This window comes from Aotus nancymaae, unplaced genomic scaffold (genome assembly GCF_030222135.1).
Source record: "Aotus nancymaae isolate 86718 unplaced genomic scaffold, 86718_ANA_hifiasm-v0.15.2.pri h1tg000029l, whole genome shotgun sequence".
NCBI classification, from domain to species: domain Eukaryota; kingdom Metazoa; phylum Chordata; class Mammalia; order Primates; family Aotidae; genus Aotus; species Aotus nancymaae.
Window position 1 is genome coordinate 36,930,106 of NW_026988442.1, and position 272,840 is coordinate 37,202,945.

General features: G+C 47.7%; 1 protein-coding gene, 3 long non-coding RNA genes and 1 pseudogene across 5 annotated transcripts; 1 reads left to right on the forward strand and 4 right to left on the reverse strand.

Moving 5' to 3' along the window:
- Nucleotides 1-20,553: 20,553 nt before the first annotated feature.
- On the reverse strand, nucleotides 20,554-21,628 carry LOC105727414 (uncharacterized; annotated as a pseudogene).
- A 13,409-nt stretch (nucleotides 21,629-35,037) lies between these two features.
- Nucleotides 35,038-40,642, reverse strand: LOC105727556 (uncharacterized). 2 transcript variants are annotated; one of them, XR_010344568.1, is made up of 4 exons: nucleotides 39,574-40,642; nucleotides 38,945-39,201; nucleotides 37,629-37,745; nucleotides 35,038-35,196 (listed from the first exon to the last, which is right to left on the reverse strand). It is a non-coding gene; the product is annotated as an uncharacterized LOC105727556 (long non-coding RNA). The 2 variants fall into 2 exon arrangements; XR_001109805.3 differs by lacking the exon at nucleotides 39,574-40,642 and having other exon boundaries at nucleotides 38,945-39,544.
- Nucleotides 40,643-42,774: 2,132 nt separating this feature from the next.
- Nucleotides 42,775-48,235, reverse strand: LOC135276979 (uncharacterized). Its single transcript, XR_010344569.1, has 3 exons — nucleotides 48,157-48,235; nucleotides 45,396-45,505; nucleotides 42,775-43,775 (listed from the first exon to the last, which is right to left on the reverse strand). It is a non-coding gene; the product is annotated as an uncharacterized LOC135276979 (long non-coding RNA).
- A 50-nt stretch (nucleotides 48,236-48,285) lies between these two features.
- LOC105727558 (uncharacterized) lies at nucleotides 48,286-231,587 on the reverse strand. The gene is made up of 9 exons (XR_010344484.1): nucleotides 231,404-231,587; nucleotides 219,981-220,835; nucleotides 212,143-212,194; nucleotides 131,512-131,729; nucleotides 72,377-72,470; nucleotides 71,954-72,054; nucleotides 49,729-49,824; nucleotides 48,784-49,071; nucleotides 48,286-48,649 (listed from the first exon to the last, which is right to left on the reverse strand). It is a non-coding gene; the product is annotated as an uncharacterized LOC105727558 (long non-coding RNA).
- On the forward strand, nucleotides 206,325-215,817 carry CIMIP1 (ciliary microtubule inner protein 1). Its single transcript, XM_012467517.2, has 4 exons — nucleotides 206,325-206,451; nucleotides 208,641-208,722; nucleotides 210,520-210,621; nucleotides 215,329-215,817. The coding sequence occupies exons 1-4, from the start codon at nucleotides 206,384-206,386 to the stop codon at nucleotides 215,488-215,490; spliced, it is 414 nt and encodes a 137-aa protein (XP_012322940.2). The 5' UTR covers nucleotides 206,325-206,383; the 3' UTR covers nucleotides 215,491-215,817.
- Nucleotides 231,588-272,840: the final 41,253 nt, after the last annotated feature.

Here is a 272,840-nt window from a genome sequence, read left to right on the forward strand (position 1 = left end):
GACATCCTTATGGACGGAGCTGTTTTAGGGCCATTTCCAAAAGCCATGACTAGAGGGGAGAAACAATTTCCCACTTGGCTCCTGGCACACAGAAAGCTGACTTAGACGTGCATTCACATTCGTGTCAGGCGATGACGTACTTACTGATTTCAAGTAGATTTTTGTCCTGAAAGGAAGATGCATGAGTGTGGGAGGGCGTCCGGCGTGTGGCTGTGCAGATCCCAAATCCCAGGCAGTTTCTGAGAGAAACCGAAGCTTGGCGTTTGTTTATGCCTTTGGCCCGGGAGCCCATTAACTATTTTGCTCAGCTAATTCACTGGGAGTGATTGAGACGCCCGAGGTTTCTGAACCTGCCTTTCCAGATTTATCTGTACATAGTCATCAGATCACATTCCACGTTCAACTAAAACCTTGTCATTCATCGATTTTGTGCATCAGCTATACTGAGTCACAAGGGATACCATGGCGAGCAAAGGCAGGGACTCCCCTGTACTCTTTCTCCACTTTCCCAGTCCACATCTTGGCTTCAGTCACGCTGTCTGGATGCTCTCATCCCTACCCAAATCCCCACTGTTTTAAAGGCCCATCCAAATGACGCATCCTCCATGAAGCTCACTTAGGTCCCCTATGTCAGTCAGGAGTCTCTCCATTGCAAGTGACAGAAAACCAACTCACCATGGTTTAAAAAAAATAAAAAACAGGATGATTTATTGACGCACATAATTGAAGAATCCAGAGAGAGACCTTCAGGTATGGTTTGATCCAGGAGCTTGGTGAATGCTGTTAGAGTATACTCTTTCTCTTTTCCTGCTCTGATTCCTCTGAGTTGGCCCAGTCCACTGTACAAGGGCGCATGGGCACAGACATTTTGCCTCCCATATCCTTAGGCTCTAAGCACTAGAGAGAACATCTATCCCTCAGGGTCCAGGTACAGAAATCTCAGGAAAGGACATGAATTGGGCCTGGCTTGCAGTTTGGAGCCGGAGGTTCTCATTGGTAGCACTTTGCATACACATACTCCTGCCCAAATCTTCACAAAATGGGGAAGGGTAGTTCCCTGAAGAAAGAGCCAGGGTACTGGCAAACAGGAGTGAGGGGGTGGAGACAGTGTTGGGTATCCCTTCCCCATGCTCAATCCCTCCATTAACCAGAGCCCACCACTCCTTCACAGGATCCACAGCTCACAGCGGGAGGGGCCTCTCTTACGGGCTGCTCTGTGAGCTTGCCTTGACTTCCCGCTGGTCCAAGAGCTCCCTGAAGACCGTGGTAGTCGTGTGTCCATCTGCAGATCCCCAAAGCCCAGGGCAGGGCTAGTGCCCTGTGAGCTCTCAACAGCATTTGGTGGGCTGCGTTAGGGGAGATTTTTGCCAATGGCAATGAGAGTGAGAACCATGTCCTCCCTTTCCTGGGATTTTGGGGCTAAAGGCACAGACCGGAGAATGAGAGGTGGTGGCGCTCAGGCGCATAAGCGAAGTAGGTAGTTCTGGGTGCTGCGGTTTGGGGCCCTTAGGAGCTCCCTGACCACTCCTTCAGTGTCTTCCCTTTTGCGTCACAGATTTGTATCTTGGTGCCTGGTGTCTTTGGGAGCTCTCAGCAGAAGTGCACGGACTCACGAACAGAGTTTCTTTTTCTGTCCTCTGGTGAAGAGTGTGGTAGCTGTTCCTCGCCCTGAGAAACCGTGGAGGGTCCTTCTCAGCATCGCTGTCTGCCTGAACCCACGCTCCTGCTCTGCTGAAGGGGCAAGCGCCCACACACGGGCTGCCCACTGTCTTCACTCAGAATGACAGGGAAAGGCAAAGCAGTCCCATTCTCGAAGCCTGGCACAGCAAAGGCACAAAGTGTGCATTACAGACCTGGGGGAGGGGCCCAGCGAGGAGCCTGCCATCATCGGGTGGGCTCCTTATCCCTGCCAAATGAGTCGTCAAAAGAGGGACATTAACTTATTTGAGCAGACGTGAGCCAGCATTGCCCTGATCAATAGGTGCCAACATCCTGCACGGGCTCATGCCCAAAGCAAATGTGGACCAAGGGAGGAGTGTGCTGGCAGTATTATCAGCTGCTTACAATGAGACGTGACATCGGATCCTTACAGCTGTGGCAAGATGCGTGGCCAGCAGGAGAGGGATCCAGGCCAGGCAGGATGGGGAGGGCTGGGGAGAGGCAGGATGTGCCAGGAGGCCTCGGCCCTGACCCCAGGGTCTCCTAGATCTCAAAACCCCAGTGAAACACCCTTCCCCTGTGCATCCTCATCAATAGACACTATTGGACTCATAAGGGCTCGTGGATAGATGGATTTCTTCAACCTTTTAATGCTGTCCATCAAATCCCTATCCAAAACATCATTTTAGCTGAGCCAGATGGATTCCTTTTTCAGGGTTAGTCAGTCTGGATCCATCTCACCTGCTGTGATTAAGCAATCACAGCAAAGCGAGAATGAATAACAAAGTGCAGCTTGTCTCGTCTGGCCTCCCTCCTGGAGAGGTGTCCTGGCAGGGACAGCCATGTGGGGCGAGGGCAGAGTCACTGGCTCCACCGCACAGACAGTAAACACGGCCAAACACAGGCAGTCCCCAGGGAAGAAAGATTCTGTGATTGTTTACATGAACTGGAAGCAAGGTGGTGGTTGCTGCTGTTGTTGTTTTTAACCAAGCATATTTTTAAGGAGCGTTTAATGGGTCTGCGGTGCCATATACCTATAAACTGCGTGACAGCGCGCTGGCTCCGGCAGAATTTGATATACAGAACTCCAAACAAATAATCATATCTGACAGGTAATTTCTCCAATAAACCCAGTGAAATATTTCCCGCTGTGGGGAAGGCAGTGTGCACACGGCCTTCCACAAAAACTGGCATGATTCGGGGTGATGAGGGGGTGTGGGAGCTGAGACTTGTTTACAGCACAGGCTTCTGGACGGTGGGGACAGGGAGATTTCGTTATGAATTTTAAAATGCAGACAGGATCAGTCTTCTGTTAAACACCCAGGCATCTACTGGGGCAGTGATTGGTTTAAGCATTTGCCCCATGAACCATGGTGGACCGGGGAGCTGTGGGAAACCTCTCATTTTCTTGAAAGGCCGTTGACAAAATGGGATTCCTGGATCCTGGGGAAGGGATTCCTTGTGTTCTAGACAATGAGCATTGCTGTCTCTCTGCTTAAGAACCAAGTTCTTGCCGGGTGCGATGGCTCAAGCCTGTAATCCCAGCACTTTGGGAGGCTGAGGCAGGTGGATCACGAGGTCAAGAGATCAAGACCATCCTGGCCAACGTGGTGAAACCCCATCTCTACTAAAAATACAAAAAAAATTAGCTGGGCGTGGTGGCGTGTGCCTGTAACCCCAGCTACCGGGGAGGCTAAGGCAGGAGAATTGGTTGAACCTGGGAGGTGGAGGTTGCAGTGAGCCGAAATCGTGCCACTGCACTCCAGCCTGGCGCCTGGCAACAGAGCAAGACTGTCTTAAAAAAAATAATAAATAAATAAATGAACCAACGGCCCAGGACAGCGTGGGGTCTCTCCTTAACAGCTCCATCAGACTGCAAGACCCCAATGTGGCTTCGTTCCCGCAGACTTCCCACAGGGTCAGCACCTCGGGCCTCGGACGCTGCCTCGTGCTTCCCTCTGCTCCAGTCTGGTTTTCCAGCTTCTTAACTAAGAGTATTCTAGGAAATCCTCATTTGCCTGAGTGAGTCAGAGGTGCTCTCTGTTGCTTGCAACCCGGGAGCCATGAGCAGTATCCGCTATTCCGCATCTGTGAAACCTGCACAGCTTCTGGTTTTATCGGCATTGGGTACTTTGCATATCCCCGTGGTAAGTGTTATACCAGAGGGTCTCAAACTTGTTGGTCTCAGGACTCCTTAAAATTAACGAGAGCCCCAAAGAGCTTTTGTCTATGGAGGTTGTATCTGTCAATACTTCCGTGTTAGAAGTAAAAATGAATAAAGTTTCAAAACACAGGAATCGCCAGCACATACTCATTTCATCGGCCAGCAGAAAAATGATGTCCTCACATGTCATGGAGCTGCTGGAAAATTCCACTGACTCTCACAAGAGAATGGGGCTAAAAGGCAAATCGTGGCCTTAGCAATACCCAGGGATCCTGGGCCACACACTTTAAGAACTGCTGTGCTAAATAGATCATCCTCACAATGTCCCTCCACCCATTTTGCAGCTGAGAAGAGTGACGCTCAGAATTGAGAAGAGGCTGACCCTAGGGCTAGGGGGTGGATTTGAACCTGGCCTTGAGACTCTAAAGCCTGAACATCACCTCTCCCCTTTGCCCCATCGAGAGTGGCCCAGGGGAAGGAGGCCTCCCTCTCACGGTTCCCGGATACCACCCCTGCCCGCTGCTCACTTGGCCCTTTACTTCCTGCTCACCAGCTGCCACACCTCACTTCCCATCAGCCTCGTAGTTCTTCTACTCCAGGCCCAGGCTGAGGACCTGACTGTACCTCTCCACTGTGTTGCCTCCTGGGGACTCCTGGTTGGAGATTTTGGGCCAAAGGTGTTGTGTCAACAACGACTGAGCTAGGCAGCCCAGGGCTCGCTTTCCAGCCTCCATCCCAGGGAAGCAGCTGCCTCCCGAGGGAGGCCAGGCCTGGACGGGTCCCCAGTGTCTGTTTCCAAGCCAGGCTCAGTCCATCCTGTGGGGCGGCAGATGCTGCTCCCATCCTGGTACTGCTCCTGCTGTGCACGGGAGCCACTGCCTCCCAGGGGCCGGCATAGCTGTGATTAACAGCAGGCTTTGGCCCCACATAAACCTAGGTGCAAATTCTTGCCCCACCCCAGGCTAGCCGGTGGTTCAGGATGTGTACTTCCCCTCTCCATAAAATGGGACCAGTGGTATAAAGGCCCCTAGGTCTGACCTACCTATCCGTCTCTGGCCCCCTCTCTCTGCACTCGTTACTCTGCAGTCCAGTTGGTCTTCCCTCCATTTCCTCCACGTGCACACGCTGTTTCACTGCCTGGAAGGTCCTCTCCCACCTCTCTCCTTTCCATCCTCAGAGCTGCCTTTCAGGTCTCAGCTGAAGCGTTCCTTGGTAACTCTGTTCAGAAGGAAACTGTAGAGGCCACAGTGAGAGCACAAAATGGTGATCGTATGTCACTTAACGACAGGGGTGCATTCTGAGAAATGTGTTGTTAGGTGACCTCATCATTGTGCAAACATCGTAGAGCCTGCTGCACAAACCCAGGCAGTGTAGCCTCCTACACACCTGACTATGTGGTGTAGCCTATGGCTTCTGGGCTACAAACCTGTGCAGCCCATGACTGTACTGAATGAGGCAGTTGTAACACAACTGCCTTAACACAATGGTGAGTATTTGTGTATCTAAACATATCTCAACATAGACGAAGTACTATAAAAGTATGGTATAAAAAAGGTAAAAATGCTACAGCTGTGTAGGACACCTGCGTGAATGGAGCTCACAGGACTGGGTGTTGCGGGTGAGTCGGTGATGAGTGGGGAGTGAATGTGAGGACCTGGGACGTTGCCGTTCACTGCTTCACACTTTATACACACCGCACACTTTGGCAACACAAAATTTATAAAAACGTATTTTTCTTTCTTCAATAATAAATCAACCTTAGCTTACTATACATTTTTACTTTATTAACTTTCATTTTTTAACTTTCTGATGCTTTCCTAGTAACAAGTCCTTGAAACAAGCACATTGTACAGATGTACACAGATATTTTCTTTCAAACACACTTGCAGTCATTTTCTCTCTTTATATCCTTGTTCTATAAGCTTTTTTTTACTTTAAATGTTTTTTAAGTTTTACTTTTACTTTTTAGACTTTTTTGTTAAAAATGAAGACATAAGCACACACAGTAGCTCAGGCCTAGACAGGTCGGGACGCTCAGGGTCACTGTCCCTCCTCCACATCTTGTCCCGGCGGAAGGTCCTCGGGGGCAATGACACTCACGGAGCCGCCGTCTTCCACGATAGCAATGCTTTCTTCCAGAGTCCTCCTGACGGACCTGCCTGAGGTCCTTCACTCAATGTTTTCGGATACTTCTGTGTAGGTATACGGGTCCTCACAGTCCTGGAATGCTCCTCCCAAACCTGGTCTGAGAAGAGAGCAGGGGACAGACTCCCCCAAGAAGCTCTCCAGCTTCATCTTCAGCTATTCATGTGTGGGAGGCAGAACAGTGACCTCCAAGATGTCCATGCCTCTATTCCCAGAACCTGTGAATAATGTCTCCTTACATGGCAGATGTGAAAAGCCCCAATAGGGGATTGTTTTCCCTTCTGCAAACGTCTGAGGCTGTTTTACAAGTAACTGTATATATATCTATACAGATACATATATATATGTGTATATATATTTACAAGGAGATACATATATATGTGTATCTGTATATACACACACATATATATGTATATAAGGAGTACATGCTCAAATAATGGCAAAAGGGATAGTCAATACATAAACCAGAAATCAAGTCATTCATTATCAAGTATTATGGACCACACATAACTGTTCACGCTGACTTTTATATGACTGTCAGCACAGTAGATATGTTTGCACCAGCATCACAACAAACACGTGAAGACTGCATCATGCTTCAAAGTTATGATGGCCATGATGTCACCAGGTGACAGGAATCTTGTAACTGCATCATCATCTTGTGTGACCACCATCGTGTACGCCGTCCATCATTAACCAAAACGTTGACATGAGGTGCAAGACTGTCATTAAATAATTACTTGTGTGATTATTTATTTTGTACCTATCGTCCCTTTTAGACCTGCACTCTCCAATACGGTAATCACTAGCCACATGTAGTATTTTAAATTTAAATTGATTACAATTAAATACAATTAAAAATTCAGCTCCTCAGTGCTCCATCAACTGCTAAGCCATTACCATTTTAGTGCCAATGGCGGCCCCTGAGTGTCTTTGCCTGAGAGCCCTCAGTGGCTGCTCACGCCTGTTGTGCCCACACATGAGGCAGGCTGAAGATGCCCAGGAGAAGCAGTGCCCAACCAATGAATGCCAGGAGTTCTCATGTCAGTATCCCAGCTCCCTCGCCCCTCCTGCAGGGTAACTGGTGTGTCTCTACCAGCCTCCTTGGGCTGGGTCCACTCATCACCCTGGCCAGCCAAGAGGTGTCCCAGCCATGGCCCTGGGAAGGAACAGCTGAGCTTTTCCTCAAGAGAAAACTGAAGTTCTTGACACAACATGTACAGAGATGCAAGCAGAGACAGAGGAGCCATCAAGGGGTGGGGATGCAGCCAAGACCAGCAATAGCCGGCAAGGGCCAGAAACTGCCTCACTGAAGCCCAGCAGGCTTCAGGATTGGGTCTCCTTCTCCCCGACCCCCATAGGAGCTGCGGCCATTGGAGACCAGGCCACGACAACCTGGGGAGAAGGACATATAACCTTCTGTCTGTCCTCCCATCCTCTATTCTGCAAGTGCTCATTTTAGCCAAACCTAATCAGAAGTCAGAGGACAAGGGACACCACGGATGCAGTTTTTAAAGGCCCTCTTCCCAGGGCTCAGGATAGGGTAGAGACAGACAGAGAATGAGTCAGGGTTGGGGCGGGGCTGGAGAATACTTACCCAGGTAGGCACAGTGCTCTTTCTTCTAGAACTTTGACTCTTCAATTGAATGATGAAATTATTAGTCGCTAGGAAAAACAGTTCCTTTATTCCTGCAAGAAGACCAGCAAGTCTGTCATCGTTCCCAGCTACCATGATTCCCTGGTTCTGCCCCAGAGCTGTTTATTCCAAGCCAGGTTCTCCAGCCTCCCTTGCTTATCCTGAGTTCTCCCTGTGCCCTCCCATCAGCTGTGCTTTTTGCTTCCAGTGGCCAGCATCAGCTTCTGTTGCTTACAACTGTCAAACCCTACCTAGGCACAGCCCATATGAGAGCCTGAAGCTTTTAGGGGTAGCAGAACAGGACATGAATCTAGACATTTCGGTAAGATTCATCATCCCAAACAGATTTGGGGGCCTAGGAAACTTGCCTAGGACACCACACTCAGTGGGTAGCACAAGTCAAGACAGAGCCAGTGCAACAAAGATTGAGCCTGGTGTTGTTTCTGGAGTCAGGCCTTGTTTTTTGTTTGTTTGTTTGTTTGTTTGTTTGAGACAGAGTCTTGCTCTGTCACCCAGGCTGGAGTGCAGTGGCACAATCTCGACTCACTGCAACCTCCACCTCCCAGGTTCAAGTGATTCTCCTGCCTCAGCCTCCTGAGTAGCTGGGATTACAGGTGCAAACCACCACACCCAGCTAAATTTTTTTTGTATTTTTAGTAGAGACGGGGTTTCACCGTGTTAGTCAGAATGGTCTCGATCTCCTGATCTTGTGATCTGCCTGCCTCAGCCTCCTGAAGTGCTGGGATTAGAGGCGAGAGCCACCAAGTCCAGCCAGGGAGCCCTTGTTTTGATAGACCAAGCAACTCATCCTCCCCTGTTTTTCCTCCCTCCTCCTACACTGGGCTTTTGCCTGTCATTTGGACACATCAAGCTTGTTGCTACCTCAGGGCCTTTGCACCAGCCATCCCCATTGCACAGTCCTTCACCCCTTACCCATATTTGCTTACCTCATGCAGAGCTGGAATTCCAACACAGGATGCCCCTCATACCAACCTCATGAATAAGGAATTGGAACATGGAACTGGTATAAGGAAAAGTCCATTGATTTTGTGTGAGGTGAGAACAGACACTGAGTGCAAGGGCCGTAATGGGGAGCATCTTGTCCACACAGTAGGCAAAGGTCAAGTGACGTTTGGACCCGTGCTGCCTCTTATATTCAGAACAAGCTGGGATCCTGTGGCCCCAGAGTAGTCACTGTGGCTGTCAGGCAATGCAATCTCCGTGCACTCCTAGGCCCTGCCCCTGCCAGCCCTCTCACAGCAACACCTGCTAGTGAACTCCACTTCCTGCTGTCGACGTAAAGGGCATGTCAGACCTGTCTTCACTATTCATGAGAGTTCCTCCGAATCAGTAATTTCCAAAATCAAAGAAAATAAAGCTGAAGGAGAAGCAGCAGGCATGGGTCTTGTGGGGCCTGGACCACCATCTTGAGGCGTGTTGCCCTCATGGCAGGGGGTTGGGTGGGTATTCTCCATTCCTGTTGAGTTTTAGGCCAGGAAGAGATGTGATCCTTTAGTCTGCGGCGGGTAGCTGGATGGGGGCAAGTGAGTAGACAAGTCGGCCTCAGCTAGGAGGTCACTGATAGTCCAGGCATGAGCCATGGGCTGGGGGCAATGGAAGCGGGCAGTGGAGACAGACCCAGAAGGTACCAAGGAGGGAGAACCCACAGGGCTTGGCGACTCTCCATGGAGTCTGGTGGTTCAAGGGAGCCAAGGCTGACCTGAAGGGAGATTTTTTCTGCCGGACAGGGAGCTCTAGAAAGACAAGCATCCCATTTCCTGGAACTTCTAGGGCCTAGATCAGTGCAAAGCAGAGACAAAGGGCTGAGGGTCAGCCATCTGGAGAGGGGACCAAGAAGGTGTTACCCTACACTCACCCTCCCCAAACCCCATCCCACCTCCAGGGAGGCTCCCCATGCTTTGTTTGCCCAGGAGTCTGATGCGTTCCCCAAAAGTAGATTAAAACATGCTCCGGAATGCTCCCTGGAGGCCGGGAACAGAAGTCTTGAGCCTGGAGTGAACATTAAATACATATGGGTAAGGCCCCCAGCAGCATTCGGAATGAGGCCGGAGCTTGCGGCCATATGGGGATGTGGTTGTGGAAAAAAAATATTTATAAAATGGCTTTTCCAAATGTTTAATCTACAGCAGATGCATCTAAAATTAATCTGTTTGGCTTGGCTTTCGCTGTGGGGAGATGCCATTTCATCGTGCCGGCCGCCTGGAGCAGAGGAAATGGGGGTTGTAAAAGATTCATCTGTTTGTGAGTCAACTTAAAATGAAGATCTTCAGAGGGCAGGGAGGCAGTGGAGGCAGGAGGGCAGGTCTGGGAAGAGAGGGAATGAGGTTCCCCCACACCCCCGACTCCCGTGGGTCACCCACACGTTAACTCTCATCTCATGGACGCTGTATGTTGAATCTTTCCCAGCAGAGTAATAATCTGATGGCTGCATTTCTTACTAAGATGGCGTGCTGTCACTCTGACTACAGTTGAGTAATGGATCCCACAACGACTCTTCAGTGTGGTATTTCTGTGATTTTTGCAGAAGAGAAAACAATCCCCTATTGAGAATGCTTAACACCAGAGAAGTTTCTGGAACAGGAAACAGAACCACTGACTTCTCCAGCTTCCTGCTCACTCTACCCAGCCGCCTTCACCATCTCACAGATCCTGAGCCCTTTCCAACCGCAGGGCCTTTGCATACTCTGCTCCCTCTGCCTGGAAGCTCTCCCTCCTACTTTAGAATAAATATCAATTCCTCAGTGAGGCCTCTGTTAAACTTCCAATCCCAGAGTGAGTGTGCCCCATGGTCTCACTTCACTGCTCTTAACACTCACAATTGCATTTTGATGGTGAGACGCTGCAGCTCATGTCTGAGTCCCACCCAGGACTTGGCCCACTGCAGTGCCCTATAAGGATGGATGGATGGATGGATAGATGGATGGATGGATGGATGGATGGATGGATGGATGGATGGATAAATGGATGGAAGAATGGGGGGCTGGCTTGCTGGCTGACTGGATGGATGGATGGATGGATGGATGGATGGATGGAAGGATGGGGGCTGGCTTGCTGGCTGATGGATGGGTGGATTGATGGATAGTGGATAGATGGATGAATGGTGGATGGATAAATGGATTAATGGATAGATGGATGGATGGATGAATGGTGGATGGATAAATGGATTAATGGATAGATGGATGGATGGATGAATGGTGGATGGATAAATGGATTAATGGATGGATGAGTGTATGATAGATGGATGCATGGATGAATGGATATATGGATGGATGGATGGATAGATGGATGGATGAATGAATGGCAGATAGATGGAACCATCTGTGTCAGGCCTGCATGACACCTGGCCTGGAAGGGCCACCCAGTCAATGTTTGCTGACAAGATGGACAGACAGAGAGGAGGTGAGTGACAGCAGCCCCTCAGGTGCTTTTTCTCTGGAGACCTGGGTAAGGAAACAAGATACCTGGAAGCAAGTGCGTGTTTGTGAAAGCGTGCAGGTCCTCACAGTCCTGGAACGCCCCCCAAACCTGGTCTGAGAAGAGAGAAGGGGATAGGCTCCCCCAAGAAGCTCTCCAGCTTCATTTTCAGCTACTCAGGTGTGGGAGGCAGAATAATGACCTCCAAGATGTCCGTGCCTCAATCCCCAGAACCTGTGAATATGTCTCCTTACATGGCAAAGAGATTTTGCAGGTGTGAGTAAATTAAAGATCTGGAGATGAGGAGATTACCCTGGATTAGCTGGGTATCTAAGAGGAAACAATCTAGTTACTTGAGTGTCAACATCACTCATCATTAGGGAAATGCAAATCGAAACCACAGTGAGGTACCCCCACCCCACACACACTCATTAGGATGGCTACTAGGAAAAAAAAAAAGAAAATAACAAGTGTTGATGAGAATGTGGAGAAATTGGAAACTGTACACTGTTGGTGAGAATATAAAATGAAAAACAGTATGGAGGTTTCTCAAAAAATACATAAAAACTAAAATTATCATGTGATCCAGCAATCCCACTTCTGAGTGTATGCCCCAAAGAATGAAAGGAGGGACTCGAACATCTGTGCATCCATGTTTACAGCAGCATCATTCACAATAGCCAAAAGGCAGAAGCTACCCAAGTGTGCACTGATGGATGAATGAATAAACAATGTGGTGCACCCAAACAGTGGAATATTATACAGACTTAAAAAGGAAGGGAATTCTGACACAGGCTCCAGCATGGGTGAGCGTCGAGGACATGATGCTAAGTGGAGTCAGACAGTCACAGAAGGACAAATACTGTCTGATTCTCGCTCATATGAAGCCCCTATAGTAGTTCAATTCATAGGGACAGAAAATAGCATGGTTGCTTCCAGGGACTGGAAGGCAAGGGAACAGGTAATGCATGTTTACTGGAGAAAGGGTTTCAGTTTGCGAAGTTGGAAAAGCTCTGGAGATGAATGGTCATGATGGTTGCTCAACAATGTACACATACTTAAAGCACCAAATTGCACACTTAGAAATAGTTAAGGTGGGAACTTTTATGTTATGTGTATTTTACCCACAATTAAAATTATTGATTTTTAAAGTAAGAAACTGGGGCAGCCACAGAGAGAGTGACACCGGCTCCTAAGAAGGATCATGACAATGCAGCGTGAGCAGAATTCCACGACCTGACGCTGGCCCTGAGCGGAGGTCACGTGCAGGTTGCAAAGGCCCCCGGCCGAGACTGCCATCCAGGACGGGGGACCTGAGACCCATAACTCCAAGGAGCTGAAGTCCACCAACAGCCCAGAACAGAAACCCATCCTCCTCTGAAGCCTCCAGAAGCAACACAGCCCCACATCCCCTTGATTGCAGCCCAGTGAGGAGACCCAGTGCGCACTTTCCACCCACGGAACTGTAGGAGGATAAGTCGGTGTTGCTGTGCTAAGTCTCTGCTAATTTGTTAGGGCAACAGGAATATTTTATAGCATTCTGGAAATATATTAATACTGCTCCAGGAAAGCACAGCACAGTGCAGGGAGAAGGGAGCAGGGGTCAGGGCCTGGCCCAGCCATAAACTGTGCAGCTATAGGGCACACAGGGCCTTGGTTTCCCCATCTGCATAACAAAGCAGTTGGCTTAGAAGTGGTTTTCTTTTATTTCTTTCCCGCTCCATTTTGTTTGGCCATGGAGATCTCTTGAGTGACATCTTCTGCCAAAGCCCCAACATCTGTACTAGATGAAATATGTTTAGAGGTCTGCTGTGCTTGGGGTGAGAGTCGGGGTCTCACCCTCCTGGTCCTGCCTCCTGGGCACCCTTCAACCCACCCCTGGGAAGCTGGCACCCCCAGCTCTACAGAGCCTTGGTGTCTGTCAGCATTGCCCGCAGATGCAGCCTGAGGCTTCTGGGGGCCTGAGCTGACCCTTGGGTTTGTTTGTTTGACAATATCGAGCTTCTTGGATACAAATATGACTTCGAACCTCCCTCACTTCCTGGCCCCAACTGCTCTTGGGAAGATGAAACCCTTGCCGGGTCCAGCTTCTGCTGACCTCTCAGCCCCTGCCCCTTTCACATGCCACCTGTTCCTGAGATTCAGCCGTGTGACCGCCTCTCACACCTTGTGCTCTTTACTCTTCCACCCACCACAGGGCTTTTGCACGTGCAGTTCCCTGAGCCTGAACTGCCATGCTCACCCCTCCTTGCCCTCATGAACCTACTGCTCACCTCACCTTTTCCTTCCCTCCCTGCCTAGGTCAACCTGCCCCTCACTCTCCACCCACTTCCCCCAACACCCTGTTAAATGTTCTCATGCCTCTCCTTTGTGGTTTTGACTAGAGGTACAATGTTACAACTTAAAAAAAATTTTGGTTAATGCCTGGCTCTTCCGCTAATATAATCCAACATTCATGTAGCACTTACCTTGTACAGACCCTATTCTTAACACTTTATATATTTGTTCATTTTATCTTAAGAAAAAAAACTTCTGAAAGTGATACCATTATCATCACCATTTAGTAGATGAGAACACTAAGACACAGAGATGTTAAGCAATTTGTCCAAGGTCACACACTAGTGAAGGGAGGAGCTGAGGTTTAAGTCTAGTCTGTCTATTTATCCACCCATTTAACACCTCTTTATCCATTCATTCATCCACCAATCCATCCGTCAATCCATTATTCATCTCTCCATTCCATCCATTCACTCATCTATCCATTCAACCACCCACCCACTCATCCCCATTTATCCACCCATCCAACCATCCATCCAACCATCCATCCATCCATTCATCCATCCATCCATCCATTCATCCACCCATCTATCCACTCAACCACCCACACACTCAGCCCCACTTATCCACCCATCCAATCATCCATCCATCCATCCATCCACCCATCTATCCATTCAATCACCCACACACTCACCCCCATTTATCCACCCATCCAGCCATTCATCCAACCATCCATCCATTCATCCATCCATCCATCCACCCATTTATCATCAGCTCCATGAGGACAGGAATTGTGATGTTCTGTTCACTGCCTCAACTCCAAAGCCCAGCACATTTGTAAATATTTACAGGATTATAGGACAAACCCTGATCTGTGTTCTTCCATAATTCTCCCTAGGAGAACCCTCTTGGAGCCACTAGGGTTAAAAGAGAGGCAGCCTTGGCTACCTTGACCCTTTTGTGCTGGTCAAAGTGGCCTCCACCTGAGCATCTCAGTGGCCCTGCAGCCAGCATGTCCTCTCCATGTGCTGCACTGGGGAATCCCTTGCAGCAGGAGTTGACAGGAATGGGGTGAGGGCAGAGGGATGAGCAGAGAAAGGGAACTTAGTGTTGTAGCTCTGTCCACCCAAGAGCTGGTGCAGTTGGAAATATAAACAGGAGAGAGGAGAGGCCTGGGAAATGCATGGCCAAGGATGTCATACAAGGAATCTGGATGAGGCTCCATGTTTCCAGGCCCTCAGCCCCTCACCTGGTATCAGCAGAAGTCCCACTCTCATTAATCCTGAGGGGCCTTGAAAGAGCCCACAGCCAGTCTGTCCGGGCACTTGACCCAGAACCCACACCTATCTGGCCTCCTCTGCTGGGGACAGAGATGTTAAACCATGGCCTGTGATGAGCACAGTGTTCCTGCTGATGGCCCTGCCTCTGATATCCTTGAGGGGCTGGGATGGGGCTAGGTCCAAAGTGGAGACAGAGAGATGAGGCTCCCCCCAGCTCTGCACTCCTGAGCCCCAAAGTAGCAGGAAGAGTCTCCTCCATTTCCTCCCTGTTATAAAACCACAGCCCACATGCACGGGAATGGAGACACCCAGGGAGGAAACTGTGCCCCATGATGGAGACGAGCGAGGCGCCCACATCCGACTCTGGGCAGACAGTGATGGAGCCTGCTCCAAGGTAGAGGCTCTTTCAATCCTCTCCTTAAAGCCAGATCCATGGACCCTTGGCCCATGTTATCCCTGTCAGAGTCGGGACCAGCCCTTAAATGAATCTGGATGGAAGAGCTGTGACCAAGAAGCCAGGCAGATCTGGTCTCGGTCATGTCCCCAGCCCTGGGACCCTGGTCCAACTGCTGAAGCTCCCTGTGCCCTATTTTGTCCATCTGTGAAACAGGGATATTCCTGGCACCTAATTCATGCTGGTGTTGTGTGTACATGATACTGCAAACTGCATGCTCGGCACAGCACCTGGCCCCCAGCAAGTGTTCTGAAGACGATAGCCATGTTATTTTTAAGGAGAATGCTCTTGGCCTTAAACTGCAATTTTTCTGCCTGATTCCCCTGTGAGAGCATCTCTTTCAGCCACAGCTGAGACAGAAATGAGGAAATGAACCTGACATCCACTCTATACATCCCTTTGATGAGAGCCACCCTTCAGGACAAGAGACCTCATCGAAATGTAATTTTTTTTCCTATTAATCATTCACCCAGGCAGCCCTCAGTTCTCCGATTCTCTTAAGCAAATAACAACCAAAAAAAAAAATCTTTTCTTCAACCTCTAAGTGCAGATTTCTATAATAAAAAGCATGGCATTGAAGCAGTTATCTCCTCTCATCAGGTTTTCCCTTTCATAACTCACAAAGCATTTTCTCTCTCCCTGTCTCTCTCTCTCTCTCCCCATTCCCCATTCCCTATCCCCCGCGTCTTCCTTTCTTTGAGTCCAGATACACACTTGGAGGAGATAGCATCATCGTAGGCCATGACAGGGCTCCATGATGTCAGGCTTTGAAAAGCCAAGCAACCCTGGACTTGGCCCCAACCCATGCAATTTCACTGGTGCTTCCTCCCCAAACTCCTGATTCCTCAGCCTCTTAAAGTGGGGATAATAACACTAACAGCTCAGGCTTTCTGATGGTCAGGGACTGCCATTGTTGAATGCATAGATTCAACAAATATTGACTGAATATCTACTGGGTGCTAGCACAAAGGAACCTAGCCGTGGGCAAGATGCAGTGGGAGGCCTCTCAGCACTTTTTTTCTAGGGCCAGTCCTAGAGGAGGCAGTCTTGATATGGAAATTGCAGAATAGAGGTTCCCAAGACAACTGTGACCGATTACAAATTTGGGGTCCTCAGGCCTATCCTTAGGGTTAATAATTTGCTAAGAAGGACTCACAGAACTCACTGAAAGCTACTGTACTCTGTCACAGTTACACAAAATAATATAGATTAATATTGGCCATTGGAAGAGACACACGGGGCAGAGCCCAGGGAAGTTCCAAGCATAAAAATCCTAGTTTTCCTCTCCTGGTGAAGTCTCAGACAGCACTCACTTTTCCTGGCAATCATGTATGACCACACACATGGAGATTTGCCAGCCAGGGAATCTCATGTGAGCCTCCATATCCGGAGTTTTTATTGGGGTTCAGTCACACAGACATGGATGATTGCCCATGTGGCTGGCCTTTGGCCTCCAGTCCCTACACAGGTCAAATTGGTACTGGCTGACCTAAGACCCTCACCATAAATCATACGGTCAACATAGGCTGTTTTGTGTGGCCTAAGATCTCCCAGGTAAACAAAGACACTTTTATCAAACAGGACATTCAAAGGCTTAGAGACCACCTCCCAGGAGCCAGGGACAAAGGCCAACTCTCTTTGGACAGTGTTAATTCTTTACTGCCCATAAGTTCAGCTGCAAAATCTCTCAAGATGTGAACTTCACTCCAAGCTGTGTCTTCCTCTTCCAGCCAATATAGCGCTACTCACACAGTTGTGCAAAGATCACACACAATGAAAAAAGAAGGAAAACCAGGCAGATGCTCAGCAAACAGGGACTTTTTTTTTTTTGAGACAGAGTTTTGCTCTCGTTGCCCAGGCTGGAGTGCAATGGCGCAATCTCAGCTCACTACAACCTCCATCTCCCGGGTTCAAGCAATTCTCCTGCCTCAGCTTCCCAAATGGCTGGGATTACAGGCATGTGACACCACACCCAGCTAATGTTGTATTTTTAGTAGAGATGGGGTTTCACTATGTTGGTCAGGCTGGTCTCAGGTGATCCACCTGCCTTGGCCTCCCAAAGTGCTGGGATTACAGGTGCAAGCCACCACACCTGGCTGAGCCAACAAGGACATTGAAACAGAGGAAGGTGCATCCATGCTGAGGGATACAGAGAAGCAGATAAAAAGATGAGGCACCACTCTAGGGACTGAAGTATGATAGAAGAAAATGCTGTTGGTGAAAAAGGCCATTGTAGCGCAATTGCTATTGAGTAGCCACTTGGCCCTGGGAAATATATTTAACCCCTTGAGCCTCTTCAGTATCCTTGTCTCTGAAATGGGGCAGTGCTTTGATCTCCTACCCAGGTCTGCTATGAGGAGTAAATGGTGCCACATCTAAGAAGCAGCAGGCACACTTGGGGCTGAGCCGGGTCCAGCTCTTAACACCTCGGCTTCACTCTCAATCCTCGGGGTGAGGCTGGAGGACATAGGGAGACTGTCCCTGAGGGGCTCTTCTTGGAGGCATTTGTTACCAGGCAGCAGCCTTGACCACTCAGACATTCATTAGTCATTTGATAGACTGATCAATTTGTTCATTTTTCCAGAATAAAACCTTGTACTAGGTGTTGGATTTTGAGAAGTAATGAAGCCACACAAAGTCTCTTCCTTCAAGGAGTAGCCAGTCCAGGGTGGAAAACAGGCTGCAAACTTAGCCCAGAGGTGGGGTGCACTGGCCCAAGCTCAGACAGCAAGTCCTGAATGCCCTGCTCACAAATGAGACAGATGCAAAGTGGAAGTTCCCCCGATGCTGTGTCGAAGCCAGGCGGGCTGGGCGGACAAGGCAGGGGCCACCACTGTGTCTCCGGCCAAGAGGGCTGCGTGTGAATCGGCCTAGATATCTGGCCATGAGAGAGGATCAAAACTTCAAAGACAGGAGATAGTGAGGGTGTCCACAGCCATGAGAGAGCGAGTGGAAAGAGGTGGTCCACAGGGACCCCAAGGGCAGGGCTTTGAGGGCCAAAGTGAGGCGGAGACTTTATCCAGAAGGTGATGGAGAGCCTGTGAAGGGTTTTAATCCAGGGGTGGCACGTTGAAGCTGTGTCTCCAAAAGATGCTCCTGCTCACGGGGCAAGGAAACGCAGTGAGAGAAGAAGCAGTAATCCTGGTTAGAACGCACCTGCCATCAACCAGGTCCCGCCACATTCTTCCCAGGAACCTCTGCTTCCTCCAGCTGTCTTGAGAGTTGACTGCTAATGTAGAATGTGCTGGAGCCATCTCCTCCTGGCTTGAGAGAACTCATTGTTAAATATTCAGGAGATTTGTGAGCCTGTTCTTAAACCATTGTGGCGTTGCAGTTGGCATAGAGGAAGTGTTGACACCACAGATATTGGCAAAATCTACAAATCAGCACTGTTCCTCCTGTAACCGCTGAGAGCTGGTTTACCAGAGCACGGATGCTTCTGAAGACTCGCTGCTGCCCGCTTCTCTGGAAAAGTGTCTGTGATTGAGAAGGTCCTCCTTGCCCACCCCACAGGTATCCTACAGCTGACGACTGACTGGCGTCGGGGTTTGAATTTTTTGCCTCGCGCCTAACACAGTTTCAACTCTGTGGCATCATTCCTCTTCCAGGGTTCCCCATGGGACTGTAACAGACTCCAGCTGAGACCACATCTTTGCCCAGCCCCTTTCTGTCCTCACTACCTTTCCAGCTTCTGCTGAGAGCCCTCCTTCAGCACGTGCCTTGGATGAGGATCTCACAGCATTTGGCCAAGCGTGATGCCTGGACCATTTATATCACAGTCCTGGAATCCCACCCTAGACCTACTGAGTCAGAGCCTTTGGATTTAGGGTCCTAAGACCCGCCTTTGTAACAAAGGCTCTTTGAAACTAGCGTTTGAGGAAGCTTGGCTCAAGTTAGAGAAACAGAACGTGGCACTTGTCAGAAGACCTGCAGACCAGCCTTGAACAGGGGACCCAAAAGTGGAACCCCACCCTATGAATGGACCTCAGGGGAGACATTAAGGAGTTGGATTTATTGACATCAAGTAGCAAACATTCCTGTGTTCCCAGGAAGGGCGAGGTTCTGTGCCAGGTTGGGAAGAGATTACTGAAATGCTAGAGAAAGAAAAAGCTCTTCCTGCTGAGAACACGACTCATAACACCACCTCCCCACGGCTTCACATCAGCAAAGCCCAGAGATCACTCCGACCACATGGAGACCGATAGGACCAAGCAGGCAGGTCTGCCGGGGTTAGGGAGGAATGTGAACCTGCGGCTGCAAAGTCGGCGCTCGGCAGACACTTAGGATGCGCTGCTCCTTTCCAAGATCTGGTTCTTCCTTTTGATGACAAAAGTCACCTTAAGCCCCAGCTCCCAAGCAGTTAGAAACAAAATAAAATTAAGTTTTGAATAACAAGTCTTCAGTTGATGGGGTGAGGTCACTGCTGAACCACTGTGTCAGGCCCAAAGAATGTTTCCATTTCCCGCTGCCTCTCGGGTGACCCCCCTCGAAGGAGGTCCGCCTGCTGCAGCAGGTCACAAATACAGGGCAATTAATTTTTACAGCCCTCTGCTCTCAGCGGCCACCACACGCTGGGGTGAGGTCACTCTTGCCACTTTATTTTTATCTGTTTTAAAGATGTCGGTGTGTTGAGACTCACGCTTCCCCACTGAGCTCAGATCCCCTGGTTCTCAAGCAGCGGCTCTGCAAAGAGATCCATGGGGGGTGACTGTGGGTGACAGCAAAGACCACTACCCGATGCCGCATGAGCTCAGACGAGTTCCTTCCCCTCTCGAGGCCTTGGTTTTCGCAGCCCCAAACGCTAAGCATCGACTAGACTAGCATTTCCCAAATTTCAGTCATTTCTGAACCACCGTCATCATTTCGGCCTGTCCCACCACCTGCTCTATAATTCAAGTCACTATCTTTCTTCTTCTGTAAATCACCTCACATTTCTAACTAAACATTTAACTAAAAGGAAACTTGATATCATCATCATAAATGGAAATCAGTGTTCTTTGCCATTAATAATAGATAACTACAAAAATAAATACCTTGACCGCAAATGAACATTCCTAAATTCCAGCCAGATACTGCTGCCTGCGGATGGCTTCAAGCTGAAGGCCTCTCTTTCTTTGTTCAAAAGATAGCTTAGAAGTGTCAAGACGTACTAAAGACTCTTAGCGCCAGATGAAAAATTTTCCCTTGATCTAATCAGAGGGGAATAATTTTCACACTATATAAATTGATGCCCTAACATCTAAAATCACCTTCCCCTCAACCAGCAGCCTGCACTTGGGACGACACTGGTTTAGATCTTTCCTACAAATCTTTAATTTTGAGTGATGATGTGAAGCTCTAGAGTGCTTCTGGAGCTTTCTTCCAAGCTACCCAGCATTTGGCCAAGTGTGGTGCCTGGACCACTTGTATCACAGATCCGGGACCCCAACCTGGACCTACTGAGTCAGAGCCTTTGGATTTGGGCCCCAGCACCCGCCTAGCATTTGAGGGAGCTTCACCCAGGTTAGAGGAACAGAATGTGGCACTCATCAGATGGCCTGCGGGAACAGAGCAGCCTTGAATGACAAGCCCGAGACTGGAGCAAGAAGCCAGCCTGGTTATTGCTGGCAGTGTCAGCGGCTGTGCACATGTGCAAATAAACGATTCTCTTCTGGGTAAGGCAGAGATGCCTGGTGAACTTATTCCAAGCCAGAGGAGACTCAGAAAATTCCTCTGACTCTATCCTCAGAACGGTGCGGAATGAACCCCACCCCATGAATGGACCCCAGGAGAGATGTTAAAGAGATGGATTTTATTGACATCGAGCAGCAAACATTCCTGTGTCCCCAGGAAGGACGAGGTTCTGTGCCAGGTTAGGATAAGATTTCTGAAACGTTTGAGAGAGAAAGAGCTCTTTCTGCTGAGAAGCATCAGCCTGGAGCTGTGAGTGGGGCTGGGGTGCTGGGCTGACCGTCTCTGCTCTTGCACATGGTGAAAACATCTTTCACTTGGAGTTGGCAGCTCTGCCCTCTCTGCCAACAGAAACTTGGAAGGAGCCGCGCCTTTCTGCTTCCCGCTCGCCCTCCCAGCAGTTCTGATTAATGTCCGTTTTAAGCCAGGACGTTTATTCTGGCTGTGGAGCCTGTGAACACAGGGCGCTGTGGAGCGCAGCTTCCCCTTGTTCATTTCATGCAGGGACGGCCATTGGGAGAGAAAAGTCAGGTTGGGAGGCTGTGCTGCAGGTCCCCTCTTTGAAAATCAGATGACTTCCAACCAAGGGCAAGGATGATCATGTATCCTGAGAGACTGCAATTCTCTGAGCCTCACCTCCTCATCTGAGGCAAGGTAGCTGTTGTCCCTTCCTCATAGGGTAGCTAGGAGGGGGGATAAAGTCACGTCTACAAAGCACTGAGCACACACACAAAAAGTAAGAGAAGCTGTTCTGGGCGGGATAGTGTCCCTCCAAAAATTCATGCCTCCCCAGAACCTCAGAATGTAGCCTTATGTGGAAATGCAAATGTAATTAGGTCAGCTGACATCATAACGGATGAGCGTGGGTCCTAAATTCAGTGACTGGAACCCTTAGAGAGGAAAGGGGTGCAGAGCTGTAAAGACACACAGAAGAGGAGCTACTTGGCCGTGACTCAGACTGGAGTTTTGCTGCCATAAGCCAAGAGCTCGGAGGATTCCTGGGTGGCGTAGAATGGATTTTCTCTTGCAGCCCCTAGAAGGAGCCTGCTCTGTCATCACCTTGATGTTGGACTTCTGACCTCCAGAATTGTGAGAGAACAAATTTCTGTTGCGTTCAACCCCTGAGTCTGTGGTTCTTTGTAACAGCAGCTGTAGAACAGTAATGCAGAAACTAATCTACTGAGCACGTACTAGGTACTAAGCATTTTGTTAAACGCATTACAGATGTTATCTCCAATCCACCCAACAACTGATGACGTTGACGCCGTCATCACTTCTGTTTTACAAATGGAGAAAGCGAGGCCCTGGTACTCAGCTGCCCAAGTGCACCCAGGTAAGCGGCAGACCTGGACTTTTAAAATCCTTGTCTTTCTATTTCCAAAATCTTGTTTCTTCTAGGATCACTCAGCTCCATGAGGCAAGAAATGGGTAGGGTTCTTGTTTTCTAATGGATCTCACACCTGGCAAAGTTCCTGGCACATAGTAGGCCCTCAAGAAAAGTGTAATGACTGTGGCTGGGCACAGGGGCTCACACTTGTAATCCCAGCACTTTGGGAGGTCGGGCAGGTGGATTGCCTGAGGCCAGAAGTTCGAGACCAGTCTGGGCAACATGGTAAAACCCTGTCTCTGCTAAAATACAAAAGATTAGCCGAGCATGGTGGCGGACACCTATAGTCCCAGCTACTTGGGGGGCTGGGGCACGAGAATTGCTTGAATCTGGGAGGTGGAGGTTGCAGTGAGCCAAGATAGTGCCACTGCACTCCAGTCTGGGTGACAGAGCAAGACTCTGTCTCAAGAAAAGGAAAAAGAAAGAGAGAGAAAAATGAAAGAGAAGAAAAAGAAAGAAAGAGAAAGAAAGAAAAGAAAAGAAAGAAGTGGAAGGAAGGAAGGAAGGAAAAAAGAAAAGGAAAGAAAAGAAAAGAAAGAAAAGTGGAATGACTCCATTCTGTGATTCTGTAAATTCAGAGGATTTGGGAATTTTGTGTCCTTTATTTACTGAGCCAATAAATAAACAGTATATTAAAGGCCTACTGTGTGCCAGGCACCAAGGACATAACAGCAAACAGAACAGTCATGGCTGTGGCTTTGTGGAGTCCCCAGTCCAGCAGTGGGGCGCTGACACTGAGGAAGTGACCCTGAGAGAAAGCAGGAGGCTCCCATGCTGGTCACTGTGCTGAGTGCCGGGAAGGAACACGCAGGGAAAAGCAGCACAGAGGCCCTGGGGATGCTGCCTGACAGAGACAGTGTCACCGTGACGCCTGGGCTTCTCTCCAAAGGCCCGGGATGCACTCAGGACTGTGGGGGCCTGAGAGCAGGCTGTCTTGAGAAGATTCTGTAAAAGTCTAAGAGTTCATCCCATTTATTAGCTGTATTGTTTACTCTTTGGAAAAAAATAAAAGGATGTCTGGCTTTCTTCCCTTGGCCTCTAAGATGACTGACCTTGCACCCAGGGGCTTCCAGGTTGGGCCCTCAGCAACAGAAGCGGGGTCCCCACAGTGACAGCCCCTCCAGGGAGGAGGCTTTGCTGCCCAGTCTGGGCTTCCCACACTCCCCTGGGAACAGGTAGCAGGTGCAGCCAGCCAGCCTGGAGCCCCGGAAGCTTGTCCAGGGGGTACAGCCAGCAGTCTGGTTTCTAGAGTGTCCCCGCTTCCTGGGGTGAGCTCCCTCCTCCCTGCTGATCTCCAAAGCTGAGCCCTTTGCTCAGGAACTTCTCAAAGATGCAGCCCCTGAAGCAGAAGGTCTGGGAGCAGAGGTGCTATGATGTCCGAGCAGGGTCTTAACTTTGGTTCTCCAAGGGAGAGAAGGAAGGGAAGGAAACAGCTGGAAAAAGAAAAAGGAAAGAAAAGCACTATTTATCTTGATTTTTATTTGAAAAGTAACCCAAGTTTGCTCTAAAAAATTCAAACATAAGAGAATCAGTTGGTCTTTAGCCTTTGGTAAGCATTAGAAACGAATAGGGAGATGATTTAAAATGCAGATTCTGTGGGCCCTGTCCTGGGGTGATTCCAGGGCAGGTGGCTCATGGGGTGCACACTTAGAAGGGCTGATGTAGAAAGTATGTGCCTGGCCAGGAGCGGTGGCTCACGCCTGTAATCCCAGCACTTTGAGAGGCTGAGGCAGGCAGATCACATGAGATCAGGAGACCAGCCTGGCCAACATGATGAAACCCCATCTCTACTGAAAATACAAAAATTAGCCGAATGCCTGTAATCCCAGCTACTCAGGAGGCTGAGGCAGGAGAATCGCTTGAACACAGGAGAATCGCTTGAACACAGGAGAATCACTTGAACACAGGAGAATCACTTGAACCTGGGAGGCAGAGGTTGGGGTGAGCAGAGATGGCGCCACTGCACTCCAGCATAGGCAGCAAGAGCTAAACTCCATCTCCAAAACAAAATATATATATACATATGTGCCACGCCTTTCCAATTAGAAGCATTGTGCAGGGAGAGAAAGTTCCACCAAGGAGAGACTGCAAGGAGGGTACGCTCCCACCCCCGGGAGAGACTGCAGGAGCGTTTCTGCAAGGATCCTCTTCTAACTCAAATTCTGCTTTGGGACAGGACCCAGAGTGGAGTCAGATCCACGTCAAGTCGCTCAGAGGCTGCTGATGTGTTGGGTGTGAGGTGCTGTGAGAAGCAGGGCTGGTCAGCATTTAAAACAAAGCAGAACGTTAAAACTCACCAAAGATCATGACGCTGTCCAGAGCTGTTGATAGGCACCTAGCCGGAAGGAGAGTCCCAGGAAGACAAGGGCATTGACCATGGAGCAAAGATCTGCAGGCTGGAGAGTTTAAGACGTTTCCAAAACTTTCAATGTTGTTACGTCAAATTGGCCAACTACTGTTAGTGTCACCAGAGTTAGGAATTTCTCCTTAGAAGCTCAGTGCTTGTTCCTGGTGGCATAAGTGAAAATGTGTCACAGTGTCAGCTCTAATGTTCATACTTCAAGAATGTGGCCGTTCCCCACTCTAAAGGCTCCGTGATCATTCTGTTTGGTCCTTAAATGAGCAGATCATTTTCATGGGTTTCTTAAGCCAAGAAACATTTGATCCTCTATCATGGAATCAGAAAGGCCCAGGCATGTTTCTGGAAAGTTCAGGAAACTCTGCCTACACGTCAGCTGGGAGGGCTTAGAAGGAGTTATCTGCTGCAAAATGGACGAACCTTGAGGACAAGAGGCTAAGCAAAGCAAGCCAGTCACGAAAGGACAGACGAGATAATTCCACTTGGAGGAGGCACCCGGAGTAGCCAGAGTCATAGAGACGGGAAGTAGAACGGAGGTTGCCAAGAGCTTGCGGGAGGGGCAACGGGGAGGTGTTCAACCCAGACAGAATTTCAGCTTGATGAAAACGTTCTTCTGGGCCAGGCACAGTGGCTCACGCCTGTAATCCCAGCACTTTGGGAGGCCAAGGCAGGCGGATCACATAAATCAGGAGTTTGAGACCAGCCTGGCCAACATGGTGAAACCCCATCTCTACTAAAAATACAAAAATTAGCCAGGCATGGTGGTGGGCACCTGTAATCCCAGCTACTAGGGAGGCTGAGGCAGGAGAATCACTTGAGCCCAGGAGGCGAAGGTTACGGTGAACTGAGATCACACCACCGCACTCAAGCCTGGGTGACAAGAGCAAAACTCATTCTCAAAAAAAAAAAAATTCTTCTGACGGAAGACGGTGAGTTGCACAACACAGTAGATGTACTTAGTGACCCTAAGTCATATACTTTTTTTTTTTTGAGACGGAGTTTCACTCTGTCGCCCAGGTTGGCATGCAGTGGCACGATCTTGGCTCACTGTAGCCTTTGCCTCCTGGGTTCAAGCAATTCTCCTGCCTTAGCCTCCTGAGTAGCTGGGACTATAGGCACACACCCTCACACCCTGCTAAGTTTTGTATTTTTAGTAGAAATTGGGTTTCTTCACCTTGTTAGCCAGGATGGTCTTGATCTCCTGACCTCATGATCCACCAGCCTCTGCCTCCCAAAGTGCTGGGATTACAGGCGTGAGCCGTATGCTTAAAAAGATAAATTTTATCCTATGCATATTTCACAATTTTTAAAAAAGCTTCCCCAAATCTGCAAGCATGACGTCTTTGAGATTTGCACAAAGCTTCCATCTATAGTGAGGAAGTTTCAGCTCATCTGGAAGTCCCAAGTACTAAAAACTGGGGTCCAAGGTTCTCAGGTTCTTGTCACCCCCTCACTGCTACCCCTACCCTCACTACCTGTTGCTGCTCCCACTGACATTGCCCTCCAAGTACTAGCCCTGCAGCCACAGTGGCCCGCGATGTCCCCACCTCTGCTGTTGAGAACCAGCCATCAACCACTCCACACAAGCTCTTTTTTCTGTTTATCAACAGAACTGGGGCTGGGAGGGTTTAAACCCAGGGCCCTGGCAGTTTCCATATGTACATGTTAAAAAGGCTTGTAGCCTAAACTTAAGCCAAGTATGCCTCCGGTAAATATTTGCTTCTCTGTGTCCGCAGGGAACCAGGCCCGGGGCCAGATGAAAGAAGCAGAGAAAAGGGAATTATGCACTGAAAAAAATGGGGGCAAGAAGGACCACCAGCTGTTCTACCCAGCTGTTCCGGCCACAGCCTGTCCCATCCTTGAGGATTGCACGGGTTCGTTCACGGTGTAGGAGGTGGACCCTCTGCGTGAGGCAAGACTGTTTTGTGCATGGAGAATTGGGAAGAACATGGACCTGGAGTCAGAGGCCTGGATGCTGGCTCCGTCTGAGCTGGACCCAGAAGGATAAAGGGATGCTCGCTGGTGGAAGGCTGTGCTGATGTAATGCACAAAGGGGCTCTGCCTGTGTTCACAGGGAACAGAATACATGCTTAGTGAGGGGTTATACCCAAGAAGAAGAAAGAGGAGAATGAGGAGATAGAGGAGGAGGTGGGGTTGGAAATGGTCACAACTCTCTCTCAGCCAACCCTCGGATCAGTCAAGCTGGCTACTGAGGTCCCAGGAGCCCAATTCAAAGTAGCTGAGAAACAAAAGGGAATTTACTGGCAAATTTCATTTCAAGGCAAATTTCAGAAGTAGGCTGGCTGCAGGCACGGCTGGATCCATGAACTCAGGCTCTGTCTTCTGGGCTCTTTATCCTTCTCCCCTCTGCCTGCTTCTACTCAGCTTCTGGATCTCCTCCTTCTACAAGGCTCCTGTCCCTCGGCCCCATGCTGGAGACGGCCACCCCAGCCATTTTAGGTGTGTGAACACAAAAAGCCTCTTCCTGTCCAGCTCCAAGTACAGCAATTTCAGGGAACGAAGCAGGCCCAACCTCTTGACAATAGGGATGGGGCCATAATGGCTTAGGTCAGGTCACCTGACATCCCAGGGACGCGGGGACCAGGCTCTGTGATGAGAGTCCCAGAAGAATCATGCTTACCGCTCCCCAAAGGAGAAGAGTCTGGTCCAACGTCACGCACTGAAGACCCTTCTTTTCCTTTCTCTTCCTTCCACTGCCCCACCCTTGACACCCCACTTCCCAGGGACCATTCAGACCGTCAGATGACAACTGCCAGGTGGGAAAGGACCTGAATGACTTATCAACCATTTGTGCCCTCAAGTGATTTCATTTCAGGGGGCTGATGTCATCGCTCTCAGTTAAATGGTGTTCAGATAGTGGAATGAGGCAATGGAGGAGACGCCTGAATGTGGCTGAATATTTCATCTAGAAGAGAGGCCAGCTTTGTCTTTTGTTTTCTACCCTGTCCCAGTAAGCCTGCACCTGACCAGGAACGCTCACAAGCACCTCCACCGCTCATCCTGAATGCCTCTGGAGGCCAAGGCTGGGAAAGCTGTGGGAATGTAGCCTTGGGGGTCTCCCTTGGTCTACTCCAAGGTTTTCCCGGGGCAGCCCAACCCAAGCTTCTTGTGAAGCAGAAGCTGCTTCTGTCACTGCACTTGGAGTGCGTGGAGCACCATGTGGTGGACGTCAAATGTCATTCCTGCCCTACATCTTGGCTGCATTCATCAATGCCTTAGGTGGTCACGGCATCCATTCCTCTGGCCACAGTAGTAGCCCCAGGGGTGGGCGGTTGGCCTCAGCCAGGCCATTTGGGGACCTCTCTTAAAATGGCCGTGTTTGGTGCTGGAGGTAAAATGGCTTTTCCCTTTGGGTGTGGAGCTGCAAGGAAACCCACGGAGGACAGCTGGGTTGCCACCAGACTGCAGAGTGGGGCAGCCTCTTCACTAGAAGCAGTCAGAAGCCACATAGAAAGTGAAGAGAGACAGAAAATGATCCAGAAGACAAAACTCAAGTCCCTAGATCCAGCCATGCCTGCAACTAGCACTCTCCCAGAATTTCTAGTGAAAATGAGGCAGTACATGTTCTTTTATTTCTTGGCTATTTTGCAATGGGCTTCTGGACCTGCAATAGAAAGACTAAATGGATCCAAAGATTGTCTGGAAGGAAAGAATAATCTGCCCAGAATGGGTGAGAATAATCTGCCCACTCTAGGCAGGACCTCCTTGAGCTGCCTCTGTTGGCTGGCCTGACATTCTCATTCAACAATTTACTGAGAATCAGGAAGAAACAGCTGGGACTCATGAGAGTCACCCCATGGGCTCTGCAGCCAGCTGCCTGATGAGTCCTTGGCTCTGCCACACACCAGCCCTGGGGCCTGGGGTAAGTCACTTCACCTGTCAGTTCCCCCACCTGCAAGTTGGGTGGATGAGAGTAGCCTCCCCAGGTCCATAGGCCGTGGGAGGAAAGGAAAGCCACCAGAAGCCCCCCTTGGACCTATGCACGGCCCCATACCCCACCTCCCAGCGCAGGCAGGCCCTGCAGCACTGGGGTTGCCAGCTTACTGTCCATCTTCTTCCTGAACTAGGAGTTACTTGGGCCAAAGGTCTTGCTTGTGCCACTTGCCATGGAGTCACCCCACTTTTGATGGCTCAGCTTTCAGTCAATAACTACTTTGCTAAATGGATGTTGAATGGATGCTGGGACTTCGCCTCATGGATTTGCTCACCAGGGAATCACCGACACGTCCCTCTCCTGTGATCCTTTCATTCCCAACCCCAGTGCAACCTGTGAGGTCGTCATTTCTCTTTGAGAAGCCACAGCCTACACCCTCTGTCAGGGGCCCAGCTAGCCAGTGCTGAGACCTTCCTTCTTTACTGTCCACCTGGTAGTTTTCAGGGGGTAAGGGTGTTGTGTCATTCGTCCTAAGAGCACAGGGCATATCTTCACATTGGAGTTCCCATTTCTAAGGAGTTCTCTGAGTTCCCTGGTGCGGGAGGGGTCCCTGTAGAGACAAGTGGAAGCTGGAGACTAGCTGGAAGCTTCAATGGCTGTCAGGCCTAGAGATGAAAGTGGCCTGGCCGGCAGGGAGGCAGTGGGGTGAGAGTGGGCCAACCAGGACGTGAGTGTGAGGGGTGAGAAGAACCCCAATTCTGGACCCAGGCTGCCTCACACAACAGGGCACCACCTGATGACTCGCCATCGTTGGCAGATTACTCACGTTCTCTATGCCTCAGTTTCCTCATCCATAAAACAATGCTGATCATAGAACCTACTTCATAGGGCTATTGTGAAGATCAAACCAATTAACATATGCTCATGCTGAGAACAGCCATCCTCACCTGCTGAGAGCAGTGTGAGCCCTTCCCTCTGTCCTTGTTATCACAGCCTCTTCATGTGGGCATGACCAAGAGGCCCTGACGTCCTGGATCAGGGACCTTGTCATTCCTAGTTCTACCCCTGGGAGCCAATAGACAGTGGGGAGCTCTCCAAACACTGGTGCCACAGAATCATAAGGAGCAAAAGCAGCTGATGTCAGGAGGCCCCCCAGCAGCCAGAGCCTTCCCCGAGGATGACACGTCCACTCAGACCTGACCTTCCCCCTAAGTGGCTGCACATGCTCAATCCCGGGGACGCCAAGTGTTCCCTCTTCTATTTGCTGCAGAGAACAACAGTATAAATTGTAATTTACAGGTTGTCTGCAAATTACCGCCTGGTCTGATTTATAATTCATAGTACAATATTTATTTCTAACAGGAAATTAATTTTGGAAACTCAGTGGGTGATTAAATTAAATTGCAAAATCATTCCACTTGCTTGGGAGGAGGGGAGTGAGTAGAGATTATATTAAGAGATAAATTGGGAAGCTTCTGCACTCAGAAAACCTGAGACAGGAGGAGGGAAACGGTCCATTCCTACTTGAAGAAGATGGCCATCTTGTCAAACATTTATTACAGAACAAGTGCCCTATGTGCTTTGGGGTCTCACAGTTATTCATAGCCTCTTCCCAATGGATTTGTCATTAAGGCAAAGAAAACTATAGGCTGAATTGGCTGTGCATCCAATTCAATGGCACTTTGAATAATGAGCAATCCAAGGCAACAAGGTGGAAGTTCACGGCATTTTCGTGACCAGCCTTGCGAGCCACACAGCATCAGTTCTGCCATGTTCTATATCGCTCTACCCAAGCTCCTCCCACCATTGAATGGGAGGAGCATCCATGTCACATTTGTTAGAAGAGCAAGTAAGGTGGAATGGTTGGTGGCAATCTTCTTTGAAAAACACAATCTGCCCAGGGTGTAACATCTTAGCCCAGAGCCTGACACATAGCAAGAAGCACCGTGAATTTAGCCATGCCTTCTGGCTTGGGGGATGAGGAACATCACCTGGAGAAGATGGTACTGGACTGGGCTTTGGGTCATGGTAAGGATTTCCAAAGGCAGATGCTGGCTTAGGGCAGGCATCTGGGGCAAAAGAGAGAAGAGAGAGAGAAGCGCTTGAAAGAAGCTGATGGCCCTGCCTGTGTGGAGCATCAGGAGTATGGGATGTGGGGTGAGAGATTTCCAGGAGCCATGAAGGCCAGGCATCCAGGACTGAACCTTGGAGGGAGCTCTTTAAGGGACAGTTTTTGAATCCGATGTAAAACCTTTCTGATTTTGGAGTGAGAAGCAGCCCTAGAGATTTATTCCACCATTTGTTTATTCATTCAACAATTTTCCATCAACAATCCCTATTACAGTCCAGATACTGGGGAACACGTTGCTCGACAAAATTAACACGGTTCCTGCCTGTGTAGCTTACAGTCTCTCAGAGGAGACAGCTACAGAGCAATAGGCACATTATTATACCACGGCAGATTCTCAGGCGTTGGCATGGAGAATGGCAGGGAGACACCTTGTAAGGGATTCTGGGAAGGCCTCCTGGGTGCTGACATTTTGGCTGAGTTCTGGAGGACAAAAGGGAGGGTGGGTGGAGATCAGTTAGAAGAGGCGTCCAAGGGAGAGGGGACGTGGAGGGAGGAGTGGGCAGGGCACCGAAAGCTGCCAGTGTTCCTGGAATAAAGTGAGCTGGAGGAAGGGGAGGGTGGGGAACACAAAGTCAGGCAGGGGCTACCGTGGGGGTCCTTTGTGGTCACGGTAAGAACCACTGAGAGTGATTGGAGCATTTTACACAAGCTCACAAAGCCATCTGAGTTTTTAAAAGATGGCTGAGGCTGCTGAATGGAAAATGGATTGAGGGGTGGGCAAGAGCGGATGAAGGAGAGAGACCACTGGGATGTGGTGAGACCTTGGACCAGAGTGGAGATGAAAACCAGGAATGGGATCCAAGATGTGTTTTGGAGGAAGCTCTGATGTCACCTGCTGATGGATGGGAGGAGCAGGTGAGGAAAGGTCTGGGACGTTGAGATGACTCCCAGGGTCAGGTTCTGCCCTGCTGTGCCCTGCAGGGATGCCTGCTGAGGTGGGCAAGGGTAGCTTTCGAGGCAATCCCAGAGCACCGTTTGGATGCTGGCCTTTGCTGCGTGCCAGAGGCATTATGGAGAGGGCAGGTGGATACCTGGGCCTGAGACTTGGATTTTATCACTGAGTCCAAATGGCCTTCGTGGTGGTTTTGGAGAAGAGGAAATTGTGCCTGAAGTTGGTTGGGAAGACCCACTCCTGGACAGTGTGGATTGTGGTGAGAAATGAGGGAGAAGGGGAGGTAGCTTGAAGGGTGCTGCTCTGAGGAGACGAGAGGACGAGGGCTCCGAACTCTACTGGCTGCCGTGGGGAGAAATCCCAAGTGCATCAAGGGCCGAGGGGCTGATCGTAGTTGACCCAAGGCCTCAGAAGATGATTTCCAAATCAGAATCAAAGAGCTCACACACTTCTAATCAAATAAGTTCACCAAAGGGGCAGCTAACAGCCTGAATATCACGACTGTTCCACTGACATAAATTTTCATTGTGAATTAATTTTCTTTTAAATGGCCCAAGGAAGCACTGGCAGTTGCAATAGAGTCCTGTGGAGAGAGCAGTGGATGGGAGCTCAGAAAACATGAGGTCTACTCCGGCTTTACTGCTAACCAACTGTAGATCTTGGGCACGTCACTTCAGTCTGTGGGCCTCAGTTTCCCTCATCTGCCAGACTGGACTAAAATTGATGTATCGCTCAGCAGAGGAATCCTGATACAAAAGCACCATCTGTGAGCTCATGTCCCCTGGATACTCACCAGCTAGTGCGGTACCGTGAGCCACCGCAAGCACCTTCGCTCCTCAGCCCAGGTGGGATGGGTTAGGAAGTCCCCAGGAGCCAACGCTCTCAGCCAATAGACATGTGGGTTAAAGGACACTCACTGGCTTCCTAGCCTGGGAAGGCATGTCTGAGGCACACCTCGCACCATGTCCCCGGGGTCCTCAGTGAAACTGCCTCCAGGGGTAGCAATTCCACAGCCAGCTCATTACTGCCCTGTGTCTGTGTCCTTCGTTTCCTTGTCTCTGTTCCTCACACTCCCACAGGAGCTTCCTGGGATCGGTCTCCAAACAAACTGTTTGCACCAAAAGCCTCAAAGTAGGAGCTACTTCTGGGCCAGGCTCAGACAACTACAAACTTCAAATTCAGAAATTAGAAGACATGAATAGTGGATGAGGACACACACATGTATACATGCATGCACACACATGTGTACAGCACACAGCATACAGCACAATGCCTGGCCCTTCACAGATGCTCAGCAGATATCCTTGAATAAATGAATGGCCTTCCTCTTTGCGGCATTTATCTCAAGTCCCCAGCAGTTCAGGACATCAAACAGAGGTGTCTGAAAGCACAGGCGGGTTTCCTGGGGTGAGATCTGGGGTCATTTCAGGAGCCTCTCTGGGGATGGGAAGGGCAGAGAGCCCTCATCTTCCACTCTGCCCCTCCCAGCAGTCCAGCCAGTCTCTGCCGGGGGCTTCCCCCCACCACCACCAGCTCTCTTGCTGGGTCCCCCACCCCAGCCCATCTGTTCAGCATGTGTAAGCATTGTCAAATTGTTTGAATAAATTGTCACTCCGATTAAAATGTTTATGTCTGCAGGATGACTCGTTTCTGCTAAATTGTACCCAAATAGTCTCACATTTGCTGTAGATATTTGACATCTGTGTCTGGTCTCCCCACTGACGACCAGATGGAGAGCTAGATCCACGCAGAAGCTACCCTGCTCCCTCGCACACGCATTACTTACAACTTGAAGCCACTCAGGGCTTGGGCCAAGTGGGTCAGAGGGAGGATAGACTGGGTGTCTTGCCCACCCTGCCCTTGACAAACCTCATGGGTAAGCACACACACACAAACACCCCACGAGTTTGCTTTTCCTTAGATCAGACTTAGATGGCAAGATATTTAGTGCCTCTTGGTCAATAAGGTTGGCTCAAAAAATTTAAACAAAAAGATTTTCAGTGCCTTCTCAAAGATGGTCAATGTTTACTGTGTGCTAATAAGTGCAGATAAAGGACATCCTGAGAAGAATCCCATACACCCCTAGGATTCCAGACTCAGCTGATCAAAGCACCAGCACTTTTGCAAGGTACAGAACTTCCTTGTGATATCCCTCACTCTACACGATGGGTGGTTGAATTGGAAGGAAGGAAGGAAGGAAGGAAGGAAGGAAGGAAGGAAGGAAGGAAGGAAAGAAGAATGGAGGATGGACGGATGGATGGACGGACGGATGGATGGATGGATGGATGAACATACCATCCATTGAATGTCTGCTGGTGTTAATACAGCATTTACTTTCTTTATTACTGGTAATAATTACTGTTCTATTATTGCATAACAAATTACCACAAACTTAGTGGCCTAAGACAATACACATTTATTATCTCACTTTCCATGGGTCAAGCGTCTAGGCATGACTTAGATGAATCCTTTACATAGGGTCTCACAGGCTGTAATCAAGGTGTTGACTGGGCTGCATTCTCATCCAGAGGCTTGACTATGGAAGAATCTGCTTCCAAGTTCCTTCCTGCTCTGGGTGGCATTTATTTGTTTTCCCAGCTCCTTGCTGTCAGTCAGAGGCATCTCTCAGGTCCTACAGGCATCCAAAGTTCCTTTCCACACAATTGGCATTATAGGCAGTTCACACATAGCAACTTGCTGAGATGAAGGCTGATACTGGTCACCCAAGAAGAAACGTGGCCTAAGACAAGGCATTCCCCACCACTGAGTCAGTGCCCACAAGTTCTGACTGCTGCAGCTGGCTGCTGATAGACATCTCAGCAGCTGCCACGGTCAGTTCTTCATGCGGGTGGGATCTGGAGGTGCGCTTCCATACCCACCACAAGTAACACAGCTGCCCAAAAGAAAAAAACAAAGGCAGGAGCTGTCCTGCTAGGACCGCTGTGAGCTGGATAAGCCCAGCCCAGAGAAGCATCTGCTGGACCTGGCTGTGTCTGGGTGGCATCTGCTCAGACCTGTGCTGGGCAGAATGTGTTCTTTTTCAATGTTAGCTGCAACCATACCTCATCCACGAGAAATTTCCACCTCCCTCTGTCTCTCTTCTCTAGGTAATTGCACCCCACAAGGCCAGAGACCTGTTTTATTGAGCATCTATTATATGCCAAGTACTGGAGAGTGCCATTCCCTCACCCATCAAATGATGCTGTCTACAAGGCCTTCCTGCAGGGGACTGTGAGAATTAGAGGGGACAGTGCATGTGAGCAGTTCAGAACAGCATTTGACTTCAAATAAGTACCCAACATATAGCAGACAGTGATGTGAATATGCTCCCACCAAGATGCCCCCGACGGGCTCCGGAGGCCACGCTGCAGGGCTTTTCTCTCTGCCACACTTCCGACATCTGGGGCCGGCGACTCTTCGAAGGCTGCACCGTGCATCCTAGATGTCAAGCAGCCTCTGCATCCTCCGCCCAAGAGATGCCAGGAGCATCCCCTGCCTCACCCATTTGACACCAAAAATGTCTCCAGGCATTGATTGTCAAATGTCCCCTGTGGGGGTGGCAGAACAGTCCCTGATGAAGAAACAACTGCTGTGGCAGAGACAGACCAGACGCAGGCGGGGCCCTGGAGAGACAGACCAGACGCAGGCGGGGCCCTGGAGAGACAGACCAGACGCAGGCGGGGCCCTGGAGAGACAGACCAGACGCAGGCCGGGCCCTGGAGAGACGCGTGGCCGTCTTAGAGAGGCAGTCCTCGGCCTGGCTTTGGGTCTGGGTTTCTGAGGTGAGAAGGAGGAGAGAGAGAAGTTCCAGGCTGTGGGAAGAGAGCACAGGGGCCGGGGTTGGGTGAGGACCGAGGCCGCTGGCAGTGTCTGCCCCAAGTCGGGGCACAGGGGCTCTGTGGGCTGAGCTGTTATGGAGAGTGTCCATGATCAAACGCTTAGCTCTGCCTCGGCCCGATCCCTTCCCTTTCTGTTGTTTTATGTCCCCCTCTATTTTTCCACCATTCCAGTTTAGGAATAGTCACCTACGAGGGCTTCCCCAAACATGTGCTTCCCAGGACCCTGGAGCTTGGAGACACCCCCTTACTTCAAGGGTCTCCTGCTATACAAAGCTTCCGCTGGCCCCTTGGGCAGCCCCCCAGCTCCCCCTCCCCAGCGGCAACATCCAGCCCCTGCAGGTCATGGGCATCCATCCTCCCAGGCCACTCCCTATGGAGGCACCCAGCTCTGGGCACCCTATCCCCACGCTCCTTTTGGGGTTTTCTGCTGCGATGTTCCTCTTGCCTTCAGCTGAAATAACACAGGTGCCTCCCTCTCCTTTCCTGACCTCCCAGAGAAGCCAAGCATCCACAGAAGAGGGGACATGGAGATAGCAGGGCCCTCATCTGCTTCCTGCCCTGTCTCCTCTGCTCTGGAAGGCTTTGAATCTGTTTACCCTTCTCGGCCAGCCAGGGTCAGGCCACCAGGTGCTGGCTCCTGCCAGGCCCATCAGCCTTGCCAAAGCCACAGCTTGTCCTGCCCAAGGTCAGGGGCCTGTCCTCTGCCGGCTTAAACCCTTCAAGGAGGCCATTCTCTGGGGCATCCAACCAGCTCCTACCTTCCCCTCCACTCTCTCAGCCTCCCACTCCCGATGGCAGAGGGAACATGGTGGCCGGGGCAGAAAACACAAACCCTGACTCGCAAACCCTCCCTCCACACGTGTATTTGGCTGTCAATTTGTCCTCCAGCATAGATTCTGGACATGATCCTTCCTGTAGGAGATCCCACCCTGATTCCTGCAGATGCCTCTTCCCAGGTATCAGTGTGAGTCCCTCACCCCCAAGTCTGCCATCTCAGCAGCCAGAGGGGCCCCACACAGATGGAAATTTGGTCTCAGCTGTCACCTCTCAGCTCATGATGCTCTCATGCATCTGCATCTCTTGCAGTATAAAAGCCGAAGTCCTGACTATGGCCTCAGTCCCATGACATCCACCCCCTGCCTCTTCCCACGCTCTGCCTGCACTCTCCCAAAGTGCTCTGTCCCGGCCCACTAGCCTCCTTGCCAGTCCTCAGATGCTGGCTCCACTCTCCCCTCCTGATCTGTCTGCTGCTTGTTCATGTTCACATGAAAGAGTCTCCTTGCTAGTCCAGTGGGTGACTCCCTTGTTTTCTTTAGATCGGCACAAGCATTTTGCCTTCTCTTTGAGACTTTTTCTAACCACCCTACATTTAAATTACACACACACTATTATCACCATCGCCAAGACCATCACCACCAACTATCACCACCACAGTCATGACAACTACCATCATCACCGTCATCACCATCATTACTATCATCACCACCACCGCCACCATCATCATCACCACCACCTTCACCACTAGAACCATCACCATCACCATCATCATCACCACCACCTTCACCACTAGAACCATCACCACCACCATCATCATCACCACCACCTTCACCACTAGAACCACCACCACCACCACCACCATCATCATCACCACCACCTTCACCACTAGAACCATCACCACCACCATCATCATCACCACCACCTTCACCACTAGAACCATCACCATCACCATCATCATCACCACCACCTTCACCACTAGAACCACCACCACCACCATCATCATCACCACCACCTTCACCACTAGAACCATCACCACCACCATCATCATCACCACCACCTTCACCACTAGAACCATCACCACCACCACCATCATCATCACCACCTTCACCACTAGAACCATCACCACCACCATCATCATCACCACCACCTTCACCACTAGAACCATCACCACCACCATCATCATCACCACCACCTTCACCACTAGAACCATCACCACCACCACCATCATCATCACCACCACCTTCACTACCACCATCACCACTATCATTACTATCATCACTACCATCACAATCACCACCACCATCACCACCACCATCACTACCACCACCGTCACTACCACCATCACCACTACCATCACCACTACCACCATTACTATCAGTATCACCATCGCTACCACCAATACCATCATCACCACCATAATCACTATCATCACATCATCGTCATCACCATGACATCACCACCACCACCACCATTTCCATAACCTTTACCACCACTACCACCACCACCACCATTACCATTATCACCACTCTCACTGTCATCATCGTCATCATCTTCATTCACCACCATGACCACCACCATCATCACCACCATGCTGTCTCCCCACCTTCATTTTTCTCCATAACACTTACCACCACCTGACAGCAGAAAAAGTCCAGATGCTCCATGAATGCTCACTTCTTGGAAAAAATTCCCACTCGCAGTTCCCCTTGCCTTCCTGTTTATTAACTTCTCCAGGCAGGGAGGGTCTGTTTACAAAGGGTAAATGTCCATGTGACCTGATAGTCTTCATAGCAGCTGCTCCTGATGGCATGTTCCCTGAGTGCCAGTCCCTACACAAAGTGCCTACCCCCACTGTCCCACTAAGTCCTTGCCACAGTCCTGAGCGGTCATGAGGAGTGTCATCCTCAGTTTGTGAGTAAGGACACTGTCTCTGAAATACGCTGAACCCTCAGGCACTCAAACCCACAGCAGTGGAATGGCTTTCCTGCCCCTCAAGTCCAACATGTCATCTACCAGCCCCAGAGCCAGGGAGGGTGGGCTTTGACCACAGGAAAAAGTTCTGCCTCCATCAGGCTAAGTCCAGGCCCTCTGGCCGGGACAGGCTGGGGTCTAAGCTTCCTGGGGCAGTGAGGCTCAACTGGGGTGTTGGGGACCGAGCACAGATGGGGGCCTCCCCTTCAACACAATTGAGGGAGCTCAGATGCGATGTTCCAGCCCCCGAGCCTTGATTCCCAACAGCTTTGGCCAGCACCTCTCCAAGCTCACAGACTCCAAACCTGTTCAGGCCTCCTGGGAATTTCTTTAAAGCTGAGAGGAGAGCTCCAGGCCATTCGGAGCAGCGAGGGAGCTGTGCTCCGGGGTCATCTGAGGCCATGAAGGAAAGTAGGAAGCCAGCTGGGAAACCCAAGCTTTACCTACCATCCTTGAGGTGTCTGAAAACCAGGCGCAGTGATCTGAGTTTTGCAACATCGACGGCCTGAGTACGTGTCTGTGTGCATGTGCATGTGTGTATGTTAGTGTAACATGTAAACCTCATTGAATATGCAGCCATTAATTATTTAACATTGTAGTAGAAAATGTCTCCATGTTTTCTGACCGTGCATTACAGGAAGACTTGGGATTACTAAGCAGGAGGCGGGTGCAGCAGGGTGCCGAGTTTGGAGTGTGTGTCCATTCTCTCCTGGCATCCCCACCTCCACGCTAGGAGTGGGTGCAACAACACCCCACTTTACAGGCGAAGAAAGAAACTGAGGCCGGAAAAGTTTAAATGACACTTGAGATTGCAGAGTTGGTGACAGGCAGCACAGAGCCTGGAACTCAAGCTGCTCCCCTCTAGCATCCACAGTGCCAGGGCCACCCCAGGCCGCCCCTGGGTGGGGGAGCCCAGCTCCCAGGTTGGCCTAGGAAAGGCAGGCTCCAGTGACCCCCAGTTTGAAGAACGTACCTCAGAGAAGGCTTAGGTGGAAATTCATTCTCTCGGGTCCCTCCACGACTGCAAGGAGAAAGTCTCCACGGAGTGCGAGCATATTTTTAATCCTTTCTGACACTGAATGGCAACAAACCAAAAAAGGGAAGCTCGTGTTCAGTACCTTCGCAGGCAACCATCTCCAGCCAGCCACACGCAGAACCCGCCTTGTCTTCGCTTCACTTATTTTTAGGGGTGCTGTTTATTTGTGGCATGAGATACCGGTTTCCCAAATACTGTAATCATATAAAATGTCCATGTTAAATACGCTTACTGGACTTAAGAAAGCAAAGTGACTTAAAGAAATTTATGAAACAAGTGATAGTGGTACAGAAATGATTGGGGTTGATGCAACTCTATTCTAGCCTAAATTCAGCAATAATAAATTATCCGCTGCTGAGGAAGGAGAAACCTTGCCAGCCTTCAAGGACTTTATGTCCTGGTTCAAGGGTTCTCACCTGGGCACTACTGACATTGGGGCCAGCTCATTCTCTTTAAAGGGTGGGAGGGAGGCTGTCCTGGGTATCATGGGATGTTGAACAGCATCCCTGGCCTCTACCCACTAGATGCCAGAAGCACCCTGCACCCTATCCGTGGCCTCTACCCACTAGATGCCAGGAGCACGCCGCACTATCCTGACAGCCAGACGTATCTCCAGTCATTGCCCAATGGCCCTGGTTGAGAACTGCTGACCTAGTTGTGGGGCGCCCTGAGGAGGACTCAGACACCGTCTCTGGCTGTTGACCTGCAGAGGAATGCAGCGGAAAAGGTGCTAAGAAGGAGGGCGAGCAGCAGTCCCATCCACCCACCTCCCCGGCCTCAGAGCTGGCGCGGGTTCCTCCAGGACCTGCAAAGTCCTTGCAGTAAGCAGCAGAAACACAGGCGCTGTTATCTCTTTCGGATCCTGCTATCTTCATGGGATTTCTGTAGCTGAGCTCCCAGAGAGACTGCAGCTGCACAGTCAAAAATATCCCTACCGCTGCGGGTGCTGGAGCTTTGTGCATGAGCCGAGCTGCACAACACAAGTGGGGTGGGGGGTGGGGGGCAGTTGAGGTTGGGGAGAAATTAGAAAAGAAAAACAATGAAACAAAAACCTTCACAAAGCAGATCCAAATGGAAAGAGAAATAGATATATAATATGAAATACGGGAAGGACGAAGACGACGGGGTAGTTGTTTCATCACTGGGGAATCTTTTAAAAAGATGCCAAAAAAATTCAGGAAAACAAAGGAGTTGGGAAGGATAAGAGAATGTTGACTTAGGACACTTTTCTTCTCCAACATGAGCCAGAAAACCAGGGCTTCGCAGCTTTGGCTGCATGCCAAGAGTCACCTATGTTGTGGGGCGGGGGTGCTTTCAAATGGAACTCACACCCAGGCCTTCCCTAGTCCCACTGAGGGTGTCATCAGCCCACCTTGTTAAAGAGCCCTCATGTAATTCTGACATGCAGACAGAAATGAGCATTTTCTTCTTTTAAAATTTTACTTTAACTTCTGGGATACATGTGCAGGACGTGCAGGTTTGTTACATAGGTAAACACGTGCCATGGTGGTTTGCTGCACCTATCAACCCGTCATCTAGGTTTTAAACCCCACATGCATTAGGATTTGTCCTAATGCTCTCCCTCCCCTTACCCCCCACTCCCTGACAGGCCCCGGTGTGTGATGTTCCCCTCCCTGTGTTCTCACTGTTCACCTCCTTCTTACGAGTGAGAACATGCAGTATTTGGCTTTCTGTTCCTGTGTTTGTTGAGAATGATGGCTTCCAGCTTCATCCATGACCTTGCAAAGAAACAAGCATTTTCTTTTCTTTTTTCTTTATTTTTTTAGATGGAATTTTGCTTTTGCTGCACCAGGAGTACAGCGGTGCTATATCAGCTCACAGCAACCTCCGCTTCCTGGGTTCAAGGGACTCTCCTGCCTCAGCCTCCTGAGTAGCCAGGACTACAGGCACATGCCACTGTGCCTGGCTAATTTTTGTATTGTTAGTAGAGATGGGGTTTCACCATGTTGGGCAGGCTGGTGTCAAACTCCTGACCTCTGATTCCCCCACCTCAGCCTCCCAAAGTGCTGGAATTATAGGCATGAGGCACGGCACCCAGCCCCAGAAATGAGCATTTTCTAAAGCTTCAAAACCTACCAGGTGAGTCTCTCGTGCTGTTTCTGGTTTATTTCTAAAATGTCTTGCTTGGTGACGTGGCATCTTTTTTTTTCTTTCCTATGATTTCCCTTCTTCTGCTTTTTTTCCTTTTTTTGATTTTTAATGTTTCTGACTGATTATTGCCATTTCATGGGCTATGCCAAAGCTCTCTGAAGTAGCAAAATCCTCCCTATCTCTAAATCATCCCTAAGCTCCCAGCAATGGCAGGCCCTGCAGCCAGCAACCTCTGCCCTAAGGCACACATCCCCCCAAACATGGTTAAACCATGTCCATGTGACTTCACAGGTTTTCTAAAGGAGAAAAGAGGCAAGTCCTCCACCCTTCAAATATAGACAGTGATGAAGATGCTGAGCCCAACAAATTATAGACAAAGTCTGAGATCAGCATTCTGGAAAGTGGGCTTGGTAGACCCAGTTTGGCCAGATGTTCACAGATGTTGCAGGAAAAAGGGCCAGACGCGGAAAGGCTGGACAGGCTTGACCCGCAGGAGCCACCTGAGTCTAAGCTTCAAATGTGCATCCTGAGCCTGCTCCAGGGCCCCAAATCTTGCACTTCCCAAGTCTGTTTGACTCTTGGAGCAAGCACCCCTCAAGGAAAAGTTAGCTTTGCAAATGCAGAAACGGAATGCCTGAGCATAACCCAGGAACAAGCACCCCTTCACTGAGACACAGACTCCTTTTTCCAGGCTGGTTGTGCTCATGCAAATACAGCAAAGCCACTGCAATGCAGGGCCCTGGCCAGAGCCCTGGTCTGTCTGCCCCCACTGTGGTCTTACTGTCCAGCGTGAACATCCAGCATGCAGGTGTTAGGGATGGGCTACATTTCAGTAATGACTTCTTAAAAATAAATAAATGAGTGAATGGGGCTGGGCATGGTGACTTATGCCAGTAATGCCAGCACTTTGGAAGGCTGAGGCAGGTGGATCATCTGAGGTCAGGAATTCTAGACTAGCCTGGCAAACATGGCAAAACCCCATCTCTACTAAAAATACAAAAAATAGCTGGGTGCAGTGGCACATGCCTATAATCTCAGCTACTCGGGAGGCTAAAGCAGGAGAATTGCTAGAATTAGGTGGGCGGAGGGTGCAGTGAGCCCAGATGGCACCACTTCACTCCAGCCTGGGCAACAGAGCAAGATTCTGTCTCAATAAATAAATAAATAAGTGATGGATGATAACACTGCCAATGACCTCATTGTCTACACAACAGTCTCATGTAAGATCTTCAAGGAGGTGTTTTGTCAGAATCTCCTCTGTTTTGATGCATGTGAAATTGACATCTGGGGCAGCCAGAGGGGCAGTCAGGGAGACAGAACTCTCTGGCACCACCTTTCAGCTTGAGGGTCTGCTCCCATCTCTGACAATGGGATTCACAGCAGGGTGCGGGCAGGGCTGGGAACAGGATGAGACAAACAAGGCACAGGGATGCCAAATGCTCGGCAATGTCACCTCCAGACACATGCATGCACAGGTCGGTCTCTAAGAGCAAGGCCCCCTTGCATTGTGAGCCCTGAGCATGGCACTTGTCTCACGCTCAACCTGGCCCTGTGGGTCTCAAGCAACAGGCAAAACATGAGGAAAACAGAGTTTATCTTCCTGGAGTGTAAATTTTGCCCAAAGACTTGGAAGAGGAGCTAATTTTTCTGTTAAAAAGATACAGAAAATATCAGAGAAGAATGCAAAACTGAAGAGTTTTTAAGATAAAACACACCTGGGTCCTGGGGATACAAGCCCTTGTTTTCACCTTTAGTGGGATCTGGGTAGACATTTTAAAGAAGTTCCAATTAAGCTGTTGATGAAAAGATTCAAAGACAGAATATGTGCTTATTGAATCTGCAGGAGACATGCGCTCTTATCATCTTAAGATTCCTAAACATCAGAGCAGAAAAGAACAATGCACTGAGGTGGCCTTTGTCCTGGTTAAAATTCCATGCTACAGTTAAAAGCAAAGCTAGCTGCACAGGCATTGATCTAAGGAATATGACTGAGCAGCCGCCGAGTGCTAAGCTCTGTGCTGGGGTAGATGTGCAGCTGTGAGATCAAGCGGCAAATCACAGGCGAGGGCCTGGAGGAAGAGAGCTGTGGCAGTCCTGTTTGGTTAGCTTCCACTTCATTCCTCCTTCAAGACCCAGTGGTGAGTAAAAGTCTGTAAGAAGGTTTTTGAATTGCAGATGAACCACAATAAGCTCCATGCATTAGACCAGGCAAGATATCCCTCCAGGACCACTCAACAGTGCTTAGATTCTCAAATTCTAAATTACATTGAGTTTAATTATCTGAACATGGCAACACCATGAGGGTTCATTGATAAAATCTTGAGTTCTAGCAATGCTGCCTCATTCATTCATGCTTCCATGTGTCTGGCACTGAGATTCTCCAGTTCCCAAGTACCTGCTTGATGCAGCCCAGTGGTGGAGACAGACGCAAACCAGTGAGCCTCACAAGGAGCAGTGGTACTGAAGGACAAGAGCTGGGTTGAAGGGTCAGGATGACAGTGAGATCCGCACCGTGAGTGGATGACAGCCTGCTGAGGCAGGTCTCTGAACACATGCTCGGCAGTAGAACAAGAGGCTGTGAGAGAATCTGGGAGAAGCTCGGAAATCAAAGTCACTGGTCCAGGACGAGAGTGGAGAGAGGCATTCACCTTGCACCCTAAATTTAAGGACATACAAAAAAACTCAGTAATCAAGATAAATAATATTTCAATGATTTTAATGCAACACTGAGAAAACAATCACAATTGATGTGAAATATTCATGATAAATAAAATATCAAAATGCTAAAATCAGGACAGGGTCCCACAAGGCCAAGGTCAGAGTAAGTGAGTGAGGCGGGTCGTGCAGGTGCAGGTGGAAGCCTGTCTTGATCTAAAACTTTTATATTGCACATATTTTGCATTAATTTTTATGTTTTAAATATTGCATTATTGATCTTGAGTCTGAGTAATTTGCCACCCCTTTCCATTTTTGCATTGTGGCCTCTCCCCGCCCTGGTGCCACCCTCCAAGGACAAGGACGAAGGGTTGGGAAAGGAGGCAGGGGCTAGACCACAGCAGAGGCTGAAGGGTCATGCTCCAGACCCTGGACTTTATCCAGCAGCATTGAGGAGCCACGGAATCATATATCCAATATGTGTGTGTGTTTGTGTGTGACAAGATTGCATGGGAGAATTTGTAGTGAGGGGAGGGAGGACCAGAAAGAAGAGGGTGAAACCAGTTAGGAGGGAGACATGAGTATCCAAGCAAGAGGTGCAAGCCATTTGGAGAAGACTGGTGGGAGAACGGTGAATGAATTAGAGACCTTCAGGCAGCGAAATCAACAAGACAAAGGCCAGGACACATGGATTCAAGAGGACCACTTCTAATTTTCTGATGGTGCAATTCACTATGGCCATGATTAGTTTGGAGTAGAGGTAGAGAATGGGTCTGGTTTTTGGCCTGTTGAACCCCGTTCATTTGCAGCATTCTAGTAAGATATGATAAACCTCAATATATACATATAGTGTATGCACATATACAAAATATACCTATTTTGATACACATTATACAACTTTACAAACAAGGTTGGTTGTACCAAAACCAAAGGAAGGAAGGTTGACCAGGTAAGGTGGCTCATTCCTATAATCCCAGCACTTTGGGAGGCCAAGGCGGATGGACCACTTGAGGCCAGGAGTTTGAGACCAGCCTGGGCAACATGGCAAAACCCCGTCTCTACTAAAAATGCAAAAATTTGCCAGGTGTGATGGCAGGTGCCTTTAATCTCAGTTACTCAAAGGGCTGAGGCAGGAGACTCCCTTGAACCCAGGAGGCGGAGGTTGTGCAGTAAGCCGAGATCGTGCCACTGCACTCTAGCCTAGGTGACAGAATGAGACTCTATCTCAATTGACAAAAAAAAGGAAGGAAGGTGGACCACGGTACCCTCACTGTCAGCATGTTTATCACCATGGTGATGGTTCTGGGATTCCTCATGTCTGGATGCTGCTTCGCTGAGCACAGGTGGCTTTTACCACATTGCTGCATTTTAATCATTACCCCCTGGTGAGGACCCTGAAGGTCAGTTTTCTTCTGACTTACTTGAAGTTACTTAGCTGGGCTTGAACCAGGGTCCCCTCACTCCAAATGCCACAGTCCTTTCATCAGCTCTGTTGCCTCCTGGTGGCACACACTTACCATTTCACAAACCCCAAACTTGTCCCCAAGAGGCAACTGCTTTAATTGTTTGATATCTTGTATCCCCCTTGCACGGAATCTAACACAGTTTTAAAAGGGAATACCTCCAACCTGCAGCATTAAGGAGATGTCTTCCGGGTGCTGGCTCGACTGTTTACTGATTGATTGATAAATGCCAACTGCTCCTGAGGTTAGGCAAGAGATGGGTGTAGTCCTGGGAAGAAAAAGCATGCCTGGTGAGTCTGCTGACTGGCGAGTGAAAGCCACACTACTGTCAAATGGGGTCATAAAAGCCACCTGGGCATGGCGGCATGTGCCTGTGTTCCCAGCTACTCAAGAGGCCATGGCAGGTGGATCACTTGAGCCCAGGAGTTTGGGACTGTAGCATGCTATGACTGCACCTGTGGATGGCCACTGTACTCCAGTCTAGGCTACAAAGTGAGGCCCCATCACTAAAAAAAGGAAAAAAGATATCCAGAGCCAGGAGACTCAGCCAGTCACCCTCATTTTTCAGCCCTGATTCTGCCATTTAGTGTAACCCTTGAAAAGACATGCTGGGGCTATGACCTGTTCTTATATTTTCATTCCTCTATGTGGCCTCAGAGGTTTATCGACCCACACGATAGACCCATCACACCCTGTGGAACGTGAACTACTCCTCTGGGCAAAGTGCACTCCAGAACCGGCGGCTGGGACCATCCAGACCACAGTAGCCTCAAATCATGTGGCCTAAAAACCCAGACCAGCGCTCCTTAAACAGCTTCTCTAATGCTAGTGCAGTCTTAGAGCTCAGACTGCTGCAAAGTGGAAAAGGAATCTCCCTTCCCCTGGGGCCAGCGCCCAGCTGACATAACTGCGATGACTGCTAGACAGCTCCGTGGCTCAGCCAAGCTTATATCTCCCTTCACAAGGAACAAGCCTTAAAATCCAGCTGTGATAGTCACGTAGAGGCTTTAACATGCTGTTAGTGAAAAATCTGTTTAGCAATACATTTTGAGTTAATCAAATGCAATCAACAAAATGAGATGTCATCCAAAAAGTTAATGTAACAAAGATTTTTCAAATAGAAATTCTCATTGCTGAGGATGGTGTGGTGCAACAGGCTCTCTAATACGCTACTGGAAGCCTCTTCAGGAAAAACAGTCTGTTGATGGGTGTGTGTGTGTGTGTGTGTGTGTGTGTGTGAAGAGATGTATCACAAACACTTATCTACTTTATTCAGTAATTCCACTTTTGGGAATCTGGCCCAAGAAAATAATCAGGAAATGAAAACAGGTTTGTATAAACAGGCATTAATCATGGCATTACTTGACTTTTTAAAAAATTAAATGTCCAACACTACCAAAGTGATTAAATAAATTATGGAATGTCCTTATGATGGAATATTTATACAATTATTAAAACTGATGTTTGCATAGTTTTAATGCAAACATACTTTGATGTCTGCAAAGTGTTTTTTTAATAAAAAGGAAATGGTATTCTTATGACCTGGCATTGAGTACAAACTGCATATACACAGCACAGTGTCACTCAGCAGAGGCATATCACAGACAAGAGCCTGGAAGAAATATTTTGAGATTAATAATGGTTACAATATGTGAATCTTCTGTTTTCTCCTTTATAGTTTTTTTTGTTTTCTTCCACAATTTTAGAATTATCTTGATTTCCTTTCACTACAAGAAAATAAATACTTAAATACATTAGTAAATAGTTTGGAGTAGAGATTTTTAAGATGGTAGTTATGAATAGCTGTGTATTCACAATAGCAATATTCCTCCCTGAGGAGTGAACTAAGAAACACGTACTCTGTTATAAATAGCTGCAGGGCTTTGACACTGCCTTTACATTCAAAATGAGTTCATGTCATGAGGGAAGCAGGACCTTGCTGCAAAATTTGGCTCAGGAGGAGCAGAGAGCTGGGTGCCGCTCTATGTGATTTCCACCTTCTCCTCTGTGAGTCCCAAGCTGCAAAACTCTGGGCAAGTCACTTATCAGCTGTAATCCGTCTGTCCCTGTTGACAGAGCAGCATCAGTGACTCCTGCCTTCCTCACAGGACCACCAGGAGGGCCAGTGGACACCCTTGGTGGAAGATGGCAGGGACTGTTAAGATGAGGACACTCCAGCTGTTGCAGGTTCCTCACAACAGTTTGGGAGACACCAGCCTCCCAGTCAAGTTCTGGTCTGCGTGACCCTGGGCCGCTGAGATCCCTGTGAACGTCTGACCTGCTCACATAACGCTGACCACTGGAGTCTGCAAAGCCTGTTGACATTTGAGAGCTCACCTCCAAGCTGCCAGCTGTTCTGTGAGGTGGACAAGGTGGGAGAAGTGGTGATTTTGCAGCAGACAGTGAAGCCGATACTTAGAGACTGGATCTCAGGAACCCAAGTCCCCAGCGTGGCCCAGTGCGGGAGCCTGACCTGTGGCCCAGGCCCTCAGGCTCCAAGGCCAGGGCTCTTTTTACTATCCTCTGTGAGCTGGAGATGGGTTTCACTGTGTCCGTTTCACAAATAGGGAAACTGAGACTCCCAGAAGGCCGGGTGATAAGCCTAACTCATACAACTCATATATGATCAGATCTGTAAGGTGACATATGGTTCCTAGAAATCACCATACCACACAGGGCTTATGGTAAAAATGGGGTTAGGAGCGCAACACTCAAAACATTACCAGTAACAGTAAAAATAAAAATAGAAGCCTAATAAAACAATAGCACTGTCTGACACACATTAAACTCGTAGGGAATGCATAAACCCGACAGTAATCATGGCACTTACCCTGGGAAAGATCTGAATTTACCTGTGCACCGGGGCACAAGGAGAGTTACAGTTTCTAAGTGATTCTGCAGTGGAGGAAGGAGGCTTACCAGAGATGGAGCAGAAGGTTGTAACACCAGGTGCGGACAGGTGCAGCTCCTAACCCACAGCTGAGGTGACATTGAAGGGCCACGTTCAAGAATGTTGCGTGCACATTCTTGCATGTGTGTGTGTGTGTGTGTGTGTGTGTGTGTGTGTGTGTGTGTGTGTGTGTTTCCTGCAGGGCTTGACTGAGCAGGATGCAGTTTTCTGCATTTGCCTAGCATTTCCTGAGGACAAAAATCACATATAGGTAAAAACCAAATTCACATCACGCTCAAATTATCTGCTAACATGTCGATCACACTAGAACAAATTTGTATTTCCAAAACAAGACTCAGAGCAGAGCAGGCTGTACCCAGTGAAGGGTGGGGCTGCAAGTGGAACATGCGCTTTTTTTTTCTGACCTCAAAGTGTTCTTTACATAGGATGGTTCTACAGGCATTTCCTTCTTTTTCTTCCTCTTAGCCTGGCTTCAGGCTGGCAGTAGATAGCATCTGCAACCTGCAAAGGTGGGGTTGATGGGGAGGCATGAGTGATGGGGCAGGAAGAATTCTGAGACTATGCCTGAACCCAGTGGAAAGAGGCCATGATGGGTCACGGTGTCCCTTAGAGACACAGATGAGAGAGTCTCGTACTCTACTCCGGATCTGCAACTTGCCAACTGTGTGGGCTTGGACAGGAGACTCAGCTTCCTTGAGGCTTGGTTTCCTCATCTGTAAAATGGGAATAAACATAGTACAACCCTCACCAGGTGGATCTGAGGGTTAAATGAGATCAGGCATGTAGCAAGTGTTCAACAAACTCTGATGACCTCGCTTCTCCTCCTTCTCTTCCTCTTCTTCTCCCTCTTCCAAATCTCCTCCTACTTCTTCATAGTCATCTTTGTCATCATTACCATCATCGTCACCATCATCATCATCATCCTACCACCAAAGAAAAGAAGTCATGACCCGCTGGTTCCTGAGATGCTGGCAATGGAGCCGATTCTCTGGGAGCATCAAACTCTTAGTGAATCCTCTGGGTCTGAGGCGCATGGCTTGGTCTCTTGCACCCCAGACTTCACTTACTGCAGGAAACAGGCTCCTCCTTGGGAAAAGAAGCAGGAGCAAAGCTCTCCTTGGCTTGGTGTCCCTGCGTGGCAGTTTTCCTATTGGGTCCGGTGAGGTGGTTTTTCTTCCCTGGAGCACTGCATTTGTGTGCATTTCTTATGTGCACTGAATTATCTCAACGCCAATCACCCACATGTCTGAAACCAGAAGACCAGTTCCAGGAAGGTGGGACATGTCTGGGAGGTGGTTTCAGGCATACAAAGTACTGTCCACAGACTACAAGCATGGGCATCGCCTGGGAGCTTGTCAGGAATGCAAAATCTCAGGCCCAGCCAGGAACCCTAACCTGCATTTTAACAGGATCCTGGGGTGATTTGACGCACATTACAGTTCCAGAAGCCCTGGTCTTAAGGGACAGAAGAGCCACGGCCCACAAGTCTGGGCTTGGGGAGAAACACCTATCCCTTGATATGTTGAATGCCTGTTTCTCTTGGTACGTGCTGGGGAGTACATGCGCATGTCTGGACTCACGTGGGATGGTGTTAGAATCCTGACTCCAGCTGATATTCTGTGTGGCTTCGGTCAATTGGCTCCACCTCTCTGAGATTCCGTTTCTTTTTCTGTGATCTGAAATAATAATAGTTATTAATGTTTGACACAAAACATTAATGCATCCAGCACGGTTCTCAGCATGCAGTAAAACTCGTAGGAAATGATATTATGACCACCATTGTTTGGGGTGAACACTGCAAGGTCCTCAACCAATATCCACTTTCTTTTTCTTCTTCACTAACAGAATCTCAATTTTACTCAGGCAGTGAATTGTTATTGAACAACGTTCACCTTCTTAGACCTCCTTGAATCTAGACATGACCATGTGACCATGGACACAATCCTTTGGCAGGGTTTCCCTCCTCAATAGGAATAAGAGATTTCAGAATTTCCTTTCTTTCCTATCCTCTCTCCTTTCTTCTTGGACTCTGGATGTGATGTCTGGAGACAAAGCAGCTATTTTGCCCTCTTTGGGGATGAAAAGCACACTGAAAGGATGAGTAAGAGAAGAGAAAGAAGGTGGCTGGGTTTCAGTAGCACTGTGGAGCCACTGTTAGGATTGCCCATCTCTGGGCTTCATGGTATAAAGCAGGTGGGAGGATTGAAGCTCAATGTAAGCTGACATTGAGTTTCTATTGCATACAGCCTAACATAGTCCTACCTTGTGATGCCACCATCACCACACTATGGTTACTAACCATCTCTGGCACGCACTGGGGTCTCAACCTGGGTCCTTGGTAAGCATTTGCTAATTTCAATTGAATAGTTTGAAGGAACCTTAACCTGGGAAACAGAATCGACTGTCAAGCTCCTTTAAAAACTAAGAATAAAAAAAAAACCCATAATCCAATTATCCACCAATAAAAACTGCTAAATACATTTTGACATGCAGCTTTTCACGTTTCATTTTACACACACAATTATATATACACCTACTTGTAAGGATAACGTGCACTGCTAATTTTCATGTATCTCTATATTACCATCTTTTTCATGCCATTAAATTTGCTTCTATAATAAAAATAACAAATCAGATAATGAGACGAGCCTGATCCTTCACTTGCTTCCGTTTTGCCTTCCAAGAACTGCGTCTTTGCAACACTTAGAGCCGACATCACCCCCACCGATGCCTGAGTGAATATTTCCTGTTGAAAAGCTGCATCGGGAAAGATGTCAGAGCTGCCGAATCACTTTTTCTGGAGAGCTTCTTAGGATGCCCAGAGGTAACATAGAACAGTCACTCCTTTAACGACTTCTCTTTATGTTCCTCCAAACGTCGCTGTGAAAAAGTCATACCCATTTTCACAATAAATGCACTTTTTTACATGATGAAAATGATGTAAGACTTTAATTCTGAAGTTCTGCTCTAAGACTTCAGATGCTTCTTGTCCTGCTCTGGTCCAGGGTCCTGTACGTATGGGAAGCCCTCTCTCCCAAAAGCGAGTGAATCAGAAATTACTCGTGAAAGTGACTCCAATACTGATAATGTGCGGAGAACAGAACGAATAGTATCCTTAATATTTCTCATCTAATAAAATAGGACAAGAAATGATTTGGAGAAGCACCTGAGTCAAGTCACAGGGGCCAGGCTGTCTGGGGAACTCCCACCCCCACCTCACCCCACCCCTCCCCCACCCCACCCCACCCCCACCGCACCTGCCAGGGCAGCCTGTCCTTGTCCCCAGCTAATTGTTCCTGTGTCATTAGGTGGACTCAGTGCTGCTGGATTTTTCAAGAGAGATTAGAAATATACATTTTTATTTGAAATCTTCCCATCTTTAAATGTCAGCCACTTCTTAAAATCACACAAAAAAAGACAAAACCACTATAAGGACCACAAAATAAAACCGGTCCACAGGCAGAGGCGGGCCACGGCTCGGAATCTCCAAGTTAGCACTGCCCTCCTCGGCAGCCTGCCTTGTTAGGCGGAGGACAAGGCTTTAGAAGAGACGTTGCCAGAGGGCCATCGCATCATAGTAATCGCCTTTTTGCTTAACTGCGGTTTACCCACACCCTGTGCTTCAGGCACAAATGAGACAAATTAAGGGCATTCAGCTGGGAGCCAGCACATATTTTTTTCGTTAAGGAGCTGAACGAGTCATTAACCGCCCAGGGCTGGTGGAGGGCGGGGGAGACTCCAGCAAACCCAGGAGGTGCCCAAGACCCATGACCTCATTCTGTCCCAGCCCAAGTCTTCACTGCTTCATGAGGGGCTGTGACAGCGTGACCTTCTCTAGCCCCACATGGTGAGAGCAAGGCCAGGGCGACGGGGGGAGCTCGCTGTTTCTGTTCCCCACAAGCCAAGACGCCAGACCCAGGTCTGGGATGACAGAGAAAATCCCCAAGGGTAGGCCTGCACACTTCTCTGGCATGGAGCACTGTGACTAACGCCCATACTCACGTGGTGTGCGCTAAGCCCTGGCTGATACCGTGGGGCGCTCACCCAATTGGGTTCCAAGGCCTTCCTGAGTCCTCTTGCCACCCCTCTAATCGCACAGCCTCCAGCTTATGTGGGATGATCAACTTTCTCAGCTTGCAGGGGACTTTCCTGGTTTTAGTACTGAAAGTCCCACATCCCCAGGAGCCCTTCATCCCGGGGAAACTAGGACACTTGGTCATTTTGAATCTGTGCAAAACCCAGGGAGTTGATTTTGAAACCACAATTGAGAAGTCCCATCAGGCTGCAGAAGGGCATAATTTAAAAAAATCAGGACATGGGCATTCCGGTTAAGTGAGCTGGAGTACAGAATACTCAACTGGACTTTGCTTCCAGGGGTAGACGGGCAGTACTGACCACAGTGGGGCAGTCCTAGAAGCAGCTGGCCACCCTCCACAACCTTGCTACGCAGTGGTCCCCAGGCCAGCAGTATCAGCACCACGTGGAACCTATTAGAAAAGCAGACACTCAGGCCCAAACCTGGACCGACTGGATCAGAATCTGCACTTTGAGAAGATGCATGGGCGCTGCACAGCACACAGGCTGGAGAGGCACTGTCTGGGGTGCTGCATTCTTACAGCTTAACTTGGTGAAAGGACAGAATGGGGATCCAGAGAGGTGTAGGGAGCCTGGGCAGGTGTGAGATGTCTCGTTCACCTCCCTCGGTTCCTGGAGGCTAAAGCTGTTAAGCTCCCAGAAAGGCAAGGAGGTCTGTCTGCCAGGATATAAGGACACAAATGAGTGTCAACAGTCCCACACTACATGTCCCCGGACTATAGACCTTAGAGGACAAAGGACTTTGTGCATTTTTTTACCCCTTCTGCCTAGATTTTCCAGGACCTTCAACATAAAATGTACTAAATCCTGTATTAGATTGGAATGCTTTGGGCTGCAGGTACCAGAAACCCAGCTAACGGTGGCTTAAACAAATAGAAGATTTTTGTTCTCACACACTGAGAAGGGAGGGTGTGGGTGCTGCATGGCTGAAGTCATGGCTCAGCAGTGCCGGCTGGGATGGAGGCTCTCCCTGCCTTCCCCTCTGGAATTCCAAGCACTTCCACTTTCTGTCCTCAGGTCGGTGGCCTTATGGCCTCAGGATGCCTGCTGCAGCTTGAAGTATCACGTTGTTTTCAAGACAAGAAAGGAACAGGGGAAGCCAATGAATATAACCTTTTTCAGGAAAGCAAAGTATTTCTTACAAACTGACCACCTACTTCAACTCAAGCCTCGTTTCTGGTGCCACAATGCCACCCAGACCCAAGAGAGTCTGGGAAACAAGGCACTGACAAAGGGGACAAGCAGCTGTGAGGGGCTCAGACCAATTCTGATCCATAGCCTAGAGCCAAAGAGAGCCAAGAGGGGACCAGCCAGGGCCGGGAGATGTCTCTTGTAGGCCTTCTGGTCTTTGCATAATGGCCCGGATCTTGTGGGCTGCTCATTTACATTTCTGACCCCTTCTAGGTGATGGAACCCTTAAAGGCAGTGAATGCATCTTAGTCCTCTCTACATATTCCTGGTGCTAACACACCAGGCACAGAGTGTGCTCAGTGGATATCTGCTGAATGAATGAATGAATGAGGATGCCCTCAGTGCCCATGAGCCAGAGCCACTCATTCCCAAATGTCTCGAGATGGTGTCATCGGCTTTATCTCATAATTGGCTTTATCTCCATAATGACTTATCTTTTCAAACTGGAACCAGCCTTCATATAACTGGGGCAAAGTCATAGAGAATCATCTAGCTTGAGTCAGAAGTTTCAGTTCCGTGGAGCCTGGCTTGGGAGTGCGATCAGGAGGTGATCAGCAGCTGCCAGACTTACCCACTCCCACAAGGCCGACTACATAAAATGAAGGAACAAAATAAAAGCCAACCTCTGGGGTCAGGCGAAGCCATTTGTTCTTAAGGGGAGTCGCAGGCAAGTCTGTGCTGTGTGCCTTGGAGTGTCGCAGCTAATCACGGTCCATGAAACATGATGGGATGGAGCAAGTCAGATGATTCCCTCTCCTGATATGTGCCATATGACAGCCGTTAAGTCACTCAGTCTATTGGAAATAATACTTCATGGTGATCCAGGTAGGGGAATGCAGCCAGGAGCAGAGAGACTCCTCCCGTCTCGCTGGAGAACAGGAGGGGTTGTTAGGGTGACGTCTCTCATTTCATGAGTCAAGTCAAGGCATATAAAAGCCAGGGAGGGCACGGGGTCTCCCCAGGAACTAATTTGGATGGGAAAAATAAAGATTTTATGTGCTGGCCCAGGCACTGGACTGAAAATCTCAAGAATCTAATCAGAGCCAGGTGGAGTGGAAGCAGCGCAGCTGCTAGCGAGGGCCCCGCGTGGGACACCAGGACGTGGGGGCCGCACGTGTCCGTGCTAGGGCATGCGTCAGGCTGAGTGATGACAGCCTTGGACCTCAGCGACAGTCGTCTTTGGGGAAGTCGCTTGCCTTCTCAGCTCCTTCTGTTTCCACATGTGCAAAATGGTTGTGGGGATGAAAGGCAAGAAGGTGGAGGCCAAGAGCCCAGCACGGTGCCCGGCACAGAGCGGTTGCCAATAAACAAATCATAATCACAGTCATTAAAGGGGCCAAGTCCAACTAGGGTGCCCTGAGGCCTCCCCTCCCCTCATGGCCAGGTGGTACAATTGCCAGATTGAGCAAACAAAAATACAGGGCACTCAGTTAAAATAGAATTTCAGACAAACAATGCATCATTTTTTTTTAGTATCCGCATGCCCCCAAACATTTCATGGGACTTACTGATACTAAAAACTTATTTATTTCTTATTTGAAATTCAAATTTAACCAAGCATCCTGTGTTTTTCCTGGCAAATCTACAAGGGGAGCTTAGGTGGGGCCGTAGATGAAAGAAGGGATTTCAATGTCAGTGATAGCTGAGTGGTGTGGTCAGATTAACTAAAGGAACCTATATTCTGAGCACTCAAATTAAAATTTCTGATTTATAAACTCCAACTCCCAAAGCTTAGAAGAAAGAAAAAAAAAAGACTCCTTTAGTCAATAAGCAAACTAATGAAATGGCAGAAAATTGGCTGGGAGTGTCCCATCCCCTAGCTTCAGCAGCAGTTTCTTGAAGGCCTCCACGCCCTCTCATCCCATTTTACAGAAAAGGAGATCAAGGCTCCAGCAGGTGAAGAGAGTTGCTGGGCTAGCATGGGGCTGCAGCCCAGTTCTGTCTGACGCATGAGCCTATAACCATCATCAGGAGACCCCACTGCCTCCCACTGCTTAAAAAGATGTCTCCTAGAAGGCTACAGACCACTCCCAACTTTCGTAGAGAGGAGGAAATATTACAGACCATCAGGTGAGAGAGCGTTTCCCAGCCTCTTTGTGCCTCACCTTTTCCCTCTGTAGAAAGGGAATGATTACTATCTTGCTAGTGTTTTGGGGTGACTTGGTAATTAAGTATATTAAGGGCCCAGTTTCTAATCATGACTACACAAATGCCATTTATTAGACTTATTGGTATGAAGACAGTAAGGTTTTATTGTTAAAATATCAGCCGTGAAACCCATCAGGTGAGTTCAGCCCCGGATTCACCTCTTTACCCATCTTGGGATGTTTCTAAACCTCTCTGAGCCTTCATTTGCTCATCCATAAAATGGGAACCTCATGGAGCCCCCCTTTTGCAGCCGTCGGGGGTGGAATGCAGTAGCACAGGTGAGCACTCAAGTGCAGACTATTTGTATTTCAGCAGGCAGAGGGAATGGGTGAGAGCCAGTGGCCTCTCTTGAGACCCCTGAAGGCTGGTCACATGGTGGGCCTCTCCTCCGAAACCCTCTGCTCTGCCTACAATAGAGCTGTCACAAGCTCACATCTGCCACTGGTAGAGACTTTTCTCTCACGCTTCCCGGAGAGGCCCTTCCAAGGGCCACAGCCCTCCTCTCCTTGTTTATATGCCGAGAACAATGCAGACCTAGAAGCCAAATTTGCAGCTGGGCTTGGAGGAAAATGGTTGTCTCTCCGATAAACCCACGTGCATCATTGTTAATGACCCTGGACCACGCTGCCCACCCACAGCGCCTGTCCATTAGAGGTCAGACACTGGCTAATGAGATTGACATCCCTGATTAAGCCAGGAAGCAATGCTTCTTTAATTCCACACACAGCCAGAGGCAGAGCCTCTGCCTCTCTCTCACTGGGACTTCCCTTCTCCTCTTACCAGTTCTGCCATCCATGGCTTCCTGGATCTGCCAAAACTTCAGGTTCCTCAAGGGACACGATGTGTCAAGTGCATTTTCTGGCTTGAGGGATTGTGTGTTTCATAGACATCTTTCCACTTTAATAGCTGTTTTTCCCAGGAGTGTCGTCAGCTGAGATTCAAGACTCACTGATGCTAGGCTGGGAAATCCCTGGGAGATAAGAAATTCAGGCCCACACTGGACGCATGGAACCGGAAGCACACTGCAGAGTGGGATGGAGTGCTGTTTGCAGTCCCTCTTCTGGACCAAATTTTGGCTTAGGGCTTCCCCTACCCTCCCTTGGCTTCCACAGCCTGTGAGATAGATATCAGCACCTCTTTTTTTTTTGCCAAGGAAGACACCATGGCCCTGAGAAATGACCTGGTCCACACACGGTCACACGGCAAGCAAGTGGAGGGGAGAGCGTGAGTCCATCTGTCTATATGCCAAGCTTGCATTTTTCCCACTACACTCGATTTGGTCACACTTGGCTCACACCAGTGCTTGAAGCCCACTGCAGAGCCAAGCCCCAGGACTCATGTGTGGCTTCCTTCATGCCTATGTGGCAGTTCCAGTACTGCCAAATCCCTCTAACCTGAAGAAGTTAAAACTGATGGTTTGATGACCCAGTGGTACATCCCCTCACTAATCTTGGTGAGGACACCAGGGTGTTTTTATCCTTGCTCTTCGGAGTTGCACAGTAATGTTCCCATAAGCCACACCTATTTTTACAGTCACTAGCATTTAGTTTCCAGCCTTTTAAAGGGAAGTAACAATGAAAGTGCATTTACAAAGACATCTGAATGCAGAATCCTTCATTGTGTATTTTTTCATCTTTACGATAGTTTCTTCCCCAGCTAACTATTCAGCATAGTTTTTAGGAACTCCTATTTTTCAAGTCATTCCAAAGTATTTGACTTATTTTTCATAGAAGCCACTATTCCCTTTCTTTCTCGCTCATCGTTTTTTAGTTTATATAGTAATTCAGTGGAATTTTGAAATTAAAATTACAAATATAACTGGCATAAGAAGGTATGGGAACAAATCCATTGACTTGTTAATCAAATGACTCATTGAATGGAGGCAAATGTGGGAGAGCTCACTGAGATGTAGCTGACCAGCCTCCAACGTTCAGAGTGCTGTGGGCGGCCACAGAATGTTTACAGTGGCAGGGGAGAGCACTGGTTAGTGGCTCAGTAAAGTAAAACAGGTGAAAAGAGCTTCCATTCTAGTATTTGATGGTGGTAACAGTAGCCGTGGTGACTGCAGTGATTTCTCTGTATTTAGTGTGAGGGCCACATATTACTGTCCATCCTCGCTACAATACCGAGAAATTACTCTATTTGCAGTCTAAAGATTAGCTAGTACATAAGTCACTCAATTTTACCAGGAAGATTTTCTGAAAAATATGATCTACTACTCCAGACTCGGCCAAGTCTTCTTGGAGAAGTATCAAGCAGCCAGGAAGACTGGCTTGGAGATGCCTCTTCTGCTGTTCTTGAAGCCTGTACACTTGCCTACTCAGGGGGAGCAGGGGAGGAAAGGAACAAGTTGCTGAGAGTTATTCCAACCATTGGCCTATGGTGGACTTGATGGTGTCACACAAGGAGGCACCTGAGAAACAGAAAATGAATCTTACATTCTAGCAAGTGCAAGATTTTCCTCTCTGTTTTAAGGTGAGGAAAGACTCAGAAGTGAAGTGACTTGGTCAATGTCACATAGCCTGTAACTGGAAAAGCTGAGATTTCAACTTAGTTCTATTTAATTCCAAATCCCATGTGCTTTCCATTGAACAACTATTGCCATTGAGTTGGGTTGGGCTGAGTTGAGTTGGTTTGAGTTGAGGTGGTTGGTTTGAGTTGCCCAGAAGAGATGGATCCAACCATCCTCATAATCAGGGACCACAGAAGCCCCAGCCCAGTTCCAACCCCTTCATGTGGAAATCTCATACTGCAGTCCCGAAGCCTGGCAGAGGTTCCAGCCTCTGGGTTGGGTTGGGTAGAGTTGAGTTGGTTTGAGTTGCGTGGGGCTGGGTTGGATTAGGTTGCGTTTGGTTAAGTTGGTTTGAAGTGGGAAGGGTTGGGTTGGGTTAGGTTAGGTTGAGTTGGCATGGGTTGCACTGGTAGCTGAATCACACTAAGCCCTTTGCTGGGTACTCTTGGTCCCAAAAGAGAGGGCTAAAAAATGTCTCTTCTATAGTCTTTCAGCAACTTGAGGGCAGAAAGGGGGATCAATGCAAAAGAAACAGACGAGAATCATATGATTCATTGTTGAATTCTGGTTGGATTACCCAAGTAAATCATGCCCTGGGCAAACCAGCAGAGTCAAAGTCACCTTACAGAGCTGTGTGTGGGAGGGGGGCCCTTCTGTCACATTGCCCAGAAGAGATGGATCCATCCATCCTCATGATCAGGGACCACAGAAACCCCAGCCCAGTTCCAACCCCTTCATGTCCAAATCCCATACCACAGTCCCGAAACCTGGCAGAGGTTCCTAGAGAATGGCATCTCCTTGAGCACCGGCTTGGTGCCCCATGCTGCTTGACACCTCTCTGTCTCTGAACCCATGTCAGCTCTCTTCAGGAGGGATGGTCACCATCTTTTTACACACAGAGAAACTGAGATGAAATAACTTGCTCCAGTTTACACAGCTAATCATGGCCAAAAGCTGGGTGTAGATCTAGGTTTGTAGGACCTTGGGAGGTTGGGTTCTTTCTACTTTTTTACACAGTCTTTCAACAGGACGGAAATCAGCACGAGCCTGTCATGTCAGAGCAGCTTTAAGCAGGATGTGTGTCTTCCATGAGGGCAGCTGGAAGGACTTCCGGGTCAATGGGGGCAGTGAAGCGGTAGCATGGCCCGGGGGAGACCTTTAGAGTAAGGGAGCTTCCTCTTCCACAACAGTCAGAGACGAGAAATGGTGGCAACCAGGCTGAGAGGGCACAGAGGCTGCTGGGGGTGCTCCCCTACCCTCTACCCATCTGACTCCTAAGCCTCAGTTTTTCCAATCCATTCTGTAAAAGGGAGTTTTTCTCTCAGTTCATTCAGCAAGCATTTGTGGATTGAATACAGTGTGCCAGGCATCAGCCTAGGTGGAGAGAAATCAGAGGCTTGGTCCTGGTGGTGTGCCACGTGGCTGAGACTGTGGGTCTACGCCCTTCTCCTGTCACTTCAAAGCCGGGGAGGCCCAGGAATCTCCATTTACCTCACCAAGGTTCAGCTTCTCCCCATGGAAAATGGGGAGAATAATAACAATACCTGAGGCTCAGCTCGGCTGGAAGGACTGAACTGAACACGGTGTGTGTGGAGCTTAGCACAGCTGCCAGGGCATGGGCAGCCTGGGGGACGGACGGGGCAGGATGCTGCCGGCTTTTATGCAAAGGCGGAAAGCTCTGCTGAGGCTGGAAGAAAAGGAAAAGAACAGTGGCTCACATTTCTTGGCCCACTCCTTCTCAAATACCATATTCTGCATAAAAATATCCTTCAAAAGTCACGGCCAAACCCCCACGGCGGTGGGAATGCCCTCCCTATGGAGAGAAAGCCACCCTCAGACAGCGAGTGTCGCTTGTGATGCAGCTGGCACACAGAGCGGGCGGGTGGAGGAGTGACGACGCACAGTCGCCTGGCAGGGCAGCCGCGGCGGGGAGTGTCTGGGTGCTCGCCGATTCCTTCAATGCTTCCATATTTTTGAAAATTTTCATAATAAAACACTGGGGGAAGTGGAAATGCAGCCAGCCCCAACCCTGCAGGAGAGGGTGGCTTCAAGCACCATTTTCTCATTTCTCTGAGTTTCTTAAAACCTTTTTCTCATAACCCCACAGCTTGTAAATGTTTGAACAATTATGACTGTCAGGTGCACAAACAAGGCCCTCACACGTGGCCTATTGTTCTGCAGATGGAAAAGTCTGTTAGATTAGATTATTTTTTTAGAACCTGGGGTGAGGAGGGTGGGGGACGGGAGTGTTGATAAAAGGCTTCCTGGCCTGGGCTTGTGAACAGGCACACTGAGAAAATCCGGCTTTTCAGGAACTTCCCCTGGAGCCACCTTCCTTTACCAGGACACAAGTTTAACTCTTTCTAACCAAAGGCTTCTTGGTAATGAGTACAGTAGCCCTGTTCTTGCACTATAGTTTTTTTTTTTTTTTTAATCCAAATGGTGTATCTAAGCCCATGACCGACTCCACCTCACTTGGGGATTTTAACACAGCGATGTGGGGCTCAGGATTTGAGAGCTCAGCCTTGAGCCAGACTGCTGGGGTTTGAATCACTCTAGCTTTGTAATTGGCCTCTCTGTGCCCATCTATAAAATGGGAGTGATCATTGTCAGCTTTTTAGTGGATTAACAAAAATATGACAAGAGCTGAGAGCAGACAACACCAGCACATAGTAACAGATGGTTGCTGCTTACAGCCATGCACTGCCTAATGACATTTGGTCAAGGACAGACCACCTATATGAGGGCGGTCCCGAAAAATGATAATCCTGTGTTTTCACGGTACCTTGTCTATGACTGGACATGTTTAGAGATACAAATATTTACTGTTGTGTTATGGTGGCCTGCAGTTTCAGTACAGTCACATACTGTCCAGGTTTGCAGCCTAGGAGCCTAGGCTGTGTCATACAGCGTACGTATGCAGCAGGCTACGCGCCTGGGTTGATGAAGTCGCCGATGACCCATTTCTCAGAATGTATCCCTGCCTTACAGTAACTCATGACTGTATCGTTATTAAGAACTTAGTAACTCTTCCGAGATCATGGAGGAAACCATGAAAAAGGTTAAGTGGTTACTATGAAATTGGTAAAGTGTAAATGGAGAAAACATGTGATGTTATTGTGACAATAATAGGACCCTCCTCCTAGGGCTGCTGTGAGGACGAAGTGGCACTACCCACGCCAGGGAAATTGCTTTGCAGAACGCCCTGGCTCAGTCAACGATTGCTTGTGAAAGCTCGTACGGTGTGCAAGGGGACACGGGCTCTTACCTTTGTGACAGGAAAGCCGCCTGCCTTGGGCTGTGAGCCATGCAATGAAATGTACTAACAGCCGCAGAAAGAACCTGGTCTGTCTGCTTCTCATGTGCCTGGGCCCCGTTCCAGTGGCTCCCAGACGGCCGTGACCTCGATACGGTGTGTGCGCCAGTGGCTGGCCTGACCCCCTAATCGTGGCCGCCCGCCTCGCCAGGATGACCTACATTTCCACAGTGGCGGCTAAAGCAGACATTCCAGGGTAATTAACACACACACACACAGACATACATACACACAGAAACACACACACTCTCACACACACACACTCTCACACACATACACACACAGCGGCTCAGGCCTGGCTGTGGCTGGCACGCTTGCTGTCTAGACAGGGCTGGGAGCTGAATGGCCTCCCGCAGAGGGAGGGAGGCTGCTTGGGGCTGCAACCAGGACAGCTGAGGTGGGGAGAGAGGCTTTTCCTGTTCACTGGGGCAGAGACCCCTGAGAAGATGAGCAGCAGTGATCGCTCCTCCCCACCTTAAACAGGCTTCCAGCCGTGTCCCTTCCAAGGAAAGTCTCAGGAAATCATCAGGCAAAAGAGCCTAGGTCCAGCTACAGGAGAGCTTGACGCACTGCTGTTTGTAATAATGAAAAATGGGAGAGAGCCTTCCAAAAAGTTAAGCATATGACGGGGCCATCATAAGAGGGAGCAGCAAGGGTTGCTGACAATTGTGTTGAAGGAGATGGTCTGATGGCATGTGGTGACTGTCATGAAATATTAAGTTTCAAAAAGCATGATTCAAAATGGCACGTCATCAGGGACAGCAGTCATTTTTCTAATAGGTGCACAGGAGAATAATGAGAAAAGCACACCCAGGAAGCTCAGTGCTTGTCTCTGGGCTTTGATAGCTGGTCACCAGGGAACTCTGCAAGCTCCCACTCATGGTTGGTGTGCAAATACCAAGGACACTAGACCGAGACCCTGACCCAGCTGGCCCAACACCAAGGCTCTGGCCCTTCCCCTGCCCCAAATCCCAGTGCACCCAGCTGGTATTTTCCAAATGCCAGTCGCACAGGGACCACCTTCATGACTTTTGCCCACGGCACTAATAATTTACTTAGAATTATGCTTTAAATCGACTCACGATTTTCTCAAAAGCAAATTGATTTTAAAAGAAAACTTTATATCACAGTTGTGGATGGGAAAACCAAAAACAGAAGGTGCTGTAAAAATAAACACATCATTATTAATTTTAAAAAATTTCTTGTGTGGTTAGTTACTAAAATCATCTTGCCAATGGTATGTATGCCACACATTGGCCGACGCTGCCTTCACTCAACCTCTTCGCCTTCATCCCAGCAGGCCTGTCTCCATGGAGACGGGGCCAATCAGCTCCCACCCTAACCCATCACTGAGCTCCCAGGTACCTGGCTGAGCCACAAGGGTCCAGCCTGTCCCCCTCCCGACACATCCTCTGTTCAGTGGAGATCCCACCTATCAGATTGTCCTCCCATGCTAAGTAGAAAGCTCACCATAGTACATGAGCTTCATATTAAATTATTTTTAATTTCATGGTGCTCAGTTCCACAGTCAATTAATTCCATCTCATTTTCAAGGGTCCCATCACCCTGCTTTCTTTTTCCAGCAGTTCCAGTGATTTTCCAGAATCAATCGGGGGTTGGTTGTGTTTGGTTTTAAATATGTATACATGTACAGCTTGTCTGTGTCCTTTTCCCTGTTCCTCCTCCTGACCGTACCCACGCTGGACACTCCAGGCTGAGGCTGGAGGGGGCAAGAGGAGGGGACAAAAGGAGGGGACCTGGCAGGCAGGCACCTGGCCCCTTCAGAAGATGAGGGACAGAGGAGCATTTCCACATGCAGGTGGGTGCCTGCAACAGAGGAAGAGGGAACCACTGCCTCTTGGAGGGCCTGGGCTCTGAGGACTCCCTGCTGCCTTTTCCTCTTAGGGAAGCCCTTCCCCACCTGGAGGTGTTTGCCAGCACATGGCCCTGACACCTTTGCAGTATTGGGCATGTGACTCAAGTTAGCCAATCAGAGTAGTCCATGCCCTGGGACAGCAAGATAGGCCAAGGAGCCGTCACATGACCTAAGCAGGGTCAATCAGTGTCCTTTGGAGAAACAAAATGGCTTCTGTGTAAGAAATGACCATGACCTTTTTCTCTCGGCTTCTTAGCTATGAAGGTAATGGAAGCTCAGGCTGCTGGAGACCATCCCTGCTGTCACTTGTAACTCAGCCTGCCTGATCATGAAGCCAACTAGAAAAAAGGAGAGCCAAGAGATGTCAAGAGGAAAATAAGTCCTACTGTGTTGTTCAGTAAGGTCCTACATACACCTGTGCCTGAAGGCCACCAAACTGCCCAACTTTGAAGTTGCATGTGCCAGCAAATTTCCCATTTTTTGTGTGTGAATTTGGTTTTCTATGTTTCCTTCCCTTGTTCAAGTCAACCAAGGAACATTACTGTGTGTCACATGCCCACCTTCCTTCCCCTTGCCTCACGTGCCCTGCCTTATCCAGGCACAGCCTGGAAGGTAGAGGTGACAAGCACAGAGGAAGCTTTATGGTACATCCAGCCCCTCAAGACTCAGCTCAGGCACCACCTCCTCCAGGAAGCCTCCCCTGGTGCGTTAGTGTGCCTTCTCAGACTGGCTCATAACCCATCTCTGCTGTTCCACAGCGTTTATTGAGCATAGCACCATGCATAAGGGCCAGACTCTGGAACCTAGATGTCCCTGATTGGAATCTCAGCTCTTGCCAGCTGTGTGACCTTGAACATAGAGTAACTTCTGTTCCTTGATTTCATCACCTATAAAATGGGAGTTAACATCAGTCTTTCTACCTAGTCCTACTTTGTTGTGAGGATTGTCACTGAGTTAGGACAGAGGCCAGCACATGGCTGCCCCCCAGGGATTAATAGTGTTGGCCGTCATTTTTATGTTCTGTATCACTTTTGCCATAACTGCCTTCTACTTGCTTGTCTTAGACTGCAAGCCCTTTCCCTTCCCTTTTCCTTCAATAGCTTTGGTTTCCCAGACCAAAGTTTCCCACAGTGCCTGGCATGTAATGAACCTGAGAGAATGTTGGTTGAACAATGTGTGCCCCCCAAAATGAACAGACAAATTTATATCTTCTACCCTTCCTTCTACCTGTCAAGAACTCTGACTTTGCCATCTTGTTTTTGGCTGTCGTCCTAAAAATAGGATAACGAGCAGGCAGGAGGTGGGGAGAAGCAGAAGTGAAAGGGAATGAAGACAAATGCAACGGTTGGGGGGTCAGGAGAACAGATGCGCTCAGCAGGTCACGGAGGCGCTCACGCCTGGCTGGGTGCTGGAATCACCCAGGTGCAAGGGCTCCCAAGCAAGCCCCCTGGGCCCTACCCGGGAGACTCCCACCTCATCCGCCTGGGTGGGGCCTGGAACTTCCCGGGTGATCCTGTGCTGTGAGGCCAGGGTTGAGAACCCTGGGACTGAGGATGGGAGGAGCTTCAATGCATTTGAGAAATAGAATCTCCTTGAGTGTTTTTGAGAGATTTCAGCAAAGATTACTTCCTTTTCAATGATTTTGACCCTCAGCTGGTTGTTCTTTAAATATGACCCAACACTCACACCAGCAATCACAGATAAAAGCAGCAAAGGAAGGTGGAAGAAATGCTTCAACATAGCGGACTCAAGGGAAGCAGAAACACATCAGCCTGTGTTCACGGGAGAGAGGAGTGCAGGGTTATGGCTGTGGCCACTTCCCTGCCCTGATCTTAATTACAGAAGACCCACTGGCTCAGCAGTCTCTAAGTTGCAGGTAGAGAAATTAGATGTGATATCCAAATCCTTTCTTTTTTTTTTCTTTTTTTTGAAGCAGGGTCTCATTCTATTTCCCAGGCTGGAGTGCAGTGGCACAATCATGGCTCACTGCGGCCTCAACCTCCTCGGCTCAAGCATTCCTCCTGTCTCAGCCTCCTGAGTGGCTGAGACCACAGGCATGCACCATCATGCCTGGCTAATTAAAAAAAATTTTTTTATATACTGATGGAGTCTTTCTATGTTGTCCAAGCTGGTCTTGAGCTCCTGGTCTCAAGGGATCCACCCACCTTAGCCTCCCAAAGTGCTGGGGTTATAGGAATGAGCCACTGTGCCCAATCCCAAATCTTGACTAGTAATATATAGTCAGTTAGATAGACAGATGGATGGACCATTCCTTGTGAACTCCTCTAGGGAGACCCTTTGAAGAAAGTGTCTGAGGACCAAGTCATCATCAGAGCAGCTGAAGACAAGGCCCCACCCACAACAGGTGAGTGGGTTCAGGAAGAATCCTCCCCAAGGACCACTCAGCAGGGCTGTGAGCTCCTGGGAGCAACAAGAGAAGGATTTCGTGCAGGATTCACGGTGCCTGGAGCCTGTTCCACTTAAGAGAAATTAAGCTGTCATAAGCATGAAAGGAATAATGTCACTCCTGGGAGTTTCTGCCACTGTCCTTCCTTTGATAAGTCCACAGCTTGCCCAGGCAGTTTTTGGCGCTTGGGGACACAGCTGCAAACAGGTCACCTTGCTCTGAAACCACAGGGGCTCACTGTCTAGTGTCTAGCAGGGAAACACACACCAAGCAGAAGGATGTCATGGGCGAGTGTTCTGAGCAGGCCTGGCATGCTCCTGGGACCCGCTGAGAGGCGCTTGGGAAGCTCTCTGAACAGGAAAGGCTGATCTGGCTTGTGGCCTGGTGGTCTTAAAGGGAGAAATACAAGAGGAAGTTTGGGGGCAAGAGGAGTTGAGGGGACGAAGACTGTTTCCTCTCGTCCCTCTCTGCTGGGCTTGTTCCCACGGCCGCTACAATACCCCAGGAACTCCGAGAGAAGTACTCCTGGAATCTCTATGTGTCTGTAGGAATGGGACCAAAGTGCCAATTCCTGGCTATCTATCCACCATGCCACCTGGCTGGGCTGCCTGCCACCAGATGCCACCAGAGAGGGACAGAGACACTGGGGAGGGGATACATGGTCACATGTCACCTAGAGAAGGGGCAGATTTGTGTTTGTAACAAACACCTGCAGGTGGTTCTTATCACAGGAGGGACATTCGTTGTCTGGTGCCCCTCATCTCTGCCACTCTTCCCAAGCTGGCCTCATTCTCCCTCTCTGTAGACTCCCTTCCTTGGCCCTGCTGCCCCTGCGCACTGGCTTCAGGAGACTTCCTGATTTCAAGCCCCTAACAGAGCCCATTGAGAATCTATGTGCCTACCAGGTCTAAATTCTTCTGAGAAAGAACTTGAATGGTCCAGTTTGGATTGGGACATAGCTCTGGTCCAACCAGCTGTGGCCAAGGAAGGGTGAGGTCATGGTACAGTTGTGGCTCGTGGGGACTCCCCTGTGGGTATAGGAAGATAATTCTCAGAGGTACCCATCCAAACTGCTGTCTCCCATCAACGCATGCCCGTGCTCCCCAGGAGACCCCACACCACAACTCAGGTTATGAATTTCTCTCTTCCTTGTAAATTTCCAGACCTCACAGCACACCCAGCTTCAAAGGAATCAGAAACTCAGTAATGACATGATATGCTTCTTCAAGAACTTTCTAGAGCAAGAGCTCTCAGCAGACAGGGGCTGTTGCCTTGATTGTCCTGTGTACCCCAGCCACCCCGCTATGTCCATTAAGCACAAGGACCGACATGCCATTGGCACTCTCTGTTATGGGCTGGATTCTGTCCCCTCAGAATCGTATGTTAAAGTCCTAACCCACATTGGAGGTAGGGACTCTAAAGAGATGATTAAAGTTAAATAACTTCATAAGGGTGGGCCCTAAACCAGTGTGGCTGGAATCCTTGTAGGAAGAGGAAGAGGGAACAGGGAAGGACACACAGAGAAGCCATGTGAGGACACGGGGAGGAATGGCCATCCACAAGCCCAGGAGAGAGGCCTCTGAAGACATCAAACCTAGAGACCTCTTGATCTTAGACTTCTAGACTCCAAGACTATGAGAAAATACATTACGTTGTTTAAGCCACCTAGTCTGGCAGCTCAGGCAGACTAATACACTCGCTGAAGGTTTGTTCCTCACTAAAGGGATGCAAAAATGGTGGAACTGAGTCCTCCCTCTGAGAGCTTGGACCTGTCTACTGACTGCAAAAGGCCCATCAGAAGTCTAGGTTAGCTCTTGGTTAAAAGGGAAACAACAACCAGTTTATCAGGCATCCTGGGGCTTTCACTGGGTGAGGACAGGGGTCTTCTAAAGGCCCCAGTGTCAGAGCAGGACTTGAAGTATGTGGAGAAAGTGGCCCACTACTCATGACCACGGCCACATGCAGGGGAGAACTGACCCACTACTCATGACCACGGTCGGCACGCAGGGGAGACCTGACCCACTACCCATGACCACGGCCAGCACGCAGGGGAGACCTGACCCACTACTCATGACCACGGCCGACATGCAGGGAAGACCTGACCCACTACTCATGACCACGGCCGACATGCAGGGGAGACCTGACCCACTACTCGTGACCATGGCTGGCACTCAGGAGAGACCTGACCCACTACTCATGACCACGGCCAGCACGCAGGGGAGACCTGACCCACTACTCATGACCACGGCCAGCACGCAGGGGACACCTGACCCACTACCCATGACCACAGCCACACGCAGGGGAGACCTGACCCACTACTCATGACCACGGCTGCACACAGGGGAGACCTGACCCACTACTCGTGACCACAGCTGGCTCTCAGGAGAGACCTGACCCACTACTCATGACCACGGCTGGCACTCAGGAGAGACCTGACCCACTACTCGTGACCACGGCTGGCACACAGGGGAGACCTGACCCACTACCCATGACCATGGCTGGCACGTAGGGGAGACCTGACCCACTACTCGTGACCACAGCTGGCACTCAGGAGAGACCTGACCCACTACTCATGACCACTGCCGGCACACAGGGGAGACCTGACCCACTACCCATGACCACGGCTGGCACGCAGGGGAGACCTGACCCACTACTCGTGACCATGGCCGGCACACAGGGGAGACCTGACCCACTACTCATGACCACGGCCGCCCGCAGGGGATACCTGACCCACTACTCGTGACCACGGCTGGCATGCAGGGGAGACCTGACCCACTACTCGTGACCACGGCTGGCACACAGGGGAGACCTGACCCACTACTCATGACCACTGCCGCACGCAGGGGAGACCTGACCCACTACTCATGACCACGGCCGCACTCAGGGGAGACCTGACCCACTACTCGTGACCATGGCTGGCACTCAGGAGAGACCTGACCCACTACTCATGACCACGGCCGCACTCAGGGGAGACCTGATGACCTTGCTCTGTAGTGCTGCTCTAAGCTTTTGAGTTACAATCTACACTAAATGCTATTTTTAAAATTTCTTAGACTCTTTTTATTGGCAAAGGCCCGAATTTGGCATTAGAGGCCCAGACCTCTCTAGTTTGAAAAGCAAAAGGAAAACACATTTCCATGGTCTTTGACTATACAGAGATCAAACAAAATCCTACTTTGCTTGGTGATATTTAGGAATGGAGGAGCCAGACTGCTTCCTGGGGATGAAACAGCTATTGTGCATCAGAAGAGGAGCAGCGTGACCCCCTCACCACCTCGGCAGCGCAGATGGAAAGAGATCCTTTCTCCCCAGTGACCACTGATGTCCACACTCACTCCCATGGGACAGATGCTAGGCTGGGTCATGTAAACCGTCCACCAGACAGAGCAGTGGGAAGGCTGACCACCAAATCTGGTGTGGGTACCCCTGAAGCCTGGGTTAGAGCTGGTTCCAAAACATGTAGACAGAGTGAAGGAAGAGGCTGTTCCCTATGGAAATGGGAGTTTTTAACTAGAAGAAAGGAGAGTGGAGACCGTGCAGGCCACAGCACCTGCGTGCCTGCTGAGTTCCGGAGGACACTTCCTGTTGTCTCTGAACGCAGGTTCCACCTCTTGCCACTCAAAAGCCAAAACTCAAGAGACAAGAGTTGGTGGGAAGAAACGCAGGTTTACTGGAGAGCCAGCCATCCGAGAAGACAATGGAATAGCCTCCCGAAAGATTAATACCATCTTGAGTTAAGTCCATACAAACTTTAGGCTCTTTTTATGTTCAGGATGAGGGGGAGGAGGGGATGGGGATCAAGAGGTAACATGACCAGAGACGCTGGCACCAGTGCGGGTCCAAGGAGGTTGAAACTGCTTTCTCCTTGGTCAGGTCACAATGCTCCTATAAATCTATGTTTAAAAACATAGTTGTTTACATACTTTCCCTTTAATCCTAGAGTTAGTTTTAAAAATTCCATGATTGCTGTTTTTGCATGTTGTCCCAGCGCTCTAAAATTATCCCGGCCTCTGTGCGGAAATGGATAAGGGCCCTTTAAGCAAAAATGGGGTTGGTTATGTTCAATCTTTTGCCGCTTCGCTGTTACACTGTCGGTTCCCCAGATCTCTCTAACATTGAGCAGCCCCTCCACAACCCACTGCCCCCGTCTCGGGGCGCACCTTGGTTTCTACATCAGGGGCTCTCACCCATCTCACAGCGCCAGTCTCTTCGCACATCCTTCTCCACTCAGCTGAGGTCTTTGAACACAGGTGGCAGTTTGGGGACTAGGATCTTGTGAGACTCAGTCCAGATAAACAGCATCTTAGAAGGCTGACGAATGGATGCTCAGGACCTGGGTTGATCCTGGTTCTCCCATAAACTGGCAAATTACTTAACTTCTCTGTGCCTCCGTTTTCTCATCTGGGTAATGGGTACAGTATCTGCACCAATTTTAGACGGCTATTATAAAGAGTAAATGAGGTAATATACATCAAGCACTCCAAATGTGAGCTGTTATTAAGACACCTCTCCCATCTGTCCGCTTCTCTCTATCTGTGCTGCCACCACCTCATCTGAGTCACCATCCTGTCCCCAGGGCCATATCCCAGCCTCTTTGGTGTGTCCTGGCCTGCTCTGACCTTGTGCCACTCTGACCCATTCTCCACACAACAGCCAGGATGGGACTGCCAGATGAAACACAAGACACCCCATTAAATGTGAAATTTTGGATCAACAGTGAATATTTTTCAGCATAGCTACGTCCCAAACAATATTCATTATATACATATGCCAAACAGTTATTTATTTGAAACTCAGATTTAACTGGGCACCTTGTATTTTTATTTGCTAAATCTTGCAGCCTTAAGCCATGGAGAAATCAGATCGTTTTACTCCTTACTTAAAACCTCCAGTGACTTCTCAACACAGGACGGAATCGGTTCCCTGTCCTGACCTGCAGGGCTTAACCTGGCCCAGCCCCTGTGGGCCACTTTTTTCCTGGGACTATTATTAACAAGTTTAACAGCATCGGTGGCCAGGCATCACCTTGTCAGGTCACACACCATGCCTGCTCCCCACCAGGGGACTGATCAGAGAATAAGAAAATGAAGCCAGCAAGGACCACAGGACAGGAGACCATGCGGCTTTGTGAGATGCCTCCTGTCCTGGTGTGGGACCCAGACCAGCATTCTGCTCGCACGGGAAACTGTAGCAGCTAGACCGCCAGCCTGGTGTGAGTGGCAAGGGGGTTGGCTCAGACATCCTGTGCTGTACAGGCTCCCAGAACAGCTGCAGCCAACTGCCCAGCTCTACTTCGACCAGCCCCATAAACTTGGACATGAAATTTCCCTCTCTGTGCCTCAGTTTCCCCATCTACAAACTGGAGGTGCTGATGGCGCCTAAGTAGCCTCAGGGCTGTTGCGAGATAACCAGGTTCACACCTGGACATCAGCTGCAGCAGCACCTAGCAGGGAGCAGCCGAACACCAGCCTTTCAAGTTCATTCTTCAAGGCCAGGCAGGACTGCAGGCGTGGGCTAGGGGGAGGGCACAGAGCTTGCACGGCTGAAGGTGGTTCTGCTGGAAATCCAGCTGCCCCAGCTTGGAGACAGTATTCGGGGGCACAGTCGACAGTTGCCTTCCTCCCCTTGCCTCCCTGGGAGCCTATGGCCTTCAGCCGTCCCTCCGCTCAGCTGTGTTTCCAGCTTGCCTGCTTCGGGTGGGGATCCTTACATCAGGGGCAGGGGCCTGGCGAGGAATTCAGTCAGTCTCTGCTCTCGGCCCCTTGACCTTCTCCCGGCTAGCTGAGCTTCTCCTCCTGCCAGAAACCCAGAATCCCCTGGCAACTCCCTCCTTTTCCCTTAAATTGTGGCCACAGCATGGCCCCTAGTCCTCGGTCAGAATGCAGAATCCCGAGCTAGGAACTCAGCCTCTCACCAAGCCAGACGCAACTCCCACCAGGAAGCACTGCCCCCGCTGCCAGGTCAGCCTCCTGTGCCAGTTGAGCTCAGGATGAGGGTTTAGGGCCTGGCTCTGGGTGCATCTAAACAGACCCGCTTTCCAGATCCTGGGCTCCTTTCTCTCTCCTGTCGCTGTGCAGGGAACTGGGCTCCCTTACGCTGTGGTGTTTCTGAAATACTTTTATGTAGTCAAAAATCTTCATTGAGTCCCTACTGTGTGCCAGGCTGGGAACTCAGTGCTGAGGACATGAAACGGGCGGAAGGGGTCTGCTGCCATAGCGTCCTGGGCTGAGACAGACACATTAGGAGTTAAGGACACTTACCAGAATGAGTATTTGCTGAAGGCCATGAGCAGGTGGAGGCGAGAGGGAGGAGCAGAGGTAGGCGCAGTTGTAGAGAGCAGTGGGGGTTGCTTGGGACCCACCTGGAAAGGAGGGCAGGACCCCTAAGGAGGTGGCCTTTGAAGGAGGAACAAGAATGAGCTACAGCAGAGGCAGGGAGGCTGTTCTCAAGGGCCAGTCAGTGCAAGTCTCCCCGGGTGACCGGAGGGTGATGTATTTGGAGAGGTAACAGGAGGTCACTGAGGCAGGGCACGGGGCAGGGGATGACAGAGGCCTTGCAGGCCAAGGGCAAAAGAAGGCCCCTGAAGGGTGGAAGACCCGATGCACACCCTTGAGTGACTAAGTCGTATCCTTCCAAAGAGACGTCCAAGTCCCAACCTCCAGCACCTGTGACTGTGGCCTTACCTGGAAATGGTGTTTGCAGATGGATTACATTAAGGATCTCCAGATGAGATCATCCTGAACTTCAAGGCAGGGGCTGAATCCAATGGTGAGTGTCCTTATAAGAAAATAGAGGAGAGACGCTCAGAGAAGGGGGGGCCTCGTGACGACGGAAGCAGCGAGTGGGGTGATGCAGCCGCCAGAACAGGCCGGCAGCCACAAGAGGCCAGAAAGTGCCTGTCCCAGGAGCTTCAAAAGGGGGCTCGGCGCTGCCCACACCTTCACCTCAGACTCTGGCCTCCAGAGCTGTGAGAGCACAGATGTCTGTTGTTTTAAGACAGGCAGTTTGTGGACATTTTTATGCAGTCTTGGAAACTAAAACAATGTTTAAAAGCTTGCTCTGGCTGAAATAAGCAGAATTGGTTGTGGGGCAGGGGAGAAAGCAGGAGCCGCCTGGGAAGCCGAGACCCCTGGAGCAGGATGGCAGCTGGAATCCAGGCAGTGGCAGGGGAGGGGGGAGAGTGGGGATTGAGCTGTGCCTCAATAATAGTGAAGGTGACATTTCCCATCCCCACCCCCCACCCAGCACCTTGCTGTAATGGCCTTATTCAGATTTTCATATTTAATTCTGGATTAAACCCAGGAGTTGTTACCATCACCATCACCATTTTATAGACAAAGAACCAAAGGAACAGAGAGGTTTGTTAACATCTCCAAGACCACACAGCTAGAGGCAGCATTCTAGGCTGCCTCAACATTCTAGGCTGGCACAGATGCCAGCCTAGGCCAAGGGATCCAAGGACCACGTACTTAGCCATCCCAAGCTCACTGTCGTGCACTCAAATTAACAGCACTGGCTGGGGATAGAGGTGGGTGGATGATGACAGAGAAGCAAACAAGAGCCGCTAAGTGGGTGGCACTGCCTGGAAGACCGTGGGGCGGACAGCCTGTCTGTCTCCAGGAGGAAAATGGCCATTTCCTTCCCAGGACGCACATTGGGCAGGAACTTTCTGGAGCCGGATCCTTCAGGATGGGCCTCCCACTCTGCATGTTCTGCCATTTGGAGCAGGCAACCTGCTGCAGTTGTATTAATTATGTGAAGGCAAATGAAAGCCCCCAGCTGACCCACCGGGATCATGAATACTGCTGGCAGAAAATGGACTGGGGCCACGTGTCTCAGCAGCAGCTTTTTGTGGCATGAAAGTTGGATCGTTTCCATCCTGTGATTGGTGTTTGCTTCGCTGGGAAACCACTTGTCTTCCTGTTCCAGTTCTCCCTGTAAGCATTCTTTTCCACTTTTTAAACAATAATAGGGGTTGCCATGGAAATCAGAGTAATTTTCATCCCAATGTAGTCCAGATAAACTATCAGGCATTTGGGGCCACCTTGCCTGCCACCCGTGCTCTAGTCTCATGACTAGAAAATTTGGGAACGTCTGAGACACTCACATTCTCTCGCATCGATTCCTAAGTGGGTCAGAGCTTGGAGGTCTTGGCAATTAATGGCTCAGTTAGTGAAGGCTGAGCATAAAAATTTCATGAGCAAAATGCGTCTTTCTCATTTTGAAACTTTAAAAAGCTCCACTCAGATAAATGAACCCTATTGCACCTGCAGAACTGAGTAAATTAGGTGTAATTTTATTACAATATTGATTGCTGCCACCAGACATCTCAATTGTATTTTTTAGCCTTGATCGAAGGTGAAAATGGCATCTTTTAATCGAGTTGAAAAATGCAACTCTGTGGGAAGATGGAGCTGAGCTGAAGGAGGAAGGTGGAGGAAGAGAGAAGTCTCAGACCCCCTTGTTGGAGAGAATCGACAATTTTTCAACAGAAACCGAGATTGTCAGCAGTGGCTGTCAGTGAATAAGTTTCAGTGAATAATAGGAAAAGAACATAGTAGGCACTCAATAAAAACTGTGCCCTTACTCTGCAAGCAAGAAGCTCTGCATATACCAAGAGAGGCGGTTAGAGGTGCTGGGAATAATGAAACTATCCTTGGGGGCAGCAGATGCAGAAAAACAAAATGATTTTTCTTTTTTTTTTCTTGAGACAGTCTCACTCTGTTGCCCAGGCTGGAGTGCAGCGGCGCGCTCTCGGCTCACTGCAACCTCCACCTCCCAGGTTCAAGGGATTCTCACGCCTTAGCCTCCCGACTAGCGGGACTACAGGCACACACCACCACACCCAGCTAATTTTTTTGGGTTTGTTTTTTTTTTTTTTGAGACGGAGTTTCGCTCTTGTTACCCAGGCTGGAGTGCAATGGCGTGATCTCGGCTCACCGCAACCTCCGCCTCCTGGGTTCAGGCAATTCTCCTGCCTCAGCCTCCTGAGTAGCTGGGATTACAGGCACGTGCCACCATGCCCAGCTGATTTTTTGTATTTTTAGTAGAGACGGGGTTTCACCATGTTGACCAGGATGGTCTCGATCTCTTGACCTCGTGATCCACCCACCTTGGCCTCCCAAAGTGCTGGGATTACAGGCGTGAGCCACCGCGCCCGGCGGGTTTTGTTGTTTTTTAGTAGAGACATGATTTCCCATGTTGGCTAGGCTGGTGTTGTACCCTTGGCCTCAAGTGATCCACCCACCTCAGCCTCCCAAAGTGCTGGGATTATAGGAGTGAGCCACAGAGCCCCAGCCACAAATAATTTCTTATGTCTCATGTGGGCCTGGCACAGAAGTGCTCAATGAATATTTTTGGAATACTACTGCTGAACTTATGAGGTATAGAAATGACTGTGCTTGTGAGAGGTGTCTTTCAGGGGCCCCTTTTCTGAAGGAAGAGTGAGAGAGACCTGCCCAGGTGAGAGCAGAGGTCAGGGCATGGGGATGGAAGAAGAATGTTCCAGGCCAAGGAAAGACCCTGCCATTAATCCTGACTGCAAAGCAGACAGCCCCTGGCAGTGAGATAACTGGCCTTTGTGAGTACCGTACATAAGGCTGAGAAGATGCTGCTCACCCCTGCAGGTCCAGCCCCACTCAGAGCAGGGAACACGTGCAGTTTGTAAAGGGGAAAGAAAGAGAGAGGAGAAAGAGGAGAGGGGAGGGAGGAAGCAGGGGAGAGGGGAGGGAGAAGCAGGGGAGAGGGGAGGGAGGAAGCAGGGGAGAGGGGAGGGAGGAAGGAGAGGAGAGGGGAGGGAGGAAGCAGAGGAGAGGGGAGGGAGGAAGGAGAGGAGAGGGGAGGGAGGAAGCAGAGGAGAGGGGAGGGAGGAAGGAGAGGAGAAGGGAGGGAGGAAAGAGAGGAGAGGGAGGGAGAGAGGCTCCCCTCCCTCTGCAAGTTCCTTCCTCATCTGTGGACAATTGCACAGTTAGCATAACCTCTTTTGATGCAACTTAAAAGGAAGTTACTGTTTGAAGAATGATTGATGACTTCTCTCGTGGTTTACCTTTCCCAAGTGACTAATTGGGTGCATTCACCCACAGCACAGAGAGGCGCTATTTGCCCTGAATGATTTCATGAACCAGAAAAGTTGAGGGGCTCGGGTTAACGGCTATGGCACATGGAAAACCATGGTCTTCCCCAACCCCAACCCTACCCTAACAGTCTCAGCTAGAACAGAGTAATCACAGAAAGTGACTGGTAGATGGGCTTGGTGTAGGAAGAAATGTCCCTTATCCACTCAGACATGGTAAATATGTGAGTCACTCCTGTCTTCCTTCTCAACATTCTAGGTTTTACCCTAGAGACCAATCACTCACTCCTTCAAGAAATGTCAACTAGAAATTTATACTGTTCTGGGCACATGCTAAATATGCTAGAGTAATAATAGAGTTATCTTGTTTTGAATAAACTTTTTGGAGAATACAGTAGTAATACATATTCACAGATAAGCATTTGGAAAATGTAAAAAAGAATATAAAATCATCTTGTAACCTGCAATTCCATTATCAGAGATAATGGCTGCTAATATTTTGGTGTATTTCTATTGAGTTATTTTTTCTTGTACAATAAGGACACACACACTTTAAAAAAAAACTATCATAACCATTTAATAATATATTACAAACCTTTCCACATCATCAAATATTTTTCTCTACAATATAATTTTAATAATTGTATAATACTCGATTGTCTAGTTGTGCTATGATATACTCCCAATCTCCTTTGTTAAACACTTGGGGAATAGTCAGTTTCATATTCTGAATATTCACAATCACTCTACAATAAAAATTCTCTGATGAATGCTTGCACATGGCAGTGATTAATTACATAGGACAAATTCTTGGAAGAATAGTATTTTCCAGGTCTTTTATGGTTTTTCTGTTTGGCCTAATAGTTGTTTAGGACATAATTTTTTAGTTTGGTTTGTTGTGTTTTATTTTATTTTAAAATATTAGATTTTTAGCATACTTCTTACCAAAGATTAACATAGTTACAAAACTTTCCTCAAATTGTAAACATCAGCTCAACGAATTTTTATGCAATAAACATACCCTTATAACCGGTGCACAGATATAGGAACAAAATGTCACCATCTCCTCAGAAACCCCTTTGGAGCCCCTTCTAGAAGTCCTCTATGCCCCATCCAGGGATAACCATTATCATGAATTCTAACAGCATAGATTAGTTTTGCCTGTTTTTGAACTTCATGTAAACAGAACCCTAAAATACAAATGCTTTTGTGTCTGGTGCTCTTGATCTACCCCACGCGGCGAGATTCCCCCATGTTGCTGCATGTGGCTACGTGTGCTAACTTTCATTAGTGGTTCTGGTGCAGGAAAAACCCATAATTTATTTAGCCTTTTACGGGTGATGAAAATCTAGGTAGCATCACCCATCTGGGTGGTATCATCTTCACCCATCTACAGGATGAAATTTATTAATTAAATGATACATAGCTTCTCTAGGTATACTTTCATAGTTTTGTCTCCAGATCTGTGAAAATTAAAATGGAAAGAGGTGGCTAAAATCTCCCACTATATCATGCGTCACAGAGGTGAAGGAGTTGGCCCAAGACTACACGAGCCAGAGAGGTCAGGAGGCGTTCAGACTCACCCACCCGACCCTGGGCAGCCGAGGTTAACAGAACCCACCACACAAGGCTGTTGTGAGGATGAAAAATGATGATGGAATCTGAAAACTCTTAGCCCGATGTGGAAAATATGATTGCCTGTTAAGCACTGACTGCTCATTTTCATCCTCTGGGTGAAATTCTCAAAGTGACTGGATGAATACTGAGTGAGTAAAGGAATAAATGAATGAATGAACAAATGAATCCGACAGCCCTCCAATGTGCGTATGTGCCTGTGTCTATTGCAGAAAGCTGCCTTTGTTGTCTAGACAAGAAGAGATGTTTGCTTTGTGAGCCCCTGGTGGGTCTGCGGAGGTGGTGGCCCCTGGGGGCAGCTGGACCTCCCCTGGGCCCCCCACTGGGGTGACTGATGAGGCTGAAGGGGCTTTTGCCAGCAGCTGTGCCAGCCCGGCCTGCCACGCAGACCGGGCGCTCTGGGCTCCGGAGCAAAAGCACAATAGTGGCATTGTCACCACTTCCCCATTTCTTGATTGTCCCAGTTACTCATCAAGGATGTTGGCGAGCCCAGCCCCAGAACACAGCGTCCTTGTCCCTTGATTAAGCAGCAGACACGCTCAGCCAGTGGCCCTGCAGGAGGTGGCCGATGAATTCATCTCTTGGCCATTCAGAGAACCCAACAGCCAGGGACTCAGGCAAAGACGGGTCAATGGGAGGTCATGCCGGGTGGTCCCCTCCAGAGGCCACCCCCAAAGGGAAACGATGACAGCATCCTCCCCCCAGGAGGTGCCCCAGACAAGGCAGATGAAAGGGGTGGCTCGGTGGCTTCCTGTGGAAAGCCTGCCCTGGGACAGACCCCGTGTGAGAATGGGCCTGCCTGCTGCTCACTCCCTGATCCGAGCCCTGTGGCTTCTCACAAGTGGAAGACAATCAAAACACCTCTCACAGAGCCCTCCACGATGTGACCCCAAATCTTCCCACTCACCTCTGCTCACCGGGTTCTGCTCACACCCGCCTAATTTCTGACCCTGGGACGCACCATGGTCTGTTGTTCCTCAAGGATCTCCTTCTGCCTGGATGAATCCCTGAGTTCACCCCAATACCAGCTCTGACAGCTGACTCCTAGCCGGGGCTGCCTGGTTCACCTGCAGACCCAATACCTGGAGTAGCGCCTGCCAAGAGGTTGGAGAGACGTCCACTCAGGCTGCTTCCCAATGCCTAGCGCAAGGCCTGGCACATAGTAGGTGCTCATCAAATATGGAAGGAAGAGGGGAAAAGAGAAGGGAGGAAATGGTGGAAAGAAATTATCATCCAGCAACTTCAGAGACAGCGATGGGAGTGGAACAGAGAAAGGGATGCCTTCCACCAGGCACCCAGGACTCCCTTTGGGGCGGACCCCCGTCCGTGCCTATGCCACACTCCAAGGCTGGAGGCATCTCGTACTCCGCTGCCAAAGCATTCCAGGAGGGGGACTGCACCCAGAGAAGCGGGAGGCACCACCCCGTCTCCTACCCTCACGTCCAGCTCTTCTCCCTGCTCCGTTATCCACAGTGAGGGCTTCCCTTGCTTCCAGATAGTCCATGACTAAGGACCTGTAGGACCATCACATTTCTTCATCCCTTCAATACATCTTTTTGAAGGCCTGTGATGCCTCACGGATGGGGCAAGGCCCCAGATCAATGAAGGCAGGAAGGTCACACGTGGCCCAGCCTGTGGCAAGCCCCCAGCCAGTGGAGCTGGGAACATACTGGACACATGAGAGTCAACCCATGTGATCAGGAAGCCAACCTGGTTTTTGTCATCCACTGGCCCTTTAAGCTTGTCCACTGGGAGAGAGCCTTGTCCCTGACCAGATGGGAACTCAGGCGATGACCATGAATTTGCCAGTCACTCTCTAGCAGTAGACAGTCCTGTGGTCAGTGTGAGTCACAGAAGGCCTCAGTCCAGCAATGGAAAAAGCTCAGTCTTGGGTAAGAATCCAAACTTGCTCCTTGATTCAGCACAATCTGCTGCCTGATGGGTGCCTGCGGCATGCTGACTACTTGTAGGGAAGTGACCTGGCCCTCCTCTCTTTGCCCACAAGCTTTTGTCCAGCACCCAACAGAGCCTCCTTACCTGGGCTCAGGGGCTAGGTGGGATCGGGAAGGAGGCGAGGCGGATGGCTGCTCCTCATCAGTCCTGTGTGTGACAACCCTGCACTGCCTGGGGCACAGCAGAGGCTGCCCCCATGGACTCACAGTTCTGTGGGATGAGCAGGACCTCTCCTACCTGGCTGCGCCCCTGTGGGCCATTGTCCTGGAGAGAAGCACCTTTCTTTAAGGGACTCACTTGCCCAGGATGAACACAGCATTGGCCATCTCTTGGAGGAGCTTCTGCTTTTCAGAAGCAGCCTCAGTTCTTCAACCCAGGCTGCCTTTGCCTCTCAGGCATGAGTCCCTTGAGCCCTCCAAAGGCTGGGCTCTGACAGAGCTGTCTGCGTGTTCCCACAAAGCTCTCACCATGTACGAAGTGAGGGGGTCACCAGCCTCCCTCCTAGGAGTGGGGAGTGCTCTGTGCTCCTGCAGCTCACAGAACCTTCTTCCTGCCTCCACAGAATCAGGACACCTGGGTTCCCATCTTCTGCCCACACCAAGGCACAGACTTCCACCTCTCTGAGCCTCAGTTTTCTTGTCTATACCAAGGGAATGGTACCGCCCTAACCAGGTTCTCAGGGGCCAGATGGGGTCATGTGCATGCACACGTGTCCTGTTTATTAAGGGAGGTGTGGTGTTGGCATGGTGTGAGGATGGAAGGAATTCTCCAGACCCTTCCAGGGTAAAGGAATAGAAACATCCCTTCCCTTAGCCTGGGCTAGACTAGGGGTTGGCTCCTGGCCCTGAATTCTCTGCAGACTCTGAACTCGGTGTGTGCCCAGCCTGAGCCATGGCCAAGAACCAGATCCAAGTGCATTGAATATCTCCCAGGCTGGGCTGGACACCCTCCTGCCACGTCCAGCCCATTGTTTCAATATGAAGCAGAATGTCCCCCTCAGAGCCAGTGGCCGTGTACATTTTGCAGTTTCAGAGCCATTGGCATCACACTGCAGACCAGAAACTTTCCACGGGAACCGTGGGAGCAGGAGGAAGACCAGGTGCTCAGCGGCCATGGCAGAGCTATCCTGGAGCTCCCAAGCCTGGGCAAGGGAGCCAGATAGCCAAGTGTCCCCTCCAGGAAGTCTCAGAATCCCAAATCCCAGCTGCAGCCTCTGTAGCTGGAGGACAGGTCATGTCTTGGTGAGGTCTTTTCCCTGAGACCCAGGTCATCCAGGGCAAAAGCAGGAACTGAGATGAGACAGGAATGGCCCAGACCCCCCAGTCCCCGGCTGTCCAGCCTTCAAGTCATTCATGGATGCTACAACATACACTGAGCAAATCTCCAGGATGTGCAACTTGGATAAAGCAGCAGCAGAACAGACACGGCCCAAGGGATGTTGACAAGGCCCAAGGCAGGAGTGGGCAGTGGGCAGTAATCAGGAAGCAGATACACCGACAGAAAAGCAGCAGGCGAGGCAAAGCAAACCCCGTGCAGGACGCACACAGTCGTGGCCCAAGTGACCACGGGGAGGGGGCTGCTTTAGCTGCCCATCAGGGGGCGGGAGCCTCCAAGCAGGTGAAATGTGACTCTGCAGCCAGAGTGATGACAGGGCTGACTAGGGGCAGAGCCAGTCGGCAGTGGCGGATGTCCGGGCCAAGCGGCCAGCACAGGCAGTCTCCGGGGTGATGAGGTGAGAGCTTGCAGGGGAAAGGCCTGGGCTGTGACAAGATGAAAACTTCAGATTAAAGGATTTTTAAAATTGTTCCCTTATGATTGTATCAGTCAGGGTTTGACCAGAGAAACAGTCAGTAGGAGGCAGATATTAAGGGATTTATCCAAGAAGTTGGCTTAGGTGACCACAGGGTCTGGCCAGACAAGTCCCAAGTCCCAAGTCCATGGGGCAGGCTGTCCTGTTGGGAACAGCTGTGACTCACAGGCATGGGCCCAGGCGGATGTCACAGGAGGAATTTCTTTTTCTTCACGGAGCCTCTGCCAGCTGCAAGGCCTTTCCACTGATCAGGCCCACCCGGGTCATCCAGAACAACCTCCTTTACTTGAGGTCAGTGATTATGAGCTTTAATCACAGCGAGAGCACCGCTCCTGCAATGCTCAGCTGAGGGACTGATTGAATAACATGACTGCGGCCTCAACGAGTTGATATATCAAGCTGATCATCACAATTACCTGCCCAGAGCATCATTAAACACCACTCAGAAATTACTCACATGGTTTCAACCTTCTTTTTAAATTCTGAGTTGTTCTGGACCTCCCTTTTGGAGAGGTACCAGAGTGGTGGCCCCCTGACCATCAGTGACTTCCTCCAGTGGGCAGGCATCTGCCCTTTGCCCCACCCACAAGGTAGACTGACAGGCAGGGGCCGGGACCAATACCCACCCTGTGACTTCCTTTGAGGCAGCTTCAGGGGGCAGGCTGTCCAGTTCCCCTGAGGTCACATTAGGAATGCCACCAAGCCTCCACATGGCATTGGCTGAAATATTCTGGAAAAGATGTTCATCACCATCAGTGGGATTTTCTTAAGAATCATAGAAAATTGATGTTTTTTATAGTGGAGGGAAAATTCATGAATTTGATGGTGAGATTAGAGGAGTTTCAGGCTGTAATGGCAACATTTTTTTTTTTTTACAATTTGAAATATTATTTAGAACAAGAGAGGAAGTCACTACATGTTTCTCAATATTTAAAAGTTAACAGTATCACAAAATGTGGTGGGGAAAAGCGACAATCTTTCTTAATTACAGCTCTGTAATACGTTTTTCCTACTTTTCTTCTGGTTGTATCATGTTGCCCCTTCATTTGACAATTTTGTAACTATAGAAGAATATAAAGATAATTCAGAGTATCCTCTAACATATTTGATGGAAATTTGCTTTTTATTTTTGATAATTTATAGGAGTTTTCTTTCAAATTCTCAACTCTTTACTAGCAATATAATGTAATATTTAGGATCGCCGTTAAATTAGGGGAAACCTCTACTGAGTTTCTTTCCTAGCTGAGCTATAGGATTTCAGGGCGTCTCAGAGTTGCCATGGTGTGAGTTTTCTTAATTATTATTTGAATTAATAACATTTAGAGGATTCTCAGAAGATGGGCAAAGGCTAATTTTATGTGGTGACTTGACTAGGCTAAGGAATACCCAGACAGCTGGTAAGACATGATTTCTGGGTGTGTCTGGAAGATATTTCAGAGATGAGCATCTGAATCTGTAGACTGAGAAAAAAAGATTCACTCTTTCCCCAGCGGGTAGGCAACATTCAATCCATCCAGGGCTGGAGTAAAGCAAACGGTAGAGAGGAAAATTCACTCTCTCTCTTGAGCTGGGACGTCCACCATCTCCTGCACTCAGAACTCAGAATCCCGGTCCTTTGGCCTTTGGACTCAGACTGGGGCTTACACCATTGGGGCCCCTGTTCTCAGGCCTTCGAGTTGGAACTGGAGCCACACCACTGGCCTTCCAGCTTCTCCAGCTTGCAGCCAATCCTGGTTCTGTTTTTCTGGAGAATTCTGACCAATGCACAGGTCGACAAAGAGAAGTTCTTCCCAAAAAGCCCACACTTTTATGTTTGTTATATATGTTATCTACTGATTTGAAACAGATGGACAAGATATCCTAAAGGAATTTCAAGAAATATTCTTTTATCCAACCTACTAGTATAAAACAAACTAAAGAAGCTGGTGGCCTTCAGTTTTAAGACCATCTGGTGTGGCAGTCCCGTAAAATACTCCAGAATAATAACATTTAGTGCAGTGAGGACCAGGACCTGCTGTTTCCAGAAGAGCCTACCTTTTCTTTGGCAATTAGGAGACTTCAATTTCCAAACTGTAAACTGATCTGGAACTTGTGTAATCTATTTGTCTGGTTATTGGTTTATTTTTAATTTTAGGACTTTACTGTCACAGAATCCTTGTCCTTGGGTATCACTTTTCCAGCCAGAAACCTCTGTGACCAGTGGTGCCTTTGCCCAATTTTGCTCAGGCCTGCTCTGCCCATCCCACCCACTCACCCTGGCAGGCTGTGCTCGGCTCGCACTACCAGCCTGGATCCCAAACCTGCAAAGGGTGAGCCAGGGGCAGAGCAACAACAGGTATGTGAGTGAGTGTGGGGTGCAACCACTGTGTACAGCTAGGCACACCAGCTGCGGCAGGACAGGCAGTTCCAGGCACTGGTATGGGCACCAGTTTATTGCAAGGCTGTGGCCGGACTAGGCATACAGCAAGCGGCTACCACTGCCAGCACTGGGGAATGTGGTAGCGCCCAGAAGCTTGGAGATGCCAGGAACCACAGAGCCCTAAAGAGGGTGTCATAGCCCTGGCTCAGGGAGCTCCTAGGTCTGGGCTCCCTGAAGGGCCACACCTCTTCTCTCCTCCTCTCTTCTCTCCTCCTCGTCACCCACAACATGGTGAGCAAATGGCGTGTTTCAGTCCTGTTTGTGTAACAGCTGTTTCAGTCCCACCATTCAGTGGGACCCAAGTCCTTCTCCTCCTTCCAGGAAGAATGAGGTATGCGGACAAGTAGAGGGTGAGCAAGACAAAGAGGTGCTTTATTGAGCAGCAGAACAGCTCAGAGGAGACCCACAGCCGGTAGCTCCTTTCTGCAGGTAGGCTATCCCAAGGAGTGCCCAGCTGTCAGCAGAGAGGAACCCACAGTGAGTAGCTCATCTCCACAGGCAGGGTGTCCCGAGTGTCCAGCTGTCAGCAGAAAGGAGACCCACAGTGGGTAGCTCCTCTCCACAGGCAGGTCATCTCGATGTCTCTTCTAGTCTAACTGGGTCTGGGCTTTTACGGGCTTCAGAAGGGAGGGAGTACACACTGATTGCTCCATGGGTGGCCATGGGTGAGCCTGAGAAAAGCACCACAAGTTCTCATTCCAGTCCACAAAACTGGCAGCCCAGCCTCAAGTCTTCACCAGGGACCCACCCCTTCCCACCCAGGAGCCTGTCTGCCTCCACCACCATCAATCTGCCATCCACGGAGCCCATGGTGCCCAAGCTGCTCATGCAAAGGGGTCCCTGCAGGCCTGCACTGAGTTGCCCTAAGCCTCCCTCTTGGCCTCCCCTTGGCACCCAAAGTCTGGAGGGGGCTGAGGGCAGCAGGGACTGGTGTGTCAGCACTGCCCTAAGCACATGCATACCCAGCTGGGTCGCAAAAGCAACTGGGCTCAGCCTCAGCTTTGCTCTGGGAGCAGCGAGAGGCCAGGCAATAGGAGCAGGTGCTTCCAAGCCTATGGGGGCAGAGGGACTTCCCTATCCCCTGAAAATGCAGAGATGGCTGGATCCAAAGCTGCAGCTGTGCCTGGGATGGCAGGGCCCCCACCCCTCCCCAGCTCCTACTGGCTCCTTGTAATGTGCAGTCCTGGCCATGCCTCCCCTACTGCAACCTGCGACGTGGCATCAGCTGCTCCAGACAGGTCACCTCTGCCATCAACACCATGTATGGACCTTTTCTATAGCACCAATGGCATGTGAGGGCTATTTGTTTTTACCTCCCTTTAAACCCATTCATATGAGGACTGCAGTTAAGGTGCATTTCATTTTCTGCACTGCATTCTACTCAGAGATGATCTTCTTGGTCTTTGTGAGCTTTGCCTCAAGCCACAGGTGCTCTTTCTGATGTGTCTCACCTTTGCTTCACCAGAAGAGAGCCCCATTAAGAGAGGCTCTGTGTCCTGATTGTCCTGTTACTACAGCTCTGACAGTCACATTAGGTGGCTGGATTCTGGATTTCATGCCCAGAAGAGAGCTTACCAGTTCAGTAACTTTGCAGTCTGTAGGGCATGGTAACCACTCATGTGAGGGGGCTCTGTGAATTTAGGGGCCTTTCCTGGAGGAGAGGCAGTTTCAGGGTGGCTCGGCAGACAGGCTTGTTGAATGCACCCTAACTGATACCTTCTCAGGGATATTACCAAACACCCAACTTACAGATGGAGAAGGTGAGGTTCAGACCAGTAAAGAAGCATTTGCTTAAAATCAAAGAGTTGTTGGATGCAAACCCAGATCTCACCGAGTCCCAAGTCCTCGTTCTGACCCAGCGCCCCACTGCCTCTTGAAGAGCAGGTCACAAATCAGAGGACTGTGGTGGGGGAAGTGGGGGTAAGAGGGAGGCTGGTGGCCAAGGCTGCTCCTGGACCCTGTATGGTCGTGGGAAAGACTGTCCCCTGGGAATGTGGTCAGCTGGACATGTTTGGCTGGGAAGCACTTTGAAGCTGGGCAGCATCCAACACGCCGGCCAGTCCCTGGGGCCCCCAAGGCTGGGGACACAGGCCTCCACTGTGGAGCTGTTCAGAGCACTCCCCAGGCCTTTCTGTGGGAAGGGACAGCCCAGCAGCAGAGCAACTGGAGTGCAGATGAGAGAGGAGGAGCCACATTGCAGAGATTTTATACTGGAGAGTTCCACAGAGAAAGGGCCTGGAGTCAAAGCAGCCTGTCTCAAGGTTTGCCAGCAAACGCACCATAAGCAGCCGTGGGGGCTGCTCCAAGGTAGACATTCTGATCCCTGCTTTCCGCTCAGTGCAGGAAGCAGCACAGAGACTCTGGGCACATGAGACTCAATCTAAATCCTGGCTCTGCCTGTTTCCCTAGCTGTTTTCTAGCTAAGTGAGAAGGAAGTTTGGGAAGACTGAGTTTCCTTTTAAAGTAGGGATATAACAGACTGGGCATGGTGGCTCGGGCCTGTAATCCCAGTGCTTCAAGAGGCCAAGATGGGTGGATCACCTGAGGTCAGAAGTTCAAGACCAGCCTGGCCAACATGGTGAAATCCTGTCTCTACTAAAATATAAAAACTAGCTGGGTGTGGTGGTATATGTCTGTAATCCCACCTACTTGGGAAGCTGAGGCAGGAGAATTGCTTGAACCCAGGAGATGGAGGTTGCAGTGAGCCAAGATCACACCATTGCACTCCAGCCTGAATGACAGAGCAAGACTCTGTCTCAAACAAAGTAAAATAAAGTGGGGATATAAGCCTGCCAACCTCCGTGGATGACTCGTAAGCTAATATATACGAAGAACTCGACATGCTTTAAAATTGTAATGCATGCCATTGTCATTGCTGTCACATTACAGATGAAGAATTTGTGGCAAAGCAAGCACAGGTAACCAGCACGAGAAATACACCTTGGCAAAAGCTGATTCTAATGCTGCCTGTTTTCTTTCACTTGCCCAGGAAGAGGAGGGGAAATGATTCACCTAAGGACACATAGGAAATATGATGGGATAAGACTCGGACCCAGAGCTTTCTGACCCCAAACTCACCACTCCATGGAGGGCTAATTCTGCTGTGAATAAAAAAATGAGGGAGGGAAGGTGGTGGCCACAGAGGGGAAGTGGGCAACCCACAGACCCCCAGAGGAGACATCCTTCATTTAGCTCTAGCCACTTGTTTCTGGGAAGGAATGAGGGCCCAGTGAGGCCAGAGCTTAAATATTTTCCAGGAGAGAGCAGCTATCTGAATTTTTGTGGGACATAAACTCACTTTTAAGGTTGACAACTCAGGATGAAAGTACATGCCACTTGCAGACTGATTGGCTGGCCTCTGGCCTCTGGTTTGAGTCCTCGTCTCCTATCCTACACTTCTTAGAATCTAGCAAACCACATTCTTTCTATCTGTGGCTCACCCTGCCACACTTGAAAAGCCTTAGAGGAAGCCAACAAGTTCCAGAAAATGCCTCTTGCAGAAAGACTGTTCATGCAGCAATTCTATTCATCCATCTACCCACCCATCTATCCATCCATGCATCCATCCATCCATGCATCCATCCATCCATCCATCCATGCATCCATCCATCCATGCATCTGTCCACCTTCCTATCCTTCTATTCACCCATCCATCCATACATACATACATACATACATCCAACCACCCACGCATGCACACATTCATCTATGGCTCCATCCATCTGGGCGTCTACCTATCCACCCATTCATACATCTACCACCCATCCATGCAGCATCCCAAAAATCCATCTATTTATTTCTCCATCCATCCATCTATCTATCCACTTACAAAGCACACAAGACACACCTATCATATGGTAAAGCTGGGAAAACAGAAATGCCCAAGTTACGGCGCCAGGCTTCAAAAATGAGCGTGCTGTCTGCCTTGGATGTAATGTTTCAGCCTGGTTGTGAGGAGGAAATTGGGAAGAACATTAAATTTCATTTCATGATCTCCTTTGATTTTGACTGACTAGGTTGAATCTTTTTGGACTTCTGGTTGCCAGTGGCCCACTTAGTACCCAATGCAAGTTTGTTTGTAGCAAGTGTTCTGCAGGATGGGGAGAGAAGTCAGAATCCACCCAGTCATTCAGCAAATACCCAATGAGCTCCTGATAGGTTCCAGGCATCATGGGAGGAACTGTCCCAAAATGCTGCAGCGGAAACTCACTGTATGTCCCTGTCCTCTGTATATTGACAAAATAAAAATAATAAGAAAAATCCAATATTCATATAATGAGTATAACAGGTACTAATATTAATAGTTGATATAATAAAAAACTCATTGTTTCCACATTTTGCCATAGAGTTTACTGTATTTCTGAATGGCAAGGGTTTGTGCCAGGGGGTTTGTTTTACATCTTTGGATAGTCTTTATTAAAGGCATGTTAAATCATTTGTGAATTCTTTAAGAAATAGACAAGCTGAGTAAAATCAACAAGATTTTAATTTTTTAATCACAGAAAATTTAAGTTCTGTCTACCTATATTTTTTTGAAACTCATTCAATTGTACAGTTTGGAAAAGGATTGTAGTAACTTCCAAGAGAAACCCAGATGTGAATGAAGTCAGCTCTGAACAAACACCCCAGGCCAACACCCACCAGGTGATCGGTGACTCTTCAACTTCCCAGTTGAAACAGGTCTGGAGTCAGACAGCGATGGACTGAAGGACATGTAAAGATGGCCTCATCCATCCCCAGCCCTGCATTTTCTAGACAGGAAAACTGGGTGCAAGAGGGAGTGAGAGAAGCCCAAGTCCCTCCACCTGACCACTGGGAGTCCAAGGACAGAATCGAGGTTCCACCCCCAACTCAGTGCTCCTTCCCCTGACATCCAAAATCCATCTCTCTACCTCCAAAACCCACCCTGGGTCCTTCACTTCCCACTGGTTCCTGGGCAAGGCCAGCATCCCCTCTTCTAAGCAATGACGCCCTCTAACTAGCTGGCCTCACTGTCTTCCACACTCACCCTTCAAACCCATCCTCTAGGCCACAACTGATCTTTTCAGAAACAAATGGATTGCTTCACTCTCCTGATTGCAGTCTTTCGATAGTCTCCTCTCACTTTTAGGATGAAGACCAAAGCCTCCAAGCTCATCTTTTGCCATTCTCCTCTTTCCATGCGGTTCCCCACATGCTGGCTTCGGTTCAGTCCCATTTTGTGCCCCGAGGAGTTTGGTCAAACCATCCTCCCTGCCTGAAATCCCTTTTAGCCCCCATTGCTGATGTAATTGGCTCCTTCCGCTTTTTCAAGCTCAGCCGAAGTGTCTCTTCCCCTCAGAGCCTTCCTGCATTCTCCCCAAGTTACTTCCTTCATAGCATTGTCAATATTTCTGGTTATACATTCGCTTCCCTTTTAAATGTTCTGTTTTCCTGTAGCAGAATGTAAGCCCCATGAGAGCAGGACTGTACCTCATCTTCCCTGTTCCTTCTGTATTCCAGCCCAATGCCCAGATTGCAGCAGGTGCTCAATAAATAAACATCACACTACTAGAGAGGCAGATAAATAAACAGCAACTCTTGTGTTTACAGCCAATGGGCATGAAAGAGGAAGACTGAGGTCTAGAAAGGAGGGAGGGGAACACATCAAGAGAGCTGTTTTCGTTTTAGGTGACATTGTTTTGGATGTTTGCTGTTCAGCGACCATGAAGGAATGTGCCAGGGCTTGACAATTTCTACATTTCTATGACTCCGTTTCTGGATTTGGAAAAACTTCCCAAATTGTGTAAACCACTTGATTCTGGGAGTTTAAAACCCCCTCTCTTAAAGTAAGGAAGAAAATGGAAAAGGATTAAAGTTCAGAAGAGTTGAGGCTTGGGTAAGGCAGCTCTTCGTACATAGGTGGTTATGTTTCTCCATTGAAATGGGCATTTCTATTAAACAAGACTATGGATTTCCTCAAAGGATATCTTAACAGTTTTAAAAAGGACAGTTTATTGGAAAAAAGTGGAAAATCATGCTCTTCTCCCAGATGCAGTTGGTTAGACACTTGAAGCTTTTACCTTCAATTCTTTTTTAAGTTATTATTATTATTTGAGACAGAGTTTCGCTCTGTTACTCAGGCTGGAATGCAGTGGTGCAATCTCGGCTCCTGGGTTCAAGCAATTCTCCTGCCTCAGCCTCCTGAGTAGCTGGGACTACAGGCTCATGCCACCATGCCCAGCTAATTTTTGTATTTATAGTAGAGACAGGGTTTCGCCATGTTGGCCAGGCTGGTCTTGAACTCCTGCCCTTAGGTGATCCACCTGCCTCGGCCTCCCAAAGTGCTGGGATTAAAAGTGTGAGCCACCGTGCCCAGACTCTTTACCTTCAATTCTATAAAATTGAGCCAAGTAGTGCCATTTGGACGCTGTAGCCATAAGGTCAAGTGTGTCAGAGAAAATAGAGCAGCTTCACAAGCCCAAACAAAAATGGTATAAGGCATGGCTGCCATTCTCCAGTCTACCTTACCAGGCCCTCAGAGAGTCAGCATTTGAGAAGCTCCAGCAAAAATGTTTGAATTCTGTGCTTGCCCTCTTTGTCCATAGTGAGCATTTGCTGAAAGCCAAACATTCTGCATACATTATCTCATCCTCACAAAAATTATATTAGCTAGTATTATCATTATATTCATTTTGTAGATAAGGAAACTGAACAAAGGGATTCTCAGTAATTAACCCAAGGTCACACTGCTGATTAGTGGTGAAGCAGGGTTTAATCCAAGTTTGACTGATTACTCAGCCTGGTGCCAGACTGCCTCTGGTCAGAAGAACTCTTTGCATGTCTATATTCCCGTGATCTCCAGAGCCTTGTCAATGCACCCAATTCCTTCTTCCCCTAGGGTGAGTCCTCCCTTGCCAGACTCCTCACTTCCTGCCAAAAAACTATGAGATAGGCTTGGATAACTCTGATCTGCATGGAAAGAAAGGATGTAGCGCCATCAACACTAAGAGCCCAGGGAGTGGAATCAATAAGAGTAAAATCTACAAGTGGTTGACCACAATCTCACGTCCTACTTGAGAAATCAGCAATGCAGAGAAAAAGACCCTGTATACCCTAGGACAAAAATTACAACTTATCTAGAAATTAACCTACAAAAATACTGATAAACTTTATGGAGAAAATTTCAAAACTTGATTAAAGAGCAGAGAACATAAATAAGAGAAGTGCTGGATTGTGTGGGAAAGGAAGAGTTAAATGTTATAAAGATGTCAATCTCCCTGTATGTTTCAATAAATTTAATACAAATGAAAAAGCAGGATTTGGGGTGAGAATGAGATGAAGCAAATTGAGTCTAAAATGTACATGAAAAAACAAATAGCTAAGGCAAAATTGCAAAAATAAAAGAACTCTATGATATATTAAAATACACTACAAAGTGATAATAATTTAAATGTTTGGTATGTCATAGAAAGTATTACCTTCAGCAAACAAAATGGAACAAAATGGAAAGTCCAGAAACAGATTCAAGAGGTAGCATCAAAAATCAGTGAAGAAGGAATGGACCATACACTACATGATGTTACGGAGCTTGATTCAGTACAGAAGGAATGGACCATACACTACATGATGCTAAGGAGCTTGATTCAGTGCAGAAGGAATGCACCATACACTACATGACGTTATGGAGCTTGACTCAGTGAAGAAGGAATGGACCATACACTACATGATGTTAGGGAGCTTGATTCAGTGCAGAAGGAATGGACCATACACTACATGATGCTAAGGAGCTTGATTCAGTGAAGAAGGAATGGACCATACACTACATGATGCTAAGGAGCTTGATTCAGTGCAGAAGGAATGGACTATACACTACATGATGTTAAAGGAATGGACCATACACTACATGATGCTAAGGAGCTTGATTCAGTGAAGAAGGAATGGACCATACACTACATGATGTTAAAGGAATGGACCATACACTACATGATGCTAAGGAGCTTGATTCAGTGAAGAAGGAATGGACCATACACTACATGATGTTACGGAGCTTGATTCAGTGCAGAAGGAATGCACCATACACTACATGACATTAAGGAGCTTGATTCAGTGAAGAAGGAATGGACCATACACTACATGATGTTACGGAGCTTGATTCAGTGCAGAAGGAATGGATCATACACTACATGATGCTAAGGAGCTTGATTCAGTGCAGAAGGAATGGACCATACACTACATGATGTTAAAGGAATGGACCATACACTACATGATGCTAAGGAGCTTGACTCAAAGCATAGATTTTAAAAATTAGATATATACTTTGTATCACATCCCAAAATAATGAAGGATTAAAGAGATTTACAGGCAAGGCAAAGCTTTAAAACTATAAGAACAAAATGCAGGAGAATTATCATTATGACATTGGAGTGGGGGCAAAATTTTTTATTATAGTGCAAAAAGACTTGTAACAGAAAAGGAAATTTCTTAGATTTGAATCACATCGAAGTTAAATATTTTTGCTCAACTAAGAACATCACAAAAATAGTGTTAGGTGATAGATTGACAGAATATTTGTAATCTAAAACTAATGAAACTTAATGTGAAAACATATAGGAAACTCCTGCAAAATCAGCAAGCAAAATAAAAGGAAACCCAAGTGAGAAAGAGACAATTGCTATCCCGGAAGGAGAAGCATAGGTACCCCGTAAGCAATGTGAGGGAAGTTTCAACCTCTTTAATAATCAGAGAAATGAAAATTGAGACAGTGTTACTACTTCATATCCCTTGGAGTAACACGTTTTAATACTGGGAAGCATTAACATTGGTCTATTGTTGTTGTTGCGGCTGCTGTTGTTGAGATGGAGTCACCCTATCACCCAGGCTGGACTGCAGTGGCACAATCTCGGCCCACTGCAACCTCCGCCTCCCAGGTTCAAGTGATTCTCCCACCTCAGCCTCCCGAGTAGCTGGGATTACAGGCACCCGCCACCATGCTCAGCTAATTTTTGTATTTTTAGTAGAGACATGGTTTCAACATGTTGGCCAGGCTGGTCTTGAACTCCTGACCTCAGATGACCTGCCTGCCTCGGCCTCCCAAAGTGCTAGGATTAGAGGTGTGACCCATCGTGCCTGGTCTAACATTGGTCTTAATATCACCTGCTGTCAGAGCAGTGAGGATGGGAGCCCTCATGGGCTGTTGGTGGCGTAGGAACTGGACCAGGTATTCTCAAGAACAAGCTAGTGACTCTAAGCATACACACACCCTGGGACATGAGTGGAAACCCCATAGATGGGTTTCACAAAACCAGAGGTCAGTTCAAGGAAGTCTGTTGTTGCATCGTTTGCAATTGTAATCAGAAAGTACAAGATGTGTGCTGATGAATACACCTGGTACGTGAAAACTAAACATCTGTCAAAGGAACGGCTTAAGTCATCAGGTACAAACATGGAGAGAGATCAGACAAGAATGTTCAGTTGTTTTGAAAAGGAAGACACAGTGTGAGATATATGGCACAATCACTCATGGAAATTAAATGCAGCCAGAGTGATCAATACACGTGTCCCGAGATCTAAGGAGAAGAGCTGTAAGTCATAACGTATGTCCCCAGTGTGGTGCTCCCTGTCCCATGCTCAACATGCTCAATACTGAGTGTAAATTTTTTTGCCAATCCCACTCTTATTTGCTCAACCACAGGGTAACTCAGACGGCCCTGGACCAGGTCCAGACAGCCAGCAGGATAGGATGAGTGTGCACTATTGATGAAAGCTAGGAGAAGGTGTCCTAGCATCAACAGGAAGCAGATGTCTGGGCCCCATCTCTCCATGTAGCAAGCACAAACATTTCGCAGCAAAAATAGAAATAGGGAAATGAAAGGCATTGCTTTTTAGAAACTTTCTAATTTTACTCTCTTTTCTTTTTTGAGACTCGTTTTTTTTTTTTTTTTTTTCCCAAAAAAGAAGCTGTAAAATGGGCCACTGGAACAGAGGTTCTATCCCTTACAGCCCTGACATACAACGGTTCCGTGGTCTCCTAGTCTCACATCACTGTCTCTTTGACCCAATAACTGAATGTCCATGAATCTATCCTTAGAAAACAAAGTTAAAGACCAAGATTTGTGTACACTGATGTCTAACACTACATTATTTATGACAGCAACATATTGGAAAGTATCTCAATATGCAATAGAAAAGATTAGCAAACATAGATTGTGATACCAATATGATGAAATAATTCTCAGCTAGAAAAGCTCACAGATACAGAGATGCTTTAATCACTTTGAAAACCACTTGTATCAATGGCAAACACAGCATGGGTGGTGAGAGCAGCCCACCCTGTGTGCAGGAAATAAAAGGTGCATTTTCTGGAAATAATTTTTTTAAATAATAAAACCAACCAAACACAGGTTGCTTTTTATCATTAACATGAGTCAGCAATTCTAAACAGTGTCATTTGCAAAATACTTCTCAAAGCAGGGAGGGACTGCTTTCACCAACCGTCACCCTGTCCCGGTCCATCACCGCACATGGTAGCAGACTGGATGAAAAAGTAAGAGTCACATTGCACATGGAATCGGGGTGGGTGGGGTTGGGGGGTCCTGGGAAGATGGCAAGGGTAGTGCCAACATAGATTTTTAATTTTCCCAAATCCCACAGAGCAACTAGATAGCCAGACCAAGAACCCATCTGACAAGATATTCCCACAAACGCCAAAATGTAAGCAGGTGGGAAGAAACCATAGGCAACCACAGAGCCAGCTGCCATCCACGTCTGTGAGGGGAAAGCAGAGGGGAGTCACAGGGAGCCCAAACGATCTGAGACAGGAGACTCAAAAACAGCCAACAGGAGAACAGACAGGTCAATTGAGAGCAGCTGTTGGGGCAGAAAGTGGTTTTGCCCACTCAAGAGTGGGTGAATGCCAGGGCCTCATGGGCCAAGCTAAAGAGGGTAGAGCAGTCCAGCCTCATGAACTCTTGAAATTACCCTGCTGGGACTCCCTTCCAAGGCAGGAGCCAGATTGAGGAGAAACTGCAGGGAGTGGAATCAAATTTGACCAGGACAGAAGCAGAAGAGACAAAGGAAAGAGAAAGGAAGTCCATATAAAAGTGGGGATGTGGGACCAGGTGCAGTCAGAACTTTGGGAGGCCAAGGCAGGCAGATCACAAGGTCAGGAGTTTGAGACCAGCCTGGCCAACATAGTGAAACCCTGTCTCTACTAAAAATACAAAAATTAGCCTGGCATGGTGGCGAGCACCTGTATTCCAGCTACTCAGGAGGCTGAGGCAGGAGAATCGCTTGAACCCGGGAGGTGGAAATTGCAGTGAGCCAAAGTCATGCCACTGCATTCCAGCCTGGGCAACAGAGCAAGACTCCATTAAAAAAAAAAAAAATGGGGATGAGGAACAGAATCAGGAAATCTCAAAGAACAAGCTGCCATGATTTTTAACAGAACATGGAAATAACAGAAAAGGAAGATCTGGGAGCTACACCTCTTTCTCGAAGATTGGGAAAAATAATCTCACATAGAAATGAGTAACAAAAAAGTACCAAGGTGAAATCCCTGTGAATTATAATACATTGACACAGACTAACAAGCAGAATGGCATCCTCACAGAAATGAAAGCATGCCAGCCATAACCCTCTGTGTCAGAATGAGACAAAAGATCATTTAAAAAGTGATACAAGACATGACAAGACAGCATAACTAGAATTAGAAAAACTCAGAAGTGAAGTGATAGAACTTAAGGAAAAAAATTGCAATTAAGGAAAACAATTATGACAGAAATAAAAACTAAACTAGAAGAAAAACATAAGTAAATAAACACAGAAAATGAAAGAAGAAGGTGAAAAAAATTACTCAGAAAGAAAAAACTACCAGTCAAGGTTTTGTGAAGAAATGAAAATAACAATGTCTCATGTGAAAAATACACTGGATGAGATTAACAGGCTAGATGCTGAAAAAAAAAAAAAAAAATCAGTGAACCTGAATACATAGTAATGGGAAATAACAAAAGTGAAAAGAGAGGAGAAAACAACAAAAGGAAAAAAAGGATTTCAGAAACTGACAAATATTGAAGATTGACGAAGAAGATGTGATGGACGGAAAATAGGAGTCCCTGAGGAAGACCACCAGAACCAGGAAAGGGAAGCAATTCTAAAAACGATTCAAGAAAACGTCGTGAATGCAAGACGATTTCACTCTACATATTAAAAGACTATTGTGTATGGGGTGGCTTATATGACAATGTCAAACTGACAGAACTTTACAATACAGAGAATGACTTCCACTGTATGTAAACTATACCTTCATTTTTAAACATGGTTTTGAAATTACACACTGCAAGAGTACCTGAGAATATGGACCTAGAAGAACCATCACTGAGTCCTAGTCTAACGTAAAATTACTCAATTAAAAAACTCCATTGGACATGTAGGCAAAAACAATCAGTGACTGAGAAAAGAATATTAGATTACCATCACATTTTTTGACAACAATGTTTTATGGCAGAAAACAATGAAATAATATTTTTATGATATTCAAAAGAAGAAAATGTGAACAAGGGATTTTAAATTCCACCAAAGGCAGTTTTTGTATAAAGGGTGCAAACTTTTTTGCATGTTATCAACATGCAAGAATTCAAGGAATATATTCCTTATGAGTTCTTCCCAATGAATCTACTCAACAGTGGGATTCAGACAACCAAAATGACTAAGGAAACATCGACAGAAAGGTTGATGGTGAGCATGAAATATTTGCTTACTTTTAAACTAACTGGAAAAAGGACTGAAAGAAGAGAATATAGCATGCAGTGGTTATCTGCTCAGCCGATGTGGATGTAGTACATTTATACACAGGTGTGGGAGAGTATACGCAGGGAAATGTTAAAGTATTTTCAGTAATTATATTGATGTTAGTATTAGAATTATTCTGAGACTGTTGTGGTATTATATGAAAAAAATTAAAAGAATAACTGTGGGATATTCTGATTCTATCATTATCTGTACCCATGAATATGAAGATACTCATTTAAAAAATTTTGTCCTAAATTTGATATTTCAATACATAATCTCCTTCCTCTGAGCACTAAAATGCCCTGAAACCAATAACCCACCTAATAGCCAGGAGCATCTGAGGCTCCCAGATTGTGGTGTTGAAATACCATTTCCCACTGAAAGAAACCAGGGCTTCTTGGAGAAATGGCTGGTTTGAAGTCCAGGACAGGAAATGTGCATAATGGACCCAGAACCCTTGACTTGCCAGAGCCTGAGAAAACAATCTGAGTGTGCTAAGCTCACATCAAAGGGAAAAAGAGCCAACTTGGAGAAGCTTCCAGAAGGTGAAGATACAGCAGATTGAGCTTCAAAAAGGATACATTTGTAATTGATTAAAACCTGTTCAATATGTTTAAATTTATGAGTTTATAATGATGTATAAAAGTAAATCTTTGGAGGATGATAGGGAATAAACTCATATGTCGGAAACTGACGCATGAAGAGAAAGAATTGAGTGTTTATCTCACTTGTCTCTTGTGAACCGTGTCATTGGGCGATCAAATAGTAGATGAGAGGGCATGTCTCTTTTTAAAAATGTTCTATCTAATATGTGAAAAAGGAATTATAAAATTAGAAGATAACCATTTTGCAACCCCCAGTGAATTAATGGATCTAAACATTGGTTATCAATAGCTGCTAACATCAGGGAAAGAGAGACAGGCATCGCATGCCTCTAATGAACACCACATCATCTGTGGTCTTGCCAGAGGGATTGAACCTGAATTTGACCAAACCTCTAGACCAGCTGCCAATTTGCAGAAAACACCAAGAACAAAGGAACTTGTTAAACTGCACCCACAATCTGCAAGCAGCCAACCTCAACCCATGGGAAATGCTACAGGTCAATTTTCTTGGGCTCTTCTGTAGACTCTAACAAATTATAGATGGGCAAAGAGCAGGGGAAGTGGAGGAGGAAACTGTAGGTGAAGAGAAACTAAAAAAAATAAAAAAATTTAAAAACCCTTTTTTTTAATGTGCAAGACCAAACTGCAGTGGCTAGGAAGATACACCAGAGTCATAAAACCAAAAAGAAACACAAGAAGGTGCTTGCTATTAAAGTCAGGATAATCGTTACTTTTGGAGGAGTGGGGGTGCGTTGGGATCAAGATACAAGGAGGGTCCTTGTGGGTAGAAGGCAAAGTTATCTTTCTTGGCCCAGGTGAGACTACAAGGGTGTTCCCCTTCTGGTAACTCATTCAGCTGTACAGTTGTTTCATGTGGGTTTCTTAATGCTTTGTCTTACAATAAAAGGTTTAAAAGCTACACACACAGAATTATCTCAATGGTAATGAAAACACATACACTGAATGAATAAAAGACAATATGCTACATGGGCCAGGTGCTGTGGCTCATGTCTGTAATCCCAATACTTTGGAATGTTGAGGTGAGCAGATGGCTTGAGCTCAGGAGTTTAAGACCAGCCTGGGCAACATGGCAAAACCCTGTCTCTACAAAAAATACAAAAATTAACCGGACATGGTGATGTGTGCCTGCAGTCCCAACTACTTGGGGGGCCGAGGTGGGAGAACGGCTGTGCCCAGGAGGTTGAGGCTATAGTGAGCTGTGATGACGCCACGGTACTCAGCCTGGGCAACAAAGCAAGACCCTGTCTCAAAAAGAAAAAAATGCTGAAAGCGGTGACTGTAGTCATCTCTGGGGAAAAGGATTCTGAATGACTTTCACTTTCTTCTTTATGTCTTTCCATATTTTCAACCGTGGTATTTCTAATAGGGAAAAAAAGGAAGGTATGTCTATATTTTACTTGTTTAATCTGAAAGCTTTTAATTGGATGTCCCAGAAGAGGAAGACATCTACATTTGGATTTTCCCGTCTTGTTAAACCCTATATTGCCAGAACCTAAAACAGTGGCTGGAATGGAAAGGGCATCCATACGTACCTATCAAATAAAGCAGCCGGCACATGTATCCAGAACATTCCAACATCCGGGAAGGGGAAAAATAATTGGCATTTTTTGCCAGTTTCTTTCACAAAGCAACAAACTCTTTCATCAAAACATCATTCCCTTCTAACCTATTGCCCTAAGGCCCCTGGGCTGCATCCTCTTGGCCCCTGTGAGTGGGCAGAGATGATGCTGGGTATACCCCACTGGCATGTCATGAAACAGCTGCAGGTCTGGGGAGAAAACAGAGGCTGCAACCTGCTCTCCTACCTGAGAGTCCTGGGATGTGCCCCTAGAATTAGAGCCACCCACCAGCCTCCAAAGTGAGTTGAAACGGAATGCCACCCGGCATGTCACAGGTAGTATGGAATTTGGAGGTAGAGCAGTGTTGGGTTCACAAAAACAGGATCCTCCTAAACACCCCTCCCTTTAAGAAAAACAAGGAAGTGCTGTTTACCAGTAACAGGAGTGCTGAGGCAGAAACCATCATGAGCAGCTGTGCATGACATCAGTACTGGAAGTGCTGGGAAAACTGTTCTCAGAGCACCAAAATAGACTCGAGGACATAGAGCATGAGGAGGAGCTGGGGTCTGGTGGGCAAAACACCAAACGCCGGGCACAGGGAGTCAGCCCGCCCCGTTGGCCACGGCTTCTCCAGCTGCCAAATGGGAATGAGCTGTGGCACAGGGACTGGGAGGATGCAGCCAGGCAGCGCTCGCAGATGGCCTTGGAGGCCTTGGGAGGAAAGTCCCCCCTGGGCTCTGCCTGCCCACACTTGGTTCACAGAGGCTGGCTTGGGGCCTGGCACATGGCAGGTGCTCGGTGACAAGTGTTTTTAACCCCCGCTGGCTTCCCATTCTCTCTGACAGCCAAAGTCCTCATCGTGGCTCTCAGCCCCTGCACCCCCCATGACCCCCATCATGTCACCTCTCGGACCTCATCCCCTCCACACTCTCCCACTCACCCCACTCCTGCCCCTCGGCCCCCTTGCTAGTCCTCAAACACACCACATTCTCCTACCCCAGGGCCTTTGCACCTGCAGTTCCTTCTGTCCTGAACAATCTCTCCCCAGGGTTCACATGGCCTGTCCTTGCCTACTGCCTTAAGGACCAAGTTCAAGGGTCCCTTCATCAGTTAGACCACGCCTGACCACCATCCCTGACCATCCTTCTCCACTCCAACCCTTCTTGCTGCTAATGCTTCTTCCTGGTACCTGGCACAGGTCTTGATCCCACTGGCATGAAGGCTCAGCCACCTGGCAGGTGGGAGGTGCCCTTCCATATTGGTTTCATATGCCAGCGTGAACCCGTGCAGTCACGACACACTCATCATCACATCGTCACTACTCAGCTCTTGGTTTTCCTTCATGCATTTCATCTTCACTTCAACTCCTCAGCCTCCAAAGGGGGCTGCAGAAGCTCCAGATCAGGCCAGCTTCCTGGCACCCTTCACCCAGAAGCTCACAGCCAGAACCTGAACCTGGAATTGTGTGAGCAACACTCTGAGGCCACACGAGCAATGAATGAGCCAGGGAAAAGATGGAAGCCTCCTCTGCACTGATAAATTATTATTTGCATTGTCCTCCGAAGCGGTGAATTTCCTCTTCCTTGGCCAGCTTCATCTGAAGTTCCCAGCTCCCAAGAAGTATCTGAAGACTTGAGAGATTTTTCTTGATGAGAAAAATCTTTCTCACCCTTTGAGGGCCTCAAGCAGCCAAGCGTCATCCATATTTTAAAATACAGTCTCTTTCCAGCGCCCCTGAAATCCTGCCTCACCCTCTGCCCAGGAGCTGTTGAGTGAACAGTTAATTGAGTTCAGTCCTGTTGCCTTCTTCGTGGCCCCTGTCTCATTTTTTTCCAGCTTGTTGAGCTATTAAGATGTTGACCAGCTGCCACTGCCACAGCTTCAGTTAGAAAGTTGGCAGGCTCTAGTCTTGAACCCTGAACAAAGAAGACGGACCCAGAGAGGGCCTGGGAAGAGGACGGCCGGGCTGCGGGGTGCCTGACTATTGGCTCTAAAATCCCCCTTTGTCTCACAAGCCCTGCCCTTGGACTTGGGGAAGTTCACGGCCCTTCCAGCAGCGAGTGTCACAGGCAGCTATTAAAGATGTGTTTCTGTGAGAACGACCAGGGCTCAGCTCCCAGGGGAGAGTGGGCTGCATGGGGGCTTCTGCAAAGAAAGGCCATTGTCAGGGGCGAGCAAAGAGCAGCCGCCACCAACGCCGAGCCCTCGGGTGCGGAAGTGATTATCTGGGCGCAGAAGAGCTAGCAGATCCCGACGCCAGCGTGGGCTGGCCGTGTCCAGCCCCCAAGGCATAAACAAGGACATCAAGGAGGTCCCCCAGACAGCCCAGCCCTGGACGGAGCCAAGAGCAGCCGCAGAATAATCGCTGCCATTTATGACGCACATGGTGTGCCAGGCCAGGACGTGCATGACCATTTAGTCTTCCCAAAAATCCTACATAGAAGAGCCAATGATGCCCATGTGAGGCCAGAGACCTGCCCTGGAACTGCAGTCAGGCGGCCAGTGAGAAGGGAGACAGGACATGCCCACACTCGCCTAGAAGCTCCTAACCCTGCCTCTGCCCTTGTTTCCTCCAATCCACACACCACCCTGAAGTCAGAGGCACCTTCTGAAAACTCAAATCTGATCATCCCCTGCCAGGCTTAGTATGCTTCCATGGCTCCCCAGTGCTCTGGGGGACAGACTACGGTTTCCTTGATGTGGCTTCCAAAGGATCTCATCACCCACCCTCATCTGCCTTTGCAGCCTATTGTTCAGCCATGCCCCAGTGATTCTCACTCCTTCATGTTCTCTCCCTCTCCCTCCCTCTCTCCCTCTCCCTCCTCCTCCCCTCTCTCCCTCTCCCTCCGCCTCCCCCTCTCCCTCCCCTTCTCCCTCCCTCTCTCCCTCTCCCCCTCTCCCTCTCCCTCCCTCTCTCCCTCTCCCTCTCCCTCCCTCTCTCCCTTGCCTCTAAGTTCCTCCGGTCGTTTCAGAGTTCTAGTCTCTATGGCTTCAATCTTTCTGCTAGCACTTATCAGACCATACCGTAAGTCCTCTGTGACTTGTTGGTATCTCTATACACACACACACGCGCACACACACAGGCACACACTAGATTCTAAATCCCATGGGGAGAGCAGGGACCACATCTTTCCTGCCCACCACTCCTTCCTGAGAGGCCCACACGGAGCCAATAGCAGTTGCCCGAGCATGCGTGCTGACGCATCAGTGACGGTATCGGGGGGGCTGCTCCTAAGGTTCCCATTCTTTCTTCAACACCTCGCTGCCTTCACATGATAACTGGCTGCACTGAGGGCTTGACTCTTTCCTTCTAAATGTACAGCTCTGTGACTACGTTAAAAGGAGAGGAAGCTTGGATAGTTGGGGCTGACTTTGGGGAAGGCGATGGGGTAATGGAGTTGCCACCTGCTCTCTCACTGTGGGAAGAGTGAACCATTTTTCACCTCTTGTGCTCTGCAAGAGAAGCAGAGCCCTCAGCCCAATGGGCATGGTTTGGCCTGCCCCATCCTCCCTCTGTGGGACTGAGACCTGTGACATCAGCTGCCATGGCATTGAAGGAGATGCTGCATTCCGAGGCTCTTCCACTCAGCGTTCTTTTCTGCTGGGTTAACCTGCTGACTCAGCACTGGCCTTGTCCCCACCGACCTGTGATGCTGCAGGGTTCTCAGCCTGGGCAGGCATAAGAATCACCAGCCTGGGAGACCCCTGAGAATGCAGACTTTGGGGCCTGGCCCCTACTATTTAGATTCAGAGGTCTCAAGTGGGACCCAGGAATCTGTGTGTGTTCCAAACCCTCCCTGGGACTCTCATGAAGGAGGTCCATGCAGCATACTGTGAAAAACACTGGCCGGAGTGGCTGGGATGCTGCAGTTCAATGTCATGACCTATCTATCATTTCCTTGAACTCAAAAGCATCTTTCAACATGTGAAGAGCCATATTAATAAAAATTAGTGTCAGTAATATATCAGACATGGTTATTATTCATCTCGCTTCTTACCAACAACAATCCAACAAGGTGACCATTGCCTCCATCTCCTAGGTTCCTTACCCAGGATTACACAGCATGCAAACACCAGACCTTGGATTTTAGCCCAGTTGTCACCCGCCAAGGGCCTGGTCCCTCGATGGGCTCATGGCTTCCTGTGAGTCTAGAATAAGGACGAAGCCAGAACGGATGATCAGAAATGAGACTGGTGGATTCTTCTAGGCTCAGACAAACACTAAATAGGGAAGCAGATGAGGGAGCGTGGACATAAGCCATGCTGGCAGTGGGCAGGTGCCAGCTCCCCGTCTCAGTTCCCTTGTCTGTGAAATAGAAATTGAATCCCAACTCCACAGAGTTGTTTGAGGGTTGCACCCTGATATGGTTTGGCTGTGTCCCCCACCCAAATCATGAATTCCCACATGTTGTGGGAGGGCCCCAGTGGGATGTAATTAAATCATGGGGGTGCACCTTTCCAGTGCTGTTCTCATGATAGTGAATAAGTCTCATGAGATTGGATGGTTTTAAAAATGGGAGTTTCCCTGCACTCTCTCTTTGCCTGCCGCCATCCATGTAAGATGTGACTTGCCTTCTGCCATGATTGTGAGGTCTCCCCAGCCATGTGGAACTGTAAGTCCAATTAAATCTCTTTCTTTTATAAATTACCTCGTCTCAGGTATGTCTTTTTCAGCAGCATGAAAATGGACTAATACACATCATGTGTAAGGAACCTGGATAAGTAAGTGCTCAGCAAACAGTAGTCATTGTGATGGGAGCTGACATGGCCGCTGTTCCCAACTTCTGCGGGGGTTGAAATGTCGCAGCTAAACAAGGTGTCTTTCCTGATGCACATGGTGGATGCCTTTAAGCTTTTAAACTAGTTAATTAGCTATTTAAAACATTTTCAAATTTAGCTAGTAAAACAGTTAATCTCTAGCTAATTATCAGCTCCTGTTTTTTGTTTGTAACTTGGCGATTTTTGCAAAACACCCTCCTTTCTCCTGCTTGACTCTATGACGTGCCACAATTGATCCAGGTTTCTTTATCCCCCATTTCACATTTTTGTAAACATGATTATTTAACTGTATGAAATGTTATGGGATATGTTTGAAATGAAAGTCACTTTTTAAATAGAAATGAAGTTAGCATATACTGCATTTAAATCTCTAGTGGACGGATGAGGGAGAAGTACACTCAGACACACTTAGGTCTGGGCTTAGAACAATCTTCTCTCCTCTTGCCTGGCTGGCCAAGATAATATTACTAACAGAAATCTCCCTGGGAAGGAGAAAGTCCTTTGATGATTATGATGCAAATTGAAAATGTAGAGAGAAATGAGAGCTGAGCTCCTGGGCTTCCCCTCTCTGCTCCTCCCCAGAACTGTGAAAAAGACAAACACAGACTTTTTCAAGTTCTATTTCCACATGTGAAAAGACAAGAAGAATGTTATGTTGCTGGTGGAAAGAGTGACAGGGATGGGCAGTCCCTGATGTACAGATGGATGTGGGGTGGGGCAAGGAAGCTGATGGATTTGGAAAATGAAGCAAGAGTGAAACTCCTTTTACCAAAGAAAGCAACACAGGCATGGAATTGTAACTGACCACCAACCTGTTGGATACAACTCTTGGCGAGAGAGGGCAGACCAGGCAGCTGGACGTGGTTTCAAAACCCTAGTTACAGGGGTGAAGGGTTTTGCTCACTTCTGTCCACTGGGACACCAAGGCAGCTGTCAGACCACATGGTGCCCATGAGGAAATGAGAAAATAGGCATCTGCCCCACACCCCAGGGCAGGGCTGCCTGCTGCCCCATACTCCAGGGCTGAAATAGGGACGACCAGCTGGGCAGATGTCCCCTTCTGAGCTGTGGATGTGGACCTAGATCCGCCATGTGTGCCATGCAGGGCATGTGCCCCAGACTCCCTTCAAGGAAGGACTGCCCAGCTGTGGAAGCGTCCTTCACAAGGTCACCCCTTCCCGGGGCTGCTGGGCACAGACTGGGGGAGACTGGGCCCAAAGGCTGGGCTGGAGAGCAGATCAGCTGCTGACTGCACCTCTTGCCAGCTGGCCTCAGCCCCCACCCCCTCCCCTCACTACTCCTGCTTCTCTCGTCCACTTCCTTTGACAGCTGTTGGTCCCTAATAATATGTCAGTCCCCAAATTCCACTTCAGCAGCTGCTTTTGAAGAGCCCGATGGCGACTCCACATTCTCCTTCTCAGTATAACTGAGAGGGACAGACATCAATACAGAGATCAAAGAACTAAATTAAATATTGTGGCTGAAATCCCTGCTAAGAGAAAGAACTATCCTGACCCATGAGAGGACGTCAGGGGAGAGTGGGCCAGGGCAGCAAGTCAGGAAGGGGTGTTCTCCCAGGATGCCCTCCTAAGATCTGGGGGGATGGTGCGGTTGCCTAGGTGAGGAGAAGGCACAGGCACAGGCTCTGGGGGAGGCTTTGGGGAGGAGAGTGAAGGTGGCATGAGGGCAGGGGGCAGGGAAGGGTATGTCATGGAGCCGAGGACTCGGCAGGGTGGACCACTGTGCAGAGATGCCTGGGCAAGAGCACAGAGTTTGGTCTTTATCCTAAGATTGATGTGTTTTAAACCTGGGGTGATCGGATCAGATTTGCATTGTAAAAAGGTCACTCAGCCCTCTGGGAGGTAGCACAGGGCTGTGTGGTGCTGGGAGGGAGGTTTTGGACTATTTGGGCCACAAGGAGCCACCGTCCTTCCTGGAGAGGAAAGAGCCATCTGAGAAGGGTGTGCAGCAGGGGAAGGGTTGCACCCAGGGGCTGTTCTGGTCCCCACTACCTCGGTTGGGGGCAGCCTTACAGCCCCCAGGGTGAATGTCTCACAGAAGAGCACAGCTCTCAGGCTCCTGCCCAAAGGGACTCCATGAGGAAATATTCACCAGAGTCTGGGAGTGTGGGGGGCAAAACAGTGTGCTGTCATTGATCTTTCCAAACCTGGGGGACTTCCGGGGCCCAGAGGCAGCAGCAGAGTAGGGATGAACAGAGGCTCATGCAGATGCAGTCACTGTAACCCTGGGCGCTGGCATCCCCCACCGCAGTAGATTATTAGAAGGATTCATCAGGCAGATGGAAGCTGGGGGAGCAGAAAGGAGGAGGACAGATTTGGGTCACATTTGGAGCTCTGGGTTCCAGAGTCTGAGGTCAAAGCAGATGAGGCTATGCCTGGAAAAATACAGAAGTAACTGGCAGGGGAAACTGAAAACCACATCACACATTGCGGGGCCTGTCGACCAGGGTACATGGGGGAAAAACAGGTGCTTCCTCCAGCTGCACCTCCAGGCCAGCCCGTTTGCAAGCTCATGGCAATGGACTATTCTGGCTCCCACTTTCCAGGAGGGGAAATGATGGTGAGGAAGGCAAAAACTTCATGCCTCAGCCTCATGGTGACAGAGGTGTGGTACCCTCAGGCCAGCCTCCTCCCAAGGCAGCAGGAGGAAGAGGAAGGATGCTAGAGGGTCGGGACAGCTTGGCAGAAGCCGAACAGCAGAAATGTCCCCTGCTTTCTCCAGACCCTACCACTCCTCGCCAGGCCACAATTACAGCAGCTTACATAGCACTCCCAGGACAGAGCCAGGCATTTAATCAGTTTCATAACTGTGTGGTGCTGGGAGTTTCATAAGCACCTACTGTGTGCCAAGGATGCTTCTGGGCTCTGAAGATACAGAGGGGAATAAAACATAAAACACGGTCCCTGTTCTCTTGAAACTTGGGCACAGGGAAGACAGAAGCTAAACAACTAAACAAACACACCGATGAGTAAGAACAGTCAGATACTCCAACTGCATAGGGGAACAAAGTGAGTCCTTACAGGAGGGCTGAGGAGGGACACACTAGCTCCAGGGCCAGGCATCTCCCTGAGGAGCCAGAGGATGCAGCCCCGACAAGTTCCTGGCAGATGGGCAGGGGACAGAGGGCCAGGATCGAGCACACTGACCCCACTACAATTGCTGGGTCGCTGCTAATGCGAGCGCTCATATTAGCCCCTACAGTCTTAGATAATGCAGAGTCCACTGCTATTATTTTTAATTCCTTGTACTTATTTTTCTGGTAAAACCAGGAAGGCTCTTTGACACTACACAATGAGGAGCAAGCTCTTCAGGCCCCAGTGGCACCTTCCTCCTCCTGAGACTCAGTCTCCTGAGGGGTCATCACGCTTCCCTCTGCGGTCGTTGTGAAGATGGGATTTGATCATGGATATAACACACACTGCCATGAGTGGAACAGTCTTGGACATTGTCTAACAGTGGCTTTAACCAGCAGCATCAACACTACTATTAATCATGGAAGTCAGCCTTTATTAAGCACTTACTGTATGCTAGGCACTGTTCTGAGTGCTTTCCAGAGAGTAATGCATTTCACCCTCCCCACCCTGGAAGGGAGGTACAATAATTATCCTCGTCATAGACAAGGAAACTGAGACACACAGAGGTGAGGTCACTTTCGCAGTCACATAGCTGCCTGACCACAGAGCCAAGCCAGTTTGACCCAGCACGTGCTGCAGAAGCTGCTGGTGGATTTTTGTCTGCATGAAAGCCCCATAGGAAGGGCTGGGCAGATAGGATTCATCTTACTTCATGCCTCAGTGGCTGAATCTATAAAATGAAGCTGAATGACTTGGCCAAAGTCACCCCAGCTCAGAGGTGGCAGAAATAGGTTGGGAATCCAGGCCTCGACTCCTCCTGTAGTGCCCAACCTGCCACCACACATGACTTCCCTCATACCCTGTGCACTGCAGGTAGTTGGCCAGTACCTGGGAGCCACCTCTGATGTTTTCCCAAGGCATTTCCATTTTCATCACATTTTTTTCTACACGTAGGAACAAAACTAGACACAACACTGCTGAACGTCTGAGCTAGCCTTACTTTTACCTGCAGCTGAGAAAGGCGGCTTCTTCCCCCACCAAGGCTAAAGGGCAAGAGATAATACAACCAGCAAGAAAACTGAAAATCACGAGATGAGTCAATGTGGAATACACATCTCTCCCTGGCAACTGGGGCCAAGTATTTGTGCTGAAATGATACGAAGGCAGACTCTTTCTCCTTAGATTTTAGCACTTGCTTCCAAAACAGCAGAGGGCCCAGCAGGGGAACCAGCGGAGGATGGATGGTGTCTGGCATTGATTGGTACCCAGCCTGAATAATACATCAAGGGTCTGTGACTTCATCACAAAAGCCTGGCAGGCTGGCCTCCTGCAAACCAGACTCCCCAGGGACTAGGCCTCACCAGGTGTCTGCAATTAGAAATACAGTGGGAGCAATGCTTCTGAACAGATTCTGAAAGGCAGGCTCCTGGGCTGAGAGACAGAGTGAAGGGACATGCTCAAGATTCCTTCCCCCCCATGCCTCATAGTGGGGCCTGCCCTGGGGATAAGCCTCCTACAACCCCTCATGAGCTCCATCCACTGCCAAAGATGACTCAAATGGCAAAATAAGTCTGCCTCCTAAACCTCGCACCTGTCGTCTGTAAGAGAGCCATAGCTGTGCAGGAAGGAGGGATGGGGTGGTGGAGTACAGGTCCTGTACTACAGACCGAGCACAGGGAGATGTAAGAGGAAGCTTTCCTCCTTCCCCTCCTTTCTTTCTCCCTTGGGCATTTGCTAAAGTGTCACCTATGTTCCAGGTGCTGTGCTAGGAAGCAAAGATACAACACCAAACAAGGTAACCACAGCTACTGCCCTGCTACCAAAGAAGGATGCTTTGGAAGGCCTTTCACTGGATGTCTGTCCTCACCTACACTGTGCCACTCACAGGCTTGGTTAAGGATCAAACTCTTTTTGCAGAAGAGGAAAAGGAAACTCCAAGAGGGGCGATGCTCTGTCTCTAGATCTGTGACCTCAGGGCAAGTGGTAGAGTTTGGACTAATTTTTCCTAAGGTACGTCCAGGGCACCCCATGCTTCCTGGCCTCATGTTTAGTCCATGTGAAAGGGCCAGATCACCCCACTATCAGATGAACTCCTTGCTGATCCGTGTGTTCCAAGCAGAAACTTCCACAAAACCAGACAACCTGGAATGAAGACAAGAAACCCTTGACCTGCTGGGTCATGAAGCTATTTCTGGCTGCTGTCCATGGTACTAGTGAGACACATGAAGCCAGCCAATGTCGGATGGTTAGAGCCCTTTTTGGGAAGCAAAAAGATTCTCATTATCCAACTCATGGTTTTCACAGCCTCCTTGGTTTTTCACTGGGTTTTTCCAACAAGTCTCACCTGCCTCCTCTCTCACCTCCCAATGAGCTTTTCTGTTGGCCAGTGGATGCCTTGTCTTTTTTTTTTTTTTTGTCTCCTTTTTTTTCCCCAAGTTATTTTTAACCTTGGAAGCAGAGAAAACTCACAACCAGCTGTACCTGGTGTTGCATATTAAATTATCTTTGTTTTGATTCAATGTGTTTAACTCCTTTACCTCTTCTCTTACATTACAGAGACCCCAATTGTAACACATATTTCTTACATCGTTTCCCAAATGTGAGTCACCCACACACCTCCCACCTGATTTTTGCCATACTCTCATACCACCTATTATTCTATACCAAATATATTTTCTAAAATCAACCCTTTTAAAAGTTTTAATAGGTCTTATTTTTTAGAGCAGTTTTAGATTTACAGAAAAACTGAACAGAAAGTACAGAGAGTTCTCATATACCCCCTCCTCCTGGCACACAGTTTCCCTATTATCAACATCTTGCATTTGTTTGGTACATGTGGTACACTTGATGAACCAGGACTAACACATTATTAACTAATGCCTACAGTTTTCTTGAAGGTTCACTCTGTATTGTACCATTCTGTGGGTTGACAAATGCAGGTCATGTGTCCATCATTATAGTATCTTACAGAATAATTTCACCACCCTAAAAATGCTCTGTGCTCACTCATTCATTCTTAACCCCCACCCTTGAACCCCTGGTAACCACTGATCTTTGTATTGTCTCTATAATTTTGCCTTCCCAGAATGTCATAGAGTCAGAATCACATAATATGTAGCCTTTTCAGACTGGCCTCCTCCACTCACTTTTTTTAAACTTACATACATCTATTTAAAAGGGAAGCCTGATATTATCATCAAAAATGGATACTCAGATTCATTTACCATGAATAAAAGGAAACTGTAGAAATAGCAGGAGGAATGGAAACTTCTCTATTCCATGAAACTCATGACAAAAATTGGCAAAAATGCCAGAATCAACTTTTTCAGAATTCTGGAAATTAACCAAAGACTTGAAGCAATGTAGAGTGCATGCATTCAGGAAGAAAGGCTGAATCTCAGTAAGAACAGGGAGCTTCATGGCATTTTAACTTGCTGTATTTCCATCCCCTCCTCTTCTGCTCTGTGTTAGCCTTGAAATCAGGTTCAAATCAACCTTGTGATCAGGGTAAAAACTGGTAGCCTGGCAGCTATTGCAGAGGACAAAACAAGACCACAGCCCTTCAAACCTCATTCCCAGAGAATTGTCATGACTTGGCTTATCTAGTGGGTCCATGGAGAGCTCTACTTGCAAGGTTGTCTTGCCTTCTGACCAAGATCAGTGGTTGCCAGAAGTTCAAAGGTAGGGAGAAGGAATGAATGAAGAGGCACAGAGCATTTTAGGGTGGTGAAACTATTCTGTAAGATACTGTAATGATGAGTAACTGACATGTATTTGCCAACCCATAGAACTGTATAACACAAAGTGAACCTTCAGGTAAACCATAGGTCTTACTTGAATTTTGCCCACTTTGAAAAGTCTGAGCATTTGCTGAAAACAATTAAAAGTAACTGCTTATCTTTCTGACTGCCTAAGATGGTGAGCAACAGTTGGGAAAAAGTGTGGGCTAACCAAAAAACTTAAAAAGAAAAAGCTGGCAAATAAGATATGTGTAGGGGCTTTGCAAAGTTCCAACATATTTCTGAAAATCTAGAAAGCCTCGTGCATGTATAGGGCTGTGAGCATACTCAAGAGAGATTTGAGAAGGCCTGTGCTCTCACTTCTATTTGACCTTGAGGGTCTACACAAGTAGGAAGTGAAAGTTAGGGCAGAGTTGCCAATTTCCTGACCAAGTATTAAAGGTATACCCAGCATGCACACAGAGTACTGTGGCAAAAACTGAGAGACTTATTAGTCCAGGCATTTGAGGAAACGTCTGTCCACTCTTGAGCTCCCCAGTAAGCTAACTGAGCAGACACTTCAGTGGCCACACATGAAAAATAATGTAACACACCATATTATAGAATTAAGTGGGTGGGGCGGGAATCACCTGATCAGTAGACACAGAAAACGCATCTGATAAAATCAATATCTTGTCGAGACAAAAATACTCAGCACACTAGAAATAGTAGGAAACTTCCTTAACTGGATAAAGGCATCTATGAAAAAGTCCAAGCTAACATGATACTTAATAGTGAAAGACTGGGTGCTTTCCCTCTAAGATCAGGAACAAGGCAAGGATGTCTACTTTTGCCATTGCAATTGTACTGGAGGTTCTAGCAAGCAATTAGACAAAAAATTGAAATAAAAGGCGTCTAAAAGGAAAGAATTAACCTCTATTTGAAGATGACATGATCTTGCATATATAAAATCCTAAGAAATTCACCAGTAAACTATTAGAGCTCATAAACAAGTTCAGAAAGATTATAAGATACAAGATCAATATACAAAAATCAATTGTACTCTCACACATTAGCAATGAACAATCGAAAAAATGAAGCCAAGAAAATAATTCCACTTACAATAGCATCAGAAAAATAAAATACTTAGAAACAAATCTAATAAAAAAGTTCAAGATACATACACCAAAAACTATAAAACAATGTTTAAAGAAAATTTTTAAAACCTAAATAGTTGCCATGTTCATGGATTAAAAGACTTAATATTGTTAAAATGGTGATACCTCCCCAAATCGATAGGTAGATTCAATATAATCCCTAACTTTGGATTAGGCAACAGTTTATTAGATATAATAGCTAAAGCATAAGCCACTGAAAAAATAAATAAATTGTATTTCATCAAAATTAAAATGTTTTGTGCTTCAATGGACATGATCAAGAAAGTGAAAAGACAACCCACAGAATGGGAGAAAACATCTGTGAATCATGTATTGGGTTAGAGTCTTGTATCCAGAATCTACAAAGAACTCTTTACAAATTAACAATAAAGCCACCCAATCAAAACTTGAGTAAAGGATTCAAATAGACATATCTCCAAAGAAAATACACCAATAGCCAAAAAACATATGAAAACACACTCAATGCTCTTTTTCATTAGGGAGAAGTAAATCAAAATCACAATGAGATACTACTTCACCCCACACAATTTCACACTTACTGGAATGGCTATAATTAAAAAGATGAACAATAACAAGTGTTGGTGAGGATGTGGAGAAACTGAAACCCACATACATTGCTAGTGGAATGTAATATGATGCAGTCACTTTGGAAAACAGTTTGACAGTGCCTCAAAATGTTAAATATAGAGTTACCACATGACACAGCAATTCCACTCCTAAGGTCTCCAAGAGACCTTAAAATATATGCTCATCCAAAAACTCGTACATGAGTGTTCACTCACAATAGCCAAGAGGCCAAAAGAACCCAAATGAATGAATTGTTTTTAAAAACGTGATAGAGCCATATAATTGTACATTATTCAACCATGTAAAGAAATGGAGCACCGATGCATGCCACAACATGGATGAACCTTAAAAGCATGCCCAGTGAAAGAAGCCAAACACAAAAGGCCACATACTATGTGATTCATTTATATGAAATGTTCATAATAGTTAACTCCATTGAGACAGGAAGTAGAAAAGTCTTGACCTGGAGCTGGGGGAAGGAGAAAATAGAAAATGCTAACAGTGCAGAGTTTCTTTTTGGGATGATAAAGTTTTGGAATTGGGGTGATGGTTGCACAACCATATGAATAAACTAAAAACCACTGAATTGTATATACACTTTCAAAAGGTGAATTTTATATACGTAATTTAAATCTTAGTGTTTTTAAAAGGCATCCATAAAAGTAAATACCTTGATAAGGAAATACTTGCTGTGCTTCAAAATATAAAATTTAAAATGAAACAATTTTTAAAAATAAAGAAGTCTAATCACTTGATAAAAATATATTTCTGAAAATACGTTTATGATGAGAAAAAAACACTATGACAAATCACTCATAAAAGTTTCAATGTGGTTTTAAGATGAAGTTTTATGCCAATTCTGTGATTTAGTGCTTCTGTTAACCAACACTATGAATTTCAGCTCATCCATGTACAAGGTCAGGAAGGACAAAATATATGTAGCCATGACACTAAGATAGAGATGTCCAACATAACAGTGGCTTAAAGAAGAAGTGACTTTCTCTCCCTGGTAACCATCCATGACTGATGAGGCAGTTCTATGGTGCTGGGTCCCAAGGCTCCTTCTGTCTTATTTTTCCACCCCCACTAGAGTGTAGCCCTTTCTACATGGACCCAAACAACTAACCACCAGGTCCGCTTTCCTGGGGAGGGGAGAAAAGTAGTTCAGAGCAGGTTCCATCACTTTAAGGACCTAACCAGAAACTTGTCTACATTGCTTTTCCTCATGCCCATTGGCTAATACATGATCACATGACCACATGGCCACTCCCAGCTACAAGGTTGCCTGTAAATGTAGTCTTAGCCCAGATGGCTCTGTAACCAGCTAACATTCTGGTGATGAGAAAACAGAAAATCTATGGAGGTGGTAGGGGTGAGGAACAAGTGACTGTCACTGACTCAAGCAGCTCCGAGTGGTTGGATAATAAGGTTTAATTACAATGTAGTTGGTTAACAGACTGACTCAGGGCAAACCTCACCTAGGTCAAGGAATTGGAAAGAGTAATTGGTCTATAGCTGGACCATTCATAGGAAGACTATTATGAGTGAACTCAGTTTCCTCTAAAAATGTGTTTTAAATAGCCAGTTTGGTCTTGGTTAGAATGATAATCATAGAAGTAACATAATTAATAATATGTGCTTTTATTTATGTGTCAGCTCTCCTCAGCACCCTAAAGTGTAAGTACTATTATTATTCCCATGTATCATAGGAAGAAACTGAGGCTCCGAGAGGTTAAGAGGCTTGTTTAAGGTCACTCTACCCAGTAAATGGCAAAGTCACACTTAAACCCAGCAGCACCCAGCTGCACAGCCTCACACAGTGCCCCTGCCAGTGGTCAGCTCAGTGATTCCAAGAATGGACATTAACACCAAGGTGGAGAATAGGCTTCTCCCAGAGCTGCCCCGGATCAACGCACGTGGCCAGGCACCGTCTTCGTGGGCATCCTACCCAAGGGTGATTGAAACAGAGCCTGGGGCTACTTCCAAGACCTGTTTATAAAGATCTGATCTTCCAGTGGAGCCAAGTGGATGCTCCTGCAGCTTTCTAATTGTTAGGGACTAAGGAGAATGCAGTCCAAAGTGCACTGTCTGAGACTGCCCAGTCTCCTGACATTTGGTATCTTGTGACGTCACTGCCCATGGTGCCCGTCCTGAGGCAGCCCCTTTGGATCCTGCATAAGTCATAGTTCTTCAGGCCCAACACATGACCAAATGACCTGCTTGTCAAGGACGGAGCCCTTGGGCAAAACCAGTGGTTCTCATGAAATAAATATTCCCAAGTCAGTGAGAGACGGGTTCATGAGGCTGGTTTGGGACCCAGAGCACTGAGTGTGTCCTGTGGAAGACAGGGCAGAAGGTACTCACTGGTGGACAGGCAAGCATCCTCAGCCCTGCAGTCCAGGAGGTTAAGGAGCCCCAGCACCACTCAGGCCTTTCTGGGCTTCCTAAGGGCAGTTAGCACTTAGTTTGTTTATTTTTTAATGATCAGTTTCTCTGCTAGAAACTAACCCCAAAGATGGAATCAGAGACACCCACAAGGATGCCAATGGGAAGAAAGGAGAGAAGTAGAAAGGGAGGGAGGGAGAGAGGAGAAAAACCTAAATGCCCAACTCTGGGGAGGCAGGGGTAACTGGCAAGATGTAAGGGTCCCTGGCTCTACTATCCACAAACTCCACCCAGAGGCTATTTTGGGATGAACAGCTGAAGGTCCTTGCTAGGAAGGCATAAGCTTGCTAATCGAGTTCACAGTGCACGCCTGCCCTGGGCCAAGCCTGTGCTGGATTTGGAGGATACAGACATGATAATGACAGCAGCAGCAGCAGCAGCAATAATAATAATTATAACAGCCAGCATTTACTAAGCACATACTATGTGCCAGGTAATAGTCTAAGCACTTTACACCTATCAAAGTCTTCACACAACCATACCAGAGAGGGATGTGTATTATCCTCATTTTACAGAGAGAAGAACTGAGGAACAGAGCACAGCTCGCCAAAGGCTGAGAAGCAGCTGAGCCAGGATTCAAACAGGGCTCCAGAGCCCCCCATCTCCCCACGAGGAGAACCTGCCTCAGCAGTTCCCATCTCAGAAGCACACACCCCAGTCGGTGCAACCAGAAGCAGGTAAATCCCCTTCCACAGCACCACAGCCTTCGGAAAGGACACGCGGCAGAGGGAGCAGCAGCTCACTGCACCAAAATGCAGGCAAGGAGGAGGCTGAGGACAGCAGGGCCCCCAGGCGGTCTGGGAGGAGTGGAGGAGCCACAGAGAACAAACCACTCTGGGAGTCTGAGCTGGCCCAGAAGGAGGCATCAGGAGCCAGACGGGAGGGGCCGAGGAGCTGGGCTTTCTCCAGGCGAGACGTCAGAGAATCTGATCAAAGCTCTCTCTCAAAGTCTCTTCTCTGGGTCAGGGCAACTCGCCCAGGCTCAGCCCAGCTCCTGGGCCTCCTTCCAGGGGCAATGAACTTCCCCAGGCTCCCCCACCTTTTCCTTAAACAAGCCCAAAGCCCTCCAGGCTGAGGACTCCTAATCCCAGCCTAATCTCTGCTCCTGCCAGGGAGTCCTGTTTGCTGTCCTCCTGGCTGGGTCAGGGCCCAGGAACAATGGTGAGAAAGAGGGAACAGGGAGAGGCAGGTCTGCAGCCTGGGGGCTGAGGAAGGAGGGAACACGGTCTGAGACTGCACCAGGAGAAGCAGGGCAGCCAACAGGGCCAAGAGCGGCTGGGCTGGGCTGACCCCTGGGCAAACAAGGCCCAGCATGAACTCAAGCTGCCTGCTCCAATGCCAGGCTCTTCCTGGTGGAACTTTCCATTTGCCATGTTGGCTTAACCTAGGGAACACAGCACATCTAAACAGATCTAAGGCTCTTCTCCTTAGACCCACATGTTAGCGCCTGGCTGCAACCACACCGACTGCAGACAGCAATGGTCATAACGATGACAGCGATGGCAACGATTTATGAAGCACTTATGCTGTGCCGGTCACTGTGGTTTTGCACAGTACCTCATTAAATCATCAACAGGAACAACCACAAATGACAATCCCAAGAGCTCATGCTGGGGGCGCTCCCAACAGGCCAGGATGGTTCCCCGTAGATTAGCTCACCTACCTGCATGGCAATTTGCTGAAGCAGGGACTTTTGCATTCTTCCTTTTTATTTTTTTATTTTTGAGACAGAGTCTCGCTCTGTCACCCAGGCTGGAGTGCAGTGGCTCAATCTCAGCTCACTGCAACCTCCCCCTCCTGGGTTCAACAGATTCCCTGCCTCAGCCTCCTGAGTAGCTGGGATTACAGGCACCCGCCACCATGCTGGGCTAATTTTTTGTGGGGTTTTTTTTTTTTTTAGAGACAGGGTTTCACCATGCTGGCCAGGCTGGTCTCGAACTCCTGACCTCAGATAATCTACCTGCCTCGGCCTCCCAAAGTGCTGGGATTACAGGCATGAGCCACCAGGCCCAGTCCTGTATTCTTCCTTTTACACTCTGGGAAACTGAGGAACTTACCCTATAGCACACTGCTGAACAGAGTACTGCATTCAAAGCCACTGACTTTGATGACCAAGTTCGCACACTTAACCTTGGCCGTGGATGCAGATCACCCAAGACTCATAACAGCGTCCACAGCGGGGTCTAGGTTGCCTTTGTAATCAGCTGCACTTTCCTTCTATTTTATGCTGTAGTTTCACAACAGTGGGACCCCAGACTGGAAAACTGGATTCATCATGTGCATGATCTAGAAAAGAACTTGTAGAATCACAGACTAGAATTCATCAACCAAAAAGAGTTCCCAGCCGCCCTTCTGGGACAGTAAGAGCTGTCTCCGGACCTTCTGGCAATGAATCCTCAGTGTGATCCTAGGAGTTAGATGCTATTACTGTGCCCTTTTTGCCAATGAGGAAACTCAGCACAGGGGCTAAAGCAACTTGCCAGTAAGTAGCAAGACAGACACTTGGACCCAGAGCCTCAAGGCGATGCAGGGCTTGGGCTCTCACCTGATGCTTAAGAGTCAAAAGTAAACTACAAGGCAACGGGCTTCCTCTGAGACAGGGATTTTCACAATGCCCCCTCTTACCACTCTCCCTAGACTGAACAGGGGTCTACCATCGCCAAAGAGAAAGATCGTGTTTCTGGGTCTGCTTTCCAAAAGGCCTGAGCTGTCTGATGGTCAGGGCCTGGACCTGTTGATCCACAGCATCTTTAGCACCAGCACCAGGCCTGGCTCTCGGAGGCTGGAGACCAACCCAGATGCCTGCTAAGCCAACAGAGCCTCAAGCCGACACTTGCCGTGTGCATCTCAATCTGCACACAAGCAGTCAGTTTCCTTTCTCTATTCTTTTCCATCCAAAGTTCTTAATCCAAAAAGCTGAAGAGGTGGTGGTTCTCTTTTATTTCTTTTCTTTTCTTTGTTTTGTTTGTTTGTTTAAGACATAGTTTTGCTCTTGTCACTCAGGCTGGAGTGCAATGGTACAATCTTGACTCACTGCAACCTCTGCCTCTCGGGTTCAAGTGATCCAAGTAGCTGGGATTACAGGCATGCACCACCATGCCTGGCTAATTTTATATTTTTAGTAGAGACGGGGTTTTGCCATGTTGACCAGACTGGTCTCAAACTCCCGACCTCAGGTGATCCACCCGCCTCAGCCTCCCAAAGTGCTGGGATTACAGGCATGCACCACCACACCTGCCTAATTTTATATTTTTAGTAGAGACGGGGTTTCGCCATGTCAACCAGACTGGTCTCAAACTCCTGACCTCAGGTGATCCACCCGCCTCAGCCTCCCAAAGTGCTGGGATTACAGGCGTGAGCCACTGTGCCCGGCTGAGGTAGTGGTTCTTCCATAAAAACAGGTGATCTGTCCTATTGTCAGCATTTACACTACATGGTCAGCAGAGCTGAGTAGCTGTGACAGAGACAATTAGTTCACAAAGCCTGAAACATTTACTACCTGGCCCTTTACAGAAAAGTTTTGCCAATCCTGCCATAGATTGTAAGACAGGCTGTTATTTTAAGCATCACTGGAAAAGAGAACAGTTCCACCAACTGAACTACGACATACCAGCAATGGAAAACAAATCCAAATTTCAGAAATGATAAAATGTGAAGAAAAAGAAAAGCGCATCAAAGGATCGATAAATACACTGTCATTTATTTTATTACAGGCGTTAATTAGGTGCCGATTCCCATGTCTCTCCTTTCCCCCAAATACACGCACATACCTAAAAACCTTTTCAATCTTAATGAACACAGAAGGCAACCCAGTGTCATGGCTAAGAGTTCAAATCCCTGCTCCACAGCCATACCAGCTAAGTAACCTTAGCAGGTTAACTTACCTCTGAGATCCTCAATTTCCTCACCTGGAGAACAGAAATAATAAGAGTGCCCACCTCATGCAGGTAAAGCAATTCGCGTGGTTATTCACAAATAGTAGCCACTCAGGAAAATAGTAGAAATCAGTAACAGTAGCGGTCTGAAACATCACTTATCTTGACAAGCTAATTTCTATTGATCCCCTAAAGATGCAAAAGTCCCCACTGGGATCCCCGAAACAGCACCTGCGGCCTGTGGACCTACCTGCTGCTCTGCTTCTGGGCCAGAGGAAACATTCTGTATTAGTCTGCTCTCATGCTGCTAATAAAGACATACCCAATACTGAATGATTTATAAAGGAGAGAGGTTTAATGAACTCACAGTTCCATGTGGCTGGGGAGACCTTACGATCACGGCGGAAGATGAAGGAAGAGCAAAGGGATGTCTTACATGGAGTCAAGAGAGCTTGTGCAGGGGAGCTCCCATTTACGTAATCATCAAATCGTATGAGACTTATTCACTACCACAAGAACAGTATGGGGGGAAACTGCCCCCATGATTCAGCTGTCTCAACCTGCCCCCCACCTTGATACGTGGGGATTATTACAATTCGAGGTGAGATCTGGTGGGGACACAGCCAAACCATATCACACTCCAAGATCCCCCTGTCCCAGGAAGCCATTACTGCTGTCCTGGCTCCTCTGTCATCCTCCAGCCCACCTTGGGTCTGGGCCAGCTGGTTTCAGCCATGCACAGCAGGCTGCCAGGATGGTGATTCTGGGAGAAAGCTGGTTTCCTGAATCACAGGGGACTTTTTGTCTTTCTGGTTTAGATTCCTGTCTCTTTGCCTCCCTTCACCAGAAGCAGGGTAGGTGAAGTGTGAGTTTGGTGACACTGTGAAGGTGGCCTCATCCCCCCTGGGATGACCCTAGTGGTGGAGGCCATGGAAAAGCAGGAAAGGCCACATCACAGGGCCCCAGGGTAGGCAAATGGAAGGCCCTTCTCTGCAACCCAATGTCACTCAGCCAACGCCTCTGAGGAGCTTCTGTGAAATGCCTCCTGGAAACCACCAAGGACCTCCAAGCAGGGCAGCACAGTGAGCTCATCCTTCAGCACGCACCCTCTGCTCCAAACACACAGCCTCAATTAAATGGTAATATGGAAAAGCAAGCTTCCAGGTGCAGCCCTCATTGTGTATGGTAGTAGACTTACTCTCCCAGTATAAACAATGAAAAACCTAAATATTTACATGAAGCAACTGCTACCAACACACAGCTCAGAGCTGTGGTCCTTGAGAGAAGGTTTCATACAGGCAAACCCCACATTCACCCAGGCTCTCCCATGGGAGTATCTTGGCAAACTCTGGCATAAGAAAGTGTAGCCCAAACAGAACAGTGCTCTCACTGGGCAGAGGAAACAGAAGTTGGCATTTGAGGCCCTGAGACAGCTTGTGTTTGCAGGGAAGAGAAGTCAGAGGACGTAGTTGCATAAAGGAGCTCCAGAAAGCTACACAAGGGACCCCTTCAGTCTCTGGCTAAATACCAAGCTGCCTATGCACAGGGCACATTTCTGTGAGGCTGGCAGGGAGTAGGTAATCGGGAGTTGGGGCAGAGGTGGGAAGTGGAGGTTCTAGAGGTTGTGCAGTGCTAAGGGACATTAGAGCTCAGACCAACCAGGATGGAGATGTCATCAAACACCCTTAGTCAGCGGACAGCCCACAAAATCCATTCCTGCAGTAGAGTAAAGCCTACTCCATGCCTATCCCAAGAAAACTTAAAATCAAGCCACTAGTAACTCAAGCTGATCCTCCAGGAAATTAACTCCTTGTCATATTAAAGCCTGCTGCTCTTTAAAAAGGAAAAGACCAAAAAAAAAAAAAAAAAAGCTAGACTCTCAACAATATACAGCATATCGGCAAAATCTATTAGATACACTGGATGGGATTAATGGCAGACAAGGCAACACAGAACAAAGAAAATCAGTAAACAGGAAATCATAGCAATATAAACTAACCAAAAAGGACCACACAGAGGAAAATGAATGGAAAAGAAATGAGCAGAGCGTCAGTTACTTCTGAGACAAATTCAGGAGGCCAAAAATATGTATAATTAGAATATTCAAAGAAAGAAGGAAAGAGAAAAACTACTTGAAAAAATATTGGCTGAATTTTTTTCAAATCTGATGAAAAATATAAACCCACAGAACCAACAAGCTCAATAAACACCAAACCCAAGAAATGTGAAGAAAACGACAAGGCACCTCATGATCAAATAACTTAAGAGCAGCCAGAAGAATATAGCGCCTTAATGTAAAGAATAAACATAAAGATGACAGAAGCCAGAAGACAGTGAAGCAACATCTTTACAGTAGTGAAAGGAGAATAAATAAAACACAGAATTCTATACCCAGAAAAAATATATTGCAAAGGCAAAGGTGATATAATGCTTTTTTCAGACATACAAACGCTGAAAGAATGTATAACCAACACATCCACAGGGCAACAAATGTTAAAGAAACTCCATCAGGCGGAAGGAAAGCAAACCAGAGAGAAATCCAAATCCACACAAAGGAATGAAGAGCACCGAAGATGGTGACTATGTGGATAAATAAGAACATTTTTATTTTTCAAACTTCTTTTTAAAATAACTGAATGTTTAAAGCAATACAATACCAATGTATTATGGAGTTGATTATATATATAAAATAAATACATACATTGCTTATACATATATATGTGTATCACTATATATATGTGTGTGTAAGGTGTATGACACTAACACTACAAATACCAGGAGGAAAGAAATGAAAGTGTGTTTCAAGTTGTTATCCTATATGCAGAGTGGTATAATTTTACCTGAAGTCAGACTGTGATGAGTAAAAGATACATGCTATAAATGCTAAGGCAACTACTAAAATAACAGTTATGGATAATAAGCCAACAAAGGAGAAAAAATGATATAATAAAAAGCAATCCAAAAGAAAGCAGGAAAACAAGAAAGGGGGAAAAAGGAATTGACAGAAAATAGAAAACAAATAGCAAGATGATACATTTAAACTCAAATATATTAATATCACATTAAATTTAAATTGTCTAAACACCTCAGTTAAAATACAGATTGTCAGATTGGATTATTATTCAAGCCCCAACTATAAGCTGCCTAAGCAACGTCCTTTAAATATAAAGACACAAATAGATTAAAAGTAAAAAGATAGGGAAATACACATCATGCAAGTAATAATCAAAAGAACACTGGAATGACTGTGTTAATAATAGACGGGGCCAGGCAGAGTGCCTCACACCTGTCATCCCAACAATTTAGCAGCCTGAAGGCAGGAGGATTGTTTGAGCCCAGGAGTTTGAGAACAGCCTGAGAAACAAAGCAAGATCCCATCTCCACAAAATATTTAAAAATTATCTGGGCATGGTGGTACGTGCCTATAGTCCCAGCTACTTGGGAGCCAAGGTAGGAAGATCGCTTGTACCTAGGAGTGCAAGGTTGCAGTGAGCTATAATCTTGCCACTGCACTCCAACCCGGGTGACAGAGGGAGATCCTGTCTCTAAAATACATGTGTGTGTATGTATGTATATATATACATACCTATATATACATGACAAAGTTCATTTTAGAGAAAAGAATATTACCAAAGATAAAAAGAGTTAATTTTTAAGAATAAAGAGATAAATTCATTGGAAGACATAACAATCCTAAATGTTTAGGCACTTAATAACAGGGCTTCAAATACGTGAAGCAAAATCTTATAAAACTGCAAAGAGAAATAGACAAATACACAGGTATAGTCAGAAATGTCAATACCCCTCTCTCAATGAATAAATAGATTATCAATAGGGAAACAGAAGACTTGAATAACTGTATAACTATCAACCAACTTAACCTAATTGATATTTATATGACACTCCCCTAGTCAACAACATCAAATTGCATGTCATTTCTAACTGGTCTCAAAATATTTACCAAGATAAACCGCTAAACCAAATATGTCTCAATAAATTTTAAAGAATTCAAGTCATGCAAACTATGTTCTATGACCACGATGGAACTAAATTAGAAACTGGTAACAGAAAAATAGCCAGAAAATCACAAATTATTTGGAAACTTAATTAAATGCTTTTAAAAACCTGGAAATTAAAAGGAGAAATCAAAATGAAAATGAGAAAGTATGTTGAATGCACTAAAATGAAAATACAATATATCAAAATTTGTGGGATACAGCCAGCTAAGTGCATAGAGAGAAATTTACAATATTAAATGTATGCGATCTTGTAAAAGTTGCTGTGAATGAATACTCTTACTCTTTTCAGCGTGCATCGGATTGACATCTCACCAAACTGGCTGAACAGTCCTGGGGGGCTGAGGTCCCATCTCCCATGTCTTGTTCCACAGTTTGGCCTCAATTGACACCAGCAGTGAATGATTTTTATGTCCCCCAAACACACTCAAATGCAGCCTTTCAGCCTTGCCTCCATGGCCTGGTCTGAGAAATGGGACCAGTAAAATGGTCCCCTCTTTTCTCAGGCTGCCCAAGAGCCTGTTGGCTGGTTTTCAATCTCTTGAAAGAGACTCAGCCTCCCCCTGGAAATGTGCCCAATCCCACGGCTGGGCAAACGCCCTTGGTTCCTCAAGCAACCTGTACCAGATGTTGTCATGGCCCCAGTGCTTGGCACCTGTCAGAGGTGCAGCTCCAGGCTGCTGCAGGAGACAGTCACTGCCCTCTGCAGCATCCTACCCCAAGCCCCTGCACTCTCTGCCCAAGTGGACTGAACTATGCCTCAATGCCATAGCCTCTTAACCCTTCCAGAGAGCAGCCCAGTCTCTTGGACAGACCCTAGGAGGACTGCACCCCCAATGACCCCAGCATCATTGTCCCCATGTGATTTTTTCCCGTGTCTTCCTTCCCCCTCCTCACCATGCTTCCTGGATCCCATCCGAAATAAACTACTTATATCCGAGGTTTATCTCTGGTCTGCTCAGGGCTAACTCAAGCTAAGACACAAGTTTCGCTGGCATATTTGGGTATTCCCAGAAAATTCCAACTCATCAAAGCTGGGGGCTGATTTGCTCATTAATTTGGGCATCTACTCTAAATTGACATTTATGAGCTGAGAACATCTCACAGGTTTGTTGAGCTGTAAAGTGGACCATGTAGCAACAAGCAGGAGAAACCTGAATCCAAGCGGTGTTACCGGGAGAATTACAGCGCCATTGCAGTGGGTGGATTTGATCTTTATGAAGTTATAGTGATCTTTGTCGTGGAACCCAGGTGGGGATATTCAATCAAATCCATAGTTGTGCCACAGTATTCACCCTTTTTCTGAAAATGATCTTTTAAAAGTGAAACAAATGAGCAAAAAGCAACCACTGAAAATAACAGTGATGTTTTACACACTTGCAATTCAAACAGTAGCCCCCAGACCAGCCACATTTCCTTCACCTGGGAGCTTGTCAGAAATGCCCCACCAGAACTGCTGAATCAGACTTTGCTTTTACACGAGATCCAGGTGACTCAGGTGCACACCACAGTTTAGAAAGTGCTGCTCTAAGGGATGGTGGTTTTGCAGAACGGGGCAGTTAATGTACAGGTTCTAGAATCCTGGCTCCATCGCTTACTAGCTCTGTGGCTTACAGCAAGTCCCTTAACCTCTCTGGGCCTCAGTTTCCTCATTGGTTAGGTGCCTACCCCACAGAGCTGCTATGAGACTTCAATGAAATCATCAATATAAATTGTCTAACACAATACCTGGCATGTACTAAGTGTACACACATTTTAGCTCTTAGCAGTCATCCCGGCAGCAACCTGTGATGAGTAAGCAGTCCTGGTCGGTTTTTTTTTTTTTTTTAACCAGTTTGTGTAACAATAAAATATTTTGGACATGGAGTGAGTCAGGGGTGAGATTTCTCATCTCAGCTCTATTTAGTGCCAAAAATGTCGCTCCCATGGCTGAGCCTCTTTTCCCCACCCAAAAAATGAAAGCGAATCCTTTACACCTACCATCCCTATTCCTGAATGCACATGGTCATTACCTGGGGAGGCTTCAGCATCCTGACACCTGGCTCGACCCCCTGAGATCCTGATGTCATGGCCTGGGATAGAGCCTAGGCACCTCCCAGAGACTGTCATGATCAACCAAGGTTGAGCAGGACTTCCTTGGGCTTGTCATGCTGGGGCCACCTCCCCCCATAAGAACTCAGGATACAGCAAAACCCCACAGGAGTTTTGAACCTGCAGGATAACTCTTCAAAGTGTGCACTAACACCCCGATTTATCTTTTATGTAAACGAAATCCCATGCACTGAATCCTGATCTATGTGCACGGTCACAATGTTCGTCTCCATCCCACTGGCAAATCACACTTTTGTCGGCACAGAGCTCATTCCACATGGACTTGCTACCTACTGCTCTGATCCTTTTAGATGGCCTTTGTTCAGCTTTAAAAAATATATGAAGTCCTGTTAGTTTTTCCTTGGGACGAACTTACAAAAATATCCTCAAATTCTTTAAGAAAGTGTGGATAGCATAAATCTTAGGAAAATGTAGCTATATGATGTAATTCCCCAGCAATGTGTGCAAATCAATTGTGGAAGGGAATAAGATCATGTCCCAAGTAAATGGACTTACATATGTAACTTATCAGTGCAGTTTGATAAATGTGGCTGCCTCCAAGTTTTCTGGTTGGTGAAGGAACTAAGATGATTCTTAACGGACTCTTTTTACAATACCACCAGTGAGTAGAAGACCAGCATGTTGAAGGAAGGGCCTGAGGAGGCGATTTCCTAGCACTAGGGCAAGCCCCTTTCAAAACTGCAATGCTGTGCCCAGCCCGACATCAATGCCCGCCCCGACATCTTCACCTGCACTCAGGCCCTTCCTTCACCTTCTGAGGACTTTTCAGCTCCCCAAGTAACCAGAACTGCCAGATTTATTGAGCAAATTTATTTTCTATTTTTTTTTTAGCAAATGTATTTACTCATTTGCTGAGCAAATGAAAATACAGGATGCCCAGTAAAATCTGAATTTCAGATCAACAATGACTTTTAGTATAAGTATAGCCCATGAAATATTTGGAACATACGTAGACTAAAAAAAAAATTTTTGCTGTTGATCTAAAATTCAAAGTTAGGTAGACATCCTGTATTTTATCTTGAAACTCTCCTCATAACCTTCATGACCTCAATATAGACAAAATTCTTCCAACACCAGTCTCAGCAAGGAATACACATGAAATTGGTATGTCTTTCCAATCACACAGCTCTTCCAAGTCTCCTTTCCCTATCTGAAACAGAAGCTGCTGGTTGCTTCTGAATTTCTGGCCTTTACTTTTACTTTGGAAATAGCGTCCCATTGACTATTGCCAACCAGCTAAAAGCTGTGTTCTCCAGGGTTCCCTACAGCTAGGTCTTCTGGAAATGCGACTGAATTATAACCAGTGAGATAGGTGAGGGAGTGTTAGGTTATGCCTGGGAATACTTCTTTAATGGGGTCTTCTCTTTCTTCATCCTACTGCTAAGAACATAGCTATGATGACTGGAGCAACAGCAGCCATAATGGACTGTGAGGACACAGCTCACATCAGTGTAGAAAGCAGGAAGGAACCTAGACCCTAGTAGCTTTCTGGAGCAGAACTACCATATCAGTCCTGGATGCCTCCCTCCAGACAATTTCCACAAGAAAGAAAAGTCAACTTTTTTTTTTTTTTGAGATGAGGTCTCACTCTGTCACCCAGGTTGGAGTGCAGTGGCGTGATCTCAGCTCACTGCAACCTCTGCCTCCCAGGCTCAAGCGATCCTCCCATCTCAGCCTCCTGAGTAGCTGGGACCACAGGCACAGGCCACCATACCCAGCTAGTTTGTTGCAGTTTTGGTAGAGATGGAGTTTCACCGTGTTACCCAGACTGATCTCAAACTCCTCAGCTCAGGAGATTCATCTGCCTTAGCCTCCCAAAGTGCTAGCATGAGCCACCACATCTGGCCAAAGTCAACTTTGATTTTGTTTTAGCCAATGATGCTTGTGGGTTCTCTGGTTTTACAGCCAAGCCAAGAGATACCATCCATTAATGACATCTCAGATGCCATCACTTCCTGGTCACAATTTGGGGAGTCCAGTTAAAAATACAATCTCATAGCCCATTAAAATCTTATGTCCATCAGGCTTGGTGGTGTTTGAGGCTCATGAGGCTTGCTGGGGAGGAAGATAAGACAGTCATGAGTAATATTAGGAAAAGGAGATGGAGCATTGAAGGATACTGGCCAGAGGAAGATGAATCCATCCAGACAGGGGATTCCAGGAGCTTTGGGAGGCAAAGGCACTTGAGAAGCTAGAGCACAATTCTCATGGGTGGAAACCGTGTAGTGTGGGGGCAGTACCCCACCATGAAGGAGCCAGCAGTGGACAAGGTATGAGCTTGCACAATACATTGTGTCTTTTGGTTATTTGGATGTGGAACTCAGAGACTCCAGTCTAAAGCTTTGCCCAAAGGGAGAATCCCCCTCAACCTTCCAGTAAATTCCCCTTGGGAGGTCAGCCTCTGCTACTTGCAAACCTGAGAACCATGGTTAAGGAGCTCTGATATTGTGGTTAAGTCACTAAGCTTCTTAATGCCTGATCTCTTCATCAGGAGATGGGAAAGGCAGCTGCAGGGACTACTTCCCCCGCATTCGCTGTGTTCCTACTGTGCGCTCAGCACCATGCCAGACAGGCACTGCTTCCCACGGGGCTCAAGTCACCTTGAAAATCATCAACGTAGTTAGGAATTCGAGGCTGCCTGTGGACACTGCTTTAATACTACCTCTCATCATTGCTTCTCCTAAGGGCCATTGAATCTCTAGCACACAGGGACCCTTGGAGTCAGTTTCATTAGAGAAAAAGCCAAGTTAATTCCAGCCCAGTGAGGAGGCTCTGAATCAAACATCTGCCTCTTCCCCCCAGAGCATCTTCAGGCTGACCCCCGGGCGCCTTCCTATCAAGGGAAAGATTGGACCACCCAGCACTTATCGACAGAGACGGCCGACAGGCATTGATTGGGACTGCGGAGCGAGTCTCTTTCATTTCCAAGTGCCAGCTGCGAGTGAGTGATGGACGCGTCCTGGTGAGATTCCGAGTCTCCCAGAGCTGAGTGATATGGAGACTCGTGAGCAAGGCCTGCCTGTCTGCCCAGGGCAGGGACATCATCAGCCTCAATGAGTTGCTGACCTTTAGAAGGAGAAAAATCATCATACGCTCAGCAGCAGTCCCTGACTGATGGATCTGCAATCATGAAAATGTAAAAGTTTAAATGACTTCCAAGGATTAGCAGCTGCTTTCCCTGCAGCACAAATGTTCTACTGCAACTCAACGCTCTCAGTCCCCTGCCCCACTGGGCTGCTGTCTGGTCTCCTGAAAGGTCATAGCCCTGGCCTCCCTGCCTCCTGAACCTCCCACCCCGGTCCATCCGAAACACTAACCAGGGGACAGCAGGTCCAGAGAAGGGAAATCAGGGAGCTCACACCAAAAGAAATGAGAGTGGATGATGAGGCAGAATGTCCACGCCTACTGCACCATGGCCTGTGGACTTAGTGTGGCCTTCAAGGCCCTCCCTGAAGGAGCAGCCGCCGGCATCTCAAGTACCCTGCCCATCGAAACTGTCCCATTTCACAGTATGTCTCCTCCACCCGCCTCAGACACAGACTGTGTATGTGTCCTCAGTGCCACCCTGAGACCTCACTCACAGCAGGTATCCAGTGGGCCTGCGTGACCAGGTGGCTTCAGTGAGGCTCTTGTGCCACGGCTTCCTTCTCCAGGCACGGAGACATCGTCACTCTTCCTGGCTCCTTCAAAGTCACTTTCCAATCCTCCTGTGTGTTCAGACATGCTGTTAAGCAAAGATCCCTGACTCTCCCACTAAGGAGTCCAACAGAAAGACAGATCAACATTCCCTCTGACAGCCAGAGCCCCCTGGCAGGGAGAAGGGATTTGGGAATGGGGTCAGAGACAACCTGCAGCCCCTCCCATGGCCCAGTCTTTTTATCTCTGCTGCTACCACCATCCTCTCTGCTGGGGATGGAGGCAGATGGAGGTCAGATTCGTGGATCAATGTGATGCATCTGTCTCCTAATTTGTCTGCTTGGTTTTAAGGGTTTTATCCTTTCTTTTGCCTTTTATTGTAAAGCCTCAAATTTCTTTTGGAAAAAAGGCAGGAGCATAAATATTACATAAGTTTAAAAAATATATAAATATGTTGAGTGGACTGTTTCCCAACATGTAGGTCCTGCTGTGCCCAGGAAGGAGTGGGGGGCCAAGGAGTGGGGGACTTTCACCAGGGCCTCTCCACTCAAAGAGCAGGTGGAAACGGAAGCATGCAGGCTGAGCTGGACCGTGAGCATCGCAAGCAGGGCTGTGTGCTTCTGTGCACCACTGTGAGCCCAGCACTGCACAGCAGAGCTCACTAAACACGAATGAATGAATGAACGAATAAATGAATGAATGAATGAATGAATGAACTGCTTCATGCTTCCACACATCCTCCATTCAGATAGGGTTTCCAGAGAGCAGCTAGAGGTTGGGAAACAGGAACAGCCATGCGCTGAAGCCTGTTTCATCAGGTCCTCTGTCCTGGAGGCGGTCAGGGTATGGAAAAGGGACAACTCCCAAGGTGAAGAGCGTTGGGAAATTGCCCACCATAGAAAAAAAGCTTCCTGTACCCCCTGAGGAGTCAGCACCCTGCCTGGTGTCCTGTGCATTCCCGGCACATTGTTGTCCCCACACTTCTGCTGCCACCACCCTGGCTCAGGCCAGCCTCTCCCCCTGCACTCCACTGTCCCTTCTCCAGGCCACAGCCAGAGCGATGCTTTTAACATGGGAATCTGAGCCTGTTGCCACACAGCTCAAGAACCTTTCCTCTCTGAGCCTGCAAACCCTGCCCCAGCCTCACCAATCTCATTGCTCCCTTTTCCTCACACTCGCTCCCCCAACAAAAACCCTCCTCAGGATCCTTGCCCTTGAGGTGCCTTTGCCTGGATGGCTCTTCTCCAAAACAGTCCCCCAGCTCCTCTCTCCCTCACTTTCTTCCATCCCTGCTCAAATACCACCTCCTTTAAGCAGTCCTCCTTGACTGCTCAGGCAAAACACCACCCCCACCGGCCTCATGCCTCTCCATCCCCTTACCTGCTCTTACCTTCCTTTACAGCACCTTTCCCCAGCTGATGGCCATCACACTGTGCATAGGTTCATTTATTCACATCTTGTCCACCCCTCTTATTTAAAAGAGAGCATTGTGAGAACAGAGACCATGTCAGTCTAGCTCACCACTAAACCCCAGTGTCCAGCACATAGGAACACGGCAGTCAATATTTGTTAACTAAATTAACTCCCACCTAAGAGATGAAATGACTGGGACTTGGAGAGGTGAAAAACACCCTTGAAAGATGAGTGTAGACCCTGGCTCTTCCCCTTACCTGCAAGGGTCAGATTCTTTCCCAAGCCAAGACAGTGGTGACTGCCATGCAGGTCCTGAGACCCTGACCCAAGCACTGCTCAGAGAATGCCTTAGCACAGGTTTATTATATTTGGCAAGAGATCATTAACCGTGTCCCTTGTATCAACAGCCCTGGATAAAGAGTGGCTCCAGCTCTGCAAGTGCCCAGGCAGTTTTGCAAACCAGATTATTACTTCATATAAATATTGAACGAGGCTTGCCCTCCCGGTCTCCCTTCCTGGTCCCTGATCATTAAATATAATCTTGCAGCCGAAATCCAAACTCAGCTGTCTTGTGTGGGAGGAGGGAGATTTCAAATCCACTGAAGATCCCAATTAACTTTTAACTCTTAATAGCAGATGAAGGAGAAAACAGCAGAGAAAGGGGAAGAGGAAGGAAGGGAGGGAAGACGAGAGATAGGACAGGCCAATACTTCTAAAAAGCCCCATTGGATACAGTAGGGTATCGAAGGATGTCCCCCAAAATTCATGTCTACTGCAACCTCAGAATGTGACCTCGCCTGGAAATCGGGTCGTTTCAGATGTCATTAATTAAAATGAGGTCATATGGGATTAGGGTAGATTTAAATCCAATGACTAGTGTCCTTATAAAACAAGGAGAGAAGGCAGAAGGCCACGTCGAGGCAGAGGTAGAGACCACACCATCGCAGTCACAATCCAAGGGCCACCTGGAACCACCAGATGCTGGAGGCGACAAGAGGGAGCCTTTCCCCAGCGCTTCTGGAGGGGGCACCGCTCTGCGTACACCTTGATTTTGGACCTCTGGCCTCCAGAACTCTGACAGAACATATTCCTCAGAGTTCTAACCCAGCCAGTTTGCAGTCATTTGTCACAGCAGCCCCCAGGAGATTCATACGGGCTCTTTGGAATTTTCTCCAGGGCACTCACCAGCCCCAGACTCTCTCCACCAGAGCTAAGTGAGGGCCAGGAGTGGGAGGCCGAGGCTCCCCAGCCGCCCCTCAGCTAGCTTGGCCCCCGAGCAGGCTGAGCCCCTGGGGGCTCTCAGAGCCTGGCTCCAGGCCACCTCCTTGCTTTCCCTTCCCCTTGAAGTCCTCTTCTTGAAATGCCACCACGTGAGCTTCCAATGATGCTTCTTGGGCTGGGGTCAGGCCACATTGCAGACACTGAGGACCCTCCGTGTGGGGTCAGGAGTCAAATTCAGGGAGACCCTGTGCACAGCAGGGCCATCTGTATCCCTGACTCCACCTGCAACTCCCGTGTCCCTTCTTATTTCTCACCCCGGCGATGACAGCCTGAGCTGCCCAGCACCCAGCAGGGAGGTCGGCTGCAGGCAGGGGTGAGGGCCTGGGTCCAAACTGTGCTACCTACACCCACTGTGCCCAGGAGAACCCCAGACCCCCGCCCAGGTGCAGGCTTCGACGCAGCAGGCATGCGGGGCCTGAGGTCCTGCATTTCTAGCAAGCTTTCTAGTGACATGCTTGGTGGGACAGCATGGGAGAGGCCTCTCTGCGCCTTCATCCCTGGCCAGCTGGTCTTTCTGAAGGGACCAGAGGCTCCAGGGGCCGTGATGAACAAACATACCCTGAAAGGTGCCACAGAGAGACAGCATCCATGTGCATAGGCTTAACTTGGATTTGCTCAAATAGGGCGAATCCGTTTCTTCTTTAGCAAAGGACGGAGCCACACTGCCAACAGCCTAAAAGAGAAATGAGCATGGACACTCTCGACAGCAAGAAGAGGACAGGCAGGCAGTAGGAAAGAGAGCGGCAGGGTGTCCGGTGGACCTGCATGACTCCAAACCAGTGCCACTAAAAGCACTTTCAGATTAATCCACAGGTGAGCAATTCTGAAAAATCTATCATCTATCTCCCCAGAGAGAAAAACTACCACAGGTGTGCACTTACTGTAAGCTGTCATCCTCCGTTGACTCGTTTCATGCTTACAAGCACCCTCTGAGATGCATGCTCGAATCTCCATCGTCCAGACTGGGAGGCAGGGGTTCAGAGAGGTTAAGTGACTTGCCCAAGGTCACAGAGTCCACAGGTGGCAGGACTGACAGCTGTTTCTTTCTATTACATCACAGGTTTTGAGAGTCGAGCAGCTTCCAGGAATCATTCCCCACCTGGAATGAATTTAAGAGAACAGACAGGAAAGGAAGACAAGGTGAACTGGCCAAGAAATCCCTAATTGTGTAAATTACCAGACAGAGCTCTTCAGCCCCTTCCTCGTGACTCAGATATTGAGACAAAGGACAAATGAAAGGGAGGAAATGTCTTTGCCTCCCTGGGAAGGAAGGAGACCCACCAAGCAGAAAGAGAGGGAGGACGAAGGGGACGGCTCAATGGAGCTGCAATGACCAAACGGAGCACAGCTGGGAGAAATACGGAGACATTTCAGTCTTGCCAGGAATTCCCAATCCCCGTGCGTTTCCTCCTGCGGGAGAGGAAAGGGAGTCACTGCTCCCCCTCACTGAACTCTGCAAGGGTTAGGTCCAATTGGGTCTCACAGAACTTGTGGCCAGGGGCATGGTGGGGAGCAGTCACGGCACCCCTGCAGAGAAACAGCTTGGAAAACCCTATCTAACTTTGACCCTGGGGGAAAGCCCTGCCCGAGTAACTCAGTTCTCTCACCTTTTTGGGGTAGCCTGGTGGAGAGCCAGACCAAGACTGACCAAGCTCTGGACTCAGAGCCGGGGCTGACACAGCCAGCACTTCCTACCTATGTGGCCTTGAGAACTTGGCTCAGTCCTCCATGCCTCGGTCTCCCCGTCCTTGGGAGGAGGTGGTGACACCCTGCCCGATGAGCGGCTCTGTGAGCCTTGAGCCTAAGGCTTCTTTGAGCTCGGAGCATCCAGCGGATGCTCACCACCTCTTGCTGGTGGCGCTCTTACTTTCTCCCCATGGCTTTGGAGGGAACTCATTCATCTCCAGCTGAAGTGAAATAACCGACTTTCCCAAACCCAAAGAAGCAAAAGTGACAAACCAAGCCGTGGCTCCCAAAGGGACCTTCCCTTCCAGATGGGAGCTTCCATTCAAGACACTGTCCACTCCCCACTGCTGGAGAACTCCCTGCCCGGGGCTGCTAGGGCCTCCTCAAACAAGAATTACCCTCTGGAGGTCTGGTGCTCGACAAATAAATGGCTCAAATACCTCCTATTTTACTCTAGAAGACAGTTAGTTACCACCAGAATAGACCCAAACTGTGAGCTTCAGAAGAAAAGAAAAGGTTCTCATCAGTTCCCCCGCCGAATCGCCAGCAGCTGGCACAAGTGGCGGGCGCCTGGGATGCCATTGGTAGGAGGGGCTTGAATTCAGGAAAAAGTGAATGTTACGGCTCAGCTCAGGAAGTCCCAGGGCATCATAAAAAGCAGATGATCATGCTCTTTGCAAGTGGTATTCCCAAATGCTCCAGCCCTGATTATGGCTGACAGCCACCGAAGGAGCACAGACCAGCCAGGGCCAGACGGTGGTTTCCAAGGGCAAACCCTCCTCATTAATTCCATCCCTTCAATGGAACTGCACTTTATCTCCTGCAGAAAGGAATCAATCTCGATGTCAATCAGCGTGGTGCTCACTTCCGACAGCCTCACAGAGCAGATGAGAAAGCTGGTCCAATGCTCCGTTAATGCAGTGCTTTAATAACAGTATCACTTAGATCTCAAACTGCTTAATTAGATTTCACTCATTGCCATCACTCGCCTCATTTGAACTGCTCGTTTATAATTTATGGTCTTTATGCATTTGGTTGTTCATTTGTAAAATAGGAGAAAACAATCACCAGGCAAAAAGCAAAGCTTAAGAAATGGATTTGACTTTTCCCAAGGGCCAGGGCGCTGCAGGGCTGAGCAGCAAGGTCAGAGGAGGAGGACGCTGGACCTGTGGTTGTTTACTGTTCCTGCCTGCTCAGCGCCCTTCGTCCCTTATCCTGGTAAGGGCTCCTGGGGTTCCAGATAAGGATCCTCCCCAGCTCCAAGGCTTTGGGGTTGAGACATTCTTCCACCTTCAGAAGGCGTCTGCCAGCACCAGCATCTGCCATCAACTTGTTCTGACTCCAGTGGACTCAGTGCTTGTTTCACAAACAGGCACCTGACCCAAAGCAGCCCAATGACAGCGAGGCCTGAGACATTCGCTGTAATTACCAACCGGCATGACTGAAAACAGCAGATCAGAAAGAGAGAAGGTCCCTCCTTCCCTAGGACCTTCCAAGGTCCAAGGGAAAGTCATTCCCTTGGGAATGACCCAGTTGGACCTAAACTTGCAGAGTGCGGTGAGCGGAGCAGTGACTCCCTTTCCTCCCCTACAGCTGGGGAAGAGGCACGCTGAGCTGCTGGAATTTTAGTCTGTACAGTGAGGGGGCCAACCTCCCTCCCCCAGCTGGGTGGGGTGAGCTGACTGAAAATGAGCTTGAGGAAGCAGAACAAGGGAATTCCTGGTGACATTTCTGAGCACCTGGACTTATCCGTGCCTGAATTCAGAGGATCCTGGATACTTAAATTTTGTGAGTCAACATGTCCCCTTGTTTCCTTCAGCCTATTTGAGCTGAATTTCTTTCACCTGCAATGGTAAGAAGTTCAACTGCAAGATGTGAGGTCAGAGATCACCTTAATGAGAAACACTTTAGTCACTGATTCTTCTACAGACCTGATCTGCAATGCATTTCTAAACGTTAAACCTGAAAAGTGCTAATGGTGACACCAAACACGCCATTTTGAATTCATGGAGATCAGTGGGGTTTCCTCTGGCCGCCTTACCCCAGATTTCAACATCACCCCGGCCACCACGACGTAACACTTTCCCTTGCCCTGCGTCACTCCGGCCACCACGACGTAACACATTCATTCCCTTGCCCTGCGTCACCCCAGCCACCACGACGTAACATGTTCCCTTGCCCTGCGTCACCCCAGCCACCACGACGTAACACATTCCCCTGCCCTGCGTCACCCCAGCCACCACGACGTAACACATTCATTCCCTTGCCCTGCGTCACCCCAGCCACCACGACGTAACATGTTCCCTTGCCCTGCGTCACCCCAGCCACCACGACGCAACACGTTCCCTTGCCCTGCTCTTTTTTTTCTCCTTGGTTTTATGGTTGAACATACTAAATATCTTACTCGTTTGCTTTTTGTGTGATCTGTCTCACTACAAAATCAGCTCCCTGAGGACAGGGATTTTTCTGTTTTGTTCACTGATATGTCCCCATGTCAGTGGAACTGAGACACAGTCGTCCTTCACTGGACATTCATTGTCTGAGTGAATGAATCAATCTGTTGTAGAAACTACATTCAGCCACTAGTAAGAGATGGGAAGCAAGCAATGTGGGAGTTTATTTCTCCCACACATCAATCTGGAGGGTTTGGAGCTGGTGTGGAGACTGCCAGGTGTTCTCCGGAACCCAAGAGCCTTCTGTCCTGCTGCCCTGCTGTCCTCAGCACATAGATTCCCTCCTCAAGATTTTCTTGTGGTCCAAGATGGCTGCTGGTGCTCCAGCCACATCATCCACATTCCATGGAAGAAAAGGGGATAAAGAGACCCTCTCAAATGCTTTCCCAGAAGAACAAACAACTGCTACCTTCACCTCATTGGCCACCCCAGCTGCAAGAAAGGCTGGGAAATGGTGTCTTTTAGACAGGTGCATTGCCATCCCAATAAGATCAATATTCTAATACTAAAGAAGAAGGATGGAGATGAATCGTGGGTAGCAACTAGAAATCTTTGAGGGGGAAGAAAAGAAGCCTTACGAGGAAATGATAGTACCATAGGATAGAAAACTACCCAGTCATGAACTATCAGGTTTTTAGAAAACGCTTACTAATACTAGGGAATATCTATGATACAATGTCACATGAAAAAGTTGGGCTCTAAAACTATGAAGACCTCTATTTTTGTTGTTTGCTTGTTTGTTTGTTTGTTTGTTTGTTTTGAGATGGAGTTTCGCTCTTGTTGCCCAGGCTGGAGTGCAGTGGTGCAATCTCGGCTCACTGCAACCTCCGCCTCCCGAGTTCAAGCAATTCACTTGTTCGCAGCCTCCTGACTAGCTAGGATTACAGGCACACGCCACCATGGCGGCTAATTTTTATATTTTTAGTAGAGATGGGTTTTCATCATATTGGTCAGGCTGGCCTCAAACTCCTGACCTCAGCTGATCCACCTCCCTTGGCCTCCCAATGTGCTGGTATTACAGGCATGAGCCACCGTGTCCAGCCAAAGACCTCTATTTTTGTAAACACACTTGCCGACCACACACAACCCCCAAAAACTTGAAAGAAATATACCACCATGTTCATAGTGTTTTCTTCTAATTAGGCAATTATAGGTGGCTTTTATTTTTCTTTTATGCTTTATTTTTCAGAGGTTTTCCACGAACATATGTTGCTTTAAAAAAATTTTTTTGTGTGTGAGATGGGGTCTCACTCTGTAGCTCGGGCTAGAGTGCAGTGGTACAATCTTAGCTCGCTGTAATCTCTGCCTCCCGGGTTCAAGTGATTCTCCTGCCTCAGCCTCCCGAGTAGCTGGGATTACAGGCATCCACCACCACATCTGGCTAATTTTTGTATTTTTAGTAGAGACGAGGTTTCAGCATCTTGGCCAGGCGGGTCTCAAACTCCTGATCTCTGGTGATTCACCTGCCTTGACCTCCCAAAGTGCTAGGATTGCAGGCATGACCCACTGCACCTGGCCGCTTAAAATTTTAAGTAGAAAGCAGAGTGAGTAGCATCCCCGTTCCTGGTTCAGCTCTGTGCCGTCTCATGGTGGGGCAGACCCAGGGCGAAGAAGAGAAGAAAGGACAGGGAGTGAAGTTGGAAAAGGGCCTAGAGAGAGGGGAGGGAGGGAAGTGATGAGAACAACAGGAGGGTCCAGTAGGAGAGTAGAGGGAGGAGAAGGGAGAGAAGAAAGAGTCCAGAGAGGCCAGGCTTTCTGCTGGGAAGGAGTTTAAAAGGAGCAAAGGAATTGGGTTTCCTCCAAAAACCCGAGAGTCCTCGCCCACCCCCAACTCCTCCCTGCACCCCCTAACCCAGGGCAAACTCTAAGAGGGTCTCAGGTGTTTACTTGGATCACAGAAGCCCAGGGAGCAAACCCTACAGCTGACACTGAGTCATACCTCTTCCACGCCACTCCCTGCCCCTGTGCCCCGGAGCCTCCCTTGGTTCATTTCTGCCATTTCTTGGTTTCTACAATTCCTGCAGCTGCCTTGATTCAAACCCCCTCCCCAACTCTACGCCAGGCTTAAGCATGGACTGGACGAGAGCTGCAGGAGGCCGTGTGGGGGGGGGGGCATCTCCAGCCAGTTACACCCCAAGGAGATGGAAATCAAAGCCAACAGACTCCTGTTGTTCACCAGTCCCTTTAAACATCCTGCTTGGAGCAGATTCAGGCTCTGGAAAAGTTCACAGGAAATCCTGGAGATCAGATGCTTGCTCAGCAACCACAAGCTTTATCTTGGGTCTGAGTCCCAGAAAACAAGGACAAAAGTTTCTTCTAAGATTCTCTCCTCCCCTCACCAACCATTTCCAAATAAAGGGGCTCCAAAAGCAATCCTAAAGCAGAACTTGAAAGTCAAATCACATTCTCAAAACTCATGCAGTTAAAACATGGGTCAGATGCCCCCAGACAGAGTTCCCCAACCATAGCAGGGAGGGTCCCCCCACAGCCCGCCCTCCCACTAGCTGCAGAAAAGCAGCCAGACTTGAGCTGTTCAATTCAGTAGCCATTAGGATTGAGTGGTTCTTCAGCACTCAGTGCAGCCAAGGAATTGAATTGTTTTATTTAAGTTTAATAACTTAAACTTTAAAACTGAACAGTAAAATATTTGTCCGTGAAGACTTTATTGTTTTGTAGAACTACTTACTGTATTCATTTCCAATTGCTACTGTGATGAATTACCAGAAACCTTGAAACTTAAAACAACAGGCTGGGTACAGTGGCTCAGGCCACTGTAATCTCTGCATTTTGGGAGGCCACGGTGGGTGGATCACCTGAGTCCAGGAGTTCGAGACCCCTCTGGGCAACATGGCGAAACCCCATCACTATTAAAATTAAGAAAATTAGTTAAGGGTGGTGGCATGTACCTACCTATAGTCTCAGCTACTCAGGAGGCTGAGGTGGGAGGATGGCTTGCGCCCAGGAGGTCAAGACTGCAGTGAGCCATGCACTCCAGACTGGGGGACCGAGTGACCCTGTCTCAAAAATAAAGTAAAGCAATACATACTTTTTATCGTACAGATCTGGAGGTGAGAAGTGCAAAACGCAGCCTGCAGGCTAAAATGAAGGTGTCAGCAGGGCTGCACTCCTCTCGGGAGGTTCCAGGACAGAATCCCTTTGCCTTTTCCAGCTTCTAGAGACTGTCCACATTCCTTGGCTCATGGCCCCTTCCTCCTCCTGCGAAGCCAGAAATGTTGAATCTCTTGGAATATCTACCATAGCCACAGCTCCATCTGACCACAGTCACAAAACGGTCTCCACTTTTAAGGACCATTTTGATTATACTGGGCAACCTGGATCAATACAGGGTAATCTCCCTACTTCAAGGTCAGTCGCTTAGCAACCTTAATTGAATCTGCAACCTGAATTCTCCTTTCTGCCATATAAAGTAACATATTCACAGGTTCACGGGGTTAAGGTATTGTTGGGGGCAATCACACTGCAGTTCACTGTAATCTTTGCATCAAATTGGGCATTACTGTGAGTTGTCGTGTGTGTGTTGGGCAACTGTACCATTTCTAGCATGTCACATAAACACATCGCCCACCTAGTTGGTGTCAATGGATTGGTTCAGGTGGGATGATTATTTTTCTATGCACAAATGTAACATTGTAATGTGTTTGTTTAAATATATTATTTAGATATGCAAGTTACAGTGATATCTATGTAATTAAATTGAAATTCTTATTATTTTGACTTTAATATAAATTGTTTTTCTAGTTTCAAAAAAATAAGTATGGACAAAATTTCCAATTTAAAACACAGGAATGGTACTGATGCAGAATCGAGTGGAGAGGAAGAGCTAGAAAGCAAACCAGAGATGCCTTGGATTTCATCATGAGCGGCAATTATACTTTGTTTCTGCAGGAAGAAAACAAATAGCTTTTTATTTGTTGGATTAAAGATAATAAAATGAACAATAGTCACAGACATTCTTATCAAATACATAATGAATTTGAAAATAAGTTTTCTCCCAATAGTCAGAAAGAATCAACAAAATAAGTCAACTAAAATAAGAAGGAAATGGCCAATAAAAAATTTGGAATGAATTTTCAGTTTGTAACTTTGGCCAGCTAGAAATTGGTTAGAATGCTTTTTAAAGGAGACTTTAAAAAAAATATTTCATATAAGAATTTTGTTACAGTATAAGGAACAGACTAAAATAAAACTTTCTCAAAAAGTATAAGATCTTTAAAGCAACAAATGACCATAGACCCAAAATCTTTTTGAAAATATCAAAAATCAATTGATTATTGGAAAATTTTCAAATATTTTATTTTAGCCTCACATAGTTCACTGCCCAGTTAACACTCTGAATAAATTTTGTCTCAAAGGATTTTCAAATTTAAGAGGAAATGTTGTCCATTCATGTCCTGAAACATTGAACTCATGGCATAGATAATTTTATATCTTCTACATCTGTCAAAGAAGAATTTCAGCTAGAAATGAGAAAATTAATTTCTATCACAACAGATCAGCTGTGTTAGATCGAAATTCCAGACTTGCTGGAATATTCAAGCAAGAGACTGATATTTCTCTTAATGCTTCATTCCACGGTATGATACATATTAGAGACACTTGTGTCCAGTCTTCTGGAACAGACTCTAAGAAGTTCCTTGGATACAGTGGATAAAATCATTTAGTATTTATGTGCAAGTGCTATGAATCATCACAACTTTATGGCTGCAAGTCGAAGACACTGAATTTAATGATCTTGTGTTCTTTCTTTGCTCATTGTCTGAGTCATGAAAGAGTTTTACAAAGATTTACTATGGTGTTGACTTCAAGATTTCTTTGAAACAAAAGATGTACTTGCCAAGTATGCAATCAAAGACAAAAAACCCGGCAGTTTGATTTCAAGTTTTCTCACTGTTATCACGCACATATGAAAGAGCTAAATTTGAAGGCTCAAAGAATGAAAGAGTTTATCGGTGACCTGGTCAGATGGGTAAGTGAATTTATGCCGAAATATAAACCTTTCATAATGCAAATCAATGACAATGATTTTCACATTTTCCCACACAAATCAATATGTAGATTTTAATTGTAATTGACAGCATTATGTAAATTGGCTGCAAAACCTATCAGAAAATGTTGAAGAACACTTGGTTGAACATACACTGGATTTCAAAGATAAAATAAGACAAAAATATAAACTATGTTATCAATAATCTTTAAATTATTTTATTTTGAAATGATAATATTTTGGATATAGATGAAATAAATTTTAAAAGTGAATTTCACCTGTTTCTAATTTTTTGTCATGGCTATTTCAAAATGCAAAATTACATGTGTGGCTCACATTATATTCCTACTGAACCGTGCAGAATGAGACTTTCTTTTCAGAGAAACCAAAGCTTGCAGCAAAAAAAAGTTCTTCTTTGCTTTGATTCTTCATTTCAAGTCATGGATCCAAGTCCATTTTAATAAAGCTTATAAAATGATGACAAAATCTAATCAGTAAAGTTGGCTTAGTCCATGTTAAGTATAAAAAAAAAAGTGTTCATTGAAAAATTAAGAAATTACATGAAACATTCCATTCTTGGCCCCCCTTTGAAAAGTCAGGTCCGAACCAGTTTGGGCCCTTATTTCCAAAGAGTGTTACCTGCCAGGGCCCATCTGCCCCTTTCTTGCCCCGTGTGGTTGTTTGCAAGCCAGTTTATCACAGTTGGGTGTCCAGAGTTTGTCAACCTCACAAAATTAATTGAAAATATTTTCTCTTTTTCACTTATCTGACAAAGTTTAAATGGAATTACTTCTTCTTTGAAGGTTAGCTTGAAGCCATGTAAAATCAAATTCATTTAAAGGACTTTTTAAAAACATATCTTTGATAAACTTTTAAATGTATTCTATGGTTGTTAGTTCTCAGGGACTTTTTTTAAATCTTACTGAGTCAATTTTGCATATTTATAACATTTGAGAAAGTCATCTATGATCTCCCTAAATTTTTTAATATTTTCTTGTAATTTTAAAAATATAATACATACTTGTGATGGTAAATCTTTTCTCATTTTTATGATGCAAATATTTATTTTACTCTTTTTATTGTACAAACATATGAGGTGGTTGTCTATTTTATTTGTCTTTTGAAATAACCAACTCTTTTGGGTTTGTTTGTTTAGAGACAGAGTCTCACTATGTTGTTCAGGCTGGCCTTGAACTTCTGAGCACAAGTAATCCTTCTGTTTCAGCCTCCTGAGTAGCTGGGACTACAGGCACCCACCACCCTGCCTGGCTTCTGAAACAATCAACTCTTTATTTTACTTATCAACTTCACTGTTTTTCCTAATGAATTTCTGCTTTAATCTCTAATAATACAACTTTTTGTTTTCTGGTTTATTTATAGTGTTGTTCTTCTATATTTAGTTTAATTATTAGTCATTCATATCCCCTCATTCTTATTTTAACAATAAAAGCATTTTGGGATATAGATTTTCCTCTGAATATGGCTTTGGCTACATCCAAGATGTTGCTATAATATATCAATAGCTTGATAAACAATACTGATAAATTTCTCAATAAAATAAAATTTAAGTTTCTATTTTCTCCTCAATTTAAAAATTATTTAGAAGGGTATGCTTTAAAATTTTCCAGTGAAATCATCAATTCATTAGAGAAAGGACGGTGCTAAATTCATACAAAGGAATACTATGCAGCAATAAACAATGGGACTGACATACACAACAGCTTATGTGAATGTCACCAACACTGTATTGAGTAAAGGAAGCTGACAAAATAGACAACAGGCTGTATAATTCCATCTGGAAAGATTCAAGAACAGACAAAGCTAATCTATAGTGACTACAGTCGGAATAGTATAGTGGTTGCCTCTTGGGAGAAGGCATTAGCGGCTACACAGCGCATGGGAACCTTCACTGAGGCGTGTACTTAACACTGCGCACTTCATGGTATAGGAGATACAGTTCCATTTTTTAAATCTGGTTTTCTTACAAATATCATAAAACATTATTGGCAGAAAATTTGGCCAGTAAGTTACGTTCTTTCCTGAATTTGTTAACATTCTCCTCTTGGCCAGAGTAAGGGACTGTGTTGGTTCCTATTCAGCATCCTTCTCCCCTTCCTCCTTCCCCTCCCACCCCAACACTGCTCCAGATCCCCTCTCTCCATGCAGCCCATGGGGAAGCTGAGCACCCCCGGCTCCGCAGGTGGGACTTAAGTGGTCTTGGCCAGTCATGACGATTCCATCTGTCTTGCCCAAGGGTTTCAGGTGAAGCCAATCTGTGCATTCTCTTGGGCAACTTTTCCTGATTCAAGGGTAGGCATGTGACATCGGTAGCCCAATCTGACTAAAGAGAAGGACTTTTATTCCATGGTTGGAGAAGTTCCTTTTTTTCCTTCCAGTGGAAGAAAACAAGGGAGACCCTGTCTCAGTTGCTCCACCTCGCCACAGCCAGTCTTGGGACAGAGGCCAAGGGCCCCTGCAGTGCCCACCCTGGCGCCCACCCCTCCTTGACCTCCTGGACATGGGCTTCTACATTTCCCCATTACTTAAACTGCCTGAGTCAGACTTTCTGTTCATGGCAATAAACAATCTGCTCGTGAGCCAAGAACACGACTAATATCAAAAATGTTCCGTGCACCCAGGAGAAGAATGGGGCCGTTTCTTTGGAACAGAGTTGTATTGATATTTCATAAATCAAGCCTGTTCATTGTGTTGCCCACATTCCTTATCCGATTATTTATCCACGTGATCTATCCAATTATGAGAGGGGAAAGTCAAAGTCTATTGCCATGACTGGGGCTTTGTCGAGATCGCGCATTAGAGTCTTTGCGTCCAGTGAAACGTTTGGCAGATTAAGATTTGGGCCCGCTATGTCTGCTTGGTGGATTATAGATTTTGTCAGTAGAAAGTATTCCTTGGCTTACCGTTTCCTGTCTGTGGCCTTCAGTTTTGCTTAATCCCATCGTTATATTTCATCCCTGCTTTCAGCTCCACTCCCGCTGTCCCACTTACCCGAGCTCATGTCTTTGTTATGAACCTTTCTGGGTCAGGTTATTTGGGCTGTGTCTCGTGAACAGCTTAGAGCTGGCTTTTGCTTTTTAAGTCAAATCTGAGAGACTTTATATCTCCACCTGTTTGATAATGCAGCCATCTAATTTTATTTGCTATTTACTATAGTTTTTTTCTTTTTAAAAAAAATGCATTGAAGTTAGTTTTCCCTTTCTCCCTATTTTCCTCCTGGACCTTGGAAGTTTGATCGCTTCTGGCCTTTAAAGCTTTCACCAAATGTATCTAAATCTGTGGTTCTCTGTTGTTATCAAAAAGGTTTGATGATTTATTTCTTTCATACCATCTCCCAAGGCAAGCCCTCTGGAATCCTCCCAAGAAAGTCGTTTAAAAAGGCCCCTCCTCTCCAGATTGTCACTTCCTACCCTCTTTGCTGATTTATTTTCTCCAAAAAAAACTTGTGGCCAACTGGCCTGCCGTAGGCTACCTTATTTCTTGTTGTTATTCTGTTAAATGTTTTGTATTTTTCTAGATTTAGGGGGGATAAGTGTGGTTTGTTACATGGATATATTACACCGTGGTGACGTCTGGGCTTTTCGTGTTCCATACCCAAGTAGGTACCCCAGAGGTAATGTTGCATCCCTCACCCCTTTTCCACACGTCCATTCTCCCCCAACTCCAGTGTCTATTATTCTACTCTATGCATCTGTGTGCATCCATAGTTTAGCTCCCACATACAGGTGAAAACATGAGGTTTTTGACTTTGCACTTCCGAGTCATTACACACTGGATAATGGCCTCTAGTTCCATCCATGTTTCTGCAAAAGACATGATTTCACTATTTTTTATCCAATTGCCCTATTTTGTTTGCTTTCTCACCATACTAGGTCCATGAGGGTGAGAATATTTCTCTTTTTCACAGCCTGTTCTAGCCTCAGGTCCTGGCACAATGCCTGGCACATAGTAGGTGTTTCATAAGAACATGTTGAAGAACTGAATGCCTTTACTTCTCTCTTCCCAGTTATAGCCATGTGGAATTTCAATCTCAAGATATTAATAATTTATTTTCGTTTGTGTAACTTACAGAACAAGCTAGAAGGTCAGTCCAAGCACTATAACCATTTGGTAGGTGAGAAAACTTAAACTCAAAGGTTACATCATTTTAAGATGGCAGCTTAGAAACGACCAGGACGAGACTTGAACTCACATCTGCCTAATACGAAAGTTCACCTTTTTAACCGCCGTGTCTGGGTCACACGTGCACCCGACGTTGTAAAAGCTTTCTTGGCATTACCTCCCAGCTCAGGTGGGGAAAACGTGGGATGTGGCTTCTCAAACCATCCTGACCGATGCTATTCTTCCTCAGAGTCCAACTCAAATGCCTCCTACCCAGCAGTGCTGCTTCAGGTCCCGTCAGTGAGACTAAATATGAACCGTTGTCTTTTCTTTGTTGCCTTCATCAGCTTCTGTCGTACATTACAGCCGTGTGAGCATCCTCAGCTCCCAAACTAAACCATGTCCTCCGTGAGGGCCCCATCTAATGCTTCTGTCTTGCCTACTGCACCAGGGGCAGTACCCGACATACAGTAGGCACTCAAGCAATGCAGGTGAATTGAATTGCTGAGGTGTAATACCAGTGGCCCTGGCCCACCCAGACTGAGATCCACCTCCTCCAGGAAGCGTTCCTAGACTACTTCTAGCCAAACCCCACCTCTCTTTATCTGGCCTTTAACTGCTGTGAGATTTAGTTCCATGAATTGTAGCGCATGGTTGTTCCTGGATGGAAGAAACACCAATCAGATAAAAAAGTCTGACCACAGAGCCCCTGGAGAAAGGAGCAACCGATGCCTGGGAGCAACATCTCTCAAGTGCTGTCCCCTTGTGGCCAGAGCACGGAATTCCAACCAGCAGGCAGCCAGCTCCAAAGTTAATCACTCTAATTACCTTCCCAGCTGGCCAGCCTGCTGTTTCTTTAAAAATCCCTACTGCTTTTTACTTGGAGTTCACTCCATACCTAGAGTTGTCCGTGTCTGACGCAGCTCAGGTGCTAACCAACCAACGTCTGTATTTGTAGCATCTGTGGTTGTGACTTCAAATTTGCCACTCATATTTCAAAGTGCTCTTTGTTTTCTGGGAGATACAACAGTGTGGGGACAGATATAGTTCGTTCCTGTGTCCATAAGATTACGTGTTAGTGGGAGATACAGGTACTAAATCAGTAACCCCAGAAGCCAACAAGCTCGTTATCATGAGTTGTGAAATGTGCCATCAACTACGGAAGCGAGGGATGTCCTGACTGCCCTAAATCATGGTGCCCTCCATTCTCCTCTCTGATGGGAGGCTGGGTCTCTGTCAGATCTCCCTGGGAAGAAAGGTCAGTACTGGGCACTTCAGAGACCAGACTCGGGGAGCAAACTCTAATCCTTGTTCTGCCTCTGAGAATTTATTTGACCTTGGGAAAGTTATTCTGAAAAAACAGAATATCTTGACTTGCATAATGAAAATAATAATAATGCCCACCTCATAGTGTCCTTGGATTTGGGTAGTAATGGCCCGGCTGTGGGTCATGAGCTGTCTGAGCTGAGCCGAGATCCTGCTGCCCACTTTCCCAGCCTCCCTGGCAGCTAGGAGTGGCCATGTGACTCAGTTCGCATGGAAGTCTGATGGTAGCTTTTCTGGGAAAGCTTTTGTTTTTCTGATAAATGAGTGATGTGACTAGCACAGCTCTTTCTTCCTACCTTGAACTGAGATGTGACACCTGGAGGTATGGCCATCATCATGTGACCCTGAGGCAACCAGCATGAGGAAGAAAAGCCAAGATGCTCAGAAGGATGAAACGAAAGATAGGAAAGGCTGGATCCCTGAGGATGTGCTGGGCAATGGAGCGCAGAATCAATAGCCCACCTATCCACAGCCTCACTCTGTGAGGCAGCCAGGGCAGGTGGATTCTCTGGGGCCTGCAGCTGAAGGCATCTTCAGGGATTTGCTTTGCCCGGACCTCAAGTATCAGGTCTCATCACAGGGACTTCCTCAGAACAGCTCTTCCCTGTTGGGACCAGTTCCAAGCCAGAGGAGAAGAAGGTCATTCTTCTCTGTTTGCCAAGAGAGTAGATAGACCATGAAGAATGGAATTCTTATCAAGAGGGAACCTATCAGCCTAGATTTTTTCTACCTTCCCAGGTCCTGTATTGGACCAACCTGAATGAAGATATTAGGGAAATTAAATATGATGCCCTCATCCCTTTCCCCACACCAAGATTCATTATTAAAAACACACAGCAAGGAATAGCAGGGGGTCGGGGGTCAGGGGGGATAGCATTAGGAGAAATACCTAATGTAGATAACAGGGCAATGGATGCAGCAAGCCACCACCATGGTGCGTGTATACCTACGTAACAAACCTGCACGATCTGCACATGGACCCCAGAACTTAAAGCTTAATAAATAAATTTTTTTAAACTTTAAAAAAAGAAAAGAAAACACACAGCATAGGCCGGGCATGTTGGCTCACACCTGTTATCCCAGCACTTTGGGAGGCTGAGGCAGGTGGATCACTTGAGGCCAGGAGTTCAAGACCAGACTGGGCAATATGGCAGAATGCCCCTCTACTAAAAATAGAAAAAATGAGCCAGGCGTGATGGTGAGCGCCTGTAGTCCCAGCTACTTGGGAGACTGAGGAAGAAGAATCACTTGAACCTGGGAGGCGGGGTTGCAGTGAGCCGAGATTGTGCCACTGCACTCTCGACAGAGCGAGACTCTGTCTCAAAAACAAAAAAGAAAAGAAAACACTTAGCATAGCAGTGACCCCAGAAAATAATTCTGGGAAACAGCAAGTTCCCAAATTCCCATCCACCTTCACTAAAAAATTTACCACTCCTCTGTTCAGGGTTCTTGTTTATTTACTTATTTATTCATCTTTGAGACAAGCGTCTCTCTGTCCCTTGGGCTGGAGTGCAGTAGTCAGATCATGGCTCACCGTAGCCTCAACCTCCTGGGCTCAAGTAATCCTCCCACCTGTCAGCCACCCAAGTAGCTGGGACTACAGGTGTGCACCACCACACCCAGCTATTTTTTTTGTATTTTTTGTAGAGACAGGGTTTCACCATGTTGCACAGGCTGGTCTCAAACTCCTGGGTTCAAGTGATTCGCCCACCTTGGCCTCCCAAAGTGCTGGGATTACAGGCATGAGCCACTATGCCCGGCCAGTTTATTACTGTTAAAAATTCATGGTGGTTGGCCAGCCACATGAGCTGCAAAATTCTTAGAGCTGGAGGGTGACATACTGAAGAACTTTGCTGCTGTCATGCCTCAGAGGGGAAGGGTAGCATCCCAAAGGGGCAGCCGAACCCCGTGTGTCCTCGTACTGTCATTACCTCCAAACTCCCGACTCTGCTCCAGTGTGCTCTGTGTCATGTCCTCCACTCCCTTCGCAAATCAGCCCAGCTATCTGTCCTTGCTGCACTGGGCCATCCTTGGCTAGAGGCACCAGATTCTTGGCCCCCACCCCCAGTCCCAAACCTGCCCCTCCCCAGTCCCATCACTATAATGGGCACCAATATCTGCCACCCAAGAGTCACCTTGAACCCCCTTCACCTCCCCACTATTACACATCCAGTTCCACATCAGCTGTGCCCACATTACCCCAAAATATCCATTGAAAGCTTCCCCTTCTCTGGAGCTCCATGGCTCATGCCCCAGCCCAATGCCGCAGCCTTGCTCACCCAATTAGAGAGGCTAATCTGCCTGTCTGCTCTCCTCCCATTGCCATCCCCACTGCAGCCAGCATGACTTTGTCTAACTCATATCCAAGCCTGTAACCTCCTGAAGCCCTCCAGTGGCTTCCATGGTACAGGAAATTGGAGCGGTGGGGGGGCCTCTTTGTGTGCTCCCTCTTCCCGGGTCTTTGCTCAAAATTGATCACTCAGGGTCAGGGAGTGACGCCCATGTAGCTAAGGTAGCAGGAGAGAGTGGAGTTGTGGCAAGTGCCACTGTCTGCCTCTCCCGTGAAAGGAAGACTCGGTGAAGTAAGAGGCACTGGGCAGCCTGCTCAGATGAACAGGTGAGCATCAGCCCAGGGAAGGGCCTGCAGCTGGGGGTGGGAATAGCAAGCTGAAGTTCTGGCAAGGCTGTGCCAACATGGTACTGGGCAGGTTAGAAGGGTACAGTGGCCCTCTCACCGCCACGAGCATGCAGACAGCAGGCTCCTCTCCTTAGAATTGAGGACAGAGAGGAGACCAGAACTCAGCAGGCCCATGGGGAGCAGGGGAGGTAAGACATGGAGTCAATGCCCCTTCCTGGCCAAATCACCTCCGAGCAGGAGGTAATGGCTGAGCCCATTTGTCGGACAGCTCAGAAATAGTTTATTTGTACATGGCCTTGAAACGTGCATCCCAATGCCAGATGCACCCAAGTAATCATCATTCCTTGCTAGTGCAGGCTTTCAAACTTGACCTTGCATCCACGTCACAGAATCGTCCAGAGGGCTTGTTAAAACGCGGGTGGCCCAGGCCTAACTCTAGTTTCCAATCCAGTGGGTTTGCATGGCACCTAGAGATCTCCGCGTTTTTTTCTTTTTTTCCCTTTAGTTTTTATTTTTATTTTAAGTTCCAAGGTACATGTGCAGGATGTGCAGGTTTGTTCCATAGGTAAACATGTGTCATGGTGGTTTGCCGCACCAATCAACCCATCACCTGGGTATTCAGCCCTGCATGCATTAGCTATTTTTTCTAATGTTCTGCCTCCCCCTGCCCACCTCCAACAGGCCCCAGTATGTGATGTTCCCCTCCCTGTGTCCTTGCGTTCTCATTCTTCAGCTCCCACTTATGAGTGAGAACATGTGGTATTTGGTTTTCTGTTCCTGTGTTAGTTTGCTGAGGATAATGGCTTCCCACTCCATTCATGTCCCTGCAAAGGACATGATCTCGTTCCTCTTTATGGCTACAGAGTAGTCCATGGTGTATATGTAGCACATTTTCTTTATCCAGTCTATCACTGAGGGGCATTTGGGTTGATTCCATGTCTTTGCTATTGTGAATAGTGCTGCAGTGAATATACGCATTCATGTGTCTTTATAATAGAATGATTTCTATGCTTCTGGGTATATACCCAGTAATGGGATTGCTGGGTCAAATGGTATTTGTGATTCTAGATCCTCGAGGCATCGCCACAGTGTCTTTCACAATGGTTGAACTAATTTACACTCCCACTACACTATAAAATCTATTTCTCCACAACCTCTAGCATCTGTTGTTTCTTGACTTTTTAATAATCACCATGCTGACTGGTGTGAGATGATATCCCATTGTCGTTTTGATTTGCATTTCTCTAATGGAGCTCTCCATTCCTAACAAGCTCCCAGGTGGGGCCGCTGCTGCCGCTCTGGGGACCACACTTTGGGCAGCAGGTATAGGGATTTTGCCTGAGCCTCAGGCCACAGCAAGTCCATGTTTGCTCTGTGTGAGCTGCTGCTCGGGAAGATGGGGGCTTCGTGCCTCAGTGAGGTGTCCTTCACTCCACAAACCTTGGCTGGACACTTGCAACGTGCCAGAAACTGTGCCTTGACCTGGGGATGTGGAGATGAATGGGGCATCCTCGTGTGTCCCCCACTCCCCAGCCACAGCCTAGGAGGGGCTCCCCATGACAACTCCTGTCCCTCTCAAGTCACTTTTGGAGTTGTAGCCAGGGTGATCTTTGAAACCACCAAATCCTGCCATGTCACCTGTCCCACTGTCCTCAGCCTAGGAGCTAGGAACTGATCAATTCCACCCTGTGCTACAAATCAGAGCACATCACTCAAATTCCAGACAGCTCCTCCAACTGTGTCCTCCCCAATACCTCTGATGTCTTGCCAGGACTCTGAGGGGCCTACAGGCAGCAGAGGAGGTGGGAGGCCCAAGGGCAGTGGGGAGCCGAAGCCCTGACTCTAAGCTGACCTCATCTCAGCAGAGTCCTCACCCAGGACTCCCCTGGGAAAACTGAGACTCTTGGCCACCTACCTGGTCGCTCCTACTTCCTGAGCAATTTGGCCTCAGCTTCATGGCCAGTAAATGAAAACAGAGAGGAGCATATAGGAGCATTTACACACGTGCGTTCTGGAGCCAGATTCAAGCTGTGGGACCAGGATGAGCTGCCTGACTTCTCTGTGTCTCAGTTTCTTTACCTGAAGAATGGGCGTGACAATAGCTCCTGCCTCAGAGGAGTGCTTTAAGAATCCAGTGATAAAATGTATGTAAAATACTTTAAACTAGATATGGCAGGTGGTGCATTGGCTATTATAAAATTAATTATTTCTCTAAACATGCATCTAAAACGTCTCAAGCCCTCATTTTTCTGTAATGAGAATGAAGGGCATTTAAAGGCATTTCAATTGAATCCCAAAAGAACATCTGCTAATCTACTGTTTACAGCAAACACTCTTAAACTCAAATCCCATGACCACCAAAGACTGAATAAACCGAGATTTGCAAAAAGGATATGTAAAGATACACGTGTGTGTCGTGGGTTGGGGGGTGGGAGAGAACTCAGAGAAACAGACATGAAAAAAACGATGGGAAATACCAAGCCATCGAATCCAAGATATAAACATTACAAAGAGGTTTATTTTGCATTTAGATATGCAAAACTAGCTAGTATTCACAATGATGGTATAATAGTCATGAAGCTTTATGCATTAAGTAACATAGTGCTAAAATACATAAAGCAAATTGATCTGAAATGTCATTAAGCTTAAGTATTTCTTCCTGAAGAAACCCCTCCACGGTCCCTCAAGGGCTCTACAGGAGACTCCACTTGTCTTATCACAACATTTATGGTCAGTATTTGTCACCATTCGCTTAACTACTCTTCACCACCCTCACTAGAATTTAAACCCTGAAAGTCTCAGTCTGTCTTGTTCATATGTAGTGTATTCTACAACTATGTGCATTCAATAAATATTTGTCAAATGGATGACAAATAAATATATATTCAATTCTACATCTCTAAAACAGAAAACATGTTTTTTTTTCAAATATTCATGGATGTTTATAAACATCCATCATATACATTTGGTCAAAGGAAAATTTTAATAAATGAAGAAACTGTAAAGAGAATGCAACATTCTCTGACCTTATAGCAAAAGAATAAACAAAAAGCAGCCAACAAAAAACTCCAACTTGCTGGAATTAAAAATCACTTTATGAAATAGCTTCAGTCAAAGAAGAAATCAAATTTGAAATTATTTATAAAGTAAAATATAAACAACAACAATCCACATAAAAATGTATGAGATGTGGCCAAGTCTATACTTGGAGGAAAAAAATGAGAGATTGAAATGTTTTTATATTTAAAAAACAAATAACTAAACTAAATGAAGGAAGCAGTCAAAGCTAGAACTAAAAAAAGAACAAAATAAACCAAAGAGAGCAGAAGGATGGAATTAATAGAGATAAAATAAAAATTTAAGAAATTAGAAAACAGAACAAAACAGAGAATTTATAAAGATATTCAAGAGCTTGTTTTTGAAAGGCAAACAAAGCAGACACAGAAATGGAAATTTTAATTTAAACAGATAAATAGTCTCATCACAAGTGATTTTTTTTACACTTGATCTTATCACAAGAAGTGATACAATAGTGGTTTTGTTAAAAAAAAAACTATAAAATATTTTTTAAACCATAAAATAGGAGTAAACTATGGAATAACTCTGAAAATCTACAGGAAAGAAAATTATAAGATTTTACTTTAAAAAAGAACATTCTAGAAGACCTAAATATGCAGAGAGACAGACTATGCTCCTGGATGGGGAGAACTGATACTTGTAAACATATCAGCCCTTCCCAGATTAATAAGCGAATTTAATATAATTCCAATCACCATACTAATGAGATCTGGAGACCAGAGAAAGGCAGATTTTAACAACTGAGTATAAAACTGTTCTGAGAAAACAAACATGCATGACAATAACTAAGACAGTTCTGAGAAAACAGAATAATGATAAAAGCCAGTGAAATGGGTGGGGGTCCTCTACCCAGGCACCCAGGAGCAGGGATCTAGAACCGAGAGGATAGGGACTCATGGTCATGGGTGCCGTGCCCTCTGCTCCCCGTTCATCCCGACAGCCTGCCTGGCCAGACCAACACCCAGCCACTCACCCCAACACCCAAGATGCTTAGGCCACCCACAGTCCTTCACCACACAAGGCCAGCATCCATTCCCTGGCCCTCACCTGCCTTGGACTTATGCCAAAGACTTAAAATTTGATGCCTGTCTGAGCCCTAATGCTTCAAGACGTGATTCTGTAGCTGTTGCTATGGAACTAAACAGAAGAAAGATAATTATTTAACAAAGTGGGGGCAGGCAGACTCAAAGTCATAAAAGATGGTATGGTCATTGCACAGACTTAAAGGAAAAATAGATGATCGTCAATGCTGATCTCCTTCAGGACACTGCCGTCAGCACAAATGAAGAGACTGGGATGGCAGCGCCAGGCTCTGTGTGGACAAGGAAAGCTGGCAATGTGTAGTCCAGTGGGCACTGGTGGTGCAGGTGATGAAGGCTGCCCATGCTATGACTGCTGAACTTAGGAAGCAGCCTGCAACAATTGAAGAAGGGAAGAGCTTGAAGAACTTGCTCATCTGCAAACGGAGACCAAAAGAAAATTGCACAGCACTGTTTCTGGTGCAAAGAGAAAAGATCAGAAGAAAGAGAGGCTTTACAGTCAAGAATGTAATATCAAATGACTGATCAGAAATTACTGAAAACAAAAATTCCAGAGACATTTTCCCCAACATATGTAATTGACACATCAGAAGGTCCGAAGTATGAATTCCAGGATGCTTGAGTGAGCAGCACATTCTAGTGTCCAGTCCCAGAGGAGACAGCTATTTCCTCCGCAACATCCCCATCAAGAGTCCAGGTTCTGACCTCTCTGTGGTCTGTGCACAGCCCTGAGCCAACCATAGTGGTTATGGGCTTAGAGTAGGGATTCCTGCTGCAGCTGCACCACACCAATGTGGTTCAACTTTGATGTAACAAAATTGTGAGTTGTTTTGTTGCCATGGGCTCCCAGGTTCAAGGTCATGTAATCTGAGCATGTGCAGATGAACCAAATGTGCATGAAACCATGCGTGGAATGTAAGTCCTCAGCTGAGGAACGAGGACTAAATTAAGAAGCAGACACCCCCTGGCAGGATCCAATCAGCTCATGCCTCCTGGCAGCCCCTCATTGCAAGATCCAATCAGATCACATTCCATTACCCTATGCTTATAAAACCCCACCGAGCCCTCAGCTCCAGGAGACAGATTTTTGAGCATTTTCTCCTGTCTCCTTGCCAGTCAACTCACAATAAACCTTCCCTGCTGCAAAAACCTAGTGCTTCCGTGTTCAGCTTTGTGTTGTGCATAGGCAAAGGGACCCGTTTGGTGAGGCGACACTGCCACCCCTGGAGATGGGCAGGCTCACCTTCACCCGAAACGAGGGAACCCCGAGGAGATCCAGGTGTGCTTTGGTAGGCAAACAAAGCAGATGTGAATTACAGGAAATGAATACCCATCGGAGTTCACTTCCCACAAAAGGTGAAACACGGGCCTGTGACTTCTACCTTGGGACAGATGATCTTTCAGTGGGATTCACTTAAAAGAAAAAAGCTGGCCGGGAGTGATGGCTCACTCCTGTAATCCCAGCAAGTTGGGAGGCCAAGGTGGGCAGAGCACAAAGTGAGGAGATCAAGACCATCCTAGCCAACATGGTGAAACCCCATCTCTACTAAAATACAAAAAATTAGCCGGGTGTGGTGGTGCACGCCTGTAGTCCCAGCTGCTTGGGAGGCTGAGGCAGGGGAATCCCTTGAACCCGGGAGGCGGAGGTTGTAGTGAGCCAAGATATCTCTACTGCACTCCAGCCTGGTGACAGGGTAAGACTCCATCTCAAAAAAAAAAAAAAAAACTAAGAGCGCTGGGCAAGGCTGCTCCAACACCCCACCAGCGAGCATGGCAGCCCTTCCATGGGCAGCTCTATGTCCCCACAGCACCCACCTAATGGGCAGCCCACGCAAACAGTGTAGGAGTCAGCTGGGCCCAAGGAGTGGCAGCCCACTTGCCATCTTCACCCGTTGGGCTGGGAGAGCAGGAACTTCCTTGTGACCCAGTACGGGAAGAGAGCTCATGGACACAGCCAGCTGTGCCAAGGCGCCCTGCCCAGAAAGCCTTTATCCAGACCCTTGGAGGGCGTCTGTGGCTGAGCATGGTGCTGAAGCCCACATTCTTGATACCTCAGGTTCAGCTGGCTAGTGGTGGGGTCCATCAGGAGAGGGACCGAACACGTTCTCATCCCAGAAGGTGGCAGGGGATGCCTCCACCTGCGGCCAAACATTGGCGGCGAGGTGCTCTATCTGAATCTGCTTAATTGATGAATTTTATCAACCAGAATTCAGATGAACAGGATTTTACTGGAATGGATAGAATGTTCAAGGGAGACGGGTATGTACACAGTGTCGCTTGGAACAGAACCCGCCACCAGTCAGCAAATAGCACAAGCCAGGGGAACTGTGTTCCAGGTTACCTCAGGCACACATTGCTTAGAGCAGCTGTCACATCACCTGGCCTTTATTGGGTGACAGGTCTGTCTCCCCACCTGCCTGTAACCCCCGGAAAAAAGGTCATGTCTGTCTCCTGTTGGAGCAACACAGAGCATGGGGCCATAGGTGCCCAATAAATGTTTGTGGAAGGAAGAGAGGGAAAGAGAAAAGGGTGGAAGAGAGGGAGGGAGGAGGAGGAGGAGGAAGAGAGGAGAGCAGAAAGGGAGGGAGGGAGAACAGATAGAAGAATGGAAAGAAAGGAAGCAGAGAGAAAGGAAGGAGTGGAGATGAGAGGGAAGGAAAGGAGAAAAATTGAGAGGGAAGGAAGAAAGAACAGATGGGAGAGAAGGAAGGAGAGGTGATGGGAGGGGAGGAAGGAAGGAGATGGGAGGGGAGGAAGGAGATGGGAGGAAGGAGATGGGTGGGAAGGAAGGAGAGGAGATGGAAGGGAAGGAAGGAAGGAGAGTTGAGGGAGGGAAGGAAGAGGACGGCGTGTGTCAATACCTGCTCTCTTCAACCAGAAATGTGGTCTCCCTGTGTGCTCCTCCCAGTTGGCTGCCTGTGGCCTCACATAGGCCTGCTGTGGCTGAATGGAAACCCCGCATGCTCTTGGCTTTCTGGGGATAATCTTCTACAGAACTGGCCTTGCCCTAAAAAGGAATTTCTTAGTGGCAGGATGGTGGAGCCATGGAAGTATCCATGGGTTGGAATGACACCTTAGGCAAGTGAGAGCTCCCCAGCCCAGCAAAGCTCCAGTTCCCACAGCGATGAATTGCTTGGTGACACTTGGCGTCCTTCCCCCGCCTGTCTGAGGTCCTGTCTTGCTTACACCCCTGCTGGAGTTGCCTGGGATCAGCTGCAAAATAAACTCTACACTCAGAGCTTGCATCTGGGGGAGACTCAGCCTAAGATGCCCTATAATACAAACTTCACAGCAATGGCAATTTTGAACTTCAAATCACAATAAGAAAGCAGGAGTTCACGGCACGTGTGGGAGTTATTTCCCTCAAACTTTCAGCATCAACAAAACTCCACTAGAGTAGGCTGTTGCAAGGAGGGGCCTGTGACATTTGGGGTTGGCTGCAGGCTGAGCAAAGAAGCGAATACATCTCAGCTGAAGCGAAGAGGAGCAAGCACTTCCCATGGTTTAGAACCCAGGGAAGAAGAAAGGATTTCTCAGCCCTGCCCCTTGCTCTGCATCTGCCTAGTTCAAACCTCCACGGCCTCTCACTTGGACCAGCAGCAGCTCCCCAGTGTGTGGCCCCTCCACATTCCAGCCTTGTCACCTCATCTTCCACCCAGAGCCCGGGCGTCTCCTGCTGGAACATATGGCCACACTCACCTCTTTCCTTCTCTGCTTACAACCCTTCAAAAGCCTCTAAAGATCTCCTCTTCCACACCATGGCCTGTGGAACCCCCCCATGCTCTGGCCCTGCCTTCCCTCCAGACCAGCCCCAACCCACCGCTGCATTGCTCCCACGCCCTTGCTTCTCTTTGTACTGTGTCCATTGCCTGGCATTCTCTTTCTTCTCCTCTTTGTCCAAATCCTGCTCACCTTCTTAAACTCAGCAAGGAGAGTCTCCACCTCCAGGAAGCCTTCCCTAACTTCCCTTATCCTGGATTAGCTAATGTTCACTCCCAGGAGTTCCAGACATAGCGCTATCACTTCACTCATCTGCTGTATTGTAATTACATGTTCATGCCTCAGTTTCCCCTAGGAAACTGTGACTTCCCTAAAGAATCTTTGTCTGAATCACCTCTGGATTCCTGTAGCTTGGCATCTCGTTTGGGGAATGGTGGGTGCTTGGTAAGAATTTTAAGGCAATTCATTCACGCATTCATTTATATATTGCTTCTGGCTGCAGAAATGCCTGCATTCTCTCTGCTATTGATGGCTAAGTTGTAAGGAGTGGTTGGGAGGTGGCAGTTAACCAAATTCATTAAGTATTTACTTTACGCTAAATAAAGTACTGGTAGGGCTCTGGGTCTTAAGAAGTGGGGTCCCTGACCTCAAGGCACCTCCCAGGAGACAGGAATACGTATCTAATGTGCTGGACCAGGGCACTTCAAATTTTAACCGGCACACAAACCACCTAGGGACCATGTGAAAGTGCAGGTTCTGACTCAGCGGGGTGGGGCTGGAGCCTGAGGATCTTCATTTCTTTTTTTTTTTTTTCTTTATGAGATGGAGTCTCGATCTATAGCCCAGGCTGGAGTGCAGTGGCGCCATCTCGGCTCACTGCAACCACCACCTCCTGGGTCCTGGTTCAAGCAATTCTCCTGCCTCAGCCTCCTGAGTAGCTGGGATTACAGGCGTGTGCCACCGTCCAGCTAATTTTTGTAATTTTAGTAGAGACGGGGTTTCATCATGTTGGCCAGGACACTTTTTGAACTCCTGACCTCATGATCGACCCTCCTCAGCCTCCCAAAGTGCTGGGATTACAGGCATGAGCCACCATGCCCAGCCAGGTCTTAATTTCTAACCAGCTCCCAGGTGACGCTTGCCCTGCTGGCCCTGCACCACACTGGGTGCTTGCAGGCGACATGTCACACTCTGCACCCAAAGGCAAGGCTGCATGGCGCACGTCCTTCCCTCCCACCACACACGCTGGTGTTTTCCTTAAACTTTGTTTCCTAATTGTGTTTAAAGGTAAATCTTTTAAATTCTTATCTTAAACAAAAAAGAAACATCACTTTTGATACATAGAAAATACTGATAAGATAAATAGAGTAAAATGTTCTACACGTGGTTACACATCCTCACCTGAAGTTTCTGAGACCCTCCAACTCTCTCACTGTTAAAATAAACTTCAAAATAAACTCTACACTCAGAGCTTTCATGGTCAATGGTGATAATCAATGTTAGGGGGGAATTAAAGGCATATTAACACTAAGCTGAGACTTTCTCTTTGAGGTCACTAGAGGGATTCGGAAGAATGGAACAAGGGGCTGGGCGCGGCGGCTCACGCCTGTAATCCCAGCACTTTGGGAAGCCAAGGAGGGTGGATCATCTGAGGTTGGGAGTTCAAGACCAGCCTGGCCAACATTGGTGAAACCCCATCTCTACTAAAAATACAAAAATTAGCCAGGCATGGTAGCGGGTGCCTATAGTCCCAGCTACTTGGGTGGCTAAGGCAGAAGAACCCCTGGAACCCAGGAGGCGAAGGTTGCAGTGAAACGGGTTCGCGCCACTGAACTCCAGCCTGGGTGACAGAGCAAGTAGCTCTATCTCAAAAAAAAAAGAAGAAGAAGAAGGAAGAGGAGGAGGAGGAGGAGGAGAAGAGAGGAAAGGATGAGCTTCCCAGTTTGTGGTTCTCTGTTACTTGGCACCACACTGTGTGCTGCAGGCAGTGGTTTGGGAGAGCCTGGATTGATACCTCCAGAGGCTGCTCTGTCCAGCCCAGGCATGCTCCAAGTGCCTGAGGTCACTGGCAAATGACCACAGCTGGGCTCCATTTGGCTCAAGAATCTCCAGATTCCATGCATTTTCACGGCCTAGCAAACAGTATTTGAACCTCATGACAGCTGGCCTCACTATGTCACCGCCCTGTGGGAGAAGAATCCCACTGCCCTCCACCACTTTATAATCACTTCAGATAAATTCTGCTCAGGGGCAGCAAGAAATTAAAAAAAAAAAAAAGTGGGAATAAATGTTGTTTCACAGGCAGCAGAGATTTAGCTGTGCGGCTTTCTCTTCTTAATTGTGGGTCTGTCCAGGGAGCCCGCAGCCGTGGATAAATCATGGTGATGGTTGGCAAGCCATTATTGCCACACAGCTACCCGAAGAGTTACAATATGATCTGATGCTGAAAGGTGGGGATCGGGGAAAGGGTGAATGGATGACTCAGTCACAGATGGAGCCGCAAAGACGAAGCCATTCATTCCCACCCACCACCACCACCACCACCACGAAAAGAACATCTGAGCCTCCACCATGAGTCAGGGATGAGCTGGTGCACCTGCCCTCAGGGGCTTAGCCAATAGAAGGTGCATCCCTACTGATCTGAAGAAACTTGAAATCAGAGTCATCCTACCCAAAATGCAAATTCGACGGTTTCCTCACCTACTCAAAACCCTTTAAGGATGCAAAGGACACCTGGTTTTGCTTACGCTGTACCCATTTTTCTGCTGGTAGCAACTTTCTGGTCTTCTTAGGGGAGACCCACTCCTCTCCATCTTTGGTCTACATGGTCTGGGTGGGGCCAACGTGTGCTTCTCTGTCCCTCCACCCAACTAAGTGGGTGGGCACACTTCCCAGAACGCTGGGAACATTTTTTGTGAAGGGAAACACTCAGGAAGCAACAATCTCTGCCCTCTGCTTGCCCAAGTCATTGAATCCCACCTCCTTGCTTCTTTTACACCTGCCATGTTAGTTTGAGAAGGTCTTCTCAAGTCTACTGATTAAAGCTTTGAATTTCTGGCTTTGGTCTCCCCAAAGAAATGTACAAATTTCTATGTGACACTGAATCAGGAGACATTTCTTACAATAGGGGGGTGAAAGAAAAAAAAAAGAAACCAAAGAGAGTAGAGATTAGGAACATGGACAAAATCACAGGTTGAGATCTCACTTATCAAAACATTAAAGACAATAAGAAAGAAGCCAAATGCAGGTGGGTAAAGCCAGTCAAGCTAGAGGCAGCACAGGAGACAGAGACAAGCAGGGTGCTACACAGCCAAGAGGAATGGAGAGCCCAAACCATGGAATCCCGGTAGATTTAGAGGGCAATGTGATTAGGCATCTTTTGCTGCCAGGCACAGAGCCTGGAGCCCACAGGGCATAGGAAAGAAGTGCTCCTCTGGAGGGCTTCTCTGCCACTCAGATTATTCCCTCATTTGGCAGATGTGTTCATTTGCTAGGGCTGCCATAACTGAGTACCAAACTGGGTGGCTTAAACTAGAGAAACGGATTATCTCATGGTTCTAGAGGCCAGAAGTCTGAAATCAAGGTGTCAGCAGGGCCGGTTCCCGCTGCTCCCAGCCCCTCTCCATGGTTTGTCGACTGCCATCTTCATATTCACATGGCTTTCTCCCTGTGCACCTGTCTGTGTTCAAGCTTCCCCTTTTCATCAGGACAGCAGTCATCCTGGATTGTGACCCACCCTACCAACCTCATCTTAACTAGTTACATCTGTACGACTTTATTTCCAAATAAGGGCACATCCTGAGGTAGTGGGTGTCAGGACTTCAACACATTAATTTACAAAGAGACACAATTCAACCCGTAATGGAGGGTCTCATTCCCTGGGCAGTGAAGATACGTAAGAGTCCCAGGAGCTGCCAGGAGCATAATTAAGGGGCCAGGGAAGGAAAACAGAACAGCACAAAACGTGAGTGATGGTGTACACCGGCAACAGACACCAGGGCTAAACAGAAGCCATGCACATCCTAAACGGGAAGCTTCTTAAAATTTGGGGCTCTGTCATAAAAAACAATGAGTTTGTGTCCTTTGTAGGGACACGGATGAACCTGGAAACCATCATTCTCAGCCGAAAAACAATGTGTTGCTGTAACAAACATCTCAAATGCACAGACAACTTTGCAACCAGGTAATGGGTAGAGGGTGGAAGAGTTTGGAGGTGCATGCTAGAAAAAGCCTAGAATTTCATGAACAGAATTTCGAAGGTGATTCTGATGGGAGCTCAGAAAAATAAGAGGAGCTTAATCATCAGTAAAATGTTGGGAGAAATACAGATGGCAAAGGCCATTCGGGTGAAGTGTCAGGTGGAAATAAGAACCATGTTATTGGAAACTGGAGGAGAGACCATCCTTACTATAAAACAGCGAAGAATGTAGCTGAATTGTGTTAGTGTTCTAGTGTTTTGTAGAAAGTAGAACTTGTGAAATGGATATTTAGCTAAGAAAATGTCTAAGCAAATTGTTGAAGACATGGCTTGATTCCTCCTGACAGGTTATAATAAAATGTGTGAATGAAGACATAATTTGAAGATGGAATTCTTAGGCAAAAAGGAACCAGAATTTAAAGGGTTAGGAAATTCTCAACCTATCCCTATGGCAAAAATGAGAAAGCTTGTTTGGAACGGAATGCTAAGGATGTGGCTAAGTGACTATTTGATAAGAAGATTAGTATGGATATGAACCATGCGCTTGATCAACCATCTCAACAAAAGCCAGGAACAAAGATGGAATGGTACCAGCAGAAGCACTGTCATCTAGGACTAATGGAAAAGAGATAACAGGACGAAATGAAGGCTATAGGACTTCTTAGATCCTACAGGACCAGACCATAGACATCTTCAGGTGTGAACATGCAGCTTTCTTCAACACAAGGAAAGAAGGACCCCAAAGGTGATTCAGAGGTCCCCATAGCTGCCACTCCCACCACAAACCCAGAGTGCATGGCCTCCACCTCAGCTGCAGAGGTGGAGAGGGCTGCCTCCATCTCGATTGCAAAGGGTAGATCCTACACCCGGTGAAGCCACGGCAGCCCTGCAGGATCTCCCAACCCCAATAGAGAGCTGCAGCAAGAGGGGGCCCCTCCTGAGAGCCGCAGCATGGGAAGCACCCTGCCACGCTGGTAGAGATGGTGCTGTTACCACCCCAGTGGGTCTAGAAGGCAAAGCATTGAGCCAAAGAAGATTGTTCTTGATCTTAAGATCTCATGGAGCTTGCCTTGCCAGGTGTGGGACTTGCTCAGTCCTTCCTTCTTTCCTATTTCTTTCTCACTCTCTCTCTCTATTTTTTTTTTTAATGTGAATGTCTGTCCTATGCCTCACTCACCATTGTATTTTGGAAGCACATAACTTGTTTGGTTTCACAGGCTCACATCTGGAGAGGAATTTTGCCTCAGATGAATCATACCCTGAGTCTCACACATATCTGGTTTAGATGCTATTTAGGGGAGACCTTGGACTTTAGAACTGATGCTGGGATGTATTTTGCATGGAGAAGGATGTGAATTGGGGATCCAGGGTGAAATGCTATACATAGACTGAATGTGTGTCCCCCTAAAATTCCTATGTTACGATCTTAACTCCCAATGTGACGATATTAGCAGGCGGGGCTTTGGGGAGGTGATTAGGTCATGAGGGTGGGGCTCTCATCAGTGGGATTCGTGCTATTATAAAAGAGACCCTGGAGTGCTGTCTCACTCTTTTCTCTTATGGGAGAAGACAGCCACGTGGAAGGAGAAAGTGGGCCCTCACCAGTCATAAAATCTGCCATCTCCCTTATCTCAGACTTCCCAGGCTCCTGCACTGTGTGGAATACGTGTCTGTTTCAGCCAGCCCATCTGTTATTGCAGCAGAAGTGACTAGGACAGAAGCCATGGCTGTTTTCACTTGCCCCATGCAGTCACCTCCAGATCTCTTTCTCACCTCTCTGTGCTCACCCCCCATGTCCAGAGCTCAGCCAAGGAGACCCAAACTTCAGAGGAGTACCCTGTGGGCAGCCTATGGTGCCCACCATGCCCAAGGTCAGTGACCTACTGGTGAGGTGACCAAGGCCAGCGGAACCCATTCTGGTCAGGCCAGCTCTGGGGAGTGGTTTATATGCCAGTCTCCCCCCAGGGTCAGGCAGGGAATGGGAGTCACTGGAGTCACCTCCTGCTTGACTTCCTGTCCATCCCTGTTCTGGTTCCCCTCCCTGAGTGGCATCTCCTGGGACATGTCCTAAGCCTCACCTCAGAGTCTGCTGGGTGGGCACCTGCCCCAGACATCATGGTAACCCTGGGCCTTGCACAGTGCCGTCACCTGGAAGACGCTGAGCAACTATTTGTTGAGTCAGTAAACATTTCCCAAAATCTTTTTTTTTTTTTTTTTTTTGAGATGAAGTCTCGCTCTGTTGCCTAGGCTACAGTGCAATGGCATGATCTCGGCTCACTGCAACCTCCACCTCCCGGGTTCAAGCAATTCTCCTGCCTCAGCCTCCTGAGTAGCTGGGATTACAGGTGTGCACCACCACACCCAGCTAATTTTGCATTTTTAGTACAGACAAGGTTTTACCATGTTGGCCAGGCTGGTCTCGAACTCCTGACCTCAGGTGATCTGCCTGCCTCAGCCTCCCAAAGTGCTGGGATTACAGGCGTGAGCCACCCCGCCCAACCCCAAAACCACTTTTGACCCCACTGGCTGAGAGCCCCAGTTGCTGCACAATCCGCCCCTCCCTCAGTGAAATGGTTCTATGTTAAAGCTGTGCTTGGGGCACTCCCTGGACTGTCAGTGTCCCCTAAGGGTTAATTGGAGTCAGGAAAAGTTACAGCTGCTTTGAGCACTACAAGAAGGGCATATCCTTTAGAGATAAACTAGAACAATATTTTCTCAGTGTTTCCCTAGTTTTGGTTTTTTTTTTGTTTTTTAACCACAGTCTTCCCTTTTTCCCTCTTGCTTTTGATTTAAGGTGAAAGGCAGGCATATGGTGGGGTCTACAGCACAACCCAAGCCTCAGGCCCCAGCTTCAAAGCAGGCCTCAAACTCTTCAGTCTCATTTTTGGCTGGTAAATAGAAACTTCTGCCTCTCCAAGACAAGCCCGAAATGAAGCGGAACCCTTGTTTCTAAGAAAAACGACACATGAATGGCTCTGGTTTGAGCTCCCAGAAATACCCAGGCTTCCCAGGGCTGGCTCCACATCATGATGCTGGCAGAAGAAGACTATGGGCTTGACTGACTCCACAGCACCAGGGGGAAATGGTTTCTAAACTTCTGCCCAGCCAGCGGCCTCTTTCCTGACCTCTTTCTCCCCTTGAAAGCAAAATAGATCCTAGGAACTGAGATGGAGCTGAAGTTTATGAGTTAGTGTTTCCAGAGAGACAATCAAGACTGGGATTCCTTCTTCCAAGGTTGATTGGGTCAAAGTTAAGAAAACCCCATCCATTGCAATCTCAATGGCCTCAGTGGCCAGGTTTATGAGGTCACTGTCAGTGGGCTAGACATGAGATAAAACAGCAAATAGTGACAAGGGCATGCAACTGGGAAGCGCAGGCCCCATCTAAAGTGGAAAGCCCTGCCCAGCTCCAGATAATTGTTGCCACATGGAAATACAGCCCAGCACTGTCAGCTCTCTTGATTTTTCAACTGAAGTTAGATGATTGTCGTCTAAGTTAAATTCTCAGCGATGAGATCTATTCACATTTTTTAAAAAGCACTAGCAGATGCCTGGCCCGGTGAGTCTCGGACTCTTTTACACAGAAGAGTTTGACCAGTGAGGTTTGCAAAGCAGGCATTTGTCATCAGAGTACAGCTGCGGTTGCGCCTAGAGCTCCTTCTGCTTCCCCCTTAATTCCAGCGTGGTGAATCAGAGTTATCTCCATTATTGAAAATATGTATTTCCACAAACAGTGGCTTGACTAACTCTTCCTGGCTTGCCTGGGACTGTCCCAATTTTAAAACTTAAAATTCTGCCTCCTGGAGTCCTCCTCAGTCTCAGGAAAACCAGGATAGCTGGTCACCCTCAAGAAGGGATACTTGGTGAGCCATTTAGTTGTGCCCATTGGGACCTCATTGGCTGGAAGAGGAAATGAACCCTTTGTGAAATAACTGAAAGTAGCAATGGGGAATGTACCCCTCAGAGTCAAGATCAAACATCACTTCTCAAGACTTTACCATGTGGAATCTAAGCTGAGCACAGCTGTGCTTTTAGACAAAACCTGTCCAACTTCCCAGTTTACTACACAGAGTTGCTACAAGGGCCTAGATCCCTGAATGACTGCATGGAGCAGCACCCCCCACCCCACCACATACTGGGCTATAATTGTGCTCAGCTTCTGAGATTTGGGGGTTGTCTATCACAGCATTTGGCCTCCCCCAATTGGCACACTATTAGATCCTTAACTTTTTGACCAGCATTGTCTAGCATGAGGTCTCCTTATCCTCCCCAAGGAATGTGGATATGGTGTTCAGGGCCTAGATGGTGTCTATTGGCTGCTTGAAGGTATGTGCAAAAGGCACCATGGAACAGTCAGGTTCTCAGAGGAGAGAACTAGTGTGAGGGGTCAGATTGTGTCCCCCAAATTCCCATGTTGAAGCCCTAACCCCCAGTATCCCAGAATGTGACTGTATTGAGGGATAGGGTTTTACAGAGGTAATTAAGTTAAAATGAGTGCATATATGTGGGCCCAAAATCAATATGAATGGTGGTCCACACAAGAAGTGGAAATCTGGACACAGACACACACACAGAGGGGCAACTGTGAAAGACACAGCGAGAAGTCAGCCATTTACAAGCCAAGGAGAAGGCGATCCAGCCGACTAGAAAAAGCAAGGAAACGAATTCTCCCCTAGAGGCTCCAGAAGAAGCACAGCCCTGCTGACACCAGAACTGTAAGACAATACATTTATGTTGTTTTCAGCCACTTAGTTTGTAGTAATTCATTATAACAGGAATAGGAAACTAACACAACTTTGAATAGTGTATTTTTCATAAACCTCAGCCCAGAACTTTTTTTTATTATGTTTCTTTTCTCCTAAATTATTAATACTGAAGATGGATCAATAAATGAATGCACCTAAGTTTTGAATTCTGGTTGAATTCCAAACAATAAGCAATTGATGGAAAGGACAATTGCACATACAGCCAAAGTAGTTAAAACCCTCGTGGACATGTGAATTTTCAAGAGCAAACTGCCAACCCTCTCTCTGCTGCTTCATGGTTTATTTGATGGAGTCTGTATTTAGCCAGGGGTAGTGGGGGAAAGCAAGGCTCTGTTCTGACACTCCCACCTAAGTCATGGGCTGCACAGAGGCACCCACTTCAGCAGGAGCAGGGCATATGCAAGGGACTCCAACCCCAATGACAGTGAAACCGCGAGAAACTGTCAGCTTTGCCAATTGCCCATCCTCTGGGGCAGTTCTCACTCTAGTCTCACAACAGGTCCTGTACCCTCCTCCCCTTAAGTGGCATAGTGTGTTAGGAGAGCAGTCCTACAGGAGAGATGCTGTGTTGCCGACACGGTGCCATGGTTGCAGTCACACACCCCTCAGGCTGGAGAAAGCAGACAGCTGCACCCACGGGCTCACATGTGCCGGCTCCATCTGCGAGATCATTAAAACTGAGCCTTGGCAGAGTCTGCAGAAAAACACATTTGTTTTCTTCATAAAGAGGAAGAGTAAACTTTCCTGTCGTCTTCATAAGTTTCTGCAATTACTTTAATTTGCAAAGTGACTTGTACAAAAGCAGGGAGCTGTTACACGGGCTAAGGCGCCAGGATGCAAGCTTCCGTTAAATTATACGTGAAATTACATGTTCTGTAGTGCTGGTGGCTTACCCGCCATTTAACAGTAATAAGACACGATTCCAATGCTCACAATGGTGTTCAGGGGCTCAGCATTTTGCTTCTCATGCTATCACACATCTAGCCAAACCGGGTAGGCTCCAAGATGATCCCTCAGAGAAAACAGACCCTTAAGATGAGGAGAGGTGTGGTTCTCACAAACCTGGAGTTACCAAGAAGAGAACGAGCCCAGGAAATCTGCAAAGCAGGAGTGCCCCAGCTTCTGAGTTCAGAGAAGAGCTTTTATGTCCGTCCTTTTAATATATGATAGAGAAATTGTCCCAGATTGACACCCCATTACGTTCCCAACCCACCTGCACCCACTCCCCAAAAAGAAACCAACTGGAGCCATTCAGACAACCTGAATCTCTGCTCTGTCACTTTGTGTGTAACTCCCTGAGCTTCAAATTTCTCATCTGTTAAATGGGCAATTGATCACAACTTCTTCTAAGAACGACGCAGATAACTGAGGGAGATAATATCTATACAGTACTTGGCAAAATGTTTGTCTCATCATAATTGTCTACTACTGTCAATCATTATTTCTCTGCAACTATTCCATTGAACACTTGCAAATCTTAAGTCACCCCTCAAGTGCAGATCTTAGCCCTCATCCTACACCTAGCACTGAGTTCTGTGAGATTTTGAGCAAGGGATGGCCCAGCTGCAGCTTGTGGGCCAAATTCTCCAAGCCACTGTTCTTGTGCACCTGTTAAGCTAATAACAGTTGAATAATCAGATAAAAATCAAAAGAAGCGTCAGATGCAGTGGCTCATGCCTGTAATCTCAGCACTTGGGGAGGCTGAGGGCAGATCACTTGAGGCCAGGAGTTTGAGACCAGCCTGGCCAACATCTTGTAACTCTGTCTCTACTAAAAATACAAAACTTAACCAAGTGTGGTGGTGGGCGCCTGTAAACCCATCTACTCAGGAGGCTGAGGAAAGAGGTTCACTTGGATGGGGGTGGCAGAGGTTGCAGTGAGCAGAGATTGCATCAATGCACTCCAGCCTAAGCCACAAAGTGAGACTATGTCTCAAAATATATATATCTCAAATATTTATATATTTATATATCTCAAATATGTATTTGAGATATATAAATATATATATCAAAAGAAGCATTATTTTGTGATGTGTGGAAATTAAATGAAATATAAATGTCAGTGTCCACAAATGGTTTTACTGAGACATAGTCATGACTATTCATTTACACATTGTCTATGCCTTTGTACCCACCAGTGGAGTTCAGGTGCCACAGAGACCATGTGACCCACAACACTGAGGATATTTACTATATATCCTTTACAGAAAGTTTGCAGATCTCCATGCCAGGGAGTAAAACCAATGTCTCTGGAAGCCAGTCTCACAGTTGATATTGAAAGAAACCCCAAGACATGACCTGCTAGGCTGGACATGAGGAGCACCTAGAAAGGTGGCCATTTTCATGCATTCAGTGGCATCTCGACCAAAGACAATGGCGAGAGCGGCTAGTGGCTTAGATTCATGGGGATGACCCTGACGTTGGAGCCAAGAAAGACATGTTTAAATCCCAGATTTGTCACTCACAGCTGGTGTGACTGTGAGCCGATGACCCAACCTCACTGAGCCTCACGGGTTTCTACTATTGGTTGAGGACATCCATTTCTTTGGCATAGAATTGTTATGACAAATGAAATGAATGTCAGCCCCACCACAGGGGATCAGACACTCCACTGCTGAATAATATATTTGTTCTCTCCTTCCAAAATTTGTCTTTGTGGCCTGTAAAAAAAAAAGAGACAGAGAGAACACATTTAAAGAGAAAAGTTATTCTATGATATGAAAAATACATAAACTTCCAGTTTCAGCTCTGTCACACAAACAGCTTGGGAGTTGTCACTCCCATCCATACAACAGCAAAAAAAAACTAGACAAACTGAAAATCAATAACTTTTCATGGACCCATCAAAGAACTGAGTTTTCATAATAAACTACCACCCCAAAATCTGGAGAGACATTAGAACCCAGAGAGTCACAGCTGAGCTCCACTTACCCAGAGCAGAAGCTGCTGGAGCCATAATTAGTAGAATAGTTACATGGCAATTTTGACAAATTGCTAACAGGTGAGTATAGACCAGCTCTCAGAAACTCCCAGAGCTGCAATCTTACGGGAACTCCAAAATTTCAAGAGCTTTGCCTCCAGGAATCCCCAAGTCCTCATTGAGAAGATTCTAGAAAGAACCTCTCTTGGCTCTGAGAAGGAGAGGAAGAGTAATTCTTATTTTAAAAAACTACCAGAGCCTTTTCCATAAAAAAAGGCTCATTCTCCAGGGAAAAGACTGCCCAGCTTTATCCCAGCCTGTGGAAGGGCATTCTCTCACTGCAGCCCCCTCTAGCTTTCCTGTCTCACCTACAGGTGGGAAAAACAGTTGTGAAGGTCACAAGCCAGACACAGGACCCCCCTGGAAGACTAAGATTTAATCTGAAGATTACATAGAACACTCCCCCTTTCCCACAATTTACCACCTCATCAACAGGGCTCCAATATAACAGCAGTGAATTACAGCTGAAAGAGCTCGTAGAAACAGTACTCTCTCTGAGGAGGGCTTGGAGAAGTTCAAAGTCAAGGTTGACGAAAAAATAAAGACCTAAAGAAATTTGAAATATCTGGCACCTACAGATATAGCAAACATTAAACACAGACCAACACTAAGTAAAATTACATAAATCTTCACACTAACAGCCTATTTAGCTCAATTTCTGCTACCTGATCTACCATGTCAGGTTTCAACAAAAAATTTAAAAGGACATCAAAAAGGAAGACAGAAAAAACACACAGCCTGAAGAGATAAAGCAAACATCAGAACCAGACTCAGATATGACACAGATATTGAAATTATCAGACAGGGAGTTTAAAATAACTATGATTAATACATTAAGGACTCTGTTGGGCAAAAGTAGAAAACATGCAAAAAACAGGTTGATAATGTAACCAGAGAAATAAAAATTCTAAGAAATAATCAAAAAGAAGTGCTCACATTTCTAAAAGAAATGAAGAATGCTTTAGATAGGCTCATCTGTAGACTGAACATGGCTGTGTGGAGAGAATTATGAGCCTAAACATACAGCAACAGAAACTTCCCAAGCCGAAATGCAAAGAGGAAAAAAAAAGAATAATAAAAACAAAACAGAACACCCATGAAGTATGGGAACATATCAGAAAATGTAAGGTACATGAAATTAAAATGCAAGAAGGAGAAAAAAGAGAATGGGAGATAATACTGAGGTAGTAACAGCCAAGAACTTTCCAAAATTAATATTTATCAAACTACAGGCCCAGGAGGTTCAGAGAATATCAAGAAGTTACATCTAGGCATATCATATGAAAACTGCAGGAAACCAAAGACAAAGAGAAAAATTTGAAAGAAGACAGAGGTGGGGAAAACCTTACCTCTAGAAGAAGAAAGATAGAATTATAAGCAGACTTCTCATCAGAAACTATGTAAGGAAGAATAGTCAAGTGAAATATTTAAAGTGTTGAATGGGAAAAAGACAACTTAGGATTCTATATCCAGCTAAAGTATCCTTTAACAGTGAAGGAGAAATAAAGACTTTCATAAACAAAAACTGAGGGAATGTGTTGCTCTCAGCCCTGCTCTGCAGGAAATTTTCTTCAGGCAGAAGAAAAATGACAGACGTCGGAAAGTTGGACCTACATTTTTTTTTAAAAATCATCAGAGAAGACAAATGAAAATAAAATCTTTTATTTTTCTTATTCTTAATCTAAACAATAACAGATTGTTTAAAGTAATAATAACATCTTAGTCTGCCTAGGCTACCATGACAAAATACCACAAACTGGGTGTCTTAAACAACAGAAATTTATTTTCTTGCAGTTCTAGAGACTTGAAAGCCCAGCATCAAGATTCCAGCTGACTCGTTTTCTGGTAAAGACTCTTCTTGCTCTTACCAAGAAATGCCAGAAGCAGAAAGCTTCTTGTCCTGTCATGGCCTGACCTCGGTGCATTCATGTGGAGCGGGGCTTTCTGGAGTTTCCTCTTGTAAAGACACCAGTCCTATCAGATCAGAGATCCATCTTTATGACCTTATTTAAGCTGAATTGCCTCCTTCTAGGTCCTACCTACCAACCCAATCACAATGGGGGTTAGGGCTCCAACATACGAATTTGAAGGGACACAATTCAATAGCAACTAATAGCATTGTGTTGAGTAATTAAAGCATATGGATAAGTGAAATGAATGAAAGCAATGTCACAAGAGACAGGAGAGAGATATTGGAATATTGTGCTATGAAATAGCTGCATTATACATCAAGTGTAAAGGTATTATTTTAAAGTGGACTTAAATTAGTTCAAAATGTATATGGCAACCTCTAGGGCAACCACTAAAAACTTTTTATAAAGAAGCATAATTAATACACTAAGTGAGGAGATAAAATGGAATTATATAAAATGCTAAATTAAAACCAGAGAGGCAGAAAAAGAATGCTTCTGGCAACAAATAGAAAGCAGTTACAACCATGGTTGATATTAATCAATGTATATATCAATAATCTAATTGAATTGTCTAATTACACCAATTAAAAGACAGAGATTATCAGAATGAATAAAAAACAGGACTCAACTACACATTGTTTATTAGAAACAAAGTTTAAATATAAAGACTCTCATAGGTTAAGAGTAAGGAAGTAGAGAAAAATACACCATGCAAACCAAGAAAGCTGGAGCAGCTGTAATAATTTTAGACAAGTAGACTTCAGAAGATGGAAAATTATCAGGGATTAAAAATTGATATTATATAGTCATAAAGGGGTCAATTTTCCAAGAAGATAGGACAATTCTAAATGTGTATGCAGCTGGCAACAGAGCTTTAAAATACGTGAGTCAAAAACAGAGTGAAGTGAAAATAATAACAGACAAATCCACTATTACAGCTACAGATTTCAACAACCTCATGCCAGTTACTGATAGCTCAAGCAGGAGGAAAATCAGTAACGATGTAGTTGACATGAATAGCACTATCTATCAACTGGTTCTGATTGACATATACAGAATATGCCATCCAACAGAAGCAAAATACACATTCTTCTCAAGCTTATGTAGAACATGCACCAAAATAGAGAATATTCTTGCCCATAACACAACTTAAAAAAACTTAAAAGAACATAAATCATACAAAATATGCTTCCACAATGGAATTAAACTGCAAATCCATACTTGAAAGATAGCTTGAAATTTCCCCAAATGTTTGGAACACATGTGTCAAAGAACTCTCAAGATAAATTAAGAAATATTTTGAATTAAGTGAAAATGAAAGTACAACCTATCAAAATTTGTGAGATGCAGCAAAGGCAGTGCTTAGAGGGAAATTTATAGCCTTATATGTATCTTTTAGAAAATAAAAAGGATTTGAAATTGATAACCCAAGCTTATGTTGTAGGAAATTATAGGAAGAATTTAAGCAAGCTAAGCCCAAAGCAAGCAGAAGAAAAGAAATAACAAAAATTAGGACAAAAGTCAAGGAAAATATAAGCAGGAAATCAATAGAGAAAAGCAGTGAAACCAAAAGCTGGTTATTTGAAAAGATGAACAAAACTGATAAATTCCTAGTCTAACTAATCAAGAAAAAAACAGAGAGAAACACAAACAAATTGCCAACATTAGAAATGAAATAAGGGTCATCATTACTGACCCCATGGACATTGAAGAGATATTAAAGGAATACTACAAACAACTCTATGTCAATGTTCCTAATTTTGATAATTTAGATGAAATAAGCAATTTATGGAAAGACATGGTGGGAGGACTGCTTGAGGTCAGGAGTTTGAGACAGCCTGAGTAACAGAATGAGACACCATCTCTACAAAAAAAAAGTTTTTAATTTTAAAAAATAGGGTAGAAATCAGAGAAAACACTTCTTAACTAATTCTATGAGTCCAGGATTACCCTGACATCAAAACCATAGAAAGATATTACAAAAAGGAAAGATACAGACCAATATAGCTGATGAATATGGATTAAAATCTTGAATAAAACTTTGTCCACAAATGCCATGATTATTGATTTATAAAAATTCCAAAAATTGTGCACAAACATTAGCAAATTGAATCCAACAATTTTTTTTTAAATTATGCACCAGGACTACATGGAATTTATTCCAGGCATTCAAGGCTGGTTCAATACTCAAATATCGATTAATGTAATCCACCACCATGACTGGCAAAAGGGGAACAATTATGTAATAATATCAAATGATGCAGAAAAGCATTTGACACTATCCAATGTCCATGATGAAGTTTCTCAGCAGACTAAGAATAGAGGAAAACACTGTCAACTTAATAAAAACAGACTGGGCATGGTGGCTCATGCCTCCCACTGCTTTGGGAGGCTGAGGCAAGAGGATTCCTTGAGGCAAGGAGTTCAAGACCACCTTGACCAACATAGCAAGATCCCATTTCTACAAAAAGTAAAAAAAAAAAAAAAAACAATTAACTGAGTGTGGTGGCACAGGCCTGTGATCCTAGCTACTCAGGAGACTGAGGCAGGAGGGTAATTTGTGCCTAGAAGCTTGAGGTTACAGTGAGCTATGATTGTGCCACTGTACTCCAGGCTGAGCAATAGAGCAAGACCCTATCTCAAAAAGAAGAGGAAGAAGAAGAAGAAGAAGAGGAGAACGAAGAAGGAGGAGGAGGAAGAGGAGGAGGAGGAGGAAGAGGAGGAGGAGGAGGAAGAGGAGGAGGAAGAGGAAGAGGTGGGGGGAAGGAGGAGGAGGAGGAGATCATTTACAAAAACCTACACCTAATATTATACTTAATGAAGAGAAACTGATGCTTTTCCTCTAAGATCGGGAATGTCCTCTCTCACCACTAAGATGTCCCCTCTCACCACTCTTATTCACCCTTGTACCAGAAGTCCTAGCTAGTGCAGTAAGACAAGAAAAGGGAACAAAACATATACTGATTGGGAGGTAAGAAACAAAACTGTCTTTGTTCATGGATGACATGATTATGTAGAAAATACAAAAATGTGGCTGGGAGCAGTGGCCCACGCCTGTGATCCCAGCACTTTGGGAGGCTGAGGCATGTGGATCACAAGGTCAGGAGATCAAGATCATTCTGGCCAACATGGTGAAACCCTGTCTCTACAAAAAATTACTTGGGTATGGTGGTGTATGCCTGTAATCCCAGCTACTGGGAGGCCAAGGCAGGGGAATCACTTGAACCAGGGAGTTGGAGGTTGCAGTGAGCTGAGATCACACCACTGCACTCTAGCCTGGCGACAGAGCAAAACTCTGTCTCAAAAAAAAAAAAAAGAAAGAAAAGAAAATACAAAAATATTTACCAAAAAATTTGTAGAATTAATTAGCAATTATATCGTTTGTATGATACAATATAAATGTATAAAAATTGTTTTCCTATATGCCAACAATGAAGAATTGGACTTTGGAAATTAAAAACACAGTACCATCTACAGAGCATCAAAAAAATATTTAAAAGTTTAAACTAGTGTAGAGAGTAGAATGATGGCTACCAGAGTCTGGGAGGTGAGGAGGGAGGGAATGGAGATTTGTTAATCAAAGGGTACGAAGTTTCAGCTAGACAGGAGGAATAAGTTTTGAGATCTACTGCACAGCAGAATGACTATAGTCAATAATAATGTATATCTTATAATAACTTAGGGAGTAAACTTCAAATGTCTTACCTTAAAAGTGATAGATAAATAAGATGATGAATATGTTAATTAGCTTGATTTAATTATTCCACATTGTATCATATAAATGTATACAACTATAATTTGTCACTTAAAAATAAAATAAATAAAGAAAGATGAAAAGATTAGATGAATTTTTTTAAATAGCACCAAAAAAGTAGAATACTTAGGTATAAATCAAGTAAAATATCTACAGGTCTTGTATGTGGAACTAAAAATCAAAGACCTAAGTAAATGGACAGAGATAGTCCATGTTCATGGATTGAAAGACTCAATATTGTTAAGATTCAATTCTTCTGAATTTTTTTCTGCAGATTCATTGTAACACTAATTTAAAAATCAGGAAGCTATTTTCTGAATATCAACAAACTGTCTCTAACATTTATGTAGAAGCACAAAAGATTCAAAATAGCCAACATGACACTAAAGAAGAAGAGCAGACTTCAAGACTTAAAGCTACAGTAATCAAGACAGCGTGATATTGGCAAAAGAAGAGGGACATAACTCATTCGAACAGAATAGAGAGACCAGAAATAGAATCACACAAATATAGTCAACTGATCTTCAGCAAAGAAACAAAGGAAATTCTAAGGAGAAAGTATAGTCTCTTCAACAAATGGTACTGGAACAATTGGACATCCATATGCAAAAAAAAAAAAAAAAAAAATCTAGACACAAACCTTACATCCTCCACAAAAATTAACTCAAAATGAATCACAGACCTAAGTATAAAATGCACCACCATAAAACTTCTAGAAGATAACAAGGAAGAAAATCTAAGTGACCTTGGGTTTAGCAATAAGATTTTAGATAAAAGACCAAAAGGACAACTCATGAAAGAAAAATAAGAAATTAGACTCTTAAAATTAAAAACTTCTGCTCAGTGAAAGACATTGTTAAAAGAATCAAAGGCAAACCACAGACTGGGGGAAAATACTATAAAACACTTACCTGATAAAGTACTTGTAACCAAAACATAGAATTCTTGAAACAATAAGGAGACAAACCAAATAAGCAAAAGATGGGCAAAAAATCTGCAAAGATATCTCATCAACAAAGATACACAGAGGGCAAAAAAGTATATGAAAAGTCGCTCAACATTGCATGTCAACAAAGAATTGCAAATAAAAACAACAATAAGATACCACTATTCACCTATTAGAACAGCAAACATCCAAAAAATACTGATAATATTAAATGTTGCTGAGGACAGGGAGCAATAGTAGTCTCACACATTGCTGATGGGAATGTATAATGGTACAACCATTTTGGAAAATAATTTGGCAGTTTCTCATAAAGTTAAACACAGTCTTGCCATGTTATTCAGCAGTCATGCTCCTAGGTATTTACACATTTGATTTTAAAACATATCCACAAAAAACCTGCACACAAATGTTTACAGCATTCAAATGTTTATATCACTTTTATTTATAACTGCCAAAAAACAGAAATAACCAAGACGTCCTTTGATTGGGGAATCAATAAACAAACTATGAACATTTGTAAAATGAAATATTATTCACTGATTTAAAATATGAACTATTAAGTCATAAAAAGACATAGAGGAACTTTGGGTGTATTTAATAGACCAAAAAAAAGCCTGTAGTACATAGTCTTTAAAGGCTACATACTTTATTATTCCAATTATATGACATTCCAGAAAATGCAAAACTGTAGAGACAGTAAAATGATTGGTGGTTGCCCAAGAGTTTGGAACTGGGGAGAGGAATGAATAGGTAAAGCACAGGGAATTTGAGGGTTTGTAAAATTATTCTGTCTGATGCTGTACTGAAGGGTAAATAATATACATTTATCAAAACCACAGAACCTTTCAGCACAAAGAGGAAACCTTAATGTGTGGAAGTTTTTAAAAATAACTCATTTAGGATGTCAGAAGATTTTTAGAAAGAATGTAGGTTGTGACAAGGGAAACTCCCTGTATTATAAATGAAACAACCCCACCAAAGGGAGTAGGGAAATAAGGTGCTGACCTATGTAACATTGGAAGTGACTGGAATCTGCAAGACTAAATTAAACTGTACATAAGCACTGTACTCTACTTGATAGAGTTGTTTCCCACTGAGGTACAGGTTAGCAATTCTGATGCTGATATACACGTATTCTGTAACTGAACAATTAAGTAAATGAATGGTGAATGGTGAGAGCTTGGTTTCCCATTGTTGGAGTGAGAGGTTACAGTTAAGCAAAAAGAATAAACTAGAATGATCTATGTGGTAATGGATTAAATGTGGAGGCATCAATGTGAACTCATGTTTAGCTTAGTATGGATACAGATGGTTACATACAGAAATATTTATAGATAAGTGTGTACACACATATATATCTCCTTGTTCCATCAGCTGACATGACCCAGAAGCAATGATAACTCAATAACAATAAGCACACTAATGCCAGTCTCAAAAAAAAAAAAAAAAAAAGCAGGGCTCCTGGGGGAAATGGCTGATTCTAGAATTGGAGTGTAAAATACACACAATGAGCCTGGAAAATCTTATAATTCCAAAAAGTAAGGAAGTGTTTAAAACACACACACATGCACACACACACACACGTACATACATGCACACACACAAATGCACATACATGCACATACACATATGATGATAGGAGTATGTAAAGAGATACAGATCCAACTGAAAGAGTTCCCAATGGCCAAAGCTAGAACAATTTGAGGAACAAAATAAAATAGTTGTTATGAAATAAACGTCAGTGTTCCCCTAAGAATTTATATGTTGGAGTCCAGCTCCTACAGAGATGGTATTTGGGGTGGAGTCTTCAGGAGGTTATTGGTTTAGATTAGGTCATGAGGGTAGAACCCTCATGACAGGATTAGTAGCCTTATAAAAAGAGGAAAAGAAAGATTCTCTCTCTCTCTCTCTCTCTCTCTCTCTCTCTCTCTCTCTCTGCTCGAGAGCATAGAAGTAAGACCATGTGAGAAAAAAGGGGGAAGGCAATCATCTGCAACTCAAGAAGAGAGCCCTCACCAGACAATGACTGCTGGCACCCTGATCTCATATTTCTAGACTCCAGAACTGTGAGAACATAAACTTCTGTTGTATAAGCCAGTCTATGATATTTTGATATGGCAGCTCAAGCTGACTAACTAAGACAAGAGTATTAGATCATAACCCAAAGGATAAAACAAATATCCATGAGTCCATACTGATATAAGCAAGTGACTGAATAAATGAGTAAATCAGGAAGAAGAGACATGTCTCCCAGGCAAAATAACTCCAAATAATGCTTGTAAATACAGCACTTCACTCTCAAGGAGAGGAGGCTCCTTGTGGGACATGCATGGCAATTTTCCTTCAAAAAGTGAAAGGTGGGGGATGTAGCTTTACAGCAAAGAAGCCTGACAAACATGACCTCAGCTAAGTGATCAAGGCCAACACCAACAGTGAGAAGTTGTGGTGACAGAATGTAGCTTTGATATGATGAACGAGAATGCCACTCTACCTCTGTGATCTTCCTCCTAAAATACCTTACTCCAGTGTCTAATTGTAAAAAAAATAAAAATAAAAATGAGATAAATTCCAAGAGTGGGACCTACTACGAAACACCTGATCAGTCCTCCTTGAAACCATCAAGGTCGTCAAAAGCAAGACAAACCTGAGAAACTGTCACAGCCCAGAGAGCAGCCTAAGGATACATGACAACTGAGCATAATGTGGTGTCCTGGATGACATCCTGGAACAGAAAAGGGACACTGGGTAAAAACTGAGGACATCTGAATCAACTATGGATGTTAGTTAATAATAAAGCATCGATATTAGTTTATTAATTTTTAAAAATGTTTCTTACAAATATAAGATGTTAATAATAGGAGAAACTGGGTAGATGGAAACTCTGTAGGATCTTTGAAATTTTTCAGTAAATCCAAAACTGTTCTAAATAAAGCTCAGTTTTTAAAAACCTCAAGAATACAGTGGTAGATTTATTTCATTGACCCTATTTGACTGTATTTCTCCACCCCTCTCTATGTCCACACCACTTTGCAATGTGACTTTGGAGTTTATCTCAAGTGGTACAGTCTATTTTCTTGCCTCTTGCATCTGAGCTGGTCTGTGACTTGCTTTGGGCAGTGGAATCTGGCAGAGGTGACCTTGAACCCGCTCCAAGCATAGGCCTCAATTGGCCTTGATTCTTTCTCTCCCTCAGATCCTACCATTGCTAAGAGGGTAAGCCCAGGCTAGCACAAGTGAGGATGAGAGATAATAGCCTCCATCATCTCCATCATTCCAGCTGACAGCTTGCAACTCCCCGGAAGAAGACATAAAATCGAGGTCAACCAAGACTAGAAGACCTGCCCACTAAAGGTGCCAGGCCAAGGTGCCAAGTCATAAAATTGTGAGCCAAATAAATGGTTGCTGATTTAACCATCTAAGCTATGGGATAGTTTGCTATACAGCAGTAGCTAACTGATACAAACATCTTTTATCTGTGATGCCTTTGAATAGAAGTATCCCTGACACACATGTGGCATTAATTACATGCACACACACATACACATGTATACAGAATGCCCAATCCAAGTCATTCCTCTCCCTAGCAACCCAGCATGTCTTGCTTCCATTTCTTCTGTCAAGTTCTAATACACAGGTTACTCTCCGTTAACGGGCCAGCAGAATCTGCGGATGTGCAGCTGCTTTGACCTTCTGAGCATTTTCAGGAACCTAGTATCTCCAGGGATATGGGATTTCATCTCATGGTCTGCTCAAGACCTGGACTCTTCATTTGAGCAGTGAATGTCTTTTCTAACACACAGGAGAGTGTCGAGGAAACCTTGCACATGTATTTACTGTGCCTTGCATGGCATATTGGTACATTTTACCATAACCTATTTTCTTTCTCCAAGCTTTCTATATACTTTCTCCAAATATATCATCACATGATATACTCATGATTCTTCCCTTGATAACATATGCTGCTCCAGGGCACTATACTGGTGCCTTTACAGTGCAACACACACCTTGGTGATGACTGAGGAGCCAGGAGATTCACTGTCTCAGAAAGAACAGATGTCAAGACAGGAAAGGCTCCTAATTGCTCAGCTTCTCCCTGGCCCCTAAAGGGTTCCCTTCTGACCACTGCTAAATAGCCTGAGTTGTGGTCTCCAGCTGTCTGGCCAAAAGAGGCAACTAATAATCCTATCATGGAATCAGACGGGTTCAAATCCTGTTAGCTGTGTGAGTTTGAGCAAACCACAATCTCCCTAGTCCTCAATTTCCCCCTCCATGAAACTGAACTATTCATAATACCCACTACCCACTCATAAGACATGAAGCCAGCCACCTGGAACACAGAAGTTCCCAGCCATGATACCATGATTACCAGAGCACTCTGCTGAGGGTATCCACTATGACACCATTTAACATAAGTGCAGTATGAGTTCAGAGACAGAGGATGACAAAAAGGCCCAAGGTGCACTGGCTCCCTGGTTCTTTGACATGTTCGCTTGTCTTTGTTTGCACAGCAACCCCTCTGGCGAACTCTATTCTGATTCTTATTCTATAGCTGAGGAAAACTGAAGCTTTGGAGTGGTGAAGTGACTTGCCCAGGTTCACACATCTGGCAGAGTCAGGATCAAGCTCTATCCACTATTCCTCCAAGCGGTGTTTCCTGGAAGAGAGTTGAAGGAGGAAGACCTCTGACGATCTCCAGTCTAGGGTTTAAATTTCTATTCCACTTACCACCTGGGCACCCTTGGATAGCTCACTTCATCTCACCATGTCCCATTTCTCTCCATTGTAAAACTGGAGTGATTATTGTCCCCATTCCACAAGACTGTCCTGAGGATTGAACATTGCAAGGCAGGCTTCCCATGTACTTCTTGCCAATCCATCTGAGCCCAGTAAGACAGAACACACTTAGATGCAACAAGCTCCATGAAGCAAGATGACAGAGAGGCAGCAACGGACAACAGAAGCCTGGGATTCATAGCCACCTGGTCCATCAAGGCTCGGAAAAGCTTCCCAGGGTGGATGGAGTCTCAGCTGCATCTGCCCCACTTGCACCAGAACTGAGACACCCTGAAAAGCAGCCCACCCTGGGCTTTAACCCTAGGGACACGTGAGTCACTGGCTAATGCACTGAAGGACACGTTGTTTTGTATGGGGTAGAGGGAGACTAGAACAGAGCCTGGGTTGCTCCAGCACACACCGCCCTATCTCAGGATGTTGCATTCCCAGCCCATTCTACAGTTATTCTTGATAACCACAAGTAAGAAAGGGTGGTGGTGGAGAGGGGGACCGGATAGGTTCAAGGCTGTCCAGAGAACTGTCCTCTGAACATTTGTAAAGAGCCTACACCATGCCTGGGACACAGTAAGGGCTCATGAATTAGTGTTAACTAATATTAGCTTATGGTTTATAATGAACACTAAGTGAACTGATGTATATCAAGCTCTATCCAAACTGTAAAGTTCTGGACATGTACAGGAGATTAGGGCTCTAGGAGAAGAGTATATCTGGGAGAAGGGACTCTCTGGGTATGGCAGGCATTGCTGATTGCCCCCAGCCCTGCTGTTCCTGGGCCCACCTCTTAGGTTTAAATTTTGATTGATCTAAACTAATCATCCTTGGCTATCCCATTTCTACTTGGCAAATCCTCACCATCTCAGCCTCCTTTGCACCTAGAAGTGATTATGTGATACAGTACTGACCAATAATACATGAAGAAAATTTCAGTAGAAGCTTCCAAAACAATTTTTCCTTCCCTGATAAAAAGAATCCTTATCCACCCCTCTTTCTTCAGAAGTACACTTTTTTACTAACCCCATTCTCCTTTCATTCATAATGATGTCTGGAGCTGCAGCCACCATAGGTAATTATCTTTAAGGGCTTTGTAATTTATCTTCTGCTGCTCTCCAGTTAGAAGAAAAGTTTTAGGAGGGCAGTGATGTGGTTGTTGCATTTTACTGCTCTATCCTCAGTGTCCAATGGCCCCTAGTTCATCATGGGTGCCCAACAAATATTTATTAAATGAAAGAATGCTTTCATGGAGCACCTGGCCTGGGATTGGGATGGGTGGAGAGAAAATAAACAAGTAAACACATAAAAAAGCAATTAAATGATATAATTTTTGCATAGAAGGGTGGTAAGGTAATAAACAAAGTGCTGTGCCAAAAAGCAACCAGGGATGAGAGAAGTAGGCTGCTCTGACGAGGTGGTCAGGGAAGGCCTCCATAGGGAGGTGATATCTGAGCAGAGCTCTGCATAAGACGGAGCCAGATATGGGAAGATCTGGGCAAGCGGAGGGTAGAACATTCTAGGAAGAGCGAATAATACATGCAAAGGCTCTGAAGCAAGTTCCAGAGCTTTCAGTTGAAGATTCAAGGTTAAGTGATTTGCTGAAGCTGTGCTGCCAGGATTTGCTGAAGCTGTGCTGCCAGGAGCAATGGCCGCAAAAGAGAAAAAGAGGGGGAGCCATGCTGAAGAGTGATTCCAAGTGAAATCCCAGCACAGCCTGGACCCTCAGGGAGCTCTAGAACATAGACAAACCTACAGTTTGTTCTGTCTCTAGGTAAGGGAGCTGGCTGTTTGTAATCACATCAGTCAGTCTTGGCTATGGGACAGAGTTGGAAACAGAGTTCAAGGCAACTGAAGTAGCTACAACCTATGGATCTGGGCATCAGAAATATGAAAGCTGTGCAGACAGAGGCCCCAGTACATGCAGCTATCTCTGCTTAGTTGAGGGATAGGCAGTGGGCCATCTGAGGTCTACCAGGTGGTAGCTGTTATGTGGTAAAGATCTATCAGAGGTTGAACAGTACTGGAGATGTAGTTCTGGCCCTCATCAAAGTAGAGAAATCTTACTAACATCTCAATAACATACCTGTCATCCAGCTGAGAGATCCTGTTATTCTTAAGAGTAAGAACCACACCATAGAGTAGGACCTATTTGAGAACTTGCCTAACAAAGCCCAAAATCAAGCTCTGACAAAAATCTGCAGGGGATCTACAGTGTTTCGAGGTAAAATTTTTACCTCACACCAGCAAAGCATAAAACCAAACTTATGAAAAGCTCAAGAAGATTGCCTGTCAAAACAAGGATGAACACTCTTCAGAAGAAGATAACAGAATCCAGAGTCTCTACACTATTGTTCCCACAATCTCAGAGATTCAACCAGAAACCACTGGAACCACAAAGAAAGAGAAAAAATGTAACCCATAAAGCAAAAATAATAGTAACAATCTGCCAATAGAAACTGAAACAAGTTAGTCTAGATTTTGGACTTAGCAGACAAAACTTTAAAGCAACCTTTATAAATATGTTAAAAGAATTAAAATAAAATATGGTCTTAATAACAAACCAAATAGGGAATCTCAAGAGAAAAATGTAAACTATAAAATGTAAACAGCTAACCAAACAGAAATTCTAGAAAATAAAACTGCAATAACTCAAATTAAAAATTTCTGGGTATTTAACACCACATCCAATGTGACAGAAGAGCTGGTAAACATGAAGATAGATTAATTAAAAAATTATCTAATCTGAAGAAAAGAGAGAAAAGGGATTGAAGAAAAAATCAGAGCCTCCAATCTGTGGCACAAGAACACACAGTCTAACATATGTGTATCTGTGTCCTAGAAGGAGAAAAGAATGAAGCGGAAACAGCAAACATATTTGAATAAATAATGGTTAAAACCTTCCAAAGCTGATAGAAAATACAGACTTATAGATCCAAGAGGCTCTGCAAATCCCAAACAAGATGAACACAAGGAAATCTTCACTTAGTCATACCACAGTTAAACTTTTGAAAATAAAAGACAGACACATGTTGAAAGCAATCAGAAGAAAACAGAGACTTGGGGTTTAGGGAAAGAAGGCTAGGAATGACACGGACATACCATTTGGAAACAATGGAGGCTAGAAAACAACAGAAGTGCTTTAAAGGGCTAAAAGAGAACATCTCTGGGATATGTCTACCCAAAGATCTACCTGGATAATTTTTTATCCATCAGCTCCCATCCCCCATAGCTTGAGGTTTCCCCTGGGGTGTTTACTCTCCTGCACGTTCAAGCTGCACATGTGTGCTTGATGGGGAGGTTTCCACCAGTATTTGCAGTGTCCAAGAATCACCAGGACAGAGGCATTAGTTAAAGCTACATGAGACACATTGAGGTTAGATGCTAAAATGGTAAGGTGAGTCAAAATGTTCACAGAATTCATAGCAGGCGCAGCTGAGATTATAGGAGAAGCAGGGTTGGGGTTACTACCGGCCCTACTTTGCAGAGGTGAAAATTAATACAGAGTGGTTAAGTCAGACGCCAAGATCCCACAGCTGATAAATGCTAGAGCCGAGTTTAAACTCAGTCTGTCTGGCATTTAAGCTCTCAGACATACCCCCACACTGCCTCCTAAGATGCACCTCACACAGTCATTGTCAAACAGGTATACATGGCATGCTCAGACCTCTGCACATATATCCAAGCCACTGTGTTCACACATGCAGATGTTTCACTGCATGTGTACAGCCACACTATTTTTTTTTTTTTTTTTTTGAGACAGAGTCTTGCTCTGTCTCCCAGGCCGGAGTTTACTGGCATGACCTTGGCTCTCTGCAATCTCTGCCTCCCAGGTTCAAGAGATTCTCCTGCCTCAACCTCCTGAGTAGCTGGGATTACAGGCACCTGCCATGACAACGGCTAATTTTTTACCTTTACTAGAGACAGGGTGTTGCCATATTGGCCAGGCTGGTCTCGAACTCCTGATGTCAGGTGATCCACACACCTTGGCCTCCCTGCTGGGATTACAGGCTTGAGCCACCATGCCTGGCCTGCCACACTGTTTCTACATACACACACTCACGTACACACACACACACAAGGCCAGGGACATGTGCCTGTTCAGATTCAAGTCATGCATGAATACAGCAAAAACATTTTCATTAGGGAAACATTCCAGCTTTTTCCTGGCTCTGAAGACAATGTAATTGGGCTTGCCACAGGTGGAAGATGGGAGCTCTATCCGCAGGCAGAAGGCCTCCCCACTCCCTCTTCCTCCCCGTTTGCTGTGGTTAGCTAATCCCTGCCAAGGATGTTATTCACTTCCCTCAGTGGCGGCCCCTCACACAGACCTCCCCTTTGTCTCGTCCACCCCTGGAAATCTGCCCATCTCCACTCAGCCTCACATGCGCTTTCCTGAGATCTCCACCTCTGTCTGTCACCAGCACAGTGGGGATGAAATTCATTATTCTAAACCCTCGAGTCTCAGCCACACTCTGGCAGCTGGACGGGTGGGGAGAGAAGTGCCTTATTGCTGGCTTTGTTGTTTCACGGAACTTGGTCATGGCCTTAGAGGTGCAGTCTCCTCTCTCCTGTTGGGTCCACCAAAAATGGGGCCCCCACGGGCAGCCCATGTGAGCTGGACAAGTGACCGCTCCCAAAGTTCCAAAGTCCTCCTTTTTCCAATTCTTTGTGAGCCGTAGCATGAGGATGGGGATTTTGTCATGCATTTATTCAATGAGCATATCTGAGCATCTACTGTGTACCAGGTACTGGGGTTCCAGCAGGGTCCACTTATGTTCTTTCACTCCCAGTACCAAGCCCCTTGCTTGGCATATGGTAGGTGCTTAATTTACATTTGTTGGATGGATGGATGGATTCATGACAGACAGATGAATGCACGAATGTACAGATGGATGGACGTATGGGTAGGTGGGGTGTGGGTGGATAGATGTGTGGAATAAACTCTACACAGAAGGGTGTAGGCTTACAAAGAAGATATAGTTGCCATCTCAAAGGTGTCCATCCTCTAGTAAGACTTTACTTATGCCACCCTATACTCTAGTTACATATGCGGTAGGAGCAAGGAACGGAAGTAGGAAGAGTTAGGGAGGCAGGTGTCACATCTGGCTGGGGCATTTCAGGCAGAATATTTGGGGAAACCCTTCCCAACCACCTCGAGCCCAGTAGGAGAAACAGTGCCCCTCCCCACACTTCATGAAAATAACCAGCCAAGCGTCCTTATTAGGGGTGGCCACAGGACCTCAGGGGCCCCCAGAGTGGGAGCTGTCATCATCTAGTTAGGCCAAGGCAGTGAGTCCACTGTGCTTTAGCAGGTCATGGCAGGTGGACACACTTCAGAGTGCCCACTTCATCAGGCCACCCCACTGCAGCATGCGCAGCCCGCTGGGCTTCAGCCTCCACACACCGCCCTTCAGCACATGCACCCCTCTTCCGTGTGCGTCCCTCCTTCCCCACTGCACACATCCTCAGCAGGTGCACACCAAATCAGGTGCTGCCAGTGCCTAGACCTGCCCAAACCAGATCCATTCCAGGCCACTCTGGACACAGAAAGCTGGGCCAGCTCCACAGCCTTGAAATCCAGTATCATGTTTAGTAACTGGAACATTGAGGTGGAGGGATGCCTCCCAGTGCCCCCCAGTGTCCCAGCTGAATGGCTTGAGACCAAGTGTTCCCATACATGGATGGTGCAGCCACATTCAGCTGAGGATTGGAACTCACTCAAAATGTTTGTTTCCTGTTTAATCGGTGGGAATAAAAAGTCATGGATTCCATCCAAAATAGATTTCACTCCTTCAGCCCTGTTTGTCAAAATTGCTTCTCTCCAGAGCTCCAACCTCAGGGCGGTGGGAGCATGGTTGATGGGCAGGCTGATCCCACACACTATCAGGTCAAATCACCCCATTGGCCTCCACCTGCCAAGCTTGGCAAGAAATTCAGGGTAAGGACAAGTGTGTCTAAAACTGCAGCTCTTCCTCCCAGTCCCTCTCAAAACTCAAGTTTTGACTTCTGAACTGTGAATAAGGATCTCATTGAGCCAAAGTTCCTTAAGGTTTTCTGCTGCACCCACAGGGAATCGTGTGCAGGCTTAGAAGGTTGCCATGGAATTTCAGCAGCCAACCACGAGGAAGGGAGGGGGAGCTGCCGCCCACACAGAGGCCCCACTTCTGGCTGGGAGCCTGCCTGGCCCTCCGCCGCCCTCTCCAGCACTCTCCTCTCCTCTGGCCCAGTTCAGGCCTGTGCCACCAGCTGCAGACAGCCTGGCCTCCCTGTGGTCCCACTCATGGTCACCACGTGGCCTCCGTCTCAGAACAGCCGGTCTTTGCACCTCCCCACCCTGTCCCCTGCTTCTCTGTTGCCTTCATGACCACATCTTTCCTTTCCTACAACACACAGCACCACTAGGGCAGGGACTAAGGGCTTTCTCCTCTCCCTTTGGAGATAATTGACAAATGCGTCTTGGATTTCTAAGCCGATTCCCTGAGGGCTTGTGCCACGTATATAAATCTGCAGCCAAAATGCCAGTGCCCCCAAACTGTCAGCTTCTTTTTTTTTCCTTTAAAGCAAACTAATCTCCCTCTGAGCTCCTGTCTTCAGGAAATCAGACTGCCACCCTTGTCAGGGGCGTTCTGGGGTCAGTGGGAGTAAGGAGCCAGGAAAGCTGGCATCTAGGGTACAGTTCAAGCAGCTGAGCTGTGGGTCCTCAGGCAAGTAAGTTGACCTCTCTGAGCCTGAGTGTCTTGGTGTATAAAGTGGGAATGATAGTGCACGTGCACACACGCGTTCCTGAGATAATGGGTTACAGTGCTTTGTAGTTTGAGGCAGAGGGTAAGTATGAGCTATTGTGTTATTAATTGCAACAGAAAACTGAAGAGTATTTTCACATTTCTGCTTTGGGGTGTGTCTCCTTTGTGTTCCCTCCCCCTCCTTAAGTTTTCTTCTGGGGGTCAATTCCACGATCAGTTACCAGAAGTGACAGGCTGCAGGAGCTGTAATCCCAGCTAAGAAGTGGCTGGCCCATGGCTGTCTGAGTGAGAGCTTCGCAAACCTCACCACATTCCATTCTGTAGCAGTCCTTGAGCTGCAAGCCAGGACTCTCACCATCCCCATTTCACAGCTGAACACACTGAGGTTCAGAAGAATGAAAGGACCGCTCAGGATGTACCACTGCTAGGCCGCAGATGAAATCGACACTCAGGTGGAGGAAGCAGGAGTGGGGAGCAGCACAGAAAGAAACAGGAGCTGCCTTCAGGTTCAAAGCACAATTGTTTTGCTTTTGTTTTTAGACCTCATGCAGAATGAACAAAACTCATCCTGAACAATGTCCACAGGCCCCTGATGGCTACCCAGGCCTCACTGAAGCAGGGAAGGGCGTGCGTCTCAGCCCACTTCCCCTGAGAATCCAAATTCCTTACCATGTTTCTCTCCTTTTTTTCTTTGTCTTTATTTATTCCAAGTATGTTCAAAATGAAACTATAAAATACCATATTTTATCAAAATACGTAATTTTTTAAATTCCATCTTAGAAGAGCTTCTAAATGTTTCCACAGGCCTTTCAAACTTTCTCCCTGTAAGGCTTTGTGCCAGGCAACCAAATCCTTCTGGACCTGTTGATGCAGAGAGTTAGGGAGCCAGTGAGTGGATGCTGCTGCTCTCTCTTTGCTCCTCCTTCCTCCTCCCTGCACCGGCCCCCACCAGTCTGTCTGGTGGATGCTGAGTGATCATTTTGCAGATGGCTTTGAACTTGGCTTCTCGAGGGGACGCTGGTATGAGAAAGTGAGAATCTCATTCAGATGGGTTTGCAGTTTTATTCCCCTAGCGAATTGTTTTCTTATTTCCTTCCCCCTTAATTCCTTTGCAAAAAACTGCAGCCGTTTTTTCTCCCTTCTTTGCCTTCGTTGAATGAACTTAATCAGGGCACTTGCTTTTGGCAACGCTGGGAGATTTTTAGATACTGAACTGTCCTCAGGAGACCACACAAAGGCTGACGCACTGTCTGCAATCAGCAAGCTAATCACTCAGAACACACTCGTTTCTTTTATATATTTACACCTTGAAACCTTCGTTTCCATTTTTCTTTCGTTCTGCTGTGTGTGCCAGGCAGAGCGAGGCACTGTGGGCAAGAGAAGAGCCCTGCTCTTATGGAGAGCAGCTGGGCAGACAGACATGAGACACGTGATAACACACAGAAACGTGTAATTACAGGGAGTGGAGAATGCAACAAAGAAATAATACTTTGAAATATCACCTTCTCTTTCTGGAGTTCTTTGGAATACAGCCAATCAGAGCATAGCTCTAAGACCAAGAGTAAGCGACGGCTTTTGAAATATTCTGTTTGAAATCAGACCCCTTCCCCACTGCAGTCAATCGCAGGCTCAAATACTCCTTTTGTTCACAGACCGAATCCTGTGTTTCCCAAGGCCCCACCCTGAGCTGATCCCAGGATGACCTAGAAGAGGCATGTTTTACTTAGATCATTTCTAAAACTTACACTAAAGCCACAATATCAGAACGCATGGTGAGGACACCTATTTTCCAGTTTCTCTTTGGGTCACAGGTGTGCTGCTTTCTACATCAATTTGTCAGGAAAACAAATCTTTTAGTGTCGGGAAGAAAAGCAGCAAGATGAAAAAGAAAAATATGATATTTCAAGATCAGATTCTTCATCCTACTTTTTTCTGACTTGCCAGAAACTAACGACATCTTTCCCAGCAGTGACTGGCAACCACTCTGAAAACTTCATCAGATTATTACTCCTTCCTTTATTTAAAAAAAAAAAAAAAATAGGCAAGTGTATTTAGTTGTCATTGGTTACAACCAAATTTCTCTAAATATTTCAGTGCATCTCAAAATACTTATTGATAAGTTCAAGTCATAAAAAACTGCATTGGGAGTTTTGGAAAATTTAGTGATAGGATTATGCATGTTTTTCTTCCATTTGAGTTCTCCTCTGAAGGCATGTTTATTTAAAGAAAAATTGTGGTATTTGGAAGATTGAAGACTGACTTCTAAACTGTGCTGACTTCAAGAAGACCTACTTTTGGCCAGGCACAGTGGCTCAGGCCTGTAATCCCAGCACCTTGGGAGGCTGAGGAGGGAGGATTGCTTGAGCCCAGAGTTTGAGACCAGCCTGGGTAACACAGCAAGAAAATTTTTAAATTAGCTGAGTATGGTGGCTCATGCCTATAGTCCCAGCTACTTGGGAGACTGAGACAAGAGAATGACTTGAGCCAGGGAGGTCGAAATTGCAGTGAGCTATGATCACGCCCCTGCACTCCAGCCTGGGTAACAGAGTAAGACCCCATCTCAAAAAAAAAAAAAAAACTGCTTTTTTTCTCCTTCTACCCAGAGCCATCAAATTAGCTGTTCTTGGAAGGGAGGGCACCTCCCAAACTGGGGGTCACAAGGTGATTTTGGAGGTACATGTGGCATCCAAACCACAGATACACATGCTGACAGAGCCATTCCTTTTTGGTCCTTTGCTTGGCCCAGGAGCGTCCCCACGGGGGACCAGTCAGTCTTCAGCACTTCTCCAGTGCTGCCACCACCCTTTTTAATAGCCTGAGTGGATACGTCATCAAACTGGAATTTCATAACATCAGCTTTCGTTATTTTTATGACCACTGCCTTCCACATCGGTCGAATGGCACTGTTTTTTCACTTATGATCATGACTTGAAACTTCCTTTTTAAAATAACTGGATGTTTTCAAAAGTGTGTAAATGTAAAAGAAAGGATTAAGTAAATAATGGCACAGATATGGTAGGTGAGATGCAAATGGCAGGTTTGGGGAAAAGGGCAATCAATAAAAATAAAAGTCAGCTTGGCTCCCCCACTCTCCCAATGCCGCAGCTCAGAGGAAAACCAAAATTAATTCCTTTTGCAGCATGATGGAGAAAAAAAGCATCCAGAAGGAAATTCATCAAAGCATTAAAAGTGATCTCCCCTAGGGAAGGGGCTTGGAGGCAGGGGGAACACATTCACTTTTTGCTTTAAACACATCTGGATTATTTGAATTTTCGTATTGCATAGAAGTTAACCCTTTGTCTGACAACTTAGTTATAAATGTTTTTCTTGGAATGCTTTTTGTTTATTGCCTTTGTGATCTCTTGGGCAGGTAAAACTTCTCAACTTCATAAAATTTTTAAAAATCCAACTTTTCCTTATAGCTTCTGGGTTTCCAGTCTCCCCGGCCCCTGGATTGTATCTGCAGTATCACATGTTTCTTGCAATACTATTATGATTATTGTGTTACTTGTAAGTATTTAATTCTTCTAGAATTGATTTCTATATCTATGGAACATTGGTTCCATTTTCAAGTTCTCCCATTTGTCAAAGGGTCCATCCTTCCTCTCTCTACCTATAGCTTCTGAGTTACAAGGGCAGTTACGTATCACTAATTGCTTCACTAAATCTACTTGCCTGTCACAACATCAATACTGACTTGGTTAGGTATGTACTAATACCTGGACAGGTAAATCCTCCATCACTCTTATTTTTCACATTTCCTAGCTATTCTGAGGGCATCGCTTCTTCCATATGAACTCTAAGATCATATTTTTGAATATGCATTTCAATAATTTTCAAAATAAAATATTTTATTATTGAAAAGGGGGCCGCATATGGTGGCTCATGCCTGTAATCCCAGCACTTTGGGAGGCCGAGGTGGACAGATCACTTGAGGTCAGGTGTTCAAGACCAGCCTGGCCAACATGGCAAAACCCCATCTCTACGAAAAATACAAAAATTAGCTGGGCATGGTGGCAAGCACCTGTAATTTCAGCTGCTCAGGAGACTGAGGCAAGAGAATCGCTTGAACCCGGGAGGCAGAAGCTGCAGTGAGCCAAGATTGCATCACTGCACTCCAGCCTGGGTGACAAGAGCGAAACTCCTTCTCAAAAAATAAAAAAAAGTGGGGGAGGTGGCACCGCCAGATGCTGGTGAGGATTGGAGTACTGGGAGCTCTCAATCACAGCTGGTGGGAATGCAAAACGGTGCAGCCACTTTGGAAGACAATTTCGCAGCTTCTGGCAAAGCTACACATATTCTCTCCATCCCACACAGCAATTGTGCTCCTTGGTACTTACCCAGAGGATTTGTTTAGAGCAGCTTTCATCGTAATTGCCAAAAGTTAGAATCAACCAAGATGTCCTTGAGTTGGTGAATGAATGAACTGTAGTACCTCCAGACATTGGAATATTATTCAGGACTAAGAAAGAAATGAGCTATCAAGATATGAAAAGACATGGAGGAAACTGAAGACACATTACTAAGGGGAAGCAGTCAGTCTGAAAAGCACACACACTGTGTGATTCCAACTCCAGGACCAAACTAAGGAGACACAAAAAAGAAAAGATGCTGGAAAGATAAAAACAAACAAACAAATACAACTAGGTGGGGGCAGTTGCTGGTGGGGGAGGCTGTGTCTGTGTGCAGGCAGGAGGTTGACGGAAAATCTCTGTGCCTTCTACTCAATCTTACTGTGAACTCAAAACTGCTCTTTAAAAAACTAAAGCCTTTTTTAAAAGGGAGGGAGGGGTCTTTTAAATCATCTCTTCCTTGTATACCAAAAGCTAAGCTATGCCAGCATCTGAAACAGAAAGTCCTGAGGGTACATCTGGCGCTTGGACCTCTTCTGCTCTCAACCTCTCTGAACTGGTGGCCAGGGAGGCCGTGAGATGGGAGGGCCAAGCCTCAAACTCCAGAAGCCCTACCCTCTGGAGCCCAGCCCCTCTGCCAAGCCCCCTCAGGTAAGCCAGCAGGGAGGCGGTGGGGGGCTCTATAGAGTCTCCTGGCTAGGAGCCCAGCAGTTCTCGCTAGAATGCTGTGGATGTGGTGCCAGTTTGAGTAAGAATCAGCTCTGGCTGCTTCTTGCAGACAAACTGGGGTGGAGCTTTCTCTTTGAGGGTTCTACCGTGCACAGGACTGTAGGTGAGAAACTGCTCTCAGGAAGGACAGACGGAGGAAAACGTTGACAACACAGAAAAAAGGGGTAAAGTTCACAGGACTTTGACCATGTACCAGGCACTGTGCTGTGCCTGCAATCCTGTCGTCCCCTCTTCTACAGACAAGTGTTCAGAGAGGTTAATTCTTCCACCCATGGCCACCCAGCTTACTGGGACACTTGGAGTTCACCTGTCCACTCCAACCCCATATCACTGCTCAGTGCAAGAGTAAGGCAATACACTGCCAGCCCCACCCTGGAGGAAAATATTTGGCTCTGCATCAGCGCCTCTCCCGTGTGGATATTTAAGAACAAAAGAACTCAGCGCTCCCAGCCATGAATGCTGCCAACACATACACAAAAATGACTGAGCCTGATTCATCCTTTGAGAAGCACAGGGGACAATGCCGCATTCACTGTGAGAGTTTGCGTCTTCCAGCAGACAAAACAAAAAATGAGAGCCACTCTTCCTCAATGCTTTGCATCCAACCCAGTTCCGTCCAACTCTGGGCCATTGTTTAAAAGATGTTGAAGCTTTCAAATGCACAGCCCAGTAAAGTTTTTCATCGTGTCCCATCCTGTGTGCTGCAGTGCAAAGTCCTCATCCAGAGAAGACAACGGTGAGAAACGAATCAAACGTCCTGGGCTGCTTTTCCTGTCTCGACTTCTTGAAAGTTTGGTGTCCAAGTTGCTTGGCAAACCCAGACCCTAACAATGATATTTTGTGCAGAATTCTGGGATCAAAATATAATTTCAAAAATAATATATTTTCTGACATCCCCCAAGAAAAAAATTACTGGTTTCTTCCCCCTAAAAGGATTTAGATGGAATAACATCTGTGCTGAGAATATTGTGAATATGTTCAACTGACAGGCAGTCTCTAAGGCACTCCGCTCATTAATGTGCTGTGCATAAAATTAAAACTTGAAATATATTTTTAAATCCATTTTGAATCATTTAAGCAATTCTCCTGCAAAGAAACTATTGTGCTGAAATAATATATTTGGAGCAAGGAATATGAAAGCTATTAAAATGTCTTAGACCCCCTGCCTTTCATGGGAGAGGAAGAAGGGGGGAAGTGCTCTCTCTGATTTGAAACAGGCTCTGCATAAAATATACCCACCCCACCTCACCACCTTCCAAAAAAAAATCTGCTTTGAAGTAACACTAAGAGTTTGACTTAAACCCACAGGAGCCAAGGAACACAAAGTTGTGTCTTTGTACTTCTCACTGCTTCCACTGTGCATGGCTGAGCTGGAGAGCAGCTCAATGAGGGCTTTGGGGGCCCAGGTACAGTGGGCACCTTCCCAGGGTCTGCAGCACTCATGGCTGCGAGCAAGAAACCCTCAAGGAGGGAGGAAGGGAAGACAAAGACACAAAGACAGGGCCTTGTTTTGCTCCTGCCTTGTTCTGATTTCTGCAAACACTTTCAACACGCAGGACACCGATCGATCCGTGGGTTATTTGGAGCCTGTTGGCATGAGTGCGTGCTGGGCACCGGCCTGAAGCTTCCCTAGTGCCCCCCATTCTCTCATTCATTGTCTTATTCATCTGTCTATCAAATACTTGTTGAATGCCAACCAAGAGCCATCACTGTCTTGGACTCTGAGAGTTCATTGTTGCGAAAACTCAACTAGGAGAACCTGCTAGGAAGGCACACTGTTGGAAGAGGACAAGGTGGCACAAAGAATGGGGTGGGCATCTGGCCTGGTCTGGGAAGGCTTCCTGGAGGAAGTGGCAGCAGAGTTGCATTCTTAGGGAACAAGAAGAAATGGAGAGTGTACGCCAGGCATAGCAAGTGGCCAGTGCAAAGGCACTGAGGCGGGAATTTGCCTGAAGTGTTTCCTAGATCCAAACCAGGCCAGTGTGGCAGGAGAGAGTCAAGGTAAATGGGTCAGCCCAGGAAGGGCCTGTGTCCACCATGAGAAGCCTTGACCTTACCCTAAGAGCAAACACGTTGCCCTCAGCAAGCACAGGCTGCTCGCAATAGTCCAGCCCTCTCTGTCAGGTGGAAGGCAGTGGAAGGGGCTGTGCGGCCATGCAGGGCCAGGCAGAGCTGAGCAGGTTGGGGAAAGGGTATGAACTCTCTGCTTCTCACCCCAGTGCCTGCGTCCATGGTTCCCTCTGCCAGGGCCACCATCCTCCTTGTCCCCATCATTTGCATCTCAGATACAGCAGCACGTCCCCTTGACCACTCAGCTGAGCCAGGACAGGGTGGATCCTAAAGGAAGCTCTGGCCCCCTCCTTCAATGCCCATGTGGAACTGGATACCATCATCCACCCCACAGGCCAGGAGCTCCTGGAATCTCAGGCTGGGGCATATACACCACCATTCCCTCTCGCCCCCTGTACCTCACGGGGCCCACCACCCACTGGGGCTGACAGAAAGAAAAATCTGTAACAACGGGACCATGCCAGCTTGCTTGCTGCTGTACATGCATGTGTGACACTCACAAATTATTTGTGAATGAATGCATGAATAAATGAAAGGATGAATGAATGAATTTCAGTGTGAACTGAACTAAACTGGAAAAAGCACAGTTGTGAACCTCTAAAGCTTCCAGAACTGATGACAGCAAGGATGTCTGACACTTCTCTGGCTAGGAAGCTGAGGTTTCTAGGAGATTGCCAAGCTGCCAGAGCCACCTGTGATCACCCGACCACACCTGCAGCCACAAGCACTGAGCGATCCCTCGCTCTGTGGCCCAATTTCCCATGCACCTGCCATCACCAGCCTCCGATCTCCAGCATCTCCCACAGGGTCTCATCCTCTATCGTCCCCACTCCCCTGCCACTAAGACCCTGAAACTCACTGTCACCACTAGCAGCCCACTGAGAGAGAGATTCAGTCACAGCCCAGGAGGGTGCCCAGAAATCCACCATGAGGTTGCAGCAATGTCATCTGGCAGAAGAGCAAGGAGTGGCAGAGATGGGAGGTGCCCTCCTGGGCCAGTGAGGCTACTGGCCAGGGTGGGTGCCTTTACACTTTAGAGATAGGCTCTCTGTGCTTACCAGATGTGCGGTGAACCCTGTATCTCACTGATTTTAAAACACACATTATTTCACAATTTACCATCTCTGAGATTGAGATGCAACTCATGACTGATTGGTGTATATTGGGTTTAAAGGGCTGAGTGGGGACAGACACTTGGATGGCCCTGAAGGTTCACTTTCTCCCTCTTTTGAGAGATTAGCAAGGAGCTAGCTCCACAGGACTGAGTTGCCTCCAGGGAGAACAGACTGCTACCAGACGACAGGCACCAAAGGCCGCCTGCACTACAGGGTCACTAATAGTGGATTAGACAACCCTTGGCCCCCACCCCTATCCATGGGTAGAGCGTTACAGGGCAGGATCCTCTGCCTGAGCCCTTTCTGAGGCACTCCCCATCCAGCGGTGCCCAGCCCTGCACACCTCTCATGCAGCTGTGGGAACTCAGAGATTATATGTGCCTGGCTACTCCTCTGCCAAGTCTTCCTGCAGTGAATTCAACTTTAAATGTACTGATATGCAAGCCCCCTTTCCATGCCATGGTATTTTCATGGGACATAAAGCAGTAGAGTCTGATAACCAAAGATATTTTAGATTTCATTATATGCAGTGATCAGCTGTCCTGGCTGTCCTGGTAGCACAGCCATCTTGGGCCTCAGTTTCCCCATCTGCTTTACAGGATAGTGCCTACCTTGGATTCATTTTTAAACACCAGAGTATCACAGGTGCACAATGCTGGCACTAAGTGCCCAACAAACATGGACGATCCTGGATGAATGGGCTGCAGCCATTAAAACTTGCAATCCTGTATAGAAAAGGCCAATGCCTTTTTCTAGTCTTTCCCAGACATTTTTCTGAAATCCCTGTTTCCTGGGGAAGCTCTACAGAGAACTAATGTGTGCCATTTTACAAGCAAGTGACTTCCATAAGAGAGCCCAGTGCACACTGAGGTGTGTTCTGCGCCAGGCTGGGCAGGCTCCTGGGAAGAGTCACAACATTCCAAGCAGATATTTCTGGGAAGATCCCCATGGCAGGTGAAATTGCAGAGTCCTGCCTGATTTTCCCTTGGCAACAGTCATGCATTTCTCCCCTAACATCTCCACCTTTCGGCCTTCCTTTCCTTCTTGTTTCCAATATTTGTACCCTCAGGGAAGGCCCACTCGTGAAACATACCCCATGTACTTCACACCTATGAGGCTTGGTGAGGACGTGGCCCAGTCTACTCGGGAAGATGCTACCACCCTCCCATGACACAGGTTGATATCTGTCCTAAGATGTTTCATGCACCGAGTTGCTGGCTCCTCCCTGAACCTTGAGGTGGGTACCATTATTGTGCCCATGTTATAGGGACAACTGAGGTTGAAAGAGGCTGGGGGGCTGGACTGAGTGCTCACAGCCAGGGGCTGGCAGGGCTGGGATGTGGAGCCAGGTTCGTGAGGCCAAAGGACCCCACCCTGGAGCCACCAAACCACACTGAGCCCCGCCTCCACGCTCGGCTCCTGGGGAAGGTCGGAGTGTATTGAGCCAGGACAGTCCCAGTCCCAGAGTTTGTCTAACCATTCACAGGCTGGTCACATCCTTCTCAGAGCCTATGATGCCGAGCATTTGTTTTGTGTGTTTTGTTTAGGGTCTAGGAAGATTTTCTGGATTTAGAAACCTGGGCCAGGGGCACCTTCTCACTATGCCTATGAGATCTGTGCAGGCACACAGTGGCCTGTACTGTGGGTGTTAGTATCCACGTGTGTGCCCCTGAACAGGTTTGCTAGGGCTGTCCTAACAAATTAATACAAACTGGATGGCTCAAAACAACAGCGATTCCTTCCCTCACATTCCTGGGACTGGAAGTACAAAATCCAGGGGTCAGCAGGGCTATGATCCCACCAGAGGCTCCAGGGGAGGATCCTTCCCAGCCTCTCCCAGCTTCTGGGGGTTGCCAGCAATCCTTGGCTTGCGGCACTCACTCCAATCTCTGCTTCCATCTGTACGTGGCCTTCCTCCCTGTGTGTTTGTGTCTCTGCGTCTGTACATGGTCTTCTCATTCTCATAAAGACATGTTATTGGATTAGGACGCTGATAACCCAGTAAGACCTCATTTCAATTTAACTACTTACATCTGCAAAGGTCTGATTTCCAAATAAGATCGCACTCACAAGTTCCAGGTGGACAGGAGTTAGGGGAGGGGGCGCCATTCAACCCAGTCCGCCTCTTATAAGATAATTGCCTTTCAAGAGGAGAGCTGGTGCTATCTGACTGATCTATGTTGGCTGTCACTAAGTGTTTGATAAATAACTGGATACATGCATGCACTGGGCTTGGAGGTACCGATTCTTACTGGCAAATGTCACAAGACTCTGAAACCTGCCCAGCCTATGAGTGCTTTTAACACCAAGAGGGACCCTTTGCTCCCTTCCTAGGTCTCTCTTTAAGCTGGCAGCAGATATATCCACCCTCACCCCAGGATCCTGTGAGTGTTGAATGTAAGGTGCAGGGGCTCTCAACAGGTTTCGGGGAGAACTTTAGAAATGCTGGGGTAGGGAGGCGTTTGGGGGTTATCACAACACTAGTGCCTCTTGGTGTGCAAGGGAAAAGGCTGTCCAACAATAAACAAGGCAGTCAGGACCCCAGAGCAAAGTCCCCACCCCAAGGACTTGGAAATAATCCACTGGATGTGCCTGTCAGTGAAAATCCTGCTTTGAATTATGTAAGCCTGGAACCACCTTCCCTTTCACATATAAGTACAAGGTCTTCTCACACATAGAAATACACAGTCTTTTCTGTGACACTTTATTTGGCTTTAGTTTCTCCGAAATAGAACTGCTGGATGCAGTCAGTGAAAACCAAGAGATGTTTCATAAAATCACATCACCAACAGCAATGTCACTGTGGTATCTGAGTGGCCAATATGCTCTACCCTGAGTCAATGGCATCTGGGGCGACACAGTGTCAGGGTGGCACAGTCATGAGGTGGCACAGTCAGGGGGATCCCACCCACAGGCCTGGCCACCTGCCCACCCCCCTTGTCTCACAGTGCAGCAAAGCCTGGAGGATTTCAATGCCGATCGTTCTATTTTCTTAGTTTATCTTACTTTCCTCTCATTTCTCTGTGATTTCCTAGCTAGGGCATTATATTATCTGTGAATTTTATTACAGGACAGTGAAGGGGATGATACAAAATATCTGTTCTAAAGCAGGAGGAGTGCCAGCATGGCCAGGGCAGAGAGCCACCCGGACAATGAGTGACAACTGGCAATCCCCGCCTGGCTGGGCAGCAGGGCTCCCTTGGGGGTGTCCTGTTTACTTGGGCATACTGATGAGAGACCAGAGCCAGGAGCAGTGGGACCAGGGGTCCTTCCAGCCCAGGCTCTTCACTGGGGCCAAACCAGAACCAAGGAGATGGAGCTGCCTTCCTGAACACACAGTCACATAGAGACAGGAGTGGGGCTCGGGCGAGGCTGCCCCTCCTCCCTTCAAGCAAAGGCCCTGAGGACGACAGGGGACCCTGTGAGCCCCAGAACTCAAGGTCAGTCTTGAAGAGTGAGGACCATGTGGATGCAAAGTGGGTTTGGGGAAGAACCAGCAAAGGGCCAGAGGCGGGCTGAGCCTCCCACATTGCGTGGCAAGTGGGCTGGACAATGAGGTGAAAGGCCAGGTTGTCTCAGTGCCCCAAGGACAGTCCTGAGCCCAGGTTTCCACAGGCCCCAGCACAATGGACTCACCAGCAAAACACCTTCTGCATTCCAGACAAAAGAAAAAAATTACTTTCCTGTAAAACCTGATTATGGCCAACGTCATAAAGCCGATTGTCCCAGGAGATAAAAGCAAAATTGCTCTGGGTCACCCTTTTTCCCTCAACAAGGAGCAGTGAATGCATCGTGCTGTGACAGGGTCTTAAATAAGAGATAAAGTAGAAGTGACAGCTGAGTTATAAGCAAACGAGAGCCAGATCATTGCGCATCTATAAATCAGGGAAACCCACCTCAGGCAAAGCCACAGAGTCACTCTGCTTTAATCCGGTCCAAATGTCGTGGTGTCTTCGCCGATCCTCGGGGGCTCCACTCATGGCATCCAGCCCCAGCCCCTGGTCCCACCTCAGAGGCACCTGTGACACGGATCCACACCCCCCCAACGTCCTCGGGCCCCCACACCCCAGCAGCACACATTTGCTGGGTATGCCTGCCTCACTTTGGTCATCTCTTTAGGAACCAACGTGCCTCACTCTGGATCCATGTGGCTGGAGTGGCCGCGGGACCCCAGCCTGTCCATCAGCTTCTGTCCTCTGACCATGGTGACCATGGTGGCACATGACCCACACAGTGCAGTCGGAGCCCCTGAGACATGCAGAGGAGCAATGGGGAGGACAGCATCCTCCATCCAACCTGAGGCCTGGAGCAGCCAGTGGCCACCCACAGAGGGGCCTGCCTGAGAATGGGCCAGTACAGGGGAGAACAGAGCCAAGAGATGAGGAGATCTCATTCTGACGGCATTCCCTGAACCCCTGGCTACAGCCTTACCTGAAGCCTCTGGACTCTTCAAACATGAGAGCTAAATGAGCCTCTGTCTTTGTGCAAGCTAATTTGAGCTGACTACCTAACCGTTTCAGGCAAGAGAGTCCTTGCTGACACATTCTCCTCATTTCTTCCATATCCCCTGTATCTTTCTCTCCAAACCAAATGCTACTTCTCTGGCCTGGGCCTCATCACCAGGCATCTAGACATCATCAGCAAACCCCCAGCTACACCCTGGCCTGCAGTGTTGCTTCCCAGTCCATACTCCAGGCCAGAGGCACCTACACAGAACAGGTCACAGTGTGCCCCTCCTGAACCAAAGCCATTCAAAGGCATCCAGCTAGGACAAAGGCGCAGCTGATTAGCAGGACAAACGTAGGGCTCTTACATTCATCAGGGAGCCTTGGGAGACTCCAGCAGCAGGCTTCCTTTCTTCTTGGAGGTTCCAAACTTCCTCTGATCCAGCAGGACTTGCAACTTGCTTGGGTGAGTCTAGGTGACCCCAAGAGCCTGGCACTCAAGACCTCACATCCATCACGGACAGTGTCAAGACATCACAAAAATTTCATAAATTTAAGACTCTCAACTTGCTCATTCTCTCTCTTTCTCTCTCTCTCTCTCCCAATCACAGAGTCTAAAAAAAAAAAAAATGAAGTTCAGCAAGGCCGACTGCAGATCACAGCCCCTCAAATCTGTACCTGCTGAAGTTCCCCCAGATTCCCATCCCAGTGACTGCCGATCACAGCCCCTCAAGTCTGTACCTGCTGAAGTCCCCCCAGATTCCCATCCCAGTGACTGCCGATCACAGCCCCTCAAGTCTGTACCTGCTGAAGTCCCCCCAGATTCCCATCCCAGTGACTGCCGATCACAGCCCCTCAAGTCTGTACCTGCTGAAGTCCCCCCAGATTCCCATCCCAGTGACTGCCGATCACAGCCCCTCAAGTCTGTACCTGCTGAAGTCCCCCCAGATTCCCATCCCAGTGACTGCCGATCACAGCCCCTCAAATCTGTACCTGCTGAAGTCCCCCCAGATTCCCATCCCAGTGACTGCCGATCACAGCCCCTCAAGTCTGTACCTGCTGAAGTCCCCCCAGATTCCCATCCCAGTGACTGCAGATCACAGTCCCTCAAGTCTGTACCTGCTGAAGTCCCCCTAGATTCCCATCCCAGTGCCCCCGCTAATCCTCTGCAATGATTAGATGGTCAGGAACCAGGAGCCGTCGCAGCTGCGATTCCCATTAACTGAGTTTAAAAGACCTGGCACGTATGGAGTTCCTCTATAATCACAGTGCCAGCAAATCTCTGAAATAATAGATATTTCCAACTTAGCCTTCTGGGTTTCATAGAGCCCCCAAGCTTTCATTTAAAATCCATTTTATATGAAGTTATCTGAAAATGAACAATAGGAGTCTCAAAGAGATGTCTCCCCAGACACTGGTGTGAAGGCTGCTGAAAGAGATCAATCCACAAATCCATTTGCCTTTTACATCAAACACACAGGGTCCCAGTGGGTCTCATCTCCACGTCCATGATAGCAAAAGGCCTCTCCTTGCCACAAAGATGAAGACCACATTTCTTAACCACTCATGCCATTTGGTGTCCTGGGTGAGGTGACCATCCTCGGAATGGATAGAACAGCCTTCGCTGTACAAAACAGGTGCCCACTGAGGGCCCATTATGTGCTGGGCACTCTCCAGGTGGCAGGGCCTGGAAGGAGAAGTGACACTTAGACCCCAGATCACCCACTGGGGGACAGCCTTGCCCATTGCTCACTCTATGTGCCAAACTGCACCACACAAGGAGTGAGGCACATAGCAGGCCCTTAACAAATACCCACAAATTTTCATTTGAAATACCTTTCACTCAAGTCTCAGAGAGAGAGAGTGGGAAAACAGAAAATAACAATGCCATTCACTCTCTCCATAGTCATTCAAATTGTTGAGACTGTTTTTTGGGAAATGACACATTCCTGTCTATTATCCATCTAAGGGGCCTAAACAGATATATTCCAGGCATACTTGAAATTAATCTTGTTGATGACTAAGGGCATCTGGACCTTGGTTTCCATCTGTATAGCTGTGTGACCATGAGCAAGTGGCTCAACTTCTCTGATTCTGTATCTGCCTCTGCAAAATAAGAATGATCATAGTCTATGTCATGGGGCTATTATGAGGATGAAATATGGGATGCCTGGGAAGTACTTATTATTGGAAGTGCTTAATAAATTTCAGCTATTACTTCTGCTACTGTCATCATCAGATTGACAGCTCAACCGTGTACACAGTATTACAAGTTTCCCTAGTGCCACCCAGTTGAGTAAATGAATAAATGGATGCTGTAATTTTATGGAAAAGAACCTCCTTCCTCCCCCTTCTACCCAACGATCCAGTTTTCCTTCCAGACCTTCTGTCTGACCTTCTGTGGGCTACAGAGTCTGTTGTCATCCTAGTTAAGTAAAATGGTCTGGAATCCTAGAGAATTACTGCACTTAAATTCCCAGGCAAGTTCAGTATTTGTGACTGAAACCTACATCTAAACCCTTCAGAGGCAAAAGCTCCATTCCCCAGCTGTCCACATTTCCAGAAAGGCTCCTTCCCAGGAATGGAAACTTCAGGGCAGGTGGAAACGGGTTGCCCATGGACAAAGCTCAGGATACCCTCTCCGCCTTCACCACTAATGGCCCCCAAAGAGGGCTTCCGGGCACTTCCCACCTTAAATGGCCAGGACCACTGAGTGGGGTTCACACTTAGAAATCTAAGTTGGTTCTCTTCCTCTGGTGTCAGCTGACTATCTCTTCACACAGGGGTTGGACTTTTCTCACCTCCTAAGAGCTGGCTCAAGAGATGCCAGGAGGAGGGAGCAGGATGAAATTCACCCTCAGCCTGGTGTGCAGCCTCTTATTGGGGGAGCATTGGATAATTAGGCCAAATAGAGGGCAGGCTTATGAGTGACTTTCTAGGTGCAGCAGGAGGGGTGCGGCTTTGTTCTTCTTCAATAAGACCCAGAGAGTAATGCTAATTGTTACTTTAGGTGTGTGGAGTGGAGACTATTTGTGAAGCAGGAGGGGAGTTCGTGGGCTGCGACTAGAGGGCATAATGAGTGTGGAAAGAGGAAAACCTTCAGGTCCCTTAACCCGAAGCTCAGTTAAGACATCAAATACATTCCCTGCAAATTGGCACTTTCAGCTCTAGCCTCCATGCTTTTGTTGTGCAGTCAAGGTAATGATCACCCGTGCTGCGAGAAAGGCATGCGGGCTGGCAGAAACCACTCACGGCACAAAGCATTCTTTGGTTAAAAAAAAAAATCATAAAATAAAAAAGAAAGCTGTTTAAGCTTAAAAACTAAAAAAGAAGTGGTTGGCTCCAGTTGTCGACATGTTTTATAAAGCAACAGCAAAATGAAAAAAATAAAAAGTAAACTGTCCCAGAGAACTGAGAGAGGGCCAAAAATATTAATACATGGGAACATGGCGAACCTTCTGCAAGCTGTAAATATTTTCTTAGTTTCCCACGTGTAGTCAGCAAGTACGGCAGTTCTTTTTCTTTCTCCGCTCTTCCTGTTGGAAATCTATGTGGAATAACAATTTTGCCAGAAAAAAAAATTAGATTGAAGAAATTGTGTCTGCCAGGGGCTCATGAATCGGTTTCATATATCAGAGAGAGGGGTTTTCAACCCCCAGAGCGAGAGAAAAGGAGGAGGATATACAAAACAAAGAAAAAACAGACCTCCAGAGCTCAAAAATAAAAATAGAGATTGATGTATGTGAATGTCTTAACTTGCTGAGCATGGGACATGGACCAGTGAAGAAAATCACTGAGGGCGGGGGCAGCACCAAAGGTTCAAGATGCTCAGCTCGATTTGAATTTCAGATAAGTGAGTGATTTCTTAGTAAGCGTACATTACACCCCCATGCAACTTGAGTTTAACTGGGCACCCTGTATTTTTATTTGCTGAATCTGGCGGCACCACCAAGTGGGAAAGGTATTTCAGTGGTAGGAAGAGCAGCTCCCAGTGGTTCTGCTAATGAAGGACTGCTAATGCACATCCTGACTGGACAGAGCGAGCCTGTGGGTCTGTTCATAGTTGGTTGAAACAAGAAAGGAGCCTCGGGGGTGACCCAGGAGATAGGCGCCTCAGGATCTCTAAGTCTGTGTGTCAGCTGCAGTGACACACGGCAGGTTCCGACATGACCCCACCAATGCTGCCATAAGAGGAAACCTTGCCTTCTACGGACACCACCTCGGAAAAACCTGGACCCGCGCTGCTTCCTCAACCCTCACCTACTGCGTAGATTCACAGCCAAGCTTCAGCCTTGAAAGTCATCTCAGAAGAAATAGGTATCTTCCCTAGTTACCAAAGAGAAGAAGACCCAGAAATGTCGGCTCTCTGTCTTCCTCAGGAGTTCTACCCCTAGGAAGGAAGAAGGGCTGCCCTCTGAGACCAGGGTTCCTCACTGAGCCAGTTCTCCCTTCTGCAAAATGGTCACAAAGCCCTCTGCAAGGGGTTGCTGTGACCATACCTCAACGGTATGAGGCTGCTCTCACATTGCTACAAAGAAATATCTGAGACTGGGTAATTTATAAAGAAAAAAGGTTTCATTGGCTCACAGTTCTGCAGGCTGTACAAGACACAAAATGCTGGCATCTGCTTGGCTCTGGGGAGGCCTCGGAAAGCTGCAATCATGGCAGAAGGCCAAGGGGAAGTAGGTGCATCACAGACCAGAGCAGGAGAGAGGGCGTGGGGAAGGGGCCACACACTTATAAACAACTTGATGTCACAAGAACTCACTCATGATTGCAATGACAGTACCCAGGGGATGGTGCTACCCAGGGGATGATGCAAACCCGAGACCTGAGCCTACATCAGATCCCAAAACCCGTTCATGAGAAATTCACCCCATGATCCAATTACCTCTCATCAGGCCCCACCTCCAACACTGGGGATTAGAATTCAACATGAGATTTGCAGGGAGCACAGATCCAGACCATATCACCATCAAATCAAAGCATGCAGTGAAGTGCTCCGTGGGAGCTGGAAAATGCTGGCACCCTGAGGGTGACCAGGACAGCCTCAGCCTCAGCCTCAGAGCAGAGCCCAGAGGGGCAGTCCCTGGTGTGTACAGCTCTGGGTCCTCCCTCACCTCTTGAGAAAGAGGGAACCCAGCCTTCCCAGGGGACAGCCTCCATCCACCAGCCATCCACAGCCTCTCCTTCAACACTGACATCCTCAAAAAGCAAACCCCTATTCCACCCAAAGCCACATTTCCATCTCCCCACACCTTCAAGTGTCTTAGATTAAGGGACCTGCCTGACCCTGACAACAAATATGATAAACCAGGAGTGGAGCCCACCATTGTTTGGGAGCCCCGCTGTCAGGCTCCTGCGGAGCTCTCGGAAGTGTAGTCATGATCCGCTTTTCCAGATGAGGAAACGCGGACTCAGAGTTGTTAAGGAACGTGCCCAACATCATTGAGATGACACAGGCAAACCCGAGACCTGAGCCTACGTCGGACCCCAAAACCCGGACGCTTATCCAGTACTCTACCCATTTCTAGTCCTGGACCAAGGCGACCCTGTGCAGATATTGCCAAGGATAATGGAGAAGACTAGCAAACTCGTATTCATCCTTGAAAACCCAACTCACTCATCGCCTTCTCCATCCTCTTCTGTCTCATCCAGGGCTGGCTCTGAATCACATATACCCTACCCTACTATCATTTCATATAAAAGGCTGCGCTGTCATGTAGCTGCATTCACATCTGCTTCCCTGCTAGACTGAACTCGCAGGAGACAAAGATTGCCTGCACCTCCATTTCTGTACCCATTCCATTTCCATGGAACCTTCCAGCTGCACCGGTTGCCTTTGCATTCTTCAAACACCCCGTGTTGATCCTGCCTTGGGAACTATCCCCCACACTACATGCTCCGTGGGAAATTCTTCTGATCTTCCACGGCAGATCTGGGCCCACATGTCTCCTTCTCAGACAAACCTGCCCGGACCACCTGTTTAACACAGCCCCACAGCCCCTCTCCCGTCTCTGCCCTCCGCCTCATGCCCTCATGTGAATCTTTCCCTAGCGCATCATGCCTCTCTCCCTGGCACCATGTCACATGTGCATTTGTTTCCTGGCTTCATTATCTGTCTTCCCACTTGACGTGTCAGCTCCAGGGAAGCAGGGATCTTGCAGGTCTGACTCCCTTCTGGCACCAGACACACCAAAAACTCTCAACGCACATCCATAGGATGAAGGAACCCTCCGTGACTGGCATATATAGATGCTCAGTTAATGAATTTAGTCTTAATTAATCATCTTAACAGAAATGTCTCAAAACCTCCTGAGGGTAGAAGCGGAATTTGTTCTTACTACATAATGGATTTTTCGTCCTAGCCATCCACTTATTTCCCCCAGAATATCTCCCCCTCTGTTGTAGGAATAGTGACCTTGGAGAACAGTCCAGGAAGAAACCCCCAGCTTCCTGCCTGGAGATCTGTCCACCCTCCTCTACCCCACTGGCTTGCAGCTGGCTCAGCCGTGGGCCTGGGGTGTTATATATTCATTAATTAATCAAATCAGCTCCAATGCCAGCCTCTGCTTGCCCCTTCACTAATCCAGCTGAGGGACAGTTGGGACCACCCCAATACTGGGGAGCGAGTGGCCAGGCATTTCCAACAGCCAAGAAAAGCACCATGTGCTATGAAAGGAAAACATACCAGCTAAGCTCCCCTCAAAACACTGCACAAAAGAACAAATCTGTTAAGGGAGGAGGCCATGGAGACGGACCAGGGAGAGTCTCAGATACCCAACTGCTGGATCCACACAGGCTGGCATCCTCCCAGAGCAGTGCCCTGGTAATTATCTGGGAAGCTCAGCTGAGTCATGCTTCCTACTTTCTCAGTGCCCCCAGGCAGGCTCTGGACACATGCTCATCTCATGGCTGCTCAACCAGAAAAATGACCCCCTACCTCGTGTAGATGATCCCCTTGCTGTTGTCTCAGACCCATTTTCCAGCTCTAGATCCACAACAGTGGTGATATGGTGGAAACCTAGGAGGTCAATGAGTCAATCAACAAACACTGACTGAGCACCCCAGCCATAGACAGGGAAAGGTGATAGGCAGGGAAAAAGAGAGTGTGGGGTGGTGGGGTCCGAAGGTAACATTATCCGTGGATTTCATTTAGGGATTGTTATGAAGAGTGGACGCCAACCAAAATGCATATTTTCTCCAAAGACATGCGCGGTAATATTCACATCAGCACTTTAGTGGTGGACAAAAACACAGTGCTCATCAGCAGCAGATGGAATTCTGTTCAGGAGCAGAAATGAGCGCCAGGGCCACTTACAGCAATGGGGGTGGTCTCTCAACCACGACACTGGGCAAAGGCAGCCAGGCACAAAGGGCAACATCTGGATGGTTCCACACACACAAAGTTCAAATTACGGCAAAGCTAATCTTTGCAGAGGGAAGTCAATGAGATCCAGGGAGGAGCGGTGAACCTGGGGCCGCAGAGGGAGGCTGGCAATGCTTTGTTTTCTAACCTCCAGGTGCTGGTTACGGGCGAACCTTCCCTTTGACATACTTCATTAAGTCTGTACACTGGAGTTTGTCCACTTGTAGGTGTGCATACTTCCACTACGGATTTATATTTTAAAAGGTGGGGTGTTAGGTCTGGAGGTTTCCCGAGGTTTTCTGCAGAGGAGCAAATGGGCTGACAGGTGGACGAAGGGCCCAGACCTGAGCAAAGGACGGCAGAAAGCCCCGACCTAGCGACGCCGCGAAAGCACAGCGACCCCACCCTCACCAGGTGCGGCGCCATCTCCGCCTCCGTTGTGCGTTGCCTGGCAACCGGTCTCCGGGGAGACGCGAGACGCTGAGCCCAGGGCCTTTTGCGGGGCGCACCGAGCCCCCAGGCCCCATGGCGCAGAAACCGCTTAGCACCGCGGCGGCTGAACGGATGAACCTTGTGGCTCAGGATGAGTTCTGGTAACGCCTGGGATCCCATAACGCGGTGGGCTTCCGTGCTCACCTGAAGTGTGCACACCTGGCGGTCTCAGTTTCCCCACCAAATCCAGGAGGTGGTAGACCATTAAGCTAGGGGCGAGGGGCGTGCGCTAAGGATGGTCAGGGGCCTTGAGGAAAGGGGGCGACGTTAGGGACATGAGAGCGACAAGAGAGCCTTTCTCCCTCTCCCTCCCCCTCTCCTGTTAGCCCCCCCACGGGAAGACGTGAGAGATTGGCTTTCAACAATCAGCACAGATTTGCTTGTCGAAATCCAACCTAACATGTTCATGTTTTTTGTTTTATTTTTTTTTTTATTCAAACCTCAGCATCCAGCCAGAACATCTTCATGTTTTTAAGACTGATGGAATTTTTTTAAATCCTAATATTTGTTCAATTTGAAGGAAATAGATGAAAATCTCTTGATTTTCCTGGGTTTTGAGTATATATTTTAACTTTAAAGATAGATCCATTTTCTAAAAGATGTATGTCCAGCAGATGTTTGTCATGGATATTTTTAATTGACATGTTATCTGCTATGTATTATTGCATCTCTTCGAAGGTTTCACTCATAAGGGAAGTTACTGATTCAGATGCAAGTGGGTAAGATGTAGTAACAACAGAACATCCTTGTTTATCTTCTAAACCTCAATGATTCTATTTACCCTCTCTGTAATTTTTACCATTTCCTTGTAAAACCTATATTAGTCACTTCATATTTGTCTTTACATTGGTTTCACTTGATAAATTGATTTTACGGAAAAATTTATGTCACTCTCATCACTCTCATAAGTAGAAAACCTTTATCATTTGGCATAAAATGCACACTATTTTTTACAAAATCTTTATCCAAGCATCCCGACAGGAGACACTACCAGAGCAGGATCTCTTCCCTCTGTCTGAAACGTCCCTTCCTCTCTTCTTCACCAGACAAACTTCTGCTCATCCTTGAAGCCAAATCTAAATGGCCCCTCCTCTTTGAACAGGGCCCATGGCTATTGAACATTTAAATTGTACCTGGTCCAAATTGGGTTGAGCTGTAAGAGTAAACTCCACGACAAATTTCAAAGATTCATACCCAAAAAAAAATGATTATTTAAATGACTGTTGGCCAGGTGGCTCACGCCTGTAATCCCAGCACTTTGGAAGGCCAAGGTGGGCAGATCACCTGAGGTCAGGAGTTCAAGACCAGCCTGGCCAACATGGTGAAACCCTGTCTCTACTAAAAATACAAAATTAGCTGGGTGTGGTGGCACGTGCCTGTAATCCCAGCTACTCAGGAGGTTGAGGCAGGATAACTGCTTGAACCCAGGAGGCGGAGGTTGCAGTGAACTGAGATCACACCACTGCACTCCATCCTTGGCAAAAAAAGAACAAACCTCCATCTCAAAAAAAAAAAGTGTCACCTATTTATTTTGATGTTCTTTTTAATGTAGCTACTAGAACATTTAAAATTGTGGCTTATGTTACATCTTGATTGAAATAGACTCTGCCTTAGATGCTCACTGTCCAGTGAAAAGAGTTGACCAGGATCTCCAAAACTGCAGGATGGGGATATGCAGATATTGATTCCAAAACAGAAGAAACTAGAAAAATCCAAATGACTAAATGTTTAATTGGATGTTTGCAAAATGTGACATGCCGGCTCGTCTACTCCAATTCCACTCAGCTTGTGTGTAGTTAGACATAAACAATATTAGCATGGAGCAAAAGCAAGGTCAGATTAGGGTGGGGCAAGTGAGGCACCTGGGCTGCAATATTTAGGAAGTGCTCAATGTCAAGGTCATACAGATGCTGACTCTGCACTTGCAGGAGGCAGGGAGTGAGCACCTCCTTTTCTTTTGCACCTCCTTAAGTTTGGGGTCATAGGGCCCCAAAATGAGAGGTCTGGTACCTAGAAGGCCCCTCAGGCAGAATCGGCCCCCAGACCTGGCCTTACCTGGCACACCCTCCCAGCCGTAACAGCCAACCGGCATCTCTCTTTCTTTAGCCGTGTGTCCCCCTTGCTGATGGGTGGTGCTCAGTGGTGGAGGTTCTCACACTCTCTGGCACCTCAGTCCATCCCTGGTGCAGAACCACTACCCAGTCGATGTTCATGGAAAATGGAAATGCTTCCCCACAGACCCCTTGAACTTTTTCCATGTTGCCCAACACTCAGGAACTTTCTTTTTCAGGAGATACCGTCTGAAGGCTGAATCAGAAGCACGGCAGAACTGGCCCCAGAACTGGGGGTTTTTAACAACCCCTTTTGAAGAGGTAAATATAAATTTTATGAGCCCCAAGGTTATAGAATCAGTCATTTCAAAGAATGAATGACTGCGAAGTCTATAATTTGCTTGTAAGAATGAAATTAAAGAGCATGTTGTAAAGATCGCTAACTCTGAAACCAGAAGCTTCCCGCCTTTCACAGATTTTTGAGCACTGACCGCATGCCAGGCATGTTCTACGTGCTTCGGTAGAACCACCTCATCGAATCTGTACAAGAACCTCTGTGCAGAAACAGGTGCTGTTTTATGTCCATTTTACAAATTAGGAAATTGAGCTCCAAGAACTGCAGTCACACAATTGATAAGGACCACACCCAGGTAAGAAGCTGGTGGGTCTGATGCCACGGCCATCTGACCTCAGACTTCCCATCTGTAACGTGGGATGAGTCCTCGCCTGCCTAACTGAGTGACTGCAGGTACAAGAAAGCCATGGAGATGTCGCCCGGCCAGAAGGCCAAATGACCTATGAGGGATTCTTGGGAAAATGCTGTCAGTATTCCCTAAAGATCACAAGTCCCAAAGTCTACAGGGACCAGATAGGTGACAGAAACAGGAGATAGGGCCAAGCATAATTAATCAGAAGGGGTGGGAACTCAGGCAAAGAGGCCACTGGTCCTGTCCAAAGAGGCAGCCAGCGTGAGCCCAGCCAAGTGCAACCACATGGGAAGGCCAGCTGCATAGTCCCATTACTTAAGAGAGTCCAGAAAGCCAGATGTTTACATGAAATCTTCTGCATCTAGAAATGAAATGCTTATGTGGGCTCCGGCGGGGTGCTTATGTGGCCACCAATATGCAACCTCTCAAACTTCAGTACAGAACACGAGGAAGGTACATTTCTTTGGAGAGATGCAGAATTAATTAAAACACCACATCATTCAAAGCATCCACGATTCACAGCAGCATAAACCCCGTTGGTAATTCATCCCACCCCACTAGCTTTGAAATTATGCTGCTCTTAATGAGGGTGTTTTTAATTCTTAGAGAGTTCTACAATTTGAAATGTTATGCATAGAATGAGTTCTTATTAATATAATATGCATAGTCTATATTAATATTCCTTATATGTAATTAAATTGTGTTTTCAAAAAGCTTGACATTGCTTTAAAAATTAAAAGGGGAAGCGGAGACTCTCCTCTAACATTTTAAAGTTGGTCCTGAAAACATTTTGGCATTTTTGTTAGATTGTTTATTGTTGTTATTGTTTGAGACAGGGTCTGGATCTGTCACCCAGGCTGGAGAGCATGACCTCAGCTCACTTCAACATCCACCTCCAAGCTCAAGCCATCCTGTCACCTCGTCCCAAGTAGCTGTGACCGCAGGCACATGCCACCATGCCCGGCTACTTTTTGTATTTTTTTGTAGAGACGGGGTCTTGCTAAGTTGCCCAGGCTGGTCTTGAACTCTTGAGCTCAAGCAATCCTCCCACCTCAGCCTCCCAAAGTGCTGGGATTACAGGCATGAGCCATCACACCCAACACTTTTTGGCATTTTTAAATTTGAGTCTATAACTGGCAACATTTTCTCAAATTCCCCCACAGGGGATATCAATCAGGAGGCTGCAGTGAGCAACAGGAGGGGACGGAGACTGGTCTCGGCTTTGGGTGCAGCAGGCCTGTGTTGAAGTCCCCATCCTACTTTCCTAGTGGCGTAACTGAGACAAGCCTGTGCCTCCCGTTTCTATGCCCCAATTCTGTGCCTGCAAAATGTGCATTCTCGGGGAAACAATGGAGAGGACACTTCCCCAGCTTCAACCTGAGGCTTCCCGTCTCTGGGGATTCTATTTCAGTTGATCAAGGGTGAAGAAGAACTCCCCACCCCAAAGCCCAAAATCGAGCTTCCTGAGCGTTTCCACATCCGGCCAGTGACCCCAGTGGAGAAGTACATGAAGGTTTGAAATGTTGTTTTTAAATACTCATTTTCCTAAGTAAGAAATAAGCCCCGGTGGAAACCAATGGCTCCAGGCATGCAAAGCCAGTGCTGAAGGTAAGAGCACAGCGGTGCCAGGTGCAGCGTCCAGGTCCATGCCCTTCCCAAACCCAGCTGTGGGAAACACGCCAGGTAAAGTCTACACGTGCAAGCGCCATGACCTCCTGCTCTGCAGAAGCAGAGAGAAGCCAGGAAAATGGGGTCCCTGCGTTCTTTCAGCAAACATTTCCAGAGTGTAGGCAGGAAGGCAGGGCAGGTGCAGGCAGGGGCTCTGGAATCAGACCACCAGATCCCAGCGCTGTTAGGCTGCTCACCTCCTGTGTGGTCTTGGGCAAGTGGCTTGACCTCTCTGTGTCTCCCCTGCCTGTCTTACACAATGGGGGTTAATGGAGCACCTACTTCAGGGAGTGCTGTCAGGGCTCAGCGGGGTGCCCAGCACGTTCAGAGAGTGCCAATGACAGTCAGCTATTACTAAGGTGCAAGAGCTTGGTTGGGAAAACAGTAATGAACAAGAAAACAAGACCCCAGCCCACGTGTCTGGGTCTGGAGAACCAACATTAACCAAGAAAATCAGCTCCATTTGGATATGCTGTGCCAGCGCCACAGAGGAAGCAGGCCAGCGCTGTCACAGGGAAAGAGAACTGAAGGATAACCCGGCACCAGCCCTAGGAAAAGTATTCTAGGCACAGGGAACAGCACGTACGAGAACCCTGAGGTGGAACACAGGCTGCTACGCTTCAGGAACAGCAAGGCAAGGCAATGTGGCTGGAGCTTAGAGACCTTGGGTGGCGGGTGGGGCAGGAAGGGAATGTGTGAGCAGAGAAGGGATGTGAGTGGAGAAGTGGGCAGGCTAGAAGAGGGAGTTGCAATTGGAGTGGAATTTACAGCAGAAGCCACTGGAGGGCTGCAGGCAGACCTGTGGAAGCATGAGACCTGCCTATTCCAACGATGGCTCCGGCTGCTAAGTGGAGAAAAGATGGTGGGGAGAGGGACAGGAGTGACGGGACAGACCCAGAGAAGAGAGGCCTGAGACAACATTCCCACCTGAAGCCTCCACCGCGGTGGACAGGGGTCAGATCCCTCTACAAGCTATTGAGCTCCCTATGTCTGCGGGCCCGTCTCATGGGTCTGTCATTTTGGTCCAGGGTTCTGCCCTCTGTCCAGCTTTGGAGAAGGCGGTTCTGCGTGCTGACAGAGAGAGCAGATGAAAATCCAAGAGGAAGGCCGCAGGGCAGGGGGAGTTCAGCTGCAGGCCCTTTTCCTGCCATGCCCACGGTCTGATGAGGTAGCTGGCATGCAGTGAGCATCTGGTGGGTGTGCATCTGTGAGCCCCAACAAAGGAATGAATGAATGCGCTCCATTGAGTTATGGTGACAGTTTTTCCCCCGATTATAAAGCAATATAGAGTCACCAGCAAAAAATATTTAGAAATACAGCAAAATATAAGTAATAAGATAATTAAAACACCCATATAGACTCTCACCCATGATGAACATGGGGTGCTCCTTCCAGAGGTTTCCCACGCATCTCTCGACCTGTAAGAGTAAGCACCCCATCAGTTTGAGTTATTATTATCTCTTAGCCACTCACTGTGCTGACTGCTTTGCATGGGCTGTCTCACCTTATTTCCACTGCAGACCCGGATATTATCACCCACAAACCCATTTTGCAGATGGGAAAACTGAAGCTTAAAAAAAAGTTGAATTCCTTTCCCAGGCCACACAGCAAGTGTGTCTGATTCCAGAGTTCTGCTCTTAAATGTCAAGCTCACCTATTCCTCAAATGTATGTCCATGTATATGTATATATACACACCTGTGCACACACACACACCCCTACATATATTTTTCAGATATATGTCTACAAATCAAACTGCACAGGCCGCTTTGTAGTCTCATTTTTTCACTTAACAACATACGCTGGACATCTTTCCATGAGGTTAAGAAAAGCACTCCAAACCACTGTCATAAGAATGGCTGCATCTTTCTCCACTGAGTGGCTCTGTCTTAATTTATTGAACCATCCCCCTATCCCTGGGCATCGAAGTTGTAGCCAGCATGAGATTTGGGAGAATAACACTGCAAGGAGCACCCTTGTAGACACAGCAGTTTGCTCCAGGTCAGTAATTTTCTTGGAATTAGTGCCTAGAAAAGTGATTGTTCAGATGAAATGCACATTTAGGGAGCTCAACCTCCTGTGGCCTAGAACCCTGGGCTGGCTGGAGAACAAAGGAAGAGAGGCTGGGATGTGAGTCTGACATTTCTCCAGAGCTGTGTTTTAATTCTGCCAACCTCCACCTCCACCCCAGGGGAGAATACGGTGGCGCGGGACCTGCTTAGGGTCGGTAGTGTCCCTTAGCTACACGCTGCCTCCACAGATACCTTGCCTGCCCATGAGACTGGACCTTCCCTTTACCACCAGGGCCACTGGGTCTGCTCTGTGCAACCACAACTATTCTTTTTTCAAAGAAAGTGCCCCACCTAGATACCAGAGAGGTGTCCCCTCCTGGAGGACGGGAAACAGAGAAGAACTGTCCAGGCACCAGAACAAACTGAAACATGGTTTTCTCCTGTGAGAGACTCCTGTCTAGGAGCAAGGGCCAGCTGTTAAAGTCACACTCACCAGACAGAGCCTGTGGGGTGGCAGGGGTAAAGACAAGGAACTTGATTCAGGTGAGAAAGGTCCCCAGCCTCTGCTTCCCTCCAAACTTCCTTCCTTGCCCAAGAAATGGTAACTGGCTTCCTTCTTCCACCTTCCCATCCTCTCACTGGTGACCAGGGCCTTTAAAAATATATTTATTTTTAATAGGTAACCTTGATATCTAAAAAGGCATGTGATGAGATGCCTCCTTTCCTCTGGAACCCTGGAGCCACTGTTACCAGTTTGTCACGTACTCTTGCAGAGACAAGGACATTCATGGGCCTCTGGCCTTATTTTCTTATCACACAGCTTGCACCGTACTTTGAATAGTTTTGTATATCTCTTTTGTCTTGGAAGTTTATCTCATCCTTCTAAACCATTGCATGGTTTACCACGGTGTGGATGGGCCATAGTGAATGAGGCTCCATGGGTGAATATGTAGCTTATGTCCAATCGTTTGCTATTACAAACAGCTCTGCAAGGCATCCCTTGCACCACCATGAATGTGTAGCTGTGTAGCTATCAGGATCTTAGAATGAATGACTCAGAATAGATTGTTGGGTCAAAGGGTGTTTGCATCTGCACTTTCAAAAACTAATTGCCAGGCCGGGCACGTTGGCTCACACCTGTAATCCCAACCCTTTGGGAGGCCAAGGCTGGTGGATCATCTGAGGTCTGGAGTTTGAGATTAACCTGGCCAACCTGGTGAAACCCCATCTCTACTAAAAATACAAAAACCAGCCTGGCGCAGTGGCATGTGCCTATAGTCCCAGCTACTCAGCAGGCTGAGACAGGAGAATCGCTTGAACCCAGGAGGCAGAGGTTGCAGTGAGCTGAGATCGTGCCATTGCACTCTAGCCTGGGTGATGGGGCAAGAGTCCGTCTCAAAAAAGAAAAAAAAGATAATTGCCATATTGCCCTTACTCCTATAATGCCCTTGTTAATGGCGCTGTTTTCATCTCTTTGCACCTCTGCTGGGTGAAATATGATGCCTCATGGTGAATTTCAACTGCATTTCTTTTACAAGTTAGATGAAGACTTGGAAGTTAGTCTGTGTGCTCCCAAAGGCCTGGCTGGACAAACAGCATTGAGGGCTGCTCCCCTTCTGAACAATTCTGCCTGTAGCTGGTTTGAGGAAGCTTTGGCCCCTCTGGCATTCACTGATGACCCGCCCTACATGTAGCCTTGCAGGAGACTAATTTCAGGAGTTCATCAAGAACATGTGTTAAGGTCCTTCGTCCACCACCAGCAGTAGCCAGCCCACTCAGAGCCTTCTCCTCCTGCCACTGCCTCACCGGCAGGTTCCATTAGTAAGAGTGAACTCATAACCCCAAGCATATTAAACCTCTTCATCTCAGTTCTTCTGCTAGAACAAATATCCCGCACTGTTGCCTTTGTTCACATCCCCTTATAAGAGCAGAACAGATCATTTCAAAAGAAGGGGAACTCCTGCCTAAACATTTACCCTCATTTTCCAAAAATGTCAAATCTGTCCAAGGAATTGACAAATGAAGTTGTGTTTTTTCACTCCAGATAGAAGCCCATTTTCCTTTTGGTTTTTAAAATTAAATTCAGTTGCTTTTCACTCCTGTGATCTCCACGGTTTGGAGTGTGTGTGTATATACACAGATATATTGTAGAGCCTTCTCATCAAAGCAGGGTGAGGTACCCCTGCCACAATGCCATCTAACAATAGTGCCATGTAAAAGGGCAGTGAGAACCGTAGCACTTGATACTTCTGCATCTTTTCTTTTTTTTTGTGCTTTCTTAGCAAATAAAAATGATTTTGCTAGAGATCATGAATTAAATATGTTAGCCATTACAAGATAGAGAAACGTGTTTGATGCTCATCACTTCTAGGAAAGATGTGTGCCTCCAAATCCACCTTATTGGAACGTGCTTGCTTTCAGTATACATCAGGGAGGCTGGCTCTTCTTTCTGTCTTTTCCACCCCTGCCTCACATGCCGATGCTGGGTGCCTAGTGTCTCTGTGTCCCAAGGTCACTAAAACCCCTGCGTTTCCATTCCAGATCCTTCCATCCCCACCAGTCCCACAGACCACCCAGGGCTTCATCGGCTGGAGATCCGCAGTGCCAGGCCTGAACAAGTGCCTGGAGCTGGACGATGAGATCAGAAGCTGCAAAGGGACGTTCGCACGAGAATTGTGCTGGCCCAAGCAGGGCGTGCACTGAGTCCAGACGGAGCTTCCGCCCTGGGGTGCTACATGTCGGTCGCCAGGCACCCGGGGCCATGCCAGGGAAAGGAAGATCTCTCCTGAATCCCCAAGGACACAGTCCTCTGTGTACTTGCTCATGGGATGTTGCAAAGAACACAAAGTGTGCCTTAGACATTCTCAACTTATCAGTCTCTCACTTCCAGAATGTTCACGTCCACTCCCATTCTTGGCTAATGTAATAAACAAGGCTTCTCTCATTTGTTTTTAATACCTTGGGAATTTCTGTGCAGGGCTTTTAAAAAAAAGTGATTCCATTTTAAAAATATTTGTCTAGGTCCATTAATGTAGCTTTCAGTTGTACTCATCACTATCCTTATTTATAATGAACTTGTTGATCGGGTGTTTCTGTATCCAGATATCCCTGGGCCTGTATTTCAGGAAGAATCCCTGAGAGCTCCTTGCCCAAGATAGTCACGATAAGTTAACAGCTTTAAAAGCAGAAATGAGCCCAAGACTTGCTACTAGGCATAGATTCCGAGGAGAAAATGGGCTTCCCAAGCCCTCTAAGAAACCCACCGCTGGTGACTTGGCCCAGCTACCCCCAGCCCAGCACAGAAAGCTCCAGGCTGGCCAACTGGGCCATTTTCCTTCCCCCAAAACATCAACCCCACAGTTACCATTTTCTTTCTGAATGCTGCCTAGCTGTCTCTCTTCTCCTAGTCCTACAAATGGGGGCTGGGGGCATCCAGTGTCCAGCTGGCGAGAAGAAAAAACCAGCATGTCCTCAGTACTCATGAACTGGACGCCAAAAACTAGGAGAGCAGAGTTTGCAGCAGCCTGTGGCAGCTGGTTTGTATTTCATTTCTGAGGAGTAAGGGGTTGGTGCGCTCTTCAGACCTGGCATAGACGGGGCAGGAGGGGTGTGTTCAGTTACCCACCCTCCATGGAGGCACAGGCCTTCCTCCCCTTTGTTGGTCAAGACTCACTGTTCCTGGGACTGGGGCCCGGGGGACTTCCATTGGGTAGGACCCATTTACAAGGCCCATCCACCCAAACACATCCTGTTCACCTTCCCGCCCAGCCATGGATGGGTGTGCTGGAGCCAACCCAGGAATCCCTCCACTAAGTCCTCTGAGAATCTAACTCCTCTAAGCCCTGAACACTGGCTGCCACCCCTCTGGCATGTTCCTAAAGGGACTCCATGATTTGAGGGACACTAAATACCAGGGGACAGAATTCCTATCAAATCTGGGCCCCCAAATCTCAGAAGCCCAAGCAGAAGAGCTGCTCTTATTCAGGGACTCTGTTCTCTATATAAGTTACCACCCTCTTTCCAAGGGTCTGGCTGCAGACACCAACTACTCTGAACTGAGAACAGAGCCACATAGCAGACGCCTTCCCCCAGCCACTTAGATTGTTCTCTGTCTCCCCACACTCCTTCTTTCAACTCCAGAGTGGGAAACTCCTAGGTTGGCATGGGCTGCCCAGCCTGGAAGAGCCGAGACCCAAGAGAACAGCCCTTCAAGGAGCCTTTGTCATTACCTCTGAGTATGGTGCCCACACACATTGCTGGGCATAGGGGCCATCAAGAAACTTCATGGCTATTCAGGTTCTGAGAGGCTGAACTGTGTCCCCCAGAAAGATATGTTGACGTCCTAGCTTCCAGTATCCACAGAGATGAACTTAGCTGGAAATAAGGTCATGGCAGATGTGATTAGTTAGATGAAGAGGAGTCATATAGAAGAAGGGTGGACTCTTAATTCCATGTGACCCATGTCCTCATGAGAAGAGGAGAGAGTGACATGCAGGGAGGACATGCCACGTGGAGACGCAGACATGCGGGAGAGGGCACCATGCCATGGCAGAGGCAGAAATGGGAGGGATGCATCTACCCGCCACAGGATGCCAACATTTGCAGGCAAACCACGAGAAACTAGGAAGAGGTCAGGAAGGATTCTACCCCATAGATTTCAGAGGGTGCATGGCCGTGCCAATGCCTTGACTTCAGACTTCTGGGCTCCAGAACAGTGAGAGAAAACGTGTCTGTTGCTTTATGCTGCCCCATGTGGGGTACTGGGTACCACAGCCCCAGGAAATGAATATTGCCTTGAACACAGGCTGCCTCCTCCTCTCCTCCCCTACTCAGAAAACATCCCCCTCTGACCATGTGTCTTTCATTGGTCTTGATCTGGGCTGTGTCTATAAGAGACCAGATCACATGGCCCCTCAGACTCCAAAGATGTTTCCAATCACCCAGAGGTTTTAGCCTGATGTAGACTAAACAACTGAATGCTTGGCCAAGCCTGCCCCTATTAAATCCTAATGTTTTGGCATCTGAGTCATCACTGCAGGCAAAGCATCTGCCCTTAGAGGAACATTTGTCCCTTCTTGTGATCAGACACCTCCACCACAGTCAGGCAGTGGCCAGAAAGCACGATTGCTTGGTACCGATCCCCATCTCAGCTGCATTTCTGCCCCATTGCCACAGCAGAGACAACACCCACCCTGGTCGGGGATGAACTTCCAATGGCAGGTTGTCGTTTGTTCTAATTCTCGATCACAGAACAAATCTAGGAGTCATCGTCCATGTCATCTGCATGCCCACAACAGGTGGCAGCAAAAATCTAGCACAAAAGGTGGGCTCCCTTACCCTGTCCTGACCCCTAGCCTGGACAGGAAATCAACATGTCCATTTTTACTCTTCTGAAACTTGGGGGTGAATTAACTTTCACCCTGGTTTCCACTGACTGGTGTATGTTGGCCAACAGCCCTGACTTTTAGGGAGACTGGTCAGCAGATATAACTGGTAGAGATGATTACAGTGGAGCTGAGAAGGCCACGCCACTGTGTGGACAGCTGAACCTGCAGAAAGACCAGAAATCCCAGTGAGGAAGGCCTCTGAGGCTGGCCTCGCACCTCCTGGCCACAGTGCACCAGTGGAGGAAATGGGTGCGGTGTACCCGTGTTGGATCCATTTAACTCCAGTTCCTTGTGAGGACAAAAATTCAAAAGACTCAGATCAAAGTCTGAAGACGCATATGTTCTCTGGACAATCAGAAGGTGAATATCTTTCAACAGCTTGGAAATTATTTTATGCTTTTTGCTACCCTTCAATTTAAATGAAGCTCACTCCAAATTTATGTACATGTGTTTAAAACTATTCCTACTCAAGTAGGATTCACCAACCACATACGTGCTTGCATTTAAAGAAATAAAAACAAGCAACATTTCTGCAGGTATCAAACTCCCATGCCCTGATCCTCCCTATCGACACCTCCCTCTGGACTCACAGAATGACCTTTAGGCATTAAGCAATTTGGGCTGCACTCGTGAGTTTGTAACAGAGCACAAATGTCCAGTCAACGGCCCCGGTTGAGAATCTAAGTGGACAACATTCAAGGATTCAATTACCCTGGATGGCTTCAAACTTGACATTTAATCTATGGAAATCAACCTCTTTGTGAGTGTCCAAATGGGCCCATAAATGTCACCACACACTGTAAAATACCACAACATTTCCAAGGTCAAGACAAGGCTGGTGAACCTGCATCCGCGATGCCAAAATACATCACAGCAATGAACCACCAGACGGGCCTCAGTCAAAATGAACCATCTCTGAAATGATGCAAAACATAATTAGGCTGGGGACTCAGAATGGATTCTGTCACAAGCACATTTCAGCCCAAGACAAATTAGAAACTCCTAAGTTTGAGTTAGAAGAAAATGACATGATCAACTATAAAATTATTGGAAAACACACTCTTGCTCTTAAATATCGACCCACACCTGAGTATCACTGTCATGATGGACTCCGGGTTTTCGGTACCCAAAGCCTGAGACAAGATTGTTGGGGAATTTATAATTTTGTGTGTTTTAGAAACTGCATATGCTATATATTATATATAACCCCTCTGGCAAGGTCTGATGCAGCCCCTTGAAATGAAATCCATTAATATTTTTATAGCTAGACTTAGGCATATTCGCATTCAATGAAATAAAGCCTCAAAGGAGCCACATATGAGTTTGTTCAGGTTTTGTCAAAAAAGTGAGTCTTGGTTTCAAACTAATAAGAATATTTCTAGGTTTTAGAGCATTTTAGAATTCAAAACTGATAAGAGATTTGGGACATAAAATGTTGTCATCAACAGAAAATGCTGTAAGGATGGTTCTTTAGATCTGCTTTAGTTATGAACTTGGATCAGGACTCTCTTGGTTTTAAGGGGAAGAAACTCAACCCCTAGTCTAAGTACAAAAGGAACATTTTGACTCATGTAACTAGAAAACTCAAAAGTAGGTCTGCTTTCAGGCACAGCTTGATCAGGGATTCAAACAATATTACCAAGATCCAGGACGTTTCTGCTCCAAGTTCCTTCAGGTTGGTCTATCTGACTGCTTTCAACTGCAAATAACACGGCCCAGCATTGCTAAAATGATAAGGCAATTTCTTAGATCACAGAGAGGGGGCCCAGAGGTAGACCAAGCACAAGGGCTAGTCTAGTAACTTACAGTGAGCAAGGATCTGCATGCTTTTAACCTTCTCTCTCCACCGTGCCACTCACAGTGACAGCTTCATCCAAAGACTGGCTTTCTTCCTGGCTGTAGGATGGGCACCGTCAGCAGCCCAGGGCACAGGCTTTCTTGCTCACCTCTGGCAATAGAAAGAGGGAGGGGTTTCCCACTCAACTCCTCTGGGGTCTCATTGGCCAGAAAAGAATCATGTCCTCATTCCTGAGTAAATCACAGCTTTAGCTCCCTTGGGCCAAACAAGCCAAGCCCTTCCCACACTGCGCTGTGACTCTGCAGTAGGAGGCAGTGCAGCGTCTACCGTCACTTCCCATGCCTCATGGTCACAAAGGCTGCAGCAGCTCCCCACTTCTCTCTTGCTTTCAGCTTCAAGTAGAGCAGAAGAACACCCAGAGGCTGTTTCCCAGGATTTCCAACAAAAGTCTCATTGATTCCAATTGGGTTACATGTCCCTTCCTGAACCCATCGGTGTGACCCAAGAAATGAAGTTCACTGATTGGCTTAATCCTTGGCTCCACCCTGACATGGAGTAGGCCACAGCACACCAGACACGTAAATCAAACCGGAGGAAGACGTCTCCCCTGGAGGTGGTTCCCAAAAGTAAGGAGAATGGAAGCTGCATGGTAAAGACAGTTCGCAAAGCAAGCACCCGCTATGGAACCCGAAAATGAAGTTATCAGGACCTCGTGTTTAGTTGTAATTATCAGAGAGCTTCAATTCACTTTGGCCAATGTAGCAGGCAGCCTCTGAGATGGCCCCAGGATCCTCACCTCCTGATATTCACACCCTTGGGTAGTCCGTGCCCCTTGAGGGTCGGGGGGATGTAGTGATTCCTTTCTATAAATAGAATATGTCAAAAGTGATAGGTTGTCATTTCCCAGATTAGGTTACAACAAAAGACTGACTTTCATCTTGCCAGTGTGCTCCCCTCTCTCTTTCTCTCTCTCCTTTTCCTTCTGTCTCTCTCTCACCATCTCACTCTCTGATGAAGTAACCTGCAATGTCATGAGATGCTCAGTGGAGAAGCTCACAGGACAAGGGGCTGAGGAGACCATGATCTACTAATATATGAGGACCTGATTTTTACTGATAAGTATCAGTAAAAATTATTTAAGGTACAAAAAAATTATAGAAGCTGGATCAGCATTCCAGGTGACATGTGTCATTTTTAGTTTGGGGACAGAGCCAGAAAAATAATCCGCAATCCTCTAACCCCAAGTTATCACCTAAAAACTATTTGTAGAGGCTCATCAAGGGCTGAAAATGCCTCCTCTCGAGTCAGCGGAAAAGGTGAGGCAGCGGAGGGGGTGGGAGGAGGAAGAGACTCCGGAGTCTGCTGGCCTGTGTTCGAATTCCGACACTCCCGCTCCAGGAGGCGTGGCCTTGGGCAGGTGGTTGCACTTCCCAGCCTTCTGCCTTCCCCAGCTGTGACGTGGGGACACACGGGGGTGAAGGAAGGATGCATGGGGAAAGGGCTTGGAAGAGAGATGTGCAGACACAAAGTTACTTCCCTCTGAAGTTAGTACCTGCTGAAACATCTGGCGTGGCCAGGAGGTTCGACAAAGGCTGGCTGGGGCTACTTTTATTGCTGCTGCTGTTGTCGTTGTTAATGAATTCGATTCTACCCCCACAGAGTTAGGCTGTCAGTAGGCTTTTCAATTAAGTGAACAACATTTATTTCAGCAATCTGGCCGTTGCCAGGGCTCAAGGGAAAGCTAGGTGCTCCTTCAAAATAACACAAAATAAATTAAACTTCTCCCATACCCCCTGAAAAAAATAAACTTGAATATCTTTCTGGGGCCATTCATTTAAACTTTAAAAATGGATCCCAAAATAATTCTGGATTTTATGCTTGCTGAGCCTAATTGCATTACTATGAGGTGACCTGACAGGGCTTTAGTTTTAGACGATGATCGTGTGGTTAATAAGCTGTGTTCTTCATGGGTGGGTAATGATTCTGATTAGATGAAATTCAAATAAGGGCCCTTGGATAAGCCACAGACCTGGAATCCCAGGCACCCAGAGAGAGCTGCTTGCTCCCCCTGAGAAATTAAACACAAATGTAAGCAACTGCTGTCTGAGTGTTTGTGCATGGCTATGATTGATTGATTTACTGTTCAGAAAACTCCCTTTTAATTAGGAAGTAAATCTTGCTTCTCGATGTATGACTAGAACTGTCCTTTGAGAATACACAGGCAATGCTGACCCAGGAACGGAGGAGGAGCCACTTATGCCATGGGCAGCATGGAGCTATGGCGCAGGGCCAGCCCCACCAGAGGCCCGGACGTAGGGTGCCCAGCAGAAGGGGTGCACGGCCAGGGCTGAGCCTGGGCTGGTGCTGGACAGCCCCTGGGGAGGAGGGTACAAGAACAATGGCTCACATTTATTGGGTCTGTCAAATGTCAGTGCATTAGAGTCTGACCCCACTTTTTGATGTCTGACGGCTGACTCCTTTCGAATCTGTCCCCCAACCCCACATTTAGTAAGAAAGCCCAGGTGCTCTTCTCTGTGGCATGAAGGGGCTGTTCAAGCCATGCTCCAGGCCCCCCCGAGCCCCCACAACATCCCAACCAGCTTCCTTTCTTTGCATTCTCCAGCCATCTTCAAACCCACTGGGAAGTTGGCTCTGCTCTCCCCAGGAAGTCTCACGATGCAAGTAATCAACTTTTCCCACCTCTCAGTGTGCGTCCCATCCTCTCTGCATTGCACTAGGTTTTGGGGGGAGGGTGGTCCATCCTGCATCTACAGACCAGCAGGCTGCTCCCAGCAGCCAGATGCTGTGATAAACTCATTCTATCTTCACAGCAACTCTGCATCCTCCATCCCATATAAGCCCCCATTTGAGGGGGAGAAATGGAAGCTACACGAGATGAAATGACTTGCCCAAGGTCACACAGCAGTGGAGCCAGATCTCAAATCCTACTCTGTATGACTCCAGAGATGCTACAGAACCATGTGAGCATCGCACAAGTTCACAGGGAACCACCCACAGACACGGCACATGCTGCTCCCTCTGCCCAGAGCCCACCTGCGTCCTCCAGGGATCTCTCACACACCTACACCTCTTGCTAGGTATGGGAGGTAGAGTCCTAAAAGTGTCCCCACTGTACACCCAGCATTCCACATCCCTATCCTCAGAAATGGTGACTATGGGGAGATGTCACTGCCATGATTGTGTTAGGGTATGTGGAATCTTTGACCTTAAGACAGGGAGATGAGCCTGGATTATCCAATTGTAATCACCCAGTGTCACCGAGTCCTTAAGAGTGGAGCGTTTTCTCCGGCTGGTGGCGGAAAGGGAAGTCAGAGGCATTGAAGCATGAGAGGGACCTGACCTGTCATTGATACTTTGAGGCTGGAGCAGAGCTCGTGAGGAGGCAGTGACAGCCTCTGGAAGCTGGAAACACCCCTGGGCAACAACCAGCAAGGAAAGAGGACCTCAATCCTGCAGCTGCCAGAGCTGTCTGTGTTCTGCCAAACACCTAAATGAAAGAGAAGTGGGCTCTTCCCCAGAGATTCCAGCTAAGAAGTCCTGCCAGCTGACACCTTGATTGTGGCCCTGTAAGACCCTAAGCAGAGAACAGCAAGGTCCATCTGGATTTCTGACCCACAAAGCTGTGAGATGATCACTGGGTGCTGTGTTAAACCCCTGAATTTGTGGCAATTTATTACAGCAGGGTGTGGTGGTGCATATCTGTAGTCCCAGCTGCTCTGGAGGCTGAAGTGGAAGGAGCACCTGAACCAGGGAGGTCAAGGCTGCAGTGATTGTGCCACTGCACTTCAGCCTGGACAACAGAGCAAGGCCCTGTCTCAATAAATAAATAAATATTATTTAATAAATAAATAAATACTATGTAAGTTAAACCAAATAAGCCAACAGCCCCCAATTGATAATTTCTGAAATAAACTCATATTTCCAGCTGCCTTGATGACGTCTCCACTTGGATCTCTAAAAGGCATCTCAGACTCAACATGTCAAAAATGAAACTCTCGATTTCAGCAGGTGTATCCCCAGCCCCAACTCCAACACACCTCTGCCCCCATCACGTTCACATACGAGTCCGTGACCACAGCATTCATTCACGCCCCGGCCCGTGCACAAGTCTGAGCTTCCTCTGCCCCACCCACCTCCCCAGCCATCCTTCAGCATAACTCTCTGCTTCCCCTCCTGCCAGCACCATCATCTCCATGAAAGAGCTGGCTTTGTAACACTGGGATGCACATCTCTGGAAGAGACAGCTGTGATGGCAGAGGTGTGTGGGCCATGGTGGATTTTGTTGTTGTTTGCAGTGCACACCGGAAATGCTCCAGCCTGGAGGTGACACGTATTGCTTCTAACATCTCATAGTCCAGAGCAAGTCACCTGACCATGCTTACCTTCAAGGGGACAGGAAATCTTTATTAGCACTCGTAATGTCTACCACAGGGACTAGTAACTTCTACCATTGCTAAATTTGGGGGTTTGCTAGTAAAGAACACTTAAACATGTATAACCACCACTACCATCTATTAGATCAACAGCGGACAAACAATGGCCCAATGACCACAGTCGCCCCACACCTCTTTGTAAATTAGGATTTCCCAGCTACAGCCCGTCACTGGCTGCATATTGCCTGTGGCTACTTCCGCGCCACAACCGCAGCGCTACAACCGCAGTGCTGAGTAGTTCCAACAGACACCGCGGGTCCTGCAAAACCGAGAATATTTACCTTCCAGGCCTTAACAGAAAAAGCTTGAGTACACCTAGACTCACTCATTCACTGTCACAATTATCTCATAAAAGAACATTTAGGCTGAGCGAGGTGGGCTCATGCCTGTAATACCAGCAGTTTGGGAGGCAAAGGAGGGCAGATCGTTTGAGGTCTCCTGACCAACATGACGAAACCCCGTCTCTACTAAAAATACACAAATTAGCTGGGCATGGTGGTGCGCATCTGTAATCCCAGCTACTATGAAGGCTGAGGCTGGAGAATCACTTGAACCCGGGAGGCTGAAGCTGCAGTGAGCCAAGATCCCGTCACTGCACTCCAGCCTGGGCAACAAAGCAAGACTAAAAAAAATAAATAAATAAAATAACATTTTAACCCTGAGAAAGTAGAGAAATGGTATCTCAGAATAGAGGCTCACCCTTAAATCATATCTTGATGGAAAAGACGTGATGTCTTTATTTTCTTCATATCTGCAAAAAGAGGAAACTTCAGCAGAGACAGCTGTGGAGCACAGACAGGTGTTTGGGGACTCCTGGACTGTGAAATCCTTTAGGGTTTAAAACTCAGAGCCTGGGAAGGAAGCAGCAGACAAGTGAATTGGGCCACGTGGGGCTGTGGGGCCAGGGTCCTGAGCAGAACTCAAGATCAACTGACAGGTGGCGTCACGAAGCTGCAGCCAATGGCTGCCATGGGGTGGGGCTCCAGTACAGCCTAACCTTCTGATTGGCCAAAAGAAGATAGAAACAGATTCTCATCTTGTCATTATAATTCCCAATTTAATAAAGAAACAAAAACAAAAACACTCTGAAGGACAAATTTCATGACTGTTGTTTCCCCCAGGGATGAAGTTGGGGAACAGAAGTGACCCTATAGAAAAGTAGGCTCTTCAACTTTACCAATAATGTTTCATTTCCTTCTTTAAAAAAAAAAAATCTTGAAGCAAAAATGATTGGAAGCCACTAAAAGTAGGCCAGGAAACACAAAAGGTCACCTATTGCATGGTACGCTTGATATAAATCCAGAAGGAACGGAAAGCAGATTCACGGTTGTCAGGGGCTTGTCACTGTAACTTCACAGCACGGGGAGAGGAGAGTTCAAACCACGAAGCTCCATCTTTGTGGATTCTGAGACCAGGAGAGAACCGGAGCTAGACAGGGAGACAGAGGTGCTGGCTGTACAACATTGTGAATGTGCTAAAGGACCCTGAATCGCGCACTTTAAAATGGTTAAGTGTATGTCATGTTAATTTCACCTCAAAAAATATGACTGGAGGTTTACTAAGTTGTCAACTCAGGATGATGTGCGTGAAATTATTTTTTTACACATTTTTCCAAATTTCTGATACACATATTAGAATATATTTTACCCACTGCACGGGTGAAATTCAACACAGTGCAGGGCCACGACAGGCCCTCGAGGCACCGGTTTGCCACGGTAGATCTCAATCATCCACGGTGCCCACCGGGTCACCTGGTCGGCATTCAGCCGGCCGTCCCCATCCGGGAGACCTGCTTATCTTTCCCAGCCTCGGAAAAACTGCCCTGATGGGATCAGAGACAAAAATAAAATTGCAGAATGTTGGGCCAGATACAAAAGAGAACAGGCTGTATGATTCCATTTATATTAGGTGCAGAAACAGACAAATCTGATCAATGCTGAGAGAAGCCAGGATGGTGGGGTATTTGTGGGGTGGTGGCTGGGAGGAGCATGAAGGTGGTTGTGCTGGTCAGGTCCTGATTCCGAATCTGGATGCCAGTGGCACAGACGTGTTCAGTTTGTGAAAACTCCTCGGGCTGCACATTCGAGCATGAGCTTTCTTATATTACTTCAGCTTTAGAGAAGTTTTTAAAGAAATAATAAATGCATAAATCCATCAGATACATTGAATTTCCTGCCAAACCTTTGAAATGGAGGCCCAGGCCTTGGCTTCAGGTTGCAAGACATCTGAGAGGTGAGCTTGTGGGATGTTGTACAGAAGTGGGTCTCAAAGGCTTATTATAACTTTTTTTGTACAAACAAATTACCCCAGCACATCTGGAGACCAAGCTCCTAAAGCGGGTGTGAGTGCAGCTTGTCACTGTAACTTCACAGCACAGGAGTTTGAAACCATGAAGCTCCTCCCTGTGGATTCTGAGACCAGGAGAAAGAAAATGGAGGATGTGAATGTCATCCACCCAGACCAAAGCTGTTGTCAGGCTTAGAATCAGGGAAGAAGAAACCTAATTGCAGAGGGCACACACTCCTCTAATTTTTCGGAAAGCATCTGAATGCACTGGTGTTAGTGAGTTCTTGGGGAACCTGCTGCCTCTCACCCCATACCCTCACTCCCTCCACAAGTTCACAGACACCTTGGAGGGAGCCAAGAAAGGCTGTGAAAGGACGGCGCCCAGAGTGGCCTTCCAGAGCCCCTGGGCCCCTCCCCAGACCCAGCCAGGCCAACATAGCGGGCCCTTTGAAGGGATCCCACAGCTGCAGCCCAGAAGGCCACATTTTCATGGAGTTTGTCCACATCCATGGCAAACAGCAGGCAGGCCAGGGATTATATAAGCTAATTACTCCGCGCCTTCCCCTCAGTGCAGAAAAGGTCAGGTCCCCACAGCGGGCAGGCGCAGAGCACATGCACAGCCCCCACCTCCATCCCCCGCCCCAGGGTGTGGGAGGAGAGAAGAGAGAAGGAAAAAAGGGAGGGAGGAAGGGACAGAGACAGAAAGAGAGGAAAAGGGAAGAACAGACAGGCAGAGGTGAAAAAGAGGGAGAGAGAGGCAGAGAGGCAGGGAGAGACAGAAAGAAAGAGAAAAGAAAGGGAGGAAGACATTGAAAGAACAGGAAGAGAGAGAGAAAGGGGAAACAGGAGGGGATGGAAGGGAAGGAGAAGATTTGCCTTTTCCTTCCTTTTCTTTCTCTGAAATTCATCACAGGGAGAATTTGCATTCCCAAGAACACCCCCCAGCAGCCCTGGTGTGTGCTGGGCAACTGGGCAGAAGCAAACTGTATAGGTTCGAGTCCCTGCTGGCCACCTGTAGCCACTCCATCCCACTAGCCCAGGTGGATGGTTTCCTCCCAGGTGATCAGGGCCTCATCTGTGTCTGCCCTGTAGTGTGGGGAGGACATGGGTGGACTCCGCATTTATGCCCCAGCAGGCATGCACAATGGGAGCTGTGCCTTGTCCCTGTTCCTCCAACAGCAGCCATTGCTCAAGAAGGGGCCGCAGCCCATCTACCCAGGACAGGCCCAGGTGACACCTGTACTCCAGGTTAGCATCTGTCCCAGAGAGAAGAGTCCTGATGTGGTCCCTTGCTCTGTCCCTGGGTGATGGGATGGACCAGGGGTGATGGTGGGTGGTGGGCCCATGTTAGTCACCAGCTGGGAGCTGGCTTGGGTGCAGGTCTCACCTCCATCACTCACTTAGGCTGGGCTGGGGCACCAGGTCTTGGCATTGCACCCTGAGCAGGGCTAGTCCCGACAGTGGTGACCCACTTGCCCGAGTGCCTGCTAGGAGGTCAGTGTCCCCATAAGGGCAGTCGAGTCCAACGTGCAGAGGCCCTGAAGGAGGTGGTCCTACTTCTATCCCTGGTCCCCCTCTCTCCAGCAGTGAGTGTTGGGCAGCCTCTGATGGGGCCCTGACCTATAAAATGGGAGTCCCATGGCTGACTTCCACAGATCCTGGGGAGACCCACTCAGATGACTCACCAGGGGGATTCTCCCAGTGGGTGCCAGCTGTCCCCACCATTACCCTTGGAGACCACAGGCCCAATCTGAGGAGCCTCCCAATGTGAGAAGGCAGGGACCTGAGTCCGGGGCTTACTGTGGCTCTCGAGATACTCATTCCCACTTACTTCAAACCCCCAAGAAGTGCCTCCATACCCCAGGCCACCAGGCTGACAGGAAATTCAGTCACCGCAGAATGGAGGCTCCTGTTACACCTGCACCTTCTCAAAGCCCCAGAGGCCTAGCATGGAGTCAAACTCCTGGGGAAGCCCCGAATGCTCAGCTCACAATGGTCAGTCATTACTTACAAGAACAGCAAGTGCAAGCACTTATTGAGCACTTACTGTATACCAGGCATTGCTCTACGTGCTTTGTGTGTTTAAATAATCCTCACTACAGATTATAGATGGGCACCGTTCCTATCACAAACTTGCAGATGAGCCTTGCCTAAAGTCACCAGCAAAGCCATTGAGCCTACTTCAAACCTTCAGGTGTGGCTCTGGTCCCTGGGCCCTTGATATACACAGATCCCAAGGGTCTCTTGAGGGCAGAGGCCAAGAGGTAGAGGCTGAGGGGCTTTGGAGAAGCAGGGGCCTGGGCATCGAGGATCCAGCCTGGCAGGAATTCCTGACAGCCCTACCAGTGCAGACTCTGCCGCCTGCCCTAGAACCCCCTCCCAGCTTGGTGGCATTTTTTCTCACTACCTCAACCATGCCCCCCACAAGGCATCCTCCTTTTGAAAATAAAACCAGGAGTGGGCAATTTCAGTTTTCCACTCCAAACCACAAAGCCCTGATGAAGGAATTCCACTGCCTTCCGGGAAGAGGAGAAAGGAAAAAAACACACACACACAAGAGCGAGTCGCAAATTAACATCACAACACGTCAGGAAGGCACACCTGCATTTCTGCAGACACGCTTGGGCTCAGGAGCCTGCCAAGCCCCAACCAGCCTGTGTCCTGCCGGGATGTATATCCCTCTTCCAGTGACGGTAGGGTCCTGACATTTAATGCTGAGGAGGTGACCCCCTCTGGCATCTCTGGACTGGGCCTTGACAAATAGCAGTCTCTTCTGAATCTATTCCTCCAAAAGGTCACCAGCCAGACGCCGACAGAAAACCCAGCCACAGCCATCACCTGCCATCAGTCTTCCACCACCCCACCTTCTCCCCCATCTGTCTGGCTTGTGGAATCCTGTTCTGGCAGGAAGGCACTAGCCAGGACCCCCACCCACCAGGGCCTGTCACCCTCCTGACTCCCAGCATTCCCTCCTTCCCCCTCACCAAGCAGGGGACTCTCACGCCTCTGCCCTCACCCCCAGGAGTACCACCAGGCTAGTAAGCCCCGAACCCTCCCCTGCTGTCTGGGGTTAGACACAACAGGCTTGCCTTGAAGCCGAGGAGCCAAGGGTCCTTCCCCACACCTGCAGAAACCAAAGCCCCATGACCAAACATTGGCCCCATGTCCTGGGAAAGAAAACCCTCCATGTAAGTCCAGCAAACCCAGGTCCTTCCCTAATGCTGGGCCCTAATCCACCCCAGATACATCCTCAGTTTGCAACAAAAATTGCTAAGTAGCTCTCACAGGCCTCATCTCCTCCACCAAGGCAGTCCACCGAGCCTCAGCCACCACTGCCATGTGGCACCAGCACAGGGTGCAGGCAGGGAGGCATGGCTTCTCAGTCGTCAGCTGTGTCTTCATCCCGGAAACCACCCTTAACCAGGCATCCTGCCAGGAGCTGCCTTTAACTACATTTTCCCAACTAATGTGTCCAAATGTACTTTTATCTGAAAGTCTTACTTTTTTATGGTTTTATTTTCAAATTACGAAAAGTAATGCACACTTACTGACGGTAGAAAATGAGTGAGATATAAAATACACAAAGAGGAAAGTAGGGTCCCCCTGCCAGACTTGGCTGGGACTGGGAAAGGGACCTGCCCTTTGTGGGGGTGACTCTCGAAAGCCTTGGGATGAGCTCCTAGTTTCCCCAAACACACCCACATTCCATGATGTCTAGTTTCTATCTTAAGCTGCAATCCTGGGAGGAATCTAGGCCCCCATCACTTATTCAGTCCCTGATTCCAGACCTGGGTACTAATCCTAGCAGCCCCATGACCACCTCACCAGCTTCCTCATCACAAAACAGGGCAGTTGCAAGGATTCAATGAGGTTGACTCCGCAAAGCCCTTTGCACTATGTCTACATACGTTAAGTGCTCAAGAAACAGCACCAATGAATGTATCACCACCATCGAAGTGGTGTCAAGATTCTCTGCTTAACAGAGCCATGCCCTGAGGTGAGGATTTAAAGGAAGGTAGTTTACCAGGGAGGTGGTCCCAGGAAGTCCAAGGAATGGGCAGGTGAGACTGAAGAGGCTAATCAAGGTGTCAGCAAGGCCAGCTGACACATGGGCCCCAGAGGAGAGGTGCCGAACACCCTCAGGGTTATCTCGCCCACTGGGCAAGGGAGCTGGGGTATTTATCCTCCGCTCCCACCATTATTGGCTGGGGGTTGCTCTGGAAGGAACTCAGCTTCCTGGCATGTGGGTCTGGACTGCAATGGTGAGTACAGGGAACTGGGCGGAACCAGTGCAGGTGCTGTTCAGTGCTGGATCTGTGCTTGAAGGTGGAGACACAGACAATTCATGTTCTAGGCTCTCCAGGGACTGTCCCTGGAGACTGGAAGGTGGACCTGGGAGTGGGTCACTCATATTGCTACAGCCATTCACAAAATGCTTCCTCTTCTCTCCGTCTTTCTCCCTCACTCTTCATTGCCACAAACAGGACAGGGACCTCAGGGGCAGGGACATGCACTCCAGCCTGACTCCTGGTCACGCTCCCACCTCTGCAACCCGCCCAGAGTTCAGTGGAGACCACGCAGCCAGGGACCACGCAGCCAGGGGCCACACCAGCCTTGTCCACAGACAAGGCGATAAAGGACAAACGTTCAAATGCGGAGCGGCGAGGCTTGAGCACGACTCGCCCTCTCACCTGGTGGTTCCGGGATCTCGGGAGGAGACCCACCTGCTGAGCCTCTGCGTCTACATCTGCAAAGTGGGACTTGCAGGCGTGACCGCCTCTTTAGGCTGCGTGAGAAGTCCGGGGACACAGGGAACCTTCAGCACACGCTGAGTGCCTGTGTCTGCTCATGGTTTCCCAATTCAGATCCAAGAAAACCACACTGCTGCCCCGCGAGAGCAGAACGCAGAGCCCCTCCCTCCCCAGGAGACGGGGCTGTCCCTGGGTCGGGGTTGTTTGCAGGAAGGCAAAGCCCGGAAAAGGGAAGGAAATGCCCCGGGTCGCAGGCGGGGCCTCGAGCGTGCCCGCGCCGCCCCCTGCTGGCCACGCGTGGAGTCGCAGGAGCCGCGCCGGGCGGGACCTCAGCTGCGCACTGCAGCGCCCTCCCCGGCCACGCACTGGGGTCTCTCAGGGGCCAGGCCCAGGAGCAATGCACGCCTTAAAGACGGGAGGCCGGCTGGAGCGGCTGGGGAACACTGATGGACGACCTCCTGCAAAGGATTGTCCCCAGCCAGAGGACAGGGCTCGGGGAAGCGGGACGGCGCCGCGTCTACACCCCAGCGCACCGGTGGCCCCTGGAACTGCCCACACCCCTGGCTCCCTGGTCAGTTGGTCACTGCCAGATGCCCCACCCCCACCGCCACAGCCAGAAGAGGGGATGACGTGGGGTGGGAAATTCAAGGGGAGCCCAAAAAATCAGTCTTCAAGATAAATCGTGTTTTGAAAATTCAAAATCAGTGCAAACATATCCAAAAACAAAATAGCGAAATTGTAAATGAAGTCAGGATCAGTAGTGCTGATCTGTCCTTTTGCCTAGGGTTGCGATACCGCTGAGCCCAGCACTGTTATTTATCTGTTATTTAAAGCTTTGATATTAGACCAGGCGAGGTGGCTCACACCTGTAGTCCCAGCACTTTGGGAGGCTGGGGTGGGAGGATCACTTGAGGCTAGGAGCTGGAGACCAGCCTGTGCAACATGGTGAGACCCCGTCTCTACAAACGATACGAAAATTAGCCGGGCGTGGTGGCCCACAGCTGTGGTCCCAGCTACTCAGAAGGCTGAAGCAGGAGGATCACCTGAGTCCAGAGAGGTCAGGACTGCCATGAGCCGAGAACACACTGCCACTGCCCTCCAGTCTGAACGACACAGTGAGGAAAAAAAAAAAAAGCTTTAATATTTTGTGTATCATGAATTTTTGCATTGATTTTTATTTTTTCAAAATCACACTAAAATATTTATCTTGATGACAGGGTTTTGGGAGTTGCGCTTTGTGCTTTTTTAGCATTTCCTTACGTCTTGCACCCAAGGCAATGGCATCACCTGCCTCACCCTAGCCACGGCCCCTCCCTCCTGCTTCTTTCTGTGGTCTCTCCTCAGAGGCTCTGGATCTCTTAACTCCTCAGACCTCCCCACCAGGCAAGGTCCATCTCCCCTCCTTCCAGCAGCCTCTAGAAGGTGGAACAGGCAAGGAAATGGATTCCACCCTAGAACCTTCTGAGGAGAACACACCTGGCCAGCATCTGGATTTTAGCCCAGGAGTCTGTGGCAGATGCTGACCTCCAGAGCTATAGGATAGCACAGGTGTGTTGCCTCACACTCTTAAATTTGTAATAATTTGTGACAGCAGCCACAGTGCCCTCCAGCGTGCTTTTTTTTTCTAAGATGGAGTCTCGCTCTATTGCCCAGGCTGGAGTGCAGTGGCGCAATCTCAGCTCACTGCAACCCCCACCTCCAGGATTCAAGTAATTCTTCCACCTCAGCCTCCCAAGTAGCTGGGATTACAGGCACCCACCACCATGCCTGACTAACTTTTGTATTTTTAGTAGAGATGGGGTTTCACCATGTTGCCCAGGCTGGTCTCGAACTCCTGAGCTCAGGTGATCCGCCGGCCTTGGCCCCACTGCATCTGGCACCAGCGTGCTTTAAGGAGTCCTGGGACCCCTGGAGATGACACAGGAGGGAGAGCGGGGGAGGGGAGCAGGTTGGCCTCACTCACACACAGGTCCTGGATCAATCTCCTGGGGCTGCCGTACAAATGACCAGACTGGGGGGCTTAAAACAGCCCAGATCGACTCTCACAGGCTGGAGGCAGAAGTCGGAAGTCAAGGTGCCAGTAGGGCCATGCTCCTTCTGAAGGTTTCGGCGTAGGATCCTTTCTGCCTCTTCCAGTTTCTGGAGGCTGCAGGCTTTCCTGGAGTGGCCTGTGGCTTCATCACTCCCAAACCTGCCTCTGCAGTCACATCAGATCCTCCTCTGACTCCCATCTCCCTCTGCCCCGCTGTTCTAAGGACACTTGAGATGGTGTGACTGCTTACTGTACCTTAGCTGGACCTCATCTTCAAGGGACTATAGAAAAGAACAGGACCCCTGGTGGAGCTCAGAGGCGGTGCTCTCTCAAAGAAGTAGAGGAGCTGCCGGGGGCAGGACCCTGGTGTTTATGACTACCCCCAGCTCCTCTCACCTTGTCCCTCCTCTGCCATTGGAAGACAAAAGGAACTGAGTGAGCTGGTCAGAGGACTTTGGACCACAGGGGGTCTTTGGAAGGGTATACAGTCTTGCTCTCCCTTAGCACTCCCTTCTCCTTGTGAGATCTTTTCCTCTTTAGCTGGAATGAGGAATGCAGCATTCCCCTGCCCATCAAAACTGCTTGCTAGGATCAAAAAATAAAAAACTGAAAGGGGAGGTTATCTGCCCTCACCCAGATGATGCTGGATAAACTCCCCATCCCAAGAGCCTTGATTTAATCATTAATGAAAAGATCTTTTTCCCAAATAAGATCACATTTACGTGTTCCAGGGATTGGGACCTGATATCTTTGGGGATCATTTCTCAGCTTCCCAGGGGCCCTGTGACATGCCAGCTGCTCTCTGGGACAGGCAAGGGACAGCCATTTATCTACATGGTGAAGAGCTCAGCTGCTAGACAGATCTGAGTGCCCCTGCCAGCTCTGCCCTCACTCACTGGGACCCATGGGACAAGTAACATCAACTGTTTGAGCCTCCATTTCCTCCCTTCTCCAGTAGAGTCCCGGTCATGTCTCATGAAGAGTCCTTGGCACCAGGAAGACACTGTATCAGGGCTAGTGCTAATGACATGATGTCTATCTGGGAAATCCTCACTGGTGTTGGTTGAGAGCATAGGGTCAGACTGCCCTGTCCACTCTTTGCGACGCCCATAGTGATCTCTGTGGCCTTGAACAAATGGCCTTACATCTGAGAGGCTCAGCTGCCTGGTCTATGAAATGGGGGGATGGCCGTGCCCATCTGACATGTTCATTGGAAGGATGAGACAAGATGATGCATGTGGAAAGCTTGGCTCTCTGGAGTGTCTGTCTCCACCTTCCTGTGCCCACTGCCTGCAGGAGGAAGCCAGGGGGTGTGGCAGGGTGCTGGCACCCGGGCCTCCTCTCCTCTGAGGACTTGGCTGCCCCAGCTCCCTGCAACCCCAGGTGCCACTGCATCATTCAAACACAAGGTGCATCACATTTTTACATGGTCAGCTGTCATTTCATGTCATTTCTGGTGACAGGAGCTAACCTCCCAGGACACCCCACTCATGCTCAGTGGTTTATGGTCCCCACAAATGGAATTATAGCTTTATTATGGATAAATGGCCACATGTCATCTCAGATTTTATTTTTGTTTATCATTGTTGCTAATTATTGTAAGCAAACCCTTTTGACTTAGGGGAACACATAAATTTTCTCTAAATCATCTGTGCAGAGTTGATTTCAAAAGAAAAGAGTGTCAACAGGCCCATCTGGCTGGAGGGTGATGTTATATATATATGTTTTACATATAAATGCATATTTACATAGACACACCCCATACATATGCATACATGTCATATAGATATATTGTATTTATTTTTTCCCACCACCTTCATTCTCCCAGGATTTGGGGGGCATATTTTCAAAGGAAGACTGTGAAGGATAATTTAAAGGCAATTGAATTGTCAGCCTGGTGAGGCCACAGTCCTCTTATACACCTGAACACTCTTCTAGGTGTTGCTGTGAGGGCGTTTGGTAGATGTGATTAAAGCTCATGACATCAGGTAAAGGAGACTATCCTGGGTGACCCACGTGGACTTGATCTAATCAATCAGTGGCAAGGCCTCAGAGCTGTGCTGAGGTTCCTAGCAGAAGAAGAAATTCCTCCTGTGGCAGTGGCCTGAGAGGTGCCTGAGAGACCCAACCTGTCCTCACCGCCTCTTCGTGAACTCCAGACTCACCTGGCCAGGCCCCACAGTCGTCTAAACCAACTCCTCCCAATAAATCCCTCAATATCTGCCTCCTACTTGTTTATTCTCTGGTTGAATCCTGACTGATACAAGGACCCCAGAGAACTGTCCTTCATGAAACCTGGCCAAGATGCTAATGCTCTAAGAGCTGGCACAAAACACCTTAAACGGAATTGTTGAAGTCCTCAGGACTCACATACCCTGGGAGGCCAGAGCAGCCACAGAGAGACTCCAAAGGCAGACAGCATACTGAAATGCACTCGAGATCCTTTAGTCTACCCTCTCCAGGGGAAACAAGGCTCAGAAAGTGTGCATTACCACCTGGAGACTGCCTGGGAACACCCAGGCTGCCTGTAGCAGCTCCAGTTCCCCACTGACTGCTCCAAAGCAGGCAGCCTGATCTTGCTCTCAAAGCACCCTCCCTGCAGCTGGTGATTATACTCTTAGTGGATTGAAACAATAGCCTCATACTTTGTGTGTCAGAAACCTGGGCAGGGCTCAGCTGGGATGGCTCATCTCTGCTCCACACAGTGTTGGCTGGGGTGACTCAGCTAGGGCTAGAGGATCCAAGATGGCTTCACTCTCGTGCCTTGTGTCATGGCTGCTGGGACTGGAAAACTGGAGGCTGACTGGGCACCTCTCTCTCTCTCTCTCCCTGCCCCCCAGTGACCTCCCAACTATTCCACTTTCCATCAGAGTTGTCAGATCTCTTTACATGCCACCTCTAAGAACCCAAAGGAGTAAATGCAGAAGCTCCCATGTCTCTCACTGCCTAGCCCAAGACTGGAATAATGTCAGACAAATCCCAGGTCAGCCCAGATTTAAGGGGAGAGGAAACAGACTCCACTTCTAATGGGAAGAGTAGCATGTACATGAGGACAGGAGGAATTGTTGGTAGCTATGGGAGGCTACATAATACCCCCCAAAATGTCTAGGTCCAAGTCCCTGTTGCCTGTGAATATGTCACCTTACGTAGCAAAAGGGACTTCACAGATGCACTTAAGAACCTTGAGATGGAGAGATGATCTTGAATTATCCAGCTGGGCCCTAGATGTTTAAGGGTCTTAACAAGAGGAAGGCAGAGGGAGATCTCACTATAGAAGGAAGAAGGCAATGTGGCAATGGAAGCAGAGAGAGCCTGGAAGATGCTGTGCTGCTGGCTTCAAAGATGGAAGAAGGGGCCATGAGCCAAGGAGTGCAGGTGGCCTTTGGAAGCCGGAGAAGACAATGAATGGATTCTCCCCTAGAGCCTCCAGAAGAGACGCAGCCCTGCCGCCACCTTCATTTCATTCAGTGAAACCATTTAGGCCCTCTGGCCTCTAGAAGAGGAAGAGAATAAAATGTGTGCTGCCTTAAGCCACTAAACTGTGGCCCTTTGTTACAGCAGTAGCAGGAGGTGAATGCAGCTGCCATCTCTGCAGACAATCACCACAGGGACTTTCAGCCTCCTTGACCATGATCCCCTCAATGCCTGCACAGGGTGCTCAATACTTATGTGGCTTGGGGAGAGCCAGCTTCACACCCCCAGGGCTCTCCCTCCTCCCCATCAGGCTCAAGCACAGAAGGCCAGCTGCCTGGAGCTCTCTGCCACCCGAGCCCTTCCCTCAGAAGGGACACACTTGTCCGTCTCTTGGGCCAGGCCTCCATCACACCTACAGTCCCCGAGCTCTTGCTCCTCCACTCCTCCTCCCCACCTCCCTGGGCCCAGGCCTCTCCATTCACCCCTGGGGCAAGCAAAGCCCCAGCCCTCCTCACCTCCAAGTCTTGCCTCTTCCTGCAGAGGGACAAGGGACAATCACTTGCCATCTGATTCTTCCTCATTCTAAGGAACCCATGGGAAAATGAGCCCTAGCCGGTTTCTCCAACCAGCAAAAAGCAGAAGTTTTGGAGTTGCACAGGCCTGGGATGGAATGCTGCCTCTGCGATGTGCTTGTTGTGTAAGCATGAGTGACAGGCTGGATCTCTCAAGCCTTGCCATCTCGAAGGTGACCACCCCCCTTGTACTTCCCTTGTGTCTGCATGTGCGTCCATGTATGTGTACATGCCTGTGTGTGCATGCACGCCTGTGTGTGTGTTTGCACCTGTGTATGTGCATGAGGCACACCTGTGTGTGTATGTGTGTGTGTTTGCACCTGTGCGTGTGTGTGTTAGGGGTGGGGAGTATTAAGACGATGTGTGGTGAGCAGCTGGTGCACAGCTGTGCAGTGGGCATCCCAGGTGTGGCACATCAATAGCAGCTCCTCTGACCTCCGTCTCTAAAGCCAGCTCTTCCCACACTCTTCCCCATCTCAGCACATAGAAGTTTGCTGGGGCTGGGAAACTAGAAGTTATCTCACGCCCACACCCTGCTGGCAAGTAAATCCTTACCAATCCTGTCTCAAATCTCTCCAGAATCCACACACTTCTCACCTGCTCACCTTGCGGGGGTCTGGGTCACCAGGCACCTGCAGCAGCCGTCTCCATCCTGCAGCCAGAGTGAACTTCCCTGTGTGTGTGTGTGGCAAAATACACAAAACATACACTTTCCCAAGTTAATGATTTCAAATGTGCAGTTCAGTGATACTAAATAGATTCATGACGTTGTACAAACATCACCATCAACCAGCAACAGAGCTTTTCCATTTTCCCAAACTGAAACCTTATACCTACCCATTAAACACTAACTCCCCATCACCCCTCCCCACAGCCCCTGGCGACCACCCTTCTACTTTCTGTGTCTATCACTTTGATCACTCTAGGGACCTCCTGTAATTGGAGTCATGCAGTATTTGTCCTTTTGTGACTGGCTTATTTCACTCCGCATGACACTCTCAAGGTTCATCCTGCTATAGCCTGCGTCAGAAGTTCCTTCCTTTTTCGGCCAGGCACAGCGGCTCACTCCTGTAATCCCAGCACTTTGGGAAGCCAAGGCAGGTGGATCACTTGAGCTCAAGAGTTCAAGGCCAGCCTGGGCGACATGGAGAAACCCTGTTTCTACAAAAAATGCAAAAACCAGCCAGGCATGGTGGCACACATCTGTTAAAAAAAAAAAAAAAAAAAAAAAATGGAAAATAACAAGCCACGTTAACGGTGTGCAGAAACAGGAACATTGGTGCATTGATGGTGGGAATGGAAAGTGCTGTGGTTGCTGTGGAAACCAGGCTGCCAGTTCCACAAATAGTGGAACATAGAATCACTGCATGGTTCATAATTCCACTCCTGGGCATACACCCCAAAGTATTGGAAGCAGGGACGCGAACAGGTATATGTACATGCATGTTCATGGGAGCATGAATCACAATGGAGGAGGAAACAGTCTGAGTGTCCATTGACAGATGAATGGATAAACAAAATATGGTACATCTATATAGTGGAATAATATTCAGCTGTATAGATAATAATATTTTTTCTATAATATAGTATTTTTTCGAGACAGGGTCTGGCTCTGTCATCCAGGCTGGAGTGCAGTGGCATGATCTCAGCTCACTGTAACCTCTGCCTCCGGGGCTCAAGCAATCCTCTCACCTGCGCCTCCTAAGTGGGTAGAATTGCAGGCACATACCACTGCACTTGGCTTCAGAGTGAGATTTTAAAGGAGAAAATCCAGTCGTGTCCTTCTTCTCCTGCTTACACCCTGCAATGGCTCCCTTTGCTACTTTAATTATGTCTGAAGTCCTCTCAGCCAACAAGACTCTACTTTACCTGGCCCCTGGCATTCTCTCTGACCTCCTTGACAGAGCAAGAGCATTGCCATCTTGGACAAGCACATCATTTTAAAGTTCCTCTTGATCAAAAACTGCCTAAATCCAAAAGGCATCAGCCTAATGGCTAAGGTCAGCATGACCATAAACCACAAACGACATCTCCAACCAGAAACATTCCAACCATAACATAAACCCCTCCCCAACCAGAGACATGCCAGCCCCCAGAAAACATCCCCTCCAACCCAAGAGATGTCGGCCCCAAGATAATCTCCCCTCTGACCAGAAATATTCCAACCCCACAATAAACTTCTCCCCGACGAAGAAACATTCCAAGCCTGGGATAAGCCCTCTTGACCTGAACCCTTAAATACTCTTAGTCTGTAAGAGAGAAAGCTCCTGACCAAAATCAGCCAGAAGCCTCTCTCAGGTTGATTCTCCAAAATGAATGTGTCTTTGACGGTTGAGCCACTTTTTGTGTTTCTTTCCTCTTTCTTTAACTCTTGCACTCCTCTCCATTTGCTCTTCTCCACACACTCTGTTCCAGCCTCGCTGACCTCCTGCCATAGTCCCTTCAGGCCACTATAACAGAATACCCTCGGCCAAGCAGCTTATAAGCAACAGAAATGTATCATTCACAGTCTCGGCAGCTGGAAAGTCCAAGATCAAGGTGGCAGCACGTTCAGATAGGGCCCAGTGAGGGCCTGCTTCCTGCTGGATAGATGGCACCTGCTAGCTGTATCCTCACATGGTGGAAAAGGGGAAGGCATATCTCTTGGGTCCCTCTTATAGGGCACTAATCCCATTCATGAAGGCTCTACCCTCGTGATTTCATTGCTTCCCAGTAGCCCTGTCTCCTGACACCATCACACTGGGTCTTAGGATTTCAACAGGTGAGTTTCTGGGGACACGTTCAGCTCGTAGCCCCTCCTCGCTGTTCCTGAGAAATGCCTCATTTCCACCTCAGGGACTTGGCACCAGCTGATCCTTCCAGTCCAGTCCTTCCCCAGTCGGTGCCCTGCCTGGGACTGCTGCCCAACCCACATTGGAGCCAGGTGTCACTAGCGAGGGGAAGACTGGAGCAGTCCCCTCCTCATCTTGGTGGTGCTGGTCAGCCCCGCAGCTTTTCAGTGATTCAAAGACAGGGGAAGGGGCTACCTGGGGTGAAGCCCTTGATAGTCCTGACTCCCAGGCTCTCCTAGACCCTCTGGGTCCACAGGTGCACCCCCTCTTGTTGGGCGACAAGGCCCCTCTCTTGCTATAGCAGCACTTGGGGAAGTATCTGGGAATGGGAGAAGGGGGAGAAGGAGAAAGCCAGGGGTGTCAGGGGTCACCCTCCATGGCACAGGATTTGTCCCCTGGTAAGGATCTCAGGAGAAGGCCTTGGGATTCCTGGCCCAGGATTTAGATGTGAGCCAGTTCTCAGACCCAGAACTCACTAGCTGAGGAAGAACCTGGGTCCCATGGGGAAGGACCCCATAGCACAGCCAGCGCACCGTCATGATTCCCTCAGTCCTTCCCCAAAGGGGAAGTCAAGTCCCCATGTGCTGGGGAAAGGAGAATACTGCTTTGCTCAAGCTGAGTTGCTGCCAATCCTACCATGGCCCCTTGATGGGCATCTGAGAGTGAGTGATAAGCAGAGCCTTGGCCCACACCCATCTCACAGTGGGTCTTTGGGCTCCATCCACCGGTTCCCAAATATGTGACTGAGTAGAGGTACCTTCTGTCACCAGCAGAACCTCACACAGGCTCCTCAGGCTGTAGAGAAAGAACAGCCGTAGTGGGAGGGGGCAAGGACCCTTCACCTGCCACCCTCCACCACCCAGATAATAACTCAAGGACAAAATGTTTCCGTCTGGCCCTGCCAAACAGCTGAATTGTGGGGGAAGGCAGAGGAGTGCCAAAAATGAGCCACACTGGCCCGTTAGATGGAGGATGTCACATTGACTAGCCCTGAAGAGCAAGACGTGGCACAGACATGGGTGCTTTGGGTGGCAGCCCACACCTGTGGGCCACAGAGGACAGCAAGTAAGTGCAACAAGGACTCAGAGCCTGCCACACTGGTGAAGGCATTGAGGACCCACGATCCGGGCCATACCCGGTCACGTGCTGAACGGTGGAGGGCAGGTTAGCGAACAGGACAAGTGGCTGCACCCGCAGCTTCTGCCTCCAGGGAAAAAGCACCAGCTCGGAAAGCCTCTCCGAGTTTTCGAGGCAACACATTCTGTAACTTCGAATGCCAATACCACTCCCTTAGCTGACAAAGGGGGACCCGGACCCAGAAAGGGCTGGAGTTCAGGCAGCTCTGCTGCTCAGCCAGGGGACCCAGAGTTTCCACGGTGACTACAAGTGGAGAAAATGCTGCGTGATATCTGTGGCAGGTACCAGCAGGAGAGTGGCAAGGCAGACCTCCAGCTTCCAGGGCAAGGTCCTGTCCTTGGCAGCAGGAAGAGCCTTGGAAGAGCCACTCCTGGTGAGCTGACGCCTCTGGGGGGACCTGAACATCTGACCATGGGACGTGAGGAAACCACACAGCCACAAACGCCTGCAGCCAGCTGGTAACCCAGACCTGCCAAGTTGTAAAGGCAGGTGGGCAAGCAGCATCCCATTGTAGGGTAGGAGAGATACCCCCAGAATTGGGCACATGCCAGGTCAGAGGGCACATAGTGTGCGTGAGTGGGTGAGTGGGTGTCCCAGACCCAGGTAGCCCACCACCACCATGCCAGTGCTCAGGAGGTGGGGATGCTGGTCCCCAGGTGGTGGCAGGGAGGAATGTGTCTGGTACCCAGGGGATCCGCTGAGGCAGCCTTCCGTGCTCCCATGCCCAGTCGTCACTATAAATGACAAGGACAGCAGCCAAGCCTTGCTAAGGACATGGTACCAGGACCTCAGACCCCCAAGAGGAGGGTCCAGGCCACCCCACCAGGCAAGCCACTCAGACCAGCAGAAGTACGGGCCAGAGGTAGGGCATCCAGAGGGGCCATGGAGGAGAAAGAAGATCAGTGTCACGGGGTAGCCTCAGGGCCAACCGCTCCCCTCACCATCCATCTCCTGAGAAAGCCCTGGAAATGAGGCTTCCCATCCAGGCAGGGTGGGACCCAGGAAGTGGTGAAGGGAGAACTAAAAGGATGGCTGAAGCCAGGCATGGTGGCTCAAAATGGGAGGATCACTTGAGACCAGGAGTTCAAGACCAGCCTGGGCAACATAGCGAGACCCCATCTCTACAAAAACAAATAAAAATAAAACCGAGACCAGGTACAGTGGCTCATGCTTATAATCCCAGCACTTTGGGAGGCTGAGGCAAGCAGATCATGAGGTCAAAAGATCGAGACCATCCTGGCCAACTTGGTGTAACCTCATCTCTACTAAAAACACAAAAATTAGCTGGGTGTGGTGGCATGTGCCTGTAATCCCAGCTACTTGGGAAGCTGAGGCAGGAGAATCTCTTGAACCTGGGAGGCGGAGGTTTCAGTGAGCCAGGATTGCACCACTGCACTCCAGCCTGGGTGACAGAGTGAGACTCTGTCTCTAAATAAACAAATAAATAAATATAAAAAAATAAAAGAGGGTGGCTGGGCAGCAGATGGCAACCAGCTCAGAAAGTTGCGGAACTTCTTCATGAAGGCAAAAATCTATTGAGTCACCGATGTGTTGGATAGCGTGGAGGTCTGGGTAACCGGTGAGAAGTTGAAGTTGAATGAATCATAACAACACTTAAAAAAAAAACCAAGTAAGCAAGAAAAGTTGTAGTTATTAACCCCAGGGAAAATAAAGTTGGGTAGAAAAGCAAGAATTTCAAAGTTTATTACACGGCCCAGTACATTTACAAAGTGATAATACTGGAAACATGGAATATTGATCTAGGCAACTTTCTCTTATGTCATATGGCTCAGAAGGGAGGGTGGGCCTGGGTGGTGAGCACGTGTGCAAGGAAAGAGGGAAGCCCTTGTTTCCAAGGTAGGAAGTTTGCAGGCAATTCCTGCAGCTGCTCCATCCAGGAGGAGCAGGCCCAGCCTGTGGTTTAGGTGCAAAGAAAAATCAGCTGAGATAATCAGGTCACAGCGTGGGATCTCCCGGGTCAGGCAGGTGCAATGGATACCACCTTTTTTTTTTAACCCTCCTAACAACCTTTATGGAAATATTTGGCTCTAAGCATAGTAATTACTTTGATTAAAACATACATTTAAAATAAGAGTTAGTCCCGTTTGGTTCTAAATGGTTCATTTAAACAGTGCCCACACATGGTAAGCACAGAATAAATTAATAACTATTCCTTCCAAAGTCCTTCTCCCAAGCAAAGGCCAACTTGGGGTCTGGGAGAGTGGAAGGAGGGCAGGGCCAGGCCGTCTCGTCCACGCTCTCTAATCCTTCCCACGTTGGAGCCAGATGTCATTAGTGAGGGGAAGGCCAGAGAGCCCCTCCTCATCTTGGTGGCGGTGGTCAGCCCCACAGCTTTTCAGTTATTCTGGCTAGTAGCACCTTGCCACACACCCTGACACACACGCTTCTGTGCCGCAGTGCAGGGATACCTGGTAGGGTAAAATCCCCAATCCCATTGACCTCCCATGAGCCAGCTCTGGGGCATGCAAGATGAGTGGCCTCCATTCTCTGTTTTCCTCAGGACCATGGGCACTGAGGGGTGGCAATATTGGTCACACCAGGACATTTCTCCCCAGCACGCTCACCTCCACAAGGGAACAGAGCTGAATAAACGTCCAATTGGGGAAAGAGAAGCCAGCCTCCCCCTTTTTCAGACATTATCAACTTTCATGGGCTTCTCCTGACTTGGTCTTTCCTGGAGGAGGAGGAGAACCTACGGAAATTCATTCCCCAGGGGAATAAATTGTATTGAAGCCCTTTATAAAGTTTCTCATAAAATCAGATGCCCTAAAAAATATTTTAACAACATGGCTGGGCGCGGTGGCTCATGCCTGTAACCCCAGCACTTTGGGAGACTGAGGCAGGCAGATCACCTGAAGTCAGGAGTTCGAGACCAGCCTGGCCAACATGGTGAAACTCCATCTCTACTGAAAATACAATAATTAGCCAGGCGTGGTGGCTCACACCTGTAGTCCCAGTTACTCAGGTGGCTGAGGCAGGAGAATCGCTTGAACCCTGGAGGCAGAGGTTATAGGAGTCAAGATCACATCACTACACTCCAGCCTGGGTGACAGAGCGAGACTCTGTCTCAAAAAATAAAACAAAATTTTAACAGCAAAGTTGTATTTGAGGAAGGCATATAATCTTAAAAAGGAGAAGGGTGTTTCAACATATTCTACTTTGGGAGACTTGCCGTGATGTCATCAACAAGAAAAGAGAAAGAAGTTCATCGATTTTGTCATTATCTGGAGAGTGTCTTCACATAGCAATTACTGTTTCTCCTTGTAAACAGCTGTGTTAGGAAGAATGCTGAGGTGGCCCCATGATTCCTGCCCTGATGTCCTTGCCTTTGTATGGTCCTTTCCCTGGAATGTGAGTGGAATCTGTGACTTGCTCCTAACTGATGGAACAAGGCAGAGATGAGGGCTACATGCCGTGCTTATGTTAAACTATGTGTCAAAGGTGAAAGAATTTTGCCGATATCATTAAGGCCCCTTATCAGTGGACTTAAAGTTACTCAAAAAGGAGATTATCCTTCGTGGGCTTGACCCAATGTGGTGAGTTCTCTAAAAGAAGCTGGGAAGTGAGAGTCTCTCTCTTGCCCCTCCCTCTGTCTCTCTCCTGCTGGCCTCGTAGAAGCAAGCTGCCTTGTGGTGAATTCTACAGCCACAGGGAAATGGATTCTGTCAACAGCTTGAGGGAGCTTGGGAGCCAGTTCTTCCCTCCAGATGAGAACACAGCTCTTCTGACACTTTGTGTCAGTCTGTGAGACCCTAGAACAGAACCCAGATCAGCTGTGCCCAGACTTCTGGGAGAATAAATAAGTATTGTGTTAAGCCACTAATTTTGTGCTAATTTGTTACATGGCAATAGAAAACGAATGTAATGAGCCTATTAAAATCTCTTTAAAATACAATAAAGCAAGTGATTACAATGAGATCACCGACTTATACCTACAGGACAAATGGGGAGAGCCGTCCTAATGTGATCCCAGAGTGTCTTAAGATGAGATGGGGAGTGGCAGCCTTGTGGAGGGAATTCGGCAAGTGTCGTGTGTCCCATGCTTGGGTGGGAGTGAAGACACTGAGTTGTGGAGAGCGTCACTCAGACATCCAGCGGCTGGTGGTGACCAGGAGGCTGGAAGAGGCCCCACTGAAGAGTTGACATCAAACTCTCATGAGATGCTCCGGAGGAAACTGGCCATATTTTTTGATTCACGCCTCATGTCATGTAGTGTATGATTATTAGATTGTGAACCCCAGAAATCTGAGACAGGTCTCAGTTAATTTAGAGTTTATTTTGCCAAGGTCGAGGGTGTGTGCCCATGACACAGCCTCAGGAGGTCCTGACAATGTGTTCCCCAGGTGCTCGGGGCTCCGCTTGGTTTTATATATTTGAGGGAGACAGGAGACATCAATAAATGTGCATGAGAGGTACATTGGTTCAGTCCAAAAAGGTGGGACAGCACCAGACGGAGGTGGGACAACTCGAAGCGGCGGGGTGGGGGGGGGGGGGGGACTTCCAGGTCATAGGTAGATAAGAGACAAATGGTTGCATTCTTTTGAGTTTCTGATTAGCCTCTCCAAATAAGGCAATGAGATACGCATTTATCTCCGTGAGCAGAGGGGTGACTTTGGAAAGAATGGGAGGCAGGTTTGCCCTGCACAGTTCCCAGCTTGACTTTTCCCTTTAGCTTGCTGATTTTGGGGCCCCAAGATTTATTTTCCTTTCACAAAATGTATGCGTGTAACTAGTTAAATAAACATTATAAGTAGGCATTTGGCATCTACACCTCTCTTTGTTTTTAGATCTTTTTAGAAAATTGGGGAGAGTCTGTTTCAGGTCCCCCCATATTTTCAAATGGTATTTGCTGCAAATGGATTCAGGGACATCTGTTTCCCAGATGGGGGTAGTCACAGACTTGCAAGTCAGGGATCCAGGACACAGAGCAATCGCCTCCAACTCAAAGACATCCTTTCAAGACTACATTAGGCAAACATGGAGAGAAGAAAGTTTCCAGGCAAGGAGAAGCAGCAGATAACAGGGAAGTCGAGGTGGTAGCCCTGGGCGTTGTGGAGCCTGGGAGTTAGCCAAGACCTTTCCACTGGAATCACAGGTGGCCACAGGCAGCAAGTCCCTGTCCCCCTAGACTCCTAGCAAACTTCCCACCTTTGGTGCTAAAATTCACCCCTCTTCCCCAACTCCTGCTTGAAACTCTTCACCTCCCAGAGATAATAACTTGGCTTTCAGAACAATTTCAGTTGTGTTAATGGGAAAAAAAAAAAAAATCCGTAGACTAAGGCTTTTAATGACCAGCCATACCCTTCTCATCCCCCAGCCCCCTGGGAAAAGGGTCTTGTCCACTTACTCTCCCCCAAAATGATGTCTGGGGTAATGTGTTCCCCGAACCTAACTCTCAGGTCTTAATGGAGAGAAAGCCCATTTGGGGGCCACACTTTGAATTAATGATATATACTCATTTCATGCATGGACAGCTAAAAGCTAAACTGCAGTGGCTACAAAATTAGTCAAATTTTACCTTTTTGTTTTGTTTTAAGTTTCATCTACTACCAAAAGGTCTCAAAGTTAGATAAAAGCTACACATTGTTTGGTTTCCAAACTAAGTCAATCTAGGAAAAGAAAAAGATGCTGCCTTTTTAATTATAAAATAATGTAATGAGAAGAAGTACACATGCTTTCTGCTCGATGCTTTCCTTCAGAAAACCACCTTTCCGACTCCAGTCGACCCCATTGCTGCAATCACGTGTCAGTCATGGTGCTCCACCCCCAACACACGCACATGCCAAGGAGCAGGCTGGTCCGTTAGAATCCTCCACCCTGCAGAGCCACGGCGATTGGTTCCAAGATGTGTATGTGACCCAGACTGGCTCATCAATGACGTCACTGAGATTTGATGCCAGGGGAGAGAGGTTCTCCTTCTCTCTAGGGTCTTAAGCTATGAAGACCACATAAGCTAGAACTCCTGCCTCCATTGTTCCCTTACACATGGAGGGACCCGTTCACAGGAAAAGAGAAAGACACAGATAAATGTAGAGACAGTGGAGATAAGAGAGAAAGAGAGAGAACAACCTGATTCTATCATCTGACTCCCTGGAGCCCCTAAACCCAGGGGACCCATGAACTTTTCAGGGGCTCAAGTCAGCAATGCCCTCTTTGGACTTAAGCCAGTTTGAGCTGATTTTCTGTCAGTTACACACAGAAATGTCCTGAGTAATACAGAGAATTTCTGTCAGTCATTCACTCACTCAGACAACAAAGACACAGTCCCTGACCCACAGCCAGCAGAAATGAGCAGGGGCCACAGTCATTAGACAAATAATTGCACAGAGTGTCAGTCAGAGACAGGAGTGACAGGTGCCAAAAGGAGAAACCAGGGGCTTCAGGGGAGTGTGCAAGTGTGCAAACAGAATCCCAACCCCAGCCGCAGAACTCAGGGATGTTCACCCAGAAAGTGACCATGAGATCCAGCAACAGCTCCTTGGAGTTCAAAAATCTTCACTGATACCACTCTGCGGGTGAAAGAGTCCATCCACAGGCACACACACACGCACACATCAACACGCACACACGCCCAGAAGCACGTCCCAGCACACACATACATGCATGCACTCAGACTCACATGCATGCACACATTAACACACGGAGATATGCACACAGACACATGCAGAAACACACCCCGGCACACACGAGGGCACAGGCACACAGATGTGCACGCAGTCGGGGGGTCACTCCCGGTGAGGAGGTGCTGGATGCAAGAGAAACAGAGAGGAGAGGCTGACCCTAGAGAAAAGGGGACACTTTAGCCCCAGCGTCTGACTGTCAGCCCTGGGGTAACGGTACTGCCGACCCAGCTTGGACCCAACCACGATTCAGCCATATCTGGATGCATTGGACAAATCAGATCCATATCCTGGCTTTCCTGAGCTCCCAGGAGCCTCAGGGTCTCTTCCTGTACAGCGTAGAGATGGTGGTCCCCCTCGCAGGTGTGTGAGCACTCAGTGAAGATGGATGTGAAGGTTTTAGCCCAAGCGGGGCATGATGCTAGATGTAGTCCCCGTCATTAATAATGAGGAAAAAGTCATGCCTGAATCCAAGAGATCAGGTCACCTGGGAAATGGAACCCGCCCTAAACACACCATAAGAGTCAGCAATCGGCCCTGCTGGAGACCCTGACGGCATACAGGGAAGCTGGAATCTTGCTCACCCCTCACCTGCAGCCCAGGGACGGGGGCCACCGTGGCAGTGCTCAGGGACACCAGCAGAGGGCAGTGGTGACCAACAGACCCATTTGTGAGTGCTTGTGTGACAGCCAGGAACCCCCCTAGAAATGCCTGGGGTGGAGAGGACATGGGGATTTTTCTGGGAAATGACCAGGACAAGACTGGGTGACATCTGGAATATCAGTGTGGCCCTATTTGTACCCACCAGTTGGTGCAAAAAGTGCAAAGTGCAGGTCCCATCAGTGGCATTCATCATTCCTCCTTGCATTGGGGAAAAAAAAAAAAACTGGACCTAAGAAGGAATGAGGTTGGGAGTGGAGGTTCACAGGAAATCCCATGAGTGTGCCCCATGCAGGAACAGCATTCCATGCTCAACAGCCGCAGGAGAGCCACACGTGCCTCCAGCCACATGAAAAGACCTTGGCCCCGTTCCTTCTCACCCCCGTCCAGCCCAGACCAACCCCCCAGACCAGGAGCACAGGTGGAGAAGGTAGCAGAGCAAGGAGGGTGGGAGACAGGCCATCGTCCCAATGGCGGGACCCCGGCGTCTAGTTGGCCTGGGCTGGGTACCCTCTCCCAGAAGCTGTGAGCGGGATGTGAGCTTTATGTTTTGAATTCTAGTCACAGATATCTTCACACCTAAGTGTTACTGGAAGCCTCGGAGTCTGCCCAAGATGTCCCCAGAGGAAGGGGGTATGGCAAGGAGAAGCGAGGCCTGTCCTAGCCCAGTCACTGTCAGGTTCCCAGCCAGGCTCCGCACTTCAGAGACGGGGCCTCCCACCACCAGGCCACCCGGCCTCTGCTCAGTTACTGTCAGACACAAAGTCAGGAATTCAATTCCTTTGCTGGCCCGGGGGCCCTCGAGCACCCTACCTGAGTCTGTGAGCACCTGTCCTCTGGGCAGAGCAGAAGCAGAGGTGCAGCCCCACCTCAGGGACAAGTCCGGAGGGGGACGAACTCGGTCCTGGTGCAGTGTGTGGAGCCAGCCCCTCTCCGTGCTCCAGGCGTGCTACACACATGCCTGGAGCCCCTCCTTTCCCTCCTCTGCCCAGCCAGATTCTTCCCATCCAGTAATGGCCCCTTACTCCCAGGAACCCTCTGGACTCCTTCTTTGTGTACTGCTGAACTGCTTCCTAAGTTAGGCTTGGAAATGTCCAATTCTCAATTGCTTTTGCTTAAAATCCCGGAGTTCTCTGGACTCCATAGCAGGCCTTCTTCTCTCCTTGCTGTGCTCACTTTCTTGGGTTATTGTATCCGTCAGCTACTGACACATCGTGCTGCATAACAAACTGCAGGGTCTCAGTGGCAGAGAGCTGCAAGCACATCTGTAGTTCGTGCACTTATGGGTCACTGAGGGTCCTGCTCACAGCGAGGTCCGGCTGGGGCAGTCTGCTCCATGTGCCTCTCAACTTCCTCCTTGAACTAGCAGAAGAGGTGATGCGGGTTCTTCTCACAGCAATGGCAAAAACACAAGAGGAGGAGGAGAAATGTCAGCGGCTCCTTAAGGCCTAGGCTTAGAACAGGCACGTTATCTTTTCTGCCTTGGTCTAGAGGCCAAAGCAAGTCACATGGCAAAACCCAAAGTCAGGAAGCTGGAAAATACACAGCACTCCGTTCACGGGAGGAAATACACAGCACTCCGTTCACGGGAGGAAATACACAGCACTCCGTTCACGGGAGGAAATACACAGCACTCCGTTCACGGGAGGAAATACACAGCACTCCGTTCACGGGAGGAAATACACAGCACTCCGTTCACGGGAGGAAATACACAGCACTCCGTTCACGGGAGGAAATACACAGCACTCCGTTCACGGGAGGAAATACACAGCACTCCGTTCACGGTAGGAAATACACAGCACTCCGTTCACGGGAGGAATTATACACCAGTCCGTTCACGGGAGGAAATACACAGCACTCCGTTCATGGGAGGAAATACACACCAGTCCGTTCATGGGAGGAAATACACACCAGTCCGTTCATGGGAGGAAATACACACCAGTCGGTTCATCTTCTCCCTGTGTCCCCCAGTTACCAAAGGGGGTGGACACAGGGAGAAGATGAATTGCTGGAGCCAGCCATCTCCTCCACACCCATGACGGCGACTCCCCAGCTGTGTCCCTAGCCCAGGCCTCTCCCCACGGCCTCACGTTCATCGGGCTTATTCCCCACAGGTCACAGCAGTGAAACACGCTGTTCATCCCAGTAACAACAGATTTGGAAACAGCCCAATTATTAGTAAGTGGTTGGTTAAATAAATATTATTATTGTGCTCACAAACTATAATTTATTTAACCCAAATAATTTAACCCAAAATAAAACTGTTGAAAAAATTAGTTTATTAAAAAGAATAAAATATTCATGTAAAAATATGCGCACCATAAAAATTGTAGCACAGAATGCATAGTATAATTTTGATTGGTCGATAGATGACAGAAAACAGCCTGGAAAGGCATAGACTGTATCAGTTAGAAAGCTCTTAGCTGGAAATAACAAAGAATCTACTAATGTGACTTTAAAAATTAAGAGTTTGTCTTCTCACATTAGAAAAAGGTGGGCGGCAGCCTCCAGCCATGACTCAGCAGCTCCACGGATAACAGCGGCAGTCTTTGCGATTTTCTTGGTCTTACTAATGACAAAATGGCTGCCTTATCTCCAGTCATCACATCTGAATTCAAGGCCAGGAGGAAGAAACAATCTAGCCATGCCCTTCCTTTTATTAGGTAAGCAAAAGCTTTCTCAGCAACCCTGGTAGACTTCTCACTGGCCAGAACTTGTCACATGGCCACTGCCAGATACAAGAGAGGCTGGGGAAATAGGGTTATTTCCACCTGTACAGTGAAATCAGGCAATGGAGGAGGAGGTTGGGAGCTGGTTGGAGGCCAGCCGGTCTGCCAAGTCTGCCCCAAACCCAGACTGTTTGCGTTGATTACCTCCAGTGGGTCAAAGGAAGTGGAATCTCCACTTTTTATGTGGTCCGTGTCTGTACCGTTTGGTTTATTAAGAATTAATATTATTACTTTTATAGTCCTCTTCCCAGCCAAGCTCCTGAGATTAAAAAAATAATGAGTCTCCACTTCCTGCCTCAGCTTTTCCATGCCCACATACCCGCCCATTTTCTCATCCCCTCCACCTCCACGTCCTCTCAACTCCTCCGAATCTACCTGGGGAAGCCTGCTGTGGCCTCCCTGCAGCCCAACCCCACTCACCTTTCCAATCCTCTGCCTGTGTCCCCGGCCCCGGTTACCATCCCCGTCTGGAAATCCTTGCTATTCTCTCCATCCTGGGTTTGGCATGGCACGCTACTGTGTAAGCCACACAAAGGAAGGGACGTTGTCTATTCTGTTCACTGCTGTGTCTGTCCAGAATAGCACCTGCCACGCAGTAGGTGCTCAAGGATGTTTGGTGAGTGGGTAAATGAACAAGTGGATAGCAGAGATCCTGCACCCTCTCTGCTTAGACTGCCACTTCTCCATCTTGGGCATCTTGGCAGCAGCCATGGAAATGTCCCTGAAGACCTCTCACTGCCTGCAGGGAGTGGAACTGGCCTGGGGTGGCCCCAGCTGCCTCACTTTGAAATACATCTTGGCCTTCATGCCTAAGGCATACTCTGCCCATGACGGGCATGTTCAAGATGCTGAGACAGATCCCTTCTGCGAGATACTGCCCTGCAGTGCATTCGAAAACACATCTGTCCCCTTCCTTCACTCCTCCTTACAGGGTTCTTCCAGCGTCGCTGCCTCCTCCCTGTTACCCGTCTCTTGCGTGGATGTCTACTTCTCCGAGGACCCAGACACCCAGCACCTCTCCCCCACCTGGCTCTCCAGCGTGCCCCCTTGGGTTCGCTCCTTGACCTTCTCTTCTCTTGCCACCAGCTTTCTCTGTGACTCCTCATCCACACCTGTGGCTGATACACACACACACACACACTCACCTTTTTCCCAACCTTAGGTTTCTAGCCCTGACCCTTCGTGCTGCCTCCGGAGCATCCTGCTGGCCTGAAGCTTAGCACAGTCACGCTGAGCTGATCACCCTCACCTCTAGCCCAGCCAGCCCATCCATCTTACCACTGCCCCATCACCCATTGACACCTCATCACACCTCGTGTGGCCCTCCACCTCTTCCACTTCACCCTGTCACCTGGCCACCTCCTCTGGCCCTTTGCCTCTCTCTTGCTTCTTTCCTCCTTGCTGGGTCAACAGATCTCCGAGGATGGAGCCGGGCAGTCTGTGACACTGATCCTGTTCCCACCAGCACATTGTCCTGAGCATTCATGATTCATGAGGCTGCTTTTCCACAAAGGAGATCCCCCTTTCTCTTTAACTCTACCACCTTTCATCTGTTCAATATCTGTGGGTGTCTTTAAAAAAAAACAGGTTTGTTAAAATATAATTCACACACCATGAAGATCACCCATTTAAAGTGAAAAATTCAGAGTTGGAAATGGGTTTACAAGGTTGGGAAGAATCCACACGGAGACAATGGATCTCTCAGCAAGGCTAGTTGACTTCCTGCAGGAAGGGTGCAACTCGCCAGCAGTCTTGCCATGACAGCACACCTGAACAAAGGAGACAGGGACATTTATAACTTTCATAACCTGATGCAATCTCCCTACTGCTGTGTCCCATTTCCACTGGCCAGAACGGGACCTCACATCCTATGCTTGACCAGATTGGCTAAAAACTTGAAAATTTCCTGAATAGATGAGGGGGAACGAAGACAAGGAAGAAGAGGAAGCTGGTCAGGAGAAGGTCGGGAGAAGGTCGGGAGAAGGTCAGGAGGGTTTCCAAATAAGGAATGGCACACACCAGAGTTTAGAACTTGCCTAGTTCTGTTCAGACTCGCCAGAGCGAGTCAAGGTAGCTGATTTAAGGCGTAGCTGATATAGAGAATGTATATACATGGGTATATGTTTATGCTAATAGTAGATAATGACCGTAGAGCAAGAGATTGTAACTTCATATAATGTAGTCTAAGATAGAAACTTTGAAGAACCTTCCCAGCTCTCACATTCAATGAGTGTAAAATTCAATGTAAAAATTCACTGGGTTTGGCCAGACGCGATGGCTCACACCTGTAATCCCAGAATTTTGGGAGGCCAAGGCAGGTGGATCACTTGCGCTCAGGAGTTCAAGACCAGCCTGGACAACATGGCGAACCCCATCGCTACCAATAATTCAAAAATCAGCCCAGGCATAGTGGCATGTGCCTGTAGTCCCAGCTACTCAGAAGGCTGAGGTGACAGAATCACTTGAGCCCAGAAGGCAGTGAGCTGAGATCGCACCACTGCATTCCAGCCTGGGTGATGAAGCGATCCTGTCTCAAAAAAAAAAAAAAAAATCAATGAGTTTGAGTATTTTTACAGAAGTATGCAACCATCACCATTATCTCATTTTAGACTATTTTCATCACCCCAAGAAGACACTCCCCATTCCCCCCAGCCCTAAGCAACCACAAACAGAGATTTTTCTGTCTGCACGGATTTGCCTTTGCTGGACACTTGGTGTAAAAGGAGACGTGCAAGATGCGATCCTTCGTGACGGTTTCTTCTAGCTCTGATGCCGTGCTTGAGGGGTCTGCCTGTTAGATCCCACCCGTGAAAGGGAAAACAGGGTGACAGCTGGCTCTGCTCTCACCCAGCCAGGGAACAACTCAGACACCACACAAATCATCCGCGGGAGATGTCTGGAGGGCTCTGAGGGCTCTGAAGAATGGCTCAGGGCAAATGACAGGAGCATACTGGGAATGCAGCAGGGCTGCAGGATGGGAGGGCGGGTTGGGGACAGCAGGGAGAGGCAGGAAGAGCACTGGGTTGGGGAACAGCATGAGAAAAGGGTCTAATATGGGAAGGAAACAGAAGGGAGCCGCATGCTGGAGACGCAGAGGAAAGGAGCGTGGCCCGGAACAAGATCTGCAAAGAAGCCAGCGGGACGGGGGAGCCTTGACCGTTCCCTCAGGGGTTTTGGTGTTATCTGAACAGCGATGGGAAGTCTGAAACAGAGGGGTGATGTGATCATAAACGTTTTTAGAAAGATCACCCTGCTGGCGGGGTGGAGAAGGGAAGGCGGCTAGGAGCTGTGTGTCCATCTTGACCTGCAGGGATGAGAGAGAGGAAGGAGTGGGTGAGGCACCATTCTGAATAGGGTGGGACAGAGCCACAGCAGCTCAGGGGCAGGCGGTGCATGGACACCCTCTGATCAGTATTCTGCACGATGTGGTGCCAGAGCAGGTGGTGACTTTCAGGCCCCAACCTCATTACTTAAGGCAGCTCCCCGATGAGCCTGCACGGGCCCCTCATCAGCCCCCTCCACGTTGCCCGTATCATTTAGAATGTCTCTGGCTGCTCCTCCGTTCGTCTGTCACCTTGCTATTTTATGTCATCAGCAAACTGGCGCCGTCGTGAAATTATGTTCCACTCCTGGTCAATGCATTAAACTTAAATGTTTTCTGTATCCAGTGCACCCTGTGCCTGCTTTAATTCCCAACTGATTTATCTACCCAATTTATTACCAGAGCTCGATTCAATCAATACTGGCTGGGATTCCACCCCGCAGAGACATCTGATTTATGCATGCAGACACTCCCGGGGTGATTTGAGAGTCCTCTCCTCCACCAAGCCAGGCCCCCGAATTGATGGGTCTGCCTTGCTCCAGGGAGAACTTGCATCAGCTTCCAAATGACCCAGCCACAGACCCTCCTGGAGGCCTCAGGCTCCCCTCACTGCCCCAAGGGTCCTGCAACCCTTGCTCTGGAGTACCCTGGGCCAGCCCTGACCTCAGGGGTCTCTGGGAAAGGAAAGTTCCACAAATCTCGAAGGCCCAGCATGAATCTGGGCTGTAGGCTCTGGGGAGAAGGAAGACTTGCTCGCCCTGTATGAACTGTGTCTTATTTCACCAAGGGCAGGGTCTAAATCAGATCCTTATCTTTCATTCTGGACACATAAAAACAGGATGTTGAGGTTTCTTATCTCCAAGGATTTAGCAAACTTCTACTAAAAAAAAAACCATATATATGTATGTCTATATATATAGCACAAAAGATGCCAGACAAGACTTTTTTCCTTCCCAAAGAAGGATCATGGATTCTGAAACTAAATTTAAGAGGTCAACGTCTTTCCTCTTGAATGTGTTCTGGCAAAAGTTCAATAGAACAACGTCCTCTGTTTCTAATTCTAAACTTCCCGGGGGACACAGCAGGGGACCCGCTCCATCTACAGCCATTCTCAAAATAAATCACCGGGGGCTCGTGGCAACAGGAATTATTGAAATATGAAATTATTTGGTGTCTCCATGTTCTTCACTTCCCCTTCTCTTTGTAGTCAGGAGGAAAATCCTAAACACTGATGTGGTGTCCAATGCCTCAGGGACCAGGCACGTTCTGTAAAAGGGTCCAGAGCTGAGCAGAAGAGGCCAGAAACAAGGAGAGGGGCCTGGGGCAAACTCAGGAAGGGGGCAGCGACACGAACCCTCGTGCCCCGCGGGTGGGAATGTAAAGGGGCAGCTGCTTCGGAAAACAGTCTAGCAGTTCCTCCAAAGCCTGCACAGAGTTCTCGGGTGACCCAGTAGTTCCACTCCTAGGTGTTACCCAGTAGAATTGAAAACACATGTTCCCACAAAAACTTGTACATATGCGTTCGCGATGATTGCCCCCACCCCTGGAAATCATTGCCGGGGAAGGGGAACTCCAGATATCAGGGTTCTTGGCCTTCCCAAAGACTTGTGACCCCAGAACGGGTACCTAGATCCAGTGCCATCAGGCCATGTACCCAGCGTGCTGGGACCACTGATAGCTGATCCATAACGACAATCCCACCCTTCACAAGACTGACCAAAGCTCAGCTTACCACAGCCCAGAGGCACAAGGCTCTGAGTCACATTACATTTTGCATCAAAGTCACACTTTCCCATCTTCCTTTTCCCTCCCCATGCCTCTCCTCGTGTGGGAGTCAAGCCATGGTGCCACTACTCTGGGAAGGAGGCAGGCTCCAGGAAGCAGAGGAAAACCGAAGTTGGTTCTTGGCTTTTGAGCTTCAAAAGTCTCCTTCTTAGGAAAGAGGTGAGAACTCAGGGAGCTCAGAGCTGGGGAAGATCTGATGGGGGTGGAGCTTTCTCGCTCTGTCGCCCAGGCTGGAATGCAGTGGTGCGATCTCGACTCACTGCAACCTCTGCCTCCTGGGTTCAAGCGATTCTCCTGCCTCTGTCTCCCGAGTAGCTGGGATTACAGGTGTCCGCCACCATGCCCAACTAATTTTTAGTAGAGATGGAGTTTCACCATGTTGGCCAGACTGGTCTTGAACTCCTGACCTCAAGTGATCCACCCAACTTGGCCTCCCAAAGTTCAGTGAGGTACATTCTAACAGGCTCCTGGGTAAAGCAGGGCTTCTGGTCTGGGGACTCATTTTGAGAACTGAGGTGCTAGAAGCTGTGAAAGAAGGATCCGGAATGTACCAGCAGAATCCCAGCAGATCACCCACCAGGCATGAGTGCAGCCCAGAGGGTAAACGCCAGTCCAGTGGGGGTTTCCGGTGTATTCTCTACCTTGAGATTAACATTAACTAAAAAAACACAAAATTACCATTTTAAAATGTGAGTCCCGTGTTCTCAAGTGGGATTGTGGTGATGGTTGCACAAGTCTGTAAGTTTTTGTACATTTACAATAGGTCACATCCCATTGGCCAATTTTGGAATGACCTAAGCATAAAAAATAACAATAATAACAACTGTAATGGTGGCAACACACTGAAAGCGTAAGTATCCGAGCACTCGTAATCATCAAGAATTAAGCACTTTCCTGCCCCTTCAGTTGGAACTGCCTTTCAGGGAAACCAAATAGCTCCAGAGGATGAAGTAAAGCTCTTTTTTACAAAGAATGCCAGCTAATGAAATGCAGAAGGAGTGACAGAGTTATACAATCACCACTTTGCAACGTCCATGAAATAATTGGCTCAGTCAGAAGTATCAATTTGATCAAGGGTGGATGGAGGCAGACCACAGTGAGACACCAGTTCCCACACACTGGGATGCTCTAACCGAAGACAAACAACGACACGGGCTGAGAAGGACGTCGAGAAATCTGAACCCTCGTGCACTGCGGGTGGGAACGTAGAAGGTGCGGCTGCCTCGGAAAACAGCCTGGCAGTTCCTCCAAAGCCTGCACAGAGTTCTCAGGTGACCCAGCAGTTCCACCCCTACGTGTTACCCAAGAGAATTGAAAACACATGTTCCCACAAAAACTTGTACATACGTGTTCACAGCAGCATTGTTCATGTAACCAAAAAGTGGGGGCAGGGAGACAAAGGACCGTCAACTGATGAACAGACGGAAAGTGGCCCATTCATACGAGGGGACATTAACAACCCATAGAAAGAAGTGAAGTGTTGATCTCTGCTAGAGCCTGGACAACTTCAAAAACATGATGCTGAGTGAAAGAAGCCAGACAGGAAGCATGACTCCCCATACAATCCCATTTATATGAAATGTCCACACTAGGTCATTCCATGGTGACAGGAAGAGATTCGGTGGCTGCCAGGAGGTAGAGGGAGGCGAGGCGGGGAGCCCTCCGGGAATGATGCAAGCCTGTTGGAATTACAGAGAGAGGTGATACTGTACACCATCCTGGAAACTGCTGAATTGCATACTTTTAATGGGCAAATTGTGCAGTATGTGAATTACATCTCAATCAAGCTTTTTTTTTTTGAGACAGATTCTTGTTCTGTCACTCAGGCTGGAGTGCAGTGGCACAATCTCAGCTCACTGCAGCCTCCACCTCCCCAGTTCAAGCAATTCTCCCACTGCAGCTTCCCAAGTAGCTGGGATTACAGGCACACACCACCATGCCCAGCTGATTTTTTTGTATTTTTAGTAGAAACAGGGTTTCATCATGTTGGTTAGGCTGGAACTCCTAACCTCAGGTGATCCACCTGCCTCAGCCTCCCAAAGTGCTGGGATTACAGACCTGAGCCACCACACTCAGCCTGAATAAAGCTATTTTTTAAAGGCAGCCAGGAGGATGAACATTGGATGACTGCACTTACAGGAGGTCCCTAGAGTAGTCAGATTTATAGAAACAGGGCAGGCGGATCACGAGGTCAAGAGATCAAGACCATCCTGGTCAACATGGTGAAACCCCATCTCTACTAAAAATACAAAAAATTAGCTGGGCATAGTGGTGCATGCCTGTAATCCCCGCTACTCAGGAGGCTGAGGCAGGAGAATTGCCTGAACCCAGGAGGCGGAGGTTGCGGTGAGCCGAGATCGTGCCACTGCACTCCAGCCTGAGTAACAAGAGCGAAACTCCGTCTCAAAAAAAAAAAGAAACAGACAGAATGGTGGCTGCAGGGATGGGGAGGTGGGGATGAGGAACTGATGTGAAAGAAAGAAAGAAAAGAAAAGAAAGAAGGAAAGAAAGAAAAGAAAAGAAAGAAGGAAAGGAAAGAAAGAAAGGAAAAGAGAAGATGAAGTTCTGTGGATGGATGACGGTGATGACTGCATGACAGTGTGAATATACTTAATGCCATGGAGTTGTACAGTGTGAATATATTTAACGCCATGGAGTTGTACAGTGTGAATACACTTAACGCCATGGAGTTGTACTGTTAAAATAGTTAAATCGTAAATGTTATATGTTCACCATAATAGTAAAAAAAGATAGATGAGAAACAGGATACTCACAGGATGAGAAAGAATCATCCAGAATTACTTGCTGCACCCCAAGGAAGTTCCTCCCCACGGAGGGGCAGCTCTCAGAGCCTCAGACTCGGTGGGCTGGCAGCGGGACCCCTGTCATCTGCACCCTGTGGGGAAACCCTGTGACATGCATGGCGTCACTCACAGAGTGGTCTGGTGAAGGACGGTCCACCTGAATCCGATCCCACTTGGAGATCCCACTCCCAGTTCCTAGGAAACTGGGGGACGGGACAAGTGGAAGGGTCCCATGTGAATCAGAGGCACTCAGGACTCAGGGTCTGCCACCTGGCACCCGGGTGGGCTGGCCTTCTCAACAGGCCATGTCATTCGGTGAGTCGCTGTTCCAGTTGAAAGAGGTTCAAGAGCCAATACAACCAAATGCAACAGCTAAATGAGGGCAGCCGGTGTGAATCAGTTAGCTTCACCGGCATCTGAGGAGGCCTGGGGAGGGCAGACTCGAGACCAGTTAGCAGAAGCTGTGGAAGGCTGACAATGGCCCCTTAAAGAAGCCCATGTCCTAACCCCCAGAACCTGCGAACATGCCACCTTGTGGGGCACAGGGGACTTTGCAGGAGTGATGAAGGACCTGGAGCTGGGGAGATGATCCTTGCCCAATCTAATCAAGGGAAATTCGCGGAGGAGAGAAGAGGTGGTACCAGAAACAAAGTCAGATAGGTGTGACGCTGCTGACTTTGACGGTGGAAGAAGGGGCCGGACCACAGCCCAGAAACGGGGCTGCTTCCAGACACCGCCAGCAAAGGCCAGGAAATAGTTCCCCCTAGAGCCTCCCAGGAACGAGCCCTTCTAGGCTTAGCCCAGGGAGATCTATTTCGAGCTTCTGACCCTCAGAGCTGTTGGATGACACATCCATGCTGGTTTAAGCCACTAAATCTCTGGTGATTTGGGGCAGCAGCCATAAGACACCAATACAGGTGCTCTCTGGGAGTTGCTGTTAACTCGATAGATTGTGTTTAGTGGGAGCACGCCCTGATCTGAGAAGACGTAGTTGATAGGGTTTGTCTGTGTCCCCACCCAAATCTCACCTTGAATTGTAGCTCCCATAATTCCCACTTGTTATGGGAGGGAGGCAGTGGGAGTTAATTGAATCATGGGGGCGGGTTTTTCCCATGCTGCTCTCGTGGTAGTGAGTAAGTCTCACGAGATCTAATGGCTTTATAAAGGGCAGTTCCCCTGCCCTCTTGCCTGCTGCCATGGAAAATGTGACTTTGCTCCTCATTAGCCTTCAGCCATGACCGTGAGGCCTCCCCAGCCATGTGGAACTGTGAGTCCATTCAACCTCTGCCGACACCTGGATATCAGACTTCTAACCTCCAGAACTGTTTTTAAGTCATTAAGTTTGCAGTAATTGGTGACAGCAGCCACAAGAAGCTCATACCATGACTCACGCAAGCCCCTTGAACTCCAGCCTGAGTCTGCCCTGCCCCAGCGTCTCCTCCTCGGTAAACAAACCACCATCACCCCCCACCCCAGTTGCTCCATCCACAGAGCAGGGTGCCTGCTAGGATCCCCACTTTGCCCCAATCCCATACCCATTTTTCTGGGGTCTGCCCCCTGGGGTCCATCTACCCTGGCGGTCCCTCCAGCCTGGCCGCCAGCCACTCTCACCTGGACAGCAGCGCTGGCCCCTGACTGCTCTAATGACCCTTCTCTTGCCTCCTGCCAACGACTCCCTTCAAAATACGAAGAGAATCACAGTGTTTCCTTGCTAAGCCAGCCAGTCACTCCCCACTGCTCCTGGAACAAAATCTAAGCTGGTTTCTAGGACCTCTCTGAGATTAAGACATTGGTTCCAATTCTTCACCCTCTCTGCATCTGCCCCTTGCTGTGGCCTCATTTTAGGGAGGCATTGCTCCTTTTTGCCCCTTGACTTTGGGTTTGGCCACTCGACTTGCTTGGCTTCCCACCTACAGCCAGGAGTGATGGCATAACAGGTCTGCGCCCACACCTGAAGACGCTTCCCACGTCCCTGCTTCCCACGTCTGTGCCCACACCTGAAGATACTTCCCACGTCTGAAGACACCTCCCATGTCTGCGCCCACACCTGAAGATATTTCCCACGTCCCCGCCCACACCTGAAGATGCTTCTCACATCCCCGATTCCCACATCAGTGCCCACACCTGAAGACGTTTCCCATGTCCCCGCTTGTGGAGCCTGCATTCCGGCTGACTAGGACCATGAGAGGCACCTGCAGCAGAGCTGCCCAGCTGTTCCCAGACTGGACCCCTCAGGCCCCCACAGATCTGCTGGCCTGTGAGTGGAAACGTTCAGTTTTGTTTACACAGCAGGACTGTGGTTACTCGCTGGCCACGCAGCCCCTGAGGCACTGCCTGACCGGCCTCTGCCAACCATTGTAACCCCATCTTTTACTCCTATGACCCTCTTTGGTGGCCGTCCTCTAATGTCAACAGCTTCTGGAAGGTTCTAAACCTGCCAGATTTTCCCTGTTCCTCAAGTCTCGGTGTCATCTTGCCTCCTCTGAGCTGCCACTCCAGTACTGCACCCACCTCAATCCCCCTCGGCCACCCTCAGCCACGTCACTCTATGGATTCCTTCTGGACACAGCCCAGCTGTGCTGTCTTCTCTCAAGCTGTCCTGTCACTCCCCTAAACCAGCAGCTTTGTGAGGGCGTCACCTGTTTTCTGGTATTTCAGCTGAAGCCCACAGCTGAGAACTATCCTTGACTCCAAAGAGACACACTTTACCAGAGCAACCCCACTTGCCAAGAGAGACCAGGCCACTCTGAGTCCCATGCCTCTTTCCCTCCCTCAGCCAGCCACTACTTTCTAGAAGGTTGGAAACTCAGTGCAGGGAGTGAGGGTTTCTTAGGAGAGGGTTGGCATCCTGCAGGAATCTCTGCACATTTCCTCACCCTCCCCACCTCCAGCGCCAAAAGCCAAGCAGAGGCCATCAGAACCCCCCTCACGGGGACTGGGGCTATCCAGGGAAGCCCAGCATCTCACCCTCACCCAGGGTGGGTTTGTTGAGTGGGTTCCAGAGCAGGTTCAAGGGAGCAGGTCATGCGTCAGGAATTCCATAGGACAAGGACAGTTTTGTCATGGACTAAATGGACACATGGAAGGCAGGGCTAGGTGGCAGGCACAGTCCTGAAGGGACAGCCTCCCCTGACCCAAGGGACCTTCACAGGGAGTCACCAGTGTGGGCATCCCCAAGGGGGGTGTCCAAATACCCACCAAGTGCCTGAGTTCCCCCAACAGAAGCCATGGATGGTGAGGGGACAGCCACATTCAGCACCCATTCAGCTAACACCCTTCGGCCGCCCACCTTCTTCCCGAATCCCAGGCCCACCCTGAGGAGCTGGGCAAATGGAGAGATGTGCCAGCCCCACTGCCACATGCAGCCTGGCCCTGAGCTGAGGGAAAAGGGCCACTTTGGAAGAGCAAATACAGCTTTTGTTTGGAGCAGGCTGGATGTTTTTTCAGATCTGCGAAAGATGACTGTTGGTGAGCACCTGTAAATGGCCCTACCCAAATATTTGCACTACCCAAGGCAGGGAGAAGAAACGTCAGAACAGGTGTACAGGGCAGTGGTGGGAACAATGAGATCATTTTCTGATAGCCCAGGGGAACTGACTAGCGTGCAAGGGCTGCAGCAGTTCACTTGCTGAGTGAATGTGTGGGCATGAGACGGGCTCCTTGTGGCATTTCTAGGACACCTGTTCGTCTCTCCCTCTGGTCCAGCTCTACGCCACAGAGCAGGGATTCATTTCTCATCGAAGCCAGCAGTTTTGATTCTGCAAGCCTTTGTCTCCACCTGTGGGGTGGGAAAAATAATACCTCACTGGGTCATTACAAGAATGAAATGCAATACTTTATAGCACTGGGCAAAAACAGACTGATGAATTTTTTCATTATTTAAATATGATTCTTAAACTATGTGCGAGACGAACCAGGTATAAAATACACCACAGGCCGGGCACAGTGGCTCACACCTGTAATCCCAGCACTTTGAGAAGTCGAGGCGGGTGGATCACCTGAGATCAAGAATTTGAGACCAGCCTGGCCAACATGGTGAAACCTCATCTCTACGTCTCTGTTTGTAAAAATACAAAAATTAGCCAGGCATGGTGGTGGGTGCCTGTAATCCTAGCTACTAGGGAGGCTGAGGCAGGAGAATCACTTGAACCTGGGAGGCGGAGGTTGCAGTGAGCTGAGATTGCACCACTGCACTCCAGCCTGGGCGACAGAGCGAGACTATCTCAAAAAAAAAAATATATATATATACACTGCAGTTTGGTGAAAGTTAGAACTAAATCATGAACTTCTTTGATGGTATACTTTGGTAAAAAACAGTAATTCCAACATGTGCTCACTCATTTTACATCTCAGCCCTTCTCTACATGCCACAGATTATACACTTATAACGACCTTTCAGTCCACAGCAGACCACATATATGACAGTGGTCCTATAAGATTATAATGGAGCTCAAGAGTCCTGTGGCCCTACTCAGCAGACAGTTGTAGTGCAGTTACTTTTTAAAAAACTGTAATGTAACCTAAGTGTGCAGTGTTTATAATGCCTACCTACTGTAGTGTATCCTTGGCCTTCAGATTCACTCACCACCCTCTCACCGACTCACCCAGAACAACCTCCGGTCCTGCAAACTCCATTCATGTATGTGCCCTACACAGGTGTGCATTCCATATCTTTCATATCGTATTTTTACTGTACCTTTTCTGTGTTTAGATATACAAAGACTTACCATTGTGTTACGACCACCCACAGCGGCGGTCCCCAACTTTTTTGGCATCAGGGACCCCTTTCGTGGAAGTCAGTTTTTCCACGGACCAGAGGGGAGTGATGGTTTCGGGATGGTTCAAGCGCATTACATTTATTCCGTACCTTATTTCTATTATTATGACATTGTTGTATATAATGAAATAATTACACAACTCACCATAATGTGCAATCAGTGGGAGCCCTGAGCTTGTTTCCTGCAACTAGACGGTCCTTTCTGGGGGTGATGATGGGAGACAGTGACAAATTGTCAGGCATTAGATTCTCATAAGGAGCGTGCAACCTAGACCCCTCGCATGCGCGGTTCACAACAGGGGTCCCGCTCCTATGAGAATCCAATGCCGCTGCTGATCTGACAGGAGGCGGGGCTCAGGCCCTAACACAAGCTATGGGGAGCGTCTGTAAATACAGATGAAGCCTCCTTTGCTAGCCTGCCGCTCACCTGCTCCTCCCACCGACCAATACCCCTCTGTGGCCAGGGGTTGGAGACCTCTGGCCTACAGCATTCAGTACAGCAGAGTGCTGCACAGCTTAAGTAACACGGCATGGGAGCAATCAGCTATGCCCCACATCCTAGGTGTGAGTGGGCTCTGCCGTCTAGGTTGCGTAACTACACTCTAGGATGTTTGCACAATGGCAAATTCACCCAAGGACACATTTCTCGGAATGCACCCCTTTTCAGAGACACATGACTGGTACCTTGCTTGGGGAGAATGATGTTGAGGATCTTCGGCTTGGAAATACCTAGGCTAGCCTAATTCCTTCTCTCTTTTCTTGTTGCAGCCCCTCCTGGGTAAATATTAATTACCACGTTCACTAGGATTGAAAGAAACGTCCTAGACTTTTCTTCCCTTTAGGAGGATGGGTTTTAAAAAATGGAATTTGTCTGTAAAGCTGGCTGGCTCTTATCCCTGACCCTAAAAACATAGTTCGTAAACCCCCCAGGGGAAGTCTCTCTGGACTGGAGCGCGGTGTTTCTAATTTGTTACACTATGAGTGGCACGTGAAAATACTATCCACGTAGTAACATATTTTTCAAAATAGTCTCTGCTATGCAAAGATCAACAGAGTACAAAAATACCAAGAATGGAAAATCTTTGGGCTAACAGCCTAACGGGAAAGGAGAAAATTGGGGAATGCAGCAGGATCTGCAATTCGGGTCGGGGAGGATGGGCGCGGATGGGCACGGATGGGGGCGGATTGACAGCCCACTGGATCCGCGTGAGGCTCCGCGCTAGGAGTTGATCTGCGGTCTCGCAGTGACACCTACAGGCCGCCGTGGCCGCGCACCTGCGGCTACCGCGTGCAACAGCGCCACCTGGCGGGAGCAGGCCCCGGCGGGCCCGGGGAAGATTTTCTTTCTGAATCCAAGACAAGAGGGGATGAAAGTGCTCAGGACCCTCTGGGGTGTGTCCTGTGAGCCTCTGGGCCTGGGGTGTGCCCAGGAGGAAGTGTCCGCGGGCTGTACGCACCTGCCCATCCATCTTGCCCTCTGCACTGCCTGGCCCTGTTCAGTCCAATGCGCCTGTCCCAGCTGGACTCTGGCTGGGCAGAGCAGTCGATGCTTTGAGAATGAGTGCTGGGCTTTTCTGCCTTCACAAGTAGGGAAAGAGGAGAGTTGGAGAAGTAACCGAGGTCGTAGCCTCCGGGAAGGCCTCCCGGGTAAGCTGACTCCAGAACCAAAATTCTCCCCACCTGCCTCCCAAATGTGGGTGGAACCTTTACCATTGCCACAGAAAGCAGGCACATTCTGTGAGCTGGCAGGCTTCATCCCGACAGACACCTGCAGCTGCGGCAGAGGGGGCAGGCATCCTCACTGCGTGTTACTGCGCAAGCTACCGCCCTTCTCTGAGCCTCCATTTCCTCCGTGCCAAATAGGCATGCAAGAGAACGTGTTCAGTGCTGTTCGGCGCCACCTTCCCGGGAAGTTTGTCAGAAATGCAGAGTCTCAGGCTCTGTCCCAAACACTGAGTCTCGCTTCCTTGGGAGGTGGGGTCCAGCAATCTATGTTTTAACAAAGCCCCCATGAGACTGTAATGCTGATTGAAAATCTCCGCCTCCCAGGGTCACTGAAATGAGATCATGTGTGCAGGGTGCCTGGAAGATACTCGCATGTGATTGTCGTAATTCTCCAACTCTAGAGAGCTTGGGCGGGGGCAGGGGGCCGTTTTTTCTTTTCCTTCCTTTTTTATATTGGTTATTTTTTTAAAAAAATTTGGGGTCTCGCTTCACCTAGGCTGGAGGGCAGTGGTGTGATCACAGCTCACTACAGCCTCGACCTCCCTGGCTCAAGCCATCCTCTTGCCTCAGCCTCCTGAGTAGTTGGGACTATGGGTGCATGCCACCAGCTAAATTATTTTTATATTTTTGTAGAGATGGGGGTCTCACTATGTTGCACAGGCTGGTCTTGAACTCCTGGACTCAAGCAATCTTCCCACCTCAGCTTCCCAAAGTGTTGGAATTATAGGCATGAGCCTCCACAGCCTTTTTTAAAAAAAAAAAATTCAAAAGCAGTAAGACATGCTGTTAAACACAGAAATGTGACCCAGCAATTCCCCTCCTAAGGTGCACCCAAAAGTTGAATGCAGGAATTCAAACAAATCCTTATACAGCGACGTTCATAGCAGAACTATTCATGGTGGCCAAAATGTGGAAGCAACCCTTCTACCAGCTAATAAATGGATAAACAAAACGTGATCTATTCATATAATGGAATGTCATTCAGCCATAAAAAAAAAAAGAATGAAGTACTAAAACATACCACAGTATGGGTGAACCTCAAAAACATGCTAAAAACCAGATCCCAAAGTCTCACTGGTAGTCCCAGGACTTTGGAAGGCCAAGATGGGTGGATCACCTGAGGTCAGGAGTTTGAAACCAGCCTGGCCAACATGATGAAACCCAGTCTCTACTAAAAGATATAAAACTTAGCCAGACACAGTGGCAGCACCTATAGTCCCAGCTACTCTGGAGGCTGAAACTGGAGAATCGCTTGAACCTGGGAGCGGAGGTTGCAGTGAGCCGAGATCATGCCTCTGCACTTCAGCCTGGGTGACAGAGAGAGACTTTGTCTCAAAAAATATATATATATATTATATGATCCTATTTATATGAAATATGCAATATGCAAATGTACAGACAGAAAGTACATTGGTGGTGGTCCAGGGCTTGACGGAGAGGTGTCTGGGGTGAATGTGAGGGTATGGGGTTTTTTTTGGCAATGATGAAAATGTTCTGGAAATGGTGTGATGGTTTCACAACATTGTGAATGTACTAAATGTCACTGGGATAAATGTTATGTGTCTTTTGCCACAATAAAAAATAGAAGGAGGGCCAGGTACTATGGCTCGTTCCTATAATCCCAGCACTTAGGGAGGAGGCTGAGGCAGACAGATCGCTTGAGCCCAGTAATTCGAGATCAGTGTGGGCAAAATGGTGAAACCCTGTCTCTACAAAAAATATATATACTTACAAAAAATTAGCCAGGCATGGTAGGGCAGTCCTGTAGTCCCGGCTACTCAGGAGGCTGAGATGGGAGGATCATTTGAGCCCAGGAGGTCAAGGCTGCAGTGAGGCTTGATTGTATCACTGCACTCCAGCCTAGATGATGGAGTGAGACCCTGTCTCAAAAAAGGAGACTTGCCGATTGTAACAAGTTAGGGTTGCGTAAACAGTTCTACCACCCTGAAGCAAGCAATGCTAATAGTTTGGGGGTGTACCTTTGACATCATTCTTTGTGCTCAAATAAACATATATAGACACTTACTGGATTTACCTCTATTTAAAATTGTGCTCATACACATTTCTTGGGCAACTTGCTGTCTTTCACTTAATGACACATCCCAGATACCCGTCATGACTGTTCCCTGGCCTATACATACAGATGAAGTCATGTTTTCGTAACTGCAAAATGTGCCACCATCCCTCCCCCTTGTGGGCACGTGGAGCGTTTCCAGGCACCTGCCACTATAAACAGCAGTCACGAACATTCGCAAACAGGTCTCATTTTGCACGGGGGTTTTCTCTCTGTAGGATGGATTTACAGAAGCGAGGCAGCTGTGCTAAGTCGTGGGCATGCTGAATACGTATTGTCAGATAGCAATCAATTCTGCCGGAAGATGGAAATCGACAAGCTCCCCTCTGCAGCGCCAACACATTTCCCCAGGCTCACACGTACACACACGCACACACACACACACACACACACACACACCCCGCAGGCCCAGATGTTATCAGTATTTATCATTTCTCCAGTTGTGAATTGATAATGCAAGCCAACCAAATGGGTAGAGGGTGACATTGTACCAATGCTTTAGTTTGTTACTTTGACAATTGGTATGGCTGAGTTCCTTGTTATGTGACCAGGTTTTGTACCTTGGGGAACGGGGTGGTCCACAGACCCTTTCAGGATATAATGAGGGCTATGAAGTTTCCCCCTAAAAAATATGTACAGACAGGCACATTTTGCAGACCATTCCAGGGGTTCAGGCAGAAAAGCCCATCTATGAGGCCCTGTTGCTGAGCCCTGTTCTTGAGTTTTCAAAGTGGCGCAGACTGCGGCGTCTCTGACATTTCCGATGAACACAAACATGGGTGTTTGTCTAAATGTTAATGGGTTTCTGTGCCCTCTGCTGGAAGCATCTGTAGTCAGTGCGACGCTGCGGAGGCAGAGCCCAGTGACTGGAATTTTCCTCTCGCCTGAGAGCTGTTTTCTTCTCCTGCAAAACCGGCCCTGGAGTTTCGAGTTCAGAACGCACTTTTTGCAAGCTGCTGAGAAAACCCTCTACTTAACACCCAAGTCAGCAAATTTAAGGGAAATTCTTTATCTCCCACTTTGGGGATTATTCGTTCTGGATGGAGATGCTTATTGTATAAGGTTTGCTGGAAATGTATGAGGCTATCTGGAGACCGGGGGCGTATTGATTCCCAGTGAGTAAACATTTTAAGCAAATTAAGTGGTGGTAGCAATAATAATAATAATGGCTACCATTTTTCAAGCGTCTGCTCCGTGCCAGGCATTAAATCCCTCCAGTGACAGGGGCGGGTTTTATTACCCGATTATTGCAGAAGAGGAAGCTGAGGCTCTGAGAGGTGCCATTGCTTGGCTCGGTGCCACACAGCTCGTGGTGGAGCAAAATTCTACACCAGATCTGCCAGACTGCAAGCCCAGGCCCCTCCCACTGCACCTCAGGGTCACGCTGACAAGGCGTTGGGTCTTGAGGACACAGTCCCCATCGGCCATCTGGTTTCACCAATGCAAACCAGGCTGGGATGCTGGTGATGAGCCCCACATGATGGATAAAGACTCCGAGGCTCTTGGGAGGTGACCATTTGGCGTAAGGTCACACAACTAGTAAGGAGAAGAGAAAGGGCTAAAACCCTGGCCTGCAGTGCGCTGAAAACAAGACAGTGTCATTAAATCCTAGCAAAATGCTGTTACCTACAGAACACTGCACTCTGTTGATGGTTTTTTGTTCGTTTGTTTTTATTGCATTTTAGGTTTGGGGGTACATGTGAAAACACGCACAATTGTTGCATAGGTACACACTTGGCAGTGTGATTTGCTGCCTTCCTCCCCATCACCTGTATCTGGCATTTCTCCCCATGCTATCTCTTCCCAACTCCCCACCCACTGCTGTCCCTCCCCTATTCCCTCCCTCACAACAGACCCCAGTGTGTGATGCTCCCCTCCGTGTCCATGTGTTCTCATTGTTGTGGCACATATACACCATGGAATACTGTGGATGTTTTTAAGAGGGAGATTAGCAAGGGTCAGGGAGTTGTTGAAAATACACTAGCAGAAACTTTCTCCTCCTGGATATTGAGAGGCTCGAGAGCAATATGCACAGGGATTGTTTTACCCACCCAGTGTCTCAGTGTCACTTCATACAGTGTCAGGGACCACCTCAAGTCCCCTGAGGTGCCACCAGTGAGATGCCCTCCCTGCTGTCTGGGAATCCCTGGGTTGGTGAATATGCTTCAGGCAAGGGAGTGTCCCACATCTGAGGTGGAGGGAGGAGACGGTGGCAACAGCCCAGCATGCAGCTGAAGGCCTCCTGGAGTCATGTTCAGAGAAAGAAAGCAAAGTGCTGAGGACTGGGGCAGAGCCCAACAGACCCAGGATGTGCAGAAGCCCAGAGGGGCATCCTCGACACCCGCCTCCTGGCCGCAGAGGCTGCTGGAGACTCTGCCAATAGAATGGAGTGCAGAAGAAAAGCTCAGCGTCTTTGTTTCACCACCTGGAAGGCTGGATGGCCAGGTAGCTGGGTCCACTAAGCCAGTCCTGGGCGAGACGTTCAAGTCACCCTCCAACACGACAGTTGATGTTATCTCTCAAAAGTTCTACTGCATTGACTTCCAGAAAGGAGGCAACTTACAATTCAACACCTGTATGAGGCAGTTATGATTTTAGAAAGGAAAATAACTCATTCAAGGGAAGGTAAAAGGCAAGGCGGTGGGGGCATTGGATATTTGCCCCAGGTGGGCATTAACCTTGGCTCTGAGCCCCCTGGCAGCCAAGGCAAGTGGAAACATGATGGCTGACTCGGCTGCCATCATCATCTGCTCATAGCAAGTGTGTCCGTTTCTCCAGTGGGCTCCAGCCTGACAGGCTGGTATGGCTCATGGGTAAGCAATGTCCCTGACAGTAACAAGGGTAGGAGGAATACTCCGCCTTTATTTGGCCTCCAAGAAATCCAAGGATACACAATGGCATTTCCATGGGGCCACCAAGCTCAAAGGTTTAGCTCATCAGGGTTTTTTTGGTGATCAACACTTGGGAGCTCAGGAAAGGCACCAAATGGGTCTCCTATCTCCCCTCTCGACAATGTCAATAATTTCACCCATAACTTCAGCAAGATTTTCCAGCCAATCTTTGAGACTATAGAAGTTGGCATATACTGAGGCTTCCCACCTCCCAGGCCCTCCCGACAAGCTCAGCGACCAGCACTACCCTCCTTTCTCCTCTATAGAGGAGTCTTGGCTCACAGCAGTGGGGAATTCACCCAAGGCCACATGGCAGAGCCAGTAAGATGCAAGCTGAGATCTGTGCTGACCCCAAAGCCTGCATCCCCCACTCTGCACAGGCAGCTCGTCCCCATACCTGGGGATGCCAGAGGAGGCGAAGGAACTGGATGTCATGACCTGAAAGACCATCTGGAGGAAGCTCCTGTCTACTTTACGAAGAGCAGAAACCTGCCTGACCACCATGCCAGACCACCCCCAGGGTCCAACAAAAATGTTTGAGAATGACCCCACACACGCACACTCAAAAAAAAACCTTCAAAATAAATGTCTAATGAAGTATCTGCAAAATGTAACGTATCACCCAATGGCAACTCAACCCTTCTGTGACTCTAGATATATTTTATTTCGTAAATGATGCACACTGGTTTCAATGTAAATAGGATGTTATGTTGTCTAAAACGAAGTGCTCCTCAGGACCTATAAGAGTGTTCAGATGACCCTACCACAGACAGCAAAATGTCACCACGAAGAGTTTGGGACTTGCCCTATATCTGGCCAAATTCTTAATTAAATTGGAGGTAGATGAAGATAGAGGGCTTGCCCCCAGAATTTTAGATACAGGAGTCAAGCAGCTGGCTCTCTAAACAATGAAGGCAGCTGGGCAGAGCTCCTGGCAAATGCACGACTTTGAGTAATGCCACTTGTTAAGTTAAAACAGTGCCCGCATCACCCCCCTCAACACCTCATTAGCTAAATGGATTGCCCCATTGGATTGGGGTTGCTTAATATCTGCCTATTGACTTTGCAGAACATCTGCCAAGAACAAGATCTCAGTTTTGACATAGTTGATGCTGAGCTATTTTTTCCTTGACTATTATTTGTCAAACAGAGTGCTGAGCTGGGTACAGCCACGAACACTGAGTGTAAAACCACATCATCAACACAGATCTTACTTGCTATAACAGCAGGAAGTGCAGCCAATTAATTTAAAAGCTGACTCCAGTTCTCGGGATGGAATTGGGAAAGGGCGGCTGTTTCCCAGACCCAGAAAAACTGCGATGGTCACGAAACCATTGCCACACGTTTTGATTCCAGAAGTAGCTTAGGAAACAGGGCTTTAGAGAAACATAAATGGCCTGTGGGAGGTGGGAGAGTGGACCCCACACGCCACCCAACAAGACCCGTGGCCACTCCCCTGCCGTGGCGTCAGAGTCTGGGATTGTTCTAGAGAGACTTAGGTTGTTTCGACCACATTTCTGCATGAAAGGAATTAGAGTTTGACAACAAGAGGCAGTCACATGGGTGCGCCCCACGTCTTCTCGCTCCTTTTGTAGCAGACCATGTTCTTCAAAAATTCAAGCCAAATTTTAAAAATCAAGAGATCTGGCCAGTCACGGTGGCTCATGCCTGTAATTGCGGCACTTTGGGAGGCTAAGGTAGGCAGATCATGAGGTCAGGAGTTCAAGACCAGCCTGGCCAACGTGGTGAAACCTCGTCTCTACTAAAAATAACAAAAATTAGCCGGGCATAGTGGCAGGTGCCTGTAATCCCAGCTACTCAGGAGGCCGAGGCAGGAGAATCACTTGAACCTGGAAGGCAGAGGTTGCAGTGAGCCAAGACGGCACCATTGCATTCCAACCTGGGCAATAGAGCAAAACTGTATCTCAAAAAAAAAAAAAAAATCAAGAGAGATCCTTTCAAAAAGCCGGATTTCTAGGTCTG

Bases quoted from the DNA above. Each gene is read 5' to 3' on its own strand.
- CIMIP1 (XM_012467517.2), top strand. From the start codon at position 206,384: ATGGCGCAGAAACCGCTTAGCACCGCGGCGGCTGAACGGATGAACCTT. The intron at 206,452-208,640 runs GTAACGCCTGGG...TTTCTTTTTCAG, and splicing joins GTGGCTCAGGATGAGTTCTG to GAGATACCGTCTGAAGGCTG. The intron at 208,723-210,519 runs GTAAATATAAAT...ATTCTATTTCAG, and splicing joins TAACAACCCCTTTTGAAGAG to TTGATCAAGGGTGAAGAAGA.